At 47.9% G+C, this 285,349-nt stretch overlaps 3 protein-coding genes and 2 long non-coding RNA genes across 21 annotated transcripts in view; 3 read left to right on the forward strand and 2 right to left on the reverse strand.

Moving 5' to 3' along the window:
- Positions 1-10,608: 10,608 nt before the first annotated feature.
- Positions 10,609-44,973, reverse strand: LOC112670668 (uncharacterized). 3 transcript variants are annotated; one of them, XR_003143132.3, is made up of 6 exons: positions 44,781-44,973; positions 35,667-35,729; positions 28,154-28,308; positions 27,876-28,061; positions 18,289-18,478; positions 10,609-13,670 (listed from the first exon to the last, which is right to left on the reverse strand). It is a non-coding gene; the product is annotated as an uncharacterized LOC112670668 (long non-coding RNA). The 3 variants fall into 3 exon arrangements; XR_003143133.3 differs by having other exon boundaries at positions 10,609-14,217; XR_004804557.2 differs by lacking the exon at positions 35,667-35,729.
- On the forward strand, positions 44,440-88,151 carry GARS1 (glycyl-tRNA synthetase 1). 2 transcript variants are annotated; one of them, XM_049093767.1, is made up of 17 exons: positions 44,440-44,723; positions 54,270-54,371; positions 55,143-55,245; positions 56,239-56,380; positions 58,109-58,197; positions 59,052-59,128; positions 62,583-62,728; positions 64,889-65,038; positions 68,991-69,153; positions 70,665-70,829; positions 75,212-75,324; positions 76,142-76,282; positions 80,698-80,783; positions 83,032-83,141; positions 85,534-85,627; positions 86,331-86,521; positions 87,879-88,151. In XM_049093767.1, the coding sequence occupies exons 1-17, from the start codon at positions 44,496-44,498 to the stop codon at positions 88,026-88,028; spliced, it is 2,250 nt and encodes a 749-aa protein (XP_048949724.1). In that variant the 5' UTR covers positions 44,440-44,495; the 3' UTR covers positions 88,029-88,151. The 2 variants fall into 2 exon arrangements, with proteins under 2 accessions (XP_048949724.1, XP_048949725.1); XM_049093768.1 differs by lacking the exon at positions 44,440-44,723 and adding an exon at positions 50,364-50,468.
- Positions 88,152-102,977: 14,826 nt separating this feature from the next.
- Positions 102,978-150,263, reverse strand: CRHR2 (corticotropin releasing hormone receptor 2). Of its 6 annotated transcripts, none has more exons than XM_025464524.3 (13): positions 150,154-150,263; positions 141,322-141,415; positions 134,183-134,308; positions 120,125-120,210; positions 118,154-118,260; positions 117,670-117,787; positions 115,730-115,883; positions 115,161-115,221; positions 113,627-113,699; positions 106,894-106,979; positions 106,577-106,712; positions 105,906-105,947; positions 102,978-104,603 (listed from the first exon to the last, which is right to left on the reverse strand). In XM_025464524.3, the coding sequence occupies exons 1-13, from the start codon at positions 150,238-150,240 to the stop codon at positions 104,463-104,465; spliced, it is 1,311 nt and encodes a 436-aa protein (XP_025320309.1). In that variant the 5' UTR covers positions 150,241-150,263; the 3' UTR covers positions 102,978-104,462. The 6 variants fall into 6 exon arrangements, with proteins under 6 accessions (XP_025320309.1, XP_025320308.1, XP_025320310.1 ...); XM_025464523.3 differs by having other exon boundaries at positions 118,154-118,263; XM_025464525.3 differs by lacking the exon at positions 150,154-150,263 and adding an exon at positions 137,352-137,536 and having other exon boundaries at positions 118,154-118,263.
- Positions 126,371-132,541, forward strand: LOC112670670 (uncharacterized). Its single transcript, XR_003143134.3, has 3 exons — positions 126,371-127,095; positions 128,145-128,237; positions 130,695-132,541. It is a non-coding gene; the product is annotated as an uncharacterized LOC112670670 (long non-coding RNA).
- Positions 150,264-205,640: 55,377 nt separating the features above from the next.
- Positions 205,641-285,349, forward strand: part of MINDY4 (MINDY lysine 48 deubiquitinase 4) — a 104,650-nt gene continuing 24,941 nt past the window's right edge. For 8 of the 9 annotated variants that reach the window (XR_003143136.3, XR_003143135.3, XR_004804569.2 and 5 more), the window contains exons 1-13: positions 205,641-205,822; positions 212,475-212,594; positions 216,368-216,603; positions 219,702-219,948; positions 223,632-224,050; positions 250,721-250,779; positions 256,185-256,291; positions 258,795-258,911; positions 260,120-260,208; positions 269,490-269,591; positions 271,198-271,261; positions 272,364-272,429; positions 277,856-277,923. Coding sequence is in view for 6 of the 9 variants with exons in the window: in XM_025464530.3 (XP_025320315.3) it covers positions 205,760-205,822; positions 212,475-212,594; positions 216,368-216,603; positions 219,702-219,948; positions 223,632-224,050; positions 250,721-250,779; positions 256,185-256,291; positions 258,795-258,911; positions 260,120-260,208; positions 269,490-269,591; positions 271,198-271,261; positions 272,364-272,429; positions 277,856-277,923 (1,757 nt within the window). In the remaining 3 variants the exon portion in view is untranslated. The remainder of the gene's footprint in view (positions 205,823-212,474; positions 212,595-216,367; positions 216,604-219,701; positions 219,949-223,631; positions 224,051-250,720; positions 250,780-256,184; positions 256,292-258,794; positions 258,912-260,119; positions 260,209-269,489; positions 269,592-271,197; positions 271,262-272,363; positions 272,430-277,855; positions 277,924-285,349) is intronic. The other variant, XM_035698375.2, reaches the window with a different exon arrangement.

Genomic DNA, 285,349 nt, shown 5'->3' on the forward strand with positions numbered 1-285,349 from the left:
AAATCAATTATTACTAATATGCTGCTCCTTCCCTGGGGTCTCCTTACAGTGTCTGATGCTCCATTAACAATAGGGGGGGTGTTTAAGAATACCAATTATATTTGAACAGCAATATTTCCCAAAATATGATGCTCGGGACATGCTTGGGACATTGGCCCCACTAGATGGTCCTCCATCCAAAAACAGTTCTGTAGTCGAATGAGCTGGAAAATAGTATATTCTGTATTCCCTCTTAGAGATTCATGATGTCTGTTACCACACAAAAGAGTTTGAGAATGCCTGTAGTGAAGAAACCTGGTGAGGTGTTTGTCCTGATTTTCCTACACCTCTTTGGTCACAGAACCCCTTGGGTGTGGAAAGCATATTACTCAGAGTATGGAAAATGATGCTCTGTGTTGATAGGCTGACCTGATTTGTTTAGGATGACTATTCAGTTCTTGAAGAATCATATTAAATAAATCTCTAAATTATTCAGAAAATTGAAGACAAGTAACGGTGTGTTAGCTAGAAAGGGAAGATTCTAAATCCTTGTACTGTTCTGGTCTGCTGCTGCCTGGTTTGGTGGGTGATAGATAACCTTTTATCACAGATTGACTCATGGAAATGTTGCATGCCTTTGCTGGCTAAATACCTGATAACCAGAAACTGAAGATACCTGATAATCTGAACTGTAGAGTCATGTATAAAACTAAATACCCATCAACCATCAACTTCTGTTAAATGCAATAATGGTTGCAAGCTGGTGAAAATAAGAATTTGATTACAAGGCTGAAAGCAAAAGTGATAGAGTCCCCAATTCTCAAATTGGAAAAAGATTTGGCTCCTTGGTTCTTTTTTTTATTTAAAGCCTTCTACTTTTTTAAAAATTTACTCATGAGAGACACAGAGAGGGAGAGGCAGAGACACAGAGGGAGAAGCAGGCTCCCTGTGGGGAGCCCAATGTGGGACTCCATCCCAGGACCCCGGGATCATGACCTGAGCCAAAGGCAGAGACGCTCAACCACTGAGCCATCCAGGCATCCCTGGCTCCTTGGTTTTTTCTTCTATTTGCCAACTTATTTTGTTCCTTCTTAATTCCTTTAAGATTGTCAAAGAAATTTATAGGCTTAATAAAACAGGTTAGACAACTTCATGGAAATGTACCTAATTACCATTGATAACAATGGCAGGTCTTGTTAGGCCAGTAGCTTCTTGAAACAAAATGCTTGAGCTTACTCATTAAAACATTTTAGTAAGTGTCAGTACTGATTCATGTTTCCTGCTGCAAATAAGAGTTCTTTCTAAATTCCCATTTGGAGAAAATCGTTGGCTTAGCAAATTCTACTCCCTGATGTAATATGATTTTCCAAGCTGTCATGCAATTAAGAATTTTTTCAATATATAAAATCACTAATGAATTGATAATGACAAATTAGATTTACTGCATTTGGCTGCTGCAGGTCCTTCTGCCAATCTGGTTTAGTGTGTACAATATCTGATGTTCTCCAAAGTCAGCAAATGACATAAAAACACCAGTGAGGCACAGAACAGAGGTGCTTTCTGGGTTCTCAGCCAGGTATCAGAGAGGAAGGTTTGGAAGTGACAGGGAGACTATTTTTAATAAGAATATCTTCCATCTGGCTTAGCAATGTGAATATTTCTCAGGAAGAAACTTAGAATACATCCTTTTTTTCTTGAATCAATTTCATTCACTCTGTCAAATTTAATCTTTTTTGTAGAATTGTTTTGAATCTTACTTTGCCAAGCTATCACTGCCTAGGGAACAAAAGTAAAAATAAATTCAAAAGGCTGAAACCCAGCAAAATGTTGGTTAATATTTACATTAGCAAAGTAGGATTGGACTGGAGTGAAAGAATCCTGCATGCAGTTTCAGTCTGCCTGCAAAGACTTTTCCTACTTTTCTGGAAAACTCTTATTGTTCTTTAAGATCAAACTAATGTTGCCTCCTGCATCAAGCCATCCCTAACTTCTATCTAAGATTCAGTCTTCAATGTTTATAACACTTCTTTCCTTCACTCTTGCACTAAAACCATTTTATTTTAATTGACACGCTTCCTTACTCTACTAGACTAGATGCCCACAGAGGGCAAGAATCATTACTCATTCAGCACATATTTATAGAGTACTTAGTATGGACCAGCAGGCCATTTTGCTACTCCTTAAAACCACAACATTCATCTTTTCATTCCCAACACTTAGTACATGCCTGTCCCATTATTGAGTAGACACCCAGCAATGAGTTGCCAAATAATTGAATAACTGAGTGAAAGGATGAACGAATGAATGAATGAATGAATGAACGAACTCAATTGTATAAGGCAGAAAAGACGCCAGTTTTACAGGGAAGTTTTAGCTTCGCAATTTGCAAACAGAGTCAGTGCAGAGAAGTTAAGCTCCCAAGGAGAGAGGACTTATTATCCTACAAGGAGAGCAGTGACTCAATTCCTGGTGGACCTTAGAGGTTCAAAAATACCAGGGCTATAAAGTGGTATAACTTTTAGAAGGCAGAAGGCCTAGCCTGATGCCTTCTATGAGCTGGATCTATTTTGAGATAAGATTGAAGGCTGGCTACATCAGGAGAATTCCCAGAGTTCCCCTGCTAATAACCAGAGTTGAGAGAGAGAGGTGTGGGCTCTTGACTAAGGAGGAAAGAATAATGCAAATTAGACATTTAAAAGACTGTGGGTGTTCTCCCTTATTGCAATATGCTTGTTGCAGAATATATAATGCTTGTTGACCTTTCTCGTATAATACTTTCCTCTGATATTCTCTCTCTTCATAAAGAATGTGGTAGGCCCTTTTTTAGTTGCTGCAAATCATTTTTGACAGCAGGGAGCATTTTTCCATCATGAGCCTGAGCCGTTCTGACCCTTGAACTTGCTCATCAGCAGTTTGCCAACATGGCCATCTCTGTGGCTGGCCCAGACAGGCTACAATGCCTCTGAATTTCACACTTGAGATGACAGTTCATTATGTGGAGTCTGATCTAGCTCTAGTAGCAAGTGTGATCTCTGGTTGGGTTTGGCATAAAGGAAGACAAGCACAAAAGAAAACAATCAATCTTATGAATGTTCCTAGTTGATTTCTTTTCCTGTTTTCTGCATGGCATTTCAACCTCCTGCCAGTCTTGTCAAGCCACCATATGCTCAGCAAATAGCATCCCTCATATTTTAATTTACAGAGAAAAGATAGACAGTCAGGCATCTGCTTTCTATCCTTTTCCATATCATGCATGTCTTCACCTGTCATTCTTCAATTTCCTTCTGACTCAGAGAAAGAGGTAGCAACAAATTGCTGTGTAACAACCCTAAAATTTAGAGCTTAAAAGAACAAACATTCATTATCTTACAGTTTCCATGGGTCAGGAATTTAGAAGCAGCTTAGCTGGGATGGTCTGGCTTAGATCTTTCATGAAGTTGCAGTCAAAATAACAGCTGGGGCTGCATTCATCTGAAAGCTTGACTGGGGCTGGGGCTGAAGGACCAACCTCCTAGATGTATCATTCACATGGCTGTTAGCAAGAGACCTCAGTCTTTGGTCCATGGGCCTTTCCACAGGGTTGCTTGCTTGCATGTTTTCATGAAATATCAGCTGGCTTCCCCTAGATTGAATGATCTAAAAGAATGAGCACAGGAAACATGGCAATGCCTTTTATAACTTCCTTTTAAAAGTTCCACATTGTCACTTCCACCTCATTCTATTAGAGTCACTAAGTACCACCTACACTCAAGAGGATGGGGATTAGCCCCCATATTTTGAAGGAAGGGGTATCAAATAATTTGTGGTCATCTTTTAGAACCATCACAGAGGGATCCTCTTCCTTTTCATGGCTAATTCATCCACCTATAAGCTTGATTCTATCATTTCCCACCTGGACTTGACTAATCAGTTATGCTCTCTCTTAATCTCTTAATAGTAATCCAATTTATGGAACATTTGATATAACCTGGCTACTGTGCCAAGCACTTTATGTGGATAATCTCACTTAATACATACAACCACATGAGGTAGGGGAATGATAACTCCATTTCTATAAATGAAAAGATCCAAGCTCAGGAGGATCCAAGCTAAGTGAGACACCCAATGCCAGATAGCTAGTAATAAGTAGAGAAGTTACTATTTACATCCAGCCCAGATTGACTCCATAGCTGTGCTTCCCTCCACTAATCTATTTTACATTGCCTTGCATGGACCTTTAATCTCTGCCTCTCCATCAGCTTCTTCTCCTTAGCTTTCAAAGAGGCTCCATTCTTCCTCATACAAACATTACCTTCCCGTAAACCTTCCCTCAATTCCAGTTTCATCATATCTTTCCATCACTACAAATTTCTCAAAATGGTGGTCAGCATGTGGTTCCTACTTCCACACCTCCCATTTGCTCCAGCTTACAGCCATCAGTTCTGCACTTACTGATTTCTCTAAGGCAAGCAATGCCTTCCGAATTTCGAAATCCAGTGCTTTCTTTTCAGCTCACATTCTGCTGTATTTCATCAATTCTAACACAATTTTCACATTTCTGAGGTCAGGATGTCTTAAAATCAGTGGTACCTTGTATTTGGTAAATTCAATTTCTTCACTCTTTACATTTCATACCATGCCCATTCCCTTCTCCTGGAAACTCTCTGCTCCTGTGTCATTGACATCCCTGTGAACATCCTTCCCCTCTGATAGCTCTATGCAGTCTTCTTCATTGACTCCGCTTCCTCGGCAAACCCTAAGATGATGGTATAGATAATCTGGTGGTGATTCACTCTTTTTCCTCCTGCATTGTGGGTAATCTATTTTAAAATCATACCAATTTCATGTTAATACTCCTAATTTTGTCTCCAGCCTCCATCTTCTCTTTTAATTAATTACTTACTTCCTGTATGTCTTACAATTACCATAAACTCTGCATGTTTCCAGCCTATCTGCCCTGCTTTTATTGCGTATCTTTGATGTTGACATAATCACTGTCAAAGAATGTCTCACAGACATTTAGTTTAAAGCACAGCTGACATTTACTCATACAAAAGGGAGATCTAGTCACATATAGATTGTCACCAAAGAGGCAAAACAGGAACCCTTAGTCGGTGGAAGAGTAAGAACGTTTTTTGTTTTGTTTTGAACTTAAGCATGCTTAGTTGGCTGAAACTATCCAGGGGGCAATTTGTACCCAAGCAGACTGTATTATTACCAGGATAGACAATTTTAGTTTTTGTGATTTTTCTCCAGAAATCCTGTGATTTCAGCTGTGGAATAGGTAGGAAGTACCTATTTTCATTTTGGTATTGGTGGCTAACGTCCTTCCCTTGGTTGGTATCTATACCATAGTTAAGCTAGGACTATTTCATTTCTTCCTTCTTATGGCCAGACTCAGACCCAGGACTATGGCTGACCATGAAGACTTTAGTGTCTTCCTGATGCAGTATCACCCACTGGATGCTGACTTGAGATAATAGCTCATAGTAATATTTAAGTGGCTGGATATCAGACATGGAGGAGCTCATAAAATATGAGAACAATTACAAATATAATAAAAAAAATTTGAAACCAGTTTGTATCCTAGTTGGCTTAGCCCAAACTGGGCAAATAAGTCTCTTGTCTTTTTTTTTTTTTTTTAATCCCTCATATTCTTTGAATTCCTTTGAGGCTTATGTAGATTTCAGTAACAGCAGCTAGTTGTTAGAGGCCAATGGTTCAGTTAAGACATAGATATATTAGGGGGTCTTCTTAGAGGAGTCTAAAGCCATTGGTAAATCCATCATCATTTTTTAAAAGATTTTATTATTTATTTGACAGAGAGAGAGAGAGAGAGAGAGAGCAAGAACACAAGCAGGAGGAACTGTAGGCAGGGGCAGAGAACAAGGCTCCCCACTGAGCAGGGAGCCTGATGCAGGGCTCCATTCCAGGACTCCAGAATCATGACCTGAGCTGAAAGGCAGATGCTTAACTGACTGAGCCACCCAGGCAGCCAAATCCATCCATTATTAAAATTGGCAGCCATTGCAATTGTTTGAGATAGGTGAATTAGAGAGTTCAAAGAGTTTATGGCAAAGAAGATAGCTGAGAGAAAAGCAAACAGGACTATGGCAGTCATTTTACAATCTCATCCTTTGACCCACACAAAGGGAGGCATATAAGTAATAAAGGAGGAGACAAATAACAAAATATAAATCCTAACGACAATCTTAATCTGGAAGTCTTGGGTAGAAAATGTCTACACCTCATATCATCATTTTGATTCATAGATCTTTAAGTAGTGATCTATTTCCAGAGATGTGTGCTTCTAAAAGTTTTTTACTAAGCCTCAGGGTTATATATCTCCAGTGGGATTGGATGTCCAAATTGTAGAATCCTTAGCACGTTTACAGCAGGAATCATGAATCCATGAGTACGCACCCTAGAGTTTAAGAGCAATTGGCTGATCAAAGTCCATGATATGACTTGTCCAAGGCTGATGTCTTGGCATCCTTCTTAGTATACCCAGTTTCCTGGTTTTATATCATGTAGGAATGCGTTTGATGTTGTCATTTTCAAAGTGCAGCTTGCACCTGATGGGCATGTGATTGAGTACATGGTATTAGTTTTGACTTTTTGACAACAGATTATAAGATTGGAGTGTAACAAGGTAAAATCTGTTGGAGAGGGAGTCAATCTGAGCTTCACTGGTCTTCTTCTTTTTCAAGTACTATGCTTGACATGGGCTTGCACTTACAACCCCGTGATCAAGAGTCACACTCTCTACTGACTGAGCCAGGTGCCCCCTTCATGGGTCTTCTTAGATGAATTTTTATGGTGAGAGTTTGAGGTTTTTGTAGTGTACATCACATTACCATTAGGTCATTTCTTGATCTTTAAGTCAAGAAAGGTTAAGTTCTGGAAATTTTGAGTTTTGATTTTAAAATATCATTAATTAGAGCACCTGGGTGGCTCAGTCAAGTAAGTGTCTGCCTTCAGCTCAGGACATGACCCAGGGTCTTGGGATCAAGCCCTGAATCAGGCTCCCTGCTCAGCAGAGCAGTCTGCTTCGCCCTCTGCCCCTCCTCCTATTTGTGCTCTCTCTCTCCCAGATAAATAAATAAAATATTTTTTTAAAAAATCATTAGTTTGCTTTACCTTTCTAGAACTTTGGGGGATAAAATGGGCAATAAAGTTTCTGCTTTATTTGAAGATTTTGCACAGATTCTTAAGTACAGAAACCGTAAGCTCCTCCTTCTAGGTAGAAAAAAATAAAATCCCAAGTTTGTTTTTTAAAATCAATTAAAGTATTACCCTTTTAGCAGAATAAAGCATTTGTCCCGATTAAAAAAAAAAACTATAAGAAATAAAAAAAATAAAATCCCAAGTTTGTTTTTTAAAATCAATTAAAGTATTACCCTTTTAGCAGAATAAAGCATTTGTCCCGATAAAAAAAAAAAAAACTATAAGAAAAGTCTACTACTGAAACATATTTAAAATTTTATCACTTGTGTTTAAGTGAATCTTTAGGTGGGATTCTGAACTTTGCCCTTTCTTTACAGTTTTTCCTGGATTTTGATACTTACAAAGAAGTTTCAGTCAGTTTCTGTTGGGCCTCAGATAGAACTTTTCTCAACCATATTTTTGTATTTTAGATGAATTCATCCTTGGCATAGTAGATGCTTCCTTGTAACCAATGTAATAAAGGCTTGTAGGTGTACTTGAGAGCCACCAGGTGGCCATCATGGGAAGTCCAAAACCCAAAACTCTGCATGAGAGTTTTGATACAGAATCTTTTCTCCTTCTGTAGGGGCAGATCATTGTATTCAAATAAATTCTTCTGGATTGATGAAATCATATTAAGTAGCTCTCCCTATAATAACAATAATGGGAAAATCAGTAAGGGCTGTTTGTTTTACATAGTAAATGGCTGGGGCACTTCCTTTAGCTTCAAAAGTATTATTAGTATGTATTTATAGTAGTATTTAGGTAGTATTTTTAAAATAATATTTCTTTCAGGTGTTACCTTGTCTCTAGTTAGTTATTTTTTTTTCTAGTTAGTTATTAATTCATTTCCATCTTTGATTCAGGTACCCAAGGAATTATAAAACGTATTTGCTTTCAAAACATGCCAAGATCTTAAATGATCCAAAGGCATATCTACCATCAGGGTGTTTTGAACTCTTAAATCTTTAAAAGGATGGCATGCTCTTGTTAAGAGGCAGAGTTCTGAAGTTATAATTTATGCAGCACAGAATGTACTTGCTTATTTTTAAAATCAGAACCATGAAAAAATAATACACCAGCATTGACCAAGGGAATATCAGTCAGGATGGGGAATACTAAGAGTCTGAAGAGCTGTTCAGTAGTCATGAGATTCACTTTTATTAAGAGGGGGTGTTATTAAATGGATTTCCTTAGATTGAGTTATTGAGGTTGGGGTGGTGCTTGACAATTACATGGGAAGTGGACAATGAAAAACCATCACAGGTAAAACACAAATAACTGTTTCGCATTGTTTTGAAGCAATTAGGTTTGAACAACAAATTTGAAGAGGGTAGTGAGTAACAAGTGGAACTAACATAATTCCTACTGAGGTTTAACTGTCTTAGCCACAGGAAGAAACAAGGTACAGAAAACTATCCAATGTAGGCCATAGGCTTGTGATATGTTTTTAGCTTTTGCATAGCACTTGCCTTTTCTGTACAAACAATGCAAAAGATGTAGCATGGTCAGGGTGTCTGAAGGCAGGAGCTGCTATATAAAGTCTGCTCAGGAAAAGAAAAGGCCTATTTAACATCTGGTTCCCAAGGGAGGGGCTCTGGAACATGTGTTTTAGATAGCTCTTACAGTGATTCAGCTAAGAGAAATATGGAAAAGCCAAACATGTCTAATTATCTCCAGTAACTCTCCTTGAAAAGGTAAAGAGACAAAAGGTGGTGCTATTCAGTAGCCACCTGAAGAATGTCAAGATTGCATAAGGTATCTTAACAGCTTTACCATCTTGAGTTAGAACCTGAATATGGGAATAAAAGAGTTGTCAAATGAGATATGAATATACATAAAGATAAGAGCACAAATAATAGGTGCCTAAAAATAGGAAAGTTATGACAATCTCTGTCAAATGGACAATTTATAATAAAAACAGTAAAAGGCAATAATAATTCCTAAGAATCCTAACTTTCTCAGAATTGAAGAAATAAAAAAAAAAAAATGATTCCAAGGTGCCTGGGTGGCTCAGTTGGTTAAGCATTAAGATCATGATCCTGAGGTCCTAGAATCAAGTCCTGCATCAATCTCCCTGCTCAGTGGGGAGTCTGCTTCTCCCTCTCCCTCTGCTTCTCCCCATTGCTTGTGCTCTCTCTCTCCCAAATGAATAAATAAAATCTTTTAAAAATTAAAAAAAATGATTCCAAAGTATGGCAAAACCAAAATAAAAGATATTCAAAGATCATCTTTTTCTGAACTATTTTTACCATTTATAAACTTTGTTTAATTCACATGACTTTAGGTGTATATATTTAGACATACACACACAGTTAAGTGATAAATTTATAGCCTTAGAAGGTAAAACATACACCACATTGAATTTACCATCTTAATAAAACGATAGCAATTTTCTTTAAAACCCAATAAAACATACCCATCATGTCATATATTTGCATCTCTTTGCAAATACTATTTTGGTACTCATTTTATGATAGTTTTTAACCAAAGAAACTAACTTCTGTTCCCTATCAGGTGCAGAGAAAACTGGGAGGGAAGTAACCGAGCACTGTCTGCCATAGTCAACTGCCTTAGCAGTGCTCTACAAGGACAACCTGGTTGTGTACTGTAAACACATATTCCACATTTATTCATTCTGCAAGTCCTTAGTGGGGCAAATGGTATCATGCATGCTAATATGACCTGAAGGCATCCGTATATCACTTATTAATCTACTAACTGATGGTCATTCTCTAGAGAATAAAAGTAGGAGGCAATGGCAGATATATTAAAACTATGCTTGTTTGTTTTTATATTCTCTAATTTTTTGAATTTTGATCAGTCAAAGGTTATTTATTAATTAACTCAATTAGTACAGGGTCTCAAAGTCAATTTAAGATCTTGATGTTACGGTTTAAGCTGAGGCTATAGAATAATATGATCACTGTTGCCATCAAATATTATCAGAGGGGTGATATAGTGAATTTTATGTGGAAGTGGAGTAACTAATTCTAAATAGGTTTTAACATTGCTTGAAATTCTTTATTTTTTTATTTTTATTATTTTTATTATTTTAAAATATTTTATTTATTTATTCATGAGAGACACACACAGAGAGAGGCAGAGACACAGGCAGAGGGAGAAGCAGGCTCCATGCAGGGAACCCGACATGGGACTCAATCCCGGGTCTCTAGGATCAGGCCCTGGGCTGAAGGTGGCGCTAAACTGCTGAACCACCCGGGCTGCCTAACATTGCTTGAAATTCTTAAAACCAAATCTTTAAAAGAGATATAATTATAACTCAGTGTAGTTGGGCATATACATTTCTTAATATTTCTATATTGTCAGATAATTATTAACATAAGGTTATTTGAAGAGCAAGGCTAGTAAATGATTCAGGAAGTTCATATTAGTAAGACTTTATAGGAATAAATAAATCCAGATCTTGCAAAAGCTAGAATATTAGCTTCCAATATTTTATTTTTTTCTTTGTTTAAAACAGAGAAAACGTACTATTGTTTTTAAATCAAAATAGTCAAATCAGTATATCTAAAGCATATGGAATTAAATATTTTTTTCTTTTCTTGAATTCTCCTAGATTTATATGAAAGATTATTAGTTTCTGGTTCTATGTTTATGGATTGGAAGAACTGATCTTGTAAAAATGTCTGTACTACTCAGAGCAATCTACAGATTTAATGCGATATCTGTCAAAATACCAACAACATTTTTCAGAGAACTAGAATAAATAATCCTAAAACTTGTTTGGAACCACAAAAGACCCAAATTGCCAAAACAATCTTAAGGAAGAAGAATAAAACTAAGGTATCACAATCGCAGATTTCAAGTTATACTATAAAATCAAAACAGGCATAAAAATAGACACAGATCAATGGAACAGAATAGAGAGCCCAGATATAAACCCATTCTTATATGGTCATTTAAGCTATGACACAGGAGGCAAGAATATACAAAGGGCAAAAGACAGTCTCTCTAACAAATGATGCTGGGAAAACTGAACAGCTACATGTGAAAGAATGAAAGCAGACCACTTCCTTATACCATACACAAAAATAAAAATGGATGAAAGACCTAAATCTCAGACCTAAACCGTAAAACTCCTACAAGAAAATATAGGTAGTAATTTCTGACATTGGCTGTAGAAACATTTTTCTAGAGGTCTCCTCAGGCAAGGGAAACAAAAGCAAAATTAAACAGTTGGGACTACACCACAATAACAATATTTTGCACAGTGAAGGAAACCATCGTCAAAATGAAAAGGCAACCTACCGAATGGGAGAAGATATTTGCAAATGATATATCTATCCAATAAAGGGTTAATATCCAAACTACATAAAGAACTTATAAACTCAACACCAAAAAAATAAGTAATCTGATTAAAAGGTAGGGAGAGGATCTAAATAGACATACAAAGAAGACATACAAATGGTCATCAGACACATGAAAAGATGCTCCTCATCATTTGTCCTTAGGTACATATAAATCAAAATCACAATGAGTGGGGTAGCTCAGTGGGCTAAGCAACCGACTCTTGGTTTCAGCTCAGGTCATGATCTTGTGGTTGTAGGATCAATCCTGGAGTCAGACTCCACACTGAGTATGGAGCCTGCTTCAGATTCTCTCTCCCTCTCTTTGCCCTTTCCCCTGCTTGTGCACTCTCTCTGTCTCTCAAAATAAAACAAATAAATCTTAAAAAAAAAAAAAACCATGATGAGATGTCATCTCACACCTATCAGAATGGCTAGAATCACAAAGACATAAGATAACAAGCATTGGTAAGGATGTGGGAAAAAAGGAACCCTCCTGCACTATTTGTGAGAAGGCAAATTGGTGTAGCCAGTTTGTAGCCAATTCCCAAATACTCTATGAAAAACAGGATGGAGTTTCCTTAAAAAATTAAAAATAGAGGGATGCCTGGGTGGCTCAATGGTTGGGCACCTGCCTTTGGCTCAGGTCATGATCCTGGGATCCAGGATCGAGTCCTACACCGGGCTCCCTGTGAGGAACCTGCTTCTCCCTCTGCCTGTGTCTCTGCCTCACTCTCGTCTGTATCTCTCATGAATAAATAAACAAATCTTTAAAAAAAATTAAAAATAGAATTACCATATGATCCAGTACTTCCACTACTAGATATTTACCCAGAGAAAAGGAAAATACTTATTCAAAAAGATATATAGGGCACCTGAGTGACTTAGTTGGTTAAACGTCTGCCTTTGGCTCAGGTCATGATCCCAGGGTCCTGGGATGGAACCCCGTATCAGACTCCCTGCTCAGCTGGTAGCCTGCTTCTCCTTCTGCCTGCTGCTTTCCCTGCTTGTGCTCTCTCTCTGTCAAATAAAATAAATCATAAAAAAAGGATATATACACCCCTACATTTACTGCAGCATTTACAACAGGCAAATATGGAAGCAACCCAAGTGTCCATTAATAGATGAATAAAGATATATATACACAGTAGAATATTATTATGTCATAAAAAGAATGAAATCTTGCTATTTGCAACAATATGGATGAACCTAAAGGGTATTTTTATTTATTTATTTATTTATTTATTTATTTATTTATTTATTCATTCATTCATTCATTCATTCATTCATTCATAGAAACACAGAGAGAGAATGAGAGGCAGAGACACAGGCAGAGGGAGAAGCAGGCTCCATGCAGGGAGCCTGACATGGGACTCGATCCAGGGTCTCCAGGATCACGCCCTGGACTGCAGGCGGCGCTAAACCGCTGCGCCACCGGGGCTGCCCCCTAAAGGGTATTATGCTAAGTGAAATAGGTCAGACAGAGAAAGACAAATATATATGATTTCACTCACATGTGGAATTTATGAAACAAAACAAAGAAAAAAGAGAAAAAAAAAACAGACAAATACAGAGAACAAACTGATGGTTGCCAGAGGGAAGGTAGATGGGGGATGGGTGAAATAGATAAAGGGGATTAAGAGAACACTTAATGTAATGAACACTGAATAAATTACAGAATTGCTGGATCACTGTATTGTACACCTGAAACTAATATAACATGTTATGTCAATTATACTTCAATTAAAAAAGACAATTAGTTTCTATAAGTCAATCAAAATAGAGGCACCTTTAATTTTAAGGTGTTTTATAATGCAATTTATAAATTCTCTCTGGAGGTAGGCAAAGATATACCAATCCATTTGTTTAGAAATTATTTATACCTTGTATTCATTAAGGTTCTCCAGAGAAACAAATCAATGGGATGTGTCCATATAGAGAGAGACTTATTCCAAGAAATTGGCTTGCACTACTACGGAGACTGGTAAGTCCAAATCTTCAATGTGGCCCAGAGGCTTGTGACCCAGGAGAGTGGATGGTGCACGTGAAGTCCAAAGACAGTCTGCTGGTGAATTCCTTCTTGCTCAGGGAGGCTGGTCTCTCTGTTCTCTTCAGGACTTCGAGTGAGTGGGTGAGGCCCATCCACATTTTGGAGGATAGTCCAGATTTAAATGTTCATTTCATTCCCAAACACCCCTTAAATGGACACAAAATTAACCATCACATATCTGTACATTGAAAATATCGAACTGTCAGGAAAGCTAGGTAACTATTGGAGGAATTGATGAGATAGGAGTTCCTTCATACCTTAACAGGGCTCATTTGCATGTATTTCTATTGAACTTCCCTATTACTTCGGGTAGAGAATGGAAGAAGAAAGAGCCTTGTACTCAGAACTTTTACAATTTCATGGGGTGGAAAAAAAAATGTCATGGTGTGTCATGAAGCTCTAAGAAGCCAGAAGCAATTACTCCTACTCCATCTGCATTCCCAAAGCACACATTCAGTATATTTAAACAATTGATATCAGCTAGAGTTCTTTATTTTCCAGGTCATGAAAAACCAATTTCAATTGTTTCTTTTTTATTTGTATACATTTCCCTCCTCTTTGATAGAAGATAATGCATGTTTGAATTAGATATAACCTATGGTGTTCACAAATGACATAAAAAGTCTTGTGGCTGATTAATCTCCAATAATTAACAACCAAAAAAAGGTGTCTGATAGGACTCCTGGGATGCGGCTGTGAGTGGCCAGAATAATTTAGAAAAAAAGAAAAACAATATAATCAGAGGATTCACAGGTCTCAATTTCAGAACTTACTACAAAGCAAAGACGATGTGGTTATGGTGTAAAGAAAAACTTACAGATCAATAAAGTCAGAGTCCAGAAACAAACCCTTGTATTTGTAGTTAATTGATTTTCAACAAGGTTAGCAAGATAATTCAATGGGAGAAAGTATAGGTTTTTCAGTAAATGGTGTTGGAACAATTAGATATCCACATGCAAAAGAATGAAGCTGGACTCTTTTCTCATATCATATACAAAAATCACCTCAAAATGGTGATAGACCCTAAACAGGAGGGCTGAAACTGTAAAATTCTTAGATAGAAATAGTAAATCTTTATTACGTTGAGTTAGGCAACTCTTCTTAAATGTGACATCAAAAGCACAAGTGAAAAAGAAAAACATAAATTAGCCTTCACCAAAATTAAAAGCTTTTGTGTTTCAAAAGACACCATTAAGGGACACCTGGGTGGCTCAGTGGTTAATGGTCTGCCTTTGGCTCGGGGCATGATCCTGGAGTCCTGGGATCGAGTCCCACATTGGGGTCCCTGCATGGAGCCTGTTTTTCCCTTTGCCTATGTCTCTGTCTCTCTCATGAATAAATAAATAAAATCTTAAAAAAAAAGACACCATCAAAAAAGTGGGGAAAAAAAATCCATAGAATGGGAGAAACTACTTGCTAATCATATATCTGATCAAGATAAGTAGCCATCAGAGAAATGCCAAATACAATGAGATACAACTTCATACCACTAAGATCGTCAAAAAAGACAGTAATAAGTGTTGGGGAGGATATGATTGGAACCCTCATACACTACAGATGGAAATGTAAATGGTGCAGCCGCTTTGGAAAACAGTTTGGCAGTTCCTCAAAAAAGTTAAACATAGAGTTACCATATGACCCAGCAATTCCACTCCTTGGAATATTCCCAAGAGAAATGAAAACACGTGTCTACACAAAAATTTATATACAAATGTTCATAGAATCATTATTCATAATAGCCCCAAAGTGGAAACAACTCAAATGCTTATCAACTGATGAATGAATAAACAAAATGTGTTATATCCATACAATGGAATATCATTTGGTTTTAAAAAGAAATAAAGTACTGGTATGGGTTACAATATGGATGAACTCTGAACACATTATGCTAAGTGAAAGAAGCCAGTCACAAAATACCACATATTGTATGATTCCATTTATATGAAATATAATACCCAGAATAGGCAAATCTATATATAGAGAAAATAGATTAGTAGTTGCCTAGAGCTTGGGGTAGGGGTAGGGGCACAGCTGTTAGGGAGAAAAGGGAGTGACTGCTAATAAGTATGGGTTTCTCTTTGGGGTGAGAATACATGTTCTAAAAGTGTGGTGATGGCTGCATAACTCTGTGGCTATACTAAAACCTACTATATTTATGCTTTAAATTAATGAATTTCATGGTATGTGAATTACCTCTCAATAAAGCTGCTTAAAAAGATTTCCACAAATATATGGGGTACCTAGGTGGCTCAGTCAGTTAAGTGTCTCAGGATTGTGAGTTCAAGCCCTGTGTTGGGCTCCACTCTGGACAGAAAGTCTACTTAAAAAATTTTTGGGGGGGATCCCTGGGTGGCTCAGTGGTTTAGCGCCTGCCTTCGGCCCAGGGCCTGGTCCTGGAGACCCGGGATAGAGTCCCTCGTTGGGCTCCCTGCATGGAGCCTGCTTCTCCCTCTGCCTGTGTCTCTGCCTCTCTCTCTGTATCTCTCATGAATAAATAAATAAAAATCTTAAAAAATTTTTTTTAAATTTCTACAAATACAAAAGAAATATAATTATTAACAAACTGCTAAAAAATATTTCCTTCCTTTGCAAGGAAGGATAAGGCTTTGTTCATTTATAGATACTCAGAGAACTGGCAAAAGTAAATATAGGGCATAAGACAAAGAACACAAAGGGTTCTATTAATAGTCAAAAAATATAATAAATCAACAGTGTTGGATATGACATAACTGAATTTTCAGCTTTATAGTTGAGGGTGGCAAGTGCTTGATAAAACCCATTGTCTTGTGATCTCAAGGCATACATACAGGTTTCCCAAATATTAGAATCTTCAGGAAAAACAGGAACAACAACAACAAAAAAATCCAAAGAGATACGGGGCTCCCAGTTGTTTGCCACTTGACAGAGATCAGAGATAATCAAGGCTTAACCACTGGCTTTTCTTCCACCAATGGGGGAAAGGAAAAAGGGGGCAGCTACTGTGGATCTAGCACTACTCAGAGACCAGTTTTAGCATCCAGGAGTCATAAATCTTAATGGTCACCCAAAGAGATCCTCCAGAGGGGCTGAAGGACAATTCAGAATTCAAGGTGTCCAGAAGAGATGCCACATATAGGCTCCAACATGGGAACTAAGGTGGACTGATCTCAATGTAGATTCCAGAAATAACTATCAAAGAATAATTCAGAGACACTCATCACAGCTGATATTTACTCATATATGCGGGAGACCAATCGAGCACAGACCATTAGAGAATAAAGGCAGGGCAGAGTTATCAAAGCAAACTCCACACAGGAGGTAGTACAGCGAGACTTCCCTTTGTGCCTGTTGGCAAGCTGCCTGCCTGAAACTACCAAGGAGAGCAGTTTGCACCGCAGGAGCAGAAGAGAATTTCAGTGATTTACAGACTTTCAGAGAAACCTTGTGATTTCGGCTATGGAATGTATGTGGTGTGCTCTCCTCTCTGTAATGGCCACTGGTGCCCCTTCCCCGGGCATGCCCGTCATAAACCAGCACTGAACCTCTCAATTATAATTCCTTATCACGAATCCAGTAGTCTAAAATAAGAGCCTAGCACCCTCAATTCTTCTGTTTCACTCCCTCTGACATAGGAAACAAAGGCAGAAGGAAAGGTAGATAAAGTTAAATGTCCTTATAACCTGCAGCCCATTGACAAACACTTGAGGCAAGCAGAGGGTAACATTCCTCCAGGATGCTCCCGACTATCTTTTTTTTTTTTTTTAAGATTGTATTTATTCATTCATGAGAGACAAAGAGAGAAGCAGAGGGGATCCCTGGGTGGCTCAGCGGTTTAGCACCTGCCATTGGCTCAGGGCATGATCCTGGAGTCCCGGGATTGTGTCCGCATCGGGGTCCCCGCATGGAGCCTGTTTCTTCCTCTGCCTGTGTCTCTGCCTCTCTCTCTCTCAAGAATAAATATATAAATAAAATAAGAAAGAGAGAGAGAGAGGCAGAGACACAGGCAGAAAGAGAAGCAGGCTCCCAGCAGGGAGCCTGATGTGGGACTCGATCCTGGGACTCTGAGATCACGCCCTGAGCTGAAGGCAAATGCTTCAGCTCCCCCAACTCCTAAGTATATCATTAGCCAACCATGCCTCACAACTCCAGTGTAGCAGCTCTTTCTGCCCATGAGTCCTGCCCCTGTGCTTTAATAAAATCACCTTTTTTGCACAAAAGACATCACAAGAATTCTTTCTTGGCCATCAGCTCTGGACCTCACCAACATTCCAAAACTACATCCCCTTCCCAAGTCCCACTAATTCTGCTTCCTTAATACATCTTAAGCCCACTCTTCCTTTCTATCCTCATCATTTGTCCTACTTCGGGTCCCTACAATCTGCAGTCTCTTAACTGGGCATCCCCATCCATCTGCCACATGGATGCCAAAATTATAAGAAAACACAGATGTTTGACATTCCTCTGCTTAGCAGCCTGCATAGACTCTACGTTGCCACTAGAATGAAATCCAAATGCCTATAGAAATGGCAAACAAGGTCCTTCACAACCTTGTCCCTGTGGAGATGGGCAGCTCCATCTCCACCAGCCCTCCACCTGTCTGCCATCCACATTCCCAAACCTCTCCCTCTACCTGGATGTCTCACCCCTTCTCTGCAAGGAGAATCTCCTGTCATCCTTCCAACATTAGCTCTTCTGTGAAGCCTGATTTGCCTATCAAAGCAAGTCATCTCCTTTTTTGCGTTCCCAAGGTACTTGGGACTTCCCAGTCCTTTACTTAGCACTTACCACATTGTATTTAACTATTTGGTTGCTCTTCTCACTGCCTGAGGTGGTGCCTGTCTGGTCTTTGTGTCCTCCAGCACCTGTCTTCTGCTTTGGAAGGAAAAAGCTTCTCTGTACAGACTGGGAGAATGAAGGTGTTCATCTGTCACAGAGACACAGATCAGCTAGTGTCTTTGTAATGCCTATAACAGCCCTGCAGGTGATAAAACAGAGAGAGCTTGCAGTCTGGTGAAGGTTAAGGGAAGTTAATATGAATACAACAAACCATACAGCAATCATAAGCCCTATGAGAATCATAACCAAATCTTACGGGGTCAGGTGGGAGAGGATGATTCTCAGAGACGCTTAAAAAAAAAGATTTTATTTATTTGACAGAGAAAGGGAGAGAGCAAGCATAAGCAGGGGGGAGTGGCAGACAGAGAGAGAAGCAGGCTCCCCACTGAGCACAGAGCCTGATGTGTGGCTCAGTCCCAGGACCCTGGGATTGTGACCTGAGCCAAAGGCAGACAATTAACCAACCTAGCCAGCCAAGGGTCCCCTCAGAGACCTTCAGAAATTTGAAGATTTCTAGCTAGAGCTTGGGGCCAACTGAATGTGGGAGAAGGGAAGCAAAGAAGCTGTTTACAAGTCTGATGCTAGGACGTATTGACTGGTTTACGTCACTTTCAATGGCAAACTCTGAAATAAAAACTCAGGGATATTAGGGATTTTATCAAAGGATTGCACTCTCTAGGAATACCCTTATTTTAGACAACAGAACTGGAGTGCTTCCTTCTACTGTCAAGGTGACCTTCTTCTTCTACATTTGGGAAAGGGCTGTCACTGTGACTTCTGAGCTGGCTCACACTGTGGACGTGGCTTCCCTGTTGTTACCTGCCACTCCTTGCTTTCCATCCTGGTAGTAGCCACACCTGGAACTTCTGGACCACTATCCCCTTTGATCTGATACTGCCATTGCCACTTTGGCCTGAGCAGAGGGGGAGCAAAGAAAGCTGCACTGCCCTCGGTTGCCCAGCTTTTGTATTTCTGCAATCCACCATCACTGGACTATCGGGCTGAAGCACCTCAAGGTTTGGTAGGGAGAGACTAAATATACGAATGGACAATGGCCAGGTCACATATGCAAGAGAACTCTAACCTACACCCTGCAGCAACCATCCCAGGCAGCCACTCTACTCTCTGTAAGTCAGACTTGTAGGAAGTCAGACCTCTGTCTCTACCACCCAGTCCAGGAAGTCAAGCAAGAACTGCTGTAACCATTAGACCCAAATGGTCAGCACTTTATTTATAACTGTCAGCCTCCTTAATTCTTGCCCCTAATGTAAAGCAAATATACGTTCCTGACCAGTCACGTAAAAAACCCCACTTCTAGTTAGGCAGCCTATAGCTTGCACCTGCCAACAGCCTCCAACAGGAGCATGGACATGGCCTTCCCTTCTTTCCATGATAAAGCTTTCCCATTCCTCTGTCTGCTTCTGAGTCTGCCAAAATGTGTGATGGTGGCTGACTCCTTTGCTATAGCTAGCCCTGAATAAATAATCTCTTTTGGTTGGTCCTTGTTGATTTTCACAGAAGAAAAAGTAGATGCTAACTATTGTTCCTAGGATTGAAAGGGGGAAAATGTTAAATACAATATAAGAGTCCTCTGGAGGGCATAAGGAGCTCCAGCCTCACTTTCGGTTTCTCAAACTTAACCCTCTTCGGTTCTGTAGGCTGCCCAGGGAAGCTTACACAGGCTGTTGTTGCTCTAGTATCTGTACCTTTACCCTGAGTGACACAGTGGAAGATGGTAAATAAAGCTGATGGTGAGTTTCGTTTAGAATCCTGTGGCCAAAGAGCTCCAGCAAAGGAGCCCAGGATGGGCATTGCTCCGAGTCCCTCAGACCCTGTGAGCTCTCTTCCTCAGGGCCAGGTGACATCACAGGGCCCCCTTTCCCCTGGGATTCCCCAGCCCCTCTGAGGGTGACTCTTGGCCAGAAGCCCACATATGCAGCTCGCATGATAAACACTGCTCAGAGACAGTAGAGTAGGGATCCATGTCAATGAAAAACACTTTCCTACAGCAGTACCAATGGCAATAACATCCTCTTCCTTCTGCCTTATTATGCAGAGAAGTTTTACTTCCACTTTTCTCCTCCTCCACCCTGCCCCAGGTTGTCCCTCCCACGACAGAGTCCTTGTTGGCTTCCTTCTGGACAGCTGAGCCTCTCACTCTGGACACCCTCGCTGACCACATGAAGAATTAGCAGGAGCCTGCGAAGTTGTTTTCCTTTTCCAGTTAGTTCATGTTCTTAGGCCCAGCCGGATCTTCCCACCAGGCCAGGTTAAGAAGAAAGGAAGATAGTAAGATTTGTTCCCCAGTATCCAGAGCAAGCCTAGGGGTGGGGCAGGAGGAAGACTGAGTTTCTCTTGTCTAATGTGTGTACAAAGGTATAACGTGAACTAGTTAAACATTCCTGCTTTAAAAATGTGCTTAAATTGTAATGTACAGATAAAATTTACCATCCTAATCATTTTTAGGTATGGCGTTAAGACATTGCTGTGCAACCCATCTTTAGAATTCTGTTCATCTTACAAAACAAAACTGATGCCCTAGACCTGTTGAACAATTCTCCTGTTCTCCCCTCCCCCAGCCCCTGGCCACCACCCTTCTATTTTGTCCCTATGAATTTGGCTATGTAAGTCCGTCATGTAAGTGGAGTCATAGAGTATTTATCTTTTTTGTGGCTGGCTTGTGTCACTCAGCATGAGGTCCTCATGGTTCATCATGTTGTAGTGTGTGTCAGACTCTCCCTCTTTTTCAAGGTTGAGTAGTATTCCATTCACGCACACATCACACTCTGTTTATCCACCCACTTGTCAGTGGAAACTACCTTTTGGCTATAGTGAAAAATGCTGCTCTGAAATATTGATGTTGCTTTTCTCTATTCCCTTGTTCTTGACTCTGCTCTGGCCAGAGATACTGACAATACCCCAAGTGGTGTTATTAGGATGAAATAAATCGATGCTCAATTTTTAAATTGAACTATTTTGCTTCTGAAATCCACTTTGAAAGGAAGGTCTAAGGATAACGGAGCCCCAAGTTTATGCTAAAACAACAGATTTTGATAGAAAACAGAGCAGAGCTTCTCGGCTCTGGCTGTATTGGGGAGATTCGAAAAAATACCCAGGCCTACATCCCTGAGAGTCTGAAATAATTGATCTGGGCCTGCTGGAATCTCCTGAGAGCTTTTAAACAGTACCAATGCCCGGGCTGCACCAGAGACCCATTAAGTTAGAACTTCTGGCGGCGGGGCCCAGACACTGATGTATTTTAAAGGTTCCCCAGGTAAGTTGATTGCTCACTGGGACTGTCAACCACTGACAGAGCCCACACCTCCACCCTCAGAGGGACTAAGTATGGGCTACCTGAACTAAGATGGAACACAGAGAGGGCTGGAGCACAAGCTTACATAAAGGGTGGAGACCTCGGTGGAGTCCAGGTGGAGGGGAGCCATCCCTTGAACCTGTTCGCATCTCTGTTGAACAGTCCTTTTATTAAATTCTCTTCAGTTACCTTGTTTGAGTCACCTTTTCCTGCCAGATCCTGACTTATGTAGTGTCCTCACCTAGATAAGGTTGTTAGGTTAAGTTCCTAGTTGCAAAAATCAGAGATGGTCAGTTTGCCATGAGCAGATGCTCTAAGGTTACGCCTTTACAAGACCTTTGTGAGACTGGCTAATGTCACTTAGCATGATGTTCCTAAGGCTCATCCTCATAATAGCAAGTGACAGGATTTTCTTTCTTTCTAAGGCTGAATAATATTCCATTGTATGTATTCACATATTTTATTTTTTTAAAGATTTTATTTATTTATTTATGAGAGACACACAGAGAGAGAGGCAGAGACATAGGTAGAGGGAGAAGCAGGCTCCCCATGGGGAGCCGGGTGTGGGACTTGATCCTGGACCCCGGGATCCTGGACCCCGGGATCGTGCCCTGAGTCGAAGGCAGACACTCAATTGCCGAGCCACCCAGGTGTCCCTGTATTCACATATTTTAAATGTGAAATTTAAATTCAATGAAATGAGAAAAATCTTAAGTGCATATCCATTAACGTTTTGACAAACGTACATTCCCGCATCATCCCCAAATGTTCCAGTATTCCTTCTCAGCAAATCTTTACCCTCACCCTTCCTCCTAGAGGGAGCCACCATTCTTCTGCTTTTCTGCCATAGATTAAATTTGCTTTTTCCAGAACTTCATTTAAACCCAATAATCTTTAAATGTTTTCTTTCATTAGATGTGTGGCAGTGTGGAAAGCAAAAAAGATGCAAAATGCTAAACAAGAAGCCCCTGCTAACTGACTATCAATGAGAAATTCAATTGAAAAGGAAAGACACAGGGGCTCCTCATTCTAGATTTAATTTAAATCGATAGGAGATCTGACTAGGTCATCCAAGTTCAATTTAAACACAACTTTCTTTTTTTTTTTTTCAAAATCTTCCTTAAGAATGTTAGTTATCTTTTTCAGTGTCAATTCAATGACTCACATGATCATCCAGAGACAGTAATTTTCATACTGTGCTCCTTTGGAGCCCCTAGGACTTTCAATTTTATTTCATTTTATTTTAAAGATTTTACTTATTTATTCATGAGAGACACACAGAGAGGCAGAGACATAGGCAGAGGGAGAAGCAGGCTCCTTGTGGGGAGCCCAATACTTTTTTATTTACTTTAAATTAAAAAAAATTTCTATACCCAACATGGGGCTCACACTCACAACCCCCAAGATCACGAGTTGCATGCTGGGCAGCCGGGGTGGCTCAGCGGTTTAGCGCTGCCTTCAGCCCAAGGCATGATCCTGGAGACCTGGGGTCGAGTCCTGCGTCAGGCTTCCTGCATGGAGCCTGCTTCTCCCTCTGCCTGTGTCTCTGCCTCTCTTTCTCCCTGTGTGGCTTGTGAATAAATAAATAAAATCTTAGAAAAAAAAAAAAAAAGTTGCATGCTCTACCAGCTGTGCCAGCCTGGAGTCCCCAGATGGCACTTTTTGATCACTTACTCTGTGCCCTATTCTTGATGTTAGATGCTGGCCAACCAACTCCTGAAAATGACCTAGTAGATCTACTTAGTATTTAAGGTGTGTGAACATCAGAGGTAATTTCATTAGAATAAAGTATAGAAGAAAATATTTTTTATGATTATATATAGGAAAATATATAGAATCTGAGTTTCTTCATCCCTTTATCTGGAAATGGAGAGAATTAGGGGGTGACATTAGCAGTTATAACTTGTCCCTAACTGCTAATGCAAGACTTTCAACTTCTTGTAAAGTTCTCTCCATGTATTTCTTCTCCTCCCAGGGAGTGTTTCAGGGTTGGTCTTGCTGGACACAGTGTCCTATGTCATCAATTCCACCAGGTGGCAGCACTATACTAGCAGGCATAGCCTTTTTGATATGTTGCCTTGCTCCCACAGGGTGACAAATCTTCTTTGCCCCTTGCATTACTTGTAGAGTTCCCAAAGAGACCAAGATTTTCTGTTTTGTTTTGTTTTGATTTTTAGACAGTACAGCTAGTTCAGCCCTTCTCTCTCCATAGGAATTGGGCATTTGTCCTCTGAAAGTCAGATCTGAGTTGCAGCCAGGGGGCTGTATTCAGAACTGCCTTGCCCCTCTGATGACAAAGCCTTGGCTGTGGGGTTCTTCTGGTCCCTGGGCTGCTTGAGAGCTTGAGAATAAACAAGATAAGCCTTGGATTAATTCTGCCTCTGCCATGTAATTTTGAGCTGATTAATCTCAAAACTTGTTTCCTCATATGTAAAATGAGGATGACGATGGTACCCACTTCATAGGGCTAATGATGAAATGGGAGTCTGGAACATGGAATGCATTTAATCAATGTCAGTGTTTATTATAACCACATATACCTACAGAAAACATTAACAGTGATTATTTCTGCTGGTGGCATTAGAGACAATTTTAAATCTCTGTTTCCCAAATTCTCTTCAATAAGCATATAATATATGAAGTAAATAGATTGCCGATCCCAGTTCCTGATGACTCCTCAGAAACAAAGACTTTTTCCACTGCTCAATGAGTTCTGGGCCTACGTCTTATCTATTTTGGTACCATTAGTATGAAGTACATCATTTGGCACCCAGTAGGTAGTCGATATTCATTTCCTGAACAAAAAATCTCAATGGTAATTGCTTCGGGTTTTAATTTGACTGTGTAATGCAACATCTTTTTCTTCTCCATGAATTCCTTTTTCTTATTTAGGTCCAATTTCTAATCCTTTTATTGATTTAATTGAATTTTCCCCAAATTTAGTCCTCTCCTAATCCTTCCCATCAGAATTCCTCTTAGACTGCTGAGTTGAGTTTAGGCAGGTTTTCAGCAAGCATTTCATCTGAGCTCCGCAGTGTAACTCATACCAGTAGGTGATATGGATGGGGCTGAGTTGAGATCAAATCTTTTTAGTAACTAAATGAAGACCCCAAAGCCACGGTAACCTATTACATAAAGATTACAAAAGGAAACGGACATTTCCAAAGGAATACCACATTTTAATTTGAAACCCATAGCGAAATGAGTGGTTGGTTGGTTTTTACCCAGGGTAAAGAGTATAGGGTTCTTGACAATTAAGTATGGCCATTGCTATCATTTGGTTCCTTTGATCTTAACTGAATAAATGAAATGGTCAGGTAATCTCTAAGGAGCACAGGCTCAAGCATGATACTGCACTGGTGTTTCTTCTATAAAAGCAAAAATGAAAAAGATGACATAAGTCCTTGGCAGCTGGTGTATTTTAGTTATTTTCTCACATTATTGATAAGATTCTCTCTCCAGGACTTTGAATGTGAAGGGTAGTCCAAAGAGGATTTCTAGCTGAGCCACCTGAGGCAGGGCCCCATCTATAGAGTTGGATACTCAATTCCTCCTTTGATCTTGTGATCTATAATAGATTCTTCTTTGATTAAGATGTTCAAAGACTGGGATGCCTGGGTGGCTTAGTCTGTTAAGCATCTGCCTTTGGCTTAAGTCATGATCCCAGGGTCCTGGAATCCAGCACTGCCTCAGGCTCCCCACTTGGAGCATGCCTCTCCCTCTCCTTCCTGCTTTTGTGCTCTCTCTCTCTCAAATAAATAAAATCTTAAAAAAAAAAAAAAAAAAAAAAAAAAGATGTTCAAATATTTAGACTCCTAACTAGGTCTTCAAAAGTTCTAGGCCAAGCTTGGGTCCAGGGCCAGAAGGTGTCCAGGGGTGGCAAGACGTGGGAAGGGCGGTCTTATTGTTGACAGCTATACTGGAAACGTGGAGAAGGTGGAAGGAGAAAGAAAAGCTTGGGTGCTTGCACATGTTGGTCAGCTGGCTTCTGTCCTCTAGAACTTAAGATTTCAGTTAACATGATTCCAAAGCAGGACTGTGTTCCTCTCAGCCCATGTTCCTGAGCTCCTGATCCTGGCAGGAGAGGGGGGAAGCTCTTGCCCTCTCTGATGCTGTGGCCTCTCTCACATGAGCATCTGGCCCCAAAGCTGAAGACCTCTGTTTTCTGTTGCCTGCAGTAACTCTGTCCAGACTGCTACAAACCTGGTCCTTGGGAGGCTGACTGCAGACACTCTATCTTCCCAACCTCTCTCTGCCCCCAGGCACTGGGACTTAAACTTCTCTCATCATCCAGGTAACAAACGAATAAATAAATGAAAACCAAATCATGCAAATCTCCTTGGCAGAGGCCAGCATCTCTGGGTTGCCAAACTTGCCCAGACATGCCTAAGCTGAGAAGTGAAGGTTGATCGAGCTCATATGTAAACCCTGGGTCATCAGGAAAATTCTGGCTAATGAGGAGCATTGCTCTGACCCCATCTCACATGACTCTCCCTCAGCATACTGGTTCAGGAAAAACTCTACTTGTCCAAAGATGAATCATCAGAAGGAAAATGCAAAGGATCTTTCCAAGCACAGGAAAGGGATGGGAAACACAAGTGACAGGTGTGGAACCCTTACCAGGAAAATGCTGCCACGGAGCAGACAAAAGTTTCAACCAAATGCTTGCCGGACGTTTAAAAAACATGAAGGGATTTGCCGTTAAGAAGAAAGAGTACAGGGGCAGCCCGGGTGGCGCAGCGGTTTAGCGCCGCCTACAGCCCAGGGCGTGATCCTGGAGTCCTGGGATCAAGTCCCATGTCGGGCTCCCTGCATGGAGCCTGCTTCTCCCTCTGCCTGTGTCTCTGCCTCTCATTCTCTCTCTGTGTTTCTATGAATAAATAAATAAAATCTTTAAAAAAAAGAAGAAGAAGAAAGAGTACAGGGAAAAGATGGTAAGATATCAGGAGGTGAAACATGAACTCAGGAAAAGAGTGGAAAAAGAAAATAAAGAAAAATGGAAAATAGCCCAAGGGAGAAAAAAAACATTGTTGAAAATATTAAGGACATAGAAGGCAAGAATGACAAACATTCCACAAAATAAAATGGAAATAAGAGAGTTTAGGGCAGCCCAGGTGGCTCAGCAGTTTAGCACCACCTACAGCTCAGGGTGTGATCCTGGAGACCCGGGATCAAGTCCCACGTCAGGCTCCCTGCATGGAGCCTGCTTCTCCCTCTGCCTGTGTCTCTGCCCCGTCTCTGTCTCTCTCTTGATTAAATAAATAAAACCTTAAAAAAAAAAAAGAGAGAGAGAGAGTTTAAAAGAATGAAATAGGCAAAGAAGCCCAGTGACTATTAATTTACTGAGCACATGTGAGAGGCCAGGCACCGTTCTAGGCACTAAGAACACAGCTCCATAAGCCACATGTGCCCTTATAGCCCTTGAAACAAAACTGCATTTTGTTTTCAGCTTTCCATACTGCCTATGGTTAATAATGCAAAGGCCACCCAAGAGATGGTCCATTGTTACCATATGCCATGGTCCTGCCATGCTTTCTCATCTGCAGGCATGTGGTATTATCCAGCATTGGAATAGTCTCCTCCAAACTTAACTTACAGACATCTAACTTTACCCCTATCTCCTTCTCTCATCGAGGTTACTGTTATGGGCTGAACTGTGTTCCCCCTAAATTTACAGGTGGAAGCCCTAGCTCCCAATGTGATTGTATTAAGAGAGAGGGCCTTTAGAAGTATAATTAAGGTCATAAGGGTGGGGTCCTGATCCAGTAGAACTGGTGTCCTTACAAAAAGAGGAAAAGACACCGGATCATGGATAATACCAAAGGCCATGTGAGCACATGATGAGAGGGTAGTCCCCTGCAAGCCAGGGAGAGGGCTCTTACCAGAACATGAATTTGCCAGCACCTCAATCATGGGCTTCCAGCCTCGGGAAGGATGAGAAAGTACATGTCTATTGTTTAAGGCACCCAGGCTGTGGTATTTTGTTATGGCAGCTCAAGCTAACAGTCACTCAATGTGCCAGGTCTAGCATGGGATCATCTCTCCTTGGTGCTTCCCAAGTAATGACAAGAGGGGGTGGTGAGTCATATAAGCCTATTTTGAAAATTTGGGATTCTACTCTGACCATTCCTGGTCATGATGCTTTTTTTTTTCCCCCTCTACAAGCTAAAAAGGGACCCCAAAATGGACTGAGAGGACACAAACTTAATTCTATTTCAGCTACCTGGATTTTCCCTTTGGCTTGAGATGGTCCTGGATCACAAAGATGAATGACTCTTGGTTAAGAGCCCTGCTCCTGCAGTGACCCATACATCTCTTTAGTAGGTTTCTGTACATGATGCAAAAATGTCCTTGTCATCCTTGCACTTGTCCCTTCTGGACAGAAGGTCTGGATGCGCGGTAGGGATGACTGAAAGATGAAGGTACAGGTACTAGAATGGGTTGTACTGATTCTGTGGGGTAGAGGGACGGCAGTAACCCCAGCACCCGGGGAGGACATACCTTGGATCCTGCAGGTGCTGAGCTGTGAGGACAGAGGTGCAACTGCTGTGTTCCTTGTCCGCTAAGCTGGGAGCAGTCACAAGGTCTGCCTGGGCCAGGGGGCCCCTACTGCTACCACCTGCCCTTCTGTGGGCTTTGTCATCCCTGTCTGCACACTATGGAAATAGGAAAATTCACAAGGTCATGGCCGTTTCTCGAGTATTCCTCTGTGCCAGGTACTCTGATAGCATCCCCAAACATACCTCTGAACACTACTCAAACACCCAACTGGGACAACCTCGTGTCTACCCAACTGATACAAATTCACCTGCTTCTCCTGATGCCCAGGTGGCCTTGGGTGAAGCTGTGTATTGCAATCAGAGACCTGTTCACATTCCTTAACCAAACCGATGCAACCATGATCCAAATCAAATTCAACAGCAACCTGGAGTGACCTGTGCTCTCTGAAACTGCACCTGTGTGGGGGAGGGAGAAGGGCCACAGAATGTCTCCCCAGGGGTGTCTGAGTCTCAGCAGGGGGGAAGCCCTTCCCAAGTTGGTTTCTTCCTTGGGCCTTGACCAACTGTGACTGACTCAAATTCAAGTCAAGCTCAGCTCTTCGGAGAAGCCCAGCAGGTCAGTTCCTGGGTCCCAGGGAGGAGGAGCTGCTTGGGCAACACTGGGTCCATCCCTTCTCTGGATTCCTTAGTATACAGTTGGCTGTGCATCTCCATCTCCTCTGCCAGCCTCTGTACTCCCTTCAAGTGGGGGCTTCAGTTTATGCATCTTCGCATTCCAACCACTCAACCCATGGCCTGGCCTTGAAAGGAGCATAGCTGCACACTAATGGATCAGCACCTGCAGGGGTGCACTTGCCAATTCTCCTGTTACAGGAGAATGAGATCTGGTTGCCATGGTGCTGAGAGAGAGATTTCTCCACCTGCTGTTTTCAGGAGGAACAAATCACAGTGAGCTGAATGCATTTTGGCATCTGGCCAGCAGGACAGATGCTGGGCCCACCCTGAGATGGCAGAGACACCTTTCCAGCTAAACAGACCTTTTCACCCTTTTTTTCCATGCAGGTAAACTGTGGAGCAACAACAAAGACTCTCCTTTCATCTGTCCCTGGATGATGTAAAGGGCTCCTTTTTGCCCAGATCCCCCTCTGCTCTCACACTAGTTTCCTCCCCTCCCCTTTGGCCCCTTACACTGTACTTTCTATCTCCTTGTCTGCTAACCTCAGACCGAGGTTTCCGAAGTACAGCCCATAGACCAAATCCTCAGAGGGCCTCTTTCTCCGAAGGCCTTTGATGGATGGGGTAAGGTGTACCTACGTTATGGAGGTTCACTTGACCAATCTGATTTAAATGTTGCTCTTATATAAAAACTCCTTTACAGCAACATCCAGATCTGTTTGACCCAATATCTGAATACCATGGCCTAGCCAAGTTGACACATGAAATTAACCATCACATCGAATGACCCAGTTCTTGTCAATGAGATGTCAGAAGTTGTTGCACATGGCTGCCGGGAAGGCTACCAATATGCTGGGCTGTTCCATGTTCTTTGAGCTTCTTTTTAGGTGGTAGAAAAATAGAGCACTTATTGTTCTGTATCTGTTTTTCACGTCTCTAGGACTTATGGTCAAAGGCAAGTCCTAACTAACATACCTGATGCCTTCTTAGCGCAGCAGGCAGCGCATCAGTCTCATAACCTAACTCGTACACTGGCCTTTGCTTCTTGGCCATTCAGAGCAATTTCATTCTTGAGCTTCATCTCTAGGCTCCTGCTGACTCTGTGAGTCCTCCTGCTGTTGCCCTAATACATGTCCTGCCACTGGGGCAAGCCTGACCTGAACGGGATCCTATTTGTATCCAAGGACTCTTCCTGGTAGAAGGTATGTGCTAGGTGGGAGGGACTGAGGAAATTAGAGGTGTGGTGGGGAAAGTGAGATGAAAGAAAATGTTCCAGGTAGGAGTATATGCAGAGGCCAAAGGTGAACGACCACTCCTCTTGTAAGTTAGTAAGACTGGATCATATGATGCGTGTGGAGTGAGGCTGGGACACAGGCCCTAGTGACACTGAGCTTTATCCTGAAAACATGGGGGTGGGTGGGTAGGTGTTGTGTGTATGTGTGAAGACAGGGAAACTTATTGCAGGGATTCTAAAAGAGATGACGGGGTGGTGGGAAAGAAGAAACAGATTTCAGAGAGACTTAGAGATATAAAATAGAACTATATTCGATAGCAAAAGTAGAGAAAAGGGTCAAGTTCAGAAGCAAGAATTCTGGCTTGAGCACCTGGACGGATATCACTCCTTCCTCGGCAGGCAGTTTATCATCCTCACAACACACCTCTGTATCCGTGGAAGTGTTCCTGGTGGCCAAGGAACTTATCATTTCTCATCCCTCTCCTGAAATCGTAATAGTCATAGTCTTTCAAGTGGCCTTAGGCTGCATCATCAAAGGTATTGAATTCATAACCAGGAAGGTGATGCTCTTGGCCCCTTGATTCTGGTTAGAACACACACCAGGTGTATCATGTCTAGTCTTGGTCCCTAACTACAGGGGAGAGTTTAACAACTGGAATTGTCTAGGTAAGGTGGCCATCAGGAAACCATATTAATGAGGACGTTCTGAGGGATCTGGGATTAGACAATTTTTAAGGCTAAAAGGCTCCTGTGTGGAAATGTTAAAGGCAGAGAATACAGAGGGATCTTTGTGGCCCTAGAGTACACAGCAAGGACTGGCAGGCCGAAAGTTGTAGGGAGGCATATTTTTGCCCAACATAAAGAACCTTCTCTGCATCAAAGCTGCCCTGTGTGGACAGGAAGCCCAGTGGGGGAACAAATAGCCCATCTGAAAGGCCTTTGGGAGGAGGCAGAGGGGCTCTTTCTCCCAATCTCCTCAAGGAAGTATGAAGTAGGGACTGCAGCTCAAATGCCCACAAGAGCAGTCCAGTAGCGGTGCACAAACTGAAACCAGTAGCAGCAACAAACGCTGTGCAATCCGACAAATCCTGCTGCAGAGGTGGGACGGAGCCAATGCACCGCCTCTGCCGTGGAAGATGAGAGGCCAAGTATGCTGGTTTGCTAGGGCTGCTATAGCAGAGTACCCCAAATTTGGGTGACTTAAACAACAGAAATGTATCATCTCACAGTTCTGGAGGCTCGTAGCATTGGCAGGGCCCATGCTCCTTCTGAAGCTTCTATGGGAGGTATTCCCAGCCTCTGGCAGCTCCAGGGGTTACCTGGCCTCTGGTGGCATGATTCCAACCTCTGCCTCCATCTTCACATGGCCATCTTCCCTCTGTGTCCAAATTCCCCTCATTTTATCAGGACACCAGTCATATTGGATTAAGGGTCCACCCTACTCCTGTATGAACTCAACTAATTCTATCTGCACTGACCCCTCCTTCCAAATAAGGTCACATTCTGAGGTGGCCTGATGTTCTGAAGAGGCACAATTCAAACTACAACCCAAAGTCTGAAGACCCGTTCTGCTGCAGACTTGTCAATCTGGGAGTAAAAGCTTTGGTGAGGCTTTTGTTGTTTTTTTTGTTTTTGTTTTTGTTTTTTTTTTGATCCTGGGACTCCAGGATCAGGCTCTAGGCTGAAGGCAGGTGCCAAACCACTGAGCCACCCAGGGATCCTCCTGTTGGTCTGTTTTTGCCTGTCTTGTCTTTCTAGCTTACATAAGCTTCCTCCTTCCCATCAAACTGGCAAAGTCAGAGCCCCACGAATATTTGGTGACTGCCCCACCCCTTCTCTGCAGGAGAGGCTTGACGGGCCTGAATGACTTCTCATAGAGCGGAGAAGGGCTTGGCGGGCTTCCATGAGCTCACCATGTTGGTGCAGGGGCTCTCTCATGCTCAGACCTCTGGCTCCTTTCTGCTCTGAAAGCCTCTGAAGGACGGGCCTGCAAGCACCTGACAGCTCGATCGCTTCCTAGGTGCTAGTTTGTGAGGAACTGGTCCCCTCTGCTGGACAGAGGGGAACCTGCTCTCCTTCCATTTCTTACAGACGTGTTTCCCTAAGTCACAAGTTCATAAACCCATAGTGAGAGTGGGAAAGGGCCAGAAGTCAGCAGGTCCAGCCCCCTTTATTGTTTACTTTTTTTTTTTTAAGATTTTATTTATTTATTCATGACAGACACACACACACACAGAGAGAGAGAGAGAGAGAGAGAGAGAGAGGCAGAGACACAGGCAGAGGGAGAAGCAGGCTCCATGCAGGGAGCCTGACGTGGGACTCGATCTGGGATCCCCAGGATCACCCTGGGCTGAAGGCAGGCGCTAAACCGCTGAGCCACCCAGGCTGCCCCCCCTTTATTGTTTAGAGAGGGAGACTGAGGCCAGAGAGATGAAAGGCCTTGTTGAAAACAAAAGACAGAGTTAGGGGAAGAGCTGGGCTTAGACAGGAGACTCCTCCCTCTTACCAAGGTCTGGGAAGCATCCCTCAGGATCCTAGAGGCATGGGCTGGAGCTCTGGGAGCAGGGGAAGACAAACAGCAGGAGAAGAAGGCAAAAGAGAAGGGGTGGGTATCTCACTGCAAGTAGGGGCATGAGAAAGCTAGGGAGATACTGGCCCAGAGAAGGTACCAGGACCACCTGTCAGTCCACTCACACAGGATAACTGCCCATCAGCCGTGAGTGATCCCAGTACAGGCCAACTCCATTCTCCTAAAAACTCATGTATCCACAGAACTTCTGTAAATCAAATGCTCTCTTTGATCTCTCCCCCTTCTTCTGTGTCTTGGGTCTCTTTACCATCTTTTTCATAGCTGGCCCACAGCAGTGTAGTAACTCTGGTGAGCTTGTGGCTCTAACGAATGGACCAGAATGTATCACAGCTCAAATGCAATAGAGATTTACTTTTCGCTCCTGTCAACAGTTTAAAGAGCTTATCAGGAAAAGGTGGAGCAATGGGCTCTGTTCACACAGTTACTCAGGGACCAGGCTCTGCTGTCTTTATTTAACATGTGGATAACAATCTCCAGCCAACAGAGAGGGAAGGGCACAAGGACGGCACACGGGAGTTCCGCTAGGTGAGGCTGGGAAGTAGCATGCGGCAAATTCAATTGTGTTCCATTGGCTGGAACTCAAAGGATCCAGAGGGACAAGACAAAACTAAATCTAAACCTGGGTTTGGGACACCTGGGTGGCTCAGCGGTTGAGCATCTTCCTTTGGCTCAGGACGTGATCCCGAGATCTGGGATCGAGTCCTACATTGGGCTCCTTGCCAGGAGCCTGCTTCTCCCTCTGCCAGGATTCCTCTGTGTGTGTGTGTATGATGAATAAATAAATAAAATCTTTAAAAAAAAAAAAAACCTGAGTTAAATGTTGATCTGATGGGAGGTGAGGCCCCATCAAAATGTGCCTTACAGAGCTCCTACTACAGGGAGTGTCGCTGACCAAGGACCCCTCCTGCTGCCCTTGGAAATCTATGACAGAGCTGGTGCTGAGGCATGCCTCCTGCAGGCTCTCCCTGCCAAGGACCGAGTGCAGCCCACACACTATGGCAAATGGCTCCACGAGTACAGGGGACTCTTGTCAGCATGGTTCCAGAACTCCCCAAAGGAAAGTCTCACTCCAGCCCAATCTTCACACACAGCCAAAATGATCATCTTAAAACAGATGTCAGACCATTTACTCCCCTGCTTAAAATGCTTTAGCAACTCCCCCTTGCAGGTGAAATAAATAGCATTCTTTAAAAATCATGGCCTATAATATCTATATGATCTGGACTTTGTTGACTTCTCTGATCTTATTTCATATCTTTCTCCTTTTCATTCACAACATTACAGACACATGGGTTTTCTTAACTATTCTTTATGCAAGCTAAGTAGGTCCCTGCCTCAGGGCCTTTGCACATGCCACTATTTTAGAGCTTCTCATGGCTGATTCCTTGTTATCTCTATTATCTCAGATCAAATGTCACCTGCTTGGAGACACCTGACCATCTATGTAAAGACTAGCTTCATCCCATATCATGATTTTCCAAATTTCCCTGCTTTATTATTATTAATATTTTTTAAAGATTTTATTTATTTATTTGACAGAGAGAGAGAGAACACAAGCAGGAGAAGCAGCAGACAGAGAAGGAAAGCAGGATCTCTGCCAGGCAGGGAGACTGATGTGGGGCTCTATCCCAGGACCCTGGGATCATGACTTGAGCTGAAGACAGAGGTTTAACTGACTGAGCCACCCAGGCACCCCTATTATTATTACTTTTTAGAGAGGTGGAGAGAGAGAGAGAGTGGGGTAGATGGAGAGACAGAATTTCAAGTAGACTCCATGCTTAGCGTGGAGCCTGATGTGGGGCTTGATCTCACAACCCTGAGATCATGACCTGAGCTGAAATTAAAAGTTGGACACCTAACTGACTGAGACACCCAGGTGCCCCTCCCAGCTTTATTATTTTTAGAGTCCTTATCACTATCTGAAATTATTTATTAGCCAGCTTATTTTTTAAAAGATTTTATTTATTTTATTTTAGAGAGAGAGAGAGAGAATGAATGGGGGGCAGGAGCAGATGGAGAGGGAGAAAGAAAAAATCTCAAGAAGACTCTAGGCCCAGCATGGAACCTGAGATTATGACCTGAGCCAAAAACAAGAGTCAGATGCTTAACTGACTGAGCCCCTCGGGCATCCCTAACCAGCTTACTTTCATATTGTGCACTTGGTTTCAAAGCATCTAAGTTCCTATGAAGAGGAAATTTGTTGGTTGTGTTCGATCTGTTCCTCCAGTATCTAGAACAATGTTTGGCACAGAGTAGGTGCTTGGTAAATGTTTACTGAGTAACTATGTGACAGGCATCAGGGCTCTTAAGCATCACAGAAGTTTTAGTGGAGACACTGCCTCACCACTGGACATTCCCTGTCCAAATCCTTAGGGGGTGACTTGAAGGCCAACAGTTTGGTCACTTTTGTGCCAAGCTGGAGCAAAGAATCCTTTCAAAGCCAAGTCCTAGCACTTGGATCCAGTCCCCCTATCGGTGTCACATTAACCACCTCTCACTGAGACCCTAGCACTGTGACCAGATGGTTTTTGGGAACAGTTGCTGGTCTCCATTTCTTATGGGTCCATAGATGTCTATTCCTCATTTCAGAGAAAATCTTACTACTCTAGCCACTTCTGCTTCTCACTGTACAAGCCTTAAGTGCAGATCATCCCCTGGCTCCTAATTTCAGAGTTTTAGAAGATTAAATCTTCCTTTACCTATGCCCTGGGAATCAAGGAGGAAGGGGACAGAAGCTGTTCTCTTTTTTTCCTGATGCTTCTACGCCAGTGAAATCAAACAGAAATTAATCTTACAATAAATTACCCTGCCTTAGCCATGGACATTATCACTAAGGTTTCAAGGAAACATCCTTACATCCTTGTTGTTGGATAACAGAGCCTGAAACAAATCTTTGCTAAGGGAGGCTGGAAGTTGACGCAAAACTTTGTCAATGGTTTAGGGGCCAGAAAGGAGAGTCAGTGCAAGAGAATTATGGAAGCCAGACCACCTGGATCACAGGCCAGGTTCACTCACCCTATATTTATAATCATCTTCAGGGCATCTCTCTGCTTTAGCCTCCACTGTAGCTCCCTGCACCTAAGTAAAAAAGGCCCAGAAAATCAAGCTGTGGAGTTTTCTGTTTCTTAGGTAAAGGGATAAATGTTTACTGAATGTGATAGGTACCTGGATTTTCTGTAGTAAAAAGATTCAGGGAGTATATTATTCTCACTGCAGTGACAATCACTGTCAAAGCCTCAGAAGGTTCCTTGAAAGCCAGCAGTTTGGTCACTCATTTCTCAAAAAAAGGGACTGTACAACCAGTTCAGGGAAGAACCCTGTATTAGTTATCCGTTGTTGTGTAACAAGTTATCCCCAAACTCAGCAGTTTAAAGAGCTACAAACATCTATTATCTCACATTTTCCATATATCAGAAATTTGGAAGCAGCTCAGCTAGGTGGTTCTGGGCAGGACCTTCTCCTATATGGTTAGATCCAAGATGTTGACTGGGGCTGCAGTCATCTGAAGGCTGGATGGGGGCTGGAAGGCATGACTCCTGGGTGGTCCACACATAAGGCTTATGGCAAGAGGACTCAGCTCCTCATTAGCCCTTGGCACTGATTATAAAAAAGCTTCAGTGGCTATCTTAATATGAGACTAAGTAGACTTAAAGATAGAGATATATTTAGAGATGAACATTTTATAATAACAAAAGTATCAGCAAAAAGATGTAACAATTATAAATGTGTATATGACTAATAAAGTTAATACATGAAGCAAACACAAGAGAACAAAAGGTAAAAATAGACAAATTTACTATCAGAGGCTTTAACATCCTCTCTCAGTTATTTATAGAACTAGACAAAAAAATAGTAAGACATAGATCTGAACAGCTACCTTATCTAAACATTATCAACTACCTTATCTAACTGACCCTTATAAAATGTTATGCATAACAACTATGTAATGCATATTCTTTTTAAGTACATATGGAACATTCACCAAGGTACTGCCATATGCTGGGTCACAAAATTTACTGAAGTTGATAAATTTCAAATGTTTTTCTCTAATCACATGGGAATAAAGCTAGAAAGCAAAAATAAAAATATAATAGTGTATGTTTAAAGTTTTCAATATATGGAAATTAAATAAGTCTTTTTTTAATATTTTATTTATTTGGTTGAGAGAGAGTGAGTGAGAGAGAGTATGAGCAGAGAGGGACGGGGGAGGGGAAGAGGAAGAGAGAGTAGCAGACTCCCCACTGAGCAGGGAGTTTAATGTGGGGCTCGATCCTAGGACCTTGGATCATGAACTGAGCCAAAGGCAGACACTTAACCGACTGAGCTGATAGGTACCCCATCCTCACCACTTCTATTCATTATTGTACAAGATGACGTGGACTATACAGCCAGGCAAGTTAAAAAAAAAAGTGTAAAGATTGGAGAGGAAGAAGTAAAACTGATTCTATATACAAATGACATGATTATTAATGTAGAAAATCCCAAGGAATCTACCAAAAAAAACCCAACTACTAAAATTAGTAAATGAAAGATCACTATACAAAATCAATTATATTTCTAAACATTAGTAACAAACCATTGAAAAACAAAATTAACACTCAGAGCTAACAAATAAAACACTTAAAAATAAATTTAACAAAAGACACCCAAAGCCTGTATTAAGCTGTCATTTCTCCCGAAATATTTTTTTAATTGACAAATCAATTCTAAAATTTATACAAAAATGGAAAGGACCTGGAATAGTCAAAAACAATTTTGAAAAAGAAAGAAAGATGGAAAATGTATATTATCTGACTTCAAGACTTACTCTAAAGCAACAGCAGTCAAGAAAGTGTGATATTGGCATAAAGGTTGACAGACAGATGGATCACTAGAATAGAACAAGGATCACAGAAATGGCCTTACACTAATATAGTCAATTTATTTGCAACACAAGCACTGTATCTGATCAATGGTGAAATAAATATTGTGAGCTTTCTTCCATTTAACAATTAGTGTTGGGGAAGATGGTAGAGCAGGAGGACCATAAGGTTACCCTGTTCCAAGCATACAACTAGGTAACACTCACAGCAGCATAAATAACCCTGAAAACAATCTGAAGACTGGCAGACAAACTCCACAACCAAAGGTTGAGAAGAGGCCTCATCAAAGAAGGCAGGAAGGGTAAAGACGCAGTCTGGAAGCAAAACGGACCATAGCCATCTGAGACGGGGAAGAAGTCAGTGACATGGAAAAGGACGGAAAACAGACTATCACAGCAGAGAGCCCATAAACAGGAAGAATAAATCCCCACAACATTTGCTTTTGAAAGACAGAGGTGACAGTTTCATGGGTTCTTACAACCAGCAGGATTTAAAGCCTAGAAATTAAAAATCTGCAGGCTCAGCTCTGGGGGAGCCTGGAGAGGGTTAGGAAGTGGACTCCTTATCCTTAAAGAGATAGTATGACAACAGCCTATGCAGATGCAGCATAGACCTATCAGTTTAAAAAATGCCAGGGGTAGATGAGAGGGAAGGTGATTGCAGATGAGAGGGAGAGTGATTTGCTTATCTCAAAGTGTGGCCTAGAGAGAGAAGGGTCACAGGGAGACCCCTCTAGGAACAAAGGAGCTGGCAGGCATTACTTTCCTCTTGTGCCCCTCAGCATAAACAATGGCTACCTGCAGGCAGCAAAACCTCAACAAAACTCTCTACTTAACCTGCTTGCACCAGCACCCCCCAACACCATCTAACAGATCTGCCTTTTCCAGTCACGCTCACCTTAATCTATGCTCACCAGACCTGTGCAAATCCGGCTAACAACACATCTCTAGACTTGTTCATTTTGCAAGATCTCAGTTCCAGCTGCAGTGGGTGTATATCTTGTTTCACAAGCAGACCACCCCACACCTTGATAAAATGCAACCCATTCCTGCTGGGGACCAAACACTCCCCACAATAGGCAAAGAGAGCCTCTGCAAATAACTGGATGAAGGAAAAAGAGGAGAAAACTCAACAGCAGAGCACAGGCAACACACTTAGGAGATACTCCCTGAAGTGCCACGCCCTGGGGAACTGGAACACCACACTGCAGGGCACTACAGGACCTCTTCTTCATAAGGCTGTTATTGTTAAAAACCAGAAAAGTAGCTGACTTTCCTAACACACACACACACACACACACACACACACACACACACACACAAAACCAACCAAAAAGAAAAAGACAAAATGAGGAGACAGAGAAATATCTCCCAAGCAAAAGAACAGGATCAAACGACAGCAAGAGACCAAAGTGAAATGGATGTAAATAATATGTCTGATAGAGATTTAAAAATAATGATCATAAAGATACTCTCTGGACTTGAGAAAAGAGTAGGGAAACATCAGTGAGACCCTTAACACAGAGATAAAAAAGAACCAATCAGAGATCAAGAACACAGCAAATCAAATAAAAAATATACTTGATGGAATAAGTAGGAGGCTAAATGAAGTAGAGGAATGAATTTATGAACTGGAAGGCAGAGTATTGGAAAGTAACCAAGCTGAGCAAAGGAGAGGAAAGAAAATCATGTAAACTGAGAATAGTCTTCAGGAACGACAACAAACAAAACCCAAACCCAGCAAGAGGAAGTTTAGAACAAAAATAAATGACATAGAAACTAAAAAAATACAACAGATCAAAGAAACCAGGAACTGGTTCTTTGAAACGATTAACAAAATTGAGAAACCTCTACCAAGACTCATTAAAAAAAAAAAAAAAAAAAAAAAGAGCGAGAGAGCGAGAGAAGGAGAGAGAGGACCCAAATAGACAAAATCACTAATGAAAGAGGAGAAATAACAACCAACACCAAAGAAATATGAACAATTGTAACAGAATACTATGAAAACCTATAGGCCAACAAACTGACAATCTAGAAGAAATGGATAAATTCCTAGAAACATATAACCTACCAAAATGAAAGCAGGAAGAAATAGCAAATTGGAATGGACCAGTTATCAGCAATGAAATTGAATCAGTAATCAAAAAAACTCCCAGAATACAAAAGTCCAGGACCAGAAGACCTCATAGGAGAAATCTATCAAACATTTAAAGAGTTAATACCTATTCTTCTCAAACTATTCCAAAAAAATACAAGAAGAAGGAAAACTTCCAAATTCATTCTATGAGGCCAGTATCACCCTGGTACCAAAACCAGATAAAGATACTACAAAAAAGAGAACTACTGGCCAATATCTCCCATGAATATAGATCCAAAAATCCTCAACAAAATATTAACAAAGGGAATCCAACATTATATTTAAAAAAAAAACATATACCACAATCAAGTGGGATTTATTCCTGGGATAAAGGTAGTTTAATACTTGCAAAACAATCAGTGTGACATGTCACATCAATAAGAAAAAGAATAAAAACTATATGATCATTTCAATAGATGCAGAAAAAGCATTTCACAAAGTAAAATATCCATTTGTGACAAAAAAAAATCTTGTGCAAAGTAGGTCTAGTGGGAACATATCTCAAGATAATAAAGTCTGGGGCACCTGGGTAGCTCAGTGGTTGAGTGTCTGCCTTCGGATCAGGTCATCATCCCAGGATCCTGGGATCAAGTCTGACATCAGGCTCCCACAGGGGTCTGCTTCTCCTTCTGCCTATGTCTTTGCTTCTCTCTGTGTCTCTCATGAATAAAAAAGTAAAATCTTAAAAAAAAAGATAATAAAGTCTTTACATGAAAAACCCATAGCAAACATCACACTCAGTAGTGAAATCTGAGAAATCCACCTATAGGAAAACTAAAGAGTCCATCAAAAGACTACCAATAAGTGAATTCAATAAAGTTGTAGGATATAAAAACCAATGTACAGAAATCTGTTGCATTCCTTTTTTTAAGGTTTTATTTATTTCAGAGAGGGAGAGAGCAAGTGCAAGCATGAGTGGGGGGGAGGGACAGAAGGAGAAGCAGACTCCCTGCTGAGCAGGAGCCTGATGCAGGGCTCCATCTTAGGACCCAGGATCATGACCTGAACCGAAGGCAGACACTTAACCGACTGAGCCACCCAGGCGCCCCATGTTGCATTCCTATATACCAACAATGAAGCAGCAGAAAGTGAAATCAAGAAAACAATCTCGGGGTGAGACCCATGGAACAGAAATAGAAAACCCAGAAATAAACCCACTATTATATGGTCAAAGCAGAAAAGAATATACAATGGGAAAAAGACAGTCTCTTCAACAAACGGTGTTGGGAAAACTGAATAGCTATATGCAAAAGAATGAAACTGGATGACTTACAAGTAAATTTAAAATGGATTAAAGAGGGCAGCCCGGGTGGCTCAGCAGTTTAGCGCCGTCTTCAGCCCAGGGCCTGATCCTGGAGACCTGGGATCAAGTCCGTCTGCCTCTTTCTCTCTCGCTAATAAATAAATAAAATCTTAAAAAAAATAAAATGGATTAAAGACCTAAATGTGAGACCGGAAACCATAAAAATCCTAGAAGACAGCACAGGCAGTAATCTCTGAAATTGGCTGTAGCAACATTTTTCTAGGTATGCCTCCTGAGGCAAGGGAAATAAATGAAAAAATAAACTATTGGGACTACATCAAAATAAAAAGCTTCTGCACAGCTAAGGAAACAATCAACAAACCTAAAAGGCAACCTACAGAATGGGAGAAGATATTCGCAAATGAAGGGTTAGTATCCAAAATATATAAAGAACTGATACTATCTATCATTTGCCTCCAGAGGTGGATAGAACTGGAGGGTATTATGCTGAGTGAAATAAGTCAATCAGAGAAGGACAAACATTATATGGTCTCGTTTATTTGGGGAATATAAAAAACAGTGAAATGGAATAAAGGGGAAAGGAGAGAAAATGAGTGGGAAATATCAGAGAGGGAGACATAACATGAGAGACTCCTAACTCTGGGAAACGAACAAGGGGTGGTGGAAAGGGAGGTGGGCGGGGGTGACGGGCACTGAAGGGGGCACTTGATGGGATGAGCACTGGGTGTTATGCTATATGCTGGCAAACTGAGCTACAATAAAAAAAAAAAAGTCTTTCTCCCTAAAGCATAAAATACAAAAAAAAAAAAAAAAAAGAACTGATACAACTCAATACCCCAAAACCAAATAATGCAATTAAAAAAAGGGCAGAAGACATGAATAGACACTTCTCCAAAGAAGACATACAGATGGCCAACAGACGAATGATTAAAATAAAAAACACCAGAAACAAGTGTTGGTGAGGATGTGGAAAAAAAGGAACCTTCTTGCACTGCTGTTGGGAATGCAAACTGGTGTAGCCACTGTGAAAAATAGTATGGAGGTTCTTCAAAAAATTAAAAATAGAACTACTCTATGATCCAATAATCACACTATTGGGTATTTACCCCCAAAATATAAAAATACTAATACGAAGGGATATGTGCACTCCTATGTTTATCACAGCATTATTAATAATAACCAAATTAGGGAAACAGCCTAAGTGTCCCTTAATTGTCCCTTAATAAGTGAATGGATAAAGAAGATGTGGTGGATATATATACAATGAAATATTATTCAGCTATAAAAAGAAAAGAATGAAATCTTGTCATTTGCAACAAGGACAGAGCTAGAAAGTATAACGGTAAGTAAAATAAGTCAGAGAAAGAAAATACCACATGGTCTCACTCATATTTGGAATTTAAGAAACAAAATAAATGAGCAAAGGAAAAGAAAAGAGACAAACCGAACTTCATTAAGTTACATGTTAAAACGGCCTCTGCTCCCAGCTCACATTCTGGTCCTCCACTCAGTAGTTATATGACCATGGCCAAGTTACTTATATCTTAGTGCTCTGAATCTTGAACCTATGAAATGGGAATTACTACAGAGTCTATTTCATCAGATTGTGAATAAATTTACAAGAGGTGAGTTAGAATGTTAATTTGTACATAGTACACCTTCAGTGAATATAACCTATTTTTATTGTCTTGTAGATGTAGCTTCCTATGGGAAACCACTTAGGGAATTCTGCTAAGGGCCATGTGGACCTACTGAAGTGTCCTGAGCAGATGAGCAAGATGCACAGCTTTGCCTTTTAGAAATAATCACTGAGGCAGCAGTAGGGAGATGCACTGGAGGGGGGAAAACAGATTTGGAGACTAGAGCTGGGACTGTCCTCACGAGAAAACCCATGAGACATTATTGATCTAAAGTACAACAAATACATATGGAATTATATTTAAAATACACAGAATTTGAATACGTTTTAATAAAAATGTAAATAAAAGTATATGTACAAGTTAAAGTTGTTTTCCAACTTTAAAAACATTAAATTCAAAATTATCTATTAAAATGAAGCCAGATATGGGGCGCCTGGCCTGGGTGGCTCAGTGGTTGAGCATCTGCCTTTGGCTCAGGTCCTGATCCCATAGTCCTGGTATCAAGTCCTGCATCAGGCTCTGCACAGGGAGCCTACTTATGTCTCTGCCTCTCTTGTGAATAATTAATTACGAAGTCTTAAAGTAAAATAGAATAAAATAAAATAAACCCAAATAATTGTGATAAATACCAAATCTTGACATAAAAGTTTTAAAAGTACAAATTGCTTAATATTACAGAAGGTTCTCCTGCACCTGCCCTGCTTATGCTCAACTGTCAGTACTTTTCCAGAACCACGAATGGGAACAGGAAGAGAATATGGACTTCGATAGTACTGGGAAAGGCAACAGGCAACCCCATTCTGGTGAGCCTGTCTACTCTCTCCCAAACTCCTGGGAATTTGGAAACTGTTGGTCACAGGCAATGTGTGTATGGTTGGCTTTAGTAGACGCCATCAAACAGTTCCTTAGAGCGGCTGTATCAGTCCACAGTCCTCTCAGCAGTGTGGGACAGTCCCAGAGCCTCACTTGGCATTTTTCTATCACTTTCATTTTAGACATCCTAGTGGTTGTGCACAATGCTATTTCCATAAACCAACCCTTTCTTTAATTTCCTATTCCCTCTCTGGAAAGGGACTCCAGCTTTGCCTGCTGACCCGCGTTTGGGGTCAGAAGCCAGGGAAGAAAGCCATGTCTGGCAAGTCATCCATGACTTGGGGTGGGGGAGCCCCGAGCACAGGACTGGCAGGTGCGGCAGGGGCAGGTGCGGCAGGTGTGCGGAGGCAAGGCCTGGTGGAGGGGGGCGGAGGGAATCGCAGGCACCTGGATGCTCAGCTCCACTCCCCTCCCTGCATTATCTTGTTTCTTGGTCTTTCCTCCTCTCTTTGCCTCTTGCCTTTCCTCATCTCTGCTGGTTCAAATCCTGCTCACCCTGCAAAGGTTGCTCAGGGCTCACCTCCAAAAAGCCCTTCCCATGAGGTCGAGGCAGGGGTGGGGTGTATATTAAAGTGGGCAAATCATTAACGTCTTTTGTGCCTTCACACGAGGAGCATGAGGGCTTGAGCAACATGGACTCTCCGTCCCTGATGTGTTAGGAGGCTTCACGCGGGCAGACGTGTGTATTCCCGCGGGCGAGCCCCAGCATCCGCGCCCCAAGCCTATGTGCTGCGAAGGTCCTCGCGCGTCTCGGTCCGCTCTACCGGAGTGGCTGGCGAGGGGCCCGGCCCATCTTCGTGCAGATCTGTCGCCCGGGTGTCCCCTGAGGTCCCGCCGCCCTCCAGCGCGCCCAAGGTAGAGAGGGTGGCGCATCCCGTGTCGAATCTGCGGGCGGCCGAGCCGGCGCCGCGTCGTGGGGTGCGGAATGTGCGGCTGCGCGCGCGCCGCGGCGTTTACGCGGCGATTTCATCATGCTCGTGGGAGGGGGCGGGCCCTGCGCGCGTGCGCTCCTGCGCGCCTGCGCACCGCTTCCGCCCGCCCGCCCCGGACCGCCCAGGCTCGCCGGCTCATGCCCTCTCCGCGTTCGGCGCTGCTCCGAGCCGCCCGCGCCGCGCTGCTGCTGTCCCTGCCGTCCCGGCTGCCGGCCCGGCCCGCTCCTCTCCCGCCCTGCCGGCCGCTCAGCGCGCCCGCCCGCGCCGCGGCCTCCTTCCCCGCCGCCGCCGCCCGGAGCAGCAGCATGGACGGCGCCGGGGCTGAGGAGGTGCTGGCCCCTCTCAGGCTCGCGGTGCGCCAGCAGGTACAGGCATTCCGCGGCTCCCCGGGGCCCGGGCTCTGCCCCCCCGCCCCGAGGTACCTCTCTCCTTCATCCGCTGGTGGCCCTTGGTCCCCTGGGGTCTTCGTCGCCTCCGCCGCCCTGGACTCGGGTCCCCGTGTGCGTCGGGCTCCTTCCTCGCGGGCCCCCTCGGGGTGCCCTCCGACCCCCCGCGGCCCTCCGCTCGCCCTCGGCTCTCCTTCCGGCCCGCGGCCGCGTGTGCGCCCCTCCGGCCTCGGGCGGGGCCGCAGCCCGCGCGCTCCCCCCACCCCCGGCCTAGCCCAGTATCCCCCGCTCCAGGGTTCCGGCCTCTGCGGTACCCTTTGTGCCACCCGGGGGGCGAGGTCCTGATTCATCCCGGGTCACAGCGGAGCTGTCGGTTCTGTCTTCTTATTGCTGGACACCCCCCCCCCTTTTTTTTTTTTAAATCGTCAGGATGCTTTGGATCAAGCGTTTCCTCCTTGACATCTCCCTTCACTCGGTGCTTAGGTCTCAGCCACATAGGAGGCTGGGAAAATAAGTTGAAACGTGGAGAGGAGGTGTCCCAACTTCTCTCTCTGATCGTGATGGGAGTTGGTCGCCCTTCGCTCGCTCCTGTCATCTTCTCCGGGTTCCCAAGGGACAGACGATTTGGGATTGAGTGAGCTTTACGCATCGCAAACCTGGGAGGACTGTAAAATGTTGCTGAGTTACCTGGGCGAAGTCAGCCATCCATCCTCCTTATACAACATTTTGAAATGTTTTGATTTTTTTTTTGGGGGGGGGGGTTGGGTGGGAGGAAGTTTCGTGAGCTGGAGGGCTTGATGATTGAATACAGGCCTCCTTTTCCTAGGGCGCGGCGTGAATATTGGAATGTAGGGAGGACGAGGGAAAAGATCAGCTCGAGTGGATGCTCACATCCAGTGAGGCAAAAAAAGCCAAAAACTTGGCACAGGACTCGGGTGTCGGTGACCTAGTAGTAAAATACCAAACGGGGTTTCTTCCGCGCGAGTGCCTGATGCAATAACTTGCCTTAGCTCTGGAGGGTGGAACCCTGCCTCGGAAATGATTTTTTTTTTTGAGCAGAGTTGCCAAAAATTAAGCAGATTTCTGCCACTTTGTGATGTCGACTTCTCTCCACTTAGAGCCTGTGATCCAATAAGTATTTCTCTTGAAATTTCACTATAAGCTTAATTTTTCCTTGTTGTTGGTATCAGACTACCGTGTATGCTTGTTTTCTGTTTCCCTCCACGGCACCCTACCCAAATAAAATGAGGTGTGGTTCCTTTGTCCTTTCTGTAACTCTCAGTCCTCCCCCCCCCATATCCTTTACTTGAGGAGGGAGACTACATCTAATTTGGAAAAACACACACCCAAACCCCTCCCTCTGCCACGTTAGCCTGAAACTGCAGCGCAAAAGTGTCCTTACCATGTTGTAGTAAGACTGTGGAGCTAGTTAACTGAAGTAAACTTTGATCCTGCAACGACCTTCTGATGTGATTACTATTTAGTGTGTTGTTTATGTTGGCTCCGGTTTTTTGTTTTGTTTTGAGAACTTTTCAGATTTTTTTCCCTGAAGATGTAAGTTAGTTCTTGTAAGTTAGAGTTCTTTTTCTCTTTCTCCAGGACCACACGTGTATCGGTTAGCTACCTGGAACATTGAATTGCAGATTCCAGTGTCAGCTGGAAGAGAATTTAACTTTTTCTTTCTTTCTTTCTTTTTTTTTCTTTTTAAAGATTTCATTTATTCATTCATGAGAGACACACAGAGAGAGAGAGGCAGAGAGACACAGGCAGAGGGAGAAGCAGGCTCCATGCAGGGAGCCCAACGAGGGACTCTATCCCGGGTCTCCAGGACCAGGCCCTGGGCTGAAGGCGGCGCTAAACCGCTGAGCCACCGGGCTGCCCTGGAAGAGAATTTAAAGATTATCTAATTAAAGCTAGCTTTCTTTCTTTCTTTTCTTTCTTTTTGTGTTGCTTATGAGGAAATGAGACATTGTCACATCTATCCATTTGACATCTATTCTTTGTGAAGTTTGCACCATTGAAGATGTTCTTGGAGTGGGATTTTTAAGGCACTTAACAACCGGTCTTCTTAGTGGCATCTGTTTTATGTAAATTTGCTTGACTACATGGATGCTGTTGCTTTTTAAAGGTTTGGCTTGTTAATTGATCGAAATGTATTTTCCCATGGCATTTTCTTAGTTATTTCATGGAGAATTCGTTGTGGAACTTGTAGGAGGGCTTCAGAGCATCTAGAAAACACATTCGTTGTTTGATCAAGGGCGCCCTGGGGCACTTAAGGTATATATAATTTATATATATTTATATATAATCTCCATCCCCAACTTAGGGCTGGAACTCAGGACCCTGAGATCAGGAGTCGCATTGTCCACCAACTGAGCCAGCCAGGCACCCAGGGCAACTGAATTTATAAAAAAAAGTCGGGAATTAGGGCACCTGGGTGGCTCAGTTGGTTAAGCATCTGACTGTTGGTTTCTGCTCAGGTCTTGGAATCAAGCCCTCTGTCAGGCTCCTTGATGCTCAGTCTGCTTAAGGTCCTCTTCCTTTCCTTCTGCCCCTCTCTTGGCTTGTGCTCTCACTCTCGCTCTAAAATAAATACATCTTTAAATAATAAAATAAAATGTTATTTTTAAAAAAGTTGAGAATTAGCAGTGTGGCCAGCCTTCATTTTGCCAAATAAGATTTTTTTTTAACCAAATAAAATTAAAAAAAAAAAAAACTAGTATAATCCTCAGACTACCATCTACTTTCCCCTTTTTTTATAAAGAAATTGTATTTTAATACAAAAAAGATTATAACTCAAAAAAGGAGCAGTCTTTTTTTAAGGTTTTATTTATTTATTTATTTTAAGATTTTATTTATTTATTCATGAGAGACAGAGAGAGGGGCAGGGACACAGGCAGAGGGAGAAGCAGGCTCCATGCAGGAGCCTGATGTGGGACTCGATCCTGGGACTCCAGGATCACACCATGAACCAAAGGCAGGCACTAAACCGCTGAACCACCCAGGGATCCCTTAGTATTTGTTTTTTGTTTTGCTTTAGAGTGTCTTTGATGGAGCAGCAAAAATTATTAATTTTATTAAATCCAGACCTTTGTTAATACACCTTTTTGGTGTTCTGTGTGACAAAATGGAAATATGCATAAAGCATACAGAAATATGATTGAGGAAAAACACTTGTATGATTGAGTTGCAAGCTCAACTGTCTTATTTTCATGGGACACTATTTGTCTAATTCACTTTGGATACTAAGCATTCATTTTCTGAAAAATGAGTGAAGTGTGCCTGTGATTTCAAGAAAACAACTGATAGTATTTGTAGGCAATACTTGAATCAGGTTTTTGGTTAATTTTAGAATTTTGGAAACCTTACCTGCTGCTGCATGAGCTTAGCAGCTTCACAGTACTTAACAGACTTTTCTGATGGGATGAGTAGTGTTATTAACAAATGTACTTTTTTTGATATAGTGTAATAAATGGGTCAGTATCTAGAAGATCTACATAACTCAGTTATCTAATATTTTCCAAATGATCAATGCATGATGTTATAGAATCAAGTATTGGTAAAAGATTTATTCAGAGTCTAAGATACATTAATGGATTTAATATAACAGAGTATAAAAAGTTCATTGGTATAGCTTCCAATTTCACATTGCTAGTAACCTTTTAGAAATAACCTTTAAGAAACTACCACTTGTCAGAATTTTGGTATAGTCTAAAAGAAGAATATCCACAGTTATTTCAAAAAGCTTTTAAAACTCTCCCTTTTCTAACTTAAGATATTCTTTGTATACTTCACCATTAAAATGGTATATTGCAAGAGAGGCAGATATGCAAATCTAGCTATCTTCTGTTAAGCTAGAAATAAAGAGATTTGCAAAATTATAAAACCCACTCTCACTTTTTATTTCATTTTGGAAAATACAATTATTTTCACAGAAATGTTACTGTTAGCACATTGGCACATATTGGGCTTTTATTATTTAAATGAATTAATATTTTAAATTTGCATTTTAATTTCTAATATAGTAAAAATTGGTAGAAATAGCCCACAACAACAAAACTTTTTGGGATCCTCAGTAATTTTAAACTGTATAAAGAGGTTCTAAGACCAAGAAATTGTGGAACTGATGTTTTAGAGGAATGGAAGTATCTGATTTATATGAAGACAGATTTGGGCCCTTGTCTGGAATGCAGCCCCCCACAAGCTCCCATTCCCCTCAGCCTGTTTTTCCCTTTACAGCTCAGTGTTTTCTCCTATCCTCTCATTGTCTCCGCTTTCTCATTTCTCATTTATTCATTTTTTCCACTGCTCTCTGCCTTTGGCTCTACTACTGCCCTTGTCTGGAACCCTAACAGGTACTTTTCAATGATCATCATTTTACCTATCTTCAGCATTTAATTGTGTTGATCACACTTTCCTGTCAAGAATGCTTCCCCACCCCCAGCTTTGTCTAAACAGGAAGTGAGATTCTGTAGCTGAAGAAATATGTATCTCAAGTCTCAATACAAACAGGATCTATTGAGATGACTTTCACTTGATCTGGAGATTTAGGGAGGAACTGGTGTAGAGATTTGGTGATATAGTTTCAGTTTCATTGCTTGGAATTAAGAGGTCACTCAAATGATTTTGGTGGATATTGCTTGATGCTCTACCATAGTAATTAATGTGGAGAAAAGCAGCCAAGAAGGACCTTTGTTTTTTTTTTTTAACTTGTTGTAAACCTTTTTTTTTTTTTTTTTTTAAACTGTCAAGATAAACGTTTTTGCAGAATTGCTGGTTGGGTCTCTTTATACCATTGTATATTTTTGTGTTGCTGTGTCTAGTTATAAAAATCTAGCCTACAGGGCACCTATAAGCCCTAAAAGTGTAGGCTATAGGGTGGCTCAGTTGGTTAAGTGTCTGACTCTTGATTTCAGCTCATGATCTCAGGGTCCTGGGATCAAGCCCTGTGTCAGGCTCCGGGCTCAGTGGGGAGTCTGCTTAAGATTATCTCCTTCCCTCTTCTGTCTCTGCCCCACTTCCCCAGCTCTCTCTTTCTCTCTCTCAAATAAGTAAATAAATCTTTAAAAAAAAATGTAGTTGTATTTCTAGAGTTTGGATCTATTAGCTGATGTTCAGCTGTTCAGGAAAACATTAAAATGAGATAGTTCATGTGAAGTGCTGAGAATGCTGCCAACAGTACATATAGTGAGTAAGTTCTTGCTAACTTAGGTATTGCTCTGGGATGATTGTAGTTTATTGGGATGCTAGTTTTACCAAAACATTGCTGGCATGGAGCTCACATTTTCTTGTGATTGCCAGTTTGATAACATTCTGCACCTTTCGGGGAGGATTGATGTCTGAATTTGGTGAGATAGGATGCTAGAAAAGCCTTTTTAGTGCTTTCTTGGGAGGTCTTTTGTAGTGATTTACTGTCTTCCACGCTAATGGTAGGAATAGATGTGTGAATAATATTACTTGTGTTTTAGTATTTCAAATTTTCTTTTGCTCTGATTGGGAAGACAGATGAAACTCACGTCGTTGTTGTAGTAGTAATAAGACTTAGGGTGAAGAACCCTGGATTTTTCTCTGCTTTGATTTTCTAGACTAAGAGTGCCCACTAAACCTCTTGCTTAATCCACAAAGGGAAAATGAAAAGTTTATGAAGTTTCTGCCAATGATTATAAAACATTTGGGAATCTGAGATGAACTCAATCTTAACAAGAGTTTTCTACCTACATATGTGTAAGTAAAGCTAATTAATGAGGAAATGTTTTCTTGTTGATTTTTTTTGGCTGGCTGAATATGTACCATGATATATATGAAGGATCTGTGAAGAAGATCCCTTGGAATGATTTATGTAATAGCTATTCTGTTTAATGATTGCAGGCTGTTAGTTCTAATATATGTCTTTATGGTAGGAATTTATCCAGGAACTAAACTTTATCTTAAGGGTGGTTTAGAGATAGTCATGATATTTCATGTCACCTTCATTCAGCACACCCAATGCATGCATGCAAGCACAACCCAAAATATAATTGAGTGGTGAACAGAGAAGGGAGAAAAAGAATTAGAAAATAGGACTCTATCTGTATTCCATCTTTAGATCACCTCCAATTCTTCTGTTTTCAGGATTGGATCATTATAAATCATGGTTTAATTATTCTGTTATTTAGGATAAGCATGATTATTTCCTTTCTTTTTTTCTTTTCTGTTTTTTTATTATTTCCTTTCTTTACTGCGTTTTACAGAGGATTAACTCAGTGTAGGAATCCTCACTTGTACTTTTTTTTTGTTTGTTTTTTGTTTTTTAATAGCTACACTTTCTTTGTTGTATGTATTCTGTGCTGGAACCTTAAAAGACCCCCAAAAAATTGTTTTAGGGAAATTTATTTAAAAATTTTCCTTCCTTGTGGCTTTGCTTGCTAGTGTTCTCTTAGAAGTTTCAAAAGAGAAGGTAGATTAAGTGTGTGGGAGTGCTAACCTTTGACACATGGAGGATAGATATTCAGAACTACTTGCTTCTTTCAGACATTCAAAAAGAACTACCATTTGCTGCTTTTCAAAACAAAGGCTCTCACAGAGTTCTTATCCTCATCAAAAGCTCTGTTAGTGAACATTTGTAAGATAGGTGTTCTGATAGGTAGAGGAAAGGAAAAGAACCACTGAGTGAGTAAAGAAATAAGTCAGTAGATATTTACTGCATCATAAGTGCTTTGTACTTTGCTAGGTTTAGGTTGTGATATCAGTCAACAAATATTTGACACACGCAGTGTCCCCTTTTACATCAGATATTTTGGAATTCCCCATTATTCTCCAACAATGAAATTCATACAAAATATCTACCCTGAAAGTAAACATTATTGAAGGCTTGGGAGTAGGAACAGTCACGAAATTAGAAATGCTTTGTGCTTGTGAAAAGATTTACAAAGGTGGGAGAGAAATGACATGAATTAGGGTAGGTTGCGGTGTATCTTAGCATAGACACTTTTGGATGAGAACCTTATAATGTTTTAGCAATCTCATTTTGGGGTATAAAAGGGAGAGAGTAGATTGAAATTTGAAAATGACCAGATATTGGAGATAAAGAAGGATAACTTGATGTTTCTTGTTTGGGAAATGGTAGATTTGGTTGTTGTTAACAAATGGAAGGCAATACTTAAAAGAAGGAAAAGAAGGAACAAGTGTAGGGCAGAGAAAAATAATTTAGTTATAAACCAGTTGGATTTGAAGTATTTGAAAAGTAACTCAGCCACTTCAAAGTTGGGGTGTTTTATAGCATGATAACTATAATTTTTTGTGTCTACTGTTTGTTAGGTACTATTAAAAATATCGTACTTAAATTGTTTTATTCACTCTATAACAGTTCAGTGAGTATTGTCATCAGTTCAGTGAGTATTGAACAGTTGAGGAAAGAAGCTCAAAAAGGTATCAGCTTGCTCAGGATTTCACAATTAGCTAGAGGGCATAAAACCTCTAAAAAGCCTTTAATTCCTCATAAATACAATGTTTTACAGACTTGTCTAGATATAGGTTTTTGTTTTGTATATTGTTTGGATTTTATGGTGCTTCCTAAATCTGAGAATTCAAGTGTTTGAGCAATTATAGAAAAATTCATAGTCATTATCTTTTTTTTTTTTAAGATTTTATTTGTTCACGAGAGACAACAGAGGGAGGGGCAGAGACCTAGGCAGGGGGAGGAGAAGCAGGCTCCATGCAGGGGGCCTGATGTGGGACTTGATCCCGGGACTCCAGGATCACTCCAGGATCACGCCCTGAGCTGAAGGCAGATGCTCAACCACTGAGCCACCCAGGCATCCCTCATTATCTTTTCAAATAGAACCTCTTATGGATTTTCTTTATTTTCTTTGAGAATTCTGGTTGGATGAGTGTCAGACTGTCTTTTTTCTGTCTCATTGCCCTGTTTGTATTTTTAAATCTTTGTCTCTCTGCTCCATTAAATGGATTACGCATGGATAATTTCTTTAGATCTGTACTGTAAATCACTAATTCTCTCTTAAACCTTGATCTGCTATTTAACCTGTCCAGTGAGTTTTTAATTTCAGTGATTTATTTCTAGATGATCTACGTGATTCGTTTTCTCTTTGCTTATTTATTTATTTACCTATTTTGACGTGTAGGTGACACACGTTATATAGGTGTACAAAGTAGTAATTTGACAAGTTTATACGTTATGCTATGCAAGTGTAGTTACCATCTGTCACCATATAATGCTATTGTAATACAATTGATTGTATTCTGTATGCTCTTTTTTTCTTGTGACATATTCATTCCATAACTAGAAGCCTCTATCTCCCACTCCCTTTCCCCCATTTTGCCCCTTCCTCACCCTTTTGTTGTCTCTTTTAGACCTGAACCTGTGCAGTTCTTTTGCAAGTTTCCTGATTGTTTCTTATAGTCTGTTCTTTGCTCCTGTTTTTGACTTTTTTTTTTTTAATGTCCTGAGCATTTAACAATTGTATTTGATCATTTTAATACTTTCGAGGGTCTAATTCTGTTGTCATTTCCAGTGAGTCTCCCCTATAGTGGCTTTTTTCTGCAATGGGTTTTTAAATTTTGAATTGAGTGCTTATTATTTTGGTTACCTTGATCTGTGGCAATCCTAAAAGGCCTGTGTGGAAGGTCTGCTTCTCTAGAGGGCAGTTACTTCCTTTGGGAACTCAAAGGCTCTATCAATTTGACAACTTTAATTTCTCGACTTGAAGTTTCCTAGGTCATGTAGGTAATGTTCTGTTTGTTTGCTTTTTCAGATTACTTATTTCACCACATTACCATGAGTATGGGAATCAGTATACAGGTGGTAGGTTGTTGGAAGTGAATGTGGTATTCTAGAGTAATTAGCAAGGAAAAATTCTACCAAGAAAAGAGCAGAGGAATGAGTCAGTTGTGACTAAGAAGAAATGGTCAAAGTAGGTGGGAAACCAAAAGGGTTGTTTTTGTAGGTAGGAGAGAGATTCAGGAGAGGGGAGAGTCGTTTGTTTGTTTGTTTGTTTATTGATTTATTTATTTAAAGATTTTATTTATTTATTCCTGAGAGACAGAGAGAGAGAGGCAGAGACACAGGCAGAGGGAGAAGCAGGCTCCATGCAGGGAGCCCGACGTGGGACTCTATCCCGGGGTTTCCAGGATCATGCCTTGGACTGAAGGTGGCGCTAAACCACTGAGCCACCCGGGCCACCTGGGAGAGTCGTTTATTTATTGGTTGTGTTCTCAGTACTAACCTTGTTTCATAGTTTTTATCAATGCTTTCCTCTCCTCCTTTTCCACCTGTCTTCTCTCTCAAAAGGAAAAAAGAAAAAAGCACACTAGTACTAATCACCCTTAGAACATAGTTATTTGTATACTTTGTGTATTTTGCTGGATTATAAATGCTAAGGGCAAAGACCTTCAGTTATTTATAATGACATCTCACATAATAAACATTCTTACACAGATACTTTTTAAAAAGACATGCTTAAAAACACATTCATTACTTTTTTGACTTTTGAAACCAATCCTGAATATAAACTGTCTTTGTTGACTTAGGGAGATCTTGTACGAAAACTGAAAGAAGATAAAGCACCCCAAGTAGATGTAGACAGAGCTGTAGCTGAGCTCAAAGCCCGGAAGAGGGTTCTGGAAGCAAAGGTGAGTCTTGGGATCCTAAAAGGGGAATGTAAATAGGTACAGGATTGTTCATCTTTATTTAATCTCTTTAGGTGGGAAAGACCTAAAAAAGTTTCTGAGCAAGTATCAGTATCATTTGCTTTATCTCTATTTAGCCAGCATGGCTTCTCCTCCTCTACCTGGCAGATTTCTCATGCTTTCACACCGTCTCTTACAACATCACGTCTCTTACAACATCACGTTGTCTGTGAAGCCTCTATGACTTCTGACCTACCCCTCCCCAGAATCCTGGATTTGATACACTTCGTGAATTTCCCTGGAAGGCATTGTGTTTGCTCTTCGTTTTGTTTCATTCTGTTTTGTTCTTGCCCTTCCTTATGAATTCTATGCTTGGAAATAATGGTTATGTATTAAATATTTTTTCTTTTAAGGAAAGGGTGTATCTATCTGATACCTCTTCTCAAATCTTTCAAACAATAAATCTCCCATCACCAAACTGAAATAGTTTGGAGTTCCAAGTCTTACTACAGTGATCCATTAAAAATTCAGATACTGCTTATCAGTATCTGCATCTAAGTAAGCTTAGTCTTCCTATTCCTAAATAATTAAAGGTATCTTTTCTGTAATTAAAAGGGGAAAAAACCCTAAGGATTCTATTTTTTAAAGTTATCAAAATTTTGTCTGTTAAATTTTATATTGAATTTGGCTATGGAATCAATGGAATTCACATATATAAATTCATATTTCTTCTCATCCCTAATCACACGTTTTCTATTTAAAAATCCCTTACAGGAGCTAGCATTACAACCCAAAGATGACATTGTAGACAGAGCAAAAATGGAAGATACCCTGAAAAGGAGGTTTTTCTACGATCAAGCTTTTGCTATTTATGGAGGTAGGGGATTAATGATAGAGCAGTTATGTTGTTGGTTGGTTTAATATTCTTAAATAAAAAAAAACTTGGCTTTTCAGTTGATACCTAATTGTATCAGGTCACATAAAACAGAGTATTTTGCCCTTGTTTGTTTAAAATTGGCCACTTGGTGTAAAATCTGTTTATTTCTTTCTACTCTACTTATTCTCAAAGACTGCTTTTTTCCATTAGGATGTAGGGAATTGTTAGGAGGCCAAGTAGTAAGCATTTAATATGTTCCTGTGCCTATCAGATAGACTCTTCTTAGGAGCAGTCAGGGGCCGTTGTAACACTGAACTACTATACTGTGCCTCTCCACACAAGGGGAGTGATAAGCCAGGGTCCCTAGATTATTCTTCATGGCAACTGTCAGGAGAAAACATTCTTCATGGATATATAGGTAAATCTGCATCCTTCTGAACACTGTATGAAGGTATAGGCAAAGATAATTCATTGATTAAATGTGCAGTAGTATCTTTCATAGTCAGTGGAGATCATTATACCGGTGTTAGACTTTCAGTACTTTACCATTGAAACTTGATTCGAGTTTGGTTAAGCAGATCTCTAAATGTTTAACTTTTTGAGGTTTAAATATAGTGGCTCATATATCCAAGAATAAATTAGAGAATTGGGTGCTAAAATTCATCATTGTTATCAGCTGATGCAACAAGTTACTTCTATGGCAGAAAACTGTAGTCTGTTTTTCATTGTTTCTCATATATGGAGGAACATCTTTTCCCTTTAGTTTTTTACTAATCCTACTTGAAATTCTTAATATGGAGATAGTAAATGAAGCAAGAGTTTTTAATTTTACTTCTGTAGCTAGCTGGAAGTAAGGCTTTTCTATATTGAGGGGCTTGAATTATTGACCTTAATACCTTTTTAGGGAATATGTGAAGTTTTACAGTTTCTCATGTCTCCTCGCTTTCATTTGCTGACAGTGACAAGGTAAAGTTCCTTATTCATATTTTATAGGTGTTAGTGGTCTGTATGATTTTGGGCCAGTTGGATGTGCTTTGAAGAACAATATTATTCAGACCTGGAGGCAGCACTTTATCCAAGAGGAACAGATCCTGGAGATTGATTGTACCATGCTCACTCCTGAGCCAGTTTTAAAGTAAGATTTCTACTTTGGCGGCTGAAATTCATTAATATGTGTATTTAAGTAACTTCTGATTACTAAACATATTCATTGTAAAAATGTAGAGTATAAAGAAAAACAAAATATACACCTAATGTTTATAGACAGCCATGTCAAAATTATTGTGTTTATCCTTATTGTCTTCTTTCTTTGTAAGTCCTTGTATATACATCAGTGTTAGCACACTGCTTTTTTAATGTAATATAGGTGAACATTTACTTATATCATTAAATATTAATATTCTTCTAAAGCATTTTTAATGACAGCATAATATTTTCTCATAGATATACCACAGTTTCTTTAGCTAGTACCATATTGTAGGCATTTAAATTGTTCCTTGGGTACCTGGGTGGCTCAGTTGGTTAAGCGGCCAACTCTTTAGTTTCAGCTCAGGTCATGATCTCAAGATCCTGGGATTGAGCCCCACGTCAGGCTCTGTGCTCAGCAGGGAGCCTGTGTGAGGTGTGTCTCTCTCCCCCCACCCCCGCCCCTGCCCTCATTTTCATGTATGTGCGTGCTCACTCTCAAATCTTAAAAATAATTTGTTTCTGATGTTCGAGTCCATTGAACATCCTGATGGATTTTGTGTATATGTGATTATTTCCTTACTCTAAGTTTTTAGAAGTTCTGGGCAAAGGTGTGTATACACTTATAATTACTATTTGTGCTGAAGTGTTAGTGCAGAAATTTAGGTCATTCCTACTAACATTGAAATCAGGGCAGGATTTGTAGAATATAAAACGAAAGAAGAAGAATTCTGACATTTTGTATCTCTCATCACTTCATTGTATTTTTTAAAATATTTTATTTATTTATTTGACAGGCAGAGCCCACAAGTGTGCTCATGAGTGGGGAGGAAGGGTAGAGGGAGAGGGACAAGCAGACTCCCTGCTGAGCAGGGACCTTGATTCTTGGCTCGATCCCAGGACCCTGAGATTATGGCCTGAGCTGAAGGCTGACGCTTAACTGATTGAGCCACCCAGGTGCTCCTCATCATTTCATTTAATGCTGCCTGGTAAAGAGCCCATTTTCACTGTTTAGATCCTTTGGGCTCTCTCAGTAATTTCAGCCAATAAAAACAAGATGAATTCCTGATGATGGATCTAAAAGATCAAGACAACCTTTTCCTTAGCTACTTGCTCCACTAATAGGAACTGTGTAAGAGATAATACCAGTGTCCATATAGTGTTCAGTGGCAGAAGACGCTTTCCTTAAGATTTATCATGAATTTATCATGAATTCTTTCCTAGTCAAGTTCCCCATGATTTTGACCTTTGCTTAGATCACTAGTAATGGGATCTAAGCATTAGTAATTAATTCATTACATAATGAATTAATTGATTTAACTCTTGAATTAATTGATTCTGTAAGATAGCACGTACTTTATGACAGCTTATAAAAGAGTGTAATCCAGTTGAAGTCTTTTTCCTGTGGAAAGGAAGAGCTTGGGGAAAGGGTGGGGATAGATTTGAGGAAGAATTTTCTCTGGCCTAAATTATTATCTACCATGGATGTATCACTATATATATATGTGTATATATATATATATATATATATATATATATATATATATAGGAGCTTCCATCTTTGATATACACAGATGCATGATATACTATTTAAACATGGTATACTATTGTCTTAGGAGGTAAAGTATGTATTAATTTGTATGAAAATAACAAATTGGCTTGGCATTTGTTAACTTAGGACCTCTGGCCATGTAGACAAATTTGCAGACTTCATGGTGAAAGACGTAAAAAATGGAGAGTGTTTTCGTGCTGACCATCTTTTAAAAGGTATGGTTTTTTCACTTCAGATAAATGTTCTTCCAAGTAAAAATGATCAAAACAAAGGGTTTAGATTAAACTTTTCTCATTTTTTTCTATGAGCTTGCTTTGGCAGAGTGTATACTCATTTTTTTCTATTAAAATTTTTTTTGGGCATAACACAGAGTAAAGTGCATAGATTGTAATTAAACATACAAGCAGACCTCATATTGCACTCCACTTACTGTGCTTTATAATACTATGTGTTTTACAAATGAAAGGTCAATTTGTCAAGCAAGTCTATCAGTGCTATTTTTCCAACAGCTTTTGCTCACTTTGTCTCTCTCATGTTTCGGTAATTCTTGCAATATTTCAAACTTTATTATTATATTTGTTATGGTGTTCAGTGATTAGGACTCATTGAAAGCTCAGGTGATGGTTAGCATTTTTTTTAGTAATATATATTTTAATAAAAGTATACATTTTTTAAAGATATAATGCTATTGCATATTTAACAGAGTACAGTATGGTGCAAACAACTTTTATATGCACTGGGAAACCAAAATGTTCGTTTGATTTGCTTTATTGAAATATTTGCTGTATTGTGGTGGTTTAGAACTGAACCCACACTATCTCCAAGGTATGCCTATACAACCCAAGTCCCTTATTTAACAAAAAGTAGTATATGATAATTAGAAATTCTAAGTTAGCAAAAGAATCAAGGTAGCATCACGATTCTCCCTGTAAAATCAGCCATGGAATTTATATAAAGTAAGAACATTATCCTTGTATTCATTTTCTTACCTTTCCAGCACTGAAACTCAAAGTACATTGTCCTTTTATCCATTGATTGAAATTGACATGTACCAACACTGTTCTTATAGCTCATTTACAGAAATTGATGTCTGATAAGAAGTGTTCTGCTGAGAAGAAATCAGAGATGGAAAGTGTCTTGGCTCAGGTGAGTACTTTAGAGATGTTATCATAGCAACTCAGGTAGGTGTTGTCTTTCAGTGTTTAGTGACTGTTGAATTCCACGTTGTGCTGACCCAGGCCACGATTGTAAGGAAGGGGAATTTACCTTCTGTCTCTCTCTGAATTTTTGTTTTCTTCTCTCTCTACTTTTTGTGACTAACACTTTATTTTACCCCAAACTAGCAATTCAGTGTAAATAGGCATGAAATTTGTTCTGTCTCCTTGGAAACCAATTTTCTGGATTTAATAGCAAAAACCAGAGGCATGACTAGTGATGAATAGTGTTTAGTCTTGATGTGGAGATTTTGGGGCAGATCTCTTTTGAGCACTGTCTCATCAGCCACTTTGTCTGCTTCTGGTTGCACTGACCCTGGCTACATGGTATTATTCTTAGAACATGATGAGCAGGCCCCCTGCTTTTCCTATAGACTAAAAATTTTTTAACTTCTGTTTAAGTTGGCAAAATTTAGGGAAGACTTAAAAGAGACCATAGAAATAATGTTCTGATTTTTACCAAGAGCAGGAATACCCTCTATATCAGAAGTAGTTCTTATCCTTTTTTAGGTCACATGTCATTTTAAGAATATCATGAGGAATGCCTGGGTGGCTCAGCAGTTGAGTGCCTGCCTTCAGCTCAGGGCGTGATCCTGGGATCCGGGATCGAGTCCACATCAGGCTCCTAGCAGGAAGCCTGCTTCTCCCACTGCCTGTGTCTCTGCCCGCCCCCCCCCCTTTCTCTTTCTCTTTCTCTTTCTCTCTCTCTTTCTCTTTCTCTTTCTCTTCTCTCTTTCTCTCTGTGTCTCTCATGAATTAAAAAAAAAAAAAAGAATATTATGAAAACTGCACCTCTTTTCCCCAGGAAGATGCACAGGTCCATGTATATATATTGTCACCTCATGTATCCGTTTAAGCAAAGTACATTTCTTCAACACCATGTTTGATCATGAGGTCCACCAAGTCTCACCTCTTAAATATTATTTACTTGGGCAAAAATGTACATGCATACACACAGAAACCCGTGCTGTATTTATAAATATTTTCTTTATATTGGTATATAAATAGGTGAGGCTATATATAGGAATCCCTATCTCTGCTTTTTTTTTTTTTTTTTTCATGACAGTTTATTGGGTATTTTTCAGCTGCTGCCTTATTTTCTAAAAATATGCTGATTTTTTTCTCCCTGTGATATCTGGCTTTCAAACAGTAGCTAAGAAATTTTCTCCTTCCTCATTTAAATTGAAAGAAACTCTTAATTTGGCTGTTGACTCATCTACCAATTTATTTTCGTCTTGTGAGGTATATTTTTCCTTTGCTTGAAGCTCATTGCTTTAGTATTGTTGCTCATAGTTTAGTTAATTAATTCTTGGATTTTGACACCATTATAGCTGAACATTCATTTCTCATTTCCTTTCTTTCCCAAAGGCATGACCTTTATTAGAAAGAAGAAATGAAAAGCCCTGCTAATTACCTCTAAATTACTGTTTCCCATTTATAATGTTAGACTTACTAAGATTTTGTGAATATGTGTTTTTGATCTTAACAGTTTCATTTATTTTTGAGTCAGTTGTCAGAGCAGGAAGTAATTAGCTGGTTTATTAAGCCATTTATAGTTTGAACACTGACTGTCTCATCACACATCCATGGTCTTAGGAGAACAATCTGTTTTTTTGGTTTTGATTTTTTTAGAGAAAATGCACATGTGCTGGTGTGGAAAGGTGCAAAAGGAAAGGGAGAGAGACTCTTAAGTAGGTTCCACACCCAGTGTGTAGCCCAATGCAGGAGCCCAAAATAGGGCTCAATCTCATGACCCTGAGATCATGACCTGATCTGAAATCAAGAGTCAGATGCTTAACCAACTGAGACACCCAGGTGCCCCAGAGAGCAATCTGTTTTTTGATTTGCCATATCAGATGTACGTACAAGCTGTCAATGTAACTAACTTTTATTGAAAATTTGGAGACTGTGGTCTAGTACTCAGTAATGGCCCTGGTGGATTTATGGCCAAAGGCTCATCTGTTTGCTTGATCAAATGATAGTGTTTTCTCCACCTGTTAGTGCCTATGATTCCTTTTCAGCTTTATGCAGCATGATGGTTTTCTTAAAAGGCACTGATTCACCCTCTGGTAGGAAGAGCTTTATTTATTCCTTTATGTGGATTCAGCAGCTCAGAACTGTTTTTCTTCTCTGTCCATTTGTGCTGACCCATCTCTGCATGTACCAGTTATTAAGTCATTTTTTAAGCTTTTTGTTATGACAACTTCAAAACATATACAAATAGAAAATAGTTTATTAAATACTTACATACTCATGAACCTGCTACAGTTTTATCAGATTTTGTTGAATCCTTCCCTGCTTTCCTGTCGTTTTCTCCAGGATTATTTTGAAGTACATCTATAACATCATTGTATTACATTTTCTCAAATGTTAACCAGTTTTTTTCTGTTTGAATTGGGATCCACATTAAGTCCATACTTTATGAGTGGTTGGTATAATTCTTAAATCTCTTGCAATCTGTAGGTTCTTCATCTCTAATTTTCCTTCATTTTCATTTAAAAAATTATTTTTTGAAGTTGAGACATTTGTTCTTTTTTTTTTTTTTGAGACATTTGTTCTTTAGTGTTTTCTACTATCTGGATTTAGCTGACTGCATTATTTTAGTGATGTTTCTACATCAGTAAATTTTGCTTTATGTCTACATTACTTATAATTTGGTAGTCAGGCGTATAGGCCCAATCAGATATTTTGGCAAAACACTTAGTAAGTGGTATAGCATGTGCTGTGTGCCAGGCCCTATGCTAAGTACTTTATGTAGTTAATCTTCATAGTAAAGTAGATTCTATTTCCCTATTTCACAGATACGCAAATTGAGGCTCAGAGTAGTTAGGTAAGAATTTACTCTTGAGTCACGCAATCTGTAAATGGTAGAGTTGGGCAGTTTATCCACATTTTTCTGACTCCAGAGCCTCCATTCTTATGGTCTTGAGTTGATTTATCGATTTTGTTTCTATTAGGAGATTGTTTTTTAACTTTTAAATATTGTTCAGTATTAAATGGTTTGTCATAATCATTTGAAATTTTTGACTTGGAGGTCATGCACCATTTTAGAGGGTTTCACGATGATTACCATTGTATAAAAATTGAAATACACTGGAATAAGTAGACACGAATAGGAAATAATTTTTACCTCTAAGAGCTTTATATTTAGTAGCTTTATATTCAGTCCCAGAAAGATACTCCATTTCTCTAGAGTGGTAAATGGTAAAACTGATAAGTGAAAAGTGTGTGTGAGCTGGTTATGGTTTTAATTTGAGTTTTTTGAAGGTTAGATTAACTTGGATGTTCTTACTTTGGGTGACTTGATGGATGGGTTTTATATATACAATACTTTTATGCTCTGTTTTTTCCTGTCTTTTACGTTATTTTCTCTGCCTATCCTTTAGCTTGATAACTATGGACAGCAAGAACTTGGGGATCTTTTTGTGAACTATAATGTAAAATCCCCCAATACTGGAAATGATCTCTCCCCTCCAGTATCTTTTAACTTAATGTTCAAGACCTTCATTGGGCCTGGAGGAAACATGCCTGGGTATGTATCACTTATTCTTTATGTAATGAAATTACTAAAATTGCTTGTAATAAAAAGTAAACATCAAATCAGTCATGAAGGAAATTTTTTGAAAAATTATATATATATATATATAGAAAGTATAGATAAGTATAGTAAGGAGAAATAATGACATATATTCTTAAATGCATTCCTTCTGATTATTTCTGAATGAAATTTTTGTGTGTGTGTGTGTGCGATTTTTTTTTTTTTTTTTTGCCACAAAATAAACAGGTCTGTGATAATTATGTCTTGTGATAGCTGTATAGGGCAGGAGAGATAGTTGAAGAATGATTTGAAAGTCATTGAACTTGTTGCTGAAGGAGACTTAGAAACCATTTAGTATAGATCAACACTGTCCAATAGAATTTTCTGCAGTGGTGTAAATGTTCTGTAATCTGTACTATCCAGTATGGTAGCCACTAGACATATATGGCTGTTGAGCCATTGAAATGGAGTTAGTGCTTCTGAGGACCTCAACTTTGAAGTGTATTAAATTTAAACAGGCATTTCACTAGTGGTCTACCATATTGAACAACTTAGATTTAGCTTATTATTTAAAAGATGTGGTTTTAACAGTAAAGAAAGCTGTTAAACTGTTTACGGTATGATCCAGAACTAGAATGTGTATTTACAGATTCCTTCTCCATGTTAACAAACTTAGCCAAAGTATTTCACTTTATAACTTGAGATCTTTTTCTTACAGTCTCATTGTAGGGTAGTAGAGGGTAGGGGTAGGCTTTTGTTAGATGAATCTAGATAGATTATGTTTTCTGGAGTAGAAATGGAAGAATGGTAAAAATTTTGACAGAATGTATTACTGGAATTATTTTAGTCACACACTGTGTTGACTTGGGATATTTTATAGAAAGAGTCCAAAGATAAGCCTTTCATTTTGGCAGTACATACAGAAGGTCATTAAGTGGGCCAGACCCTCTGACCTATCATCCCACTCCTGGAAATTTATCTAAGGAAATAATTCAAAAGGAAAGGAAGCTATGTTTATCAAGACTATATAGATTCAAAGTAGAAATAACCTATCTGTCCAAAAACTTGAGATGAGTAAATAAGTTATAGTAAAGTGGATCATTTTAGTAGAATACTCTGCAACTGTTAAATATGAGAAATTTTTGTGATTATTTCAAAAATGGAAAAATAAAGAATACATAATTTTATACATTCTTCTTATAAATCATGCACATAGGGGTACCTGGCTAATTGATAGCACATACGACTCTTGATCTCAGGGTCATGAGTTCAAATCCCATGTTGGGTGTAGAGTCTACTTATAAATAAATAAAAATTGAAAATCTCACAGCTTTTTTTAAAAAAAAATTGTATATAAACTGTAGTTATACTTCTTTTGGATGAAATCTGGAAAGGGCCACCAGAATGAGGAGTTGGTGTGTTAGAGTGAGAAGAGGGTACAACTATATTTTATTTTTTCTTTAAAATTCTTTTCATAAAATATTTATTTTGAAGTAGGCTATTGGGAAAGCTTTCCTAATTGATATTTTTGCACAGAATATTTCCTGTAAAATTGAGAAGAGGGCAATGGTTATCATGTTTTATTTGCTTGGTTGTATCTTTAAAACATGGAGAAAAAGAGAAGAAGCCTCTGGCTGGAAATGTAGAATTACCAAAGGAGAAAATGATAAGGAAAATGTTGAAATTTGCCTGTTGTGATGATTGTGATGAGTGAGCTCTAATGTTAAGTGTGAGCCTATACTGGCTTCTTTGTAGCCACCCACCTATTCTCTAATATGTGGGTTATAAAAGGCATATATTTAGTCTTATTTTCAGAAGAATCTGAATTATTGTCTGCCTCCATGTAAATGATAAATTAGGTTTTAGCGACATTAAGAGAGAGGTATTTGACTTTTGACTCAACTGGACTGATGAAATAAAAGACATTTCTAATAGTAGTATTGTCATACCAGTTGATTGATTCATGCTCTGACACTTGCTTGAGAATGTTTGCTCCCAAGGAAAATACTCTTAAAACTTTTCTTTAGAAAGTATAGGTACTGTTTTGTGTGAAATTAGTATATTTAGGACTTTTAGGATTTGTATCTAGAGTTTCTGATTTTTGGAAAACATAATTTCTTTCCTTCTAACAGTCTGATTTATTTAAATTTATAGGTACTTGAGACCAGAAACTGCACAGGGGATTTTCCTGAATTTCAAGAGACTTTTGGAATTCAACCAAGGAAAGTTGCCTTTTGCTGCTGCTCAGATTGGAAATTCTTTTAGAAATGAGATTTCCCCTCGATCTGGACTGATCAGAGTCAGGTACTGCCCATATGATTCTCCAGTAAAATTCGTGAATGAGCTTGGCATTGAGTGGAAAAGGGAAGCTTTCTATGTTGAAACAATTCTGCTTCATTTTTGCATGACCATGTATTTATTTGGTCCAAAAGATTATGTTTTGTTTGTAATCTCTGGGACATCAGGTAGTTGTGAGTAACTAATGAGAACTTGGAGGGAAAGGAAGGAAGGTAAAGAATAGATCACGTTTCTCACCTGCTTCAAAATGATCTTTCACCCTTGTTCATCACATGTTTGGAGGATGGCAAGATCTTGATTGTCTAAACCAAGGCATTTTCTGGCAGTGGTGATGTATGTAACTCTAGGGTGAGGTGAGGACAGGGTGATGGTCATGAGGGGAGAGTCAAGCTGGGTGTCCAGGGCAAACAGTACTGTTGGAGTTGGGCCAAGGGTGTTTCCATAACCAGTTGACATTCCTCCAGATACTTGAGGTGCCTGTGTGGCAGGCCAGCTAGCAGGCTTGCTTCTCGAGAAACCTGTCTCTATTTCTAATAACCTCTCTTTGCCAGATGTATCCAGGAATGTGTAGGAGGGCATATTAGTAATAAGTTATAGTTTTCTTTAGAAATTTACTATGATTTAGCTGCTTATGACTTAAGCTTTTTGTGATTTCTTTGTATTTTCTTACAGATAGCATCTCTTGATGTAATAAATTCCATATAAAAAATAAGATACATAGGTAAATTTAACTATCTTAGACTCCAGAAGGATTTTCTACAGCTCCATCACCCCACCCATCTCCTCTCTTTTCTTACTCAGTATAATCACAGACTTCTGTCATAGTACATCCCAGCCACTGACTCTACATCAAAGCACCCAAAGCATCTGCTTCATCTTTTAATCCCCATGACACCTGCTGAGGAAACACCCCTATGTGTTGACCAAACTGTTTCTTCAGGCCTGTGATTGGTCAGCTTTCTGGTCAAGAAAGGGGAGACTGCACAGAGAAGGAAGGACCTTACACGACTTAGAGAAATGGGGTGGGAGTGATTCTGCCTTCATGCGGATGGAAGAGGTATTCAAAAACTTGAATCAGCTATAATAACAATGAAAAACTTGTCAGGATTGAGTCTTATTCTACTTCCTGGCATCTGGGTTTTTCTGTCACTCTTTTTCCTTTTGTTTTTTGCTTTCCATCTGTTCCAGTAGTGTCTGCAAGCATGCTTTCAAAATACCAAGGAAGCCCGGTAAGGCTGACTTTGTCTAAAGCCAGTGTTTTGGAGAGGATTTATATAATATAGAGCAGCTCTTGGAAGTTACAGAAGGACCATGAAGTAAGGCAAAACCTGGGGCCTGAGGATTAGAAAGTGGTAAATTGACAAAGCAGCTCAGAATTGAGGAGTGATTCTAGGAGGTAACTGGTAAAAGGTCTGTGGAGCTTCTTGATATTTTATTCCTTGGCCATTTTCACTTTAAAGCATCCTGTCTGGATTCTGGCTGGTTTTTTGTTACATACATCTGTAAGATCCTGACTAGAAGTCCACTCATTTCCATGAGCTAGTATGCCCATGGTTTTTGTTCCACAGATAAGGCTAGGATTTGTTTAGTGTTGTGATTTCTTTCTTGATTTCTAGAGTTGTCCAGTGATTAGTCTTTGCATGGCTATGATTTCTTTTATTTAGGTTGGGAGTATTAGACTGTTCATGTGAAATTTTTAAAAATCTATTTTTATTTTGATTGGCTGTTTCTGTCTTATAGACTATATGTATTGTAGTTCTCCACAGCTCAGGTATAGTCTCTGAACTCAAAGACAAGAGACCGCTGGTAAAATCACCATTGGTGTTGATTTCCATCTCCTGTCTGTGAGCTGGGATTATTTGACAGAACAGATGGAAAGGCTTTGGCAGCAGATTATCTGGGGATTCTGGGCAGGGCCCTTATTTTGATTTGATATCTTGCATTTTAGATGTTCTTTTGCTATCAGCCAGGCTATAAGTTATGTGAGGACAGACATTGTGCTTCTTTGTCTCTATCATATTTCTCTGCACACATATGATGTTTGGTAGTGGTTGAAAGACAAGACGTAGGTGCTATAGGACCAAAGAAGAAATACTATTAAAAATTTTAAAAATCAGAGTTCTTTTGCAATGCATTTCATGTATTTTTAGAATCCATTTAAGCAATTTTTCATTACTTCTAAAACATCTGAGATAATCATGAAAGTGCACTAGTAAATGTGTGTGGAGGAGTGCGTTAAAAGAAGAGAGATTTGATTTTGACTCATAAAATTAACTTAAAATACTTTTCCCCCAATAGCTACTTAATTGCCATTCAGAGAAATCTCTTTGGGAAACCATTACTATATGCATATTTATTTCATCATTATGCAGTTAGCTTGATGCAAGCCTGTTCAATTCATGTCTTATGTCCTCTGCCTTGAATAACATTTTATTCAAAAAGCTGTTACTCTAAAGAAGCCAGCTGTATGGTGCCATTATCAGTCATTTACTTGTTCAGAGCAATAAAAAGTAAGAAACCAAACTACTATAAAAGCTCTAAAGAACAATTTCACTTCACTTTTAATTTCCCATTCTTTGAAAAGGAAATATCAGGAACTTCACTTAGTATGTATTTATAAAGACTTGCTAGTGCTATAAAAGAAAATCATTTTATTTGGAAGTCACTATCCAGTATGTCTTTTCTTTTTTGTGTCTAACATTTAAGTTTCCCTAATATTTAAAAACTGTATCAGGCTTTTCTTTAAAAATTATTTTCTTTATTTTAAAAAAATTTTATTTGAGATAGAGCAACCGAGAGAAAGAACACAGAAGGGATGAGGAAGGGACAGAGGGAGAGGGAGAAGCAGGCTCTCCACTGAGCAGAGAGCCTGATGTTGGGGCTCGATCCCAGGACCCTGGGATCATGACCTGAACTGAAGGCAGATTCTTAACCAACTAAGCCACCCAGGTGCCCATAAAAATTATTTTCCATTGAAAGTAATAATCTTTTGTTGTTGTGACTAGTATGGAAGGAAAAACAGATGGACAATAGTTAAGGTGGTAGAAACAGATTTTATTTAATGCTATTGCAGTAGGGGAAAAGAGATTGGTATAGAACAGGGCTCAATTTTGAATATAGTATAGACAAGAGAGGATTCATAGCCAAGGCTCAGGGTGAGTGGAGTCAGTGGTTAGAAAATTACTAAAAGGGAATATCAGGGCCAAGGTAAGGGGGCTTTTGGCTAAACCAACCTAATAGGATCTTGCTGGACACAGGCCAGAGTGATCAGATACCACCTAGGGGATGGTGGAGGATGACGGACCCAAAAAAGATATCAGAGGTGATCACATAGCTGGGGTGGGGGGGTTGGGGGGGTGAGAGGGGATTTCTAGTTTAACTTATCGGGATCTCTGGGTGGCTCAGCGATTTAGTCCCTGCCTTTGGTCCAGGGCGTGATCCTGGAGTCCTGGGATCGAGTCCTGTGTCGGGCTCCCAGTGTGGAGCCTGCTTCTTCCTCTGCCTGTGTCTCTGCCTCTCTCTCTCTGTCTATCATGAATAAATAAAAAATAAAATCTAAAAATAAAATAACTTATTAGGGTTCTTGCTAAAACTGAATTTTACAAGGAAGTATATAGATGGGCCTAGAAGGAAAGGTTCAGGAGACTGACATTTGGGCAAGTAAAGAATCTTTGTCATTAGACAAGAGTTAATATTTGAGGGACGCTTGATTGTATTACATTTATTTAAAATACTGTTCAAGTGAGTTGTAAAGTTTTCATTAATATGTTTAAAATTATAGCCACCCAGACAAACTTAATCCAACCTTTTTTTTTTTTTTTTTTTGCCATTCCCTTAGGAAACAATTTTCTTGTTTGGTGATAAGAGATTCCTGTAGTATGAGGGCCTATATCATTGTAGAGTAAAGTTGAAAATAAGGGTCTTGTTTATTTTTTATTCCTTATGTTTTTGCTTCCAGGGAGTTCACAATGGCAGAAATTGAGCACTTTGTAGATCCCAGTGAGAAGGAACATCCTAAGTTTCAGAATGTGGCAGACCTCCACCTTTATTTGTATTCAGCAAAAGCCCAAGTCAGTGGACAATCTGCTCGAAAAATGCGCTTAGGAGACGCTGTTGATCAGGTAAGATTCCACCAGTGACTTCATTTAGATTATTCTTAATTAGGGCCTACAGCACTTAGCAAGTTCTGTGTACTGGATGACAAAATATTTATTTTAGTGATCATTTTATTTTTTATATAGTATTTGTTTTTATATTTATTTATTTTAAGATTTTATTCTTTTTATTCAGGAGAGACAGAGAGAGAGAAACAGAGACAGAGACACAGGCAGAGGGAGAAGCAGGCTCCATGCCAGGAGCCCAATGTGGGACTCGATCCCAGGTCTCCAGGATCAGGCCCTGAGCCGAAGACGGGCGCTAAACCGCTGAGCCACCCAGGGATCCCCTAGTATTTGTTTTTAGACCATATTTATCCTACACTATTATTATAGGGGGAGGAGATTTTTTTTTAAATATTTTATTTATTTATTCATGAGAGACAGAGAGATAGGCAGAGGGAAAAGCAGGGTCCTTGCAGGGAGCCCGATGCAGGACTCGATCCCAGGACTCCAGGATCATAACCCTGAGCCAAAGGTAGACACTCAACCGCTGGGCCACCCACGCGCCCCTCTCCCCCCCCCTTTTTTTAATATAGTGGGAAGAAATTACCCGAACATGCCAATTTGCAGTCCAGGGAGCTAACATGAAAAAAATATTTAGCAGATCACTTGGAAAAAAGATCTTGGTCTGAACTGTGCCCTGTCAATCCAACTTTTATCAACATGTATTACTTTTGGGGAGACATTTTGACTCCTAGAAAGCAAGGCCTCTGGGTTTTAATCTTTCCTGTATTCCGCATAGCAGTTGGGATTAAGTCTTGCATAGAATAGAATTTCTCTAATCATTTGTCTAGATAAATGAGTGAGTGAAACTTTCTAATAGTAGCTGCTGTCTGAGAATGGAATGAATTGCCCCAGGGAACAGTGAACTTCCTGCTCCTGAAAATATTCCACTGGAGGCTGGATGATGACTTGCCAGCCATTTTGCAGAAATGCAAAAATGAAATGCAACCCTGTAGCAGGTTGGAGATGAGGCTCGATGATTTCTAAGATCCTTCTCGTCCTGGAATCATAAAATGACATACAGTATGAGGTGCATAAACTTCAGTGGATGAGGATACATTGAACTCCTCTCAACATGTATTACTACTTTTGTTAATTCAGAAGAAATAAATCCGCCTCTCTCTCTTTGTAGGGTCATTATTATGAATGTCAGTTTTAGTACTATAGATTCAGAAGATAAGAAGTATTGGGCTGAAATTTTGCTGACCCAGTGAGTGTGGCAGAAAGATGTTGAATAACTCTGTTCTTATCAGTTAGTTTACTTGAGAGTAACCTCTTTAAAAATAGCCACAATCACATTCTGGGTATTTGAGATTGTTCTGAAAGCTGGATAAATTAGCTTACCTTGTGTTTTTCAATAGATTATGAGTAAATTGAAAATGGTACATTGATCTTTGAGAGAATGTGTTTTTTCCTTTTTATGTCCTTGCATGTTTGCTTGCTTATTTACTTGTCTATTCGTTGATTTTTAGGGTGTGATTAACAACTCAGTATTAGGCTACTTCATTGGCCGCATCTACCTCTACCTCACGAAGGTTGGAGTATCTCCAGATAAGCTACGCTTCCGCCAGCACATGGAGAATGAGATGGCCCACTATGCCTGTGACTGTTGGGATGCCGAATCTAAAACATCCTATGTAAGGAGAATGGAAGGGTTGTGAGCATATGATCTTCACACTGTTAACTTAGGAGCATGGATATCAAAATTGCTTTTTGTGTGCTTTATGTCAGAGTGGAACAAAGAGAAAAGAGGTCTTTTCCCAAACAAAATGGAAAAAGCAGTTGCTGCCTGCCTTCTAAGAAGGAAGGGGTTACTTTTGCATCCCAAGAGTCCTTTATAGACTTACAAACAGAGAACGAAGGTGGGGGGGATGGTCAGTGATGGGGCAGTGCTGGTGTGTACATTTCTGGGATAGGCAGTGTTTTGGGTAGTATCCCCAGGTGCAGCTAAGATGGTGTAGCCTCCTTCCTGACAAGGACACTAGCAAATGTTGGAAATGGTGGTAGGGATGAGTAAAGACAGACATGGTGCTCTTCGTTTGGAGAGCTTCTTTATTAGGTTTTATCGATAGACTAGTAGATTATGATCTCTTGTTTAGGAGTTACCTTTTCTCAAATTCTGTGTATTTAATAATAATTCAGAGAATACCTCCAGGCTACCACTTCGCTATACCTTACCACCCCCCACCTCCCAAACATGAACATTCATACCGGACCTTAAGATTGACAGATATTTGGGCATAGGAGGGGCACCTGGCTGGCTCAGTCAGAAAAGTGTGTGACTCTTGATCTCAGAGTCCTGAATTTGAGCCCCATATTGGGTATAGAGATTACTAAAAATAAACTTTTTTTTTTTTAAAAAGTAAAAAGAAGAAAAAAACAAAGACATTTGGATGTAGAAAATGCTTTCTGCCCTGGTGGCAGTGGGAATAAGGTAGCATCGGAACAAAGGGCCTGAGAGCCTTCTGGCATTTCCCTTATTTGATGCTAGAGAGGCTTCTCAATGACTTAAAATAATCATTCATTCCTATATGCCCTTGGTTTCACTCTTTACTTTTCAAAATGACTTTCTTTTAACAGATTCACTTTTAAAAATTAAAAATCAGCCATTTAGAAAGGGACTCATTTTTGTAAATAAAAAGCAAAAAGTTATTCTGAAGATTATGTAGAAAGTGAAACTTCAGTTATATATTCAGTTATATACATCTTCCCGAAAGTGGTTCATGTCTCTTTTAGATCAGCAACTGTTTTCTATAGTAAATATAGTAAAAATATTTTAGGCTTTGCAGATTTTTGTCAGTTCTTTTTTACAACTCTTTAAAATGTAGCCCCATGGGCTTTTCAGCCCCTGTTCTAGATGGCTTTACATGCATTATAAACATGCACTCATGTATACATGCATAATGGTATGCAAATATCTGTAGTGGCTCTTATTGATGTTGCTTTAAATGTATTCTTTTTCTTTTGTGGATTTAGGAAGGAATTTCTATAGTCTGTTAAGTTTTTCTTGTTACTTTCTTTTCCTCACAGGCTGGCTTGACGTATATATATATGCCAAAATGATAGTAGTAGTAGTTTTTTAATTACAGATGACTATTAATTTCTTCACTTGTTTTAGATTTTCTGGGATTTCTTCATACTTGCAAGTCAAACCAATAAAATACTCTGTGCTGTATGAGAAAAGATTATTTTCTCTTTGTTTCATACCAGTTCCCTTTCTTAGTTTGCTTTGACGCTAATTTGGTTAAAGCAGGTGTAGATTCTTGCTATCTCATTTGAGATTCTGAATGTGGCCTGGATTACATTTTATTTATTTCATTTGTTTGTTCATTCATCCTGTATAATTGGTAGGGGCTCTGCTTACCATTTTAATTGCTTCATATGTAGTATCTTATGTAATCCTCAACCTAGATCCTATTTCTGAGGAGACAAGTGCTGAGAAGGTAAGACATTTGCTTGAGTCTCACAGTGAGTGGTAGAGCTGGGATATGAACCAGGACTGTCTCCATCCAGGCCCTTGCTCCTAACTATTGTGCTACGTTGCTTTAATAGAACCTGCTACATTCCTGCTCATCCTTTCTGAGTGTCATGGTTTGCTGTGGCTAAATCGTCCTGTAATGGGAGTCAGAAATGACTCCAGTCCATGCCTCAGTCCTGGAGATGAGAAGAACAGCCCGATGACTATAGTTAATAATGCTGTATTATATATTTGAAAGCTACTAAGAGAGTAAATCCCATAAGTTCTGTAACCACATATGGTGCTGGATGTTAAGTGGACTTATGGCGCTCATTTTGCAATATATACAAATACTGAATCATTATATTGCATACTTGAAACTAACGATGTTTCATGTCAGTTGTAAATTTTTTTTTTTTAATTAAAGAAAAAATTGAAAAAAAAAAGAAAATGTGGGCCCAGCATTGAGATTATGCTACAGCATTTTATGTAAGGTCACTAGAAAACTACACAAAACCAGAAGCTCAAAAATAGCAGGAATTTTTGAGGAGAGGGGAGAAGTCTCTTTAAAGACTTTTTATTATTTAAGTCCTCACAATACTGAGTTTAACTAGTTGCTTTATAAAATGTTGTAATTGTTAACAGTTTACCAAACTGTGAACAACTGGTGCAGTTTGCTGAGCATGTTTTATGAAGTAAATGAAATGCCAAAACCCTGTTAAAGTTGTTCCATCGCAGCCTAAGGGAGCAAAGGAGAATTGTTTCTTACTCATTTAAATCAGGGAAATGAAACAGGTAAAGAGCTTCCTTCCCCCATCTGAAGCACTCCATCAAGAGAACAGTGTCTGGTGAATAAAACTAGACAGTCTGTGCATTCAACAAAAGGACTTGAACACTTCTCTGTGCTTCATATGTTATTCTTTTTGTTTGTTTGTTTTTTAAAGACTTTATTTATTCATGAGAGACGCAGAGACACAGGCAGAGGGAGAAGCAGGCTCCATGCAGGAAGCCTGACATGGGACTCAGGCCTGGGTCTCCAGGATCCTGCCCTGGACTGAAGGTGGCACTAAACTGCTGAGCCACCTGGGCTGCCCCATATGTTATTCTTTTAATGGAAAAAAAGTTAGGTAATGTTTCACCCTTCTCTTCTTCCTTAGGGGTAACCACTCTTCCAGAGCTGTTTGCCATTCTTGGATGTGTTTTTATAATTTTTCCTTTTAATTTATAAGTATGTTAACATCTTCAGTGAATGTTAGATGATCAAGGTACATGTTTTTAGCCTTGAATTTTATTTTTTTTTATTTTTTTTTATTTTTATTTTTTTTTTAATTTTTATTATTCATGATAGTCACACAGAGAGAGAGAGAGAGAGAGAGAGGCAGAGACATAGGCAGAGGGAGAAGCAGGCTCCATGCACCTGGAGCCTGACGTGGGATTCGATCCCGGGTTTCCAGGATCGCGCCCTGGGCCAGAGGCAGGCGCTAAACCGCTGCGCCACCCAGGAATCCCTAGCCTTGAATTTTAATTCTTGTTTTGTTGTTATGTGTTGGGGTTTCTGAGCTTGTGAGGTTTTTATTTGCCCTCTTTCATCGATGCACCCTATGTGGTACCATGCTTGGAAAGCTTAGTAGTTGTGACAGTTGTAATTTTTCATACATGCCTTTGGGTCAAAGGCAAAATACAAATAATCATGGGAAGGACTAACTAGATATCTACTAAAATAAGCCTTTTATTTCTTTCATTCTTACTCAAATAACAGGTTCTTACAGGTCTTTGAAAACAATTTAGGGGCACTTGGGTGGCTCAGTGGTTGAGCATCTGCCTTTGGCTCAGGGCGTGATCCCGGCGTCTGGAAATCAAGTGCCACGTCGGGCTCCCTGCGAGGAGTGTGCTTCTCCCTCTGCCTGTATCTCAACCTCTCTGTGTGTCTCTCCTGAATAAATAAGTAAAATCTTTAAAAAAAGAGAGAAAAAAGTTTAGATTGTGCTTTTGAAAAGTATCATATGAGAAATGGAACCTGACATCTATGTGGTGGTAATGCTGTTAAGTTTTATTCTGACTTAAATGTTACCTGCTCTTTATTGAGATTTCTTTTGTTGGGAAGGAAATGGAATTGAACACAAAAGCCCACATTATTCATGGCCAACTGAGGTGTGTATTTAGTGCAACCAGGTGATGCCAAGTTGTGAATGCAATAGATGCTTCATCCAAAGGGAGTGGTGGTTTTTGCCAGGTTAATTTTGAATCATGGTCACAGATTTGAAACGCATCTACTAGTGTTTGTCTAGGTTCACATTTTATTTCCTTAATTGAATCTTAGAATATATTAGCTTACCCCCATATTCACAATATGACAAAATAAGTCTAGAAAATAAGACAACTTTGTGTACATGTGTGAATTATATTTTATAGGGTTATTAGCTGCCTAATGTATAGAACTATTCCCATTTAAAACATTTACAAAAGTTGAGTGGAGATATTATAATTGAATTATAATCTGCATGCATCTATGAATGAGCCCATCATAAGTAATAAGTGCTTTTATGTATTATGTCTTCCTAGGGCTGGATTGAAATTGTTGGATGTGCTGATCGTTCCTGTTATGACCTTTCTTGTCATGCTCGAGCCACCAAAGTCCCACTTGTAGCTGAGAAACCTCTGAAAGAGCCCATATCCTTTCTGGTCACTTCAGCAACTTAGGACTAAAGTACAAACATCCTGAAAGTGGTTAAGTCCAAGTCTATTGAGATGTTTGGGATATTGTAGTAATACTTATTTAAACCTATTATTCTACCCATCTTATTGCTCCTTTCTGAGTCTCTTTTTTTGTAATCTGGCACACTCACTCAATATTTGGTTTTTAAAAGAAGCATGTTCAGAAGAGTGCCCTGAACATCTTTCTGAGTGTTGGCCAGTTATTCTTAACTATTTCCACAATGCATTTCTCCACACCTGTACCTACCTACATGTTCTTTAAATAAAGGGCACCTGGTGAATCCTTTCTTTACTAAAAGATAAGTGCCATTCTATGGTAGATGACATAATAATTTAGCTCACTTGATCTGTAAATCAGCAAAGTCGAAGTTTCCATTCTTTACCAGGCAGTGATGTTGTAGGCTCATCTTAGGGTTAGGCCAGTGACAGAAAGTAGATCCTGTTGTGTTTGGGACATTTCAAAAATCAGCAATAGTTAGCAGAGGTAATTATGCTGTGTCTCGGGTTATGTTGCTGATTAGATATAATATCCCTTTTATCTCACTGTAACTTTGAAGAAGTCTTTGTTGACAGCATTTACTTATTTTGAGTGAGGTTTGTCTGAATGCTTTTGTCAGTAGTTATTTAATCTTACATTTGAAGTCATTATAAACAGTATCTAGGATGCCAGTAGAGAACTAGTCATTTTAACTCGATGATGGATTGTTCTCAAGATCGTTTCCTAAAATACCATGACAATTCTCTATTTTTGGGTTCCTTGACTACTTCATACAAAACTGTCAATGTTGTTCAGTTTGAACCCAGTAAGGGAGCAATTGGTAAAGCGTATAAGAAGGATGCAAAGCTGGTGCTGGAGTACCTGGCTGTTTGTGATGAGTGTTACATTACAGAAATGGAGAAACTACTGAATGAAAAAGGGTAAGATTTAAAATGTGTGCTTTTATGTGGGCTCCATTTAGATACGTCCTCTCTGCAGGTTTGGAAAGGGTGAGATCAGTTTCTTTAGAAATTTTTTCCAGGTAAGTATTATCTCTTGGCTATATTTAAATCTCAGCAGTTTGCTGAAATTTTGGCATTACAGCCTGGAAATAGATTTGAAATGAACCATAATGATATTTTTTTTTCTGTGATAACTTTCTTAGAGGAGAGGACTTGTCTAAGGAAGTGACTGAAGAATAATTAAAAATGACACGTCTCTCAGTCATTGTTCTTCTTTTGAGCTTTGGAGTAGTCTCTAATTATTTTAAGCGTGAATATAAAAACAATAGAGATATATTGTATTCTTAGAATATGACAAAATCCAGCACTAAACAATGTAAAATTTACTGTCTGACAAACAGTAAAATTCTCAACAGGGGTGCCTGGGTGGCTCAGTTAAGTGTCTGACTCTTGATCTCAGGGTCATGAGTTCAAGCCCCATGTTGGATTCCATGCTGGGCATGGAGCCTACTTAAAAAAATCTAAACATATGAAAAAGCACAAAAATTTGACCCGTATTGAGGACATCAGTTAAAAGAAACATGAAGTGACGAACGTGATGGAATAAACACACAGGATGTTAAAACAGTAATAAATATACTTCATATGATCAAGGATGTAAGGGAAAACATGAACATATGAAGTGACAAATTAAAACATATATATAAAAAAAAGAACCAGCAGAAATTTAGCGGCAGTATTGCAAATAAAAATGCACCAACTGGGATAACAGCAGATTAAACATTGCAGAAGGAAGATCATTGAATTTGAAGACATAGCAATAGAAACTATCCAAAGGGAAGCATAGAAAAAAAGGGAGTGGGAAAAAAATGTCCTTTGGATCAATATAAGGCAATCTAACATGTGTAATTGGGAGTCACAGAGGACATATGGAGAAAATATCCAAAGATACATAGAATAGGTCAAAATTTTCCAAATGTAATAACATCTGTAAGCCAATTCAAGAAGTTCAACCTCAAACAGAATAAACACAAAACCACCTGAAAGGTACATTAGAATCAGATTGCTGAAAACCAGGATCCCTGGGTAGCTCAGTGGTTTAGCACTTGCCTTCGATCCTGGGCCTCATCCTGGAGTCCCGGAATCAACTCCCACGTTGGGCCTGGAGCCTGCTTCTCCCTCTGCCTGTGTCTCTGCCTCTCTCTCTCTCTCTCTCTCTCTCTGTCTCTAATGAATAAATAAATAAAATCTTTAAAAAGAATTGCTGAAAACCAATAATGAAAAGTTTTTAAAGTAGCCAGGGGAACAAAGACTCATTACATAAAAAGAGCAAAGATAAGAATAATGATTAGAGTTCTTGTCAAAAAACGTGCAAGCCATGGTACAAGAGATTGAGATCTTTTAAAGTGCATAGCACTCTACCATGCAAAATACTTTCATAAAATAAAAGCTGAGAGAATACATTGCCAGCAGACCTATACTAGGTGAACTGTTAGAAGTTCTTCAGGCAGAAATGTGGAAATCTAGCTACTCAAAGAAATGATAAATATGTGGGTGAATATAAATAACATTCTTTAATTTATTTAAAATGACATCTCTTAATTTCTTTAAGAGATGGTAGACTGTTGAAAGCAAAAACAACTAACAATGTATTGTGAAACTTCTAGAAGTAAAACATACACCATCAGCAGCTCAGAGAATGAGAGCAAAGAATTGAGAGAGCATACTGTTGTAAGGTGCATACGTTATATGTGAAGTGGCATGATACTCTTTGGGGGGGGGGTAAACTATGATAAGTTTGAAAAAGTATATACAGTAAACTCCAGAGCAATTACCTGGAAAAAACAAGGAAACCAAAGGGCTATAACTAGTAAACCAATAAGGAAGATAAAATAGAATAATAAAAAAATACTGCAGACGAAGGCAGGAGAAAGGAAAACACAAAGAAAAGATGAGACAAATAGTAACTCCTGAGATGGAGATTTAAACTCAGCAGTGTCAATAATTATATTAAATGCAATTATTTATTTATTTTAAAGATTTTATTTATATATTCATAGAGAGAGAGAGGCAAAGACACAGGCAGAGGGAGAAGCAGGCATCATACAGAGAGCCTGATGTGGGACTGGATCCAGGGTCTCCAGGATCACACCCTGGGCTGCAGGCGGTGCCACCGGGGCTGCCCTAAATGCAATTATTTAAACACTTGAATTAATAGCCATCAATTGTCAGACTAGTTAAAAAAATCAAGACCCAATTAAGTGCTGTTTACAGGAAATTGACTGTAATTGTAATACACAAAGAGGTTTAAGTGTAAAAAAATAAAAAAATATTTCCCATACAAATGAGTGATGAGTGTTACATTAATTAATAGGAGTGGCTGTATTAATACCAAAGTCAACTTCAGAACAAGGGAAATTGCTAGGGACAAGGGTTGCATTTCGTAATGTTAAAGGGATCAGCTCAGGAGCACCCGGATGGCTCAGTTAAGCATCTGCCTTCTGCTTGGGTCATGATCCCGGAGTCCTGGGATTGAGCCCCACATTGGCTCAGCTTCCTTGCTCAGTGGGAAGTCTGCTTCTACCTCTCCCTCTGCCCCTCTTGTGTGCTTGCTCGTTTGCTCTCTCTCTCTCTCTCTCTCTCTCTCTCAAATAAAAGTCTTTTAAAAAAATCAGTTCATCAAGAAGGCATATTCTAACTATGCAACTAAAAACAGCCTCAGTCTATAAAGCAAACTTGACAGAACTGGAAGAAAATATAAACAAATCCACAATTGTAGTCAGAGATTTCTACACCCTTCTCAGTAATTGGTAGAGTAAGCCGACAAAACAAAATGATAGGAGTTTGAAGGTATAAATTTATAACCAACTTAATTGCCATTTAAAAAATATCTAATAGCCGAAGAGTATAGTTTTTTAAGTGCGTGTGTAAAGTCTTTTATATTGTATTTTTGAATAGCCCTCTAACTGAGGTTTGCGTTTTCAAAGTGTTATTTAAAAAGACAACATGGGAAAGACTGCATATGGCCTGCTAACCATGAAGTACTTCATATCTGGCCAAAATGAAAGAAGTCTGACAGAAAAGATTATATGTAAAACTAGGAAAGATGAGTCTAGGTTATAGTGGAAGGAAGCACGTCTGTTTGGGAATGAAGAAGATTGAAATGGAGCGTGATGGTTGCATGTGCACATACATTTGTCAAAAGAACTTCTGTGATATGAAAGTTTGTAACAAGTTGAAGATACAATCAGCCATTTAAGTAGGAAAATTTTAAAGCATTCTGGTCTCCCAGAATTAACATCTATTTATGCTAAAACAACATCAAATCTCATTAAAATGGGCAAGTTAGAGCACTAGTTAGATATCATTATCTGTCAAAAACCTTTATTCTCAAATAACGTCTCTTCACTGATTTTAGCTTTTTTATGACTATTACCTACTCTAAAACTGTACTCACAGAATATATATGAAAATGTTTATGTAAATTTTAATGCCTTTACAACCTCAGACAAAATAGTAAAAATAGACAAAATCAGTGAGAACCATTCATGATGCACAAGCTTATCAGTGCTAGAAACTAGCAAAATGCAGTGCAGTGTACCAGCTACACAGCTTAAAGACAACCACACGAGGGCTCTCTTTTCCTGGTACTGAGCTGCTTGTGAGCCAAGACAAATCCAAACAGATCAAAACATAAGGAAATACTTCCTAAACTGAAATACAGGTATTACATGAAGCACTTGATAAAAGTGAATTCTTACAAATGAAATGGGCATATCTCAGGATATGAGCATAATATAGTCCGTGATTTTCAGAGGGATAATGTTTTATATTGACATATCAACCCAAATCATTAAACTTCTGCAAGCTGCTCTTTATCAATGTAGGTGTCAAATTACATTGAATTAGTCTGGGGATTTTAAGATTACTTTCTATAAGATGACAAGCTGGTCATTTTTACATTTGTTAGAACAATAATGAAAATGGTGATCCTTTTGCCAGCAGACCGGTTTCTGACAAATTTATGTTAATTATTCTAAAACTTAATTTTTTAAAAAAGTGGTTTCGACTTTACTTTGATCTCAAAACCAAAGGAATTAATCATTGAGACACTTGTGGAACTTTATAAAACTAGTCACATTTTTGGGTGCTTCCCAGAATACTGTTTGATGTCATTGTTAAAATAATATTTAATTTAGTGTTCCTTATAATACTTAAGTTGGTGTTCCAAATAATTTAAATTTGAGTTCAGTTATTTTTATCCGGATAAAAATATTGACCAAGCTGTATTACACTTAAAATGAAAACAGTTTAGCATTTGGTAAAAAAAACTCCTTTAAATTAAGGCATAGGGATGCATGTTTCACTGATATATTATGTGTTTTTCTTTGTAGGGAATTCACTGTTGAAACTGAGGGGAAAACATTTCAGTTAACAAAAGACATGGTCAGTGTGAAGAGATTCCAGAAAACACTACATGGTAAGTTTGTAAAAATAATTAAGAAACAAACACAAAAGGTCATTACTCCTTAAAGTTGTTGTTTTTTTTTCTTTTTTAATGACATAACCATTTTACAGAAAATTTGAAGAAGAAAAATAAATCTTCAGTGCCACAACTCTAAATTTTATGAATATGTTTAAGGCATTATCTTCTGCCTTTTTAAAAACTTAATTGTATTAATACTGAAAGATAGTTCATAATGCCAGCTTTATATTTCCTGTGGCCCTAAGTACATATGAAGAATATCTCTTTGATTAAAACCATTTTTTTTTCCATTTTAAGGAAATGTCCTTTTGTTTTTTAAGCAAAGGAGAGAACTCACCCCTTCTGTCTTTTGTGGCAAATTAATCTGTTAAAAAGTCATTTAGATTAGTGATCTTTCATGCTTTTTTAAAAGATAAGGAGGTGATTATTTTTTGAAGAACAAATTACATGAATTGGAACATGAGTGTTTCAGAGAATATACAGAGGATGCTTATGGTTAACTGTGGCTGGCTGGAAGCTTCTGGAAACTGGGGGTAGTAGGTGGGTATTTGAGAAGCTACTGCTCATGGAGAGAGCATGCCTACTTTTCTGTTTGTTTTTGGTCTGCCCTATAGCCAGGCTTCAGGGAGCTGTAAAAAACAATCTGAGCAGTGATCAGAGTAAGCAAGGGGATCCTTCTTGCTCTGGGGCTTTTTTTTTTTTTTTTTTTAAGATTTTATTTATTTATTCATGAGAGACACAGAAAGAGATGCAGAGACATATGCAGAGGGAGAAGCAGGCTCCCTGCAGTGAGCCTGATGCAGGACTCAATCCCAGGACCCTGGGATCATGACCTGAGCCAAAGGTAGATGCTCAACCACTGAGCCACTCCAGTGCCCCTCTCTGGGGCTTTTAACCACCATCCTGACAGCTGGTTCAGAACTGTACTTAACCGTTGCTTGGGTGACCCAAAAGGATGGGCAGAGGATGCCTTGGTTGTATTTTTAAGATGTTTTTTTTTTTCTTTTTTTAAAGATTTTATTTATTTATTCATGATAGAGAAAGAGGCAGAGACACAGGCAGAGGGAGAAGCAGGCTCCATGCAGAGAGCCTGACATGGGACTCAACCCTGGGTCTCCAGGATTGCGCCCTGGGCCAAAGGCAGGCTCTAAACCACTGAGCCACCCAGGGATCCGTATTTTTAAGATGTTATTCTTACTCTATATCACAGACAAAGGAAACAGCCGCTCTTTTCTTCCACATATGTGAATTTTTTATTCTACTTATCTTATTTCCCTTGAAACAAACTGTCCAAAGTTAAATCATTTTAGTTATCTTAGACCTAGTGCTTAGCACTCCTTCCTTTCCAAATAATAAGTAATAATTAATACATTTCCTGTGTGTACCAGAGGTGGAGCCTCTCCTCTGTGAGGCCTCTGGTAAATGTCTTTGATTGAGTGCAGATCCCCGAGCAAACTCTTCTCTGAGGGCCTCTTGACCCCAGAACCTTGGAAGTACAATGGCAGTAATTTGGCTCTCTTAAAGAGTTCTCATCAGGATAGCAAGATAAAAAGTTAAACACAAAGCATGTGATATTTATTGTGTATAGGAATTGTTTTTGTTAATTTGGCCAGCTGTGGTGGTAGATTTTTGGTTCTAGCAAAGTGTTATAAAAGCTTGAGAGGTTTAATGCTTTCTGCAAGGCAAGGCAGATGATGGACTGGCTGTTGCTGCTCATAGCTTACCAACTGTGGTATACTTGGTATACATAACATTATGTGGTCTACTATGGAAGGAATGCTCTGCTACCTTGTTTCATTTTTATGTTGTATAAACAAACATTTGATGAAAAATCTTTTCACTCCAACTTTCTCTTTAAAGGCATCATTTTTCCTATCAGACGGTTTTAAGGAATGTTCTCACTTCTTTGTCCTGATGTACAGGATCAATCAAGTCCATGCAGAGCAGAGATCTTTGGGGCAGCCCGGGTGGCTCAGCAGTTTAGCGCCACCTTCAGCCCAGAGCCTGATCCTGGAGACCCGGGATTGAGTCCCACGTTGGGCTCCCTGCATGGAGCCTGCTTCTCCCTCTGGCTGTGTCTCTGCCTTTCTCTCTCGCATGAATAAATAAATAAAATCTTTAAAAAAAAAAAAAAAAAAGTGTAGAGATCTTTTTAGTGTTAATAAGTTGTTGAGAGAGGACCCACAATGCATTATGTAGAGTTTGAGAGAACGTGTTAATTGGATTTCTATCTTTTTTTCAGTGGAAGAGGTTGTTCCGAATGTAATTGAACCCTCCTTTGGACTGGGCAGGATCATGTATACGGTATTTGAACATACATTCCATGTGCGTGAGGGAGATGAGCAGAGAACAGTAAGTTGTCTTGGATATTGCACTATTCTCTCATAGTGTCAGGGAATGAAATTTACTGAAGTACATTATTAGTAAGGCTCTGAAATGATTGGTTAGTTAGTGATTGGTTAGTTACTGCATGCGCTACTGGTATGAACACTCCTCTCTCCTTTGCTGTTTACATTCTTATGTTAGCTCATTTGAGCTTTGGGATATGTAGATTTTTCTAGATACAGTTGCCTGGTGCTCTTTATCTGAGACAGAACATACTACTTTGGGGGAACTATCTGTATTGCCTCAATGAAAGATACTGGCACTTTCTGGATATACTCATGTTTTCAGAAAATTGGGAGGAAGAGGATGAAGCATTTAAGGGAACTTTCTCAAACTACATAAAATTCAAGGACTTTAGGGGTAAACGTTTTAGTCCAAAGATCCTGATTCACAGGACTGAACCCAAGGATCTATATTTTTTTCTTATAAGAATACCAAGTGAGAGATCGACAGATAGTAAATTGGGCAGTAGTACTTGGAGTATAGCCTTTCCTAGCATTCAAGCACTGCTAAAGATAAATGTTTCTAAGAAGTCTTCATTAACTCCCACAAACTGTTTTTTTTGGCTCTGATGCGTCTGACTCACTGCTCCTTGCCTTCCACTTTATCTCTTCACTGTGTCTTATTCCACCTTTCACACTTTGCCACTGCCTGCAGAAATTATACTCCTTTAATTTATAGGCACAGATTTCCAGGAAAATCAGAAGACTGGCTAGAGTGGAGAGGTTGTATACGCCAAATTAAGTGAATGAAACATTCTTATCTGCACAACCATTCTACAGATGAGTGTATATGATGTGAGACATCAACTCTGTAGATCTTTCTAGGACATTTAACCTTGAAGAATAGACTGATACGTTCTTGGTGCCAGTATTTTAAAAAATCTGATATACTCTTGGTAATAATGTAGCTAATAAACTTACTGTTTTATTCTCTACCCTAATTGCATCTTTATTTCCTGACATTTAAGGAATAAGCTCCTCATTCATTCAACAGACAGTAAGAACCTGGTCTAGACACCAAACATGTAAATAAATATAGGCATGGTTATTCCTGAGGAATGGCAGCATACGAAAGTATTCTTTTTAGATACCAAGTTTGCTTCGAACCTTTTCTATTTATTTTTCTAATAAAAAGGTCTTTTAAAAATCTTTTAGCTGTTTCTTTGAATCTAACAATATTGATATAACTGTAATGTTAATAGAGATTTTATAAGGCCTAATCAAGAATAAATTAGTGACAGTGTTTTATGAATTGTATAGAGATTACCCTCATGAAGAGAAATTTGATTAGGCTCTTGGAAGCCAAAAAATGCTTCTAAATTTTTATTACCTAGTCCCTTAATCCATTTTCCTATAAATTTGGTATAAAAACATTGTCAGTGAGATTTAAAAAGTCATTTAAAAAATTTATTTTTCTATAAAGGTAGGTCCTCGCTTCTCTCTCACCAGATAGAAGAGAGGAGTGGAATTCTGAATGTTGTATGATTCAGGAAGCCATGGACTCTAGGGTTTACTCACAGTGGGTAGTCACCATTGCTTGGCATTTAAGGCTAATGAGGCTTTTGAGGGACTCAGCTAGAACCCATGTCAGTGATTTTTATGGGACTTTGTCATTCTGAGTTCCATATTCTTGCCTTCCTGTGGACCTTTTATACAAATATTATTTAAAAACTGGCTTCAACTTTTTATTTCTGACTCAAAGTGGAAGACTAGTTTGCCTTCCACAGAGTACCTTTGCTTTCTTTATTTCTGAGTAACTCTGAAACCTATTTCAGGAGCAGTTTAGATGGGTTGTACTTTTCAATGCAGGTATATAAAGCATCTCTTTTTGTTTCATACTATTTGGATATGCATTTGCAAATTATTTAAGTTTTTTATTTTACCTGGTCACTAAGACTCACAGATCCTTCAGCTATGCTGAATTTCTTAAAGGACAGAATGGGATTTTGTTTTTTGGCATTGCCACCTATTATTTGGTGATTTGGAGAGAGGGTCTTTAGCAGTCTCCATAGAAAGACGTAAGGCTTTAAGTGGTACCAGAAAATGACCATCTTATATGGTAGCTTTCTGAATGCTTTCACATCATTCAGCTTTTTACAGCAGACGTGTGAAGTAAGTAGAGCAGATGGTAGGTACCTGCTTTTAGACGGAGAGACTAAGATCCAGAGTTCACTAAGGCAGTTTGAATTTAGAGCTGAAAACCAGATCCTTCTGGTCCTGATTATCTTGTTTCTTCTCTTTTGTTACTCTGCTTTTCATATCATGTGTTTTGGTATTTTGATAATACAGTTTGGACATAATGTTTAAATGTTTATAAACTAACACCTTTGGATTTCTTTCTTTTTAAAAACATGCAGTTCTTCAGTTTCCCTGCTGTAGTAGCTCCATTCAAGTGTTCGGTCCTGCCACTGAGTCAAAACCAGGAGTTCATGCCATTTGTCAAGGAATTATGTAAGCAAATCCAATTGGGTAATAATCTCCAGGGGAACACTGTCAAGTAGACTGAATCTGAATTTTAGGAAATGTATCTTTTTTTTTTTCAATAGAAATACATATTAAATAAAGAATAAATCTAAGTGATTTTAGCCTCTGCTCTTATTTCTAAAAGAGAGAGTATGCTTGTTCAGAATGTTTTCTCCTAGCATTTGAATTAGTCAAAGATAGGAACCAAGGGTCAGATTTAAAGTATCCTCACTTCTCCTCTTGACCTTGGCACTGCTCCCCTCATTGGGGGAATCCTAGTACAGTGTTAACAACCCTAGTAGATCTACATCCACTGTTCCCACAGCACTGAACAGGCTCCTAGTGGTCGTGTGGTGGGGCCCACTTATTTCAGAATCGGGAAATGGGAGATGTTCATTGAGTTGCTTGGAGTCATGCAAGTAGAGGTGAGGGAGTCTGGACAGGGCCTTCCGGCCTTGACCCTTGGTGTGATACTCATTCTCCTATGTGAGATGGTGGTAGGAGTGAGGGGTTGGACTCCAGCAAGGCACTTAGTAAACTTTGGGGGTTTTTCTTTCTTTTGCAGTTGTTACTTATTGCTCTCTTGTCTCGGTCCCTTTTACAAATTTCCTGAGCTTGTGTGACAATATTTAAATGACATTGGGACTTTCTCCATTTTTTATTTTAAATTTACTTAATTTGTTTTGGATAGCTGAAGCCCTGACCAGGAACGGCGTCTCTCATAAAGTAGACGACTCCTCTGGGTCTATTGGAAGACGCTATGCCAGGACTGATGAGATTGGCGTGGCTTTTGGCATCACCATTGACTTCGATACAGTGAACAAGACCCCTCACACGGCAACCCTGCGGGACCGAGACTCTATGCGGCAAATTAGAGCAGAGGTGGTTGGCGTTTTCTTTAGCATTTTTAGTCTTAGAAATGTCTACTGGTTCCTTCTGACTTGACCCGGATTTTGTTGTTTGTATGCACCCTCCCTTTTTTTCCCCTTTTGAATTTTAATCATAGGCTGATATCAGAGCACAGATTCCCAAATCCCCTTGGTTTAATTACGAAAATACCCGTTAACAGTTATCTAATGTTTTATAACCATTTGGCTCACTCTGGGCTCATTCTCCAGCAGTTTGCTTTTATATAGCTGTTTGTTTACTTGGGTAAGAGAAATACAATCCTGAGTGGTTGCTGCCATAGTTTTATTGGCAGGCTTTAGTGGGCTTAGACATATTTATCTTTATATTTCTATACAAATGTATACATATGTATGTATAAGCTTTTCCTATTAATCCATTCAAAATAGCCAATAATGTTTCAGTAATTTTACTTAATGGGGAGGGTTAATGGAGATGGGAAAGGAAAGAACACCCACTTTAATTGACAACTGCCTGACTAATTTATTAATTTTGAGCAGAGGTTTTATTTAGAGTGCCTCTTATGTGCTCAGCTTTCTACAGAGAGTTAATAATAGGAAAACAGAAGTGAAAGAATGCTTTTTTTCCAAAGGAGTCTATATTCTAATTCGGAAGTCAAAGATTTCTGGTTTTTCTTTTTACAAACCCAGATCTGGCTACTCTGAACCTACATACCCACTTGATAGTGATTCTCAGAGTGTGGTGCCTGAACCAGCAGCATTCATATCACCTGGGATTTTGTCAAACAAGCAAAATCTTCACCTACTGAATGAGAAACAGAGGTGGGTGGGAGGTTAGAGACCCATGAGGGTGGGCATGACATGACTGTTTCAGCAAGACCTCTGGATGATTATGTACAAGTTTAAGAATTGCTGCTGTGTAGTAACCAATATTTGGTTATGGCTAAGGAACAGCTGGTCCCCTTGCTCAGGGCTCTCCAGTTTGCCAGCCTTCCCTCACTCGTGTTACTTGACCAGCTCCTCTTCTAAGAGTTAAAGTTTAACACACATGAAGTAGCTTCAGGTGACAGAGATTTAGAATAACTAGGAGGGGCTTTGTGGGAGAATTAAGTTATCCAGGGCTGCTGGTAGATATTTTGGGCTGGAAGTAAAGCATGACCGCAGGACTGGGAAAGAGGTGAGTATAAGTAAGTAAGGAGGCTTCAGTAGGAGTGATGGGAAACATTCTGTGGGGACCAGTTTACAGAGGGATCTTGTCATTATTTACACACTGATTTGGCTCTCTAGAAGGTCTCCTGAGTTCAGAGTGACTCTTCTTTTTGGCAGTCTAATTAAGTTTGTTGATTCTTGCAATTCTCTTTCCTTTCCCGCAGGTCTCTGAACTGCCCAGTGTGGTCTGCGATCTGGCCAATGGCAGCATCACGTGGGCCGATGTGGAGGCCAGGTATCCTGTCTTTGAAGGGCAAGAGACTGGCAATCGAGGAATAACGAATTTGGCAACATCTGACGACCACTTGCCCTAATGAAAAAGTAGCTCTTATGTCCACTTTACAAACAGCATTGCAATTACTCCTGAGGACTGCATTTTATCCTCAGTGGCTGCCTAATTTGACCCCCATAATTAAAGTTGAAGGAATTCTGAAAAACTTGTAATTCATTTGCTCATGTTTCTGCATTTTCAGCAAAGCTGTATTTTTCCACCTTTGGGTAGTCATACTCATGGCTTAATGTTAAATGCAGTTAATACGTTTTTTTCATCAATAGATGTATTGGGGTAAAATTTACATACCATAAAACTCACTAGTTTTAAGTGTGATTCAGTGATGGTTACTGTATTTACAGAATTGTGTAGCCATCACTGCAATCCAATTTTAGAACATTTCCATTACTCCAGAAAGAAGTCACATGTGCACTTAGCATCACTGTCCGTTCCAACCCCAGCCCCAAACAACCACTTACCTACTTTCTGTCTCTCTAGATTTGCCTTTTCTATTCTTTCTCTTTTTCTGAGAAAGTGATGCATTGAAGAAAAAAAAAAAAGTGATGCATTGTGTTAAAGAGACAGCATTCTCTCAGCAGCTGGAACCACTTCTAGGAAAAGCTGAGGTAGGGATGGGTGGCGCAGGAGCAGTGGAGGGAGGAGGAAGAGGAGGAAGCATGCTGCAGTGGGGGCTTAGGGCTGGCAGCCATGATGTTATGTGAACAGAGGACTTTGCTCTTCTGAGTCTCCAAGAGGGGGTGCGCGTTGGCAGAAGCCTGCTATCCTAGGGCATGCTTGTCTTGGCTTTGCAAGTAGCTCTGGCAGTTGTTGAACTTGCCACCCATCTTGTCTGACTTAGTAATTCTCAACCATCACAGTGTCATGATTCTAGCCTAGAAGTTTTGGGCTCAGATTTGAGGGACTTTACTTCTATTATGTTTTTGTATAGAACACTCAAACACATATATTTACTTGTTAGGAAAACATTCAAGGATGTGCAAATTTGAACAACTCTCTAGAGTTAAGACTTTATCTAGTGTCTCAGCCTCCTCTCAGACAGCGTAAGGTAGGGGCAGGGTAGTCTCCAGAATGTTTCTTTTGTCTTGGGAATGAAGAACAATTGAAATAGTGGATCTCCCAGGAATTCCCTTCATTTTTATCTCTTCTCTGATGGTGTCTGCCACAGTAGTAGGTATTCAATACATAGACTTTGGATGAGTCGAATTTTTTAATGAATCTCTGGGGGAAGAAAGCTTTTTACTGAAGCTTATTTCTCTTCTGTCTGGTCCTTTTTAAAGCATTCATTATTAACTGATAAGGAACTAGATTTTGAGTACACTGAGTGTTCATTTTCTAGGGATTCCTTTCACCTTGTTCTTTTTTTTTTTTTTTTTAAGATTTTATTTATTTGAGAGAGAGAGAGAGCAAGAGCAGCAGGGAAGAGAGACAAGCAGACTCCCTGCTGATCTAGGATGCCCGATCATGACCTGAGTTGAAGGCAGATGCTTAACTGACTGAGCCACCCAGGTGCCCTCACCTCAGATTTCTTAAAGCTCCTTACTTGCATAGTCTAGCATTCTCACATTGGGGCTGGGCTTTGCTTATTCTCATTTACTTCGTTTTACAGCCAGTACCTCCATAGCCAATCAGTCACCACCACCTCACATTGTTATGAGCTCATTAATAGTAAAGATACATTTTTTAAAACTTAATTTATTTGAGATAGCATGAGAGAGAGAGAGTACAAACAGGGGGAATGACAAGCAGGAGAGGGAGAAGCAGGCTTCCTGCTGAACAGGAAGTCTGATGCAGGACTTGATCCTAGGATCCTGGGATCATGACCTGGGCCAAAGGCTTAATCATCTGAGCCACCCAGGCACCGGTAAAGATACACATTTAATACATAGTGTGACTGCCTACTTTGGATCATAAAGGGATTATAACTAAAGCTGTCTTCACTTTAAATTGGCAAATACATCTGTCATGAGTTCAGTGCTGGATATTAATTCTGGGAGCCCTCCCTTCCTCTTCTCTATTCTTCCCCTAGGGCCAGTGCATGATTTCTCCTGAGAGAACACCTGCTGTCCCTAGAGTGATTGATTACCTGAGTGGGGAATGGGAGCCAGAAGCAGAGCTCACTGGTTCTGTTTGTGCCACATGTGCTTGATGCTGAGCATAAGCAGGTGAAGAACTATCTTATGAATGAAGAGTTTTGTGCATGTGTGTGCATGCTCACACATACACCTCTCTTCTGTTCAAGCTCAATATGTATTTGAAGCCAAGGTCTTTCTGGCTTGATGCTCTATGAGGCCTTTATAGCATTTATGTATTTGTATGTATCAGACCGTGGGCTAGTTCTATAAGAGCTAGATAAATAGCACTGTCTCCGAGAAGTTACCCCTTTTTATTCACTCTCCAAAAATAGTGATGGTGAAGGGTCAGATTCAAACTGGTTTCTGTGGAATGTGCATAGGAACACAGTAGTTTCTTTAAAACCTAGGTTGGAATTCGGGGCATTCAAATACAGTGAGGAGGTGTGTCCAGAGAAGTGGTCTGTGCCTGACTTTTGCAGGAGTCCAGAATCTTAATACTGCCTAACAGCTCATAACAGTAAAATCCTGAACATAGGTGAATGTTCCAGAAATGGAATTCATTGCTAAGTCATATAAATATAGAAATGATCTTACTAATTGCATGAGATGGTACTAGAGATGTCAGATGATCTCTGTGACAACAGCTTGCAAAATTATTTTGTTCAATAAATCACTTGAAATGCACTCATTTTAGACCTTCCTTTGCTTTTTCCTTAATCAATATAAACATAGGGTAACGGTAGCAACTGTTTCAGCTAATGGAATCTTTCATAAGAGAACTAGGTGCCCTGGAAATAAATACAAATTATCTCTGGATAGAGTTGCACTTAACCCTTTGTCACCAAAGAGAACTATTAATCTGTATATTTGGGCTGAGGCTAGGATGGAGAGGTTTTTGATAGCATTGCTCATGTTCAAGAAATTTGCACCAGCATCTTTGCTGATAGTCTGTTTAAGGCAGGTTTTATTTTGGCATTTGGCCAACACCACAAAGAAATTTAGTTGATTCAATAAGTGAATGGATGAACAATTTTACTGTGCTTCAGAATTCAACTCTTGTTGCCTCTTCAGTAATTCTTGGTTATCAGGCTGCCTCTAAGCAGTAATTGTGTTAAAATCTTGCAGATGGAATTAAAGTCTCTTTTGGAAATTGGGATAGAATTTGGGAGCTTTGACAGGAGTTGTTGGAAGGAAGCAGCCCATGACCCTGTCCTCTTGTCCAGGAGCTCTCCTGTGTTTGTGACATGCTATTCTCCCAGCGAGATGGTGTATCTTCTTAGCATGTTAAAGGACATATCTTTTCTTTTAAGATTTTATTTATTTATTCATGAGAGACACAGAGAGAAAGGCAGAGACATAGGCAGAGGGAGAAGCAGGCTCCCCGCGGGGAGTCCAATGTGGGACTCGACTCCAGGATCACAACCTGAGCCAAAGGCAGATGCTCAACCACTGAGCCACCTAGGTGCCCCAAGGACACATCTTTGGAAACCTGTTGCCACAGTAAATGATACTAACCCTGGCTGCACATTAGAATCACTTGAGCTTTAAAAAAAAAAAAATACCCATGTCTATGTACCCTTCAAACCAGTTTAATGAGTTTCTCCAAGATGGGCCCTGGGCATCGGTATTATTTTGAAAGCACGCTGAGAACCACCACTGTAACGGATGCTTTAGCCCAAGCCATAAAGAGACTGAGGACTGCTCCCCACTTCCACCCAAATTGGGGAAGGGCCTCCTGAATAAAGGGTTTCTTCTGACAATAGGGGTAAAGCCAACATCAAAGTTTCCAGAAAAAGGTGAATTTAGCAGGCATTGATTTTGTGGTACTCCACTGAGAGGTCTCTAAATGTGCTCTCACAAACCCTGAGCATCTCTACAGCTTATTTCTGTTTCTCTTACCTTGTGTCGGGGGATGAATTCCTCTCAACTGACCCATTTGCCCGGCCAGCTCTGGTTCTGTCCAGAGACTTCAGTGAAATTGTAACAGTGTTTACAGAGGGAAGGGCACGTTTGTAGGGTGCCTACCATGTGACAAGCCATGTCCAAAGAGGGTTCCTATGGGTTATGTCTTTTAACCCCTCCAATAACTTAAGTATTATTATTGTCCTTTTCCATAAAAGTAAAAGAAAGCTAAACGTTTTCAGTTTCACTCAGGTAGTAGAGGGCAGGACCAGTTTTGAACCACGTTCAAAGTCAAACACATTATGCTGCCATCTGTGTTTTGCTAGTTTCTCCTTTTGTGACTAGAGATGAAGAGAACTTGAGAAAGAGTGTCTTGAAGTGTCTGAGAAAATCTTACCTTTAGAAAAGTGTCTCAGGATATTCAGCCTCACTGGATGGGGATATCTGCATGCTCTCTGACAGCAGTGGGAACTTCCCTTCTCGAGGGTCGGAAAAGCTTGAGCTCTTGGAATCAACATGGCTGAGCTCGACCTAGAGCCAGCTTGATCACTGTCTTGGAATCTAGAAGTTGGTTTTGTGGCTAACTGGATCGGTTCGTAGGTCTGTAAGGGATGGAGCTCCTGGAGAAGCCTACTAACTTACTTCCCATGCTGGTCATTATCCTAACTAAACCAGAGTTGGACTCAGCCCCATATTACAAGGTGTAAATAGTTTCTTGCTATTGGAAACGCTTATTTGTATATAACTTTGCCCTACAACTGAAGACCTTTCCTCCTTGTCCAATCTTTTGGCGTTTGTAAGAGCTGATTCTCAGCCCGGTTAAGAAGTCTAGTTTTATCAGTCATGACTTAAGAAAAACTGTAGATATCTCCCTAAGGAAGATACTGCTGACAGAGGAGAGAAGGGGTAAGAAGACTATTAGTATACTCCCCGTGTGCTACGGAACTACGTTCTGTCTCCATGCACCTCAGTTTCTGTCCTCAACCACTGACTTTGCTTAGTCCCCTAGCTAGCTAATCTTCCTCTTCTGTCCTCCCCCATTCCTCTCCGCTCCCGTTACCACTCCCTGCTTTGTTCTCTCTGCTCTGGCACTTCGGCACTTGCTCATCTTCCTGCTTTTATCTCTTCTGCTGTTTGACATTAGCCCATTTGGGGGTATGTACCATGAAGGACACACAGTTTCTACTCAGCATGGGGAGGTTCTTTCAGAGCATGTTTGCCTTGATACCTAGATTTACCAAAACCATTTAGGTATCATTTGTGAAACCATTTCAGATTCTTTTGCCCAGGTTAGGGCTTGTGTCCAAGAACCAAGTCAGCGGCCCAGGCAGTTAGGGCACAAACCTGTACACAGCTCTGTGGTGTACAGTGCTATGATGGGTGCTAAGGGAAGTATGATAAGGGGAACGATGAGGGAGGGCCTTTGCTTGGAGAGGGGAGAGCTGAGTTGTCAGTTGGTCCTTTCGCTACCATCCTTGAGGCTTATTTCCTTTTCTGAAAGCTGGTTGAACAGAATGGGTTCCATTTTTAGCAAATGTGCCCATGAAATAGCTGAGTATATGTCTATTTCCCTCACTCCTTGAAGTTTGCCATGCGAGCTGATTGAGAGGAAAGTTTCTGTCCTTGGCCTGAATTCTTGTGTCCACATGTGAATTGAGCTCTGATACTACATACAGGTAGTGTCACCTCCAGCAATTTGTATAACCTAAAGCCAATAAGCCTTGACCATTAGAGAAACTCAACATCCTCATTCAAAAAGAAAGAAGCTCTCTGTCAGCAGAGCTCTAGGCAGAGCCCAGTGGGGTGGCTGGCACTTGTGTTAAGTGAGGAAAAGCCAACGAGTGAGCCATTTCTGCCTTGATTTTTAAATCTAAGGCCAATCCAAACTAGGCAGAGAGGAGATTGCAGACCTATAGCCCTGGACACTGACTTGAGAGGCATCAGTCCTCATCATGTGCAATTGGATTTCAAAGAGAAAGGAGTCTGTTTGAATTAGCAAATGTCCATCTACTCTGTGGGAGCCCAGACTCTGTAATGTATGTATTGGGGCAGGGCAATGTAGTCAAGATGAGCTGCGGGGGGGGGGATCCCTCAGCAGAGATTGTGGTTCCTTTTGGTGTTTTCACTACTATCCTACTGTTGTGAACTTTCTTACTATGTGAAATGCTGGATCCATTACTCCCCCAAAAACACTTTCCCTTGAAAATACGAATTTATTAAGAACCCATACCGGGGCGGCCCCGGTGGCGCAGCAGCTTAGCACTGCCTGCAGCCTGAGGTATGATCCTGGAGACCAGGGATCGAGTGCCATGTCGAGCTCCCTGCATGGAGCCTGCTTCTCCCTCTGCCTGTGTCTCTGCCTTTCTTTCTCTCTGTGTCTCTCATGAGTAAATAAATAAAATCTTAAAAAAAAAAAAAAAAAAAGAACCCATACTGGTGAGACAATTAGATAAGTGGGGCGGGGAAGAGGGGCAAGTAAGTATGCAGTGGGATTTCAGTGTCCATGGGTGATCTCATGGAGCCATGAGCTTTCAGGATATGGGTGGGTAGGGCCGTACTAGATATAATGTGCATTCCAGTCCCAACTGAATCTTCCAGAATCTAGCTGTGATGGCCCTGCTGTAACCCTCCATGCCTCTGTCCCAAGCCAGAGCCTGAGCCTGAACCTAATGGAAGTTTCATGAACATGAGGCTGAAAAGAGAGAGCCCTTCTCTCTTTGGGAGCCAAAGCTCTCTGCCCCCTCATGTAATGTTCTGGACTTGGTACAGAAGTGAGCCTGTGTAGAATTTTTCCAGACAATGTCTGCATTTTTTAAGTCTTAAAACTCAATCATCAACAATCAACGCAAAAGCGATTATGCTAACTAAAACAACTTAGGCTAATTAAAACCTTTTTTAGTTCATCAAAACCCACTGTTCTGCATCTGAGTGCAAGTTAATTGATAGTGAGATTAAGCACAGTGAAATTGTGGGAAAGGAAAAAGAAACCCACAAGCTTTAAAAAAAAAATTATTAACATTCTTTTAAAAATTGAGACTAGACCTTTCATTTTTCTGAAAGAAATTCTGAAACAAGCTTGCAAACCTGACCTGTCAGTTAGTAACAGCTCCTCGATGCCCATCATGACTGCTCTTTCTCTTATATGCCACATCCAGGCCATCAAATCCATCCTCACTGGGTATTCAGATCGGGCCATCACCCTGGTCTGGCCATCATCTCCCTGCTGGTTTATTGCAAGACTCTTATCTGAACTCTGTCTCATAGTCTATTTTTGACATAGGGGCTGAAGTGATCACATTCCTCCTTCAAATCCAGATTCAGTGGTCCCCCCCCCCAACCTCCTACACACACATACACACTCATGCATGCACACACAGAAGCAGGACCTTGGCACTGGCTTTTCCATCTGTAACACTTCCTGCCAGGCCCCAGATGCTCACAGGTACTCCCTCCGCTCTCACTGGGGTGATCCAACAGTCACCCTAATGGGGCCTCCCCAGCCAAGCCCTCCTCCCCTCGCATTCAGACACATACGCACTTTATATCCCATTCCTCGTTTATTTTGTCCTCTTTAAAGGTTAACACTTTTTTAAAAAGATTTTATTTATTTATTTGACAGACATAGCAAGAGAGCACAAGCAGGGAGGGAGGGGCAGGGGAGAAGGAGAAACAGATTTCCCACTGAGCAGGGATCCCCAAACGGGGCTCGATCCTAGGACCCTGGGCCTGAGATGAAGGCAGACACTTAACCAACTAAACCACCCAGGCACCCATGGTTAACGTTTTATAGTATGTTTTCCTTCTTTATCTTGTCTAATTTTCACCCTCCCCGTCAGAATGTAGGTTCCATGAGGTCTGGGATTTGGATCTGTTTTATTCACGGCTATATGCCCATTATGCCCGGAGGAGTGCCTAGCACTCAGTAGGTGTTCAATAAATATTTGACTAAAGAATGAATATTCTCACACAACTGATGGATCATTGACCTGTACATCTGTAACTAATGATGCACTATATGTTGACTAATTGAATTTAAGTTAAAAAAAAAAAAAGAATGTTCTCTAGGGTAGTTCCCACATTTAGTATTTTGGTGTAAAAGCTGGCTTATTTTGGAATAAGCACCCTAAGGCACATCCATAACTCAACTCTTGGCTCAACATGCAGGTCCCCAAGTCTAAAAGCCCGACAGTCATCGAGTAGATAGTACGAAGGCAGGTTAACAAATGTAGTATTAACCGGTAGTGGACACAAAATCTCAAAACTCCAATCTCAAAACCCCGTGGGATATGTTAGAGGAACTTCAGCTAATGCTTTGTATTATCAAACTATCTTTCCATTGACGTGATGAAAAGGGTGTTTTAAGGTGAAATATTTTTAAGACAATTACTAAATTTTTAAGAGTATCACTAGCATTTTATAACTAAAATGAAAGCAGTAAATTTTAAATTTCTTATAAAATGCGTAGACTCTGAGAAGAGGTTCGAGGCAGAGAAACTCTGAGACTTCAAGGCCCTTTAGAGACAAGAGTTCCTGGGTCTGGGTTAGACGTCCTGAAAAGAACTGGTAGCTTAGAGTAGCTAGTATTTTTTTTCTTTATAAGATGAGTTTTTCTATATTGCAATATTTTTGTTTTTAAGATTTTATTTATTTATTCATGAGAGACACAGAGAGAGAGGCAGAGACACAGGCAGAGGGAGAAGCAGGCTCCTCGCAGGGAGCCCCATGCAGGACTTGATTCCAGGACTCCAGGATCATGCCCTGGGCCGAAGGCAGATGCTCAACCACTGAGCCACCCAGGCGTCCCTACACTGCAGGATTTTTAAGAGGATTAAATGAGAAAGTACATGAAAAAACATTTAGTCCTGTCTGCCATGCAGAGGCACATGGTAGTGTTCACTTCTTTCCTTTCTCCTTTAGTATTTTGGTGTAAAAGCTGGCTTATTCTGGAATGTCTACCCCCTAATTCCAAATCCAGTGCCCTGGCACATCTGGCCCTACTGTTTGCACTCATTTGTGTACTGTCTTTGTTTCATTCCATCGTGCTTGGGTAGAAGCTGCCTCTAGCAATCTCACTTAGAAAGCTCCTTCCTATCCTGGGTACTGCCAAGAGGAGAGAGCCCAAGAGACTAAGATTGTGTAAATTCAGTGATTTTCAGATTCATGTTTTTGGAACCCTTTGTTCACATGAAACCTCTCTGGGCACCCTGACATTTCCTGGGTACTGGCAATTCAGGGCTGGGGCTGACAAGGCTCTGGCTGGAGACCCAGCCTATGGACAATAGGTGGTGCGGGGAATGGTAGAGAGCTGTGCCCTGCGGGGGAGGGATGCACACTGCAGGAGACACGGGGAGCCAAGGGCCTTGTGTGCCAGGGAAGGAAGGAGGGTGCTGGTGGCTCCTGGGGCCCTCCTATGTGAGAAGCACTCCTGGAGTGCTTGTTAAAAGTGCGAACTCACACCCCCTGGGATTGTGTTTCAGGAGGTCTGGAGAGGGCTCACAAACCCGTGTGACGCACAATGCCCCAGCGCCTCTAACACACAAGCAGGCCTGAGCACCACCAATGGAGGAAACTCATCAGCTACCTCAGAGCACTTTTATTTTATCTTGAGGTCATGGGCTTTTAAATTTGGGTCTGTGGTTCTTTTGAGCATTTCCAAAGAAATCTTCTGCACTATTTAATGCATAGTATGTTTTATATATTTGTATTTTTCTAGGTAGGGGAAAGAATGCATCACATTTCCAAGGAAGGACCCTTTTTTTCCCCTCATTCCTTCAATGGTAAACGTTGAGGGAAACAAAGGGAGGAGAAGTACAACTAAGAATAAATCATATACAGCATGCGGCCCACGGATGCACAACTGAGACATGTAGAACATGACATTCTTATAATTCTTTTTTTTTTAATTTTTATTTATTTATGATAGTTACAGAAAGAGAGAGAGGCAGAGACACAGGCAGAGAGAGAAGCAGGCTCCATGCACCGGGAGCCCGATGTGGGATTCGATCCCGGGTCTCCAGGATCGCGCCCCGGGCCAAAGGCAGGCGCCAAACCGCTGCGCCACCCAGGGATCCCAGAACATGACATTCTTAAAGGCTCTTGTGACAGGTGTTTTACTAGAAGAGACAGGGTAACCTTCTCTTGACAAGAGCAGGATCTCCAAGATGCCCTAAACCTCACTTTTAATGTGCACAAATTCCTTAGAGACTTATCCCTAACCCCCACTAACTACAGAGAACAGAATCCATCACTCCTCATACTCACAAATGTAGCTCTTCCTGCCCACCACCCTGTCCCCATGCTTTAATAAAAGCACCTTTTGGAAACATCTCAAGAATTCTTTCTTGACCTTCACGCGCAATGATCCCATGTCATAAAGACCTTAACATTTAGGTGTGGCGCATTGAGGGTGTGGGGTGTAGGTTAGCCTGAAATCTGGTTCAAACCGAGAACTGACATGGATTTGGAGACACAGGGCTGAGGGGGTTCATCAGCACAAGGACTAGAGGCACCGACTCCATCATGCACACTTTGGAAAGCCCCAGAAGGACAAGGTATTTGGGCCAAGCTGGAAGAATAAAGAGAGGGGGCAGCTGCGGGGTTGCTCATGGGTCCACCACCAGCCTTTTCCAGAGGACCTGGAGACCAGAACTGGGGGAGGAAAGAAGAAAGGACAAGAGTCTTTGAATTTCTCTATCTTCTTGGGCAGAGGTGCCTCCATGGGGATCTGTGATGCTGGATTGTTTAGTGAGTGCGGTTGGGCTTCGGGAGCCAGAGAAGGCTTCGCTTGGTGCCCCGCAGAACTAATTAGGAAGCACAATTAATTACTTTCTTGTTTTCACAGCAGAAGCAGAGGGATGGATGCCCCTTCCTGCTCACTCATTTGTCCAAGCAGCAGTTATCAAGACTGGATGAGAGACTTTGCCTCGGAAGGTCCCCCTGCTTGGGCTCTCTTTGCAAAGTGCAGTAGTTAACATTCTGGAGTTCCTGTGGCCCTGGCTTTCATCAGTCATTTATCCAAGCAACATTTTTGGCTCCTGCTTCGTCCTTAGGCAAATGTGAGGTTTAAGTAGGGTGATCCTAAAGTCAATTGTCTAAGCCAGGACATGCGGTTGGGAGAGTGCTTCCACTCCCCTGGGGACAGGACCGTGGGCACAACCCTGGACAGCCAGGCCACGGGTCTGGTTCCTTAGCTCCACCCGGTAGGAAGTCAGGGCCCATCAAGGCATGGGCCCCATGGCGGTGTGATATTAACAGGTGGACACCTGCAGGGGAGCCTTAGAAGGATGTAAAGGCCCTCACCTTCCAATTTTCTGCTTACATGTGGAGAGATGCCCTCAGGCTGGGCCTCTGCCCTTCCCCTGCTTGCGTACTCCATCTCTCTTGCTCTCTCTCTCTCTCAAATAAATATATAAAATCGAAGAAGAAAGGAAGAAGGAAGGAAGAAGGAAGGAAGGAAGAGGAGGAGGAGGAGGAGAAGAGGAGGAGGAGGAGGAGGAAGAAGAAGAAGAAGGAGGAGGAGGAGGAGGAGGAGGAGGAGGAGGAGGAGGAGGAGGAAGAGGAAAGAAGAAGAAGAAGAAGAAGAAGAAGAAGAAGAAGAAGAAGAAGAAGAAGAAGAAGAAGAAGAAGAAGAAGAAGAAGAAGAAGAAGAAGAAGAAGAAAGAAGAAGAAGAAGAAGAAGAAGAAGAAAGAAGAAGAGGAGGAGGAGGAGGAGGAGGAGGAGGAGGAAGAAGAGATCCCTACTAACAAATCTGGGGGAAACTCAAACCCGAGGCCACCGCCTTGAGGCCTTCCATTACAGGTTTCCAGAAAAGCAGGTCAGGTCACTCCCCTTCCCTTCCTAGAGTAGTACGTGTGTGTTGGAAAGAAGAGACGAGATGTCCCCTTGTTCAGTGGCTCCCACACCAGACAGCAACGGAAGCAACTGAGGGGCTTGTTAACGTGCAGATCCCTAGATCCCACCCAGTCTGGAGATGAAGGTCCCCAAATCCGCTCTCGCAGAGCAGCCCCGCAGGCGTGTTCTCAGAGCAGCAGGCCCCTGGCCAGGCTCCCTGGCTGCAGACACCATCCTTTCCACAGACGTCTCCCTGACCCTGGCGGAAGTGTCCCTCTAGGAAAGGCCCCCCCACCGTGTGCCTCACAGCCCCCCCGCTCCGGGACGCCCCGCGTCAGCCCTAGGCCTGTGAAGGGGCCAACCTGGTGTGGGACAGCCCCCCTTCCCATCCAGTTGCCTCCCTGCCTGTGCGCCCCCTCCACCCACAGGGCCCTGGAGATGCTCAGGAAGGAAGAGCAGCAGGCCCTGGGCCCCCTTTCCAGTCTGCCTGTCTCATAGGGCGGTGTAGATGCCCTGGACTATGGCAAACGGGCAAGGGGTGCTTGGGTGCCCCGAAACTTGTGTGGCTGGAGGCCCCCACGGGCGTGGTCTCGGCCATGTGGAAGACGCAGGAGCTGAGGAAGGGGCCCAGCGCAGACGCTGAGGGTTTTTTTTTTTTTTTAATTTTTATTTATTTATGATAGTCACACACAGAGAGAGAGAGGCAGAGACACAGGCAGAGGGAGAAGCAGGCTCCATGCACCAGGAGCCCGATGTGGGACTCGATCCAGGGTCTCCAGGATCGCGCCCTGGGCCAAAGGCAGGCGCCAAACCGCTGCACCACCCAGGGATCCCCGCTGAGGGGTTTCTAGTCCTTTCTGGCCCTCTCCTCCTCCCCACAGCAGGTGGAAGCGGACGCTGGAAGACCCAGCCTTTCTCCTGCTTTTACCTGGTACCGTTTGGGAGCTATTTCTTCTCAAGTAGATCCTGCGTTTCTCGGGACAGGGCCGTCATGGTTATTTGTGCTGCGATTTCCATGCGTGGCCCATCGTGGGGCCCGGGTGCACCTCGGCAGGGCCCAGCAGGCTCTCGGTCCCCTGGGCCTCCGCTGCGGCCCCTGGAGCCCTTGCCTGCGTGTCTGTGAGCCTCCGAGCGGGTCTCTGCCACCTCCGTCCTCACGCGGTGCTCGGGGTCCGGGAGCCCCGGATTCCTCTCTCCGTCCACGTTCCTCTCCGCTGCTAGCCCGCCTCCTCCTCGGGAAACCGGGGGTCCCGTGGCGTCGGGCCTCGGGTGGCGCCTGCACCACAGACCCTCCAGCAGGGCCGCGTCCTTCTCACCTTCCACTTCCCACCCCACAGATGCTCGGCACCTGCCGCGGCTCATCCCCCGCGCACTGGGCTGACAGGCCAGGGGGTCGGGGCCCCGCTGGGAGTGGGGCCAGAAGGCTGGGGCGAGGGGATCCCCGGGTGGCTCAGGGGTTTAGCGCCTGCCTTCGGCCCAGTGCCGAAGGTCCCGCATCGGGCTCCCTGCAAGGAACCTGCTTCTTCCTCTGCCTGTGTCTCTGCTTCTCTGTCTCTCATGAGTAAATAAATAAGATCTTTAAAAAAAGAAAAAAGGCTGGGGCGAGGAATCCTCTTGTGGTGTCAGGCCTTCCTCAGCTTTGTAAATCTGGGCCGTGAAAGGGTTAAACAGGAGGGTCCAGGGCTCCCCTCACCCCCCCAAGGGGTCTGGGTGCCAGAGCTTGCCTACTAAGGAGGAGAGTCTGCCAATGAGGCCACCTTCCAGGACAGACAGCTCAGCGAGGGACTGCCACGCTGAAGCAGATGCTCGCCAGGGCTGGCACGGCCGGGAGGAGCAGGTGCCTAATGAGGTTAACCAGTGCGGCCCCCCGAGAGGGCCTAATGGCTCTGGTGGCATTTCAGAGCCCGAGCCCATGACCGAGGGCCCCAGGATTGGGGGGTGGGTGTGCATGGTCAGTCTGCACAGGACCAAGGGGGCCTTCTCTGCACTAGAGAGGGACGGGGCCAAAGTGCCTGCTGAGCAAAGGTTAGGGACTCTGATGCTCTGCAGGCCGGGAAACAGGGCCGTGGGGTGAGGAGCCGCATGCGAGGAGCAGTGACGGGGGGGGGGGAGGGGGGGGACTGGTGCCGAAGCCCCAGACCTGCTCTGGTGAGCCCTGAGCTCCTTGCTCTGCAAGATCCCCCATGATGCCAATGGAAGCAGCCAGAATGCCGCCTCTGAGTGCACAGGGAGGCTTTACAAGACACACGAGAGTCAGTTCCGTGTCTCAAGAAAGCACAAAGTCAGGGAGCCCCACTGCCTTCCTGCCCACAGAAGAAAAGTGGGGGGCCGGGCAGTGTGACCCTCAGGTGCACCGCTCAGCCCTGCCAGTGGCACCCAGCTGCCCGCAGTGAAAGACGGCACGAGCGCCTGCCTGGGGCAGCCAAGCCTCTGACGTTTTCAATTTCTTTTTACATTTTCAATTTTTTTTTTCAGGCAAATTTACAGAGGACTTAGTCAAGTGGTGGGCTAACCCACAAATTTTGATGACAGATCGCCACGCAGTTTTTGGCATATATCTCAGGAGGAGGTCAGAGACCTGAGTGACATCTACTTACTTACATGAAAACGTTTGTCACCAAGTGGAGCTATCAAAATGGAAACAAAAGAGAAAAAAACAAAACCACCAGATGCCGAGTCCTGACTCATTCCAGCAATATTCACCCACAGATTCGTGAACAAATACCTATCCAACCCATTAAGATGTGTTTTCAATAAATTTCCCTTTTTAGGTTTAACGTTTGCCTTACAAAAACTTTTCATGTCTGTGTTGTATTAATTAATTGTACCCTATGTTTTATATCAAAAATAATCGTGATGATTCAATCCAGAAGATTTAAAAAAAACTTATAAATTTTGGTCACAGAAAATTAAATATTTCCATTTCAATTTCTAAACATATTTTGTGGCAGAGATGTATGATCAGGTGAGCAGGGACAGACTTCCAGCCATAGAAAAACTGTACTAGGATAAAAATTCGATGGGGGAAATGGAATGAAGATACAGGTTCAAAGAGAAAAGGAACAATGTAAGATTTCCAGCCGTTGAGGAAGAGCTGGTTAGCTCGTTTTTTCAAACCAAAGAAGGTGGCTATTAAATCACTGATGTGTTTGGTTTCTGAATGATGTATTTTAAAGTGTTGTGGCAGTTTTATTTTAAAACGTAAATATTTACCAAGAGCCGGGAATCACCTCTCTCGCCAATTTTAAAATGTAAAGAAAAAAAAATTAGGTGTCAACTGAAAAATATGCAACATGGGATACATGATTATAAAAAGGAGTATTTTGAGGGTATTCCTTGCAGCAAAAGCCCTTTGAACCCTGACTTGATGCAGTCTGCCTCTCCTCTACTCCCACCCTCTCCTGGAAATGTCTTGCTTGTCGGTCCTAGACACCTTGGGGCCTTGTCTACACCGGCCTCTGGATTTCGGAGCATTGGCCTTTGGGGTGGGCTGTGGCGTGCTGGGTGAGCTGCACTTCTCCTCTCCTCTATGCTGAATTAGAGCCCTCTAGGCTGGGGTGGAGGGGCAGATACTGTCTTGGGGGAATCAGGGACGGGCCTGCAGACACACGGGTCAGAGAGGAGAACCAGACCTAGGCCAGGGCCATGGGCTCTGCAAAGGAGAACGGATCCAGCCCACCCTTGGCCACCGCAGCCCCTCGAATGCCTGGTCGCCTTGACCTGAGGGGAGGCCGTTTCCACAGAGGCATGGTTTATTTCACAGAGAGCAGAGATGTTTCTGAAGGGGAGGCCGAAATGAAGCCCAGTCTGGGGTGGGAGTTGGGAGTCCCCAAAGACCTAACTGGTTTCCTCCTCCTTGCCCCCAACCACCATGCTTCTCCTCCTCACCTCACCTTGCACTTATGTAGCTGCTTGGTTTGAGAGCGTACGGTTGGCCTAGCCGTGTCTTCCTCCACACGTGCCCCTCCCCGAGGCCCCGAGTCTGTGGAGGAGGCCGAGGTCTCCCGGGATGGGAAGCAGCATCCTTCCCAGGACCCCAGGGACAGGTGGATGGCTGGGGAGGGGCAGAGAGATGGCCTGGTCCAGGGTGGGGTGTAGATGAGAGCCCCTGGGATGAAGCCAAACTCCTCCTTTACTTCCAGCTGCTGTGACCCGCGCCCCAACAACTGCAGAAGGCAGCCCTGAGCAGGGAGCAGGGCCAATCGTCACCCCTGTTGGTGGGAAGGTCCCCACAAATTGTCGGGCAGGGGAGCCCCAGCTCTGCCTCGAATCAGCTATGTGACTTGGGCAGGTGCTTCCTGGCTCTGGGCCTCAGTTTCCTCATCGGCGGATGGGCCTACAGTGGGGCAAATGACTGAAGACCTGTGACCTGCTCTTCTGTTGGGGGCGGTCCCTGTGACATCCCTCTGCTCCCTCTGCACTGACACTCTGGGCCCAGCCGTCCCTGGCTCCTGAGGGACCCTTGCACTGCCGGCCACGCACGTCTTTCCAGCCGCAGGACTGGCCAGCTGATCGCTCCCCTCCCTTCCGCCCCCACCAGGGCCTGAGCCGCTAGGTGGCAAGGTGAACCCAGGGAAAGGTGCCCCCACCCCATGACGATCGGGAAGCTGTCCTGATGGTGGAGCGATGAGCGAGCAGGGTGACGGAGGGGTCACATGACGGCCGTCTGCTTGATGCTGTGGAAGCTGATCCGTGTGGGCGACGTGGGGATGGACATGGCCCGGGCCACGGGCACTCGGAGGGAGTGATGGTCCTGCCAGCGGTGCCACCTCTTCCTCACGGCCGAGCGGACCTGCAGGGGAGGCAGAGGCTCTGCTGGGCCTGCTGGGCCGGTCCTGGGAACTGGGAGCCTTCTCCCCTGCTCCCTCAAAGGGAGGCTGGGGTGCCCTCCCGCCCTCCACCTCCCGCCCAGAGAGGGACTGGCTGGTTCCCAAGGCAGGTCCTTCCCCAGAAGCTCATGCCCTCCGTCCTCATCCCTCCAGCACCTCCTCTTTATGGTGGGACGGAAGCACCAGCTTCGCAGATCTGCCTCTCGCTCTCCCGGGCACGTGCTGAACTGTGTGCTCCTCCTGCACACTTGGCATCTCTCTCCCTCCCGAAAGCCCTTCCTCCAGCCCCCCGCCCCGGCTGCCAGGCCCTGCCTCCCTGGCCGCAGTCCGCGCTGCTAGACGGAGAGCGCACAGTTCCGTTCCCGTCAGAGCCTGACCGCTGCTGGTCGCTGGTGCCATACTATTCTCTCTGTATCGCAACTGAAGACATCTGCAAACGGATCGCCCTCCCCACATGCTAGCCTGGCACGTGGCTGAGCAGAATAAATGCCCCAGGGCACTGTCTGCTTTAGCAGCTCTTCCTTTCCCTGCCCTCCAGCCCATGCCAGTCTCCGCTGCTGGACTTTCCCACTGGGGTCTGCTTTCACTGACAGAGACCTAGGTGTGCAGACATCCATCCCACTGCCACCCTCTGCACAGGCGGAGGAAGCGCCTCAGGATGATGGTCCTCTCGAGGGTTTGGAAGCTTTCAGGACCTGGGGCTGTGTCTACTCTCTGCCCCATAACCCACTGTGTGTCCTCACCCACCATCGGCCTGTGTGAGCGTCTCTCCCAAGCTGGTTACACTAAGATTCTGGGCTCGGTGAGCTAACCAGGCAGTGCCTCGTGCCCTGGACCTGCCCCAAGGTGTGCGGTCTTCTCTGTGGTGGGGGAATGTGCTGGTGTCCTTCCTGCTCCCTAGGTCCACGAGGACCTGGACGCACGGCTCATCCCTGACTTGCTCCTGGAATGCTCTCCCCTGTGACCACCTGTGCTCTGGCTTCTCTCTCCTGTGAGCCCCTGCAGCCCGGGCTCCCCTGCTCACTCAGCTCTCCAAGTGCATTTGTGAAGTGCTGGCACATTGTTCCCGGCCTGCACAGGTGACCTAAACTGGAGTGAGACCCACAGGCAGGATTCCTGTTTCCCGAGGGTGGGTGGTTTCTCAGGCCCGCCCCTCCCCTGTCCAGGGCAGAGCTGAGCAGGGCCAGGGACCCAGGTACTCCCAAAAGGCTGGGCGGCTCCCCTGGAGTGGAAACCGAGGGTCGCCCTGGGGCCTGGTCTCATACCTCTCCATTGAAGAAGCAGTAGAAGACAGACACAAAGAAACCCTGGAAAGGAAGGAGGGAGGAGTCAGTGACCTGCTTGGGGAGTCACTCTGCAGGGACTGCTGCGAAAGTGGGACCAGGACCCCAGAGGCTCAGAGCTGGGGAGGGAGAGGCCACCCCTCATGGTGCGGGGGTACCAGGGCCCACTTCGAGGGACAGGCTGTCAGAAATCCTCAGGATAGGGGCGCCTGGGTGGCTCAGTCAGTGAAGCGTCTGCCTTCGGCTCAGGTCATGATGCCGGGATCCTGGGATAGAGCCCCTTGTCAAGCTCCCTACTCAGTGGGGAGTCTGCTTCTCCCTCTCCTCCTACCCCTGCTTATGCTCACTCTCTCTCTCCCTCTCTCTCAAATAAAATCCTCAAAAAAAAAAAAAAAAAAAAAGAGGAATTCTCAGAACAGATGCTGGCCACCAGCAGGCGTGGGCTAGGGTGACGGAGACTCAGTCAGGGGGCGATCCCACCTGAACCTTGGGGTGCGGGTACCAGGGCCCAGGGCTCAGGTTCAGTGTGAGCACGCGCTTGTATCTCAGGGTGAACCATGTGTACATGGTCCCGTGTGAGGTCTCTGTGCCTGAGACACTGGCGCCTGAGCATTCCAGGTCAGGAAGGAGCCCCCTCTGGTCGCACGCCCCACCTGGAAGGACTGTAGGAAGGAGTTGAAATAGATGAACACGATCTGCGACAGGTCATCCTCCCCAGGGTTGACGAAGAAGAGCATGTAGGTGATGCCCAGGAGCGGCAGGAGGACCAGGGTGGCCTTTACCGCCTTCCTGGGGGGTGAGAGGGTGACAAGACTGGTCTGAGTCCACCTGCAGGCAGGGCCTCACTCGGGGGGACGTTTCTTCTGGGACCCCGAGCGAGCTCCCTGGATGAGGACTGGGAGGATGTAGAGGGCCCGCCCCATACCCTCTCTCATTTCTGTCCTCTGGGGGTTAAGGCCCCATCACTCACCTGTACTGGATGGTCTCTGAGGTGGTGGATGCTCGCAATTTTGTCATTAGGATCCTGACGATGTTGAAGAGAAATACAAAATTGATCTGGAGGGAGGGAGGCAGCGGAAAAGGAAGGACCATGAGGTGGGCAATGGGCTGAAAATCGGCCACTTCCCCCTGTAACCCCATGTCCCATGAGACATCTGTCCTACCTGTCCCCTCCACCCCTGCCTGGGGTCCCAAGGCCTCTGCTTCTGCCTCACCAGGAGGGCAGACACTGCTGGCTTCCCGGTCACCTGAGGGCTCCAGGGCCTGCTTCTCCACCTCCAGACCCAAGTGGGGAATAGCAGCCTCCGAGGAGGCAGTGAACGAGGGCACCAAGGCCACTTCGCCCCCTGCCCCCCTCAGGCTTGCGTCAGGAGCTGGCTGGGGCTCCACACCACCCCTCGCCCTGTCTGCTGCACCGTCCCCACTGTCGCCTGAGGCCCTTCCACCCTGGTGGAGTGAGCCTGGCCAGAGGGAGTGACTAATCTCCCACCATCCCTCCCTTGCACCCAGGAAAATGCTTTGTAGACATGTCTGAGCCAATGAAGATGGATGAGCCACTGGGCTGCTTCCAAGGCTCCTGGAAGGGCCTCATTTATCTTCATTTTGAGCCTTTCCTCAGTATCAGAGCCGATGCACCCAGTGTCTTCCCGGGACCCGCCCATGGGGCCCCCCGAGTCGCTCCCTGCTGTACGGTCACGGAGGGCCTGCCAGTGTCCTGCCCGCCGGCGTCGGCTTGTCTGTGTGACTGTGTGCTGCCCTCCAAATGCTTCGGGGCGGGGGGGGGGGGTGCTCCCTGTGCTTGTGTGTGTGTGAGCGTGAATCTGGGGAGGCGGGCACGTCAGCGTTTCTCTACATCCATCACCAAATGTGAGTGGACAGGAAAGTGAGATTTCCTTTCTTGGGAATCTCTGCCGAGGAAGTGCCCGTGGGTCAGAGGGCGTCTGCTGGCTCATGCATATGAACACATGCGAGTACATGTGCACACACACACACACACACACACACACACACACACAGAAATTCCTCCTGAGGCTCTGTCCCAAGAATCCATCACTTCTTAAGCCCTCCTAGGTTCTGGACCCCACGCTAAGGGGGGTCAGGCACTGGCAGACATTAATCATGGGGCAGACGGCCCTGTGGCCTCTGCGGGAGGATGCTCTGGGGGCCTGGAGGGCTCAGACTTCTCCTCAACCACAGCCTGGGCAACCCGGGGTAAGGGGTGGGCGGGAAGCCTTCGGGCGGCGGGCGGCCTGCTGCACCCTGCTTCTTCTTAAGGCTCATCCAATTTCTAGTTCCTGGGTTTCTGGTACATTCCTGTGGATCACAAGGTCACCATAACACATAGGTCAATCCTAATTTTCTTGTGCCAGTGGTACAAAATACTTGACCTTTTCTGATTCTTTCTGACTTCTGTGAGAGTAGAATCAGTTGGAATCAAAATGTATTCTCATTTCTGCCACGTTCCCTGCACTAAATCTATTTATTCATCATCCATCAAGCCACTAACCAATTCATTCAATCATCCATCCATCCATCCATCCATCCAACCAACCATCCATCCATCTAAACATCTATTCAACAATCCAGGGACGCCTGGGTGGCTCAACGGTTGAGCATCTGTCTTCAGCCCAGGGCGTGATCCTGGAGTCCTGGGATCGAGTCCCACATCGGGCTCCCTGCGTGGAGCCTGCTTCTCCCTCTGCCTGTGCCTCTGCCTCTCTCTCTCTCTGTGTCTCTCATCAATAAATAAGTAAAACCTTTTTTTAAAAATATTTTAAAAAAACAACCCAATCCATTCATCGATTTATTTACTCACCCATCCACCCACCACCCAGGCATCCACTCTGTCAATAAGTTGCAGAGCACCTCCTGGCTGCTGGGTCCTGTTCCATGTGCTGAGGCAAGAGCAGGGACAGGGGCTGGTGCGGAGGACCTGGGAGACAAGGCCTTATCCCCTCTACCCGTGTGAGGCAGGCAGTCACTGTTGCTGCCCGCCCTCCGACTCTGCCTGGGTCTGTGCCGCCTGGAAGTCACTCTTTCCTCATGAGCATGGTCCTCAGCCGCCCCCTCACAGCATCTTCTCCACCTCACCCTACCATAGGTGCCTTCCCCTCTCCTTCTGGGAGGGCACCCTCGGGCCACACAGCCCACACTGAGCTCCCCGCTCTTGGACCTCTCTCTATCCTCCACCCCAAATCCCAGCTCTGCAGGAAGCACTGGCTATTGTACCCTAGCCTTGTCCAGCCTAGTTCTTTCAGCCAGCCAGCCATCCGTTCATCCATTCAGTGAACTGACCTGCCATGTGTCAGGTCCCTGCTCCCAGATATTTTGTAGTCTGGGGGGAAGAGCCAGAAAGGCCTAGAGAAATGGCCCTTGAGCTGAGATGAGCCCAAGCAGTGATATCTATCTACCTCCTTCTAGAATAGCAGTTCCAGGCCCTCCCAGCCCGCAATGTTCCCAGGGCAGCCCGAGTAGCATGAGCTCTGGCAATGCCAAGGAGAGAGGGTGCAGGGTGAAAGGGTAAGGCCAGACCCCCTGGACAAACTTCTCCCGAGAAGTCCAGCCATGCTCCTGCCCCATGTTTCCTGGAGCTCTGATGCTGGCAGCTCGGGTTCCCACTAGCTCGTTTTTTCCTAATAAGGCTGTGGAGGAGGAGCACCCCAGCTTGGTCAGAGCCCTGGCCTGGCAGGTGGCAGTGTGTGTCAAGCTCAGACTGGGGATCTGGACATTATGGTTGCTACCAGGACAGACATGAGAGGCTTAGTGGTGCCTAACTCAGCCCTGGACTCACATCACTCCAGGTTTTGTTCCAACCACCTCATGGCTACTCCTCAAGCAGCAGCCTTATGCGGTTGGAATGACCATTATTCCCATTTTACAGATTCCCACACTAGGGTTCAGGGCTGTGTCACTTGCCCATGCGACAGAGGTAGGAGGCACTGGTGTCAGGATTTGAACTGAGGTAGCTGGCCTCAGTGTCCTTCTCCTAACCCCGGCATTGTGCTGCTCCTGCAGGACTTCATGAAATCCGGGCCAGATGGAAGAAGCAGAGGGAAGGCATTGGCCATACTGCCAGGGATGGGTGACCAGAGCTCAGGAGAGCATTGCAAGGCCATCAGCACAGGATCCAAACCTGTGGCTCTAGGTGCCAGGAGGAACTGCCGGAGGCAGAGCTCCAGGGCTATCAGCACACGTCCTGGGCCCACCGGTCCTCCAGGTGACCCCATGAGGCAGGGACTGGCATCCTCGGGTTATAGGTGAGAAACCAAGGCTCCAAGCAGGGAGGTCCCCCAGGGTCACAGGATAAATCCCAGGTGGCTGCAACCAGTGCTTATTCTAGGATGCCACATGGCACATCGCCTCCCACGAAGGCAGAGAAAATAAACAGACCAAGCTCACAAGCGCCCGAGCACCCTGGGTCCTCCTCACCCTTGCGAGGGTGAGGGAACCTGCTAAGTCATGGTGCTCATGGGAGACCCTCGTCAAACTTCACTGTGGCTTGTGCAGAGGCAGGCAGGCAGGGAGAAGGAAAGGGGACTGCTATTTCTGCCTCCTGGGCTTCAGACATGGTTCCCAGCCTCAGAAACACCCTCTGCTGCCTCCAGTTCAGGGTACTGGACAGGTTTATTGGGGTGCTGCCAACCCAGCCCAGGTCCCTCCTTTCAGTGCTCCCCACCTCCTGCACCTTCCCGTCCTGCACATTCACTAGTTCAGGGAAACATGGCCAGCCTGTCTGTCCCACGGGCTTCTGTGGAGTCCAGTGGCTTGACCAGATGGACTTGGGGGTGACTCCAGAAGCCTGGGAGCCAGACCAGTTCATGGTCCCCGGGGGCTGGTCCTCACTGGGTGCCTGGGCCTCCTCCTCCTGTTGGCATGCTCTAGATAGGTGAAGCCTCACACACCCAGGTCCCGAATCCTATTGTGCGCAGGGCCCTGGGGCGGGGGTGGGGGGCCACAGAGAAAGCCCAGACAACACACATCCCTGTCTGGCAGGGCCCTGACATCACGGTTCTTCCAATGGAGTGTGCACAACCCAGGCACTTGGGGCCCTTGGTCCAAATGCAGATTGTGGGCGCACCCTAGACATTCCCAGTTGCAGGTGGGGACCCTGGAATCTGCATGTGGAGCAGGAGCTGCTGGAACATTGCTGGGAGAAAGCTCGGAGCAGAGCAGACTTCAGTCAAGCAGACCTGCAGGAGCCCAGCCAGGGCCGAGGGGCCCCTGATGGTCCTCCGCAGCCGCCAGGGACACTTTTCAGCCTCAGGCTTCCTCTGGTGCCAGAGAGCTAGCTCAGCCTCACAACACGGGGACCTGGAACTCTGCGGGTTTCGTGTCCCCAGGGCCACCTCCACTGATGAGGCATCAAGTGTGTGGATGAGTCACCCAGCTCCCAGGCCTCCAGCAGGGAGCCATCCTGAGACTCTTCTCCCGGGTTGTCCCCACAGAAGTCAGCTCATCACCTCACCTTGGTTTCCTCCCCGGGGGCCCTGGCTTCCACTCCCATCCCTCACCCTGCTTCTGGGGACCACCTTGCCAATGAACGCCTGGCACCAAGTTCTTGTCACACGGCTCTAATTCCGGCTGGGCCACTGGCACTCGTGTGGCCTTGGGCAAGCCGCTTCATTAACCTCCCTGAGCTGCTCCCTCGCTGGTCCACGAGGGACACCAAAGGGCCCGACTCAGAAGGTGAGCACAGGTTAAATACTCGTGGAGAGCACAGAGCCCCACGCCTGGTCCAGAGCGGGACCCAGTAAGTGCCACATGCCTTTCCCATGACAACACAGTGACAACAGCCTCCTGCAAACTGAGCCAGCCAATTCACTTCCTGGAACCCAGAAATAAGCTCGTTCGTGTCTTCCAGCAGCAGAAATGCAGCTGTGAACCATCGGGGAGGGGCCGGGTGGCGGGTACTGAGTAGGTGCCCGACCGAGAGGACAGGCCGGTGGTGGGTGACCTGCCCCTGCGTCTCAGCTCCGCTAGCGAGCTATTAGCGGTGACCGTGGGCAGGTAGTTTCATCTCTCTCAGTTTCTTCAGCCGTAAAATGGGGATCATAATTCCTATTTTGAGGCATTGATGCTGTGAGATTTGGAAGTTTTGAAGATGGAGCTTCTGGGCAGGCTCAGGTGGGGACCTGGAAGCCTGGTAGGTAGGAGAGCCGGGTGTGGGCCCAAAGGGGACTGCAAAGGGCGCTTGGGCCGAGAGGTACGGGTGGCAGCAGAGAAAGGGGCAGGGAGGAGCAGGCAGGGAGTGGGGGCTCCCATGGAGCCCTCCCTCCATGCCTGCCTTTCTTTTTTTTTAAATTTATTTTTAAATTTATTTATTTTTATTTATTTTTTATTGGAGTTCAATTTGCCAACATATAGCATAACACCCAGTGCTCCTGCCTCCCTTGTTCACTTCCTCACTTTGCCCAACTTCCTTGCAGCCAGCGGCTCCCTCCCTTCTACTGTGGGGTGGTGGGCGCCCCGCCCCGCCCCGCCCAGGCCGGCCTTCTTGGCCGGGTCCCAGATTCATGAAAAGCCCTATCCCTGCAGGATGGGCTCTCAGCAGCTGGCTGGGAGGGGATGGGTCTTAAGGGGTTTCCGTTCACACTGGGGGTGGGGATGAGTGACTCACTGCAGCTGGGATTCCAAGGACGATCACTACCTCCCCCTACCCCAGAACCCCCCAGCCCTTCACCGACTGCTGACAAGGACAGGCTTCTGCCTCTGAAATGAGGGGGAGTTTCTGATGTGGAATTTCAGGCAGTGGGTAGAAAGCCCGCCCTGGTCATCTCCAGTCCATATACACCAAGTGAATCCCAGAAAAAGGCACTAAAAGGGGGAGTCAGGAAATGAAAGAGATAAACAGTAATTGTGTCCAAGGTAGACCACAGAACCCCCATTAGGCACCTGCTGTGTGCAAGAGGAGAATGGCGTGCTCGCTCACTCTCGCTCTCTCTCTCTCTCTCCCTCTCTCTCCTGTGTATACCACAAGGAGCGGGTGGCCCTTTAAGGAAGCGGGTGCATACAGGAGCCTGAAATTACCAAGCCTGAAATAAGTCTTACGTAAATGCCAATTTCTTACAGGGCTTTTTTGCATGTCTCTTTTTTAAAATGTATGATATATAATGGGTTCATTTTTGCAGAATGCAGCCTCTACTTAAACTCTACCTTAATTAAAGCTCGTTGTGGATTAAAGACGCCATGGCAATTATACCTTAAACGCAAATACATTTGGCAAAGGGCGGGGAGCTGGACAAGGAACAATTGCTCATTACGCTTCATTCTGGTACCACCTGCTCTAGGCTGGGGGCAGTGGGCCAGGCCCCAGAGGGGGTCACTGGGGGCAAAGCGGGATGTAGGTCTGGGCCGGACAGAAGTCCACACACCCTTCTCTTGCCATCAGCTGCGCCCTCGCCTGGCTGTCTCAGCACCTGGCAAGGGGACATCAGATGTGGGAGGCACTAGAAATTTGCTTGTCGGACCCATTCTCTGCTCAGAGAAAGGTCCAAAGGCCAGAGGTGAGGGGGCTGCTCCAGGGCATGGGGTGCAGAGTAGGGACAGTGGGACGGGTGGCAGTAGTGCCAGGAAGTGGGGAAGGTGTGTCCAGAATGTTGCAAGGGGACCACTCTGGGCCACATTCTTCCCAGCATCTCTGCCGGGTGGGTCCTGTTCTGTCCTCCTGCTGCCTAGTCCTATCCCAGTCCCCACTGAGGACCTACCAGGAGCACGAGGATGATGGGGCCTTGGTAAATGTAGTCCACCAGGTCGCCAGGCTCCTTGCCAAACCAGCACCTGCAAAGATGGGGTGGCTGTAAGTGGCCTGCTGAGCCACAGTCTGGGCACCCCAGGAGACTTGGGTCCAGGGTTCTCCGGCTTGACCCTCCCTCAGACCTGATCTCTAGGGCTGTGCCTTCCCCAAATGCCTGGGTGGACAGCCCAGGCCCCTCTGACCATCCTGACTCCCCCGTGGGCTGCCTTTTGCCCTACATGGAGGTCTGGTCTCCCCAGATGGACTCACGGCAGGCCCTGGGTCTCCTCCCCCTTCCTCCTCACTCCCCTACCCCATTCCAGACTATTGCACCCAGGTACTGGGCATGCAGGAGGCTCATGAATCAAGGGAGAGCCGGGCTCCCCCCTTGCTGGCCCAGGGCCCAACCACCCTGTACCACCTGTTCCTGCATTGTCAGGCACTCAGCTGCACAAAGCAGCAGGTGTAGAAGCAGGAGCCTTCTCCAGCCCTGAACCCTTTCTCTGAGCTGAGCCTCATTCACCTAGTGAAGGGAGCCTGAGGCTGCCAGAGGCTGGTTATTCTCTTGGGGATGCTGGTGGGTATAGAAGCTTCAGAGACCAGGGGAAGGGTGGGGGCCAGGACAGTCTGGCTCTGTCAACAACTCAGGAAGGGCCACGTAGACTTTGCGAAATTCTGACCGTGTCCTCCAGAACTTTAGAGGTCATCCAGTGCACACTGCCTTAGACAGAAATCTCTCCTGGCACCTCCCAGCGCTAGGGTTTCTGGTCTTTGCTTGAACACCCCCTTTGACAGGAAGCTCACTATCTTTCACAGTAGCCTTCTTATTCTTGGGTAGTCTTTATCATTAGGAGGTCTTCCCAATGCCAAACTCTTAGAGTCCACCCCAGTTCTGTCCCTGCTCCCAAATCTCATCCACTCTCTCTCCAGCCTTGGAGATCCCTTGGAGATTTGTATCCAGAGACTGATATTCTCGTCCCCTCTTTCTTCAGCTAGTGGCACCCAACTGCCCAGCTACTCTTTGGTTCGCCCCCATGGCCAGAATTGCTATCATCTGGGTGTGCCTTAATGTCAACATCTCTGGTGCAGGGAGGGTCCCAGGATGGGACAGAGACTGGGATGCCAGAATAAAACACGGGCCCGCTGCCCTGGCCCAGGGGTCTATGAAAGGCTCGTTGACACAGCCCTGGAGGTGCTCTAGGCTGAAAGCCTCCAGCCATTTTGGGCTGCCTGACCTGCCACTCCAACCTAGGAGAAGGCCTTACAGAAGGCCAAAGGCACTTAAAGGGACTTAAAAGAACCATGATTCCTAACTCAGGTCAACAAAGTTGACACCTACCACATGAGGATCTCTGAGTTCCAGGGATATTTTTCCAGTATAGGGACAATGGGAAAGTAAATCTGTCCAGGTAGGGCTTCAATTCCTGGCCCATGGCTTGGCTGGAGCCCTTGGCTGACCTTTCCCAACATCCCTCTGACCCCCATAGCCGGCCGGTCCTACTTACTGTTCATTTTCATAGTAGAGTTTGCCAATGGCCCAGGCAATGATGATGGGGCAGGGGATGCCTGAAAGGAGGACAGACACAGGCTTTCGTGGACAGACAGACGGATGAGAGCCCTCTTATAGAACATAGGTGAGGGGACCACAAGGAGCCTGGGACCAATCACCCAACTGCAGGCTCTCCATGGCCCCAACCTGATCCTATCCGCCCCCCTCCACCCCGCGACCTAGGAAATACCCTCTGAGTAGGTCAGACAGTTGAGGGGACAGCATGATTTCCTGAGATTGTTTGATAGAGAAGCGGAGCTGGCCAGCTTCTCTTTCAAAGTAGAGACAAAGGTCTTTGGATTGGTCTTTCCAGGCAAGGACAGGAGGGCTACTTGTAAAAGTTCTTTTGCAGGGGCTACTTGCTTCTTCCTCACCAGCAATGGAAAGGAGCGGCTGCATCCTCAGACTGTCCTGGGGATGGTAAGCAGGGCTGTGCACCTATCCTTGGATCCAAGATGGGAGGGAGGTGACCTTGTCAGCAGTGCCCCCTCCCCACTAGGCCCCGCGGCCCCCAGGGACCCTCACACCATCCGATGAAGAGGAAGAGCCACTTGCGCAGGCGCTCAGTGGAGTACGTCATGACAATGGCCGTGTGCAGGTAGCAGCCCTCTACGAACATCCAGAAGAAGTTGGTCACCACGAAGTAGTTGAAGATGGCCGTGACGCAGCGGCACCAGACCTGCATGGGGCAGTGGGGGTCAGGGGCTGCCTGGCACGGGCAACGGCCAGGAGTCGCTTCATGGACACGCGTTACATACCCTCCCACTTCCCTCCGGGAAGCCTCGTCCACCACCAATTCTCTCACTGTCTGGGGTGAACGTAAGGCGCCAGCCTGCACTGGTCCCTCCTTTGGCTTCGTCCCAGCCCTTTCTAATCTCCTTTTTTAATAAAGAGGGAATCTGGCTCTGAGCTTTCTGCAGGCAGAGGCTAGAACCGAAAAACACTGTTGTGTTTTCGTTGTCCACTTTTTGAGTCACCTTCAACCCATAGCCAGGTTTCCATTTAGGGATGAAATATGACATTTCATGTAGAAAAAGAGTAGCAGGTCATTAAAAAAAAAAGTGTTATATAAATAATAGCACAGGGTTTACGAAGGTGAGCTGCAGCCAGAGAGGTGATTCTCCAAATTCTCTAGTTTTGGAAGATTCTGGGCTTAGGATGATCACTGCTGGCTCTGGATGGAGCCTCACCAACCCTGGGCCAAGTCACTATACCCTTCTGAGCTTCAATGGGACACGGAGAAACTAGTAATGCCGTCTTATGGGCGGTTATGGGAGATGAAGGCTGGCTGAGGCAGGCACCAAGAGAATCAGCGTTGTTGCCAGTTGTCTTTGTCCCTGTCCCTTGGAGCAGGGCTGCCGTCCCAAGTACCCTGCAGAGGGGAGATGGGGGTGCGGGCAGTGCAAAGCCTGGCCAGGGCTGCATTAAAGCCAGAACTCTGTGCAACAGATCCGACCTGCCCATCTCTCCCCAGGCTTCGTCCCCAGGGTACCCTCAGAGCTGAAGTTGGGATATGGGAACATGGTCAAGGGAGCCCTATGATGGGAGTTCTCTGCCCCGTGGGCAGCGCAGCTCCCCTCCATCCAGCCCTGGCTGTCAGATGCTCCTGCGCTGTGCTGGTCTCTGCCTCTGGGGCTTCCCCTGTGGTCCCATCCCTGGTCTTGGGCCCCACCTGATTGTCTGTCTCCTCTTCTCAGAAAGTCCTACTGAGGTGGAAAGCTAAAGATCCCCTCCTCCCAACCCTGCCTTTTCTCCAAGTTAAGCGACAATTTTATCAGTTCAAGCTAATACTGGGCTGCAGGGCACCCACCCCAAATGGGATTGAACTCAGTTAATGTTGTAGCGGGGCTCAATGTGGGGCCAGGTTAAGGGTCAAACCAGGCTGGGTCTCTGCTCGGGTCCATCAAAGAAAAATGTATTGAGAGGTCTCTAGTGGTGTGCCACAGGACTCTGTGCTTGGCCTCATTAGTCTCGGGGTTTATAGTGACTGGACACACTACAACAGCAGCTGACACAAATCCAGGGTGGGTAGCTAACACGCGGGATGGTCTGCTCAAGGTCTTGCTGGCTTAGATGTGGAGGGATCATTATAGTGTCACATAACCTCCCCGAGCCTCAGTTTCCACGTCTATATAATGGGGAAAATAATCCTTATAAGTCTCTCCTTGGAATCGAGATAAAGCTCACCAGAGCTTAATTCCAGCCTCTTCTTCTCTAAGGGGTCTTTGGGAAGTCCTGGATTCAGAAGATCCAGGAGAGAGGGACAGGCTAAACCAATCTGGTTTGAGGTTTGTGCAGCTCCCAAGACCCAGGCCCAGCAGTACCCTGCCCCCCAGCCCTTCCCAGACGGACAATGATTGGGGTAAAGGTGAGCTCAGGCACGGGTCCACACCTGAGGACTGGGCAAGAGAGGTGGGTGCCCCCAGAGCCCGGAGCCCCCCAGCCCCAAGCCTCGGCCCAGTGACCTCATTGCTCTCATGCACTTCATGGTCGATGAGCTGCAGCAGGAACCACATGACATTTCGCAGGATAAAGGTGGTGATCAGATTCCAGTGAATCACGTTCCGCAGACAGCGGATACTCCTGTGGGAGGCCCAGGTCAGGGGTCAGCCAGGATCGGGAGTTAGCTGAGACGGGCCCTGCCTGGGGTCAGGAAACAGCTGGGACCCAGTCCCCTGAGGCCAGGTACAGACTCAGCCTCCGGTGAAGGCAGGGCTGCAGCAGGAGCCACATTCCCCCTAGGGTGGCCATTGGGGCGCTCTCTCAGAGCCAGCTCCCCCTTTGCATCCTGCATGCTTGCCAGTGGTCAGTGCCCTGGCACCTCCTCAGACCCCTCTGTCCGTTGGCTTCAGGGCCCCCCCAAGTGGAGGCAAGAACGTGTGGGAGGGGTGAAGGGGGTGCTGTGGGGAGAGGGCCAGGGAAGAGCAGCAGGGGGTGGGGTGGACTCACCGCAGGGTCAGGAAAAGCAGGAAGGCGGCCACAAGGGCAGCCACTGAAACGCAGTGACCCAGGTAGTTGACAACGAGGGCGATGCGGTAGTGCAGGTCATACTTCCTCTGCTGGACAGACAGACAAGCAGGCAGACAAGTAGATGGAGGCATGAGGCACATGGAGGGTGGGGCTGTGGCCACCCTAAGCGGCCTGACCCTGGAGGCAGAAGTGGCTTCAAGTGTCATTACCAGTTCTGGCTCCTAGAGCTCACTCCTGTTGGCCATGGGTAGCTCTTAATAGATTTTTTTTTAAGATTTTATTTATTTATTCATGAGAGACAGAGAGAGAGAGAGAGAGAGAGAGAGAGGCGCAGAGACACAGGCAGAGGGAGAAGCAGGCTCCATGCAGGGAGCCCGTTGTGGGACTCGATCCCGGGACCCTGGGATCACACCCTGAGCCAAAATCAGACGCTCAACCCCTGAGCCAGCCAGAGATCCCTCTTGATATATTGCTTTTTTTTAATTGTTAAATATTTTATTATTGTTTTTTACATTTTTTAAATTGGAGTTCAATTTGCCAACATATAGCATAATACCCAGTGCTCACCCCATCTCTCTTGATAGATTTAAATGGCTGCACTCAGGCCTCCTGACATGCCATTTGGGGGCAGGTTTGGACACACCGCATTCTGGGATATGCCAGAGGTGTGGCTATCTAGATTCTACTGTCATTTTAATTCTGGACGGGGAGTTGTCACACCTGTGTTTAATCTCCGCTCAGACCCTCGCTGGCTGAGTGACTGAGGGTAAGTGGATTTAGATCTCTGGGCCTCAGTTTTGACATCTGTATTACGGAGCCAACCTGCCCTCCTGCTGCAGACGCAGCAAGCTCTGGGAGGTCCCTGGGTGCCCGGGGAGCAACGAGGGGGCACAATGTCTGTAGAGAAGTTAAGAACAAGATTAACGCCACACAAAAGCTGGTCTCCTTTTCGTGATATCCGCGACGCTGCCCCCGACCCCATGCCCACTGCGGATTGCCACTGCTCAGAGAGGCTGTCGGTGGAGACGGGAGGGCAGCGGTCTGGCGGGAGCCTCCTTCTTTATGGCCCATCCCACTGGCCACTGCTGTGGCCCCACTGCAGACCCCCTCTGGCTCACATTTTGTAGCATCGCCTTCTCAGGGTAGCTACACGTTTTTCCTCTGAACTTGGACTTTCTGGGGGAAAGTCGCAGCCTCACTGGGGGCTGTAATGGGTGAATGGGGAGGAGGGTAGAGGTGGGCTATGGCAGTTTGGGTCAGGAATGAAGTGTAGCTTCAAGGGGCAGGAGGCTGGGGATGCCTGGGTGGCTCAGTGGTTGAGCGCCTGCCTTCAGCTCAGGGAGTGATCCTGGAGTCCCGGGATCGAGTCCCACATCGGGAGACCTGTGAGGAGCCTGCTTCTCCCTCTGCTTGGGTCTCTGCCTCTCTCTCTGCATCTCTCATGAATAAATAAAATCTTTAATAAATTTTTAAAAGCGGGGAGGAGGCTGGCACTGCAGGCAGCGTGGGGCCCAGTTCCAGAGCAAGGGTGCTGCTGAGGTCCGAGCAGGACCCAGATGCCCACGGGTCCCACCCTTCTGGAGGCTGTGCTTGTTTCCATGTGGACTCATAGAATCAGAAAGCTCAATGGAGCAGCTGAGGCCCAGGGGAGGAAGGAAGTCACACTGCCCGTTCGATGTTGGGACACCGGTCATACCGTCTTCCCCTTCTTGTGTCACATGCCATCTTGGCTGTGTCCTCTGTTAGCCAGAGCTCTCCCAAAGGTGAGTCCCCCTTCTCTACTGTGGTGTCACTGAGCAGAGGACAGGACACGGAGGCAGGGGAAGCAGTGCAAAAAGGTGTGGTTGGGTTGCACGAGGCCTGGTTCTGTCACTCTTGGGATCCTCTGTGCTCGACCTGAGGCCTGATACCTGTACAAGGACCACAGCTGGGGCAGGTGGGGCCACTCACCTTATCGTCCAAAATGGGCTCACACTGTGAGTAGTTGATCCGTGAAGCCCACGTCCCATTCTCCAAGCACTCCCGGTAGGCATTCCCTACAAAAGAGGCCAAGCACCATGAGGCAGGTCACTCCCCTCCTCCAGATCACTCTCTGGCTCCCTGGTGCCCACAGGACAAGGTTCATACTTCTCAGCCTCTCTGGGCCAGGAAACACAACACACATTTAAAAGTTCATGTGAAAAAAAAAAAAAAAGAAAGAAAAAAAACAAAAATAAAAAAAATAAAAGTTCATGTGAAAGACATTTACTTGAAAATTATGGGGCAGCCTGGGGGTGGCTCAGCGGTTTACGCCACCTTCAGCCCAAGGTGTGATCCTGGAGACCAGGGATCAAGTCCCACATCAGGTTCCCTGCATGGAGCCTGCTTCTCCCTCTGCCTCTCTCTCTCTCTCTCTGTCTCTCATGAATAAATAAATAAAATATTTAAAGAAAAAAAATAGTGCAAAAGGCTTACCGCACATGGTAGCTCAAAGGCATGATAAAACCCATTTTGGATACAATCTTTGATGAGCAATTTGTGTACTTTCTTTAATTTTGTTCGAAACTGAACCTGCCTTGGAGCCCTGGGTTGTGGCTGAAGATCTGCTGCCTTCGGCGCTCTGAATAATTTCCATTCTTCTCTCATTTTATACCGATGCGATCCATACTTTTCCCCACCAGCATTAACACTTCTGTTTTAACAACAGCTATACCATTCAGAGTGGGTGTTTACCAGACCAGACTTTCAAACCCTTTAGGTACGCTCGTCCATTCCATCCCTCCAGCAACCCCATGATTAACAGTAACCCATTTTCCAGAAGGGGAAACTGAGGCACAAAGAGATTAACCTACTGGTCAAAAGATACACAGGTGAGAAGAAGTAGAGGCAGGATGCAAATCCCGAAGGTCTGGCTTCTGGCTGCGCGTTGTAAGCCCTGGCCCCTGAGCAGTGGCACACAGGAAGGAGGGACACTCGGGGAAACGGGGTGTGTGCCAACCTCGAGCTGTGGCGGCCCGGGAGGGCCTGTGTGGTGTCTCTCGGTGTCTGATGGGAGCAGGGTATGCGCCGAGACGCTTCAGAGCACCCACGTGGGACATGCAGGAGCGCAGGTCCCCTGGGCAGGGCAGGCAGGAGGGTCACAGAAGGCTCATGCTTACCTTTCCTGAAATCCCAGCTTGTCTGTCAGTCCAGGGTCCTAGGCCACCACCTCCAGGTGGCCCACCCTCAAGGCTCTCGCCAGGAGGAACCCTTCTCACCTGAGAATTCCAGAGCCTTTGCCAGCCTCTGATTTGTGCCATTAGCGCATTAGGTGACCTGCCCCAGTTCACTACAAATTCTGAAAGATCCGTGATTTGGGGGTGATTGGTACTGGGCTTTTGGGCTAATGGGCGGTTGTTGGTGGGTTTTCCTTCTGGTTGATGTTAGATGTATAATAATACAAAGCTAATAAAAATAAAGAGCTCCCGGAGCACAAAGTCACAGAGCTGGAGGGGGAGCCTTAGATTGCTTTTGGAAACAGTTGTGTTCTGAAATAATTAAGTTACTTAAAAAAAAAAAAAAAAAAAAAAACAACAACCCACTTCTGTTGCGCTGACAGTGAGTTCAAAGCAATGGGATTAAGGGAGCACTTGCTGAGGAGCAGAAACAAGGGGGGGAGATTCTATTAGCTTAATTGTTTTTTAATTTGGTGCTCCGAGCTCCTCGATTTTTCAAATCCCGGGTTGTCAACCGGCGTGTTGCTGCCGCCCTGGCCCTGGTTGGTGGGAGCCCTAGCGATTCAGACCCCGACGTGAGCACACCGGCTCCCTGCCCTTCACCACGGCACCCACATCCGCTCAGGTGTTCTCCTTCCTCAGAAGGAGAAGGTCACCTAAGTGCATTTCAGTGTCACTACAGAAAGATTATGTGCTAGGAGAATTTGATGCTTAGGGTTAGTGATTTACTGAGATAAACGACAGAGTGCAGGGTGAGTCGAAAGGACCCACGTAAAGGGACTTTGGGAGGGCTGGACCTTTTATAAAATGAACAATGGATCACTGATAGGGGTTTAGGGTCCAGTTGGACCCCTGATCCCGACTGGTTCAAAGGGCAGGACATTTACCTTCTAGGGACGTGTTCATAGATGTTATCCAGCTTTCCTGAAGTTCATTGCTAAGCCCCTTCCTTCAGGAAGGCCTCTTTGATTGCTCCCATCTCACAGATTTCTCTCTCATGACTCCCTCAGCCCACCCCGGAGCCCTGCTAGCCTAAGCCTCACACTTCATCCCTTGCTCATAACCTGACCTAAGTTGTTCAGGTGTATGAGTCTGGTCTCACTGATCAGTGCGGGGCTACCCAAGGACACGAATACTTTCCCAAGCATGATCTCCCGTGATGCTACCAACCATGGAGTGGGCTTGGGGATGGGAGGGAGTCAGGACAGAGAAGCTGCAAATCTGAGACCTTTCTAGTCCCTCAGGTCAATGCCCTCGGGGGTGCCAAATTATATGAATTCTGTCTCCTGGCTTTCTTTTTCTGGAATCCAGCCGCCTCCTGCCATCACTCCACACGGCACTTGATATTGACCCTAGCAGGCCTGGCTCAGAGCTGGCTCTGTGCTGAACCACCCCTTGAAGCACCCTCCTCGCTCTCACCCATGGCTCCTGACAAACTCTTACCTATCTTCTAAACCACAGCTCATAACTCAAGTGCCATCTCCGGAAGGCTTCCCCAGCACCCTAGGCATTTAAGCAATCTCTTCTTTTTTTCCTCTAAATGCCTCCTCTAGGTCTTGCCATCTCTTGAAACATGGGCCTTCACATTCTACTGTCCTTGAACCACACCAACACATCCATTTGGTGTCACAATCCAGTACACCCCCCCCCACACCCCCCCTACCTCCACCCCACACAAGCCCTACATTAATGAGGCCAGTGTCACAAAGCAAATCTTATCTTGACCACAGCTATGTTATTTTTCTTCCTATTCTATTCTAATGAATTCTATTTATTTTATATATAAATGCTGGTCATGACTCACTAAACCGACCTCGCAATCCACTATTGTGCTATGACCCATAGTCTGAAAACCAAAAATCAATTTTAGAGCATTTGCCTTAACTCACTATGGGTTCCATCTTTTGGGGCCTGATCTTTTTTTTTTTTTTCTTTTTTTTCCCTTTGCTACTGAATTTAAGCTTCCTGGGGACAGACAGATAGGCAGAGACCATATGGGAGTCTCTGAATCCTCCCTAGGAATTAGCCATCAGGTACTCATGGGCTGCATCAAACCAACTCAGATGTGCCAAAACCTTGGAAAGCAGGGTCTGAGATGTGGGATGGGTGGTGGAAGGGGCTTCCCTCTGGGGGCCCAGTCGTGCCTGGAGATGAGTTTCTGGCTATAGAACTGTAGGTACCAGAGGACTGGAAGACAGATGTGCCCAGCTCTTCGGGGGAGCTGGCTAATGAGGACACTGTGCCCTCAAGCACAGCTTTGGACAGGAGAGAGTAAGACAGAGGAGTCCCCCCCATCTGGGAAAGTCTGAGGGCAGGTGGCTAGACCAGAATCGCAGGGCTGGATGCAGTGAAGGGAGTGCCTGTTACCACAGCAACACAAGTGCCCCTGCCGAAGATCGATGCCTACGGTGTGCGGTGTGGCCTGCTGGGGGCATTAGGGTCTGGATGACGATGGCAGGATGATGCAAGCAGGATCCTTTCTTCCAGGGCTCTGTGGCCTAGGAATCCTGGTCCCTCTTCCCAGCAGCATGCCAGGTCTCTTCCCCCAAAGTGGCCCTGTCCTGTCCAAAGTCCGCATTACAATGGTCTTTCCCTCTTTCGGATGCCCCTTCTTGATAGGAGTTCCTGGTTCAGGCAGTCACCTAAGTGGTTCAGAAGCCTGGTTGGGAGAAGATGGGGACTGATATTCTGGCTGTAATCTTGTCTCTGGCTGGCTGGCTGGCTAAGTGACCTTAGCGAAGTCTCTTCTCTCTTGGCCTCAGTTTCTCCTCTCAGTAAGAGTAATGTACATCCTTTTGCAAAGATGTGATCGGCATCTCACGTAGGTCAAGTAGCTGCTGTGTAGGACTTTTCAATCTTCCATGTGACAACTCCAAACATCCCTATATCACTTCCAAGTGCTCCCTGGGTTGGCACTTCTTTCTCTGATAGTCGAACTGACAAGGCTTGGGAGACAGGGACCAGGAGGGACCATTTTTGGATGGACGTTACGGGGGAGAGTGTAAGACCCAGGTCGGGCATGGGGAGTGAGTGGGACTGGTGGAGGGGCAGCAGAATGGTCACTGGATATCTGGGGCGGGGTGGGGGGAATGACATGAAGTTAGGGCAAGAGGTGCTGGCTGGCAGGGAGGTGGGAAGGTACCAGAAGCAATATTTACTGAAGGAATGAGGTCACTGCGGGGGACAGGACCTTTCAGCACTGCGGACAGAAGGATAGGGCTCCCTGCTCCCCACGGGGCGTGCACCTGCCGGCACCTTGGAGAGCTCCTGAAACACCGCCTTCCCACCCTGCATTCAGCCCAGGGCCCTGCACCCAGTCCAAGAAGATCACACTATTTGTGACCCTCTTTCAAGGCCCAGCTCCTCTGGATGCTTCCAAGGCTGCTCCAGTTCCCTGAGGGTTCCACTGCTCGCTGCTCCTAGTCCACCCTTGGGAGGGTGGGAGGCTTAGGTCGCCTTATCCTCTGGCCCTTCCCTGAGAGCTACACAGAGGGGAGCAGACAAGGGGCTCAGGACGGACTGAGGTGGTGCTGTTGGCTGCGCGACTAGGGAACTCTGAGTGAGGAGAGAGGCACAGAGTGGGCCAAGAAGGCAGTCTGCCACCCGGGGCACCCAGGCTCTGCCAAGCTGCACAGCAAATGCACAACAGTCACACAGGCAGGAGGCACCCAGGGTCTTCTACAAAGGCCACGGGGAGGCTGCCACTGTAAGTACAACCCCACATGAAGTAGGGGTGTCAGTATGAAACAGTAAACCTGCGGGCAAGCATCCTACAGATTCCAGGCAAGAAAGCCTTGACTGTTCCCAGGAAAGCAAGCTGGAAACTGAATCAGCAGGCATCCTCTTGGGAATTTAAGAGGGCGAGGCAGCTTCTCCCTCATTTGGTCCACAGGGGCCCAAAAAGGACTGTGACATGTCGGGGGTCACCCGGCCACAGTCTGTTCCAGAAGACCCAACACCTTGTGCCACTTCCGCAGTGTCTTGGCCACTTCACGTCCAGATCCCCAGGACAGAAAATGCCTGAGGGGCCAGGTCTCCCACTCTCCGTCCCCTCACCAACCTGTCCTGGGAGCTGGGCTACTCCAGATACAGCCATGTCCTTCCTGTCTGGCTTGAGGCCTTGCTGGGAAACCTTTGCCCTTCGTCTTGGGTCATCTTTCTTATCTTTTATGGAAAAAAAATCTCGCCTGCCTGGACAAGGCCATGAATGCTGTAGGGCCTGATGAATTGCTTTTTGCCTCCAGTGAAGATACCACTTGGGGAAGCGTGGCACAGTCATGGTGCCAATAGCATCATTCCCCTGAGCTTCCCAAACAAGGTGCTTGTCCCTGAGCTAAAACTCCTGCATTGCTCAGATGCTGCTGCAGCTAACTAGGGCTGGCCTGCTCCGGGGCCCAGCTGGAACATTTCCTGTCTTCGTCCCATCCCAGCCCATTGGTGGTGGGGGTGGCAGCTGGTGATGCTCCTCCAAGCTTCGAACCACCTTGACCTAGAAGGAATGCTGGGCTGAGAGATGGGAAATCTGCCAGCATCAACACAAACATCAGGTTGGGAAGGGCCTCCCAGAGCCAGCTGCTTATGACATCTGGGATGAGAGACAGGGAACTCCTAACCATTTCTTCAGTGCTGTGTGGACACTGCTCTTGGGGCCCCAACTGTCCACTGGGGCCTCCAAAAACCCTCAGTTCTTGATTTCCAAAGGACTTTTCACTCATGATGCCTTCCCATCATCCTCAAGGAGGCATGGCAGGGGTAAATGTCTATACTTACAGTAGACACTGGGGAAACTGAGTCAAGGAGGTACAGAGCAGTTTAATTTAGCCCATACTGGGCCCAGGAAACAAGGAAGAGGTGTGACTGGAATCCACTCACAGTGTGAGATCACGGCCCTCCCCAGGGTTGGCGCAAGTGGGAGGAGGTGCCTACCACCCCCCACCTCCAGCCTCTATTGTGCGGGGCTTCCTCCTTCCAGTCATCCCTAGCAACGCTCAATGGGCTTGTCGCCATGACGCCGGTCTGTGGCCTGCACAGGGAAACAGGAGAAGGCGAACAAATGGGGGACCCCTGAGCCATAGACTGCTGTGGAGTGGAGGAACGTCAGGGTTGGGAGACCACGAGACTCATCAAGCTCACCCCCCACCTGCCCCAAAGAAGAGAAAGGCCTGCCCAACAGTGACATAAGCAGTCAGTGGCCTGGCCAGAATTAGAACAGGCTTTCAACCATAGTTGCTGTGAAGTAATGTGGGGTGAAGACATCTTTGGCTGGCAGATCTTCTCTTTACCTCGCTCCAGAGGCCTTTGGGGATCAGACCCTCCGGGTGTAGACAGACTGCTCCCTCCCACACTACCATCCAAGGGCCACAGACTTGCAGTGGCTCAGAGATGACAGAGGGCACACCGCCCAGAAAGAGGCCAACCATCCTTGGCATGACCAGGACCCTCAAAGACATCATCATCATCATCTCATCATCATCATCATCCTTATTCTGGGCCTTATTCTTTACTCCCCCTGCTGACAACACTCCAGCTGTCCACAGGAACCTCACGAGGCCTCACAGCACCTCATGGGGACACCATATTTTCTGTCCCCCTCACACAGATGAGAGCACTGGGACTTGGATGAGGGGGACCTCTCCCATCACTCAGTGACTCAGGGCACAGCCAGGACTTAGATCCAGGGACCAGGGCTCCTCTTGCTCTCCCTCACCCCAACCTGCACCCCTGCAGGTGTGTGACAGGAGCTCCCCACCAGACTCTGGAGCACCTGGTTTCGATGGGCCTTTGGGGATGGTCCCTGAGAGTCACTGGGGGTGGGGCTTTGCTGTGGGGTTCCAGACTCCGCAGGTGGTTGCTTGGGGGTGGGGAGGGCAGGAAAGAGTGCTGCAGCTCTAACTATACTGAGCTAGGAGGGAGAAGAGGGGGAGGGGAAGGTTAGAGTTCTCAGCCAGCCTGGATTTAGATTTCAAAGGCCCATCCTGAAAATCAAGCAGCGTTGCACCAGAATATCTGTTCCTGCACCACGGGGCTATGGATAAGCGGCTGGGAGCGCTAACACCAGCAGAATTGCGGCCCATGCCCTGGACTGGCATTCAAAGCCTTCATGCCTCCACTCCCTCTACCCTCCAGTGGGCACATCACTGGTCCAATTTTTTAAAAAATTTATTTATGATAGGCACACAGTGAGAGAGCGAGAGAGAGAGAGAGGCAGAGACACAGGCAGAGGGAGAAGCAGGCTCCACGCTCCGAGAGCCCGACGTGGGATTCGATCCCGGATCTCCAGGATCGCGCCCTGGGCCAAAGGCAGGCACTAAACCGCTGCGCCACCCAGCGATCGCTCACTGGTCCAATTTTATAAGGCCCTATACAACAACACTTCCTCTGGGAAGTCTTCCCAGCTTACTTTCCCTCCTCTTGGAATCAACCTACTCCCATGTGTCTTATAATCTTGACTGTGCTATTTCACTTAAGAGCAATTATCAGAGAGCTCTTTTCAAGAGTCTCTTTGTCTCTCTGTCTCTGTCTCTGTCTCTGTCTCTGTCTCTCTCTCTCTCTCTCTCTCTCTCGGCACCTGGGTGGCTCAGGTGGTTAAGCATTCGACTCTTGATTTCAGCTCAGGTCATGATTGATCTCAGGGTTGTGAGATCGAGCCCTGCGTTGGGCTCTACTCTGGGCGTGAGCTTGCTTGGGATTCTCTCTCTCCCTCTGCCTTCTGCCCATTAGTGCACTAAGTAAATAAAATCTTAAAAAAAAAAGTGTCTTTCTCTCTTTCCCTCTAGAACAGAAGCCCTGGGACGGCTCAGGTGTTCCGCATGTTTGAAGAGCTTGTTTCCAGTAAGAAGAGGGCAATCCTCTCACCAACCCAATAAGAGGTAAGCCTGGGCAGGAAACAGACCAGTAAGCAGCTGGAGGTTTCCTGTAAGAGAGGGAGGGGGATCAGGAGTGGTTGCACCTCTGGTCCTCTCTGAGATGAAGGGTCCTCCTCAGGCAGGTGGACCATCATGCCTCTCGGCCGCCTAGGCCTATCCCTGCAGAGGCGGAGAAATCCTAGAGCAAGGGCCAAGAGCTCTCAGCCAGCAGAGGCCATTCTGTGCTCTGGCTTTCTGAGGGACCCTGGGCAAGTATTTTTTCCTTTCTGGGCCAGTCATCCTCCACCCCTAAGCAGCAGGGGAGCAGAGGGGAGGGGAGGGCTGGACTCCAACAGAAAGCCCTGCAGCTGGGGAGCTCTGGAGCATGCAGATGGCCAGAGGAGTATCCACTCTACTCTCTCTTCCCTCCTCCTCCTCGTAGCCAAACCCTGAGTGACGGCCAGGCACGGCCCACTTTCTCTCTCTCCCAGCACCAAAACCACCCTGACACAGGGTTATTAACTCCTTGCCCCTGGGCCTCAGGGCAAGGTCTCAGAATACCAACGGGTCTCACTGGGGACTGAGAATGTAGACCTGAGTTTCTACATTCCCAGCTTCTACTTCCTCAGCCCAGAGGGGAGGCTCTATTTGGAACCCTCCCTGAGGCTCATGCCCTCATACCACACAAATATGACTCTACCGCTTCAAGACCTTCAAGAATCACTCCCACCTCCCCCCAGGAAGCTTTCCAGGAATGTCCCAGTGCCCACCAAGCCCCTCTTTCCAATCCCTGACTGTTGGTTTGGGTGAGTCTGGTCTTGAAGTAGCCTGGGGTTCTCTGAAGGGAGGGCTCAGCCCTTCCTATTACCAGGTCCCCTCAGTGCTGAAGAGGGGATTTCTGCACAGACAGACCCCATGGGAAGATACCTCTGGCTGGGGACCCCTCAGTTTGTGTTTCCAACACAGACAGTGCTTCAGCATGTTTCTAAAGTGGGGTTCTGAGAAGTAGGCACCCCCAGACCTCTCCAAGGGGTTAGGTCAGGTGGGGTGTCTTTTTTTCCCCTGGTCCCGGCAGATGCCTCAGTACACATGAGCCCAGTAGTTGCCAACAGGATATGGGGAGGGGGGAGCCTGAGAGCCAGAGACTGAGGCTGAACTGCGCTGGGCTTAGTAATTCCGCAGGAGGAAAATGAGCCATGTCCAGGAGGGAGCAGGACTTCCCCTTGCAGCCAGGAGGGCTGCAGGAGTGGGTGGGAGGAGGTGCCTGGCAGGAGGAGGTGCTGGGGCAGGCGGGATCAAATGAGGGATGGGAGGAGGGAGAGACGGAAGGATTGAGGGAGGAGGGAGGGGAGGGGAGGGAGAGGGGGAAGGGAGAAATGGAGGGAGGAAGACAGCTGGAGAAGAGGAATGAGGGAGGGCAGGAGGGAGAGAGCCGCAGATAGAAAACAAGAGAGAAGCTGGACAGAGACAGACACGTAGAAGGAAACAGAAAATACATCCAAAGACAAGGAGGGAGCCATACAGAGAGACAGACAGAGACAGACACGGGGACGCACAGACAGGCACACGCAGACATGGGCTCAGAGCCTGCACAGGGGAGTGGGAGGCGGGAGGAAATGGAGTATATTGCCTACTCTGGATTCATCCATTTCCCTTCTCCTTGCAGACGGGGAGACTGAGGCTCAGGAAGGGGATCAGACTTGCTCCAGACATTATGATAGTTTTTTTTTTTTTTTTCATTATGATAGTTTTGGAGTGGCCCAGAATTTGCACCTGCATCCTCTATGGGCTCAGAGAAACCTGGGGGGAGGCAGATGCCCCCTCCTGTCCCGGAACTGCCAAGTCCTCAGCTTCCAGGTCCCCACCCAGAGTGTGTGACCTAGAGCCCCCCACATTTTCCCACCCTGTCAGATGCACTTGCCTCCACTAGGGGCCTGAGTGAGCTGGGAGGGGGGGGGCGGTCCCTAAAGTGGAGACAGGCAGAAAGCCTCCTGGCAGCCACTGCAAGAAAGCTCCGGCACCCTGGGCAGTGTGGGCAGCAGGACTGTGGCCCATCCATTAGCCAGGTCTGACTCAGGGGGACTGAGGTCCCCTCACTGGGCCAGCTCTGCCCTGAGCCCTTGGCTGGGGGCCCCAGACCCGGTTCTCCAGCCCTCTTAGTGATTCCACAACTCCTTGATATCCTTGCAGCTAACCCCTTCTCTGTTGAAGCCAGCACACTTGCTTTCTGAGAGTCAGAATCCCTACTCTGTCACAAGCTGTGTGACTTTCAGAAAGTCAATTTTTCTCTGTGCCTCCATTTCCCCACGTGCAATAGGAGGACAAATACCACGTCTCCATTAAACGGTCAGCGCGCTGATCAATGCGTTAATGCAGGTCAAAGGACAGCACAGACACATGGAGCCTGGGCCAGAGAAGCGTGGGTGGTGGGGAGAGCCTGGAGGGAACTTGGACACACTGACATTGATCGTGGTTTTGCAGGGACGAGCGTGTGTGGTCATGGACAAGTCCCAACCCTTCCCTTGCCTGTCCTGCATCTGGAAATAGTCTCTATTGGTGGATGGAACTTATCAAGGCTCTGAAGGCCCCCAAACCTGCCCCCTGCGGCAGCTAGCTGACCACGCACGGCACCGAAGAATGCCTTGCCCCTAGCAGGAGGCGCTCCCGGGCTTTCCCCTTGCAGCCAACTGCGTGCTGGATGGACATCTGCCCTCAGACGTCCCTTTCATTTCCCTAGGGACGACATATCCCCACCTATGCTCAGCATTTTCCAGGTGTCATCCCGGACTCCTCCCGTGTCCCCATCCCATCCCAGTCCTGTGCATTCCATGTACCCAAGGTCTCCTGCATCTGTCCCCTCCTTGGCCCACCCCCTCTCCCCCGCCCCCCATCTCCATTTGCCTTGGGTCAGGAGCAGTAGCCTCCTAACCCCTCCTCCTGTCTGTAGAGGCCCTGCGCCCCAAAGCTGAACCCCTCTGCCCCAGGCTCCCTCCCGCACGGAGGCGAGGTCCTCGGCAATGCCCTGCTCCATCTGACCAACATCCACCCGTGTGCTCTCATCTGTTTCTTTCTCCTCCTACGTGCCCTGCAACATTCACCAGTCCCGAGCCACAAAGCACGATTCCATCTTCTCCCATATGCCTGTTAACACTTTCACCTGTCCCCACCTAAAATCCCACCTGTCCCCAGAAGTCCAGCTCAGGGGGCTCAGCCCCGCCCTCCATCCTGCAGGGTGGAGGCACCAGTCCTTCTTCTGTCCCTTTAAACTATCCCCAAGGGCAGCCCGGTGGCTCAGCGGTTTAGCGCCACCTTCAGCCCAGGGTGTGATCCTGGGGACCAGGGATGGAGTCCTATGTCGGGCTCTCTGCGTGGAGCCTGCTTCTCCCTCTGCCTGTGTCTCTGCCTCAGTGTGTGTGTGTCTCTCATGAATATATAAAATATCTTTTAAAAAAAAACTATCCCTAAGCAGAGTCTCTTCTGGAGGCAGTATTGCCCTGTGATTAAGAGTGAGGGCTGTGGATTCCCGAGCCTCAGTTTTCCTGTCCGTGATATGGGCATAAAAGCAGTATATATCTCAGGAGGTGGGGATGAGTGGGACCACGTGTGCAAGGCTCTCTCCGTGGCAGCTGGCACCCGGACTATGATCCACGCTTGGTAGCTTTGTGGCAGATTCTCTGTGCTCAGCTGAGTGGAAGAAAGTTCACGGGCCTAATGACTTGGGCTATCTAGCCCCGGGAATGCGGCCCTCTAAAGAATGAGGCTTCAGTGGGGGTTTGGCTGTAGCAGAGCAAAACTGGAAGAGGAGCCAGACCCTTGCTCCTTTTCCCCAAGGCTTCTCAGAGGAGCTGTCTTCCTCTCTGCGTGCTCCCACCAAAAAGACAAACAGGGCGAGAGGAAGCAGTGGCCAGGAGGAGGCAGGGCAGGGGGAACAATCACCACATTTCCGCTGCCATTAGCTTCTCTGCTCTTCCCACCTGAGTTGGCCGCACTGGCTAATGGCAGTGCTCCCAGCACCCCATGCTCCTGTTCCCCAGCAGCTATAGTGTGGGCAGCACTTTGGTCTAAATGAAGAAAATTGCTCATTAGATACCAGGAGTTAATTGGCACTATATTTGCCAACCTCAGTGGCGCCCTGACCTCAGCCTCTCGCTTGATATGACATGATTTGGTATGTGCTCCAGCACCGCCTTTGGGAAGTCTTCCCTGTCTCGCCTGACCCCTTCCCCCAGCCTACAACCCCCTTGCTCTCCTGCATCGGGGCATTCATCACTCTGTACTTCTCTTGTCTCTTGCAATCATGAGCCAGAGGGCCTCAATGACAGTGGGGTGGCTGGCACATAGTAGCTGATTAATAAACTGATTAAAGAAACACTGTGCTCTGCTCTGAAGAAGAGACCCAGGCCCTGCCTTCGGGGAGCTCCAGGTTGGTGGGGAGAACAGGAGGCTGAGGTAGGAACCAGAGCAGAGTTCCCTTAGGTCCACGGCTATGGGGTTGAGATGCCTCATCACCTCACTTGGCCCTTTGTCCCCAGGCCCAGTCTGAACCAGAGATCCTATAATCTTGTGATCCAGCTCACGGGACCCTAAAAGTGAAGTTTTATAATCTCAGGCCTGGAAAGGAGCATGGAAACCATTCCTTCTGCTTTTCCACGTCCTGGATCAGGGACCTCACTTCCTCCCAGAGAGATCTGTTTTAATCTAAGCACATCCTCAGATAATGCAGAAATCTTCCTCAGCCGTTCTCCTACCTCTACCACCCACTTCAATAGGAGCACCTCTGCTGCTGGACTCCTCAGAGCAGGGCTCTTCCCCGGGCTCACCGGAGTCCTCCACTGATGCAGACAAGGGAGTGCTGCTTAGCATCAGATGCAGGCACAGCTATTTTGCTCTCTAACCATCACTTTTAATGAAAGCCTCAGCTCTGAGAGTTTGGACAGGGGTGTGTGTGTGTGTGCGCGCGCGCGCGCGTGATGGGAGAGCTGTGCTGCTCTTCAGACACAGACCTGCCGAGAGAGGTTGCTATGATGATTCCAGGAAGAGGGGCCTCAGATAAGCAGCCCCCACCGGCCTGAGGGTCTCGGGAGGACCTCTCTCTGCTGGTGGGGTGGGGCTAGAGATGTGAGTGGCCGGTCAAGGTGGGCCAGTGCATACTGCCTCCTGTAGACTTATAAGCACCCATCAGACCTTCCACGGGGCATAGACTCTCCCCCACCCCCACCCCCACTGAATTACCCCACCTGGATGCTCTGTGACTCCGGCAGCTCCTGCTACCGCCTTCCCCAGAATGGCAAGGCAGCCAGTGATGTGCCAGGAGGAAGGAGGGCGCAGCTCTCTGGGAGATGGGGGGTGGTCCTGATTCAGACACGACGCATTACCTGGACAGTGGGAGTAACGCTGCCCAGGAGCCCTGACTCACAGCCCCGAGGGCCAGTCTGGGACATCCAGGTAGGGATGCGGTGACACCCACACGCTCTGGCCCAGAACCCTCCACGCTCTGCATGCGCCCACCCAACACAAGGGCTCACCCCATCTTTCCTGGCTCCTGCCCTCCTTCCTCTCTGGTAGAGTCTGATGGCGGCACTCACGGTGGGGGGTGGGGGGGTGGGGGGGTGGGAACGGAGCATATGCGCCCCCAACCGTGGCGTGAGTAGCACTGGTTAAACAAAGGGGTGTGGAACTTCAGGCACCCCGAGTAGAGCAGAGCGCTTTGCCCTCAAGGGAAGGCAACCCTCCCTTCTGCCCTTCGGGGCGGTCCCCGTCCGGCTGAGGTCTGGAGCGGCGGTGGGGTCGGGGACACGGGGGGCGCCCCGCGCGGAGAAGCGGCCCTTGACGCCTGCGCCCCGGGGTCGCCCTGGGGTCTCCGACGCCGGCCCGAGCCGTCCCGCTCGCTGAGCCGCTCTTCCGGGGGCGTCGGGCCGCGAGGATCGGGGGTGCGGGTGGGGGTGCGGGTGGGGGTGGGGGGCACTCACGGGTCGTGTTGTACTTGACGCCGTTGAAGTACTCGGGACACGGCCTCTCCACCAGCGCGCCCGCCGCGCTCCGGGGCCAGCACGTCCCGATCTGGTCCAGGGTCGTGTTGCAGTAGGAGTAGGGACCTGGAGCGGGGCGCAGAGGAGAGGCGCTCAGCGGGGCCGGCCGGGGCCGGGGCCGGGGCCGGGGCCGGGCGGGGCCGGGCGGGGCCGGGGCGCCTACCCTGGGGCTCTGCGGGCGGCCCCCAGCCGTCCAGGAGCAGCTCCTCGGCCAGCGCCAGGCTGCAGTTGGCCTCCAGCAGGCTGTGCAGCAGCGCCGCGTCCATCGCGCCCCGGAGCCGCGCGCCGACCCGGAGCCAGCGTGGGTGCGCGCCCGGCCCGCCCGCCCCGCAGCCTCGACCGCCGGGCGCCCCAGCGGACCCCGCCGAGAGCAGCTGCGGAGCGCGGGTCCGCTCTCGGCCGCGGCCAATGGCGGCGCCAGGGGGCGGGGCCCGGCCTCCCGCGCCCCCGCGCCCCCCCGCGCCGCGCCCCCGGGGCCCCCCGGCCCCACCCCGGCCCCGCCCGCAGTCCGCTGCGCCCGCTCGTCCGAGGATCGAGGGAGGATCGAGGATCGAGGCTCGCAGGTCCCCGGGGCCGCCAGGGGCCGCGACTGCGCTCCCGCCCCGCGCGCGCCGACGAGCCCCTGCAGCGCCCCCCACCCCGGAGCCCCAGCCCGCGGCTCGGGGCCGAGCTTCCACTCTGAGCCCGGGCGCTGGGGGCCGAGGGGCCGCGTGCCGATCCTGCTCCAGAAAGGCCCCTGTGGCCCTGTGGGACGGAAATGCATCGGAGCCGAGGGGCTTGGAGGCGGCGGGAGGCCGTGGAGCGTCTAGTGAGAGCCCGTGGCCTGGACGGGGAGCGCGGACCAGGCCGCGGGGCTGGGGGAGAGAGGCCCGAGCACAACCTGCCCCGCTGAGGGGCTGGAGAGGCCGAGTGGAAGCCCGAGGCAGGCAGAGCACCAGGTCTCCCTCTCGGGTGACTGGGGAGCGGACAGGGCTGTCATTTAATAAGGGGGGGGGGATCTAGGGGAGAAATTGGCTGGAATTATCTGGAGGACTTCAAATACCCTGGTCTTACTGCCCTGAGCTCGAGCGGAAGTAAAGTGAAAACCTGTTTCTGTTCCTTTTGATTTGGCCTGGGCGCCTGAACTGCTTTCCATGCCTGTGTGTGTGTGTGTGTGTGTGTGTGTGTGTAGGACCTACACATCTTTTTTTTTTCTTTAAGATTTTTATTTATTCATGAGAGAGACACACACAGAGAGAGAGAGAGAGAGAGGCAGAGACACAGGCAGAGGGAGAAGCAGGCTCCATGCAGGGAGCCCGATGTGGGACTCGATTCGGAGACCCCAGGATCATGCCCTGGGCCAAAGGCAGGCACTAAACCACTGAGCCACCCAGGGATCCCGGACCTACACATCATCAGAAGGAATCTGCCCAGGCCCACTCAGGACTGCTGGCTCCATAATTTGTACTGGCTCCAGTGGGATTGCCCAAGGTGGGCCAGCTGCTCACGCCAGCTGAGTTGGGGGAGGGTCAGGGAGGGTGGGGGAGAGGTCCCGGCTCAGGAGACAGGGCCTGGGTATGTGTGGTACACCTCAAACTCAGGCTGGGTTCTGCTCTTGCCTCTATGGCTACTCTCCCTGCATGTTACCCCAATTCTTGCCCTCTTTGGGGGGCCAAGGGTGAAATGTTCTCTGAGGCTCCTGCCAACCTTGAGAGTCTCTGGCTCTGAGTTATGAGATGCAGAGACTGAGGAAGATGTACGAGTGTGTGTGAGTGTGTGCTGCCTGTCCCTATCTTCAGAGGGCAGGGGGAGCTGGGGCCCGGACCCAGCTGGGCTGGAGGTCCCAGGGGAACTAGTCTTGTCCTCCCCTGTGCTGGCCTCCACCGGAAACAAAGCTGCCAGAGAAGGCCGATAGCACCCTGTACTAGCACTATGCCCTAACAGACAGCGGGGAAGAGGTGGGCTGGGCTGCCTTTGTGTGCTCCCGTGTCCCCAGCCTCCATAGGAATGCTTTTGTCATTGCCAAGGCAGAGCCAGAGAGCCAGAGAGCACTGAGCCTAGGGTTGAGCCCTGGATTCTCTCCAGGGCTAGCTGACTGGCAGGTACCAGGTGCAGATCACCCAGCCAGGTCTGTCCTCTGCCTCTTGAATGGACAGTTAGAGCCCTTGGCTCAGCTCTGGGCAGCAGCAGAGGCAAAGATCCCTTGGTGTTCATAATAGCCTGTGCCAGGAGCAGGGGAGGACAAGTCGAGCCCCAGCCTCAGCTTCCGACCTCTGCATAGTCCTGTCCCCCGGTCCAGGCTGAGCCCTACCCCGCAGGGTCCCATATAGGCTAGAGTGTGACTGGCAGGGTCAGCCTATGTCTTCACTGGGAAATAGTCTCATTCATGCTCAAAGGAGGGCCCTCCACACACCGATCACAGTACAGGGGAAAAGAGAGAAACCAAGCTAAGTTATTAATGTGCTTATCATCAGAGCCACTGCACAGGGGTGGCGAGGGCCCAATGACCGGAGGCCGATGACTTCTCGCCTCACATGCAGCTTTCTGCAGAGTAGGATGGCCTGGGAGACTTGGATTGCTCCTAACGGGGAGAGCGCATGTCCAAAAGATTCCTCTGGGAAGTGACTATTCCAGTGGCAGAACCAAAGGCTGGGCCTGCACACAGACCCACAGACCCAAGGTGCCCGGGTTTCTGGGACGCAGGGCCATTTCTACATGGATCCTATTATGATGAGCGTAACTGTCTGTTGTTCTAGATGTGACACAGAGGGGACTGAAGGAGCAGCTTTGGAACAAGTTGACTTTATAGCTCACTTGAGTGTTCGTAGATAGGTAACCGAGGATGAGATTGTAGAGAGCTAAAAATGTCCTCAATTAGATTAAATCCCACTACAAATAAACAAAGTCTGGGCCAGCAAGAACGCTAACTGAGGAAGCAGTGGAGAATGGCAGGTGTCTGGGACGGAGATAGGCTTGCAGGCCAGGCACTGGGGGGAAGGTATTGGGATAGTTGTGTACCCCCAGGCCAGTGAGACAGGCTGCAAGTAGGTCTGGGGAAGCGTGACAGGTGCTGGGGAAGATAGCCATGGGTCAGGAGCAGCATGGGGTGAGGCAGGTGCCCCTGGCCCACCTCTCACGTCAGCTGCCGTGGCAGTGGACGGTTTCAGGCGAGCTTGGACACACACGGTGGTCCTTCGGCGCAGAGCTGAATAGGCACGCCGAGCGTGCTGGAAACACACACTGAGTCTTGCTGTCACGTGTCTTTGCAGCATCACACACATTCTCTCAGTCATCCCACCGTCCATCACATGTCAGCTGGAAAATAGGGTTTAAGGGGACAGAGTCTGTCTCTGCCTCTCTACAGGGCTGTGCTCGGTCAGATTGAAGACACGAGGAACAGGCAGTTATGGGTCAAGGTTGTGGGGTTTACTGGGAATTATAATGGGGTTGCGGAGGGTGTGGAGTCTTGGGAGAGGCCAGAGGGTGCCCCACGTTTGCCTGGTGGCGCTGGAGACAGTGCCCCCGAGCCCGACAGTCCTCCCCTACGCATCCCCCTCTACCTTGGCACAGTGGAGGATGACCAAGGGAAGATGATACTTTCAAGTTCAACCGTGGAACCAGGCAGGGTCCTCAGCAACCTTCCAAGCCCACATTCTCATTTACAGATGGACAAAGGGAACTTCCGCCTCCCACCCCCCTGGGCCACCTTCCCCTCTGCACCAGTCACACTCGGCTCCCTGTCTGTTCCACTAGGCAGATGAAGTGATTTTTCTGCAATTAAGATTACTGTATTCTTCCTCTACGAGTGACTCCCCATTGCCCTCAGGATGGAGCTCAGCTCTTATGCACTGCGAAGAACACTCTCCCAGATTCTCCGTCCTTCATGCTCTCCCTCTTGCCAACTTCAGATGCTCTTTGGACCAACTCATCATTCCCCGGAACCATTCTATACCTCTGCAGCTCTGCATGTGCTGTTCCCTCTGCTAGGAAAGCCCTTAGCCACTCTTCACTCCAGTTAGCCTAGCTGACTCCCTCTTGCCCTTCAAACGTTCAGCGTGGCCTTCCCCTCCTTTGTCTGGTCTGAGTTGGGTGGCCCTCCTAGGGGTCTCCATCTTTTGGGGCTGGTCTATGTCACACCAAGGTTGTTGGGTTTTCTACTGTCTCCTCTACCAGCCCATGGCTCCCTGAGGGCGGGGCTGGTCATGTTCACTAGCTAGTTCCCGGCACCCATCAGAAGGCTCCAGGCCTTGGCAGCAGCTCTGTCTTCCTGGCCAAGGCTCTCTTCCCATTTGACCAGCCCTGGTGTGTGTGTGTGTGTGTGTGTGTGTGTGTGTGTATAGATGTGTGCATGCATGCATGCATGCACATGTTGGATTGGGGAATTATTTTGTTTCAAGGGATCCTGGAATCCATTTGGGTCCTTATATTGCCTATGGACTGAATAAATAATGTGCATTACCATCTCTGCCCCATTAGGTGCCTCTGTGATGAAAAAAAACAGAAATAATCCATTTAAAGCCTGCCTGAAGTCCCCTGTGATTATGTGTGATTCTCCTTTATCTGGACCTCAGAGGCATACAGTTTAACTGGTCATAGCCTTTGATTTATGACCACCTGTCATCATTAGCCCAAACATGGCCTAACTTCATTTTATTTTAGTTTTTTATTTATGGAAGTTCGGATGTAGTACTAAATATAAGGAATCTATCACCACATCGAAACCCAGATCCTTGCCAATCACTTACATATTTATCTAAATACTCCTTCCCCAGGGGGAACATTCTCTTAAATATTTATCATTCCGTGCTCTGAGTTTTTCAGTTTTATCATATGTATGTATGTCTAAACAACAGATTGTTTGGTTTTACTTGTTTCTGAACTTTTACATTAATCATTATGCATTTTCTTAATCAGTGGACACCTAAAATGAGATCAGTTTCGTGTGGGGATCTGAGAAACTATTCCTCAGGTCCAAGGGCATCCTAATTGCCTATGCACCCCAATTTAAGGGCATGGTGAATGAGGGATGATGTGTCCCCATGACCACTGCTAGGCAGCATCATCTGTGATATGGCAGATGCATATTTAATGACATGGAGAAGTGTTCACCCTGAGTTATAAGAGGTAAAAGCAGGTTAAAAAATTGTGGACACAGGATCATCCCAGTTTTGTGAAAAAACAACAACAACAACAAAAACATGAGGCTCTATAGATCGGTAAACTCCTGGGGGATATAAACATTATAAAAATTCCCAGGTTGTGGAATAGCGAACACTTACTGTCTTCTTCGATTTAAAAAAAATTTTTTTTCCAAAGTATATCAATGTAATGTGTCCCATTTGCAAACAGATGAATGATATTATAAGTTAAGCAGGGGAGGCCTTATATTTGGGGAAGTTGAGGAGGGGAGGGTGGGGTGCCATCCTGCCAGGGGTCACGGGGAAGGCGAGGGTCTGTGCCATGCGCTGGAGGGCAAGGCAGGAAGAAGGTGGTGGGTCTGCTGATAAACCAGTGTTGCCTCTGAGAGCAGAGGACTCTGGTGAAGGAAAGGCTGGGACCCTCTTGAAATGGGAGGGCTCCCATTTCCTGGCTCATGGGTGACATGGCCCATGCTGGGTGTTTCCATGATCTCTCATTTGAACTCCACAGTAAGCCTCTGAGACCAGTTTCTGACAGAGGAGGAAACTGAGGCTTGGGTGGTCTCCTGGGCCTGAATTGTGTCCCCCTAAATCCATCTGTCCTAACCCTCAATACCTCAGGCTGTGACCTTATACCTAATTACCTGAGATAGGTAATGAAATTAAAATGAGGACATGAGTGCCAGCCCTCATCCAGTGTGACCACAGCCCATGTAAGAAAGGAGCCTAGGGGGCAGCCCGGGGGGCTCAGCAGTTTAGTGCCGTCTTCAGCCCAGGGCCTGATCCTGGAGACCCAGGATCGAGTCCCGCGTCGGGCTCCCTGCAGGGAGCCTGCTTCTCCCTCTGCCTGTGTCTCTGCCTCTCTCTCTCTCTCTATCTCATGAATAAATAAATAAAAATCTTAAAAAAAGAAAAGAGAAAGGAGCCTAGGACACAGAGGGAAGACACGGGGAGAAGGCAGGCGGCCATCCACAAGCCAAGGAGAGAGGCCTCAGAAGAAACCAACTCTGCTGACTCCTTGATCTTGTATTTGTAGCCTCCAGGACTGTGAGAAAATACATTTCTGTGGTGTAAGCCACCCAGTCTGTGGTGCATTGCAGCAGCCCCCCAGCTAACTCAGGAGGCCTAGGTGACCCATCAGGGCCATGCTGCTTCGAGGTGGAGGAGGTAAGACCCGGGCTTGAGTCTGTCTGACCCCAGCACCTGAACTCTAGACCACTCCACTGTCAGGAAGGCAGGCAACTTGCCGGGGTCAGGCTGCATTTGGTGCTGGTTCCCACCGCTGGAAGCACCCTTACCTCCTTGTGGCCTTGGCAGCAGCTCAGATCCCCGGGCTCCCCTCCCCACCCGTCCCTCCTCCTTCCCTGCTGCTCCTGTGGGTGCGACCGAGAATGCCAGGACCCTGGGTGGGGCCTGGGGGCCTCTTGGGATCCCAGGACCGCCTACAGCTGTTCTGAGCTCTGCGGGGCTGACCCTGACTCTGAGCCAGCTGCTGGAAGACTCGAGGGTCAGGATTCAGCACCCCCCCCGCCCCCCCCCCCCCCCCCCCCCCCCCCCCGCCCTGCCTTGCAGGTCCTTACCAGGAGGCGACACCTGTAGTCACGGCAACCAGAGAGTGCTGTCTACACCTTCTGGCTTGCTCAAGTTTCTAAGCAGGCCGGGCACCCCCTCCTTGGGCTCTAAAACACCAGCCCAGCCAGCTGCCTTTAGATGCAGGGAGCTGGGAGCTGAGGGCTGGAGGAGGACTTCCAGGCAAGTCCTTCATCGTTGGTGAAGGGCCTGTGCCCCAAATGGAGAAGGGGCCAGCCCAATGACAGAGGAGAGCCAGGATGGGAGGCCAGTCACTATCCACAACCCCAGAGCTTGAGCTGGTCCAGGAGAGCTGTCTCCTTCCTCCTGGCCCTGAGGTCCACCCTCATCTCCTAGGGCCAGCCACCAGGTGGTGGCGGTGGACTTGCATACCTGAGAGGTTGGTGACGGTGGTGACCACACGGCAGTACTGCTCCAGCAGTGCCCACTGGGGCTGATGTATCTGCGCCTGGCTCGGCCCAGCAGCCTAGAAGATAGGAAGGATGAGGGTCAGAGGTCAGGCCCTGGCCAGCCACTGACAGCACCTGTCTGCTCCCCCAACCCTGTTCCATCACTCATCCCTTACCTCCCTTACCTCCCTTACCTCTATTGTATAGAAAGGAGAAACTGAGGAGGGAAATGCCTGGCCACGCAGCAGGATGGCAGCCTGGCCAAGCCTGGAACCCTGACCAGGCCTTAGGAGTGGTCCAGTGCAGTCTGACCTCCAAGACAGGAATCTGTGCTGCCCATCCCCTGGTCCCCAAAGCTCTCCTCCTCAGGATGAGATGTGCTCGGTTGTCCTTCTGTCGGCAAAGTCAGGTGGGTGTCCACTAGCTGTTTGTTTCCCTAACAGATATTTGTAGAATGCCTACTATGTGTCTGGCCCTGGTTGGGAGACCCATTGGGTGTCCTTGGGGTGGTCCCAGCAAGAGAGGGATCTCCTAAACTCAGAAGGCAAGGAAGGGAGGGGAGGAGCACAGACAATGTAACTCTGTTTCCCCGTTACACAGGTAAATGGGCAGTTGCAACAGAGGATGTCTCCACATGGGAGAGATACCTCACCTGGACTTGGAAAGACAGGGTAGGCTTCCTGGAAGAGGTGGCACTTTGGGGCCAAGCAGAGGAATCAGTAGGGAAAAAGGAAGGGATCATTGTGCCAATGTGGGCACTCACGGGGGAACAGACATGGTTGTGGCAGCCATGGCAATTCCATCTAAAAAATTAAAGACCATCCAGGATGCCATAACCTGGAAAAACCATGAAAACAGGTGCTGGATATAGAGGAATAAAACAAATGTGGTTTTGTTCCTGAGGGATCATCTTCTAGTGGGAAAGATGGATGGGTGACCACGTTGTTACAGCATCAACAATTTGCTGCTGCGGAAAGGAGTAGCATCTTGAAGGAGGACATGCTGATGTGGGCTTTGAAGATTGAGTAGGAGTTTGCCTAGCTGATGAGGCTGGTGCCAGGAAGAACATCCTAAGTAGAGAGCATAGCGTATGCAAAGGCAGAGAGGCTGGGGAATGCATGGTGTGAGATGGAATGAGGGCACGGCACTCCAGAATTCTAACTCTTGTCCCCCATTCCTCCCAAGGCCACCATGTTTCCTGCTCTGTGGCCAGTACGCATGTCTGAGTGCACTTGTGTGCTTGTGCATGTATAAGTGCGTATGCAAATGACTCTTGTGCCTCTCCCAACCCTGACATTCCTGATTCCAGGATTCTAGAAGGTACCACCCACTAGTGGGCAGCCCCTCCCCTCTCCCTTGTCCATCACAGGTTCCCTCCAGGGTAGCTGGGTCAATGTTTGCCCCAGAAGATCCCCAGGGCTAGAGCCCCACAGGCCTCCAACATCACCTTCCCCGCATCTGGCTCGGTCCATTTCCTGTGCTGGGGCTGGAGGCTGCTCATTCAGCCTCCACATGCTGGCCGGGAGCTCCTAGTAACTGACCCCACCTGGCCAGATGGGCAGACGCTGCCTGTGGCTCCTGGGAGGGCTTAGGGCAGCAGGGGCACCGTTCCTAGGACCAGCTGGCTCTCCCTCCCACGAGGCTGGGTACAGAGAGAGGTGCTGGGGAGAGAGGCGTGTGTCGTGTGTGTGCTTGGTGTGTGTGTAAGTTGTATGTGAGGTGTGTGCTTGTGTAGCACGTGTGGTTGTGTGAGTAGTATAGGTATAGTGTGCCCTGTGTGTGTGTGTAAGGTGTAGGGGGATATGTATTATGCAGGTGTGGCATGTGTGACTGTGTGAATAGTGTGTGTGTGTGTGTGTGTGTGTGTGTGTGTGTGTGTGTGAATAAAGGGCTCCCATGAGCTCTGGGCTCTTGGCCAGCATGACAGACAGACACTATGGGCCGTGGTCTTGCTGTTCACCTATCTGGGGGCTCCTGGGAGCTCCTCAGCTTCAGCTTCTTGGGCATTAGGAAGAGGAGAGGACACTCTTTAGGGACTTCCAAGAAGAATTCCGAGGCCCACCCTCAGCTGGGTGTGAGGAGTGTGGGCCCTAGGCCTGACCCATCGCACACTTCCCTTCCCTCTTCTTGCCCCTTCTTGTTTGAGAGGCAGCTAACACTGCCCTCCCCAGGGGGACAAAAGTTCCAGCAAGTCAGCATCATCAGGGGGGCACAGCAGAGGCAATGCTCAACCCAGAGGCACATGGTGTGGCCGGCGGGCCCCTTCCGTTCAGGTGGCCCTCGGCCTGGTAGATGCAAGCTCCCTCTCTCAAAGCCTCCAGCCGCCACATGGCAGCCCCATGGCTCATGTTCATCCTTGGGCAGGCAGTCCAAGGATGAGAACCCACAGAGGGAGGGGGGTCATTCTCCGCCAGGACTCAGGCATCCCGGGGCTGTCCCTGCATCAGACGCCCCGGGCTGAGGCTGTGGCCGAGGCTCCTTGCTGAGCAGAGCACTGGGGCGCGGATCGCTGTGCTCAGCCTTGATGTGTCCTGGCCAGCCCTGGGCGGCTCGGGCGCGCCCATCAGAGGAGGTTTGCCCAGATCTGGGCTCCATCTTCTGTAACTTCTCCACTGGCCCAAGAAGCTGGCACAGTAAAGATGTTCGTTCTCTTCAAGGGGCTGGTTGGGTGGACTTGACTGTTCAAACCCACAACACAGCCTGGAGGTGCCTATCTGGGGCAGAGCTGCCGCTGCTGCTGCTGGTGCTGGGTGGGCAGGGAGGAGGAAGAAGAGGCTGGGCTCTCTGAAAGCACACAGTGGGCCAAAGGAAAGCAGAGACAGGGCCCTGAACAGTCACACCCCGAGGCCTAGACCACGAGCTCCCAGAGCCAGTAGACTGTAAACGTCCCCATGTTTGGGGCCATAGCATGCTGCTTACTAGCTCTGTGGCCTTGGCCAAGTGACTTAACTTCTCTGAGCCTCGCTCCCCTCATGTTTAAGATGCAGATAGTACAAACCCCATAAGGTCTTGGAGCACCTGAAACAAGTTACTGTAGGTCAGGAGCCTGGCAAGTAGAAGGCATGTGTCAAATGGTGACCTCCGTCAAGGACTTTTGGAGGGGTCCCATAGGGAACTCAGAGATGGAGGTGGGGTTCAAGCCTCATTGTGGGGAGCCCCAAGGTCCAACTCAAATCCTTCTCCTCCAGAAAAGCTTCCTAGAACCCCATGTTCCCCCTTCCCCAACTCTCTAGCCAGCACGGATCCCCCTTAGCCCTCGGCACCCCTCCCAGCACTGGGCACCTTAGGATGCAGCCTGAAGCCCCCTTATGGGGCACACGGGTCAGCAGTGCCCGATGCATGCTGGGTGAGGAGACTGAGTGCTCCATGGAGGGCTGGGTGCTGGAGCTCAGTCTAAAAGGACGGAAGCTGTGTTCAAGGTAGGGGGAAGGATAAGAAGAGCAGAAAGAGGTTCCTGGGGCAGGAGCTGAGCAAACAAAGGCTGGAGGCAGGAAAACTCAGGGCCTGTTCAGGGGGCAGCCAGCCTCTGGTCTGAGGCATTAACAGGGCAGAGGGCGGGGGGCCGGGAGAGGCTCCTTTAATGCACAGTCAGCGCTTACAATGTGCTAGACACAGCTCTAAGTGCTCCATTCAAGCCTCACAACAGCCTCTGGGGGGGCTGCAAATAACCTCATTTTATAGAAGAGGTAACCGAGGCCCAGAGAGGCAAAGTCACCTGCCAAGGCTGCATAGCAGCTAAGGGGCGGAGGCAGGACTGCACAGACAGTCTGGTAGGTTGTGGCTTGGTCAGAGACTCAGATGACTTGGTCCTGGGGGAGGAAGTGAAGGCTGTGGTCCACAGATGCTGCGCGTCTCAGTCAGTCCCAAACAGGGCGTTTGTGGGGCTCGGGAGGCCACTGTAGTAAGAGGCTGCTCTCCCCAGGACAGTGGGGCCCGCAGGCAGAGAGCTGGGCCACAGGAGGGGAGGCAGACCCAGCCAGCTGGGCAGGGCTCTACAACTGATTCTGAGGCTCCTCTCCCCATTAATCTCTCTTCTGCAGGGGACCCCTTATGCTTCCGCACCCAACTCTTGGATGTCCTAGGGGCAGAGAGCCACCCGTCACCCCTCACCTCTACCCAGGGAGACTCTAGGCCATCCACATCTGTCTGGTTCACATCTGGGTCCCCCGTTCCTGGTCCAGAGCCTGGCACACAGCAGGTGCTCAATAAGTGCTTGTTGGCTGACTGGATGGATGGATGAGGCCACAGTCCTGCACCCCTATCCCCAGGTTCTGGGCTCTTCCTGCTTGTCAGATTCCTTCTTTCTCAATTTTCACCGTGAGGCCAGCCCGGTTCCTGGTTCCAGCTTCCGCGTGCCGGGAATTGGAAGCCTTCACGTTAGAAAGGGCAGGGGAGAGGCCCTGGTGGGAGGAGGAGGCTGCAGGCCAGGGGCAGGATGCCAGCTGCCCTTCCACCTTGGGCCCTGTCCAGGCAGAAACTGTGCCCCAAGGACCAGGCAGGCCTCAAAGGTGCCACCTCCCTGGAGCCAGGGTGTCGGCCCAGCCCTAGTGCTCCCTCTTGGTCTGGCTGCAAAGCTCCGTCTAAATTTAGCCCCTGGTCTAAGCCTAGGGGATTTACGGGACCACGGGTCCTGTGGCCAGGCCGCTGGTCACCAGAGGGGGATGGGGTGAGCTCCCTTCCTGCCTCCTCCCTCTCTACCCAAGGTCAGAGAGGACTCCTCTGGGAGGGGGAGGATTCCTCCCCACTGGTTTCTAGACTAGATACTCAATTCTAACTTTTCAGGTGCTGGACTTCAAGTGAGGACCCCAAGGGCCCTAGCAGCTTCCCCTGGGTCCTCCCATCCTTGAGGGCTCCAGCAGGTGCCTCTTCCGAAGATACCCACTCTCCCAACCACTTCTAACAGCCAACAACTCACCTGGAGAAACTTCTAGGCCCCTCCTTATCGTGTGCTCTTTCTCATCTTTGGCAGCCTGTGGCTCTCTCTTCTCCGTGCCTCCCCCTTGCCTGTGCCAAGCCCTGGGCCCTCTCACAGATGTCTGAGGATGGGGGAAGCACTGGAGGGGAGAGGCCCAGGAAAGCGGGGAGGGACTTGCCAGCAAGAGGCCCTAGAACAGGTCACTAGGTCTAAAATTACCTCCTTAATTATCGATTCATCTAATGTCCAGTTGACCTAAAAGTCACTGCATTCTGATTTGTCGTGGTATTTGTCTGCGTATCCCAAGCAAATTTTTATAAAGGGAAGAAAATCTGGAGTCAGGCTGCTTGGTTTAAATCCTGACCCTGCCACTACCAGATGAGTGACCTTGGGCAAATGACCTCGCCTCAGCTTCCCAATCCATAAAATGGGTGTAATGATGGTCTTATCCTCTGGAGGTATTCTGAAGCTTAAAATACACAATGCGTATCAGTGCGTACAACAGTGCTGAGCATGCGGTAAACCCCACGTAGATGCTAAATAGAATAAAGAAAATAAGCTTATTGAATAATTATCCTTCCCTCTGGTGGATCTGAAATGACATCCTAAAAAAATTAGAATTTTGAATAAAGTGATTTTTGACAAACTGGCTGAGGACTCCTAATAATGGCTAAAATCAAATAAAGTAGAAAGTAACAGCTAAGAGGGTAGAGAATAGTTTTATAATTCGTAAAGTGCTGTAAATTTAAGACTTATCATGAATACAAAAGCAAGTTAGCAATGTTCTCAGACAAAATGGTTTTCTAAAAAGTACATAAACATCAACAAAGTGGCAAAAAACAGACTAAATTAGATGATTGGCTTAGCCAACTACTCAGAAAGTAGTTGAATTTTTAGGAAAAGTCATTAGATGTATTAGCTTCTGGCACATGGCCCTGGAGCCCCCTGCCCACGAGCTGCAGACCCTGGGTGTGTGGGGAAGGGGTGCAGGACCTTGGCCTTGGTCTGGGGAGGGCTGTGCAGCAGGGAGGGACCTGCTGCAGGGAGGCTTCTGGAACCGGGGACTTCTCTGCTGCTGGGCCTTCTCCCACAGATGGCCCCACCGGAGGGCGGGACCTGGAGCAAGAGGCCACAGAGGGGCTGTGCTGAGACCCTGGAGGCGGGGTGACAGTATTTTGTTGCCTAAAGGTCCCAGAGGCTGGACTCCACCAAGAGGGGCTGATAGAGTTGTGGGGTCCTCACAGAGGGGAAGGTAAGTAGCTCACAGGGTTAGACTGGGGAGGTGTAGAATCCAGGGGCCATGTTACTTAGCCTCACCCAACGTGTTTCCTCTTGCGAAGAGCTGCTCATCTCCCACCCTGAGCCCAGCGCCTAGTGCACGAGACAGGCTTCATGATTCCATGCTGCCTCCTGAAAACCACTTCCCAAAGGCCTCGGAGGACAATGGGGAGCACCAAGGTCAAAGCTCAGCTCCCCTGGGCTCTTGCAGTGCAGGCCGGGTCAGGGTGTCCTCCCCATAAATCACTAGCTGGAATCCCATAATGGCAAATCAGGGCAGGCCTCTCCCCTATCCAGGAAGCTCCCAGAGCTCCCCGTGCTTTCGGGACAGAAATCTGATCCCCCTGGGGTCCACCAGACCCCCCAAAGCTTGGCACCATCTCTTCTCAGGGTTGGGGCTTGTCCTGGGCCTTCCCCCACTGTTTGCTCTCCCCGCGGCTCTCCTCCAGGGCCACCCTGTCCCTACCCCTGTCCTATCCACCTCCCAGCAGAATTTTTCAGAACCTGCACATACTTTTCTCAGTTCCAGAGACCAGAGTTTGTAAATGCATGTTCAATGCTTCACCATTATTTTCTTCCTGCAGGGCCTCCTCCTAGGCCATCAACTCTATAGGGCAGGAGCCATGGGCCAGTGTTTTCCCCCTTAGGTCCCTACTGCTTAACGGTCCTCCTTAAATGCCAGTTCAATCAGCAAGAGGGCTGGAAGCCAGGCCCTTCCTGCGGTGCCTGCCCTCCCCACCGCCCGCTCCGGTCCCATGTTCTCTTTTCACGGGGAGCAGAAATCTCGAGTAGTTGGATGAGGACCCAGAAATAAATGCCATTACCACAAGGAAGCCTGCACTTCAGGGCCAGAGAGATCACAGTTCAGATCCTCTCCGGGTGGTTACTTACAATCAGTCTTCAGTCTCAGGCTGGGCTCTCCTGGGGTAGGGTCTGGTGGGCTCTAAGGGGATGCAGACTGCTGCCTCTGAGGTTCCCGGTTCTGACACCCCCGGAAGCCAAGGGACCCTCTCTCAGGCCAACCCCACCCCTAACTCGGCCTGGCTCTGGGGCAGCCGCCAGAAGCCCTCGCTGGCTCACCAGCTTATACAGTTGGCATCATGGCCCCCGAAGGGACGGTTGGGGGCAACCCGGCCTAACATCTGGCTCCCTTGGATGGCATGTGTCTTGAGAATGAGTGACAGGAAGCAAAGAAAGCTCAAAGCTCAGGGCTTTTGGGGCCGCAGGTGGTAGTGAACCCACTCCACAACCTCTACTCATCCCAAGTACAGCCTTCAATGTCATTAAAGGGTCGTGGCAGGTGTCAGGGCCTATAGGGGGCAGTGACTGCCCCCTCTTCGACCTGACTGGACCCTGGGGAGGGCAGCGCCCCCACTGCCGTCATGCTCTGTCTATAGTGCCTGGCACGAAAGCATAGCTGAAGGTACGACTGTTGACTGCGCCAGGCACAGTGCTGAGAGCTTTCCTTACATCATCTCAGCCATTGCTCATGACAGCTCTATCCGGTAACAAGCACTGATGTCACCTGCCTTTTACTGACAAGAAAACTGAGGATCAGAAAATGTGAGTAAAATATATCCGAGGTCACATGACAAGCCGCAAAGCAGGGATTTGAGTCAGGTGTGCCGGCAAAGCCACTTTGCCACACTCAGTGGATGCTCACTGTCTATCTGTTGAATGAGTGTTAAATGAGCCGTCTGCGTTGACACGAGCACGTCGAGGCCCAGGAAAGGGTCCCAGAGGCTGGTGTGTGGTAGCGTCGGGACAAGACCAAGTTGCCTGGCTTCTAGCCTGGTTCTTCTCCCCTGAATTGTGCAGCCTCTGGCCCCTCTTGCCTCTCTGAACCCTTTTAACATTGTCACACTTCATGAGAAGTGTGACCTGGAACAGATGTCCCTCCTCTGAGCTTCTGGAAGACGGGGAGAGGGTTAGAGGTGGGTTCCTCCTGCACCTGTTTCTGGGAACCATTCCCTCCCACCCTCACCCTCACTCTTTCTATATAGTTTCCATCCATCCTCCACCCAGGTATCCACCTGCACATCTTGACTCTAGCCATAGGGCGGGGGTGGGGGCCTGCCCACAGTCTCTGGAACCCCTGAGCTAGGCTGGTCCTCCCTGGGCCTCCTCCGTCCCATTGCTCGATTGGAACTGGGATTACCTGGTTTAAGGCACTGAGAGGAAGGTAGCGGCAGGGTGGTAGATGATGGGGATGGGCACGTCTGTCTCTGGTGTTCCCTTTTGGGGGTGGGACGAGGGAGGGCGTGATGGGGAGATGGAGAGGGGTCCACGGGGGAGGGGACCAAGCGGACATGGGATAGGGAATTTCTGGAGCTGAGGAGGGGCAGGTCCTAGACGCTCGCTGGGGATTCGGTCACAAGGCTGCGCTCAGCCCTAAGGGGCTCCGGGTCCCATCCTAGCTGGTGTCAGGTTCCTGTCCCCTCTCCTGCCTCCCTCATCCCGACAGGAGCTCCATCCCACACGCGGATCCCCGACCTCAACGCGGCCACCAAGTCCCGAGACGTCGCTCACCCAGCTCCTAACCCAGCCCTGGGACCCGCCTCCCCGAGCTCCCGGCTGGGGGGGGGGGGGCGCCCCACACCGACCCCCACCGCCCGCACTTACCCTGAGCAGCGGCGGAAGGAGGCAGAGCAAGCCGAGGACCGGGTGCGCGGCGTGGAGGAGGCGCGCGGGACCCCCGGGACCCCCCATGCCCGGCGGCCGGGAAGGCGCCCCCCCCGCGCCCCCGGCGCCCCCCTCCCCCCCACGGCGCGCAGGGGCCCTCGGTGCGCACCCCGCAGCCCAGGTGAGGCGCGCCGGCCCTTGTCCCCGCGCCCCGGCCCGCGGCTGACCCCGCCCCGAGCCCGCCCCTCCAGGTTATTTATAGCAGGTGCTGGGCCGCGGGCGGCGGGGCGGCGGGGCGGCCTCTGGGTCCACCTGCCCACCTGGGGTCAATGCCTTTTATCAGCCCCCCCCCCCCTTCTTCTTCCTTCTTTCTTCTTTCTTCTTTCTTTTCTTCTCCTCCTCCTTCTCCTCCTCCTTCTTCTCCTCCTCCTTCTCCTCCTTCTCCTCCTCCTTCTTCTCCTTCTTTTCCATCTTCTTCTCCTTCTCCTTCTCCTTCTCCTCCTTCTCCTTCTCCTCCTTCTCCTTCTCCTCCTTCTCCTTCTCCTTCTCCTTCTCCTCCTCCTCTTTCTTCTCCTCCTTCTCCTTCTCCTTCTACTCCTTCTCCTTCTCCTCCTTCTCCTTCTCCTCCTTCTCCTTCTCCTTCTCCTTCTCCTTCTCCTTCTCCTCCTCCTCTTTCTTCTCCTCCTTCTCCTTCTCCTTCTACTCCTTCTTATTCTCCTTCCCCTTCTCCTTCCCCTTCCCCTTCCCCTTCCCCTTCTCCTTCTCCTTCTCCTTCTTCTCGGTCTGTAGCTCCCCAACTTGGAAAGTGAGGGACGGAGAAAGGGAGGAGGGGGCCCCCGGGGCTGGCGCGCGGGCCCACAGTGCAGGGTGGCTTAGGTGGGTCTGTCGGGGCCTGAAGGCATCTTCTGATTATCTGTGGAGTTGTGCCAGGCTCCAGGGACTAGTGGGATGATTGAAATTCGAGCCTGGAGTCTGGATTAAATCATAGGGCTGTATCAGTGTTGAACTTCCTGATTTTGGTAACCCCACGGTGGGTAAAAGAATATCCTTGCTTTCTGCAAGTAAGCATCTAGGGATAAATGGCAAATTGTTTCTGACTTATGTTCAAATAGTTCAGAAATACACACAGAGCAATAAAGCAATGTGTAAATTATTGGTAAATGTAGGCAATGGGTCTGTGGTATACTTCTGATCGGTCTTTTTTTTTAAGATTTTATTTATTTATTCATGAGACACACACACACACACACACACACACACACACACACACAGAGGCAGAGACGCAGGCAGAGGGAGAAGAAGCAGGTTCCATGCAGGGAACCTGAGTGGGACTCGATCCCGGGTCTCCAGGATCACACCCTGGGCTGAAGGCGGCGCTAAACCACTGAACCACCCAGGGGCCCCTATATGTGATCATTCTTTTGCCTTTTCTGTAAATGTGAAATAAAATGCTAAATTAAAAAAAAAAAACAAAAACAAAAAACAAAAAAAACAACGATGACAACAAATGCATGGTGGCCAGTCCCCTCACCCCCAGGGATTTTGATTATAGGTTGAGGGGTGGGAGTGGACACCTCAGACATTGGTATGATTCAGTAAATTGCTCAAGGATCCTGATGTCAGGCAGGGCTGAGGGGCATTGGCCTTGGGTGAGAACAGGTCCTGCCTGGAGCTGGGTCAGGGCTTAAGAGGTGAGGCCTGGAAGCTTCCGCAGCAGTCCTTGGAACTGTTCTAAATGTGGGCCTGCTGTAGGGAATTTAAAAGCTTTAAGCAGCCATTCCAGCATCTTAGAATGTGAGGGGAAAGCATTTGAGGAATGTAATTAGTGGGGCATTTAGCTTTTCCTGGAGGTTGCAGACAAGGTAGTAACAGGCCCTGGAGAACGCAGCCTGAGTTCATGAAACTTAGGTACTTTGTGTTCACTCTGGTCTCTTTGCCTAGGACCCTTTTCAGTACTTCTGACCCTCCTCCCCTCTACCCACTTCCTGGGGCAACCTGACCTGACTCTGCCAGCCCTGGAGTCTGACCTTCCCCTGAAATCTCACAGGCCAGAGTCAGCCCTGGGCTCTTCTTCAATGTGGACTGGTCTCTAAGTGCTCCTGGGGCAGTTGAGGCTGGCTTCCACCAGCTTGGGGAGGAGGCAGGGATCCTTTCCTGTGGATCCCCCATCTCCCCTCCTCTGTTTATTTCTTCCCTCCTCCCTCCTCTGTTGAACAGAGCCTAGCCCCAGGGGTGGTGGGGCATCTTTTTGGGAGAAACTGAGGAAGAGTTGACCAGATCTCCCCATTCACTTGAAGGTGAGACAGGGTGGAAATCCCATTCCAAGTCTTGCGATAGGATGTAGCTTTGCTGGATATAGTCGGATGGGTTTGGTCAGAGAGGGCTCTTGGCAGATGATTGCTTGGCGGGACTTGGAAAGGTGGGCAGACTCAGAAAGATTGCTGATGGATTGGCATGGGGCCCACCAGTGCTCTTCAGCACCCGTCACTGGGCATCTCCATGGCCAGCCTCACAACGGTCCCGTCAATGCAGAGCAGAGGCTCTGACCTCAAGGCCAACTTCGCAGCCTGGGGAGTGTGGGGAGTGTGCCAGGAGAGGGAAAGGTTGTGGAGTCTGTGAGGTCTGGGCAGAAGTAACTGTGATGGGAGCTGAAGGATGGTACAAGGTGTGGGGCAGCTCAGGGAGTGACAAAGGGAACTTTAGGGGAAAGTGCTGTGGAAGCTCTTTGAGTGATTTAAACCAAAAGAGAAGGGCAGACCTTTACTCCAGATGCAGGAGTCGAGGTGAGCAAAAGCAAGGAGCTGGCCCAGTGCAGGCGGGCTGGGCTGGGGGCCTGGTGGGGTGGGCACAGTGCAGGGCCAGGGCATGGGGGACAGGCTGCGAGGAAGCCAGATCCACAGATCCACTCTGGTTCCGGGAGGGTCTGCAGAGCAGACACATAGGCGCTCAGCTGCATTCCTCCCTGGCAGGACATTCCTTGTGCTTCCAGACCAATCCCCTGCTCCGACTTGGAGTGCTCTTGGGAAAACTAGAACCGTGTTTTATATGGAGTGGGGATCCCCAGGTACCCAGGAGTTTATACCCACCAACCCTCAAAGGCATGCTTAGTCATTGACTGGCTGGTGCTCCTTTGGCTGGAGGCAGATGAACTCTAGGTGTAAATAACCCTAGAAGCTTCTGTGGGGGCTGGGGAGCCTGGGACGCGACCTGGCATCTCACTGCTGTGGGACTGACTTGTCTTCTCTGTCCTGCTTTGTCCCATCTCTTCCCAGTCTCTCCTGGGAGTTCTTCCCATGAGTCCTCCCTGCGTAGGAATCGTCATCACACCCCTGGGTACTGAAGGGAGCCTGGAAGGTCATGGACGTCTGAACTTGACCTCTCTAAATGTAATGGGTTAAAAACAAACAAAACCCTTGAGCCTCTGGGCTGTCCAGAAGCTTCCGGAGGCTGTGCTGGTGGAAGAAAGCCTGCCCACAACGGAGATCTGGGCAAGCTAATACAAGACGGTCTTTTGGGAGCTTTGTATTCTTCGGGGCAGGCTCCAGGGTAGAGGAGCCTTTTTATTTTTGAAATGCCTTCAAGGCTCTTTTTGATTATGAAAGACGAATGCAGGTAGTCTGGAAGGAAGGTGGGTGGTTTGCTCTGTAAAGTCAAACAGTGGAAATTCCTCGATTTAGCTTGGCATCCAAGACGGAGAAGGATCTGGGCTAGGGATTATCCTAGGGACTCAGAGAGAAAAGAGGGGACAAAGACTGTGGGGCTGACCACGTCTGTCCAAGGGCAATGGGCAGGAAGGGCCTCCCCGAGGTGTGAATGGTCAGCAAACATTAGTAACCGGGGCTGTGATGAGCCCCCCGATTCCCCATCTTCAGAAGAAGGGCACTGTGCACACCAGTGTGTGTCATGTGGCTTGGGCAGGAGGAGGGGATGCTGCGCTGTGTGAGGGTAAAGGGTTGGAGAGAGGTCAGCAGCCGCAGGAAGTTGGATGCGCGACTGGACATTTCTTTGTTTTGCCCAGAATGGTCTCATCCTTCTCAGATGTGTGTCATCCTCTACTACAGTCTTGCTCAATTTTTTTTCATCATCAGCCCCCCTCCCCTCCTGAAAGGAGCCTTTTTAGGCTTTTTCCTTAATTTCCTTCCCCACTATGAAATTTTAATATTCTGGCCATGCTAGATGTCTGGTTATGTACTGTGGTTCTTTAGAGGGCCACCAAGCATTATAACATCCAGGGTTGTTCTGTCCTCCAAAAATTGCCTTTGCAATTTGGGGGGGCACTCTTGTCTGCCCTGAGAGTGCATGCTCTACTCCAAAAGCGTGATTTGACCAGCAGTGGGCCCCTGTGGATTGGCCCAGTGCCGTTGACCAGGCTAGTTAAATGAGCGGCCTCCCAGTTGACCCCAGTTGGTTAGTACAGGAATGGACAGATGATCTGAACAGACTCAATCACTGTCCTTCCCTGGGACTTTAAAAGTTTGCATCAAAGAGAGGCTGCTCCTCTTGGAAACTGCGAGAGACGCCAAGAGATGCCAAGTGAGAGGATGAGCTTCCAGACACAGGGAGCAGGGAAGAGAGAGGGAGAAGAGGTCCTGGTGCCTTCCAGGCTCTGGTGCTAGTGCAGCCTGAAGCCTGCTTCGCTGCTGCCCCCAGTGAGGGAACTCTGTGACAGCTCTCCCCTGATGCTTGAGCTAGCTCCAGGGGTCTCTCTGTCACTTACTACCCTAGGAATTCCAACCAACACAGAAGGGGTCAGACATTGAACAGGAGTAGAATTCAGAGTAAAATGTAACCAGGGAAATATGTGGGAACCACAGCTGTTGAAGGGAGTCCAGACTTTCTGTAAGCCTGATGGGCTGGGGGCAGTCAAGTCATTGTGTGCAGCTATGAAAAGAAAGGGTGACTTTGGAGGATTGGTGTTTTATTTTATTATTTTATTTTATTTTATTTTATTTTATTTTATTTTATTTTATTTTTAAAGGTCTTATTTATTTATTCATGAGAGACACAGAGAATGGCAGAGACATAGGCAGAAGCAGGCTCCATGCAGGGAGCCTGACGCGGGATTCGATCCTGGGACTCCAGGATCATGCTCTGGGTCAAAGGCAGGCACCAAAGTGCTGAGTCACCCAGGACTGGCATTTTTAGAGGGACTTGGGTTGAGCAGGGGAGGGACAGGGTTGGGTCTGTGTTCTAGAAGGCTTGCTTGAGAAGCTAGGTGGTCTTGGTTTGGGGACAGCAAGCCTGGAGCTAAGGAGAGAGCAGAGCAAGGGGTTCAGGAGTCCAGGCAAGAGGCAAGATGGGACCTCAGGCCAGAGTGGGGCCTGTGGGGAAGGCAGGGCCTGTGCCTCGGAGCGGGCATTAGCTGGACTTCTGTCCTGCCTACACTGAACCCTCTCTTGCCTGGGACTGAGTCTGCTCAGACCAGGCGCCATAGCAGATGACAGGGTGCTCCCCTCACCCCTACCTTAGGGCCAGATGACATCTTATCCCTCAGGCTTATCATGCTCTTTATTTGAGCTGTGGTCACCCCAATTTAACCTCAGACTGCAGAGTATGCTTTTGCAATGCAATTTCAGAATATAATTTTATAGCATCAGTGAAAGAACAGGCATCGATTTTGCTCATTTTTTATTTTTATTCTTTTCTGTGGGTTCTGTGGGATATCAGTTTGGTTTCTCTCTCTCTCTCTCTCTCTCTTGTTTTCCTCCTGAATCCTGAATCCTGCTTCGGGAAGGCCAGGTCCAAGCATGAGCTACAATCAGCTATGTTGTCACTCGACTCTAAAGAAAAACAAGTCATCATGTTGATTAGTAGGGATTAAGTCGGCTCTGGCAGTTTCTACCTACCCATGAAGGAGCCTTGAACTCTGCGCCTGGAGAACAGCTGTAGGGCTAGCGTTTTCCGGAATAGTTCGGGTTCCCGTATCGAGTGGCACCAGGGGCCTGGCTCCTGCTTGTCATGTCTGTGGTTTCACAGTCCCCTGTCCCCTGGGCAGGCTCCTCCCAGGAGCGGGCACCATGGCTGGGCTGGGCAGAAACGCTTGGACAGTGAGGATCCTGAGGGCAGTGCAGGATGGGCTGCTGCTGTCCCCTGGGTCCCACCTCCGCGCCAGTGTTTGCTGGGGGTCCTGTGATGCATCTCTTGCTCCCTTCACCATTGCCCCTCAATTCGTCCACTGCAAACTGAAATCATAACACCTGCCATGGAAAGCTGTACCATTGTGAGGACTGGGTGGGAACTACCACTCCCTAGAAATGGGAGAGCTCATTATTGTCATTGTTTCTCCTGGTTCAAAGTCAGCAGACAGTGTGGGCCCACTGTGGGCAAGGCTCTGTGCAAGGCATTACGACAGGTGCCCAAAATGCAGTCGATCCTGAACAAATGTTTGTAAAGTGGACAGGTAAATGGGGATGACCGTGGGGGTCTCAGGGCAGGAGCCTTAGAGTGTCAGGGACAGAGGGACTTGAGAAGCCCCTGACACAGCGGGGAGAATCTGGATGTTTCTACCCAGGTCTGCATTTCCTGGACTCCTATGAGACTGCTGTTAGGCTGGAAGACAGAAGATTGTCCTCGGTATGAGGTCAACAGACATTTAGTGAGCACCTATCAAGTGTGGGGTGCATGGAGAGAAGACACAGTGGGTGTCACAGCATGGGGGAACCACAGACCAGTGAACAGGCAAGGATCATCAGGGCCAGTTCAGCCACCAGGGGCGTGGAGATGAGCAGAGCTCAGCTCGGGGGGAGGGTGAAGCTTTGGAGGCCAGTGGAAGGGGTGGTCAAGGTGGAGGGAGGGCCTCCCAGAGAATGAGAGGGGCTCAGGGGCGTGCAGAAGCTTGTGGGGGTGGAGTCCATCACAGGTGGCAGCGAGGACTACCCCCACATGACACTGAGCCGTGGACAGAGCCCCCGCGGGAGGCATGCAGGCCGGGTAAGGCAGCCGCTGGAGGAGTCCATCGTGGAGGGGACATGGTCACATTGACATCGTGGAAAGAACTGGGTGGGGAATGGCTTGGCTGAGACAGGAGAGGGGCAGGAGGCCAGCCAGGAGGCTCTGCAGATATGAAGTGTTGGTGGCCTGAGTTCTGGTTCTGATTCTGCTCCCCAGACAGCGTGGGAGCTGGCAGGGACCTTCACAGTCCCTCACATGGTTCATATTCCTACTTTACAGACGAGAGACCAAGGCCCAGTGAGGCCTGGTGCCCTGCGCTTTCAGGAGGGCCACCTCTTGGAAGGCTTCTCCTCAGCCGCTGCTACGCTGGCCCACTCCCCTGTGCCACTCTGCCTGTAGAGGGACATGAGGCAATGACACATGTCCCTTTCTCTTCTGGATCAGGCTGCCTGTGTTTTGAGGCGAACTGTGGGTTTCCCAGAGGGCAGGAGCCCAAGAGATAAGATAGCAAAGGTGAGTGGTTGGTGAGGCAGGCAGGGCCTGGAGTCAGCTTTTTGCTGGTCAAAGATCAGGGCCAGTGGCTGGGTGGCTCGGGAGCATCCGACTGAACCTGGGAATATGACCGGATGTGGGGACAAGGCCAAGGCTGGTGGTGCCAGACTGGCAAGGCAAGGAGGTGGCCTTAGCTAATGGAGTTCCCTGGGGCCACAGGAGGGCCAAGGAGCAAACCAGAGGAAACCAGAGAACGAGACTCTTCTCCTGGTAGCCAGTGGGACGGGTTATGGGAGTGTGGTAGCAAGACGTGGTCTGGAAAACTCGCCCTCTGCCTTGTGCATTTGGCCCCACGCCTGGACTGGGGGTGAAGGTTCCAGTCCTGCTGCACGACTTGCCAGCTGTCACCCTTGGAGAAAAGCTTCCTCTTCTGGGTCTCAGGCTTCTCATCTGTCGAGTGGGGATAAGGATCTTCTGTGTGGCTGGGCTGCCTTACATTACCCCCAGGTCATGGAGGAAGCCAGAGGAGTTCAGATTCCCAAGGGTGTGGCCTCCTTGTCGGGGTCCCTGGTCTCTGCTTGGCCCCTCTCCATGCTGGCCTCTCGGGCAGACGCTGTGATAACTTCCCCGGCCTGGTGGCGGGTGGCAGCCCTGCTTGGCTCCCTCAGCCCAGCCAGCCCGTCAGTAACACGGGAGAGAATCCACTTCCTTCCACCCCGATCCCTTGTCCACGGTCCTCAGCTGTTCCCGAAACAAGACAAGGCCCTGCAAGGTACAGATCGGGGGGTTGTGACAGCCCAAACTAGAGCCTCCTGAGTCACCCTCTCTCCCACCTTCCCAAGATAGACAGAAATCATCAACAGTGTTGAAGACCAGAAATGAGCCTGAAACAGGGAGACCATTTAATTCATCGAAACTCCAAAAAAGGCGTGACTGGGGACACCGGGCCCCCTCTGTGCCCTGCCGCCTTCCGGCCAACATGCCTTGGCCCGTGGAGAGGAGGGAAGCCGGGTCCGCACTGCGTGAGGGCTGCTTTCTCCTCTGCTGTCCTCATGCCGATCTCTTTCTGTGTGATGACAGCTGTCCTTTGAGATTTAACTTAAGTTGGTGCAAGCACGCTATCCTGCATCCCAGGGGAGGTGCTGTGACCTCCCGGGCGGTTGTGTATCCTGGGGAGCTCATGTTCTCATGGTCACCTCTGGTCAGAGTCCCGGTTTCTGCTGCCTTCTTGATCTGGCTCTTGTGTCTTCTCTCTGGTTTGTACAGACTCATGCAGGGATTTGCCCCGAGCCCCCCACCACGGGGCAGGGTGCAGCCACTCCTGCTGCACGGAAACGCTCCCTCGAGACTCTTCCACCGAGCCCCTGATCTGTGCTGGCGGCACTGGGATCTGCACCTCTAACTTGGGGGCTGCCCTGCCTTGGCCCCACTCGCCCTTGCCTGGGGACCGAGGCCCTGCTGGGGACAGCACACTGCTGACTGTGCCGGCCACGAAAGTCTCTGCAATCGGCTGGCCAGTAGGGAGGGAGAACAGTCTCCTCTCCCTGGTTTTCTTCTGTTTGGGATCCCCCAGCAGGGTGCTCCTGGGACAGCTGGTGTAATGGATAAATGTGCCCACAGGCCACCAGAGAGGCGGGGTGGAGGTGCTCCCTGTGACAGTCACTGGGGCACATTGAGGCCACTCTTCTCTGGCCTCTGGCCTGCCATGACTTCCTCAAGGGTCTCAGAGCTGCTCTGCCATTTCCCTTTTGCGTGTGTTAGTCAGGGTTCTCCAGAAGAACAAAACCAGGAGGATACGTATGCATATAGGGAGATTTGTTTTAAGGAATTGGCTCACACAATTGTGGAGGCTGGCAAGTCTGAAATGCAGAGGTAAGCTGGTGGGATGGGCATTCACGTAAGCGTTGACGCTGTAATCTGGAGTCTGTAACCTGCAGGGCAGGCCGGGGAGGCTGGAAACTCGGGCAGGGTTTCCATATGGCAGTTATTATTATTATTATTTTTTTAAGTTGGCAACATGCTGAGCATGGAGCCCTGACACAGAACTCATGACCCTGATATCAAGACCTGAGCTGAGATCATGAGTTGGGTGGTTAACCAACTGAGCCATCCAGGCACCTCCGGCAGTTTCTTTCTTTCTTTCTTTCTTTCTTTCTTTCTTTCTTTCTTTCTTTCTTTCTTTCTTTCTTTCTTTCTTTCTTTCTTTCTTTCTTTTCTTTCTTTCTTTCTTTTTATTATTTTTTATTTATTTTATTTTTTTTTTAAGATTTCATTCATTTATTCATGATAGACAGAGAGAGAGAGGCAGAGACACGGGCAGAGGGAGAAGCAGGCTCCATGCAGGGAGCCTGACATGGGACTCGATCCCAGGTCTCCAGGATCAGGCCCTGGGCTGAAGGCGGCACTAAACCACTAAGCCACCCGGGCTGCCCTAAGATCTACTGATTTAAATGTTAGTCACAATTGGGGCGCCTGGGTGGCTTAGTGGTTGAGCATTTGCCTTTGGCTCAGGTCATGATCCTTGGGTCCTGGGATCGAGTCCTGCATCGGGCTCCCTACAGGGAGCCTGCTTCTCCTTCTGCCTATGTCCCTGCCTCTCTTTGTGTGTCTCACATGAATAAATACATAAAATCTTAAAATAAATAAATAAATGTTAGTCACATCTGAAACATACCTTCACAGCAACATCTCGATGGTATTTGACCAAGCAACTGGGCACCAGAGCCTAGCCAGGCTGACACCTAACATTAACCGTGATGCAACCCAGTACCTGTTTATGTCACAGGCCTGGGTGTCTGAACCCAGAATTTGGTAGGCTTGGCTTTGAGTTTTCCTAAGAGTCCCCTAGACCACTTGCAAACACTCAGTGCTACCAGTTGGGTGAAGAGATGGGGTGTCTGCCTCTGTTTCTTGGGTATTCCTGAAACTCATGCATCTGATATGTCTATTACGAGAGGATAGAACTATGTTGACAGACATAGATAACTCAGGATAATGGAAATATCAATGATTTCTTACCTTTTTCTTTGTACTATAGTATTTTCCAAAATTTTGCAAGGATATATACTACTATTAATAGTAAGAAAAAAAATTGAAAATGTAGGAATTGGCCTTTAGCAGGGGGAGGTAGGTTATGGATTACTCCGGGGGATGGGAAGGGGTTTCCTTCAGCCCTCTATCTGGGTGGGTTAGTGTGGGCCTTGGAGCAAGGGTACCATGGAGGAGACCACAGACATCCTGACCCCCGGGCCTGAGCTGCCCCCACCTCACTTCACAGCCTCACAGTCCGCAGTTTCAGTTGGAGACTTGGAGGCTGAAGACTGCAGAGAGAGTGAGGCCTCTGGATTAATTCAAGGCCTGGAGCCTGGGGACCTGGGGATCCCCCACATACAAGCCAGCAGGGTGTGTTGGGAGATCTGCTTCTGGATCAGATTGGGACAAAGCACAGAAATCAAACTCCAGCCAGGCTTTTGCAGAATCTTGGCAGGCATCAGAGAGGAGGCCAGCCCTTTTAGGCTGGTGGAGGCCATACTCTGCAGATGGCTTTGCAGATGAGCTGTAGCCAGAGTCACCTGAGGATGTCTTCATAGCAACCTTGCTGCCTGTGGTCAGCTGGCATGAGGTAGCCCTTCCCCTGATTCTTTCTGTGGGCCTCGCCCTGGGTCAGCTCTTTTCAGGGAGGATGAGAAGAGGTGACCCAGGCTGATCCAGGAGGATAAGAAGTGGCAGTGGAGAAGCAGAGGGAAAATCCAGGCCCCCTGTCTTAGCCTGACTCCCCCACTGCTGAAGAACAGCCCAGGTTGGGGTGTACAGGGCAGCCAAGGGGAGGCGGTGGGAACCCAAGGATGGGTATGGTTGGATGGTGGAGGGAAAATGGGAAAGATGGGTGTTCCTGTCACTTTGTGTTCAGGGAAGGCCACCACACTGTTCTTAGAAGGAAGCATATTCAATGAGTAAATGGAATCCCACCCTGAGCCCTGACTTCTGCATTTCCCAATAGCAGGCTTTGTGAGTTACCCAGCATTGAAATAATGACAGCTGATGGGCTTATATGTCCTCAGAAACCTTACTGCTGTCTGTTTTGGGGATGAAGAAACTGGAGAACAGAGAGATTAGGAAATGGGCCCAAGGTCACGCAGATCCACTAAGTGGCAGGCCCAGGAGTCGAACCCAGGCAGCTTGGGTTAAGAGGCCATGCTCTTAACCACCATACTAGGGTATCTGTCTGCAGGAAGGACCCCCTAAGGTCTGCAGGTGCTTAGAAGTACCACTCTTGTTTTCTCAGGGTTTGCTATGAAATCTCCCACCCAGTTCTCCTGACAAAGTTGAGAGCCCACCTGCCCACCTGGGCATTAACCAACTGCCCCTCTGGGCAGTCTTACCAGGAGGCTGTTTGTGAAAGAAGAATTGAAATTTCACTCGAAAGCTTTTTCTTCCCTTAAGAAAAATCGTGCTCTCGGGATCCCTGGGTGGCTCAGCGGTTTGGTGCCTGCCTTTGGCCCAGGGAATGATCCTGGAGTCCGGGATCGAGTCCCGCGTCGGGCTCCTGGCATGGAGCCTGCTTCTCCCTCCTCCTGTGTCTCTGCCTCGTTCTCTCTCTCTGTCTATCATGAATAAATAAATAAAATCTTAAAAAAAAAATCTTAAATCTTAAAAAAAAAAGATCGTGCTCTCAAAATTAGCACTGGAGCCATCGATTTGACGATAATAGGATGTATTTGTATGGAGAACTGCATCTCCCCGTAAGATCTGCTAATGTTCTCATTGGCATGTCTATAGAATATTGACAGAAGAAACTCAAATTGTCCTGCATTTCCCCCTGGCTGCTCGGGAAGAAGGAGCAATTAGTTTTTATCGTAGCATCAATACCACCACGCGTGTGGATATATATATATATATATTGGGTTTTGTATCATTTGCACATAGTAGGGGCTCAACAGAAATTGATTGAAGCCAGACTGCCTGGTTAGAATTGTGTCTGCAGCATTCTGGTGGCATGACCTCGGGTGAGTTACTTCAATTCTCTGGGTCACAACCCCCATGTAAAGTGGGGCTCAGAATGGTACCTGTTATAGTCTATACCTCTTCTGAGGATAACGGGGGTTAAACACAGTAGCATGATTAGTTCAATGATGGGCCCGTCACATGCTCTCAGCCTGTCTAGCTGCTACTGTGACAGGCTTTATATGGGAAAGTGAGTGGAAAATGTGGCCAAGATGAAGATCAACCAGCCACCCTGTTCCTGGTCTAGACCAGAGGTGACATTGATCTTTTACAGATGTTGGTGTTGTGATCAAAATCTAGTAATAATTGGCAAATTAATATAGAGCTTTCCAAGTGACTTTAGAGAGCACCTAGTTTAATTCCCCTCATTGTAGATGTGGAAATTGAGGCCCAGAGAGGGGAAGTCCCAGAGCCGGAACTTATGTCCCTCTAGATGGGATGGTGCATTGCTTTCCAGATTCCTTTCTCTATCCATGACCATGACTGGATCATGGGTTTGAACATCAAAGAATCAACGACTCGCCTTTGGGAAAAGGCAAACAAAACTCAAACTAGCATGTTTGGCACTGAGGTGATGCCAAGATTCACCTACGGAGGGAGAGTTTAATAATCAGACCTCTTAGCTGTGTGACCAGTTAGTCAGGGAATTCTTTTACTATGATTTCTGTCCTAGCCATCGATGACTGATGGGGCACTACGCATTTTCCAGATCGTTGGAAGAATAGAAATGACATCGCAAGTTCCAGAGATGAGTTCTCACCCAGTTCACAGGAAGGGAAAATGATACCCCGGAGAAATATTATTATTTGCCTCTTAGCTAGTTAGTGATAGATTTAAAACCAGAGCCCGGAAGTGCTGACCATACAACCAGGATCCTAACTGGTTTAGAATTTTAGAATTGTGTCTGTGGCGTTCTGGTGGCATGACCTCGGGTGAGTTAATTTGATCCTCTCTCTACCAGCCTCTGCTTAGCAGTTTTCCCAGTAGTGAAGTTTTGGAGAAGTATTTCAGAAAATCCCCCCACTCTGGCCCTTATAAGGATGGACCCTACAGATATGGGAAAGAGGATCTGATGCTCATCCAGATTGGAGAATTGCAGACATGATCTCAGGAGCAGGTTCAGCAGTTGGTCGTCTTTGTCTGGCTTTGACCCTGAGAGTTAGAGATCTAGCCTAGGGTGGCTCAAAGCAGATGTCCATAGATGCTCTCCTTTGGTAAACTTTTGGCTACCAGTCTGTAAATAAGAAAAGAAATCAGGAGAAAGCACAGGGAAACTCCTATGGCCATTGACAGACTAGTGTTATGCTTGCAGCATCTAATAGTAAAAATATGACCATACACTTGTGCAACTTTATGGTTTATTTCATTTTTTTCTCGAAATCTATTTTTTTTGTGTGCATCTTTCTCAAAAGAGCTGCTCTACAACTGATTGACAATAATGAGGAAAAAATAACCGTCCTTCACCTTAGATGAAGTATGAGAAGGTCTGCTGCCTGAGTCTCTTCTCCAGAGATTTTATGTAATTGGTAAAGGAAGCAGTCTGGCACTGGGTGGTTTCACAGCCTCCCAGGTGGTTCTGACAAGCAGCCAGGGCTGAGAACCACCACTGTTCTGGATCTGGATCCGGATCGGCAGCATCAGCAGTACCCGGGCACTTGTTGGAAATGCAGACCCTCTGCTTTGCACTGCCCCCTACCTACTGACTCAGAGTCTCCAGATGGGGGTGCAACAATCTTCCAGGTTATGCTCAAGTTTAGCAGCTATTGCCTTTGACTGAGTTCCTGAAGGTCAAGGTCTGTTTATCTCCCAGCATTGCTCAGGGCACGGCCCAGTGGGGCCCAGACGTACCCACAGATGTACCCGTACTGGTCTGGTGAGCATCTCGACTTGAAGCCCAAACATACCCTCCACGGCCTAGAGCCTTTCCCCTCCCCAGCCGCACTCATACAGGCCCACCAGAAGGGCAGAAATCTCTTCATGACGGTGGAGAAGACAGTGCCCTCCACCCCCCTCTCCTTTTTCTCTGATGAGAAATCCAGCATTTCCTATTTTTAACTTAGTCATCACTCATTTATTCATTTATTCCATCATTTGTTGAGCCAAGTGTTTTGATCTCTCTCTGCACGTAGGTGCGGTGTGGGGGCTGGGAGAGTTGCAGGGAAGAGGCAGGGGGAAGGGGTGGAGGGGGAGGGCAGGGGTGGGGGAGGTAGGGCCCCTTCCTCATCCTGGTTCTGGCCTGCCACTCTGCATCTCTGGGCAAGTCATGCTCCTGCTGGTATCTATAAAAATGGGTGAAGTTTGAACTAGATGAACTCTGAGGCCCTTCCTACTCTAGTGACTTTGGCGGCTAAAGGAGGGCAGGTGGCTGACGCAGAGTGCTGGGCCTGTAGGCACGTAGGTGGGAAACAGAGGCATGATCTAATAAAGAATATGCAAATCAACAGATGAACCAACAAGGAGCCATGAGAATGAATGTGAAGTCTTCTTGTGGGGAAGCACAGGTGGTGTGTGTGTGTGTGTGTGTGTTCCTGGGGCTTGAGCAGTGGGGACACACCGAGCCTTGCATCTCTGCTGTCCTGCACCCTGGTCCCCAGCATCGCAGAAAGAGCAACCAGGACTTCTCAGCAGCTCAAGAAATCGGAGCACAGGAGAGGTTGGGGCAGGACCAGTCCTCTGAGGTTACCCAGCCCTATTTTCTGTCTGGGCCAGAAGCTCCCTATGCTGTTTCCCAGGGGTGGGGCACCCAGCTTCTGCTGGGACAGCTCCCCCGCTTCAGCCACTCAGGTCTCGCCAACCTTTGAAGGATCCCTCCTCCAGGCTACCTTCTTTGACCATTCCAGCCCACAGGGATCTTCCCACACCTGTGCTCCTCCAAGCCCAGATCTGAGATTTATACTCCAGCTTTCTCTTCAGCCCGGACCCCAGCAACTGCCCCCAACAGCTTAGAAACACTCATGAGTATTCATAAATGCTTCCTTTAAAATTATGTTTAGGGGTACTGGGTGGCTCAGTCGGTTAAGCGTCTGCTCTGGGCTCAGGTCCTGGGATCAAGCCCCCCCCCCACCATTGCTCCCTGCTCAGTGGGGGGTCTGCTTCTTCCTCTCCCTCTGCCTCTCCCCATTCCCCAATTCATGTTCTCTCTCTCTCTCTCTCTCAAATAAATAAATAAAATCCTAAAAAACGAAAAATAAAATTCTGTTTAAAAACATAAGACATGTACACAACTACATTATCATTATTAAAAAAACAAAAATAAGACACACATTCCGAATACCATCAAAGCCCCCATATACTACTTTTTGTATTTCCTGAGGTCCTTTCCATACCTTAAATTTTGCATTTATAGTGAATTTTTGTATTTCTTTTTTCATGAGGTTGTCTACACATATGCCATACTGGAAAGCTGCTCTTTCCAAGTCTCTTGCCTTGGAGACTTTCCGTGCCAGCACTTTTGTGCTGTATGTCACTTATGTACGACATCTCTGTGTATTTTCTATGCTATGGCATGACTGTGGCATAAAATACTGTGTGTGGAAGTGTCTGCCTGGTGCACCAGAGCGAGGATCACTGCTCTTGTGAAAGGGGGTACCTTGCATTTCTAGAGTTCCGCAGTTACAGAAAATGCTGCAGAGAACATTTTTCCACACGCTTCTTTGTCTAACCTGCACAGGTATTTCTCTGGGGTACAAACTCAGAAGTGGGCTTGCTAAATTGGAGGATACAGACATTTTGTATTTCAATATATGCTGCTAAAGTGCCTTGCAGATTGCTTGCTTCCCAGCACCCGAGACCCCTGACATGCCCTACCCCTGCCAGAGGAGTTATGATCAATCTTCATTTTGCCAACCTGATAAACAGGAAGGTGAATCTCATTCTTGCTTTAATTTGCATTTCCTTGATTACTCATGAGGCTGAGCATATTTTCGTATGGTTATTGGCCATTTGTAGAGGAAATGTTCATTGAGTGAATTAGGTGCTTAGGAAAGATCTGCTGAAGGAGAAGAAGAGTTGTGTGTATAGTCCAGGGAAGATTGTTCTGTAAGATTCTAGATCACTGGGCTGGTCCAGGAGCAATGCTCGTGGGAATTGGCGGGGGGTGGGGGTGGTTGCAGGGTGAGGAAGGCTTTTCTGACACTTAGTACAATAGAATCACACAGCCAATCAGAGTCGAGGCTGGGACAGGAACCCAAGGCCTCCTCAGCTCATGGGATCTTACCCTGACGGGGGGGTCTCTCACTATCAGAGCTGTCACTATCCAAACTCAGGAACCCAATAGATAAGAGTAGCAAGGATTATAGTTTTTGGTTACAATCTGTTTCAAGGATCTATTATTGTATAATAAAATACCCCAAGGTGTAATGGTTAAAACAACAACAATCATTTGTTTGCTCAGGCTTTTATAACTTGGGGAGGGTTCCACAGGGACAGTTCAGTCATCAGTGGTTAGCTCCATGAGTAGCCTGTTGGGACTAGAACACTCAAGAAGGCTTCTTCATTCACATGTCTGGAGCCTGGGGTGGGCTGGGCATCAACCAGGGGACTCTCCAAGTGGCTTAGATCAGGCTTCCTTGAAACATGGTGGCTTCTGGGAAGTGACCATTTTTACCTGGCAGTTGTCAGATCTTCTTAATGCCAGTACCCGGAACACCCCAGTATCACTGACACCTCATGCCATTGACTAAATCAATCAATCAATCAATCAATCATTGATCAATCATCAATCAATCACCCAGGACGGCAGACATCACACCTCAGATGGGGGAGTGACCAGGGCCCGTTGCAAAAGCCTGTGCGGGCTGGGAGAGAGTGTTGTGGTCTCTGGAAACACAGTCTACCACACAACGAAATCATCTCAAACCAGATTGAGGCAAGGAGAACTGATTCTAAGGAGAGGTCTTATGGGGGTGTCTTAGAGAACCCAAGGCCAGGATGTGCAGCAGAGGGAAGGTCTGGATTGGGAAAACCATCCAAAATTTAGGCAGGATCCTCCTGGCTTCCCTGGGGGCGCCATGGTTTCCCCAGCATACCCACTTTCTCTGTTTTTCCATGGTCTTGGACCCCGTGAGGCTGTTCCAGGATAGTACCACTTCAACCACCCCCAGTTTTTGGGAATCCCAGTTGCAAACCCCAGAGTGTCAGAGTGGCCCAGCCTGGGGCAGGTTTCCCCCAGATGCGGAAAATGGGACCCAGAGACTTTGAAGGTGCTGCCCACCACTGGGAAGTGTCAGCTCCGGGTTCTGACCCTGGAACCTCCATCTGACTCCAAAGCCCAGGCTCATTCTTGCTGCCCTTGAGCGCTCACCACTACACCCCCCTTGCCCATCCCATCAGTCCTTGTCAAGCTCAGACCTGTGGGAGCTAAGTGGGGCTGCATCCAGCAGCCAAGCTGCCTCCTAATCAGCAGCCTCCTCTGGTTCCTGCTCGGGAGGGGCGGGGGACAGCATCGTGCCATGCAGGGCGGGTGGGGGGCCACTTAGAGGTATAATTCATCTAGAGCAAAAGGCTTCAATCACCCCAGCGGGTTTCCTGCCTTCCCACTCCAGTCCAGCGTGGGCTGAGAATGTGTAGTTTCTGAAATGAGGTGCAGAAGGGGGCTGGCAGTAATGTTCACTTCTGAGCCTCCTCGGTGAAGGCAATGCACCCTTCCAGAAGCCCTGATGAGAAAGCTCATTATATCTCCCTGGGGTCTGGCTGCCTGGTGGGGATGGGACTCGCCAGGGCTGCCTCTGACCTACACCCTCTCCTACAGTCTATGCAGACCCCTACAGTCACCTGCACCACTTTCCTGGCCCTTCTTCCCAAGGGCTGGCCTGCTCTAGGGGACCTCTGTACGCCACGCCCCAGCATGTTTCTCTTCTCTGCAGGGCTGATGTCAACCCACCACCTGAAGTGCCCTCCTCCCGTGCTGTACCTAAGCGTATCCTCCCCACCCTCCAGGGTTTGGTGCAGAGGCCTCATCTTCTTCACGATACCCTCTTTCTGTTTCCGAGAAAGGTTTCTACCTCCTTTTGGATATCTGTCTCCTTTCAGCTTGCATCGCTGAACTTTGGGACACAGGCTTTAAGGCTTAGCACACCCTCATAACACATTCTTTGTTTATTCAGCTACTGTTTATTGAGTGCCTACTATGTGCCAGGCACTGTTGTAGCACTGGGAGCAGAACGGGTGACTCTCACTGCCCTTGTGGATTTGCGATTCTGTTGCAAGGGGCAGGTGACAAACAAGTTGATTCATTCAAGTGCATAGTAAAGTCACAAGGAGGTAGGTGCTATGGGGTGAAATGAAGCAGGGGAGGGAGATTGGAGGTGCCCCAGGTGGGGGAGGATGGTACAGTTTTTAAAGGGTTGAGGGAAGGTCTCACTGAGAAGGGGACATTTGAAGAGGCTTAAAGGAGTGAGGGAGTGAGCCATGGAGCTCTTTGGGGGAAGAGCCTAGCAGAGAACAGGTGCCAAGGGTCTGGGGCGGGAGTACATGAGGCATCTCTGGGGCACAGCACACAACGTGCATTTCGATCAAGAGGGAGACACATGGAGCCAGAGAAGGAAACAAGCAAGGCCATGTGAGGTCCTGCGGGTTGTTCTAAGGCCACTGACTTTTACATCGAGAAGGGTTTCACAGTTAACTTGGTGTCAGTAATAAAGAAAAGGGTGTAAGTGATCATGAAATTAATAATATATGATAACTAGCAATATTATTTATAGTTCTTCCTATATGCCACACACGTAAGTACCTTACGTACCCTAAGTACCCTATGTAAATAACCTCATTCAATCCTTGTGACCACCCTGAGTTGGACTCTCATTATCCTCATTTTATAAATGAGGAAATTAAGACTTGAGAAGATGTAGTAACTTTCCCAACATCACACAGCGAGCAAGTCATAGCGTAGAAATGTCCATCCAGGCTGACTTCTGAGGCCATTCTTGGGACTACTGACATGGCCTTAAATGAATGAACAGGTATTCATGGAATCCTTCCCAGCTTTCATGCGATTCTGTTCAGTTTCAAGATGAAAGGATTTAGTCATGTACTGATCGTCCTCTTTTAGATGAGAGCCCAGTCATCCATCCATCCATCCATCCATCCATCCATCCATCCATCCATCCACTCTTCCTTGCTTCCCTTCTCCCTCCTGTCTACCCATCCACTCATCCAGCCATTCAGCATTCACTGAGGCTTCCAATGTGTCCAGGCCATGCTGGACCAGTGGTCCTCAACTATATCCTGTTGACATATTCTTATTCCATGGAGAAAGGCAGTGGGACCTGGAGAGGAGCTTCAGATTTCACCCAGCTCTACCTTAACCTGCCCTGTGACCTCTCTGGGCTGGTTTCTCTGCCTGTTTCCAGAGGGGCTTAGCCCTGTAGTTGCCAGCCCACTCTGCCGTTCCCTGGCTGTGGTACACGCTCTTCTGTGGCAGGTGAGCTGTCCCCGCGCTGCAGGTGAGCTATGGGGATCCCACATGCTGTGTATTTGGAGGCCCAGGTCGGGGGTGGCACTATGTGGAGCTCAACAAAGGGCTTTTGTCTTTTTGTTTTGCCCTTTACGTGGGGGGAAACACGAGCCTGTTCCCTGCCACCTTCTCTTTGTATGAGCCCTGCGTGGGGACACCCTTCCCAGTGCCATAGAAACCAGGCGCATTTCCACCCCCCACCCCCATCCCTGATGCACAAGGCTGCCCACTGAGGCAGAAACGGGCCCTGGGAGCAGCGAGGGGCTTCCTCTAGCCTAGATGTGGGCAGGATGATGGATTTCCAGAGAAGGACCTGACCTCACAGCCCAGCTCACGGCACTGCCCTGCCCTTCAAAGCTCTGGTCACATTTAGTCACTGTGGGAACTCCTATATGAGACAGCCGGAGGGGAAGGACGATTGTGCACACACTGCTGGCAACGGAGCACGCCCCAGCCTCCACGTGATGGTATTAGCAGGGGGGCCTTTGGTTGGTGATCTCGTGTAGATTAGAAGGTCACGAGTGTGGGACCCCCATCATGGGGTTAGTGTCCTGTGGCTTGGCCCTTTGTCTGCTGATATTTCTAGGTTGCATAATATAATTCTACCTTGAATTTGCACAGTCCCATCACAACCTCTTCCATGCCAGCACCTCTTCCCGCAGCGTGAGTCAGTGATCGCCTTCTCCCCATTCCCCTAAAACAAACAGGCTTCCTGAGGTCCCTCAGCCAGTCAGAGGAGCCCCTGTAGACGACGCCCACTCTGATGAGACGTGACTACTCTGATGAGACGTGACTCGGTGGTGAATGTGGGCCTCTGTACCCCGATCCTCAACTGCATGGACAGCGCCGGGGCCCCAGTGTGAGAGCCCATGGCAGACAGACAGAGCCTCTATCCCCGGAAGAGAAGACACCCCACCAGGGCTACACCTGGAGCAGCGAACAAGAATCACCACCCTCTGGTCCACGGCATCTTCAAGGGACTTGCTTACAAGCAGCCCCGGAGCTGGAGTCATGCAAATCGCTGGATTTGATTTTAATTTATTTGCAGATGAATATCCCTCCCCGGAGGCAGGAGGAGGGGGAGTGCACAGTCTCTTTTTAATTATTCCGGGCATTATTTATAAAGCCCTCTGAGCTGAGGCGCTGCCTGAGGGTGAGTCTGGTCTCCAGTGATTCTCTACTCAAATGTTCTTCCACAGTAACACACCCAAGAAATTGTCCAGAGACGCAGGAGGAGCCCAGCCACTTCTTTCTCTGCAGCTGCCCCCGCCCCACCTCTCTGCAAACCCAGACTGGGTGCCTCTGCTCACAGAGCTTGGGTGAGCACCGCTGAGCTCGGTCCTAGGCACCAGGGTCAGGGGGGCTGGGGCTGGAGAGAAGCCCAAGCAGAGGCTCGAGCTCCCCGGGGAGCTGCTTTCACACTCTCCTCTCATGGGCCTTGAGGCCTATGTCTGATGGTGTTTCTCCTCCGCTCAAGTGCCTCGAATGACTTGAGGAAGTCTCAGAGGAAGAGCCTGGGCCTGACCGCGGCCCACAAGGCTCGCCACACATACAGACCCACACGAACCGCACACCTGCCGCTCACACACATGCACCTGCAGGCACACTCATCCCCCGTGTGCATGCACACAGATCCTTGCACAAACAGCACACAAACACCTACATGGTCACGCACACACTGTTCCTGGAACTTGCCAGGCATTCTCCTGTCTCAGGGCTGTTCCCTCTTCCTACGAGGCACTTATGCAGTACCTGCTTGGCTCACTCTCTCGTCTCGTGCCTCGGCTGTCTCCCCACTGAGGCCCTCTCTGGCGACGCTGCAGTTGATGCTGAGGCACGTCACCCAAGGTACACATTTCTATGCATTTCGTCCTCACACAACCCAAGGGGAAGTGATTTTATGATCACCCATATGTTACAGACGCAGAACCCAATGGCTCAGTCATGATGCTTGCACAGCAGGGCTGGGATTCAAACCCACGTGTGCGTGCCTGTCTGTCTCTGGAGTAATACAGACTCTGGAAGCTGCCTTCCTGGCTGCTCCGCCTTGGTGTAGAGAGCATCCTCTGGGCACTGAGCACCTGAGTCACCTGCACTCACCATCACCTCATCCCACTTTGTAGGTGTGATGGCGCAGCTAAGGTAGAGGAGCGCAGCCTGCCACTAGGGTAAAGGAGCCCAGCCACTTCCTTACTGTGTGGCCCTAGGCAGGTTCCTTAACTTCTCTGAGCCTCAGTTCCTACATCTATGAAATGGAGATACTTTGAATCACTTGGCAGTTATGAACGTGGCCTAGAGTGTGCCACGTGTTGGGGATAGACACAGTCTTGTGGAGCATGTGGTCTGGTGGGAAAGGCTGATGTGGAGCAGACAATTCCAGATAGCTAAATAATCACTGAGCTTACTAGAGCTCCTCACGTGGCCTTGTTGGTGAATCCCGTGGCTTAGGGGGAGCCCACCTCTGCATGCAGACCTGAGTGTGAATTAGGCAGATCCCTCATCGATCTGCTCCTTGAAACAGCGGGACTAAGAAAGAGGTGAGTGAAAGAAGGAACAGAGAGCCAGCTGCAGACCCAGGGCCCCAAACAGAAAATAGGAGAGTGGCAAGGAACTCCAGGGGAACAGCTGCTCCTGGCCAACCTGCACAGCCTGCTTCCAACTCAGCAACCCATCTCTGACCAAGTCCAGCCTCCTTTGTTCTCCAGTTTTGGGTCCATCCTTGCTGCTTCGGTGTGAATGGGGAAACCGAGGCAAGGAAAGAGCCTGGGACCTAAGGAGCACATCGCTGGAGCCTTGGGTAACTGGTCCTCTTGTCTTCCTTTGCACTTGCCACCCCCTCTCCGGCTCTGAGCCCTGGAAGAGGGTGAAGCCTTCCTGCGTGTGGGAGAAGCTCTGAGATGGGGTCCTCGCAGGAGAGCTGTAGTAATGCTGGCCTTGTACCACCTGCACCCACACACCCCCATCCCCAGGCCCCCCGCCCACGGCCGTGGGCTCATGCCCAGGGTGCAGCTGGCCTGCACCTGGGCTCCTGGGCTCTGGACTGCTGGCTCACCCCGCGGCGCACAGTGTTACCACCAGGCTCCAGGCCAGTTTTCCCATCCATCAATCTGGGGGTGGACTCCATGGTCTTCAGGGGTCCCGCATGCAGCGCGGGGGCTCCTCTTCCCTGCCGGCTCTGGGGGAGCGAGGGCAGCGCGCTCCATCCTTGGTGCCCCCATCTCCCAGCCACTTTGGGGTTCCTCGCATGCCCCCCCCCAGGGCCACGCGGGAGCCAGGGGCTCTAACTGGCCCGGTGCTTTCAGCCGGCGGGGCTCTCTTAATGCACTTGCAGAGCCGGCTGCCTTTGCCGCCGCAGTTGGACGATTTCCCTCCTCTGGGGTATTGAAGGAAGAGCAAGCGGTTGTGCCCTTGGAGGTCTAAAACGGGCACTGAAACTCCGGGGGGCGGGGCGGTGGCACAGCGGCATTTTGCAGGCCGGCAGAAGCGACAGCTGACACCTTCCTCAGATTCAGAAGTTATCATTACAAAGAAAAAGGCTTTGCAGGCTTTCCAGCGCCTCTAGTCGAACAACAGCGGGAAGCGGCTTGCTCCCTTAATTGCAGATGTGCGCCCTCTCGGCGGAGCCCCCGGCCTGGCAGGGGGGAGGCTGCGCGAGGGGGTGGGGGGAGCAGCAGGGGCGCACCTGCAGGTTCCCCTGGGAATGCACCCCCGCCGCCCCCGCCCCCGGGCCTGGCAGGGGCTCGGCCGCGGCGGGGGCGGGGGGGGGGGGGTGGCAGCAGGGGGCGCACCTGCAGGTTCCTCTGGGAATGCGCCGCCCCGCCCCCCCCCCCCCCCCGGCCTTGCAGGGGCTCGGCCGCGGGGCGGGGGGGCAGCAGGGGCGCACCTGCAGGTTCCCCTGGGAATGCACCCCCGCCGCCCCCCGCCCCCGGGCCTGGCAGGAGCTCGGCCATGGGGGGCGGGCAGCAGGGGCGCACCTATAGGTTTCTCTGGGAATGCGCCCCGCCCCGGCCCTGCTTCCTGCGGAGCGCAGGTCTCGCCCACCCACCCAAGCTCAGGCCAGTGGTGGCACCTCCACCAGGAAGTCCTCCGAGTTCCCAAGAACATGCCCCTCCCTTCTCCGCAGCCACGGAGAAGCCTGTCACCCCCCTTGCTTCCTGGCCCGCCCCTTCCGATGGAGGAGGCCACAAGGGTCAGAGCCCCGTCCCCCAGCCGCACAGCCTTCCCTATGGGGCCCTTGATTCACGCCGCCCTCTGTGGCTCACCACCGCTCCCTCAGCCTCTGCTCCCAGCCCTCACCCCCTTGCCTGGCACCTCTGCCTGGGAAAGCCAAGCAGCCACTGTAGGAGCTGTCCCTGACTGTCCCAGGGGCCGTGCTCCCTCCCCTCTCCTGAGTCTTGCCCTGGCCCTGTCCCCTCGGGAGGCAGCGGCCCCACCAGGTCACACCCCCAGCCCCATCTCTGGAAGCCCAGAAGCTATTTCCACTAGACCGACTTCCCCTGTGTGTGCTGGGCTGCAGCAGCCCCTCTTCACCGTCTGCTTGCACACCCCGCGGTGATGGGGAGCTCACTCTCTCCCTTCCACAGGAGCGCCCGCTCACCCACCAGTCCCACCCGTGGACACCAGCCATCCTTCCTGTGTTAAGTCTTCACCATCATGCTCCCCCAGGGAAGTCTCATGCCCCCTGAGTCCCTCCTGCCCCCTCCACCATTCTGACACCTCTGGGAGAGCAAGAGGGGGCAGGAGGTCATTGCCTTCACAGCCATGGGGGGTGGGGGGTTCTGCGTGGGTCTTCTCACCACCCTGTCCTCTGTGCTGGCCCTGTGCTGCGCCCTCTGAGGTGGAGCTCAGCACCCACCACATTGGAGAGACTCAGCGTGTCTTGAAGAGCCCACCTGCCATCATCTGGTTGTGTGTGTGTGTGTTTGTGGGGGTGCTCCAGAGCCCATCCTCACCCAGGTTCTCACGTTTCCTCAGCAGAATCTGAAAACCAGACCAGGTTCTTACCAGGCAGGCCACCCCTGGGAGGGAGCTGGGTCAGCCTTGAGCACCACTATCTTCTAGAAGTTCTGGATCTGCAAGTTGGAGTCTAAGACTCTTCTTAGGTATCCTGTAAGTACATCTTCCACGAATACATTCCCAAGTTCAGTAATTCCCAGAGTAAACTCTGTTGTTCTTTGGTGTTTGGACAGGTGGAGTGGGAGCAGGGTGCTGGGCTCCACCTCCCAAATACTATGTGTGTCCTGAGAGATGGCGATGGCCACTGCGAAGCTGTCTGTGACCAGGGATGCCACTGAAGTGGAGCTGGGAGCTGCCTGCATGGTGCTGGGCACCACAGGGACATCCCTACCCTGCTGGGACCATCCTGTCTGCCCAAACCCAGCTAGGCTTCATCCCCACTCATGCCTCAGCTTCCTATCCCACAGTCTCCCAGGACACACACCCCCACCCCACCATGCTACCCCAATACTTTCCTCCTTTTTTGTGATTGTGCCATTCTGGAAACTTGATCCTCTCCTTATCTTCCTCCACCAGGGTCAAGCTCTGGGCTCTCCCCTGGCCTTCAGAGGGACTCCCCCATCTGCCACTGTCCTCTTCAGGGGCCTCACAGCTCTGAGAGTTGGAACCCACACTCCAGCTTCACTCTGACTGAGCCACTGTGTGATCCCTGGATGCCCAGCAGGGCGGGGGCCTCCTCCTCTGTGCTCCCTGGACGCGTGCTGAATTAAACGGGAAAGCGTTCTAGTTCTAACAGTGGCCAATACTTCATGGCTCTCACCTTGGGCCAGGTGCAGTGCTGAGCGCTTAGCATATACGAACCCCCCCCTAAAAAACAAAAAAACCATATACGAACCCATTTCATCTCCACCGTCATCCTCATTTTATGTATGGCAAAACTGAGGCAGAGAGAGCTTGAATAACTCACCTAGGTTCACATACCTGAGTGTCAGGGTCAAAGTCAGATCTCTCTACTGCCCCTGTGTATAGGGATTGGACGGATGGACTGTTGAGGTCTGGGGCCTCCAGGGACGTTTCCTGGAGCAGGGGACTCTGTGACCAGGAACAATTTGCTGATGGGACGACGGCTAGTTGAGGATCATGCTCACTTGTACAGATTCCTATGTTGACACTGCCATATGCAGAAGGACTTAAGACCTGTCCCGACCCGATGAGGCTCACAGACTGTGGGCAATCAGGACATGTCAATAGAGCCTCGCAAAGCCATGTAGCACCGTGTGGGTGGTGAAGGGGGAAGGGAAGGTGGCTGCAGGTGGAGCTGATAAACTACCCAGACTTAGAAGGAAGGGGAGGATCTATCAAATGTGGCCACAGCTAAGGTCAAGGACATGAACAGCAGTGCAACCAGCACATGCAAAGACCCTGTGGCAGGGAGGGCTGAGGTTCGGGGAGTAGTAAAGTCATTGTGGCTAGAATGTTCGGGGTATGCACATGGGGCGACCCCTGAGGAAGTTTGGAGGAATTCTTGTTATCTGTCCATTTGTGGTGCAGCACAGGAGTAGAGATCCCTCTCTTTCCCGAATTCCAACCTCCTTAGCTAAAGCTTGCATTTTCCTTTTCTGCCATTTTAATCCCTGTTTGGCTCCTGCAGGACAGAATGTGTTGCTTGTGGATGTCAAGGCCAAACAGAAGGAAGCCCCATTCAGAGGAGGTCTTGGGATGGGGCACCAGCTTAGGGTGGGTCAAGCCTCCAGAGCCAGGAGCCTGAGGGACAGAGCAGCACTCAGGCAGCTGAGCCTGGTCTGGGAGAGGCATATGCAGGGAGGGCTGTCGTTGAAGTTTTGGATCCAGCTCAGGGTGAGATTAGTCCCTGGATTGGAGGGGACAGGGCCTGAGAACAGAGGGGATGAGTCGCTGGGTGAGAGAGAGAGGGAGTGGGGAAGAAAGAGACCTACAGAGATGAAGAGACAGAGCAAGGGCCGAAGGGGAAAGGTGACGATGGAGAGGTGGAGACAGCCATGGGACGGAGAGACAGAGACAGAGAGAAACACAAGAGAGACACACGGCAACAGAACGAGGGAGCAACACAACTCCAGTGATCCTAGCTAACAGGCAGTGAGCACTCAGCGTGTGCTAGGCATTCAGTGCTCTACGTGTGTGAATTCATTTAACGGTGGGCAGAAGAAGGTGAGGCGGACAGGTGTAGAGGAACTACTACAAGGACCCGGAGGGATCCGGAGGGGACAGACGAGAGAGGAGACGTGTGTGTGTGTGTGTGTGTGTGTGTGTGTGATGTTTGTGATATATGTTTATGTGGGGGCATGTGTAGTGTGAGTGGGTGTGGGTGTGCGTAGGCAGCGTGAGATCATGTGTATGCATGTGGGCGTGTGGTGTGTGTGCATGTATGTGTTCAACGGACAGTGTGTATGTGATACATGTTTGTGTGTGTGTTTGCGAAGTGTGTGCATATAGTAGGCATATTTTTAAAAAATTTTTTATGATTATTTATTTATTTATTCATAGGGACACAGAGAGAGAGAGAGAGGCAGAGACACAGGCAGAGGGAGAAGCGGGCTCCATGCAGGGAGCCCGATGTGGGACTCGATCCAGGGTCTCCAGGATCACGCCCTGGGCTGCAGGCGGCGCTAAACCGCTGCGCCACCGAGGCTGCCCAGTAGGCATATATTTTTTTTTAAAGTTTTTATTCATTTATTCATGGGACAGAGAGAGAGAGACAGGCAGAGGGAGAAGCAGGCTCCACGCAAGAGCGTGACGTGGAACTCAATCCCGTGACTCCAGGATCACGCCCTGGGCCAAAGGCAGGTGCCAAACCGCAGAGCCACCCAGGGATCCCCTAGTGGGCATATTTAATTGTGTGTGCATGGCATAGTGTGTGATATGTGTGTACCTTCACGTGTGGGGTGTTGGGGTGGGAGCGAGTGTCCCAGGAAATCAGAAAGAGAGAAGACTGCCCAGGGTTTGCACTATCTGTTTCTTTCATGTTGCTTTTTTTCTTTTTTCCCTGTTTCTTTCATTTTCACCAACGAAGCTTTCCTCATATATACAGCAATCCTTAGCTGTCTCCTCATGGAGTCAGGCACTACTGTACTTACGGGGGGTCATTTTGGCTGACCTATTTGTTGGGGGGACACTCGATGTCGTTTTCTTGGGCTGGTCAGATTGCCTAGCAAAAACTTCCCTAGCTTCCCACGGGAGGGTAAACCCCTAGTGGCAGGCATTCCGGGAGCTGGGTGAGAAGGAAGGCCAAGAGCCTTGATATCCAGTATGTAAATCTTTATGATCCTTTTATTGTCGGGACAGTGTTTCAGACACCCTCTGTTTTGGCCTCTCTAAGGAATGCACCTGTGGGTCCGGCTGGCTGGGGTAAGGAGACCAGCTGTCCTGGGGCTGTGGGCAGGGCGTGAGAACCTGGTCGTGTCCCACACAGCGTGCAGCAGTCCTCCTGTGGTGAACCCACAATCAGCCACCCTCACCCTTTCCAGAAGCGGCCAGTCCAGTCTTTCCAGAGGCAGCAAGTCCCGTCTTGGGGTTTTCCTAAAGCACATCAAGTTGCCAGTCAAGTTCCACCACTGTGGGTTTATGATGCAGCTCTGTAGGATCTGCTGAGTCAGTAACCACTCGTCAGTCTGCTCCCAGCTTTAAAAACTGGGCTGCTCTCTCCTCCCATTTGCCCTTGTGGCTCATGGCTTTAAATAATCTGTATGGTGCCGTGTGAGTGGGGTTTCAGGACAGAGCTCCAACATGTGTTCAATCTGCCATTTTTAACTGAAGAGTCTATCTGTGTTTCACCTGATCCCATAATTAGAGGCTCAAAACAACAAGCATTAATTGTTTCTGATCCTGTGAGTTGGCTGGGCAGCACTGCTGGTCAGGGCCGGTTAGGCTGCTCGGCGCACTCAGCTGGCATCTTGGCTGGCTGATGGTCTGGGATGCCCTCACTCACATGTCTGGCAGTTGGCTTGATGTCAGCCGGGGTAATAGGCACGACATGGCCATCAGCATCCAACAGACCCCCTGGGCTTTTCCATATGCGAGGGCTCCCAGGGGTCCCAGTAGCAGCAGGAAAGGAACGAACTCCAGGGTTCAAACACTTAAAAAGAAACAGACTTTTTTAAAGAGCAGTTTTAGGTTCATAGCAAAATTGAATGGAAAGCACAGAGTTCCCATTTACCCCTGGCTCCCTGACGATCAAAATCCCCCTGACTATCAGCAGTGCCCCCGCCCCCCCAGGGGAGGACTTTTGTTGCCATCAATGAACCTGCACTAACCTATCATTACCACTCCAAGTGCACAGTTTACACTACGGTTCACTCTTGGTGTTGTACATTCTATGGATTTTGACAAATGTATATAATGACACGGATCCACCATTATAGTATCACACCCAGTAATTTCACTGGGAAGGGGTGAATAAGGTGAGCAGAGACTCCCCCCACCCCTGGCCCTGCAAACATTGATCCTTTCACTGTCTCCGTAGTTACCCTTTTCTAGAATCTCATATGGTTGGAATCCTATAGTATGTAGCCTTTTCAGATGGGCTTCTTTCACTTGGTAGTATGCGTTCAAGGTTCCTCCGTGTCTTTCATGGCTTGACAGATCATTATTTTTTAGTGCTGAATAATATTTCATTGTTGGAATGTACCACAGTTTGTTTATCCACTCTACTGAAGGACATCTTGATTGCTTCTAAATTTTGGCGATCGTGAATAAAGCTGGTATAGATGCCTGTGTGCAAGATTTTGTGCAGAAATAAGTTTTCTTTTTCTTTTTTAAAAATATTTTATTTATGTATTCATGGGAGACAGAGAGAGAGAGGCAGAGACACAGACAGAGGGAGAAGCAGGCTCCCTGCAGGGAGCTGGATGCGGACTGGATCCCAGGACCTGGGATCCCGCCCTGAGCCAAAGGCAGATGCTCAACCACTGAGCCCCCCAGGTGCCCCCAGAAATAAGTTTTCAACTCATCTGGGTAAATGCCAAGGGGCAAGAGAGGGAACAAGCCCCAGTGTGCCAGCACTTTCCAAGTTCTTGCCGGCCTCGCTTTGGGGTAATATTGCATTGGAACAAAGAAGCCCAGTGTCCACGCCCGCCCGTGGGAGGGGAGAGGAGGTGGAGACCACAGACTCCAGGGCTCAGTGGGAGGAGCAGGAGTCGCCTTGCAGAGACACGTGCCTCCCGGAGAGGGAAGGATTTCTTTTTTTTTTAATAATAAATTTATTTTTTATTGGTGTTCAATTTGCCAACATACAGAATAACACCCAGTGCTCATCCCGTCAAGTGTCCCCCGACAGTGCCCGCCACCCAGTCACCCCCACCCCCCCTCCCCTTCCACCACCCCTAGTTCGTTTCCCAGAGTTAGGAGTCTTCCATGTTCTGGGATTTCTGATCGTTTTTGCAGTCCACTCCCCTTAGGTACCACTTTTGCAATTCTTGGTGCTCTGCGTGAAGCACCAACTTGCCTGACCGTGGCCCATTTCAGAGGGCTCCAGAGACTGTGGAGGTCAAAGGGCACAGAGTGGTACCTAGGAGGCTTCACCCCACGAATGCTTGTTGGGCGGCTACTGCTCTGTGCTCTGCGCTGGGAATGTGTCCCTGAAATGGAGAGAATGACGGAGGGAAGGAGGAGAGAGAACACGGGGTAGCACGAGAGGTGAAGGAAATAAAGGGGTGCTCCGGTGGTTCTGGAGGAGTAAGGGGGGAGAATCGACTGTGTGTCCGAGGGCAGGGACAGGGGACAGCGGAGCTGTGGAGTACAGGGACTCCCAGAGGAGGCTGCTGAGAAGGAGCCCTGTGCCCTTTCTCCAGCCCCCCTCCTTCCCCCCTTTGTTTCGGGTCCTCCTCTGTCAACTTCTAGATCAGGGCTTTTAGACTTCTATGTGCACGAACAAGCATACCCTGGGGAGCTGGTTAAGATGCAGATCTGCAGCAGAAGTCGGGGCTGGGACCCGGGACCCTGCATTTCTAACAAGCTCCCTGGGGATGCCATGCGGCTGCCAAGAGTCTGGAGGTGGGGTAAGTGCTGACCCTTCTCAGACCCAGGAAGTCCAGGTTCAGAGGAGGGCATGTGCTGGAGGTGAGGAAAGAAGGGAGAAAGGGTCAGATCTCAATTGACCTGTCACCCCCCTACTCCCCACCTCCCCCACCCCAGTGCTCAGGACAGGTTCATGGCAGTTCTCTCCAGGGGAGGCACCTGTATCCCACCTGCCCCCTGGGGAAGGGGCAAAGCAAGAGTACCATACACCTCATGGGATCTCTGAGCTGATGTGTGGGAGTCTCTGGATACCGTGCCAGATGAGGAGAGTGAGGTCAGGGAAGAGGAGGGGCTCAGCTGGGATCAGTGAGTGAGTGACCGGAACCAGCACTGGATACCATGGCCCTTGGCTCATTTGTCCCTACAGATGGCATTTATCAAAAACCTACTATGTGTGGGGCTCACTGTGCACCAAGGAGGTCATTGGCTGGTGGAGAAGATGGAGAGAGACAGGAAATGATGGACATGGATGCTGGGGGCCAGGTCAGGAAACCATTGCAGAACTGAGGTGAAGAGATTATCGCCGAATTAGGCAGTGAGAACAGTTGGTAGATTTGAGACTGTTGAGGAGGCAACATGAAGAGGCCTGGGTGAGCCAGGGTAGGGGCAGAGGGTGAGAGAGGAAGGAGGTTGGGATGGGTGAAGTCAAGGATGAAGGTGTCCTCACTGGGATGGGTCCATGGGAGGAGGAGCAGGAATGGGGAATGGGGAGTTTGCCTTTGGACCTGCTGAGTTTGGGCTGCCATGGGCCAGACAAGTGGAGGTGTCCAGACACTGTGGTCAGGAGGGCAGGATAATACAGACAGAGCTCTACGGATTAACTTCTAGAAGGAATGAGTGATTCTTGGATGTTCTGATAGACATATCAGTAGAGACGGTGCAAAGAGATCTGGCTTCGATGGTTCAGAAGGGCCCAGGTCCTGAAGGATGTGGTCATCAGGGGTGATTAGTCTACACATGGACTACTTTATTGTGTTCTTCAGTCCCCCTCCCCCAGCCAGTATGGTGCCCAGGCTAGGGGGAGTTGGAGAGGAGGCACCCCTTCTCCATATGCTTGTTATCCAGACTTGTTCTAGAAGCTAGCAGCAGCAGCAGCACCTGGAAACATATTAGAAATGCAAATTCTCAGCTCACCTCAGAACTACGAATCAGAATCTCCATTTTAATAGTCTGCAAGTGGTTCCTCAGCAAAATAACATTTCAGAAGCAGTGGCCCAGGCCAGTAGTCCTCAATCTTGGCGACCTGGAGATTTTATGAGACACTGCGGCCCGGGGCCCCCCCAACCCCACCCCAGAGCTTTCAGTCTCACGGGTCTGCAGCAAGGCCCGTCTGCCTGGGCGATCCTGCTGCATATCCAGTGAGAACTCCGGCCCCAGCCCCCACCAGCCCCACCAGCCTCCTCAGGCGGACTAGAGCCAGGACGTTGAAGGCGAGTGACTTTGTACGAGCGACTTTACATCTTTGGGCCTCAGGATGAAGTCTGCAACAACGGTCGCCCTGTCCGCTCTGCTGGGTGGCGCCTGGGCAGGTGCTGAGGGAGGGCTCCGTGGCCACAAAGAGCTGGCTGGCAGGCATCTGTTTGAAATACATACTCTTCAGAGTTCATAGTTGAATCGCTCCCCAGGGTGACTCACAGGCATGTTAGCTTGGAAAGCCCTGGTCTCCTGGCCCCTAGAGCTAAAATGCGGTGTCCAGGGCCCACCCAGAGACAGGAGGCTTCTGGCTTCACGAAGGCCTTGTTGTCCGGGGGTTTTCCGGCTCCTCTGGGTGGCTTGGCTCGTGAGTTCTCTGCTGGGTGAGGCCTAGCAGAACCTCACTGGGCCAAGAGGTGGCCCGAGGAATACTGTGACATCTGTCCGCCCTGCTCCTCTGCTGGCAGCTTTCTGCCCTGTACTGCCCTCTGGTGCCCTTGGGGTGCCACTGCCATCTCTCACTGCCTCACGTCTGCCTTCAGGATCCCGAGACCCAGCGGCAGGTGGAAGGAGGACTGGCTATCCCTGATCTCTGGCGTAAGACTCAGACACCCCCCAAGAACACAACAGGAGCAGTTTGGAGAAAAGCTGGATGTTAGCGACAGGAGAGCAAATGGACGCTGCTCCTTTCCCTGGGTGAAGGCTCCTGGCCCAGGAGGGCAGGAACCAGCCCTCCTCCCCATCACTCCTCACACCTTGTTGGAGCTGCGTAGGGCCAGGACACAGGCTGGAGGAGACAGAGAGGCCTGTGTCACGAGGAAGCCCCTGGACAGGTTCAGGGAGCCTCGTGGGGCGGCTGCAGGACGCAAGGCAGCGGCCAGGTTGCGGAGGGCCTCGTGGGTCCTTAGGGACGAGGTGTCAACAGGGTGGAGGCGTGGCTGCGTCTGCTCTGGGGGGCACCGTAGTGGAGGATGGGCTGGATGGGGACACCGGGAGCTGAGAGCCCGGTGAGGGGCCGTGCTGCAATTCAGAGAACGTGAGAGGCTTCATGTGAGCCAGCCTCGGGTGGAGAAAGGCTGACGCCCGTCCACACTGTCAGCCCAGTGTTGGCAGCCCACTGGAAGGTGAGGGCTGTGTGGGCAAGGGAGTCCTCAGAGTCATAGGGCCTTGTGAAGTTCTTCTGGGCTCATGACCCTAGGCCTTCCTAGAAGTTCTTGGTCCTCTGGATGGCGCAGCCTGCCTGCCTGTGCTGCCCGGCCTGGTTCAGCTGACCTCTCCTGAAGGCTCTATATTGTCACCAGGTCCATAGTAACCTGGACTCACAGGTCCTCTGGGCGGGGGGGAAGGGGGGGGCTCTGTAGAAACCTCTGGTTCCCCTCCTAAGCACAGTCTGGCTGGGTCCTTGGGATGACCTCAGCGAGGAAGAATGAGGGGCATGGAGTCCGCAGGCTGGGCGCAGGCCCCTGCCTCCCCCTGGAACCTTCCAGGCCTCACCTTGCACCCTGCCCCCGGCAGCTCCAGATCCCCCAGGTCTATCATAGCCTGGACCCAGGCTCCAGTTCTGGCTCTGCAGCTGACTCGCTGAGCCATCAGTAGCCAGTCACCGACTGCTCCAGACCTCAGTTTCCTCATCAGCAGGGAACAGCAGTTTGGCCGAGAAATCATTGAGTTCTTGCAGATGCCTTTGGGCTTTGAGAACCCAGAAGAGCCCACACTCCAGCCAACAGGGCACTTGTGTCTGCTGCAGACCCCCTTGGAACCTTCTCCTGATCCCCTCGGCCCTCTGGCCCATCCTCTGGCGGCCAGCACCTGCAAGCCTTTGCCTGATGTTCTTTCCCCGCTGCCCCCTCACAGGCAGGCCGGAAAGCTGGCCACTTACTGCGCCCGGGGCGGCCCTCGGCCGTGACCGTGGGAGCTGGACACGTGCACCAGCTCCCCGAGTGGGGCAGCTGTGAGGCGTGTGCCTGTCCCCCGAGGCCCGAGCACAGTGGAGAGCCCCTGTTGCCCCCAGCGGCACTGGACTTGACAACACACCCTTTTATCTCCTGCCTGCCTCATATTCCTTCCCACACTCCTAGGGGTGTCTCCTGGGATCCCCTCTCAAATAAACTATTTGCTCTCCAATCCTTGTCTCCGAGTCTGTTTCTGGGGGATCCCAAATCAAGACAGTACCCAGCTGAGCCACTTTATTTTCCTGATCTTTGCTGCAGGATGAACAAGAGACAGAGTGTGAGAGTTAAATTCCTGGGCTGGGTGTGGGGATGAGAGGCTTGCTTTTCCCCTGGGACCTTGGGGTGAAGTAATAGGGGTGAAGGGGTAGGGCTCTAGGCTGGATGTGTTTTAGGGGGCCATGGAGCGAGATTCTAGAAGTGCTAGTCCTGACTTCGCCTCTGGGGCAGGCTCTCCTCTGCCAGGCAGGCCTCAGGCCCCGGGGTCCTCACGGACAACCACAAAGCAGATGCCCTCACTGGTGCAGTAGGCCTCTGAGCACCACCTTAGCACCTGGCAGTCGGTCTCCTGCACGGTCTTCTCTACTGTCTCCTTCTCCAGGCACAGCCCAAGAAAGTTCTCGGAGCCTGCCATGTAGTGCTAGGTGCACAGAGCCACCACGGTGACCGGGTGCCCACCTGGCTTCAGCAGGCTGGCCAGGCCCCGCAATGTCACCCAGCAGGCATCCGCATCCGCAGAGCAGGTGCTCCCCAGGGCCAGCGGGGCCATCACCTAGTCCACCAGTGGCACCTGAGCCCGCCCCAGTGGCTGGGGCTTGGTCACATTGCACTGTGGCAACTGTCTTTTGGAACCCGACTTCCTTCTCCTGCCATCTGCTCCTTTGGGGAGGGACACAGAGGGAGGATGAGCATCATGACAACGGCCCTCCACACTCAGTGAGGCCTGTGCTTTAACCCGTTCAGGGACTCTTTGAGGGAGATATTATTTTCCCATGGTATAGATGAAGAAACTGAGGCCCGGAGAGCTTGCATGACATGTCCAAGGCTACAGGGCTGATAGGTGACAGTGGATTTGATGTTTGATTCCTCTTTCCTCCTCTTCTCCCTCTTCCTCCTCCTCCTTTTTAACAATCCAAAATAATACAATTTTCGGTATATTATTATTTTTTATATTGTTAAATGTATATAACAAAGAATTTGCCATTCAATCATTTTTAAGTGTACAATTCAGTGGCATTGACAGCATTCACAATGTTGTGCAACCATCACCACTGTCTACGTCCAAATTTTTTTATCATCCCACATAGCAACCTGTAGCTGTTAAGCACCAACTCCATGTCCCTGCTTCCGGCAGCCCTGGCTCTTTAAAGCTGCAGGTCCTGTCCTCCTCTGGTGGCCCTGGGACTCATCACAAAGTTCTTACCATTTACCATGGTCCCGCACGGAGAGGGGCCTTGGCTGCCACCCCTGACACCTCACTGTCCTGTTCTCTGTGCTCCATGCACACCGACCTTCTTCCCCGTCCTCAGCCAGCTCTTGCCCCTGCGAGGCCTTTGTCCTTGATGTCTCCTCTGTCCAACACTGCCCTTCCTTAGAGCTTCGTGTTGTCTCTCCCTCGCTTCACCCTGGAAGCTTCTCTGAGGGCTCCTCTTTGGACAGAGCCCTTCTCTTACTATCTGCAATGGATGGGATATGTTTCCCATGTTGAAGCCCTAACCCTCAGGGGAATGGTATTGGGAGAGGGGTCAGGGGAGGTGATCAGGGTTAGATGAGGTCTTGGGGTTGGGACCCTCTTGATGCAATCCATGCCTTTTAAAAGAAGAGACACCAGGGTGCTTGGGGAGTGTGGTCGGTTAAGCCAACAACCCTTGGTTTTGGCTCAGGTTGTGACCTCAGGGTGGTGGGATCGAGCCCCAAGTCAGGCTCCAAGCTCAGTGCCGTGTCTGCCTAAGACTCTTTCTCCCTCTTTTCACTCTCCCTCTCTTTCTCTCTAAAACAAATAAATAAATTCTTTAAAAATAATAGTAATAAGAGACAAAAAACTTGCTCTCTTTCCCTCTGTCCTCCACGTGAGGACCCAGACAGAAGGTGGCCCTCTGCAAGCCAGGAAGAGGGTCCTCCCCAGACCCTGACCCTGCTGACACCCTGATCCCAGAGTTCCAGCCTCCAGAACTGAGAAGTAAATGTCGCTTAAGCCAGCCAGCCTGTGGCATTTTGTTATGGCAGCCGAAGCCGACCGAGACACAGCATACCTGCATGGCACCCCGTCTCTCTCTAGGCCCCTTCTGGGTGAAGCTTTTTCTCTGCACCACTTACTGTTATCTGAATGTCCATCTAGTTTGGGTGTTGATGTGTTCCCTACTAGAATATGAGCTCTGTGGGGACAAGATTTTGCATGTCCCCAGTACCTAGGAGAAGGCCTGATGCTCAGTACATGCTGCAGGAAGGATGGCAGGAATGAAGGACGCCTAGGTTGGTTGCTGGGGCGGCCCCTGTGTTCAGAGACCCTCCAGCCCTGTCCCCCTGCAGGCTGCCCCACCTGTAGCTGGGTCAGGGTAGGGCAGGAATCTGAGACTCTGGTCTTTGTCCTGGCTCTGAGGGGGGCTCGAGGTCACTCTCCAGTTTGCTTAGCTGTGGATTTGGGCCAGACTCCTGCCTGAGGCTCCCATGGATGCATTCACTCTGTGCACTGGGTGGGGAGGGTGCCTGGAAGAGTCAGTGCTATTGGTCTGTGGGGTGGGGTAGGGTGGCGGCAACAGTACCTTGTCCTACCAGGTCTCTGGTTAGCAAGCCTTGAGGAAACAAGGGGGACTTGACACATACCAGGCTGTGCCCCATTCTCCAGCCATCAACCACCTGAGTCTCAGGTGCGTGTCTGGTAGCTTCACCCAGCCTGGGGGCCACCCAAAGGCAGGGTGTAGAGGTGAGACTCACTCAAAGGGAAGGGAATGTGCACCCCACGTGGGTCAGGACAAAAGTGCGAGGAGATGGCTCATGATGCAGGTGGGCAGGCTCACACTCTGTCTGGGGAGAGACGGGGAGGACCCCACCTGAGGAGAATGGTGGCCTGTGGGTACCTGTACGACTGAGGACCAGCTCCATCCTCAGCTGAGCTCCAGGACATTCTGCTCAGCACAATCTGTGGCGATGGTCTCCTGAAGTCTCCCGGGCCCAGAGTGTCCCTGGCAGATGGTGGGGCCTGTGCCAGTGTCGATCAGGATGTCGCCTCTCACTCCTTCTGCAGGAGACAGCGTCCGCCAGGTCTGCGACGGGGGGACACCCCAACTCCATGCCCAGCTAAGGCAGCTGGAAAAGAACCACAGGCTCTGCCCTTCCCCGGGACTTGTCATCTGGAGAGGGTGACAATAGGAGACCCGAGCCTGCCTTTGGGTGGTCCCCAGGCGGGCTGTGTGGGGATACCAGCATCCACCTTGCTGCCCCACGTGTTGCCACCAGGGACCTGGTAGGACAAGTTCTGCACTTCCAGGCGGGTTTCAGAACGACTTCTCAGTAGGAACTGGTTTATTTCCAACAGGGTCTTCCTCTGCAGGGACAGTGACAGACTCCCTGCTGCAGAGGATAAGGGCTCTGATAAGGGCTGAGACCTGAGCCCATGGGTTCCTATCTGGCTCAGCCAGTCTGGGAAGGTGAGAGGATTTGGTGATGAGTTAGTGGGGAAGGATCTGTGCCTCAGAGTAACACTACGTGCACTGCCCTTTCTCCCCACTTTCTCCCTCTTCTATAAAAACCCACTTGTCGGGGCAGCCCGGGTGGCTCAGCGGTTTAGCGCCGCCTTCAGCCCAGGGCCTGATCCTGGAGACCCGGGATCAAGTCCCACGTCGGGTTCCCTGCATGGAGCCTGCTTCTCAGATTACTATCTGAGCGTTAAGATTTCTTTCCTCTGTATTCTTGTAGACGTTACTAGATATACCTTTGTGGCCCTGATTACATAATTAGGTAAGGTTTGTTGAGCGATTGAGTAACCCCTAGAGTGGTGCACTACACTCCCTGCCCAACAGTGCATGACAGCCCTGAATTAACCGATCTTAATTGAGTCTTGCTGCCGACTGCCTGCCTGACCATAGGCCGGCCACCCCTCTCTCTTCCACCTCAGTTTCCCCTCGTGTGCATTGAGGAACGTGGACAAAAATCTCGGCCAGCTTACTCAGTTCTGATGCCCCAGGGTAGGGATTTATAAACTGAGCCTGTGGTTTGGCTTTGGATATCCATGAGTGAGCTCTCTCTCTCTCTCTCTCTTTTTTCCATGAGCTCTCTCAATTTTGGGTAAAAACTTTATGAGTAGGTGTGTATGTGTGCAAAAGCTTTCATCAGATTTTCAGAGGGATTTCTTTTTTTAATTTTTAAAAAAGATTTTATTTATCTATTCATGAGAGACACAGAGAGAGAGAGAGAGAGAGAGAGGCAGAGACACAGGCAGAGGGAGAAACAGGTTCCTCGTGGGGAGCCCCGTGAGGGACTTGATCCCAGGGCCTCGGGATCACTATCTGAGCTGAAGGCAGACGCTCAACCACTGAGCCACCCGGGCGTCCCTCAGAGGGATTTCCAAGCCTACAGAGGCTCTGCAGCCCAGAATTACAGCCACTGTAGGGGACTCAGGAGGAGATGGTCAGGGATAGGTAGTGTGCTCGTATGTGTTCTCTCGTTTCCTTCTTCCATGTGAACCTGTGAGCCCCACCTTTGAGAAAGCCTTCCCACGTTACAGGTGGAGAAACTGAGGCTGCCTGTCATAGACTCGGAGCCTGTATCTCTGGCCTCCACGGTCTGGCTCCAGCCCCACCACACTGCCCTCACAGATTCACCTGCTGGGGTGCCTTTGCAGCATCCTGGGTGAGCAGTGGCCCAGAGGATGGGGCGGCCCGCAGCAAGCGCAGCCCTGCACTCCTCCCCATGTGGAGGCCAGCTGCTCACCCAGAGAGGAGGCCTGGAGGAGCCCTCCGCATTGCATTTCAAGATTTCTTTTGGGCAAGGGTCCCTGACTCTAAGGTATAGCAGGTGTTTCCCTAGTCCTGGGGGCCGAGCTCTTTCTCAGTCCTCGTTCCTGTGCACGGCTTGCCCTCTGTTCTGGCGGGGGCTCCCTCCCTGTCCCCCTGCTTCCGCCGTTCTGTTCCTTCTACCCTTGGTCTCCCAGCCCCTTTCCAGAAGGAGGTTCCTGATCTCACAGAGCAAGCCCTCCGTCTTCAGGAGGAGCAGAGTCCACACACAGGGGGCCAGGCCACACCATTAGCTCCCCTGGCTGGAGTCTATCTGGGGGGTAACTATCACGAGCAGGCGAGTGTTCTGGGGTGTTCCTGGTCTTGGTTCCTGACAGGTGATGTTTTGGATGGAGGTGCTACGTGTGAAGGGGGGAGAGGGAGAGAATATAACAGAGGGGCAGGTACAGAGAGAGATGGAGACAGGTGGCAAAGGAAGAGATAGAGACAGACGTAGAGGGAGACGAGGTGTCTCCAACAGGTCAGGGATGCTTCCCTCTTTGGGTTTGGAGGGAAAACAAGAACCAGAGTGCAAAGATCCCTAAGGGGGAGGGAACAGGGATCAGAGATGTCAGGTTTCACTGGCCAAGGACAGTGAACTTGCTCTTGAAAACGGTTTGTCCTGGGGGCGCCTGGGTGGCTTAGTCATTTAAGCATCTGACCCTTGATTTCATCTCAGGTCATGATCTCAGGGTCGTGAGACGGAGGACTGTATGGGGCTCAGTGTTGCGAGACGGAGCACTGCATCCGGCTCCGTGCTGGCTATGGGACTTGCTTAAGATTCTCTCTCTTGGGGATCCCCGGGTGGCTCAGTGGTTCAGCACCTGCCTTCGGCCCAGGGTGTGACCCTGGGGACCCGGGATCGAGTCACACATCAGGCTCCCTGCATGGAGCCTGCTTGTGTCTCTGCCTCTCTTTCTCTCTCATGAATAAATAAATTAAATCTTAAAAAAAAAAATTCTCTCTCTTCTCCCCCCCCCACTCTCATTCCCTTGAAAGAGAGAGAGAGAGAGAGAGAGAGAGAAAGAAAGAAAACAGTTTGTCCTAAATGTGATTACATATTCCTTCCTGTCTTCAATCCTGTTTACTTTACTTGCTTAGTCAATACCTTTTTTTTCCTTTTGCTTGGGTCAGAAGTAAACAGCTAGGGCTTCTGAAAAGCCTGGGAAGCCTATGTTTAGATAAACCATTTAAAAAAGTGTTGCCGTGTCGGGGCGCCTGGGTGGCTCATTCGGTTAAGTGTCCAACTCTTAATTTCGGCTCAGGTCATGATCTCAGGGTCGTGAGATGGAGCTCCGTGTGGGGCTCGTGCACAACAAGGAGTCAGCTTGTCCCTCTGCTCTTCCTTCCCCTCAAATAAGTAAATAAATAAAATCTTTAAAAACTGTGTTGCCATGTATAAACAGAACATGTGATAAAATTGCATGGAACTTAACACACCCCCCCACACACACCAGTAAGAGTAGGGAAATGTGAATAAGATCAGTGGGTTCTATCAACAACAATGTCCCAGTTGTGATATTGTACTATTATTATTATTTTTTAAAGATTTTATTTATTAATTCATAGAGACACACACAGAGAGAGGCAGAGACACAGGCAGAGGGAAAAGTAGGCTCCATGCAGGGAGCCCGACGTGGGACTCGATCCCGGGACCCCAGCATCACGCCCTGGGCTGCAGGCGGCGCTAAACTGCTGAGCCACCGGGGCTGCCCTGTACTATTATTTTGAAAGATGTTCCTATTGGGGCAAATTAGATAAAGGGTACATGGATCTCTCTGTTTCCTACAACTGCATGGGGATCTAATTTCAAAATAAAAAGTTTTATATAAAAAAAAGTGTTGCCAAATGTCTTTCAAAAATCCACTGAAGAGCAGAGATTTCAAGCAGTAAACCTTCATGTGTTTTGCAAATGGCCAAGTCTGGGGCCTTGGCCTGGAATGAGCCGCCCCTCCCACAGATGTCGAAAGAGAAGGACCAAGGAGAACACTTGGTGGGAGGATGATCCCATGGGGTACCTACTGTGTGCCAGGTGTCCCTTGGCTTCTGCCGTCTATGAAGTGGATATTGGCACCCCCACCCCGCCACAGTTGAGGGAGCTGAAGGTGACGCGTGTTTTCCCGAAGTGGCCTTGGCAGCAAGTGATGGGGTCTGGGTTCAAATTCAAGGCCTGGGTCCAAAGACAAAATAAAGACCGACTCTAAAGCTACCCCTGTACCCATCACACTATGCTGCCCCCCAACGCAGTCTGTCTGTGTCTCTTAGCACTGTTGCTCAAACTCCTGTGCCTGGGAATCATCCCCCTGCCCAGGGACCTTGTGAAGACGCAGAATCTGGTTCAGAGGCTGCCACACTCTGAGTAGTAAAGCCCCTTCGTCCTACTGGTCAGAACCAAAGAACGTCAGCTTTTATTTTTCAGGATTTTGAAATTCAGCAGAATATCAACTTCAGGTGTGTTGTGTTCAATGCAAATTTCCCCCTCCCCTGAGATGAATAGAACCTGTACTGTGTGGTATTTCCAGTCGCTGAGAGAAAAGGTTGATTAAATGACAAATGGTGGTAAGACACCTGCCCATCTGGTTGGAAGAAAATAACGTTAGACTTCTATGCAATTTGTTAAAAATGTATCTCATATTAAAATGCAATTAGCATAAATTCTAAGTAGATTAAAATGATGGGTGATACTGAGCATGTCCTCTTGGTCTCAGGGTTTCTTATCCCCGGGACACTTGCATCTGGAATGTCTTTGCAGAACTATAGTCTTGCTGAGTGTGCTCTTCTGTGCCTGCTTGTTCTCTAGTGCTGGGTCAGCATCACCTCTCCGTGTCACTGTAAAGGCTCTGGAAATGTTGGCTTTTAGGGCTGCCTAATCAGTAGACTACGAGGAGGCTCCTGTAGGTTGGCTTAACTGCTCCCCTGGTGGCTGACAGCTAAGAGACTTGCCGTGATGGTAAATCACATTGAAATCCATTTCCTTACACATTAGACTTTCCTTGAATTTTGGATTCTGGCTTTAAGCTGGATTCTTAGATGTGGGATTACAAAGTCAAGGTTCTAAAACTTTTAGTATGGATATGTTAGTCTAGTAATGTGGCAAAAAATAATTTAGGTAAATTATTGCCAGATTATCTTTCCAAAAGGAAAACTTTTTCTTTTTTTTTTTTTTCCTCTTAATTCCTTTAGGACAAATATTTGTTTCATTTTTGTCTAACGAAATGAGTTGTTTTTTCTTTCTGATTTTCTTGTACTTAAGCTTCGTTTGTTTGGTTATTTAAATTTATTCATGAGAGACACACAGAGAGAGGCTGAGACATAGGCAGAGGGAGAAGCAAGCTCCCTATGGGGGAGCCCAATGTGGGACTTGATCCCAGGACCCTGGGATCAAGACCTGTGCTCAACTGCTAAGTCACCCAGGCATCCCTTGTACCTAAGCTCTGAAAACCCTTCCTGATCCAGAGATTTGGTAGCTGTGCAATTGCTGCTATAGCTTCTGTGATTGAGGTTTGTTTGTTGGTTTGTTTGTTTGTTTGTTTATTTATGATGTTTAAAAAGACATTTAGCCTTTATTTTTTGGTGTTTGGTGTGACATGAGAGGCTCTATGTGGCTGCTTACAAACTCACCAGAGTAAAGTCTTGTTTATACTTGTAAATTCCTCTCTGGACCTTCTTCTTCCCTCCACGAGGTCAGGCGGGGAAAAAACAATTATGGGGGTGTCAGACAGCGTGGAACGCTGATGGCAGTTTTCCTAATCTTAAGAAGGAGATTGATCCTTTCCTCATCTGATTGACTTTCAAGAGGTTTCATTTTCTTGATAGGCAGCTTGAAAGTTGATCATTTTCTTGAAATTAAGGCAGACGTCCCCTCGAATGGAACTTCCCTTGAGTTATCCAAAAGTCATGATGCAGAAAGATGCTCAAGGTGATGCAGATGTTTTTAAAGGGGATTGAAACCGCCCTGGCATGAATGAAATGTTGTCAAAAAAAAAAAAAAAAAAGGCAACGTCTAGGGCAGTGGTTCTCAACTCAGGTAACTTTGCCTCCCAGGGGACATCTGGTTTGTCTGGAGACATTTTTGGTTGTCACAACTGGGGATTGGGTGCTACTGGCATCTTGTGGGTAGAGGCCAGATTTGCTACTACATATCCTCCAATGCACAGTTCAGCCCCCACTCCGGTAAAGAATGTTTGGTCTGAAATGTCAGTGGTGCTGACATTGAAAAACCCTTCCTCAAAATATATTTATAAAATACTTGACTTGATGGGGATCCCTGGGTGGCTCAGCGGTTCAGCGCCTGCCTTTGGTCCGGGGCGTGGTCCTGGAGCCCTGGTATCGAGTCCCACGTCGGGCTCCCTGCATGGAGCCTGCTTCTCCCTCTGCCTGTGTCTCTGCCTCTCTCTCTCTCTATGTGTATCATGAATAAATAAATAAAATCTTAAAAAAAAAAAAACCTTGACTTTGAGCTGATTACCGTAGTGCCCTGGAGACCCCCAGCCAGGTCAGGATGTGTGCTGGGATGGAGAGGGCAAAACTGGTAGGGATGTTGTTGGGGCCTGAGGGCCGAGGCTCTGGGAGGCCAGGGGTGTTCAGATTCATTTCTCTGGGCAGCAGGATGGACTGGAAGCCCTAAGTTGGGGTGGGCCTTCTCTGTGCATCCAGCTGTAGAAGAGTAAGTCGTTCTGGGAAGGGGTGATCTCCTTCTACCCCCGGATGTCCACATCCCACCATGTGGGCTCTGGGTATCGCCTGGATAGTACATTGATGTCCACGGTTCAATTCCATAATTGCTAATGTGATGCCATGTTGGGCATCTTCCATGTGCCCCTCAATACTGCTCACCATCCTTCTGTATCCTCTTGTGAGCCCTAGGAGGCTGACCTGCGTGGACTCTGTTAGCAGCTTCCCTGCCCTCCGGATTTCAGCTGAGGTTGGTAGGATATAGGAGGCAAGGAGGAGAGCAAGATTGGGGTATTTTTTTCTTCAGCTCCTTTGCTGTTGGCTGCTGCAGGAGGCCCTCTCCATATGGCTGTCTCGGGTCTAGGGCAGATGATGCCACCAATCAGCTCTTCATCCTGGAGTCTGCTGAAGGATAATTCTGTGTGTCCATTTAACTGGGCCATGGTGCCCAGATATGTGATGAGACATTATCCTGGATGATTCTGTGAGTGTGTTTTTGGATAAGATTGGCATTTAAATTGGTGGACTTTCAGTAAACACATTGCCGTCCATAATGTGGGTGGGCCTCATCCAATCAGTTGAAATATTGAATAAAATAAATGACTGCCCTCCCCTAAGCAAGAGGGATTTCTGCCAGCAGATGGTCTTTGGAGTTGAACTGCTGTTGAATTGGCTCTTTCTGGTTTTCCAGCCCGATAGCCTTCAGATGTGAACTGCAGCATTTGCTCTTCCTGGTCTCAGTCTATTGGTCTACCTTGCAGATTGTGGGCTTGCTTGCATATATATATATATATATATATATATATATATATATATATAATTATAATATAGTATAATAATAATTATATATCATTTATATATAATATATAAAATATATATTTATATGTAACTTTTTTTATTTTTATTTTTTAAAGATTTTATTTATTTATCCCTGAGAGACACAGAGAGAGCGAGAGAGGCAGAGACACAGGCAGAAGGAGAAGCGGGCTCCATGCAGGAAGCCCGATGTGGGACTTGATCCCTGGGCCCCAGGGTCACGCCCTGGGCCAAAGGCGGCGCTAAACCGCTGAGCCACCTGGACTGCCCTATATGTAACATTTAATATATACATATATATGTGTATATACATATACACATCATGTTGCTTCTGTTTTTTCTGGAATACCCTAACATAGGTACCTTGTGGCTTCCCTCAACCCTACCCACATCTTTGCTAATTCCATTCGTTTATTAAATGCTCCTCAAATTATATAACATGAGAGCTCCAGCCTCCCGCCTGCTCTGAATATCTTCTGTGGGCTTGCACCATGATTCCAGGCCTCCCTGGAAACTGCCCGGGTACCCAACCCTTGGAAACCAGGCCCCAAATGACTGTTGGGTTTTCTTGCTTCTGTGGAGGATTCAGTCTGTTGGGCCCTATGGGGTTAGAATTGTTTGTTTATTTAAAGTGAGAACAAGACATTCTTTTTTTGAGAGAGAGCGTGTGAGCAAGGCGGAGGGGTGGGGTGTGGGGAGGAGGGGCAGAGGGAGAGGGAGTGAGAGAATTTTAGGCAGTTTGGAGTCCAACACAGGGCTCGATCTCACGACCCTGAGATCATGACCTGAGCCGAAATCGAGAGTCGGACACTTAACCGACTGAGCCACCCAGACGCCCCAGAACAAGATATTCTTGTCCTGCCAACTTCCAGGGCAAAAGAGGCCTACATTTCCAGTGCAGCAGATTCATTTCTATCTGGTTTGTAGCCAAGTCAGAGTCACTCCCTGGTACCAGGAAAGGAGGCCACGCTTCTCTCTGTCTGTGGAGGTTTCATGACCCATGCCCACTTTAAGGGGGAAGAACACGGAGGCCTGAGGATTGGCTTACCTGGGGTCTCATGGCAAGTCAGCCACCAAGAAGCCAGGACTCCTCTGACAGCTTCTGTTTTCTGACAGGGCTCCCTTGTTCCATTCATGGAGGATGGTGGCTGTTTTCTGATATCGCAGTGGTCTGCCCAGTAAGGCAGAGTCAGCCATCCTGTTCTGTACCCCAGGGTCTGTACAATGACCTCCAGAAGGGCTGGGGTGATTGCAGAGACTATCTGGCTGCCCGGGAAGAGCCACTGGGCCCCACTGTCCATGAGGGGACCGATCGGGGCCTCACTGTGCCATCAGGATCATGCCATCTGTGGCCCAGGGAAATAACTTTGGTTCTTACAGCCAGTGAAGCAGGCATGCAGATGGGGATACTGAAGCCTAGTAGCTGCCCAGAGTCGCATGGCAGCATGTGGCTGGCAGAGAGGAGGAGGCAGGACTGAGCACCACTCATCATCACTGATGGACCTAGGTCCATCTATAGAGGAAGCAGGGCCCCACAGCCACAGGTCTCATGGCTTTAAGTTTACATGAGCTTCTGTTAAGGTATGTCAGGGTCCTGGGGTGGGGTGAAGGTCCCCAGATCCCCCTCTGCATCGCCCCAGAAGGGGCAGATCACAAAGAGGCTGGCATGGGAGGATCTGAGGGACAGGTACGGAATTCTAGGGGTGGAGTCTGGAGTATCTTGAGTCCTCATAAGACTCAGGCAGGCTGGAGGGGGCACACCTGCGGGAAGAGGGTGGGGGGAATGATGGGTACCAGAGACACTTCCTTCTACAGCTTCAACGGCAGCCCAAGCCCAGGCTCTGGGCACAATGTTGGAAGTCACACTTCATTTCAGCTTCCAGTTGACCCTCAACTAACCCCAGGGCCATGGTTCCTGGTCATCTCCTTCTCTGCTCTGGCTTCTTGTTCTTACCAGAACAAGCCATCCAGGTGGAGCTGGACATCCAGGGGAGGCTCCCAGTCAGCCTTGAACCTAAGGGCCCTGCCCCTAGAATGGCTTCTTTGGACCCTCTAACCAGAATCTGCTTCAGAGCAGGGCCTGGGGCTCCTGTTCTCTGCCTAGAAAGGTAGTGGTTACACTCTTGGCTGAAATATATCAGGCTAATTGTTTGTCCCCTTTTAGACTCAGTTTTCTAGTCTTTGGAATAGAAATAGAAGAGTAGTCACCGCACAGGGTTGTCCTAAACACACACAGTATTTAGCATGGTGCTTGGCATTCAGGAAGCGTCAATCCATGGCAGTGGTCGTGGTTAGTGCTGCTTCCCCCATTGCAGGACCAGGGTGTCTGTCTGTCTTAGGTCGTATTTCTTTCATCTGCCCTTTACCCTTCTCAGTCACCTCTCTCCTCTCACAGGGGATGTGCTCATCGACCTCAGTCCGGGCCATCCATCGGCCAAGTGCCTGAGTATACCTTCAGGAACATCATTCCTTCCTGGTTCACTGTCTGGTAGATGGACCCAAGAGCTGGAAGGGAGCACGCAGGACACAGGACTTGGGGAGGGGGGTTCTCTGGGGGGCTGAGCTTCAATTTCCCTTCTCAGAGGCCTCTCTGCCCTCTCTGTTGTCCCTGACATTTATTTATTTATTTATTTATTTATTTATTTATTTGAGACACACAGAGAGAGGCAGAGGCATAGGCAGATGGAGAAGCAGGCTCCATGTAGGGAGTCTCATGTGGGACTTGATCCCAGGACTCCAGGATCATGACCTGAGCCACAGGCAGATGCTCAACCACTTAGCCACTCAGGTGCCCTGTCCCTGACATTTTCAAGACAGTAGGCTCCTTTGGGTGGGACAGCAGATGGGCCCCCTAATTGCAGGATGATAGCACTTTAAGGGGGCAAGTTTCTTATCGTAGGACTGCACTAAGATGTGATGTAGCCAGGCACCACGATCACTGAAGACTAGATGGAAAGATCTTTCCTCCCTCCCTCCCTTCCTTCCTTCCTTCCTTCCTTCCTTCCTTCCTTCCTTCCTTCCTTCCTTCCCTTCCTGCCTTCCTGCCTTCCTTCCTCTCTCATCTATTTTTCCTTTTCCCCTTCATTTGTCTTTTCCCGTTGTGACAATATTACATATCCATCCATCCATCCATCCATCCATCCATCCATCCATCCGCCTGTCTGTCCAGCCTATCTGTCCACCCATCTTTTCTTCTTCCCTTTATTAACTACATTTGTTGTGATGATATTACATGTAGGGCTATGAACTCCCCACCCAACCTGACTACTCCGATATGATACTTACATGTGCTTTCCCCCTATTCCTTGCCCTCTCCCACCCCCACCTGAGATCGCTAATGTGAATTTTATATTTATCATTCTCTTGCTTTTCAAAAATAATTGTTATCACCCATTCATCTAAACTGTCAAAGTATGTCCCCAACTTGCGTGGGGCATACTTACCCTACAAAATGATTTATTGTTTGTCTGAGATTCTGATTTAACTGGGTGGGTGTTCTGTATTTCATCTGGCAATTCTGTTTCAGATCTGGTTGTTTGGCCCTCAAGGGGAAGAGCACAGGCTGGGAGTCAGGGCTGTTGAGAGCACAGAAGGGGCCTTTGCATGAATTAGTGAATTAGGAAAAGATGCTCCTAGAGATGGACAGATTTTAGAAAGGTGCCCTCTGGGCTGATCAGTTGGGGAATGTATTCCCTTCTCCCTCTGGAAGGACTATGAGAACAAGGTACCCCTTTTGAGCAGACCAATGAGAGAAAAGTGCCCTATCCTTACAGCTCATTTGGTCCCCTAAGTACTTTTCATTCTCCTTTCTCCTAGGCCGTGCACCTTTGTGTGGGGTATGCTCTGCACAGCTGGACCCAGCATCCCCGGTAAGAGTCAGGAGACCTGGATTCTAGTCTCAGCCCTGCTACTAATTGGCTGGATGACCTTGGGTGAGTCTTTTTCTTTCTTCAGGCCTCATATTTCCTTTCTGTGAAGTAGGGGTAATGGGATCCCCTCTAATAATCTACAAGAAAATTCTAGGAGCAGGAAATCATTGATGTGAAAGTGCTATGACAAGTAAAAGATTTTGCTCAAATGACTGTTGACATCGTTTCATAGGGATCTGGAACAGCCCCTTGAAATGACGGCGTCCAATCTCTTTGTTCTAGAGTTCAAGAAACTGAGGTCCAGAGAGGGTATGTGACTTGCCCAGAGACACACAGCAAGCTGGTGAGAGATGGGAGTGACAATGCTGGTGTCCCTACCCTCTCTTCCACTAGGTGTCCCCACAAGCTTGGAAAGGAGCAGAAGCCCCTCCCTCCGTTTGGGTCTCTCCAGCATTGGTTTGGTCAGCAACAGCAGCTCCAGCCCCTCCCACAATGTGTATCTATCTGAGTAGACCCCTCTCTAGACTTCTCTGGAGAGGCATCACGTATGGGGAGGTTTTAGAAATGCTTGTGGCGGAGCGATCAACAGGCAGAAGGTGGTGGGGTGCCCTCAGTATGAGACCCTTGGGTGGGAGCGGTACCCTCAGACACAGCACATGCATGGCCTGCTGGGACTTAGCTGGACACGAGAGAAGTCACCCTGCACCCACCCTCATGTCTCAAACCTCTTTCACACGCTCCTACGTGGGATCTGAGGGGAGCTGTGTGACAGCCTGTCCTTAGAGGTCAGTGCCTCAGTTTCCATTTCCAGCATGCACTGGCCTCCATGCGACAGCTGCTTCTGACACCCTTGTGGGAAGACTGGGAGAGCACGTGTACAGCATGATGGTTGCAGGCACCCCATCCGAGGCCCGAGGAGGAAGGGCTCTCAGCTCTCGGGCCCTCCCAGTGCCGTGAACTCTGTCTCATGTCGGGCTCACCAGGCTCACCTCAGGCCAGTTTTCTTCCCTGCCACCGCTCTTTGGCAGCAGTCTGTTTGGGACTTTCCCTGCCTTGTTCTATACCCTTCTTCCCTCCCAACAATTCTTTGTATTCCTATGAGATATTTTGTATGAGTTTTGCAGATGCAGCCCTCCTCCTGCCATTTCGTCTTTTTTTTTTTTTTAAGATTTTATTTATTTATTCATGAAAGACACAGAGAAAGAGGCAGAGACATAGGCAGAGGAAGAAGCAGGCTCCCTGTGGGGAACCTGATGCGGGACTCGATCCCAGGACCCCAGAATCATGATCTGAGCCAAAGGCAGATGCTCAACCACCGAGCCACCCAGACGTCCCTCTCCTGCCATTTCTAGAGCATTTATTATAACAGTATTGAACTTGAGTGCCCACCCTAGAGGACAGGGATAGACAACAAACACCTAGATCATGGGCTAATATTAACAGCTGGCACCCTCATAGCACTTATTAAGTGCCAGCCCCTTTTAAAAATTATTTATTTTAAAAATTGTGGTCAAATACATATAAAATTTACCATCTTAATCATTCTAAGTGTATAGTTCAGTAGGTATTAAGTAAGTACATTCATGTTGTTGTGCAAACTGCTCCACCACCCATCTCCAGAACACATACATCTTTCTAAGCTGAAACTCTGTCCCCATTCAAAAACAACTCTCTGGACACCTGGGTGGCTCAGCAGTTGAGCATCTGCCTTCGGCTCAGGACGTGATCCTGGAATTCTGGGATCGAGTCCCACATCGGACTCCCTGCATGGAGCCTGCTTCTCCCTCTGCCCATGTTTCTGCCTCTTTCTGTGTCTCTCATGAATAAATAAACAAAATCTTTTTAAAAACCACCCCGAACCAAAAAACAACTCTCTGCCTTCCTGCTGGCAACTACCATTCTCCCTTCTACCTGTATAAATGTGACTACTCTAGGTACCATACATAAGTAGAATCATGCGGTATTTTCTTTTTGTGGCTGGTTTATTTCACCAAGCATGGTTCTTTCTTTCTTTCTTTCTTTCTTTCTTTCTTTCTTTCTTTCTTTCTTTCTTTCTTTCTTTCTTTCTTTCTTTCTTTCTTTCTTCTTTCTTTCTTTCTTTCTTCTTTCTTTCTTCTTTCTTTCTTTCTTTCTTTCTTTCTTCTTCTTTCTTTCTTTCTTTCTTTCTTTCTTTCTTTCTTTCTTTCTTTCTTTCTTTCTTTCTTTCCTTCTTTCTCTTTCTTTTTTAAAGATTTATTTATCCATGAGAGACACAGAGACACAGGCAGAGGGAGAAGCAGGCTCCATGCAGGGAGCCTGATGTGGGACTTGATCCCAGGACTCCAGGATCACACCCTAGGCCGAAGGCAGGCATTCAACCACTGAGCTACTCAGGCATCTCCAAGCATGATGTTTTCAAGTTTCATCCAAGCTATAGCATATCTAAGAATTTCCTTCCTTTTTAAGGCTGGATAATATTCCATTGTATGGAATACCCACCACACTATGTTTATCCATGCATTCACCGGTGGGCACTTACATCATTTCCACCTTTTGGCTATTGTGAATAACATTGCTATGAGGCCAACCACTTAAAAAAAATGTAAAACTCATTTAATTCTCACAATAGCCCCATGTGGAAGGTATTGCTTTTAATCTTCATTTTACAGGTGGGGAAACTGAGAGAAGTTAAAAGATTTGCTCAAATCACACAGCTACAAAAGAAGCTGAGCCAGGCTTCTGCATCCAGGCAGTGTAGCTCAAAAGCCTGAGAGTCTCCCCTGCAGCTCACACCATCACCTCGTAGAGTGCCAGGAGAGCGTGGAGCTGGGCCTGGGGGAATTCCTGGAAGGCTTCCTGGAAGTGACCATTGAGCTGGGTTTTAAGAGTGAGTTGTTCACTAACAACGTTTAATGGAGAGGAGAAGGCCTAGCCATTTCTGGCAGAGGGAAAAACTTGTGTGATGTGACTAATAATACAAGGACCGAGGCCCACCTCGCAGGCACGGCCCCTGTGGTCCTGCAGTGGATCAGATAAGACAAGACACAGGCTGCTGGCTATAGATACTCAGGAGATTTCCCACTCTCCACGCCTCCACCCGATCATATTATGGGAATCAAGTACCATCCTAGGCCAAGCCAGACTTGGAGAGAAGCTTCCACAAAGACTCTATAGCTTCCTAAAGCATATCAACTTCCCCAATATCCTCCCTCCCCAAGATTGTAACACCCCACATCCTAGTGGAGGTGGAGGTGGTGGGTGGAGTGGGAGACAAGGAAGAAAAGACACAGTGATGGGATCTGTAGCTGTTGTCATTTGTGCCCTTAAATGCAGACCCATCTTGCCCTAGTGCCTTCAGGGCAAATGGAGATCCCCAGGCTCTATCGGAGAACTGACAAGTCCAGCCATCTTGCTACTCCATGCTAATTTCAAAACCTCCAAATCTCTTTTCCCTCCAGAGCTCTGAAAAAGCCCAAGGTCAAGAGAAACAGTTATTTACCACAGGCATTTAAATTTGCTTATCTAGGAAGGAAGGAACAAAGTTTGGACATTCTGGTTATCTCAGCTTAAATCAGCTTAAATGTCAGCATAGAGGCCACGGGAGAGGTTCCGTAGGCTATTGTCATCCCTAATAGGAAATGGCATTGAGATTTTAAGTTGTGCACAGGCATGGAAGCGAGATTGGCCCAGGTATGTTTGGGGATCGAGGTCTGCAGGGTATGGGCCTCTGAGCAACGTGCATGTCCAGGCACACCACTGGGTGTGTTGTGTGTACAGTAAATGCTTGAGGTGGAGAGGGTGCCATGATTTGAGATCCCAATAGAAAGGACCGAGGGTGTAGAAATATGCCATTTTGAAAGGAAACATCAGTGTGCCAAAGATTGTTCGTTGTCCTCCCGGGTCCATTGTAGCCATCCTTCCTTTCATAGTAATAGAATTTTTTAGCTGGGCACATGGCTGCCAAATCAAAACTACATTTCCCAGCCTCCTTTGCAGCTGAGTGTGACCAAGCAAGGGAGTTCTGATCATAGGGATGTAAGTGGAGTGTTCTGTGCCAGCTTCTGGAAAACTTCTTCAAGATGTGGTACATATGGACTCTTTGCTTTTTATTCTTCATCCTTTATCTTGCTACCTGGAACATGGGTGCTTCCATCGTGGTCAAGGCCATACAATGATGGAGAAACAAGAGAGAAAGAAATGGGGGAACCCAATATTGTGTGGCACTGTGTGAGTCCTGGATTTCTATAAAAGACAAACGAAATTGGATTTTCTTAAAGTCACTGATGTTGTTGTTCTTCTTATTATTTTGGCAGGATACCATTTCTGCGGTATTGTCTCTTTCAGTGCATAAGGAGGGACATGATGTTGATCTGTCCCATTGTTGGTGATGGTGACTCTGATCACTTGGGTGAATGTCATAGGGGCCAACTTTCTGTATTCTAAAGTGACATTTTTTTCCCATTTATAGAAGTGCTTTGAGATTATATAAATGTCCTGTTCTCATCAAACTTTGACCCATTAGTTTAAGCATCCATTGATGATTCCTGCGTGAATGAATGATTATTATGCTAGTTGTCAAATGGTTATTTGCCAATTCCATCTTTCTATTTGCCAATTCCAACATTCTTTCTATGTTTATTAGTTGACATTCAAATATGAGGAAGAACTTCCTTCCTTCCTTCCTTCCTTCCTTCCTTCCTTCCTTCCTTCCTTCCTTCCTTCCTTCCTCCCTCTGCCTGGATGGCCCTGTTGCACAGACCTGCACAGATGGCAAGACCCATCACCCTGGGACTCAGGAGGTCTCATGTGCTTTGGGCTGAATGAAAGGCCAAATCTCACCATGGTTGTGGCTGTCGCACTTCATCTTGCTGGGGCCTGGCTGAGGGTGGGTCTTCCATCTCCAATCTCACATTAGTGGCCATATGAAGTAGAGATTGGGAGGTGGCCAATGAGGTGGGGCTGTGTGGAGAGTTTGGAGAGGAACTGCTCCTTCATGTTGCCAAGGACAATAACCTGGAATGGACTCCCCGTCCTGACCTCTGGGAGTGGTGGCCAGATGGCTGGGAAGGACTGAGGGTCATGTCATTAAAAGGACTCTCACAATGTCCTTCCAACCCAGCTGGTCTAGACATGTTACACCTGGTCAGATCCATGCTCCCACCTCTGTTCTCTGGAGCCCGCTGACCCAGGTAAATGCCCAGTCCTGTCCTGCTCTCAAGGAGCCGAGGTTGGAAGGGGATCCATTCAGTCAGTCCCAATCTGGAGCATCTTGGAGGAGGCAGCACATGAACCACAACTCTCACAACATAATGCAGCAGGCCTGTTCTAAGGCCCATACCACGCCAGCTGGACCCTGCTCCAGAGCCCCCTGGGGCACCAGGAAGAAGCCAAGGACCCCATAAACTGTGGTCAGACTCATACAAATGACACAAACTCAGATGCCTAGAGCCACTGCTGAACAGAGATGCCTATGATTTTACACATGCACGTGTGTGTATGCACACACGGCACAGAACCCTGTGTTATGAGACAAAGTCATCTAAATTGTCCCTCTGTTCCCCTTTCCTCCCCCCCCTTCCTTTGGACCTCAGGGGCATAGGATTAATAATATGCCGTGGTTCATGACATCCTCCTCAAATCAGTCCCTGCAAGGCCATCTTTTATTAAACTAATGCATTGATAGAAACGCTGTAACAAATGCCCTTGTGACATCTAGAACATTAAAATTACTTATATCTACCCATGTGGTTCTCCCCTACCCTGTGCTCCATCCTCCCCCTTCTGAATCATGCGGTCTTTGCTCCCTTGCTCTTTTTTTTTTTTTTTAAGATTTTATTTATTTATTCATGGGAGACAGAGAGAGAGAGAGAGAGAGAGAGAGAGAGAGAGAGGCAGAGACACAGGCAGAGGGAGCAGCAGGCTCCATGCAGGGAGCCCGACGTGGGACTCCATCCCTGGTCTCCAGGATCACGCCCCAGGCTGAAGGCAGCGCTAAACCACTGAGCCACCCGGGCTGCCCCCTTGCACTCTTTTTTTTTTTTTTTAAACTTTACCGGAAAGCATTATATTTTATATCCCTACAAGTTCTGATTTTCTGGTTGAAGTTGTTTTACGTTTACGCTGCATGTAGTCTTTTGGGAATTAACTTTTCCCACTCACAGTTCCATTGCTGAAAGCTCAGCGAGTTAACTTAGGGGAAGAGATTACAGCTGATCTGTAAGCATCGTGAGGCCGATGCTCTTGGTGGCTAATGCCAGTTTCGTGCTAGTCTGTGGCATGGAGAAATTCTATTTGCTGGGTACTGGGGTCATACTCTATAGCTTTGATTTACTCAGCAGCTCCATTTTACGGCACTCGGAAAAGCCTATTTTTCTTTCTTTCTTTTTTTTTTTTTTAAAGATTTTATTTATTCATTCATAGAGGCACAGAGAGAGAGGCAGAGACACAGGCAGAGGGAGAAGCAGGCTCCACGCAGGGAGGCCGACGTGGGACTCGATCCAGGGTCTCCAGGATCACGCCCCGGGCTGCAGGCGGCGCTAAACCGCTGCGCCACCGGGGCTGCCCCCAAAGCCTATTTTTCTTTGGGAATGCTTATCGATATTTATAATGATTGGGTCCTTATTTCCAGGACACCTGTACAACGCTTGGCGCTCAATTACTGGCAGTGTCATTATGGGACGGCAGGCACTAAGCGGGTGAGGCCCTTGTCCTTTAATTTCTGCACGGAGCTCACAGGGACCCGCCCAGCGCAGGCCGCCCAGGTCCCCGGGCCTCAGTGGGCCCAGGAGCCAGCTGCGGGGGGTCCCCCGGGGCCGAGGCAGGCCTCCCCCCGCTCCCCGCCGCGGGCCATCAGGGGCGCGCGCCGAGCCGAGGCTGGTGCGGAGCCGGGAGCTGAGCCGCGCAGGACGCTCCTCCCCTGGCGCCCGCCCTCCCAGCCCGCGGGCTCCGGGGAAGGGGAGGAGCGCTCCCGGCTCCGGGGACACGGTCGCCACGGCAACGCGGCCCTACCCGCCCCAACGGACCGGGGCCCGGGCTGCGGCGTCCGGCCTCGTCGGCAGAGCCGGCGGCATGGACAGCCTCTTCGTGGAGGAGGTGGCCGCCTCCCTGGTCCGGGAGTTCCTCAGCAGGAAGGTAGGTCGCGCCGCCGGCGCCGCTCGGGGCCGCTGCCCCAGGGAGGGGGCGCCGGACCCGCACCTCCGCGCGGGGGGAGCCGCCGCCGCCGCCGCCGCCGCCGCCGCAGCCGCCCGGCCCGGGATGCCCGACGGGAGCGCCTCTAGCCCGGGGCCGGCCGAAACTACATTTCCCAGGAGGCATCGCGGGCCCCGCGCAGCGCCCGCCGCCCCGCCGCCCGCCCCGCCGCCCCGCGCTGGCAGCCGGTCTCGCCTCTGCACGGGGGCGGCGGCGCGGGCCTCCCCGCCCCCCCCCCGGGCCTCCCTCCCCGGCCTCCCCCGGGGGCACAGCCGCCGCCTCGTCGCGGCCGGGACCGGCCTCCCCGCTCCCGGGTGGTCGAGCCCTTGAGTCGTGCGTGGTCCCCGGCGGCGGCGGGAGCCCAGAGGCTGCAGGCCGCGGCGGCGCGCAGCTTGCCCCGGGTCGCAGCGGGAGAGTTTTCCGGGAGGCCCTTAAGCATCATCATGTGCAGCGGAGGTGGGGACTCCGTGGGAGACAGAGGTCGCTGCAGGTGACTGCGGAAGCCTCTGCCGCCTTCTGACCCCTTCCCTAGGGCTCGGCACTGGGTGGCTCAGTTGGTTAAGCATCTGCCTTCAGCTGGGGTCGTGACCCCAGGGAGCTGGGATGGAGCCTCCGCACTGGGCCCCCTGCTCACTTGAGCAGGGCGCCGGGGCCGGTGTCTGGATTAAACAAACACACGAGCAAAATCATTTTTTTGGGGGGGCGGGGGCGGAAAAGGGGAAGGGCCTTGGAATCAGGTGGAGGGGTTCAAATACCGGCAACCGGTTAGCAGAGTGTGAGCCTGGGTGCGTCACACTGCCTCAGTTTCCTTATTTGTAAAACAGGATTGATAAGACCCACCCTTTGCAGATTTATGATGAGGATTAATAATAACATATGGGCAGTCCCCAAGCATTGTATCTGGCACCTAGTAGGTACCTGTAGTCAGCGTTGTCTTTACCTCTCGCCCCTCTTGTGCAGGTTTTCAAAGTGTCTTTCTTTGCTTCTTAGTAATGTTTTTTTTAATTTAAAAATTATTATTATCATTTTAACAAAGATTTTATTCACTTATTCATGAGAGACAGAGAGAGAGAGAGAGGCAGAGACACAGGCAGAAGGAAAAGCAGGCTCCATGCAGGGAGCCTGACGTGGGACTCGATCCCGGGACTCCAGGATCATGCCCTGGGCTGAAGGCAGGCGCCAAACCACTGAGCCACCCAGGGATCCCCATTGCCTCTATTAAAAAAAAAAAAAATAAATGCAATGTGGCTTCATTGTATCTGCTCTGTGTTTCAGGCTAATTGACCTTCCATCACCAAGTCTTGGCTGCACATCTGATGTCAATGGCACGCCCTGGGAGGCTGCCCACTATCATTTCTTTGAAGCCTGGGTCACCAAGCAAAACTCTGTTTTCCTCTTGCCTTTCCTTTCTTAAGAGTACAAATGAAACCCAAAGTCCTCCCTGGATATCTAAGGCTCCTCTATAGCTCCACCCCAGTGTACCACCCCAGTGTGGGTTCCAGCTTCTCCCACATGCTTTCGCCTGTTCTATCCACGGCCCACCCCAGGTCTGTTTCCTTCAGGAAGTCTTCTTGGATAACTTCCATCGGAATAACTGACTTACCTTGTCTGTGGCTTGCTCACTGGTGCTCACATTATAATTTATATGTCTGCCTGTCTCACCCACAAGACCAGTCCGCAGAGCTGACACCTGATCTGGGTGGAGCCTTGGCCGTGTCTGGTTCACCCGGCCCTTCTCCCTCCCGTTTTTCATCTGGGCACACTAAAGCCCTGACCTGACCAAGGAGTTGCCCACAGTCACTCAGAAAGTTGTGGAGAGGTGGGACTGCCATGTAGTCCAGCTGTACTTTCCTCGTCAGCTTCTTTCTGCTCTGGTGCAGAGACCACGTACTCCCCTCAGGGCTTGGCACAAGGCCGGTATAACCTAGATTTCCCATCATGATGTGAGGTGCCTTCTGGTTGCCTGTTTGTTTTCTCAGATCCTCGTAACAGGCCCGAAAGACAGGAATACTTACTCCGTTTCATGTAAGATGATCATGAAACTAGGGGGCAAAGAAACTTGCCCACAGTGAGCAAGTTAGATCTTGTCATGCCTTGACTCAAAACTCTCTATGAGCTTCCTGCTACAAGCAGCATAAAATCCAAGGGAAGGCCTCACCGCCTCACCTGGGCTACGAGGCTCTCTCTGACCCTGTGCAGGCGGTGCCTCCGACCTCATCTGCCACGACTGCCTCCTCTGCCCTCTCCCCTACATCGTACCCAGCTACGCTGGCCCCCTTCTAAGTGTGGGCTGCCCTCGGAGAGTCATGAGCATCTCCTGCAATGTCAGGGTGCTCCAGGGTGGCTCTTCTTGTGCCCCAGCCTCCCTCTCCTGCAGTCACTTGTTCCCATCCTACTTATGCCACCTTTCCAAGCGGGCATGTCCTGGGCCTGTGGTCACCAGTACCCTTCCTGTAATCTGTGCAAGCAGTCTGTCATCATCACTTGCAGCTTGCCTCCTTAGCAGCCCGCCCATCATAAACTGTTCTTCAGTCTCACTCACATCTGCATTCCATAGTTCCTGCCAACTTTTCCCGGGGCCCTCCAGTCCTGTTGTGACCTCTCCCCACTTCTTACCCTCCCGTCGTTATAATCCCACCTTCAACAACATGCTCACCTCCCTTGCCCTTCACTTCTTTCATCATGTTCCCTCCGCCAACCCCCCAGCCCTCCGAGTTTTCAGATTCCCTTCGGCCTCCTCCATGCCTGCCCCTGCAGTGCCGAACGGGGCTGGAGAGAAACACGGCAGCATGCGGATGGTTTCAGGCCCCCCAGCCCCCTGAGGCCTCAGGCATGGCTGCCCTCCTGGTTAGAGCTCCCCAGCCTGCCCCCTCTCTCTGCTCTGGGATGGCTGTTTCACACCTGCCCTCTCATCTAAGCCCACACAACAACTTCCCTGTTCTCATCGCACCAAGCAAACAAGCAGTTTTGAGAACCTCCCCCAGCACACACACACAGGCTGTACCACTCCAGTTATGAACCTTCCTGGGCCTGGACCTTCCCTCTGCCTCCCTGCTGCTCTTACCAGGTTGTTCTCCATGCTCCTGGGAAAGGCCAGCCCCTCCCTGCGTGCCATCCCCTCTTGCCTGCGTGAGGGCACTGCAGCAGTTCTCTCTCTCCGTTGCATATATATTTTGTCTTCTCTACTGTCGTTCCTACAGAACCCCTTCTTGATTCCCAGGTCCCTCCAGCTACTGGGTCATTTTTCTTCTCCCTCTTACAGCCAAACCCCATGAAAGAACTATGTGTGCTCTGATCCTCATCCTTCCTGCTTGCTCAAGCCTGCTCTAATCAGGCTTCTGTCCCCACTGATCCATGGAAGCAACTCTTGTCAAGTTAGTTTATCAATGACCTTTAACTATAGTTCCCACACTTCTTGATCTAATACTGTGTTTGGCACAGCTGTTTTGTGCCCTTCTTTCTGGAAACTCATTCCGCTTGGCTTCTGGAGGCCACCTTCTGCATTCTGTCCTCTGACCTCTCGGGGTGTTTGCTGGTCCCCCTCATTTCCTGGAGCTGTGCTGGGGGACTCAAAGACTCAGTGTTCTCTTCTCTTCTTCACTCATTTTCCAGGTGCCTCCTCCAGCCTCCTGGATTCCAGGGCCATCAACATGATGACAATTCCCAAATGCCTGTCTGGCCAAGATCTCTCCCCGAACTCTTACATTCTTACCAACTGCCAATTTTACATTTTCCGTTGGGTATACAATGAATATCTTAACATGTCCAAAACCCAATTCTTGATCCCCTCTGTGTCTTGCAGCTTTTCCCATTTTGATAGGCAGTGTCACCATCTTTCTGGTCACTTGGGCCGAAAGCTTTGCAGTCGTTCCTGGCTTTTCTCCCTCTTGTATACCCCACATCCAGTCCATTAGTACATCTGTTGGCTTTACCCCCAGAGCATATACAGCATGCAGCCACCTCTTTCTACTTGTGCTGCAACTGCCCTAGTCCAAGCCACCTCTGTCTTTCATGTGAGTTGTCCCACAGCATCCTAACTAGTTTCTGCTTAAATCCTTGCCTCCAAAAATCTGTTCCCAACCTAGCAGCCAGTGATCCTTTACAAATACAAGCTCCTGTTTTCACCCTGCCCCTACCTGCCGCCCCCCCCCCCCCCCCCCCCCCCCCAAGATTTCATCGAAGTCAACAAGGCCTTTCCTTTTCAGGCTCTAGGCAACCTCTCTGACCTCATTTCCTGCCATTTCCCCCTGGCCACGTGGCTCTAGCTGCACTGGCCTCAGGGCCTTTGTACTTGCTTTTTCTTGCCATGAACATACTTCCCTGAACTGTCTGCATGGCCTGTTCCCCTACTTCCCTCACATCCCTGCTCTAATGTCACCTAATCACGAAATCTTTCCTGATTTTTGTAAAGTATCAAACCTCCTTGCACCCCCTCCTGGTCCTTTCTGTTTCCTGCTCTGCTACACTTCTTTTCCCCACAGCATATTAGAGTTGTTGGCTTTCCCCCATAGAATGTAAGCTCTGTGAGGGCTAGGACTTTGATCTGTTTACTCCTCTGCCTCCAGCAGCTGAACTAGTAGACTAGTGGTTCATTCCCTTCATTTGACAGATGGGAAAACCGGAAGACAGGAGTGAGCCTGCAGATGATGCTCAATAAGTAGCTGACTATCTAACAGTGTCCTTCTCTGTGTCTCTGCTCTCATTTTATTTGTCTGCATAGTAGTGCACGTCAGCAGCTGCCTGCTGTACATTTACCCCTGTTTGTGGTCCACTTCCCCAACAGAATGTCAGCTCTGTGAAGGGGTGAAGTTTGTCTTATTCCATTGGTATCTCCTGCATCTAGAACAGCCTGCTGCATCGTAGGTACATGGGAAATGTTTGTTGAGTGATAAAGATTAAGCGGACCTGGATGGGACTGAGGACTGGCTGATTCCTGAGGGATCCTTGTCCACTCCCGCAGTGGCTTCCAAATGTCAGTGTGTACCACCATCCTGGGGAGTTTGTTAAGTGTGCCAAGACTTGCTGATCTGAACTCCTGACAGACATAAAGAGTTATCCAGCAGAGGGGGACTCTCATGGTTTCTGCCTTGCTCTCATTGGCTGGAAAGCTGTGGGGAAACCCAGATGCAATGTAGGTGCTTGCTGTGACCTCCTCCCTCTAACTCCCAGTTCATTCTCCTTAGGGCACCCAGGTATGCCTCTGCCTTTCCCCCAACATGCACACCCATTTCTTTCTGTTCCTCCTCCCTAGGACTTCCTTTTTATTCTCTTTGTTTCAAGGTTGTGTTCATATCTCTTTTTTTCACAAATTCTGCTTCCCTCAGTTAATGACAGGAAGCAGGTTTTGTCTTGTTTTCCCATCAGTGGGAGTCTCTGTAAGATTGTGAACACAAAACCTGGGTGAGATGTTGAGGCCTGACTAGCACGAGGGGCTGGATCCACGAAGCGCAAAAGGCTCCCTTAGCACCACGCTGAGCTGTTTGTGAGGTATCTCTTCCTCCTCTGTGTTGGGTGATCACCATGGTCCAGTGGGGTGGGCAGGCCCCAGCTTCTGTGGTTAATTTTTGGATGAAGAAGCCAGGCTCATAGTAGGGAATAGCACTTGCCATCGCTGGAGTGTCTTCATTGGGCCTTTTGGGAGGTGAGGACTGGATGATGGCAAGTGGCTTCACTGGGACCTCAGCAAACGTTTACCACGTGCTTCCAGGGGCTTCAGTCCTGGCATTGCTGACTCACAGGCTGGGATGGTCAGAGCCCCCTGCTCTGTGATTCTCCTGTGTTACCTGGGCAGATCAGTCCTTGCTCTTACCCAAGAAAAGAAAGGAATTGTTATTGACCTTTTGCTTATTTTTTTCCTTTTATTTATTTTTAAAGCTTCATATTCTGTGGCTCCAAATCTAGTGCAAACCCAGGGCTCCAGCCTTAGGTGAATCAGTTAGTTACCTGAACCTCACTTTCCTTTTCTATAAAATGGGCCAACAGCTCCAACCTTAACTCGGGCCATAGAGTTATTTTAAGATTCAGAATAATAATAATAGTGAAGATGTCAAGTGTAAAGCTTATATAAAAATAAACTCCTTTATTTAAAAAAAATATTTTATGTATTTATTTTAGAGAGAGAGTGAGAGCCAGAGAGATCACAGAGGGAGAGGAAGAAGCAAGCTCCCCACTTAGCAGGGAGCCCGAGGCGGCGCTCGATCCCAGGACCCTGAGATCAACCCTCTGAGCCTCCCAGGCACCCTTCACTTCTTTTTTAAATGATTTTATTTATTTATTTGACAGAGCACAAGCAAGGGGAGGAAAGGGAGAAGCAGAATCCCCGCTGAGCAGGGAGCCTGATGTGAGACTCGATCCCAGGACCTGGGGATCATGACCCCAGCCAAAGGTGGCCCCTTAACCGACTGAGCCATCCAGGGGCCTAAAAATAAATTCTTAAGTCAGTTTTTGGTCCTTGTAATTTCCTTGCAAGGAAGGCAGGATAGGCAGGATAGGAATGATCATAATGAGCATCAACAGTCTTTTATTTATAACCTACATCAGAGAACGGAAGCTTTTGATTTAAAATGAAAATAATGATTCAGATTTCTTCCTGCAGGGCTTAAAGAAGACATGTGTGACCATGGACCAGGAACGCCCACGCTCTGACCTCAGCATAAACAGCAGAAATAATCTCCGCAAGGTTTTGCATCTTGAGTTTCTCTACAAGGAGAACAAGGTACGTGCTTTGTAAGGTGTGGTGTAATGTTCTGGAACTGAGCTTGGCAATGTCAGAGCACTGGCGGGGCCCTGCCAAGCTGTCGGAGACGGTGGTGGCAGGAGGCTTGCTGTGCCTGCGGCCAGGGGAGCAGCAGACCCGGCCAAGTGCTGACAAATCCCGAGTGTGAGTTGGGTTTCCAGCCTCATGGAGGCCCTAGGCTGCCCCCCCGGGGCCTGTTGCGCATGTGTGGCGGGAAGCTCACCTTGAACCCGGGCCCTTGACAGTTACTCCCTGTGCTCCCTCCTCCCCTAGGAGGCTGTTTTTAGCCAGACCGTACTTAGGAATATCATATTCGGTTATACTCAAATTTTCCATTCCCTGCCCATGTAAAATTTTCCTTCTTCAAATCTGAGTAATAGCTTATTTTTAAGTCTACTGTGACATTTAATTTAGGCAGAAACGGGGCTTGGGCTCAGCTAACCCTGGTGCCTTGGATTGGGGAGGGTGGGGGGCTTCCCTGATCCCTCAGCCCCACCACCTCCCCCCAACCCTGTAGTTGTCCTTTGTCGTGCTCAGCACACTTATAATAGAGTATGTATAATAGAGTATGTCGTGCTCAGCACACTTATAATAGGTTGTTTAATTACCATCTGCCTCCCCACCACTTTGGATGCAGCAGGAGACCCGAGACTGGCGTCCCTTTTGTTCACTGTTGTGTCCGTGTACTTAGCCTGTTGCCCAAGGACATAGCAAATAGTCTCTATATGTGTTTGTGGATTATATCATTGGCCGACTGACTGAATGAAGCTACCGTTCTGGCTTAATTGTTTTTTTCTGCCACAAAGACAGAATCTTCTAATCTGACCGAGGAATGGGCTCTCCAGCAGATGTGGCCTTGTGGTAAGGCATTGTGGTAGAGTGGGAAAGAACCTAATGGTCAGGTAGTTTAGCATTTATCGTCATTTTTTAAAAAGGCAATACAATGACATATCCTGCGGATGTCCACACGTATGAAAGAAGGAAGAAGGAAGGAAGAAGGAAGAAGGAAGAAGGAAGGAAGGAAGGAAGGAAGGAAGGAAGGAAGAAAGGAAGCAAGCCCCATGGTTGAATTGGGGATGAAGAGGACTTGCCTTCTTGGCCTTCTTGGGCAGCCCCTCAGGACTGGGCTAAGCAGCTTTTCAACTGCTGGGAGACTGGGGGCCTCACTTAGGGGAGCTGCAAGCCACAGAAAAGTGGCCTGTCCAGGTGTCACAGTGAGTTATGGGGCAGAAGTGAGGCTAGAACCGGATCTTCTGATTCTCAGTCCTGCCGTAGTAATAATGGTCATCAGGCCTCCTGTGATTGTAACCCTCTACTCAAACGAAACCTTAGCAGATGGGGCTGAAATGCCAGCCCTCCAAGGCTGTTTCTGAGATGCCCAGAGGAACCTCAGAAGAGCTTGTAAACTACCTTCCTGCCCATTATCACCCATTGGGAAGCTCAGGCTAAGTTTCCCTGAGTAAAGTGAAGGATGGCATCAACCTACGGGAACATTCGGGTTGCCAGAAGTTTCTGTGCCCCACTTTGATGAGAAAAGGGCAGTGGCAGCCAGGTGCAGTCCTGTTGTCGGCTCAGGGAAGACATTAGCTCGATGCCCTTCTTATCTTTGGTCTTGGGGGTGACAGCAGGGCCCCACCACCTCCTCCCTGTGTTCAGCTGGAAGCCCGTAGACCCAGGCAGCAGATATCTAGCCCACCTCCTTTTGCTACGTTTGTAAGGCAAGAGTGTGGACTGTACATGTTAGAAAGATTTTTTTTTCCACAGAAAGTGAGACAGGTAATAGGAAAATCAATTAACCATGCTGGTGCAGTGGGAATTTTATGTAAATGCAACTTTACCTAATTTCCTGGAATCATCTTTGCCATTCAAGTTACTTTTACTTCTCCACTGTAATAGTTTCCCTAGGGTAATAATTATCTGAAGATACTTAAGATATTTCCATTAGGTTTTGATAAGTGCCCTGATTATTTGATTTATATAATAGTTATTTATTATATAGTGAATTGAGCTTATATTTTACAGAACAACATATTTCTTAATCTATCTGTTGCATAGTAATTTTGACATTTGCACGCAGCTAGCCTGATTCTAGGAAAGCCCCGCAATTTAATGTTAATTCCAGTAACTTGTTTTTCCCTACTCATAGTACGATATACAAAAATGCCTATGCAAAATTGAGGTTTTGAAAAATGGTGTCCAGATTCACATAAAGGCTGTGTCTGTTCTGAGCAGAGTGTTATGAAAAGCCATAAAGTGTAATTCAGGTTATCTAGGGCTATAAATCTCTTATATTGAAAGAAAAAGCTAGGAGGTCAAAATAAATCATACAACATCTTTCCCCTGACTCTCTTCCTCATGAGTTTCATTTAGACTTAGACAAAATTGTTTTTTTTGGGTTCCACCCTAAGAAAATAAAGCTGTCCCCTGATTCTAACTGCCTGATAAATCTGTTGTTATTGGTCATAACCCATCTGGCTGTGGGTGCTGGTCCCAGAGTCCTGCTGCATAGACCCAGGCACTAGGAAGGAGGGAGGGCTGCATGTGCCTGAGGGGCTCTCTGTGCCAGGTGCTTTGTCAGGCGCTTTACTGCTCTCACTGCAGTCTCATCAAATGCCAGCCCTCCAAATGCCCCATGTCTGGCCACACTTGCCAACAGCTTGGGGTTCCTGGACAAATGGGGTGGGGACTGACACAGTTATGTGGCCTGAGGTCAGACTGTGGATTGCTGCTTGGATGACTGTGTTTGTCCAAATGACTTAGGAATTTTAAGAGAAATCAGGACTCTAATCTTTGCAATTTAAGACACAATAGGGCCTGGGAATATATATCTCTAAAAACCTCCAGAGATGACATTTGGCATGATTAGGGTCAGGAAATACTGATGTCATTTCATTTCTCTTTTTTCTCTCCTTTTCTTTTTCTCTCTCTTTTTTTTTCTTTCTCTCTTTTCTTTCCTTCCTTCCAGAGAGAGAGAGAAAGAGAGAGAGAGTAAGTGCAAGTGGAGGTGGGGAGGGGCAGAGGGAGAGGGAGAGAGAATCCTAAGCAGGCTTTGCACTCAGCACGGAGCCTGACTTGGGGCTTGACTTCACGACCCTGAGATCATGACCTGAGCTGAAATCAAGAGGTGGATGCTTAACTGACTGAGCCACTCCGGTGCCCCTGATGTCATTTATTTCTAAAACCAATTACTGAAGAATTTTAATGTTTTTAAGATTCAGGTATAGATTGAGACAGTCCTGACGGCCTCTCTGTGTTCTTTGCAATAACCTGCTGTGGTACCGTCCCTGCAAGCCCCAGCACCCAGTGTTAAATGCAGAGTATACAACCTATGAGAATACTCAGGTCCCAAATGTTTATAAGCTTGTAGAGTTAATGATCCCTAAAGATTTAAGTTTTTTTTTTTTTTTTTTTTTTAAATGAAAGGCTATTTTCTAAAGTTATTCCTATGAGGAAAACCAAGAGGAAATTTGCTTGGGTGTTTTTTCTGTTTATCTTGTATTTTATTACAGCTGTTGGTTGAATCGCCTGACTCATGCATTGGATGTCCATTCTTTTAGGGTAGAGATTTTTGTCTTCATCTCTGTGTTGTAATACAGTGCCTCACGTCTGATAGGCAGTCAGTGGACATTTGCTGAGAGGGTATGAATGTAGGAGAAGCTGATAAACTGTCAAGGAATTGGAAGAGCATCGTTTCTGCCCTTCCCCTGAAGCTGTACATATGACTAATGATTTTTGTTTTCTTCCAATGATAGGCAAAGGAAAATCCTCTAAAAACAAACCTTGAACTCATCACCAGATACTTTCTGGATCACTTTGGAAATCCTCCCAACAATTTCACTCAAGAAACACCAATCCCTGCACTCTCAATTCCAAAGAAAAATAACAAATTAACATCAAGGTGCTCAGAGACCATGCTGGTAAATATATATGACCTTGCAGATGAAGATTCAGGAAGGAGAACATCATTGTCAGAAACAAGCAAAGCCAGGTATCTCTTATTTACACCATGGATTAGTCTCTTATCGCTGCTGTGACACATGACTATGAACTCAGTGGCTATAACAGGGTTTTCCAGAAAAGCAGAACCAATAGGATATGTGTGTGTATGGGTATGTGAATACATGTAAATATATATACAAATAGTGTATATATACACACACACATATTATATTGGTTTTATATATCCCATATAAGGAGATTTGTTTTATAATTTTACTTTTTTTTTTTTTTCACTTCTTAACATTTTTTTTTTACCCTTTTTTCTTTTTTCCTAAGAAGGCTCTATGCCCAGTATGGACTCCAGTGTGGGACTTGAACTCACAACCCTGAGATCAGGACCTGAGCTAAAATCAAGAGTCGATGCTTAACCAACTGAGCCACCCAGGGGCCCCAATTATAAAGAAATTTATTTTAAGGAATTGGCTCACATGATTGTGGGAGCTGGAAAGTCTGAAATCTGTAGGGCAGACTGGCATGCCGGAAGCTCAGGAAGTATTCTGTGTTACAGCCTTGAAGCAGAGTTCTCTGGGAAACCTCAGTTTGCTCTTAAGACCTTTAACTGATTGGATGAGGGCCACCCGTGTTATCTAGGGTGATCCTCTTTGCTTAAAGTCAACTGACTGTAAATGTTAGTCATAAAAAAAATACCCTCAGGGAAGCATCTAGGCTAGTGTTTGACCAAACAACAAGACAAATAGCCTAGCAAAGTTGACATGTAAAATGTCACCATCACCGTGTCTTAAAGCAACACAAATTTATTATCTTCCAGTTCTGAGGTCAGAGGTTCAAAATTGGTCTCACCAGGTTAATGGCAAAGTGTCAGTAGGGCTTGTTCTTTCTAGAGACTTTTGCGGGGAGAATTGGTTTCCTTTCCTTTTTTGGCTTCTAGTGGCCACCTACATTCCTTGGCTTGTGGCTGTTTTCCTCTGTCTTCAGAGCACATCACTCCAGCCTCTGTTTCTGCCATGGCATCTCCTACGCCTGGCTCTGACCTCCTGCCTCTCGCTAAACAAGCAACCTTGTGACTCTAATGGGCCCTCCCAGACAATTGAGGATAATCTTCCCAACTCAAAACCTTAACACATGTGCAAAGTCCTTTTTCCACAGAAGGTAGCATTCACAGGTTCTGGGATCAGGCCATCTGCAGGGGCCATTATTCAGCCTCCGCATTGTGTGCCTTCAGATTCCCTGTTGTGGAGCACTGTTACTTTCCTTGGAGGCCTTGAGGATGGAGGGGGATGCTGAGGAGGATGCTTATGATTCAAATGTTTAATGTTTGTCAGCTTCAGGGGCTTGCTGGGTTTGCGTTTTCTTAAAGAAATAGGGGTATAGACTTCTAAAAGCAACTTAATGCTGTAGAGATGAAAACATCTATAAAAATAAGGCCTTTTAGAACTCTTAGGAAGGAAATTAATTGCCATTCTTGATTGAACCTCCAGTATTGGAAAGCACTGATATTAAATTACAACCTTAATATGCTGTCTGTAGTCACTAGCGAGTCTAACTCCCTGGGGCTGCATGCTTCCTTCTGGCTCTGCTGAGAAGCATTTTCTTTCCCAAGGGTAGCTGAGGGGTAGGGTCTGGCCAAAGGACGAGGACCACTGGAAATATTAACTCAAGGCTTAAGACGTGAAAGTGAGTCAGAGTAGTTTGGAAGAAGATGGTTCTTCCTTCAGAGGTGCTTACTGCCTGGCTGGGAAAATAAATATTTCTGAGGTGATAAAGAACTAGCAGAAGTGGGGGCTTCCGAGTTCCACCCAGTTATCCAAGCTACAAACTTGGGTATTATTCTACTCTATCATTTTTGTCTCTGTGAGCCCTTAATGATAGTAGACTCTTGCCTGCTTTCTCTGCCCTGGCAGCAGTGCCTCAGTTCACACCTCCCCTCTTGCCTGGGCTAACTCCTATAGACTTCCTTGGTTTTCAGGCCTCTGGTAATCTGCTCAAATCCCCCTTCCACCTAAGATAGTGTGAGCTTCCCACGAACAAGCCTGGCCATGCTGCTCCCCTGTGGAACGGCCTTCAGATGCTTCCCATGGCTTCCAAGATGAAATCCAAACTCCTAAGGGTAACTTGCAAAAACTCTTTCCGTGATCAGCCTGCATGGCTCACCTTGGCCTGGCCTGCTCTTACAGGCCTTTGTGCTAATGCCTGGGGCATTCTGGTTATCTCCTGCAGTGCTCATTCCTTCACACTCAGGGCTGGCTTCTCTATGAGTCTTCGGTTTACCCAAGCTGGTTCTGGAACCTTCCTTTGCTGGATATACCCCTGTCATAGCACACACATGACTGCTTCTCTCACATGTGACCCAATGCTTGGTAGTCAGCAGCTTGGGATAGAGCAGCAGTCAATGCCCCTTTAGGCCAGAGTCCAATGGTAGAAAACATGCCAGCCTGTGTCACAGGAGTGCTGAGCTGTGGCTGATCCATCACAGATCATAGGTAAGAGTACTCTTGAGCTGGGCCTCTTGCACTGTCTTTTTCTCTTTCTTATCATTCCTCCTTGTTTGCCTCAGCATCTCATCTTCTTTTGTTCTATCTCTCTCTTTCCCCTGTATACACACACACACACACACACACACACACACACACACAGTCTCTCTCTCACTCTGTTTCAGTGCCAAGCAGCCCAATAAGAGAAGCCATTGGCATGCCCAACTGAACCTGAACTGAATAGTTGGAGAACACAAAGTTTGCCACATGTCTCCATCTGTTGATCTCACTGATGTGCAGTAAGGCTGGGCTTCATGTAGCTCATGACTCTCTTGGAGGGCTGTGATTTTCTGTAATCACTCAGGTCTGGAACAAGGATGCCCTTTATATTTGAGGACACAAAACGTTCAAGGATATTTGAGGAATCCTATCATAGGTCATCAATTCTGATTTTGTTTGTTTCCTGGTCTCATTTTGTAGGTCAGACTTGCCCTGGTGTGAAAGTATTTTCTATTCTTTACCTTTAATGATAAAGTACTAGCAGGTTAGAATCATCACAGATGTATGAAGGGGCTTGCTCTGAGTTGAATGTGGGACTTATTATTGTTGTTAGCTATTGGGGAATCTGTTTAATGGAGAAATCCCTTTTTTGCAGGCACGACAATCTTGATGGGGATTTGCTTGGTAATTTTGTATCCTCGAAAAGGCCCCCACACAAAAGTAAGCCTATGCAAGTTATCCCAGGTGAAAGCCCTGCTGTGGCCCCTGCGTGGGAGAAGATGGACAAGCTTCTGTCGTCAGAGTCTTCCTTGGACACCAAGAGGGTGGGCGAGAAGATCAGGTCAAAGTCTGGCCTGATTGTCCGAGGCATGATGGCCGGTCCTATTGCCAGTTCCCCGCAGGTAGAGTTGCTGCTCTCAATGCTATGATGAGAGTGGAAAGTGAGAACCAGGCAGGGCTTAAGGGGTTGCCTGGGTTTATTTGAGGGCACCCCACAAGATAGATCTGTGTGTTGGGATGGGAGGGACACCTGCCTGTTTTTCCTCTGTGGTACTGTTAACTCCTTGTGGGATCATGGGCAGGCCTTATCACCTTCCCTGACCTCAGTTTACCCCTCAAGTCAACAAGATGGATGTCATGGCTTTATCTTCCTCTGCTGAGTGAGAACACATCTACCAGTTTTACCTCTGCCATTCAGAAGTCAGGGGCAAGCCATCCAAGTCTAGAGAACATCTTTTTTATTATTTTTTAAATATTTTTTTTTATTTTTTAGAACATAATATTAAAAGGGAAGAGGAAATCCCAATCCTTATGGTTTCATTTGCTTTGCTTTAAAAAGAAATTCTGATACTTTCATATCATTGTTTTATATCTTTCCTTAAGGAGGGACTCTGGTGGGAGTGTCCCATTAGGTGGGGAGACTCAACCAAATGAGAGAATGAATGTAATAGGAGTTTGTAAAACAACAAAGAAATAGGAAAACAAAGGAAAATCAAACACCAAACTCATAGGGCAGTATTAGTCCCACGAGGGAGTCTGAGCAAACCTGCACAGATCTCGTGTGTCTACTACGGCTGGTCACCTCCTCTCCCACCCTGTATGGCTAGATGTGGGCTGTGGCTCGAGAGGCTGGTGTTCTTCTCCCAATTCACCTGGAATCAGGACAGAAAGAAGCTGACTATCTCCCTGCCTCTGCCTGTATATCGTGGGGGTTTTGGTAGTTTGGAAAATACTGGTTAAGTTATCTGAATTACTGAGATCTTCTGAATGTTGACATTTCATTATGAAAAATTAACCCACATCAAAAAAAAAAATCCCATGTTTTGATGTCACCACCCAACTAATCAGAAAAGATTTTAAGTGCTGAGAAGCCATCCAATCACAGCTGGCTGATACAAGTTTCCCCAGATATTAATTTTTACCTGACAACTTGTATTTTATCATGGACAGAACACATCAGTCATTTCCCTTGAAGTGACAGGCTCCTCTTATTATCAAGGAAATGCCTGCTGAATACCCAAGTCTGAATAACCACAATTAATCTGTCAGTTGTTCCACGGAAGAAAGTAGCAAGTTCAATTCACAAATCAGATGGTTGTGCAAGTGCTTTTCCTTGAGACAACTGTCATCCTCTGCATCTGGCAGTGTTTATATATACCTCCTATTTTGTCATATGGAATATTAAAGAGATGGGTACCATAGGGTTGAGACTGAATATAATTAATACTTTATATGCTTCAGCATGGACATTTTTAAAAAAGATTTTACTTATTTATTTATTTGAGAGAGAGGGAGAGCCTTAGCAGGGGGAAGAGGCAGAGAGAAGGAGAGAATCTCCAACCTGTGTGGAGCTGACCTCACAACCCAGAGATTATGACCTGGGCTGAAATCAAGAGTCGGGCGCTTAGCCGACTGAGCCACCCAGGCTGCCCCAGCATGGACATTCTTAGATGAAATTAGCATTTTACTTATTTATTTTTGTTGCAAGTGGTGGCAGATACCTCCAGCACTTGATTTGTGCTATGGGCCAGCAGTTTTTCCCACCAGTTCATGTGCATCATTACTGCAAACTGTCAACACGATGAAAAAGGCAAATCGTGTCATATTATTATTATGAAAATAGATTTGAGCTCCCTAAAAGGATTTGGGGACCTCTAAGGCCGGGGGATCACACTTTGAGAACTGGTGGATCAGATGAATGCTAAGGTCCTGTCCTACAGTGACATCCAATCCGTGTAGTTGAGACCCTCTTCACAATTAAGGTGTGAAGATTTGGAGCAGTATTATCTAGGAGATTGTCCCAAACTTCTAAAAGGAGGAATAATTGCTTTGGGAGGTGTGTTTTTCCCTTGAGGATATCCGAATCCTGTGAAGGGCATTGAAAGATAGGATAGGTTGTTGTAGAATTTCCCCAGGTTTTCTGGAAAGTGTTTTGTGGGCTTTTGAGTACCTTGGCCATACTTGGTTGCTCAAGAGAATAAAAGCAAGCTTTGCTAGTTTTTTTTTTCCCCCCTACTAGATCAGCTCTGCCCTTACAAAGGATGAATAAGAGGCTGGGTTCCCTGCCTTGGGCCTTGTTCGGGTCTACTTGGGAATGGTGACTAATATTTTCTTCACTGTGTGGCAAGGGAGGCCCTGGTGGCTTTTGGAGGTTTGTAGTGCCTCGTAATTTCCACTAGGCAAGAATACTACAGAATTAGCTGTTTCTATTCCAGTTCAGGCTTTCCCATTTGGTTCTGGAATATTTCTGGAAATGCTAAGAGATCCCAAATTTTAAACCCTGGAAAAGCCTAGCAGGTCTATTCTTGTCTTCTTTACCTCCACTCCCTGACGCTAGGTTGGTAAACAGTTTGACTTCCCATTTTATCAGTTAATCATTGATAGCAAGAGAGGACATTTCAATTGACTTTTTTTGGAATTCCTTCATTTCAAACATTAAGCAAGCCTTGAGTGCTTACTAGGAAGAAGTTACTGAGCTGGGAGCTCGGTGGACACCAGAGATGAATGAAGAATGGCTTCTGCCATTCTTGGTCTGTTTCACAGGAGGATTGAGGCCCTGTGTGAGTGGGGACTGGAGAGAAGCTGTAGAGCAGTGGCTGATATTTGTTGACTGCCCTGATTGGTCTGGCTCTGTGCCAATGTCTTCCATGGGGATCCCCTTTAATACCTCGATCCTGTACAAGATAGGTGCTATAGGTCCCCAACCCTTCACCTGACCTTTGGGCCAAATGTGTTTTGGAATTCAGAATTTTATTTTCAGAAAAGAAACACCATGCACAAGCCATATACCACCTACCACCTGCAGTAGGGTTTGGGGTAGCATCCCATAAGCAAAAACGTTAACATTTCTACAGCTAAAGATAGGAATATTCACACTTATAAAAAGAGTATAAGCAACCTCATAGCAGTTAAAAAGAATTTGCCACAGAACTCCAAAAGAAACTTGTTTTAACATGAGAGACACCTAACTCTGGGAAACGAACAAGGGGTAGTGGAAAGGTAGGTGGGTGGGGGGTTGGGGTGACTGGGTGACGGGCACTGAGCGGGGCACTTGGCGGGATGAGCACTGGGTGTTATACTATATGTTGGAAAATTGAACTCCAATAAAAAATATATATATATGAAAAAAAAGGAACTTGTTTTAAGAGGTTTTAGAAATGGCAGATAGTAGATTGTGGGCTGCTTATATTACAGAGGAGGGCAATTGAAGCAGAGAAACTAATAACTTGGCCCAGGGGATATGGCTGGTAGGTGGTGATGTAGGAATTTGGATGGAGGCCTGGCCCTGGAGCTACAGGTCCACTGCTCCTGGAGCAGAGCACGCTGTCTGCAAGGGCTGCGGGAGAAGGGCTGAGGCCGGCGCCTGGGGCTTATGCAGGTGGAGCACAGTGAAAGCAGCTCAGATCTGGTGGCCCAGGAGGACCTTCTCAGACAATAGGTAGGATGTTCAGAAGAGCTGGGGGATGGATGGGGGAAGACGTTCCTGGGGGAGTGGACATCATGGGCACATGCCTGTGGGGGGATAGAGTTTTTTCCCACCTCCCTTGAAGGGGATCCTTACTGGGCTTTTGCTTGGCCCTTTCAGGATTCCGTCCGCAGACGCTCCCTGAAGCGGTCCCCGGCCGTGAGCAGCAGGACCCAGGCACCCGACTCCGAGAGCCGGAAAGTGCTCGAGCTCTCTGCCCATGCCCCAGCCTGTCCCACCACCCAGGACGGCCTGGCTTCCAGCCCTGGCTCCCCTTCCAGGAGCCCTCTCGGTGAGCTGACTGCAGAAAAGCAGAGAACCACACCCGGCAGCCCCCGCCACTTGTCCTGCAAAGGGCTGCTGCGGAGGGGAAGCGGCAGATGGCAAGAGCTCGAGGAAGATGGCCCAGCTGTGGACAGCGGCCCAGAGGCCAACAGGACGCCGTTGAAATTCTCCTTGCCAGGTGGGAGTGCCAGGATGACCCAGGAGAGGCTGGAAAGAACATTCACAAGGCAGGAGAGCCAGCCCCTGCCCCTCAGGTGAGCATGCTGTGCTGAGGCCATGGCTTTCTTAAAGATCCGCCCAGTCCTCCGTGGCTCCTTGGGCTCTCAGAGTCAGCCTCTGAAGTGGACAAGGTGGGTATGGCCTCTCCACCAGGGAGCAAGCAGCCCAGAGTACACCCATGCGGGAAGCTTCGGGGTAGGTTTCCTTGGTCCTTTTTTCTCCTCAAAGTCAAGAAAGCTTTAGCAGATGGTTCCCATGGTTTCCAGGCTGACCCATAGCAACGTGGCCAGGCCATGGCATGCAAGAAGTGTTTCTTGGGGAGGCCCCAGATTTGGCAATGGAGCAGCGCCCACAGGCCCCTTCTGGGGCATCTCTTTTTTTTTTACTGCATCCCTCTTTTTTTTTTTTTTTTTAATTTTTATTTATTTATGATAGTCACAGAGAGAGAGAGAGAGGCAGAGACACAGGCAGAGGGAGAAGCAGGCTCCATGCACCGGGAGCCTGACGTGGGATTCGATCCTGGGTCTCCAGGATCGCGCCCTGGGCCAAAGGCAGGCGCCAAACCGCTGCGCCACCCAGGGATCCCTGCATCCCTCTTTATTCCTTTTATTCCTTTACAGTTGACCTTGATCAGTCTTACATTGACTGATTTTTAAATGTTAAACCAACCTTACATTCCTGGAATCAATCTTACTTGGGTATGATATATTATCTTTTTACATATTGTTTGATTCAATTAATATTTTTACGTAAGGGTTTGTACGTAAATACAATTTGGAATTGTCTCTAAATTCGTGAAGGTGATCGGCTGGCAAATTTCTTGCAAGAGCCTCATGAGATTCTGGTATCTAGGATATGCTAGCAGGGGTAGTCCTTCTTTCTCTTCTCTTGACTAGTGAGGTACTTAGGTGCGGGTGGTACATGGCAAGCTAAGTAGATACAGTCTGTGAACTCCATTCGTGACCCTAGGGAAGCTGGGCCTACTCTGCTCAGCACATTTTGTGGCTAGGGTATCTGATGCATATACACATAGAATTTTTCTGTCCTCGGGATGGATAGATTTTTTTCTATCGTTGTGAAATCTGTCTTCATCTCTAGTAATGCTTACTGACTTCATGTCTGTTTAGGTAGAGTGACCTCAGCCTTCCTTTGATTCTAGTGTATCTGGGGGTTATCTGTTTTCATCTTTTTACTCTCATCCATTCCATAGCCTTCTACTTAGGGGTTGCAGCCAAAAGCCTGTGGGGTTTGCCAGGATCCTTCTTTCTTTTTAAAAATTTATAATTTATTTAAGCTGAAAAAAATCCATATATACATGTACACAAAATCCCATCTCATCCATTTCTCCCTCAGTCGTCTTGTATAATACCTTTTACAGCTAGCTACAGATTTCCCTCTGAGCAATGCTTTGTATCCTGTGAATCGTATGTTATGTATTCATATGATTTAGTTTAAATATTTTCTAATTCTCATTGTGATGTCTTCTTTTGCCCCATGGGTTATTTAGACATGTTATTGACCAGAGCAAACATCTGGGGTGCTTTTCTGGCTTTTGCTTTTGATTCCTGGCTTATTTTCCCTTCATCCATAAACATTCTGTATGATTTCAATCTTTTGATATTTGTTGATATTTCTTTACAGTCCGCTATATATTTCCTATCAGATAATTTTTATTTTAGTTGGAATAATTATTGCATTTACATTTTCTTTTTGTGTTTGTCAGGATGAAAAGATCCACCTCTGTTTTTCTCCATAGAGTGAGACAGTTTTCCCAGCACCATCCACAATCTGTTCTTCAACCCAGTGGTTTTTTGAAGCCACCTTTATTCTTTCCTAGGTTCCCATTTCGACATGGGTCTGTCTTTGAGCTCTCTATTGTGTTGTCTTTTGTCTTTTTAAAAAACTGAAACCACGTAATCACAGCTTTTGTTACTATGGTTTTGTAGTTATAGCTTAGTATCTTGGTAGGGCCAGTCCCCCTTCTTTTCCTTTGTGTTAGCACTGATGTAGTTACTTATGGATCTTCACTCTTTCTACAGGCCCTTTTTCCTATTACCCAACATTTGTAGCTTATTCCCACAAGAGGGAGAACTGGCTTGTTCCCCTGATGTAAAGGCCCGGCTTCCAAATCATCTTGTGACTGTCTCTTTCTTGTCTCTCAGATGTTCTGGACTCAGAGTGATTTTCTCTGACCAACTTCACCTCCGCCCCCACATCTCCAGCCTGTTTTGTTGTCCTCACAGGACCTATCATTACCTGAAATCATTTTACATATCCATTGTTTGTCTCCCTCACAATAGAAAATAAATTTCATGAGAACAGGGACTTTAGGGACGTCTGGGTGGCTCAGTGGTTTAGCGCCGCCTTTAGCTCAGGGCGTGATCCTGGGGTCCCGGGATCAAGTCCCACATCAGGCTCCCTGCATGGAGCCTGCCTCTCCTTCTGCCTGTGTCTCTGCTTCTCCCCCTCTCTCTGTGTCTCTCATGAAAAAATAAATAAAATCTTAAAAAAGAAAAGAGAGAGAGAACAGGGACCTTTATATTCCCTGCCCCTATACTAGTATTTGGTACACAGAAGGCACTCAATGAATATTTAATACTATTACTACTACCACCCACAGCAATAACAAGATCAATAAACTTCTGATATTGACCTACTTTGTGAAAGACACTGTTCTAAGTGTTTTAGGTTAATTCACTCTTTTACTTCTCATAAAATTCTATGAGGGATATACTATTATACTTCCCATTTTACAGATGAGGAAACTCACTCAGAGAAGGTCTTTTACTTGTCCACGTTTATATACCTAGTAAGAGGCAGAACAGGGATATGAACCCAGGCAGCGAGCTCCAGAGTCTGGTGAATACAAGAATGAATGGTTTCACCTCTCTTCCTGAATAGAAGTCCTTTCCATGGCCTTTAGGTGGTGACTGGTGTCCGTTTGCACACCCCCAGTGATGGGGAACTCCCTGCAGCGCTTCTGCATGATTCTGACTGCTAGAAAAGTCTTCCTCACATGGAGTTAAAATCTGCCTGCTGTCGTTTGACTCAGCAGACCTTGTTTTGCCCTCCAGTGCCATGCCTGTGTGCGCTGAGAACCGTGCCTCAAACCTAACGGAGTGGAAGCATTCTCAGGGGGAGAAATAGGAGTGGCTGGTGTATCAGGAGCCCTGGGTTCTAGCCCTCCCTTGGCCTGGCTGACCTGGCCAGTCATTTGTTTCTGACTTCATTGTCTCTGACTGTAAAATGTGGCCCCTGGGTAAATGGTTTCCGGGTTTTCCGCTGGCTTGTGCATTTTGCTGGCCTATGATTCTTCCGGAGTTATTCTGGGCCTTCTGCTTCAATTGTCAGATATTTATTGAGGACCTACTGGTTACAGCGCACTTAGGAGGTATGGCGCATGGGCTCTGGAATTGCATGGATTCCAGGCTGGATTCCAGGCTGGACTGGCAAACCAGTTCTGCCCCTGAGAACCCCTGGGGCCTTGGAGTGGTTATCAAACTCTTGAAAGATGGTATGAATTTTGTCTTACAGGAAGCAGGTAAAAGTGTATTCACAGCCCCTCCCCCCAATACTAAGCGAAGTATATAATTAGGGGTATTTAACCCATGTTTAGTAGTGTTGACCCTTACACTGATCTGTCAGAAAACATTTTGGGGGCTTTGTTGTTTGCCTACCACTTACCGTCCATTTGCTGGTCACTCTGCTAGGTACTTGTATATATTGGTCAGTTTGCTCTTTCTAATAATCCACTGAGATGAATATTATTATTTTTTTTCCTTTTGTGTTCTTGTTAAAAAGTATTCTTCTCCTGAGTTCTGAACAAATTGACAAATCAAACAAAGGGTATCCAGGTAGACCTGGATATTGTAGATAGACCTCATATGTTTCTGTGATTGACAAGGGGAAGATAGAAGACACAGCAAATCATAATCATGAGGTCTGATGGGCCCGGCACTAGACCGACTTCCTCACCTCGTGTCAGGCCCAGAGCAGGTCAGCTCACACGGCCATATGGTGGGAAGGGCCACCCCAGGAAAGCAGCTCCCTCTTAGGAGTGAAAGGGTACAACTGAGCTTCATGCCCTCTCTTCTTTCTTTCAGTCAGATAAGTCACGCTTCCTCCCTCAGGATGCAGTGCATAGAGGAGAGGAGAGTAAAGGTCTACAGGCGGGTAGACTAGTAGAGCTCCCTCCAAACTCCCAGAAGATGCTGGGAGCTGAGAATGAGGATCTTGCTAGCACTTATTATCCCTATGTTACAGATGAGAAAACTAAGGCCAGAGAATTTAAGGAACCTGTCAAGGTTCTGGGTGGAAGTAGATCCCAGGGCTCATAGTTTGGTGGATGGAATATGGGTTGGCTTTCAGCTGTCTCTTGTCCCCTCAGCTAGGCATCTTTGTGCAGTGCACATAACTGTATGCAGCACCTTTGATTTAAAACCAGGGCCAGAGTAATCTCCCTGCCCTTCCCAACCTCCCCACCATCAGTCCTGCCCACCCGCATCCCCCTCCCCATTTATGTCATTCAATTCTGTAAAGGTGGATGTGAGTCCTAGTATGTATCAGATCCTGTGAGCTCTTCAAGGTGGAGAGACGTGTGCATGTGCAATCATTTTAAAGCGTGACAAAGGACAGTGAGGCAATAGCAGAGCTGGCTTGTATGTGTAGAACTGTCCCAGCACTCAAACCTAACAGGGGTGAGGGAAGGTGGCTACTTGGAGCCTTCTCTGGGCCTTGCAACATCGGGCTCAGAGGTGGCCCTGGAAGTCACAGCCAGGGGCAGAGGCAGGGGGAGGTGGTGTGCTCCAGGCTGACGTTGCCCTAGAATTCAAGCCTAGGATGGAGGCTCAGTTGCATGTAATTACTGGGGGTGCTTTTAGGAGAAAGGCAGTGGGGGAAGCAGGACAGGGCAGGGGAAGGTCTCAGCCAGGATGTGGGGCCTCAGTCTGATCCCACAGGGAGATGAGAGTGTGACTTGACCCACAGCTGTCCCCACCATTAAGCTAGTAGAGAGTTTTTTACCCCTTGTCAGTTATTGACTCAGGGTTGCCCATCCTGGGATGGGGTGGGCAGTGTGCCACCTCCTAGGTGAATCTGACAGAGGGGATTCCGTGGAGAGGGACACAGCTGTGAGCCGTTAGTAGCCAACATGGACAGCAGCTGAGATGGGCATGCTGAGGCCAGGGGACCTGGGTGGGGCACCAGGGTCTTCCCTGTCATTCTTATGGCTCCTTGTATACTTGCCCAGACCCCAGAGTTTTGATAGACTAGTGGCAGAGCCTGTTCACGGCCATCACCTCTGGGATGCCCTGGTGAGGCAAGCCAGGCAGACAGACCCTAGAGGGGAGACTGGCACGAAGCCCGATTCAGGCCTGCAGGCAGCCCCTCCCATCCCGATGTCACAGCCCCCCCCCACCCCCCACCCAGGGAAGAGTGCCATTCACACCATCCTGGGCTTTGGGGCTGGTAATGTCCTGCTGTGTCGGCCAGACAGGAGGTGCCTCTTGAGTGCCCTTTGGGGTCCAACTCATCACTAGGGATGCAGAAGGGGGAGATGGCTCCCTGCCTCAGAAGCCCATGCTCGGGTCCAACTCTCCATACTCAGGTGCTAGATTGCAGCGCTGTCAGAGGAGTGGAAGACCTGAGTGGTTAGGGAGTGCTGTTGACAGGGCAAGGGGCCCTTGGGCTTGGAGAGGCCTTGTGTCCCTGCAAGGACTTCATGGTGACGTGGTAACATTGGGTGAGGAATGCGATATAACTGCCTTGTTCTGTGACCACCATGGCTCCAGGAGTATCAGTGTCCCTGTCTCCCGAGATTTAGTGCCTACCGTTAGGGCTGCCCTGGCTGATTTTTTGGGGTTTAGCAGAATGGACAGTAGGTGGCGGCAGATCTTCATCAATCCTCAGGGCTCCAGAGACCCTTGCTAGTGATTTCCTTCAGCAGCCACTCACCAGACCCCTTGCGAGGGCTGTGCACTGGGAGGAGAGATGAGTGAATCCTGGTCCCTCCTGGCTGCCCAGCCCCTCCTGGGCTCCTGGTCCTGAGTGGGCCAGCAGGCACACAGATGCCTGGCTGCGTCCTGATAGGGAATGAATAATGCCATCTGGGGCTTGGCAGAGGCTCCTCTGAGGATGTGGTGTTTGTGGTTTATTGACTATTCCCCATACTCGAGCATCCCGAGTCTGACAACATCTGCACCGCATGGGATGAGTAACGGGTGGAATTTCCATTTTAATTTACCTCTGCACATTATTTGGATTTATGTCAGACTCTAAAGGTTTGAAATTAGCTGACTCTTGAAACATGCACAACAGGTAGTTGCTTCCCTGTGTGCCAGCAGCCCCGGGTGAACAGGTGGGCGGCCTGGAGCTCCTGGGCTCATCCAGCTTCACCTTCATGACTGCCTCCAGGGACCTCTCCTCTGTGGTGGGTATGGCTGCCCTGTGCTCAGCTGGTTCTCCCTCTTACCTCTTACCCACGTTTACCCTACGTGTGCCCCCCATCCACGGTGGAATACCAGTTCTGTCTCCTGCATGCAGGCCTCTGCCTAGCGTGTGTGGAGCATAAATATGAGAAACTGCTTCACTGCATGTTACAGGCTACTTGGAGTAAGACGGGGGTATCTGCCCCTACCCTATGTGGTAATTCTAGCTGCTAGGTACCTTTAGCTCTGGAGCACCTGGGGCTCTTCTGTCCAGTGCATCTCCCAGGGCAGAGAGACTTCTCATGACCCAGATTCCCTCTGAGACCCTCAAAGCGTGGCTAAAGAGGTGAGAGTGCATCCACACCTCTCCGTGGAAGCGTGAGTGGTCTCATTTTGTCCATCTCTGGACATCAGAGTGGCAGCTCCGAGATCCTCCTCTGACCACATCTGGGCCTTGCTGCTGCTCTGCCCAAGGCCTGAATCCATAGCACACAGGCTGGAAAGCTGTTCCATGCAGGGGAAGCCACTGCTGCTGGGTGGAAGGAGGCTGTTAAGGCTCAGGGATAACTTTGGGGAGATGATTATCAGCAGGGGAAGTATATGGAGATACTTCTTTCCTGAGTGCCTCCCCCCCGCCCCCCTCACTCCACGGTGCTTATTTGCTGGTCTGCCAGTTAGCTCACTAGACCCTGGCTACCAGAACTGCAAAGAGTGGCCCATCTTGAAGTCAGCAATGGGGCCAGGATGAGAGTGAGCTAGCGAGGCATTTAGGGTATCGAATTTAAGGAGCATGCATTCTCAGGGTAGCTCATCTGTAGTGCAGATGCCTGCATGAACCTGGAATTGAGTGCTTCCTTAAATTTTGCATGCTAGGTTCCTCACATGTCTCACCCTAACCCTTGCCTGGTTCACAGGGTCTATATGCTTCTCTTCTGCTCCTCAGTATCACGGATAACCCTCGATATAGCATAGTGATTTGATAACTCACCTTTACTTCCATGAAGTCTTTGAGGACTTGAGTGGGCTTCCTTCTTCCCTTCCTTCCTCCCTCTCTTCTTTCCTTCTTTCCTTCATTCCTTTCTTTTTTTCCAGCTGTATCCCTGGACCTGGCAATGAATATTGAGCGAATGAAAGCCTGCATATAGCAAAGAGAAAGGAAGGGAAAATTATGCTGATCTGCTTGGGAAAGTGTCATAAAACTTAAACTGATAATTTTCAGTAGAATTGGAACAATTAAAACTTTATCCTCAAGTTCACTTGTGGGTATTCATTTTTTTTATGCATACATTCATTTAACCAACCATTCATCCAACCAACCGACCATCCGTTTAACCAACCAGCCCACCCACCAACCCACCAACCCACCAACCCATGCCACCACAACTATGATGTCCTATATTTAGGTTATTTTGCGTGTTGACTTTTTTTTTAAAGATTTTATTTATTTATTTATTTATTTATTTATTTATTTATTTATTTATTTATTTATTTAAGACACACAGAGAGAGAGAGACAGACAGACAGAGACAGCGACACAGGCACAGGGAGAAGCAGGCCCCATGCAGGGATCCTGATGTGGGACTCGATCCCGGGTCCCCAGGATCACGTCCTGGGCCAAAGGCAGGTGCTAAACCACTGAGCCACCCAGGGATCCCCGCATGTTGACTTCTTTAGGAAGCTTTTCCAGATCTCTTCCCTGTTCTAACACCTGGACATTACTCCCTTCTCATACTTCTCATAGCACATGGCACACTGAAAAGAGCTGACAGGCTTCCTTGTTTCTCCTGCTGGACTGTCAGCTGCCTGAGCATGGGGATTAGTTGTCTGTGACCCTTCATCCCCCAACTTTGCTCAGAATTGTTCCATATTAATGGATGGGCCTGAATTATTGGCTTTGCCTTGAGGAGGGGGAAGTGAAGTGTGAGGTCTTCCCTTCACTCAAGGAACACGCGGGAGAGTGGGATTAGTGATCTTGCAGACAGAAAAGGTCACCTAAAAGTAGCAGGCAGTGTCTGTCCCAGACCAGATGGATGGTGCCCATTCAGGTGCTGCGGGATCTTAGAGGAGGGGGTGCTCCTGGGCTGGGCTTAAAGGGTGAGCAGAGTTGGAATAGCCCAGCTGGAGAATAGCCAAGGGGCTCACTGCTGTGCCTGGACATACTCATTGCTCTTCTCCACTTTCCTCCAAGCTTGAGATTTCTTGAGGAACAGCTTGCTGTTGTCCCTGGGAGTCTCATTCCTAAAAAGCGAAAGTAGCTCTCTTATTTTTCCTCAGCCCTTCTTTTCTGGGGCCTGCATTGGGTTCTGTTGCATTCGCATACATTTTTGGATGATATGCATGTATGGGGGCTTATGGAGAAAAGACCCTAAGCTCATAGCTTTCCTTCAGGATGGGAAGGCACTTTGATTTAGAGAAGAGATGGGCCTCCTTGTTAGCACCCCAAGTATAACTATGACAGGCTGACTGCTGTTGGGACTGGGGCAGAGAGAGCTGATGCCTCTCCCCTGCCAAATCCCTTTCTGTTCTGACAGAGTGGACCTTCCCTCATGACTCCCCAGCCGCTTTTCCCAAGCGGCTGTGGGCAGGAGTACTGCTGTGACTCACTCAGGCTGGTGCCTCCACCGTAGAAAGATGGTCTTTGATCCTGAGTTCTGTCAGGGGCATTTTGGTCAGAGTTCTTCAAATCACAAAGATGACCTGCCAGGGCAGTTTCCTGTATAGCTGGATTCCATGTGTGTGCCTCATTCCAGAAAATTCTACTTTGTTTTCTCTGCTCATTCCATGAGAAGTTACTAAAGCCATGGGATTCCTTCCATTTCCTGTTGAGGCCACTTTTGTAACCATGGGCCCCTCAGAAGTGGAACCTTTTCCCAATAGTGTAAACAGTTTTTGATCTCAATCTAAACACATATTATTTAATTTTATTCAGTTCAACAAAGCATTTATGGAGTGTGTCTTGCTTGTTTGAATGGTGTTGGAGAGAGAGGTGATGGATAGGTTCCTTTCCCACAGAGGCTGAGACGTCCATGCAAATGACTGTCCTACAGGAATAAAAAAAGGCAAGTGACAAGGGGACAAGGGCAGAGAGCCATGGAGGTAGGATCTGGGTTGTCTCAGGGATAATGAAGCTCTTGCTATTTATTGAGTGCTCACATTTGGCAAGTCCCTTGGCAAGAGCTTTGGGTGTATTACCTTATTTAATCCTGACAGCCACACTGGGAGAGTTATTGGCTTCATTTTACAAGTGGGGAAAACAAGGCACAGAGTGACTGAGCAGTCTGAGTTCACACAGACAGTCTGGCTCTAGGGGCCTCAGTCTTAACCACTGTCCTTACGCCCCTATCTTGGGAAGGAGAGGTGCTAGGGAGCTGACACTGGTGAGGACTTAGAGAGTTGGTCTGGCAATTCAGGGAGCAGACCCATCCCAAGCTGAGGGGCAGTGTGAACAAAGGCAAGGAGGTGGGCAAGATGGGGTAGCAAGGACCAGGAGGAGAGGAGACTGGAGGACCGGACTGTGCCTTGAGAGCTGGCCCAAAGAGCAATAGAGGGATAGAAGTTATATGGGGTTGTTTTTAAGGATTTTATTTATTTATTTGACAGAGAAAGCATGAGCAGGGGGAAAAGTGGAAGGAGAGGGAGAAGCGGGCTCCCTACTGAGCAGGGAGCCAAACACAGGCTTGATCCCAGGACCCTAAGGTCATGACCTGAGTTGAAGGCAGATGCTTAACTGACTAAATCACCCAGGCATTCCATGGGTGTTGTACTTTTAAAAAATCAGTTAGAGCTGTACTTCAGGAAGATTAATCCAGAGGCACTATAGGACAGCAGGATGACTGGTTGCAGGAGCTGGACCTAGAAGGCATGGTGGGTTCTGACCTGACTGTACCAGAGGGTCAGGGTGCAGGGCACCTGGGACGAGAACCTATAGGACCTAGCTGTGGGATGAGGAGGGCCAGGAGGCTGGGCATGCAGGTGGCAGAGGTGGAGATCCAAAGGGGAGGCATTGCCTGGGTCACAAGGCGATGAGAGGTTGGATGCTGGACATTTCCAGCTGAGCTTTTGTTTCCACAGTCTGGTGTGGGGCAGAAATGCAGATCCTGGGAAATGTTGATTGAGAGGTATCTGGGAGGTCCTGGCAAAAATTGAAGTCCTTGGAGCGATGGACACCAAATCTTGCAGTGGGAGAGCCATGTGTTTGGTGTGGTAAGGAAAAGCAGTGGTCAGAGCAGAAGGAGGACCAGGGATGTGAGGGAAGAGGGGGTTTCTAGGGAGCAGGAAATTGATAGCTTTGGACCCTTGGGGAGGTTGGGCAGGTCACCAGGTATGATGACGGAAGTAGCTTTGGAGAGAGCTTTTAGCAGGGGACTGGGGGCAGAAGGTCAACTGCAGCGGGGTGAGGAATAATGGGGGTAAAGTCATATGCAGAGAACACAGAGCTTTTTAAAAGTTTAGAGGTGAAGGGAAGCATAGGGACTGGATGGCAGCTCAAGAAGGGGGAGGGTTAGGGAACAAAATTTTTTTCCAGGATGGGAGAGATGTGAGCATGTTTGTAAGCCCAGGGCTGGGCGGCAGCAGCAAAGGAGAAACTGGCCATTCATGGAGACTTCGAGAGGCAGGAAGTGTGTGCTTGGGTGGGGTCTTGGAAGGGCTGCACTGACAGTATCTAGATTCATTTTCGGCCGTGCTCCATAACGGTAATAGATGTTGTAATGATGGGCCTGGGGCATTACCAGTTCTCAAAGTAGCTTTGAAATCCCCAGTGAAAGAGCCAACAGTTCTCAGTAGAGTTTTTGAGTTATTTGAAATTTATTCCAATTAAGCAAAGCTTTCTTAAGTTATTGAGGACTGCTGTTTAGAAAACATGGCATTTTATTGAATTCTAAAACTTTGAAACATGGCTCTCCATCTTTAACAGATTTAACGATTCTCAGTGTGGTGAGATTGAAAGAACCTGAGATTTAGAATTGGACAGATTTGTCATTTACTAACAGGATGACCTTGGACACAATGTTTTTGTACATCTCTTTGTGGCTTAGTTTCTTCATCTAAGAATGGGATGATATGACCTGTCTTTACGAAGATTATTATGAAGATTAAAAGAAATGATGTATGTAAAATATTTGGCCCACAATAGTTAAAAAATACTAGCTTTCTTTCCTACTGTTTTGTTATCCAAAACCCCCTGTTTCTTAAGTGGATGGATATATTCCTGAATAAATGGAAATTTTGAAAGAAAGGTGTGGGAAGTAAGATTAGAACCAGATTATGGGTCTAGAAACATGGTAGGTCTTCAGGGAGCATTTGTGGATTAAATTTGCCTTCCATTAGGCATTGAGGCTGGGCCTCCATTAAAGCTCTAGAGGTTGACACAGATGTACACTCCTGCCTTTCTCTTTTCTAGAAGTTCTTTCTAGGCCACGTGTGGACAGTGGGCTGGCAGGATAAACTACCCTTGCCTGGGCCCCTATGGCTATGGTCGTCCAGCTCAAGGCTTCTGCACTTCGTGAGGGCTTCATGAGATTCCATGAAAGAATAAAGAGACATGGGAAGTCCATGAGAGAAGGATGGCGTTCCTGTCATTGACAGTGTTGCTTCCTTTGGTCCCAGTGTCACTTTGTTCAGCTTTTTTGCCTTCAGATAAGATTTCCTTTGAGAAAAAGAAATCAACCAACCAGAAAAGTCTCTGAATGACCAAACTCTCCGCCATCATCTGAGACTGGAGCCTCTTTTGCAGGGTTTATAATCACTTTCATAATTTAATGTTCATCTCCTCATGAGCAATGGCATACTGAGCATTCACATTCCAGAACTTACTCTCTAGAGGGCAGAAGAACTTATAAGGGCATTTTGACAAGTATCTAGGAAACAATGCTGCATAAGTCAAGGAAATCCATCTGGGTTCTACAACCCAGTGTCTCTCCCACACCCCTGGCCCCGTCCCAGCTTCCTGACAAATTTCAGGTCCCTTTCTAGCCTAGATGTGGATGGACAGGCATCCTTAAAACCTAATACACTCCCAGGAGTATTTTAAAAGCAAAAGAAAGAAGTTGAAAGTATCCATTTTAGATAAAAACCAAAAGTGGAGCTGGCCCATTTAATAAAGACGTTATGACTGATTTACCCATCTCTTTAAAGAAAGTAACTCTAAAAGGTACACTTACCAGATGTAAAGAAAGTAACTCTAAAAGGTACACTTACCAGATGCCAGGACGTGGGAGAGCTAAAACAAGGATTTTTGTTTTAAAAAGTATTGTCATGCAAATAAACCCCACATGGGTTTTGTAGGAGACTGTCCTTGTTCTTAGGAGATACAGGCTGGACTCTTTAGGGATGATGTTATAGTATCTCCAACTCACTTTCAGATGGTTCAGCAAAAACTAAAAACAAAAAACTTGTGTTTCTATGTGTATGTGTGTGTTTGGAGGGAGGAGAAAGTGGGAGGAGAGAGGAAAAGCAAATATGGTAAAATGTTCATCTGTTTCTCTAAGTGAATGGTGTACTGCTGTTCATTGTGTTATTCTTTCAATTTTCCTGTAGGTTCAATATTTTTCCAAAATAAAAATGGGAAAATAACATAGGAAAAATAAGAAAAACAAATAATCCGTAGAATCTATCTTTTCTCTCTCAGTGAAGATCCTAGAGAAGTGTAACAAAGTCACAGTGTGTCAGTGAGGGTTGGGGTCTAGGTGGGGTGACAATGTGAAACATAAGGCTAGCCCAGGAAGCACCTAGGGAACAGCCCAGTGTGCCCAGTGAGTCGTGTGGCAGGCCCGTCCCTATTACATAGGGGCATCCTCAAGCCCTTTGGAACCGTCCCTTGCCTATTAGAGAAGCAGTAGTTCTAACAGACAGTCCAGATGCACAGAGAGCAGACTCTTTCCCGGTGGTGATTCCTGCCCTGTCTCCCCCGAACCATCCTCCCCTCCCCACGCTGCTAGGACTGGAGTCCATACACCCACAGCCTGGCAGTGCAAGCTGGCAGTGTCTTCCCTCTGCCGATCCTCTGGATGTTTTCTCGAAATCTCCAGTCCTTTGATTACACCCACATCGTGAGGTTCAACGTGACATTTCCAACAGGAGACTGCCTGACGTGGGTCCAGCTGCTTCACATGGTTTTTATATTTGTTCTGGAAAAAGCTCCAGCTACCTTTGGTCAAAGCTCTTCCTGTTGGCCGCGTTGCCAGGGCCATTTCTCACCCACACAATCCAGAAGGGGCTGCCATCTGTAGGCCCCTGCACGCCTGCCCCACTGGGGACAGGTAATGGTGGCAGAGGGCTGCAGCCTGGAGCAGCAAGGGCTCTGGAGTGTTTTGGAGAGTCTGTGCTTTCCATCTCATTCTTGTGTTATTTAGATTCAGATCCTTAGAAACCAGGGAAGCCAGAGCCTTGCCAAAGGGCTCTTTTCCGCTTCTGCAGAAGTTTCTCTATTAAGTAGAAGAGAGTGCTTTTAAACTCACATTAATTGGTTACCTCTTAAGGACTTGGGAAGGAATATTTGCCTTGTGCTAAAATTCTAAGTCCCCAGTTTCCTGACATCTGAGTGGGCCCTCAGCACCTCTGCCTCCGGGCTCGTAGAATGTTCCTGCGTGGATTTCCTCCCCACCTTTGAGCAGTGTCCTTGCTCCCCACTAAATACCCCCACCTGCTGGGCTTCCTGCCCAGGGGCCACCTGCGCTCAAAGCAGATAAGCAGAGGGGTAACTCCGGGGAGGGGGGGGCAGTGAGGGACCTACACGCTAGTGGGTACTCAGGGACCCTCACACCCCATTTCAAGTGAAAACAGCTGTCAGAAGAGGCTCCCTGCATAGGGAGGCTGCCTAACTGGCTCAGGGACACATCTAATTTTAGCTCAGGGTGTGCTTGTCCTGAGTTGGGGCTGGCCCACCCATGGAAATTCCATAGCTCTCTGGTTTTATGTGTGTGAGTGGTGTAATGCTCAAAGTTAGCAAAGCTAACTTGATTTTAAAGCAACATGTTTCTTTCTCTTTTTTTCTAAGAACTTTCCAGAAACCAACTTGTCCTCTGTGCTTTTGGAGTAGGTCAAAATTTCCTGAAGATTCCTTTTTCGTGATGGGGCAATGTGGGGTGGAAGAAAGATGTTCCGAGAACTGAGCCAGCCCTGGCTGGGCCTTTGTCTATGTGAACTAGGGTAAGACAATGGCAGGGTCTTTGGGTCAAGAGAGACTCTGTGTCAGACAGCTGGTACAGTGAATACCGAGAGTTCATAGGTCAGCAACATATAAACAAATGCAATAACAAACAACAAAATCCTGGGGGACCTACTTGGTTCAGATCCAGAGGTGGATGGCCTGAGACAAACACAGTTTTAGTGGCCTCTTTCAGATAAGGAGTATAAAAGTATCTCATTTTTGCAAATTTTGCAAAAATAGAAGACCATGCCAACACATTGCTTGAGCCTCTTGGAAGGGGCCTGTACAAGTGAGGGCCCCTGAAGCTTCAGCCCTGTTGACTTCAACATTGATCGGATGCTATTAGCTGTTGTTACTGATTTTCTGGCTAATAAGAACATTAAAAACCAATTTCATAAAATTTATTATTTTTATTTTTTTAACCATTTATTTATTTATTCATGAGAGACACAGACAGAGAGAGAGGCAGAGATACAGGCAGAGGGAGAAGCAGGCTCCATGCAGGGAGCCCGATGTGGGACTCGATCTCAGATCCCAGGATCACGACCTGAGCCAAAGGCAGGCGCCCACCTGCTGAGCCACCCAGATGTCCCAATTTCATAAAATTTGAGTATAATCTTGAAACAAAATTCCAGTGTTTAAGATGAACACATGAGTGAGTCCATGTGAAAGATGCACTGTGTTGGTGCTTATTTTCCTCACTTCACTGTGGACCTGTGTGTCATGGGCTGGTTTGTGTTGGACAACTTCCAAGCCTCTGAGCCTCACTGTCCTCATTTGTGAAAATGCTGCTTTCCACATAGGCCTTTAGTGAGAATTAAGTTAAAATTGATGGCTTGCAAGTGCTTGGTGAGGTAGATATAGATACCCAGGTAAATAATTATTACTGTAAGGACAAAACCATAGAATATTTAGAACACTTAGACTGTTACAGGAAGGGAAATGAAGTCCAGAGAAGGTGAATATCCACCTAGGACCACTTGGGGGAAAGACATGAGCTTCAAAAATAATTGTTATTTAAGTGTAACTGCCTTGACTTTCCTAAAAACAAATGAACCCAGATTTCTTTGTTTTAAAATGATAAGTTAATGTACCCAGACAGTGTTGTTTCAGCCTGGTGGCTCGTGGCTCTTTTACTACTGCTTATGCGGGGAGAGTAGAGTTTTATGTGTGCAAAATGGAAATATTTCATCTCGGAAGTTGTTTTAAGCCACTCGTTGGCATATTTAACCAAACAGAACTGAAGTGGACTCACTGTTTAATGGGACTCAGAGAAAGTTGACCTCTCTTATTGGGACAGCTCCCTCCCTGGATGTGTTGGCTTTTAGTAGGACAGTAACAGGGCAGGGACAGTGCCCCAAAGCAGCTTCCCCTAGCAGCTAAGTAAACATCTCCACACAGCTTTCCAATCCACCGTAGAAACCAGTGGCAACTCTTATGTAATGTCTTTCAGGCAGCACGTCAGTGCCTTCCCTTTTATAACTCCCAAGTGTGACTTTTGACTCCCTGGCACAGTGCCAGGTCGTAGAGGCAATCCTTTCCATCCTGACTCTCCTACCAGCCTCAAGGAGGGCAGGGCCAGGGCTAATCTTTGTCTCTGGTAGAGCCATGCCTTTGTGTCCTCACCTTGATGCCAGGAGCCCTAATCAGAGGCGGGCTTGGGATCCCACTTGCTGGATGTGCAGTCTGAGGCCCAAACTGGGGGACCTCTGTGGCACAGGCCAGGTGCCACATCACATCTCCAGCTCTGGCCCTTGTCATTGGGCTCATCCAGGGTCTCATGGTGGTTGGGTTTGGCTGAGTGGTGCAGCCACATGCTGGAGGGCAGAGGCGAGGGGGCAAGACCATGGGAGATCATGGGCTAGTAACATTCTGCTTGGTGAACGGCACAGCTCAGGTGAATGAATGGTTCAGTGGATTTGGCCGTGCTCCAGAGATCCACTCCATAGAGACCACTTTTCTTCACCAGGTTTTTTTTTTTTCTTTCCCTGGTGAAACATCAGCTCTACTCACCATTTCACTGCCTGTTGAGCAATGTCTGCCTCTCTGCACCAGTCTCCTCATGGAGCTGAGCTCAGCCACACCCAGGAAACTGTAGCTTGTGAAAAGGGCAGGGAGATAGGAATTGGGAGAGCCACAAAGCCCTGTTAGCGGCTGTAAGGGAAGAGCAGCCAACCTGTCCTAATGCTTCTGGGTCATAAGGAAGTGCAATCAGTGCTTCAGCATTCAAAATGAACTGAGCCGAGAGTCTGGAGCCTAACATTTCTATTTCTGGCTTTGCCCACTACTCAGGGGGCCTCGGCAAAAGCTCCACACCCACCTCACCCCTACCCCCGACAGGGCTGCAGGATTAGACTAGATGGTCTGGATGGGCATTTCTAGTCCTTCCAGATGGATGAGCTGGATCTAGGTGAACTCTGAGAACTTCTCAGCTTTCAGAGTGGGCATCCATCGAATACCAGTTGTATACTAAGACATTGTGCCAATTGGGGGAATGGGAGAATAATATGAGGGAAGGTCACACCTAGTACAGTTTTGTTTTATGAATTGTGTGCCCTTGAAGGAACCCTCCCAGTCTGATGTCTTGGTAACTGGGTAAATTTCTTCTCTGTTCCTGGAATGTGTCAGAATCCGGCCTGACTCAAGGAAAGAGAAATGTTGGACCTGGTTTCAGATCTTGCTCTGGCTCTGCACACTTCTTATCAAGGGTGTGTGCCAAAGCCTGTGGGGAAGGGCGCATACGGAAAGATAGTTAAGCTGAGAAATCATCATCCCGAAAGAACAATGGTCTGGGAGGCCAGAGTACGTGTTCTCTCCAGCTAGATGGGCTGAGCCGATGACTTTTCCAGGAGGATGCAGGGCCATCCATGCTCCTCCCCTTCCCCCAAATCTGTCCTCACCGGGTGATCCCTATCTTTCTCTAACCTTCGTCATCATGGACCCGGATGAGAGAGACGTGGGTATGTAGCCCAATTTCCAATTACGTTTTTTTTTCACTAGTTTCAGGAAGATAATTTATTTGGATTGAATTGTTAAGGCAGATTGCTTTCACAGTATTCCAAGCAGAATGCTTTCTTACAGGAAATGTCAGACCAGGCAATTCTAGTCAAGTTTTCCACATCCTTAAGAAAAAAGAAAAGAGAGAGAGGGGGAAAAAATATTCCTATTATATGTTGAAGGTCAACAGTTTGAGCACTGGCAGCTGCTGGGTGTGAAACTGAGATGGGTTAAACACTGTGTTAGTGCACAAGACGACTTCCCAATAGCCTTGTGCTCTTTAGGGCTTCATTTGAAAATTGCCTGTCGATTGGGCTGTCCAGGGAGATAGAGTGCTTCCTGAGGTTGGGACATGGATCCCACAGGGCCGAGCATCTGGGTGGCGAGGATGCTGGAGGAGCTCCCTTCGTCTCCCCAGAGCTCAGTTTCCTCATCTCTCAAACCAGGGTTATGCCAGGGGACTCCCAAGCTTCTTCCCAGCCTAAGTCACCACAATTCTATACCTTCATCTCGGGGAGCTTGCTGAGCCTCTGTAGGAAGCCGAAGAGAACCAGCAGGAAAGTGAAAGGAATCTTTCTTCTGTGGAGCACTTTGACTTTTTAAAAAAGTTCTTTTTAGGTCAGCTTGCCTGTCAGGGATCTACCTCATTAAGGCTTACTCCTCCTGAAGTTTGAGTTTCTCCTTAATGAGAGCCTTTAGGCACAGGGCTATGGAACGTCACTGTGAGGAAAAGAACGTGACACAACTGCTCCTCCGAGGGTGCCCCCTGAGGACTTGCTAACCCCCCACCCCAACCTGCACGTGTCCAGGAAGTGCCTGCAGGTGGGGAAGGGCTGGGTCCCAGTTCTGAAGCCTAGAATCACTGCATGTTATGGCCCTTAGAGCTTCCCCAAAGACGATTCTGGAGAAAGGGAAGCTGAGACTCAAGGCAGTCACAGCTCGAAGTGATGCCAGTCTTCTCTGGTGCGAGCTAGCCCTGTGGCTCGTCTGTCCAGTTCCTGTGTGTCCCCTGACAATGGAACAGCTCTCTGCTCCATTATCATCTAGCCCTGTTGTGCATTGTGAAAGGAGGTTCTATTGGAAGCCGGGTGGTGGCAAGAGTGCTGGACCTGCACCAGGAAACCTGGCCCCGGTCGTCAGGTTCACTTGTCTGGTTGCACTGCCTGCCGTTGGTGTGTTTCCAGGAGAGCTTGAATCTTGTGGGATAGGACAGCCTCATGAGGCCACTGCCTCCCGTAGGGATGCAAGCAGGGCTTCAGTGTAGGGATGTCCTGTCGGGTTGAGATCCGTCTGTACCAAGTAAAGCAAAGCCCTTCTTATTCCTTGAGCTTGCTAAAGTTTTTAGTTTGAAAGTACATATGAGTATTTATTTAATTTTTTTACCAAATGTTTCTTCTTGGTCTACTGAGATTTTTGTCTCCTCTGTTGGTATGAATTCCATGACTAGATTTTCTTTTTTTTTTTTTTTTTTTTAATTTTTATTTATTTATGATAGTCACAGAGAGAGAGAGGCAGAGACACAGGCAGAGGGAGAAGCAGGCTCCATGCACCGGGAGCCCGACGTGGGATTCGATCCCGGGTCTCCAGGATCGCGCCCTGGGCCAAAGGCAGGCGCTAAACCACTGCGCCACCCAGGGATCCCGATGACTAGATATTCTAATGTTAAAATATTCTTGCTTCCCTACTTGGCCGAGATTGTCTTCAAAGTCATGGCCAGTGCGGTTGTTTGTTATCTTACTTCATATTTTTGCACTCGTATTCGTAAGCTTAGGTGCTTGGAGTCAAGGTGCTACTAGTCTCATAACCACCATCATCCTCATGTCAGGGAACATGGAGCAATTCTGCGTCAGATGCTATTCTCAGCGCTCGATGGATTGATGTGTGTAATGCTCACCACAGGTCTTTGAGGTGGGACTGTGGTGAACCTCATTTTTTTTTGAACCTCATTTTATAGAGGTTCAACACGGCTGAATTCTCCTGTTGCATCGTTCCTTTTGTTGTTCTGTAACAAGTAAGTTTATCACTAATAATGCTTTTTATTCCAACGTCTACTTTTAATCCAATGATACAGGATTAACTACATTAGCTTTTATTTATTTAAAAAGATTTTATTTATTCATTTGAGAGAGAGAGAGAGAATATGAGCGGGCTGGAGGGAGAAGGAGACCCCCCACTGAGCAGGGAGCTCGATGCGGGGCTCGATCCCAGGATCCTGAGATCATGACCTGAGCCGAAGGTAGACGCTGAACCATCTGAGCCACCTAGGTGCCCTGTGTTAGCTTTTAAACGGTTTTCTCTTTTCTCCCATGTTGTATGGTTTACCTTTTGTGTCACGTACCTCGTGAAGCAGCATATTAATGATTAAAAAAAGGTCAATCCTGAGTGTCTCTGTCTTTTGGCTGGCAAGGAGTTGGTTTGCTGTTATTGTAATTACTGATACACTTGAATTTTTGTTTGTATTCTGTACTTCCGTTTCGCCATATGCTTTTTCTTTATTTCTTGTTTCCTCCTCTTCTTTTCCTTTTTTTTTTAAAAAATTTATTCATGAGAGACTCAGAGAGAGAGAGAGAGAGAGAGGCAGAGACACAGGCAGAGGGAGGAGCAGGCTCCCCGCAGGGAGCCCCACGTGGGACTCCAGGATCACACCCTGGGCTGAAGGCAGATGCTCAGCCACTAAGCCACCAAAGGCGTCCCTTTTTTTTTCTTAACCATTTTCAAGTGAGCGATTCAGTGGCATTTAGCATATTCATAGTGTTATATAACTGTCACCTCTGTCTACTTCCAAAGCATTTTCTTCTTTTCAGAGCAAAATCTGTTCCTGTCAAGCAGTTTCTCCCCATTCCTCCCACCCCCTGATCCCCAGCAACTCCCAATCTATGGTATTTCACATAAACGGAATCATATAATATGTGACATTTCGTCTCTGGCTTCTTTCATTCAGCATCATGTTTTTGCAGTTCATCCATGTCATAGCATGTCACTCCTTTTGATAGTAGAATAATATTCCGTTGCATGAATATGCCACATTTTATTTATCCACTCACCCATTGGTGGACATGTGAGTTGTTTTCACCTTTTGGCTATAGAGAATAGTGCTGCTGTGAACACATGTCCCTGTGTTTACTTCTTTGAGGTATATACCCAGGAGTTGGAATTGCAGGGGGTCATATGGTGATTCCTTTTTTTTTTTTTTAAGATTTTATTTATTTATTCATGAAAGACACAGAGAGAGGCCAAGACATAGGCAGAGGGAGAAGAAGGTTCCCTACGGGGAGTCAGATGTGGGACTTGTTCCCAGGACCGTCCCAGGACAGTCCCAGGACGATCACGACCTGAGCCAAAGGCAGATGCTCAACCACTGAGCCACCCAGGCGCCCCTCATATGGTGATTCTATATTCATCTTTTTTGAGGAACTGCCAAATAATTATCCACAGCGACACTTGTGAATCAAGTGGTGTTTATTTTTTCTTCTTGGGCTTTCTGATTTGGACGTTATAGATTATGTCTTTACTATTTTAGCAGTTGCTCTTAAAATTCTTTTTTTTTTTTTTTAAATCATAACTGACTTAAAGTTTGGGTTTGATCAGTCTCTCTACCCTGTCAAAGAATACAAGGATTTTAGAAAGCTTCAGCTGCTCATTTCCTGTCCCATTTCCTATGTATCATCATCTAGTATTATCCCTGTGTTTTTAACTACCCCGTAATTAGTTGTTACTGTTGTTATTTTTTGTATCATCAGCTCTCATTTTGGTTTATCTACATGTCTGCAGATTTCTTTTCTTGCTCCTGCCTTCATCCTGCTCTTTTCTCCTGGGTTCACTTTCCTTCTAGCTAGAGTAAGTCCGTGAGTGGTTTGTGCAGTGAAGGTTTGTGATGGTAAACTTTTTCAGCCTTTGTCTGAAAATGTCTTCGTTTTGACCTTACCTTTAATATTTTGAGTATCAAAGATATCTTTTGTTAAAGTAATTTTTGTTTATAAATAATCTGCCTTTCCGCTGAGATTTTTCCCATTGTCATTAAAATTCTGGTCGTTTCAGTATGATGTATCTAGGTGTGCTTTGCTTTCCACATGTGCCGTTTGAGGCTTCTTAGGTTTCTGTGAGGATTCGTGTCTGCTAGGTTGTTAGCCATTATCTTTCCAATAATCTCCTTTCTCACACACTCTTTATTTTTCTGGAATAGAGAAAATTAAAAAGAATATTTTTCTGGAACTCCTTTTAGATGGGTATTGGAATTGATGTTTTCACCTCCACATGTCTTCTTTGCTCTTGCACATATTTTCTCTCTTCATATTGGGCTGCATTCTGATCATGTCATCTGATAGCTCCTAGTAATTTATTTTCTCTTCATTGTATCCCATCTCCTGTTGAAGCTCACCCCAAGTTCCCCTAATGTTAAAGAAGATCTAATTTATAGAAAAGTTGGAAGAATAGAAGAGTGAACACCTATACCATCCTCACCTACACTCAGTGAGCCTAGGACTTTGTCATACTTGTTTTTTTTCTCTCTCTTTTCTCCTCTTCTCCCCTCCCCACATATAGTATATATATTTGTAACACATACGTTTTTTAAAAGATTTTATTTATTTATGTGAGAGAGACAGAGACAGAGAACATAAGCAGGGGGAGGCGCAGAAGGAGAGGGAGAAGCAGACTCCCTGCTGAGTAGGACCCTGGGATCAGGACCTGAGCCAATGGCAGACGCAGAACCCACTGAACCACGCAGGTACCCCATTACAGTGTATTTTAGATTGTTCTATTATCTCAAGTCCATGGGAGTCCTTTTTTCTGTGTCACCTGGTTTTCACTGATGGTGCATGATTTTCTCATATATTTACTAGTTTTTTTGTTTTGAGCATATTTTCAGTGGTACTTAAAAAAAATCTCTCTCCTGGGGACTCTTGTGTGACCTGCTTTGGAGAAGTGCCCCTCCAGATAATTTTACATTGCTTTAGTTAGGTATGCTAGGATATCACCATCTTGGGAAAATTTTATGTTATAGTCTGGATTCTTGTGCCACATGAGTGGGGTCAGTTTGGACTCCATTCACACTGGGTTCTGAGTTGCCATCAAATGGAATATATAGTGAGTGCTCAATGTCTTCTCATGGGACACCTTTCTTTTGTACTCTATAACTAATGCAGCCAAGTATCTAGTGCCAAACATTGAGGAAGGAGCATCTTCCCATCTCTTTTTATGTTAAGAGTCAGTGAAATAGTCTGAGTGTGAGGCTGCATAAACAGGAGAGCATCCTCAAAGCTAGCATGGCCCAGACACTTCAGGCCTCTCAGAGACCCTGCACCTGGTCCTGTCCTGTGGTGATGAGCATGCTTGGGCTTCCCCCAAGGTAGAGATGAGGCACCTGAGGCCCACAGAGGGGAGATGACTTGCCCAAGGGCACGTGGGGATTGATGGAACAGGGTCAAGAACTCAGGTTTCTAAGTAGCTCTTCCCACTGACCAGGGTTCAGTTATCCAGGATCGAGTCCTGGCTTCTCCTTTGAGGACACAAAAGGGAGGCTAGGGGAAAAGTGGTGACCTCAGACATGGAAGACAAGCAGGGTGTCTACAGCCTGGCTCCTGTGGGTTTACTGGATGCACACTTTGACATGTCTCTGGCTTATCTGCACCATCACATTTTGAAAAAGTGTTTTGAACCCTTGATTTATCTTTTTGTCATTGTTTTCCATAATAGTTTTCACTCAAAGGCAAGAATATGCTTTTAAACTGACCTTTTAAACTTTGTAATGCTTACACCACAAAGGGACACATGAAAGGAACAATGAGCATATCCCCTCAGTGGGAGCAGAACTGAAGTCTCCTCTGGTGATGAGGTCTATGGGAAACGGACACAAAGCATCTGACCTGGGTTTCTGCAGCTGATGGATGGCGCTCCGGGTGGAAGTCCCATGACCGGGGAGAGGCCCAGCTGTACCCCATGCAATGGGAACATCATCTCCACCCTCTCGCCGTGGCTCTTGGCCACCCACGTGCTCTGAAGCTTTGCCTGGAGCCAGTGGCCTAGGTTTGAGTTCTGGCTCTGGCACTTCTAAGCTGTGTGACCTTGTGTGAGTCAGCTGGCTTCAGTGAAGGTCACTCTGGGACTCGGCACCTATTTGTGGAACATTGCCTTGGTGCTGGGCATGCAGGGTACAGGGGTGACCAAGAGACTCCGTGGTCCTTCGTCCCTCCTTGTGATTACTCTTACTATATGTATTAGTATCCCATGGCTGCCGTCGCAGATTACCACAGGCTTAGTGACTTAAAACAACATAAATACATTATCTCACTGTTCTAAGGATCAGAGTCTGAAATCTGTTCTGTTGGGTTAAAGTCAAGATGTTGGCAAGGCTCGTTCTTTCTGGAGGCACCAGGGGAGAATCTGTTTCATTGCTTCTTTGGAGCTTCTCATGGCCACCCACATCCTGGACTTGTGGCCCTTCCGCATCATCGGAGTGTACTCCTCCAACCTCTGCTTTGGGCATCACACCACCTCTCCTCTTCTGTGTCACCTCTCCTTCTGCTTCCCTATTATAAGCATGCTTGTAATTTCATGGATCCTACTTGGATAATCCAGGATACCCTCTTTTATCCTAAGGTCCTTAACCTAGTCCCATCTGCAAAGTCCTTTCTGCCATCTAAGGTACCATTCACAAATATCTTTGGGGACCACTATTCAACCTACTATGCCCAAGTCAAATTGCAGTTTGTGTCTGTTCAGTTTCCATGCCTGGGTCTCCCTTGGGCAGGGACAGGCCTGCCAGATAACTGCCATGTGATTGCTGAATGAGAGAGTGAGGAAATGAATGAATGTGTGTTTGGAGTTGAAAAGGAAGTGGCATACCCTTGGGCTGTAGAGGATCACCATGGGTTTGCCAAAGGATGTTCTAGCCCGAATGAAGTGCTTATGAAAAGGTACAGAGGCAGAGGCTGAGAAGCTCAGCATGCAGGGAATGCACATGGAGTGCGAGGGTGCAGAGGGAGAGGGGGCTGGGGTGGTAAGTGGCCAAGTAATAGATAGCCCATAGGGCACCCTAAGGGGCCTGGATTTATTTTATTTTATTTTTTAATGTTTTATTGTAACTTGACCTCTACACCCAACATGGGCCTCGAACTCACAACCCTGAGATCAACAGTCATGGTGCCACTGATTGAGCCAGCCAGGCGCCCCATCCTGGATTTTATTTTTCAAGGAAGCAGTATATGTGGTGGTTGCTGCCTTTGTCTTTGGCATCATTGCCTGGGTTCAAATTCCTGTGCCGCCACTTACTTGTACTGGGAACATTACTGGATGTCTGTGAGGTTCAGCACAACAGCTTCTTCATAAGGCTGTCCCGAGAAGCAGATGGCTTTTGTTGCTTTCAGAGCATCAGCACAGTGCCTGGAACAGCCAAAGGAGTCAGTATTTGCTGTTATTATTGCTGTCATTTTTATAAATATTATTGTTGGTGGTGGTGATGATGATGGGGAACCTTTGAAGAATTTCAACCACGCTGTGGCGTATTCAGATTTGGTTTTTAGAAAGATTCCCTTGACACCCGTGTGAGAGAGATGTGGAGAGTCGGTGTGAGGTGGGGCATCACACTGGGGGTTCAGGGAACCAGTGATCTGGGTGAGAGACAGACAGAGAGAGCAGAGCCAGGTACAAGAGAGATGTCATTTTCTTTGGCTCCTGCTGTTCCCTGCTTGGATGCTTTGGGGCAGACTTTAGAGGTCATCTAGCACCGTGCCTCGATCCTCACTTTTCAGGAAGGGCTACTGAGATGCGAAGGAGAGGCATCTTGCCTTAGTCTCAGGTTGGAATAGTGACAGAAGGGACAGAAAGAGGTGGAACTCGGGTCCTCAGCCTCTAGTGGCAGAGCCAGTGGCGGTGGGAGAGAGATGCTTACAGAAGCCTCTGGTGAAGTGCAGTTTCTCATTGCTGGAGGCTGGGGAAGGGAGGCTGTGACACAGCATCTGTGTTGCTTCCCCCTCCACCTCCTCCTCCTGCCCCTCCAAGCCTCAGATTCTCTTTCCAGCTTGTTCTTTTACCAGTCCCCAAGAGAACGCTTGCTGAATCCTGGTAGCGTAGAGACATAGGAATTTTGTGGTTTTGAATTAGGGAAAAATGGGCTTGACCCAGTGGGGGAGGATCAGGGCTGCCTGGGAGGGTGGGGGAAAGGAGCTCTGTGTTCCAGAGCCCCAGGCCAGAGAAAGAAACTCAGAGTTCAGAGCAGTGTGTGCTCACGGATTTGGTGCCATGCATCCTCTGTGGTCTTCTACTCACACCCCTTCATACATCTTCAGGAGGAAGCCAATTCAATAGAACGTACCGTGGCAAGGTTACGATTGTTACTTCAATCATATCTTACCCTGCAAGGATGTTGGAGGAAAATATATTTCAATGCCATGTTCAAAAGGGCTGTCATTTTTTAACATAGTAAATGGATTTTCAGAGAGTGATGTAATATTGTTATTCTTAATACATTCTTTAAAAAAAAAAGATTTGCTTTAATCCAGAATGATGCATGCTAGAGGGAAAAAAAAATCTAAAGAGAGCTAAAATACAGGTGGGCCATTTTAAGAAAGCTCCACATGTACATACATGAACTTACAGATCAGAATCCCAGGACAGGTTTTTGGTGCATTTTAGAGGTTTCTCATAAATGGCTGCTGATGGCTTTACAAGAAAGCTAGGAGGAAAAAAAAAATAAAAAGAAAATAGAGATGTGATGAAAAAATATCTGTGCAATGATTAATTACAAGCACTTGATTTGTGTGTGTGTGCATGTGTGTGTGTGTGCGTGTGTTTTCTAGCAGTATCACAGTGACATCAGCAAGATACACTTGCATTTGGTTCTTAGCAAGTGTCAGACTACAAGGTATGTTGTCCTGTATTGGCTGCTGTGTGTATGTGTGTGTGTCCGTGAGAATACATATTTGAGAGGCACCTGGGAGGGTGTTTAGTCCCATCCAGTGAGGGAACCTGCGACCCAGAGAGGGGGAGTGGCTGGTGCGAGGCACACATGAATGGCAGGGCCAGGGCCAGAGAGAACCAGCCCCTGAACCCCCATCCAGTGCTCCTCATGTTCTTCTCTGCTTTTTGTGTTTCAGTATCATTTTCCTCTGGTACATTGACATTTTCTTTTTTTCTAGGAAAAACAAGTTGCCAGTGCCCAACAAAGCTGATGGTGAGCTGGGTGTCCTGCAACTTGGTAGGTGCAGCTGTGCCTCTATGCTGTGCCCGTGGGGCTCAGGGGGCTTTATTTGCTCCATCTGGGAGTTAGTGGGTGGGTGCTCCTTACCTCCCACCTGACCTTAGGAAGGAGATGCTGGCCCAGTGAGTAGAGCAGGCTTCTCTCTTTTTGGTTGCTGTCTTCTTTTGTCTTCTGTCTTTCGGTCCTGGAGAAATCCTTATAAGAAATCTGGGCATTTTTGGACCCGCCTTGGGGTGGGGGGCAGTGGGCGGGGTACAGAGGGGCCTCTTTTGCCTTTGGAGGCTCTTTTAGGGCTATTGAGAACCTACCAAGGTCTCCAGAAGACAGCTCTGCCTGGCGGGGACCATCCTTTAAAAACTTTATCAACTTATTATTTAGGCATAAGCATGAAGTACTTAAGTGCACACCTGTTTTTTTTTTCTTTTTTAAATATTTTATTTATTTATTCATGATAGACATAGAGGGGCGGGGGGAAGAGACACAGAGGGAGAAGCAGGCTCCATGCTGGGAGCCTGATGTGGGACTCGATCCCGGGACTCCAGGATCACGCCCTGGGCCAAAGGCAGGCACTAAACCGCTGAGCCACCCAGGGATCCCCAAGTGCACACGTTAAGTGTTTAGCTCCACGCATTTTCACATATATGTACATCCCTATAACTACTCTTCAGGATCCAGATAGAGAACATGTCCATCCGTTCTGGTTTTGAAGCGATCTTTTGTTTCCTCTTTCTACAATTCTCTACTCCTCAAGGACTGATGTGTTTGCGGGGCTTGGTAAAGCAGCAGTGAAATGCATAATGCCAAACCAGCGACCAGACTTGAAAGGATGAGCCTTGAGTGCCGTTGATATTTGGTCTTCTTCTGGAAGCCAGCAATTTACCTGTTGGGCCATTTTGGGAGACAGGAGCTCTTCACATACTTTCCCTCTCCTTTTAAGTGCTCCCTTTAAACCAAAGGAAAAAAGCAATGCACTCTTTAGAAGTTTCTTGTGTGAGACATGCAGTCTGACAATTTGCTTTGATGAAGTTGAAAGGCAGGGGGCCTCTCTCTGAATGACGAGGCAGGGGTTTGTTTATTCTGCTCAGCTCACTTCAGAGGTAACAGTTCCCTTAGAGTTTTAATCATCAGAAGTGCCTGGTGGGTGTCATTTGGCCAGCCCGGGAAGGGGCAGAGTCCTGCACGTGGCAATGCGGAATGAGGTACGGAGCCAGCAAGTGCTGGCATCCGAAGTGTTTCTGTAAAGCACTGCACTTTAAGATTTTCCAGTGAAAGCCACTCCTGTTTGGACATAAAATGAAGCACTTCCTGGCCTTCAGAACCCAGAGGGCTTCTATTGGAAGGAAGGCTTTTAGCAATTCTCTCAGAACCTAGTTGTTTGAAGTGTGTGTGTTTTCCAGAGGGAGGCAGACCCCACTTTGCTAGTGGCTCAGCTAATGATTTAGAAAAGGGAAGGACGTAACAGGTAAGAGATCATGGAACCCAGCCCTCAAGAGGAAGGGCAAGAGAAGTTTTGGGGTGAGGCAGAGACAAGGAATAAAATTTGGTTAGAGGAATAGAATCTTCTTCCCTACCCTGATTCCCAATTCATTTTCCTTTGGTCCAGTTCAGCAAACTTCTGTTGGTGATTATGTGCCAGGGCATAGATGAGGCCGTTGAAAGTACATCAAGGGGAATAAAAAGTGACCTACTTTCTTGGAGGGGTGAGTTGGGTGGGGCAAAGGAAGAGAGGTGTCCTCTGATAGCAACACATAAAGCAGATGATTAGCAGTTCATCAGTGCTTCAAGAGATGTATAAGCAAGCTCTGTGGTGGGTTCCAGAAGTCTCCATAGTGAAGTAGTATTTAGATGGGGCTCTGAAGGCTGAGCAAGGTCTTGCCAAGTAGGGATGTGCAACAAGCCTGTAGACAAGGCACGGAGTATGAGAAAGAGTGATTGGCTTGAGGCCGCTGGCCCATAGGGGAAGTCATGGGGTCAGGAGGAGATGGGGCTGGAACGAAGGTGTGCCAGGGCCAGGATGACCTTGAGTGCTGTGCTAACGAGCTTGACTGTAAATCATTAGCCAGTAATGAGCACTTGAAGATTCTGTGCAGGTGAGTAATGTGTGCAGTGCTGTGGGTTCTGGGCTATCTCTGGATACCTGTGGAGGATGGATTTTAGAGATAAGGGCCTGGAGGTTGGAAGAACAGTGGGGGGGGGGGCTCTTGGAATAGTCTCAGAAAGATGTGATTGGTACCCTCTTCTGTCTGGTGAAATCCTCTGGGTACTTCAAGACCCTGCTCGAATAATTAGCTCTAATGGAAAGCTTCTGTTGCTCTCTAAGGCAGAACTATTTGCCCCTTCTCCTCTGCTCTTAAAACCCTTGCACTGTCTCATGTTACATTATTTGTTTGGGGCTCTGTGTCTCCCTCTAGACAGAGAGCTTCTTGAAGGCAGGGGTGGTGCTTTACTCCTCTCTGGACCTCCACTGTCCCACATAATCAATCCCTGGTACACCACAGATGCTTAATGAAGTGCTTGATGGATGGATAAAAAAAAGAATGACATATTCCTGTAACAGTGGAGGGAGACGGGGTAGGGGTGAGGTATGAGACATCCTGGAGGCAGAATGATCTGGAGGCTGGATCCTCGTGGTGTGTGAGAGAGAGCTGAGGTCTCAGGCTGGGGAGATGGGATCTGTTATCCGAATGCAGTCTTGGAGGGGTGCTGTGCTGAGATTCCGGGTCTGGGTGTTGTGGCACTTCCAGGGCAAGATATCTGCAGTCAGTGGGAAATACCCATCAGACGCCTGGAAATAGACATATATGGACCTCTATTATATATTACTGTGTGTGCGTGTGTGTATATATGTTTTCCTCTAAAGGGTAAATACAATGGTATGGGAAACAAACTCCCTTGCTTCTTTTCAACCAGACCCTTATTCCAGGGCCTTAAAAATAGCATCCTGAAACCACCGGCATTTGCAGATGGTTTTGTCTGCTTGGCCAACATGTCATTCTGGAGTGCTTTGTTTTTCCTTCGCATGGCGGTCCCACCACATCTGGGCCCGAGGCCTGCTCTGTGGTCCTGAACCAAATCCCTGCGCAGGGGCCAACTTCCTCCTGGCATAGCTGAGGATGGCTGCTTGCTCTCGGGGGCCCCACCCGGTCTGTGTCCCCCGGGCCCCCAGCTTTCAGTCTCAGATTCACTTCATGGAGCCCCGAGCAGAGCTCCTTTTGGCCCCAACTCCCTCCCGGACAAACTCAGACTAAACAGAAGCCTCCAAATAGGCTTAAATACTGCCCCTTGTTCGCCTCCAGGAAACAGTCTGGGCTGAGGCGTTGCAAGGAGCCCTTTGGGGCCTGGTAGAGTCACTCAGGTTATCTTCCCATCTGTTCTGGGCCTCAGCTGCCCAGGGTTGAATTAATCACACATCTGTTCCCCCAGGGAACATTCTCGGTATTGATCTTTGCAAGCCTGCCCATTGGCCTTCCCTCCCTGTACCTCTCTTCCTCCCCCCTCTCTCTCTCCCTCTCCTTCTCTGTCTCTCCTCCTCCCTGCCTCTTGCTTTCCTTCATTTCCCTTTAGCCCCACCCCCACGCTCCCATGACCCTCCTCTCCTCGAGCCACCATTCTCCAGTACTTAGTCAATATCTGTTTACTTGTGTATGTTCTTGCAAAATGTGTAGTGTTTTTTGTGTGCATGTGTTTGTGACGGTTGTAAATCGCATCCGCCTTACACATCCCATCCGCATTCTTGCTTTCTCTACTGAGCACCATGTTTTTAAGACCTATGTACGTTGCTGAGTGAACATTTGGTCATAATTCTGGGTACTTTTATAAGGCTGTGGTCACAGGGCAACTTTTTCAGAGGCCCTAACTAAGAAGAGTTCTCATTTAAATTCCAGACTTACTTTTAATTTTTTTCAGCTTAAAGGTGGAAGGGTTTCCTTCTCAGTGGAGTTGGCCTCGTCCTGTGCCTGGTCCTCCTCCAGGGGAGAAAAGGAGACTGTAGAATAGGATATAAGACGTGTGTCCTGGGGATGTTGGCCTTTGGATAGCATCTCCAGAAGATGTGGGGCAGGGATAATGACAATTCTGTAGTCCCAGATGTACAGAATTATGAGCAATAATGTTGATTTCTATGTAGTGGAGTGTACTTTTAAAATAATCATTTAATCTTGGGAAAATGAGGAAAAAACAGGTTCAGTAGGCTCTCTGGAGACTGGTCCACTCAGCTTTGCCAGCATAATTATCCTGGATTGTTTTCACTTGGGTCCTTCCTCTGAGTGTTCTGGTAAATGCTGCAGCCGTGGGTAAAGAGGCAGGACGGAGGCTCAGCCAGCTAGGAAGGCACAGGCTGGTGCTGCCAAGACCACGCTGGGACCCTCTCCGGGCCTCTGTTGCTCCAGCTGTAGGAAGACCATATGGGATATGTGACTTAGTGTCCCTTCTGGCTGGAGGTCCAGGGAGGTCTGGAAGTCTGGCTGGCAGGATGGCAGAACAATTAGGAGTTGGCCTGGGTTTTATCCTGTCTCTGCCACTTTTCCTTCTGCAGGCTATCAGGCCGGTCATTTCACTTCTGTAGGCTCAGTTTCTCACCTGTAAGTGGGCGTGGTGATAATTGCCCCATCTTGGGACTGTTACAGGACTTAGGTGCTAAAACACAAGTGGTTGGTAAGTGAAAGCCATGACAGTGATAATCTATTATTATTATTATTTCATCAGGAATGGTGGCATTTTCTTTCCTAATTCTGCCCTCTTCATGTTTGTCCTCGGCCATAGGTTTGCACGCCCTGCCCACCTTTTTTAAGAAACATGTCTGAGGGAGGCTTTTCTGGGCCTGACTCCATGCCATGGCTTCAGACCTAGGCTCTTGTTTCACTGCATGTCCGTAGGCAGAACTTTCTAGTGGACCAGTAGCCAAATCACAGCATACTTGTGCCATGGACCAGCATGGAGCTGTGACAAGGAGCAGCTTGCGAAAAGGAGCACCTTTTCTCCTTCTGGTGAAGGGCTGGGAACTCCAAAGAGGAGAGGCAGGTTGAAGCTGGGAAAGCCCTCCTTTCATTCAAACTTATCCATGTCTTTCGTGTTAAAAGATTTCTTTTTTTTTAAAGATTTTATTATTTATTTATTTATTTATTTATTTATTTATTTATTTATTTATTTATTTATTTATTTATTTGAAGAGGGTGAGCTGGGGGAGGGACAGAGGAAGAGGGGAAGGAGAGAATCTGAAGTAGACTCCCTGCTGAGTATGGAGCCTGGTAGGAGGCTCAATCCATGACCCTGAGATCATGACCTGAGCTGAAACTAGGAATTGGACACCTCACCGACTGAGCCACCCAGACACCCCAAGTGATTTCTTACTCTGTTCTCTATGCATCATAACGAGAAGCTCACATGTCCTGGTATTCTTTCAGAGGATGTGGAGGATGAACTGACAAGGGAAGAAGTGATCCTGTCTCCAGTCCCAACGATGCTCAAGCTGCAAATAGTGTCAAAGCCGATGGACCTTTCAGTGGCCAAGGTTGGTGTGGAGTTAAAAGTATGGATGGATACATTTTGATTTGAATTGGTATGAATCGGTGCAGTGTGAATTGAGGCTGTCTTGGTGTGAATTGGTGTGGGTGAGGTGACTTTGATCCCTCTGGCCCCATTCAGCTTATGTCTCAGTCATTGTTAAAATGGAAATTCCAGTCAGGAAAATGAGGGCCTTGTCCTCTCCAAGAGGAGGTGAGCGTACAACCTCCTCCCATTCAGACATTCCAGGGTCTCGTTCTCCTTTCGGCCTAGTGCTGCTACCCCACGTGTGCAACAGGCAACTCCAGAGTTGTGATGGCAGTAGGAGGACTGTCCTCATTAGACTGGCTCTTTGGCGCTCATCTCCCAAGCTGGGCTCAGGCTGCATCGAAGTGAGGGAAGGATATCCGGGTGTTAATCATTCCTTAGCATCGGGTTCACATCGGCATTGGCCTCCTGGGGGCACTTGAGGTCATAAGACTTAGGGAGCAGGTTCCTGGCCTTGTCAGCCTCCTCTGCAGGGATGCCCTGGATTCCTCACCATCTCAGCTGCCAGATGGCCTCACCTCTCCCCTTGGCCGGCAGTTTCTGGGGGATGGAATGCTGCTCCTGCTGTCTGCCACTGGCTCTTCAACCAGGATCCAGGAGGAAAAGCTAAAATGCCTGGGGATGCAGTTGACCTCCTTTGCTTCCTACCTATAAGTATTTACTCAGCTCACAGATAAAAAAGTCAAAGATTTTTCTAGGAGTGTTATCCCTTTCCATTCCTCCCCTCTCTTTTCTTTCCTTCTTTTCAGACCATAGGGCAGAGGAGGCCAGGGGGTCGGGTCAGACACTCTACATGGCCTCAAGCCCGGGAGTAAGTGCTCTGGCTATCTGTAGCCACAGGGCTGTGATTCATTGCAGTGCACACTCCTATTTTGAGAAGGGCCCTTTGAGACTCCTAAAATCAGACCATCCAGCAGTAGCATTTCCGAAAGCTGGAAAACCTGAGGCCCACCCAGGGAAAAGGAGGGCCCAGGGCACAGGCATCCATAGCACCCAGGCTTCCAGGCTTGCAACTCTGTGGCCTGGTGACCACGCTGTGCCTAGCGGGCTGTCGTTCTGTGATTAAGAGAACAGACATGGGCTTCAGCCAGCAAACTCCAGTCCCTGTAGTTTCTAAGCTCTCAAAAAACTCAGTACAAATTTGTTTTTGTTTGATTGTTGTTGTGTAAGACAGGAAACCAAGTCCTGGCGGTTGAATTCATCCAGCCTTCTCTCCTGTGTGCCGCCAGCCCACATTTGACGTCGTGTAGACAAATGCTTTGATCAATTAGACTTCCTCACGTGTAATGAAAAAAAAATTCTGAAAGGAAATAATCTGAATCTGCAGGAAAGATCTGACCTGGAGAGGTGGCCATACAACCCATGTGTTGATCCTTCAGAGACCTTATAAAATCATGGTGGACAGAGAGGAGGTAGCGGCATTAGGAGGGGGCATCCTAGGAGAGGCTCTGCCTTCCAGGGCTGCTCAGGGCACTTTCCAGGGCTCTGTAGAGTAGGTCTTGGGTTTATGGGAGATGCACAGTGATATCAATATCAGCTAGAAATTTAGAGGATACAGAGCTGTGAAAAAATGGAGGTACTGCCTTGGGGGGTGGTGGGAACCCCTTCACTGGGTTGTTGGGGTTCAAGTTGAGTTCACAGGGGACCACTTGTAGGTGATGGCATAGAGGAGATTCTTACATGTAGTAGGGGGTGGTACTAGCGCAGGGGCTGGCAAACTTTTTCTGTAAAGGGACAGATCGTGTATTTTGGGCTCTCTGTTGCAGCCGCTCGACTCTGCCATTGTAACGTAGAAGCCAGCATCAAAAATCTATAAGTAAATGGGTGATCCCATGTTTCAGTAAAACTTTATTTACAAAACATGTGTGGGGCCAAATTTGGCCTGTGAGTCATAGTTTGCTAAGCCTGTCTTACGGCACCAGTTCTCCAACATAGCTGCACTTTGGAATTGCCTGGAGAGCTTTTAAAATTACAGACACTGGAGTCTAACACCCCGGGGTTCTGATTTAGCTGGGCTGGTATGTGGCCTGAGCACCAGGATTGTTAAGCGCTCCACAGGTGATTATAGCGTGCAGTCGAGAACCTCCAAGGTCTCTTCTAGAACTAAAATTTTGTGTTTCAGTTTTCCTCTAAGGAACCTAAAAAGACTTGGGCCTGGGTCATCATAGGCTGGTTTGGCCTGCGGATGTTCCAGAGCCAAGACCCTCAGGGTCACACTTTCTCTTCTCTCAAATGTGAGAAGAATGAGTTTGTGAAAGAACGAAAGTCGATGACCTTGCTGGAAAACAGACTGCTCTGCTAGAATGCAAGACCAGCTCCTGAGGGACTTCAAACACTGAGCAGCATAATACTATGATTTAATACTAATAATACTAATAATAGTAATACTAATACTAATTTAATACTAATAATACTAAGTTTGCCCTTAAGACAACTAACGAAACCCTCTCTTCTTTTGACAGGACATAAAGACTCTTCTGTTCGGTTCCAGCTTTTGCTGTTTCAATGAAGAATGGAAACTTCAGAGTTTTTCCTTCAGTGACAAAGCGTCATTAAAATATGGCATCGTGCAGAACAAGGCAGGTTGCCTTTACGACTCCCAGGGATGTTTCTGTGGGCCTGGCATGCAGGGTGTCCTCCAGTTTGCTAAGTCCCATGCACATTTCCTGAGCTATCCAGTGCTGGCTAGCCCCAGGTTCATCACCCAGTGCTGGGACTTCATGGGGGGCTGGCAGAGCAAGAGCTGGGGAATGTGACCCTCACCCTACCAAGGCTTCTCCTCAATGTCCAGAAGCCTCTCTGAGAGGGGCGGAAGGGGGCCTTGTGTTTGGCTGGGCGCATCAAAGAGGGTCCTCAGGCAGAGTCTTGGGAAATGGTGTTGCAGGTAGGGCTGGAAAGAGGAGGACACTTGAAGCAGGAGGCAGCATGAATAAAGGGGAGGCTTTGAGAAGAAGTGCATGAAGGGGAGGTGCCTTGTAAGACAGGGAAATGTAGGTAGGCTGGGGCAGGTGTGTACACATTTCCCGAGATACACACTTTAAGGGCCAGAAGATACTCGAAATCCAGCAGCCCAATAGGGTTCTGTTTCTCAAGCCCCTAGAGTCTCCCCTGCCTCTCACTGCCTGTGGAAGAACCGCAGGACTATTAGCCTCTGTCCCTAGTGTGGCCAAGCTCAGCACCTCTTCCTGCACCCACAGTTCAAGGGTACTCACACCTGCTACTCTGATAATCCTTGTACTTGTGGATGCCTACAGGGATGAACTCTAAAGGAGCTTTCTTCCTCTAACATGGGTGAGGGGGCCAAGACACACCTAACGGGTGCTCAGGCAGGCCACAGCTGGGTAGAAGGTGCTCACATAAGCAGAGGCTGCTGAAGGGGCTGCTGAGATCGTCAGGGAGGGCTTCCTGGTAGAGGACGCCTTTAGGATGGGCCTTGAAGGCTGAGCAAACCATTGACATCCTCAGCCTGTGGAAGCATGGCCCTGGATGACTGGGTCATACCTGGTTGTATACCTGACTGGCTGTGAGGGCGGGCTTTCCTCGCAGGAGACATTGCAGACCCGTTGCTTCTCCGGTGCTGGGCCCCGGGGCCTCTGTCCCCGCCCTTCTCTGTGATCAGGCTCAGTGCCTCGTAGAAGTACTCAGCGTATCAAAGGCCCATGTGTGAGAGGTGGTGGCTTCGTGGCCCCCGTGTCTATAACCTGTGGGTAGAGGCTGGTTCTGGAGGAACAGACAGCTCTGCCTTGGGCCAGTCCTCACTGGCACTAATGTATGTCCTTCTTTGCAGGGGGGTCCCTGTGGGGTTCTGGCAGCTGTCCAAGGCTGTGTCCTACAAAAACTCCTATTTGAAGGAGATAGCAAAGCTGACGGCGTTCGGTAAGTCAGCGCTCATTCTAGCAATATCTTCTTTTCCCAAGTCTTTTCCTCAGTGTCCAGAAAAAACAAGCAAGGAAGCGTGTGTGTTCCCTGATATTTCCTGTCTTCTGGAAAGGGAAATGGCGACTGGCTCATGGGGCCAGCCCTGACCAGTTTAAATGACCTGCATGCGTTTGCCTCTAAAAGAAGGGAGGGTTGCTAAGTCCTGCTCCACGTGGCAAGCAGCGGCTGGAATGGCACCCAGACTCAGGCCGCCCCCTCCTCAGCAGTCGAGCGCAGCAGCTGCCCGAATCCCATCCACACCCACATCAACCTGCTGACCCTTCGACTGAGCCCAGGTCTCCCCTCCCTCCCCATGTTACCTCACCTCTGCCAACAGCCATTACCACGCATTCCAGCCGGCCCCACAGTGCATTGCTTCCACTCCCTTCAGCCATTTGTTTTCCACCTCACACATTAAGTGTTTACACATGGGCACCTCCTTCTCCTCACTCACTCCATCGACTTTTCTGGAACATCTCTGTGCAGGCAGAGTGCTCTGTGAGGTTGAGGGGTGGATAGAAAACCACAGTTGTTTACTGTGGTGGGTGCTAAGATAGGATTGGCAAGGTGCTGGCCAAGGCCGGGGCTGGATGGCCAGTTTGAGATCAGCTTCTTACTTTCATCACCGCATGTGCCCAGTTACTAGCTTGGGCTCGGTTACCCCCCAGAACTCTAGAACTGGCATGTGTTCTTTTGTCTCTCTCTCTTAATTGAAATAGAACATGCATACAGAAAAGTACACATCTCAAAAAAGTGCACAACTCCTATATGCTCTGCTCAGTGCATTATTGCAAAGTCCCACACCCGGGAACCTATCAGCCAGATCAAGAAAGAAAAATATCTCCGGCACCCCAGAAGAGTCCTCCTGCCTAGTAGATACTGCCATTCCCCTCCACAAAGTTGTGATTAAACAGATTCTAAAATCACAGCTGAGTTTTGCCAGTTTCTGAATATTTTTTTTAAAGATTTTATTTATTCATGAGAGACACAGAGAGAGAGGCAGAGGCACGGGCAGAGGGAGAAGCAGGCCCCATGCAGGGAGCCCGATGTGGGACTCGATCCCAGGTCTCCAGGATTACGCCCTGGGCCGAAGGCAGGTGCTAAACTACTAAGCCACCCAGGTGTCCCTAGTTTCTGAATTTTAATTAAAGGGACTTGCTCTTTGCTCTGGGCATTCCAGTGCCTTGAAAACCAAACCAAAAACCAAAACCAAACCAAACCAACCAAAAACCAAACCTGAGGTGTTATAAAGACAACAAAGGCCCATTCCTTGTTCATCCGTGTTTAGATTCCTGGGAGAGATGCTGGCTCCCCTGATATCCTGCCAAGCTCAGGACAAATGAAACATCTTTTACCGGCTTAGAGGAGTTTGCCTCAGACAGGGCCTAAGTGAAGGTAGCTCTTCCTGCTTGGCATTTTAGAATTTGTCTAATAATATAATTTGTCTAATTACCAAGTAATCATCAAGGTGTTGTGTCTCAAGCTAATAGGTGCTAATTACCAGTGTAGCATAACTATAGCCAGAGCAGAGGGACATCGCATTTCCACAGCAGGATCCCACCTTGTCCTTGCTGTTCTCCGTGCCCATCCCCACCAGGCCGAACATAGCCGCTCCTGTCTGTGCAAGGCCTCTGCAAGGCCAGCCAGCAGACTGCTGCCCACAGTGACCACGGCCGACAGTTACCCTGCTGTCGACTCTCCTGGAGAGGCAGCACAGTGCATGAGATTCTGGAATGCTCCCTGCTTGCTAAGGGAGGGACCTCTTGCTGCCCTCAAAGGGTGCAGGGACTGTCCCTGAGTGCACATGCCCCTGCCTGCCCACCTTCCTTCCTTGCACTGAAAAGAAGCATGCAGGGAGGGCTGGGCAGGTGCTTGGAGGGAACACAGGGCTCAGCAGGACAGCCACAGCCTTGCTTTCATGGCACCTATGATCAAGCACGAGAGCCAGACAAGCAGGAGGCTCATAGGGATGTGCCAGATGCTCAGGGTTCACCAGACCTAGGCAGGGTGGGGCAGGCCTGTTGGAGGAGTGACATTTAACTCTCACTGAGGTCTGGAGATAATCAGGACTCCCAGTTGGCCTCACACACATCCTTGCACATGCTTGTTCCTCCCTCAGTGTCCCCCTTCCCAGCCAATCCCTCAGACTTCTTCTGGGCTCCTCATAGCACAGAGTCCTTGATATCAGGGAGGCCTTCCCTAGTTGAGACAAACCTGGGCCCACTCCAAGGCCTCCCCACCACTTGGTGCCCTCATTCATTGACGTTGTTACCTGTCCACAGTCTTCTGTCCTTCCTCCTCTGCTGAGAACACCAGCCCCATGGGAACAGGGGCCTCCCTGGGCGGCCTGGTTCGCAGCCTGTCCCTGGCATCCAGCCCAGGGCCTACTCCACAGAAGAGGCCCTCAGAATTTTTGTTGAATGAACGCATGGACAAATGCATGAGTTATCCAGACTAACAGGGAGGGGAGGGAATGGTGTTCCAGTAAGGAGAACAATATGTCAGAGGCCCGAGGGCAGTGAGAGCAGGGCAGAGAGAGGAGCTGAGAGTTGCCTGAGGGTGCCTGGGGCAGAGTTTGGAGGGGCAGGATGAGATCTGAGGCTGGCGGATGGGTCAGGGCCAGGCTGCCACAAGGGCCTTGGGGTCTTACCAGCTGCTTGGGTCAGGCCGTGGCCTTGGCCCTCATGGGAGATGTCTCATAATTTATTTCGGCCCCCTTCTCCTTCAGAGCTGCTTTTGAACTTGGACTTTGTACTTGGGGGAAGTTGTGGATTGTTTCCCAAAGGTTGGGATGGGGTGTTTAAGTTGGTTCCAGGAAGGGCTGTTTCTGCCCAGGGCACACACAAGGCAGGCTTAGTTCCTTTTCGTCCCTCCCCACCACCACTGAGAGGATGTTCTAGCTTCTGTACCCATAGGCACATTCTCCAGGGAGCAGTCTGGTCCCCACACCAGAGAGGGGAGCCAGGGCCTGGAAGGCAAAAAGACGTCCTGGTTGTGGGTGCAAGTTGGGCTCTGGGTAGAAAGCAAACTGGGTCAGCTATGGGACGTGAGATTCTCTAACACCTCCCACCATCTGCAAGCCAGCCGCTGGCCATGCGTGGACTCAGGCCCCAGTTTACACTGACCGGTGTCTAAGCACTGACCAGAGGAGAGTTCCGTCAAGTCTTTGCTGGGAAGGAGGGAGGAGGGAGTGCATTCCTGGCTCCCACAGGCTCCCCATTGGCTGGGACTCAGAGGGGAGTTGGGGTCAGCCTAGATTGAAGGCCCACCGTGGCCAGGCTGGTGGGTCTGAGCTGGGTCCTAGGGGCAATGGTGGATAGGCAGAGGGAGAAGGGGGAAGAAGGAGCTGCTGGGGGATTTATGTAGGGGTGTGCCAGGTGGGAAGGAGCCCCAGTCTGGCTGCCTGGCTCAACCAGGAGAGGTCTGCGTGCAGTATCCAGGGAGATTGGCCTGCAGGCCAGGGCCCCCTCCTCCAGGAAGCATGGGAGCATCCATGCTGCGGAAGAGTGACCTCAGTTTTCTTGGGAGCCCCACAACTATTCCTTGTGGGGGAGAGCCCCACAACTAGTCTCACAACTGTTCCTTACCAGAAACACCTTCCCTTCTGCACCCCTAGCCCCTGCTGCCCCAGGTGCTGCAACCAGGGCTGACCTCCATGCAGGTTGAGTGCCGTGGGCTGGCTTTCTGCTTCCATCCACCGGGGTTCTATCGGGGGCTCAGGAAGAGGTACCTCAGAGGGGGACGAGCTGAGGGAGGTCCCGGTGGTGGTAGGCTATAGGCAAGGGGCGGTGCCAGATGCCTACACACACACACACACACACACACACACACACACACACACAAACACACACACGAGTCCTGTGTTTCCTTCTCCTACTTCCCTTGCTGTGGGGCTGTGGTGGGGCTCGAGGGGGATTAGGGGTAGGAGGGGAGAGTCTTCTGGGTTCAAGCTAGGACTTGCAGCAAACCAAGGTCAGGGGAGCAAGGGCCTGGTGCCCAGGGCTGGCAGCAGAGGAGGGAAGTGAGAGCAGAGTCTTTGTGGCAGTGAGGCCCTGCAGGTCAGAAGCCACAGAGGGTTGTCCCTGCCACGTGAGTTTCCACGCAGCCTGTAGGTGCCCATGCTGAGGCTAGAAGGAGTATCCTGCTCTCCTTAGCCCATTCCAGGGTGGGACATACTGGGCTGGATCCAGAGACCTGGGCTGCAGGGCTTCACTTTTTCCAGTGGTGAATCTCTGTCTTGCCTCTAAGTTTGACTCGACGAGGAAATGCAAATCATCAAGGGCTGTGCAAGCAGGCAGGACCATAGGAAGCTCAGAAAGGGAAGATGCTCGCCCGGGGTCCCTCCTGGCATCTGCAGCTGAGCCTGTCTGCCATCTGACTCTGCTGTGCCCCAGAAGAAACTCTGAGCAATGGGAGAGCCAGAGGGGTCAGGAGGGGCTAGTGCCAGGAGGCTGATGGCCTGAGTTTAGAACACTTGGGTGCTGGACCCTATAGGGACTCTCATGACCAAGGTGCAGCTCTGTGTTTCACAGAGGGCTTCTGGGAAGACCCTCCCCCTTACCGCTGATTGGAAGAACTCAGTACAGAAGGGTACAAAGAGTAATACAGCAAAATCCTGGGGACCCCCTGCCTCGTGTGAACCACGGGTGACCTCCCTGTAGGAGCCTCTCTCTGTGCCCAGCACCTCTGGTTTCCTTGATTTCTTCATACAATTTTAATATTGATGGGTTGGGTTATTGATGTTTCTGCCTGGCTGGTGTGTGCTGAGTGGAGTTGGAGGTTTTCAGTACTTCGTTCTGACGCTGAAATTCCAGGATTTCAGAAATGACCCAACTTAAAAAAAAATGCAGGTGACTCCTCTGTTCTCTTTAGGAACACCACGGTGGCCTGGCCCGCCCCGTCTAGGCAGCTGCCCAACTCTGGGCCCTGGGGGTGGAGGTGGGGGCTTGAAGGACCTGTGCGCCTTCCCACGCTGGGGCTGCAGGCCTGGCGGTGGGGCCCCTCCTCACGTCCTCCACCCACCACGGACGGGAACGATTCTGTGGAAGCTGCGTGGGGGATTGACTGCGCCCTCCAGGGAAGTCATGCTGAAATAAAGGCCTCTTGGCAGGGGTGGTGTTTTCTCGTCAGGGCTGTCTGGCTTCATTAGGGCCCACTCTGTCAGGCCGGCAGCTGGCCTCTCCTCAGTCGAGGACAGAGCCAGGCGGCAGGGCTCCGTGTTTTACCCCTTGAGGGAGGGGTCGTGCCAGTGGCTGGCTGTGGGAAGCGATGATGAGCCTCACTCCCCTGCAGGTCTAGAGAGAGCCACAGACAAGGATGTTGGCTCCTCACCTCCTCTGCCCTTTGAAATGGCCACATTCAAGGCTCAGAGAAGGAGGGACAGTTTTCTGAGGCCTGTCTGGACACCAGTAGCAGAGCTGGGGTTGGACCCCAGGTCCAGCGGTCCCCAGACCATGCTTCTTCCCACCCCTGGCAGCAGCTGGTGAGCCTGAGAGGGAACAGAAAGGCTGCGGTCATTCCCCAGCCTTCCTCTGGGTGGTTTGTAGATGCGGACTGCTGGGCACAGCAGAATGGATGGGTGAGGCTAGTTGGAGATCATCAGCATCAGAACATCTCTTTAATCTGAAGGACTTGAGTAGTTTGGGCAAGCATGCAGGCTGTATTGCTCCCCTACGCCCACCACCACCCACCACCACCCATAGACAAATGTCTTCATCCTGCACTTCTCCCATGAGGAAGTAGATGCTTAAAGAAACTTCTCTTGGTTGGAGAGCCAGGCTGGGTGCTAGATTTGTGGGAGGAGTTTGATGAGTGTGTATCTGACCGATGAAGGCAACCCAGGACCATCCTGGTCGTTGAGGTTTTGCAGGTTAAAGCAGGGAGTTACCTGGTGAAGCTGGAGTCTGGGTGACTCACCCCACTGTTCCCTTCCTCTCGTCATCATCTGCATGGATAGCCCTGTCCACCCTGTGGCCAGTCAAATGGCAGAATGATGCTTGGGGGCACGTGGCCCGGTGTCCACATCTGTGTGGGAAGGTGAAGGCCAGCGAGGACCAGGGGCTTCTCTAAGGCCTGGGAGCCAGGAGCCTAACCCAGGCCCGGCCACTGCACTTTCCCACCGTGTCTTCTGGAAATATGTGTCTCTAAAGAGCAAACTGGGGCCCAGGAGAGGATGGAGAGATGGGAAGAGTTTCTAAATAGGAGCCAGTGAGAAGAATGAGGATTTTGGTGTAGAAACACAGAGGTTCAGAGGGTCTATGACCAGTTTGTGAGATCAGGAAGACATGAGTTGGATCTCTTGGTGGTGTTGCACGGTGCGGAAGAGACGGGCTTGAAGACAGAGGGATGCTGGTTCTTAAAGCCAAGAGCTCCAGACAGTTGGTTCCACTTCCCTGAGTTCTCCTTCCTCCCTCAATGCTGTTTTAATTTTTCCAACTTTACTGTGTGACCTCGAGTGTCTCAGTCTCCGTGCCTCAGTTTCCCTATCTTAAAAGGGGCAAGAATACTGCCACCTTTATAAGGGAGCTTTGATGGGTGATGAAACAATACATGTGAAGTGTTTCTAACAGTGCTTGGCACATGGTAAGTGCTCAATATATGTCAGCTTTTTTTTTTTTATAAAGATTTTATTTATTCATGAGAGACACAGAGGGAGAAGCAGGCTCCCTGTGGGGAGCCAGATCCCAGGGAGACTCGATCCCAGGACCCCAGGATTGTGACTTGAGCCAAAGGCAGATGCTCAACCACTGAACCACCCAGGTGCCCCTGTGTGTCGGCTTTATAAATCTTATTTGTGGCTACACCGAGAAGCTTTCAATGAAGCACATGACTCGCGTCAGCAAGTTCGTGCAGAGCACGGTGACTGTGTGAAAGGGGACTTCTTAGGTCCAGTCTGCAGGTTTTCCAGCATAGCTGTCCTAGGCAGAGTTTACAGTCCAGACACAATTTTGCACAATTCTAGCCATGATAAGGGTTCTAACCAGGGGAGTACCCTGGTCACCCCTTTGTTGCAGGAAGAGCCCACAGGGACAAGACAGAGCAGAAACACTGGTCAGGCCCTGGCTGTAACAACTCATCTGGGGAGCAGGGCACCCCAGTCCTGGGTAGGGGCAGGATGGGGATTGGCAGGGGTTCTCAGGAGGGGTATTTGACGGGATGTGTGCCCCCACCTGAGTGGGGTCACACAGGAGGGCACACAGCAGGAAACAGGAGCTGTGGGGATGATGAAGCCTACTTTCGTAGGTTCTGAACCCAAAGAGATACATGGCCAATCCTTTCTCCTTTGTCTGACAAGCCCTGCTTTCCAGGCCCTCCTCTGTCCTTGGCATCACCTCTCCGGAAACCCAGAACAACATTTCCTTACCTTTGTTTTCATAGTTGATGGTGACCTGGGCCAGTGCTCCCCGCACAGCTCAGGCTCCCTGGTTTAGTGATGGCGTGGTAACCATTTCCTCGAGAAGCGTGGCGGGCTTCCAAAGGCTGCAGTAGTTGCAGGCAGTCTGCCATTTCATCTTTCAAGTGGTTGAGGACTTGTTGTTTGTCTCATTAGGTTTGAAGGATTGCCTGGTGTCAGGGGCTTGTTCTTTCACGCCAGATGTTAGGAGTTCACCTTCCTGTCACCACAGCCAAAGTGAGGACTTGATGTTTCCATAAAGACAATAGTGATAGGTGTCCATTATTGAACATTCATCCCATGCCAGGCACTGGTCTATGGACCTTACACATTATCACCTTGTTTTAAAGCCCCCAGTGCTACAGAGGAGGTACTGTTGTCATCTCTAGTTTATGGAAGGGGAACTGAGGGACGGCTGTGTCATTCACCTCCCATTTTAAAGTCATTGGACAGCCTGGATACAGACCATTTGCTCTGCGTCTCAGGCACTGGGGAGTGGCCACATGCTGCCCATCATATTGACCTGTGTCCTGGTCTCCTGGTTCACATTTCTCCAGTCTGCGCCCCCCCCCCCACCCCACAGCTCAGCATGGAGCTCAAATATTAGCTGGGCACTGAAAACATAGAATCCCCCCACCCCCCACCGTGTATTCCTTTGAGCCCCAGCAGGTCTTCATCAAGGCACCTTTGTCTGTTAGGAAGAGCCTAACACTCAGAATGCTTTTGTAAGAATTTAATTTTTCTAAGAATTTAGAAAAAATTCATAGATTCCAGCAGTGGGCAGGAAGTACAGCTCTAAGGAGCCCTGGAAAGATGAAACTGAAAGAAGTGTCTCTGTCAGGCTATTGCCTGTTCTTCCCTGTTGCTCATTTCATGCACCAGGGCTTCTTTGTTACCATTTTTATCATCAGGTGTCTCTCTGCCATTTTTGGCATTGTTGACTACCTGTTTGTTCCCAGGACTGGGTAACAGCACTGTCTCCCAGCCATGCCCCTACTGCTGTACCCTTTCCTGCTTTCGTCTGTGTCTCTGATAACCCAGAGTTCCGTGGATTCCATCGTTGGCTGCTGCCTCTGCCCTTCCCCATCCTCTCTCTGGGAAATCTTAGCCCCTCAAAGTGCCAAGGATTTCTCACATTCTGGTGGCTCATAAACCTACCCTCAGCCCCGATGCCCTCCTGGGCTTTCCATGTGTCAGATAGCTTCACCGAGGGGTCCCGCATGCGCATCCAGCTGCTCCCCCAATCCTCCTCTCTGCCCTGCATTCCCCATTCCATTTGGCAGCCTCACTGCACCCACTAAACCCCCAGAGATTACCCCTAATCCTTCCTCTCCCCCATTCCACACCCTATATATAAGTAACAGCAAGACAGGCTGCCTTCCCGTCTGCACCCATGATCTCATTTCCTGTGGCTGGTGGGCGTGAAGGGCACCTGCTCTCACAAGCTGCTGTCTCCAGGGGCCTGGATGCTGGGAGTGGCCAAGACTGGGTCAGGACAGTATCAGGCATTTGCCTGGAGTGGCCGCCTTTCCTTGGGGCGGCGTGAGTTCCCGAGCACATTTAGCTCAGCCTCCTGGGCTCCATCAGAACCCACAGCCCTGCCAAGCCTCCAGGGTCCCCTCTGCTCCCCTGGGCAGCTTCCTGGACCTGCTCCTCCTCCAGTCCCACCCAGGGCCTCTCCCTCAGGGGTCTTCCTTTGGCCTGGGTCCGAGGAGGCCCTGCTGGAGTCCGTGGGCTGCGGGGTTCTCTCTGTGTGGGAGAGGAAAGAATAGGCCATCTGCTATAGGGTGGCACAGGCCCTGGCTTGTGTCCCTACAGACATAAACACACTCTTTTTCCTTCTCAGGCAGCTGCAACCTTCCAACGCCCGCAGGACCCACTGCCTCGCCCTGGCCATCGCAGACATGGTGTGGCGGGCGGGAGGCCGAGAGAGAGCTGTGATCACACTGTAAGTGCTCCCCAGGGCCATGCTGCTACCACTCATGCGCTGGCACATCTGCGGACAAGCTGGCCATGTGCTTTCCTGTCCTTAGGGACGTTGCTTGTCTGTGTATCCTCCTGGATGTCGGCCCCATGCCCCACGCCGGTACAAGCCCAGCAAGGCAGCCCCACATGGGGAGAGGCCTGGAGGGGCCTCCACACAGCTCCAGTCTCATCTCTGCTTGGGGTCACATCTGCCTGGCCTTCCGCCCTGGGGAGCTTTGGGGGACACATCCCATCTGAGAAAACTTCTGGCCTAGGCAGCCTGCTCCCCTATTTCTCTGATCTGGACCTCTCAGGAACCAGTTATACCTCTGATTCATACCTCTCTCCTAGTCCCCAAGACATGCTTCCATTCGCTTTGTCACCTGGTCCCCTGCGCCACCGAGGAAGAGACCTCCCCTGCCGCCTCTATCCTACTGCAGGTGGAGGACACCATCCCTGTAATCCACATGGATGGTCAGCCTGCTTTTCAATCTGGCCCTTCATAGTGGAGGCATCACTTCATCCCAGGCCTGTGGCTAAGCTTGGGTAAAAGGGGTACCTTTGGGGGCCAAAGGTGACACTCAGGTGGGGTAGAATGATTACTAGAGCATACTGCTTAAGAGAAGGGGCTCCAGAGGCTAACTCCCAATGCTGTTGTTTGTTGGCTGTATGACCTTGGGCAGTTGTGCTCTTTGTGCTTCATCTGTGTACTCGTCTGGAAAGTGTGGATGATAGTAACGATTATCTGGTAGAGTGATTGTGAGAATTAAATGAGTCCATATAAATAAATCATATATAACAAATGATAATACTATCTATGAGTTTAAATCATTTATCCATATAAGTAAATGGTAAATAATAATAAATGTGAAGTGCTTAGGATAATGTCTGGCCCATACTAAATACCGTAACAGTTCGGTATCACTGTTATTGTTCCTATGGAGTGCTTGTCCTTGGTACTCGTGTTCCAGATAATACATTATTACACATTAACCCTGGCCCTTAGGATCTGTATGGCAGCCCTGAAAACAGATGGGGCAAAAATTCAATTTCTCCCCGTTTTACAGATGGAGGGGCAGCGGCTGTCCCAGCCTACGCAGCAGGCTAATGGCATCGTGGGCCGCACACCCAGACCCCACTTCTAGTGTGTATCTCCTGGGCTGCACATACAGGGTGTTGTATAGACAGATGGCGATGGGGTTGGCGTGGGGAGCCTCAGGCCAGAGGCTGGAATTCCTCACGGCCCTGAAAGCGAAGGGCAAGTCAGCATTCCTGGTCTGGAAATCTATTTGTCGGTCGTGGGTGAGAGGCAGACTCCCTACTGCCAGGACTTGGGTTTGGTTACCCTGAGCTCTCCTCCTGAGGTCTTTTTTCCATTCCTTTCCCTTCCCCCACTCATCAGGTTCCCTGGGCCCAGCCTATTGGGTGAGTTCAAATCGGGGGAGAAAGGAGAAACCCTCGGTCCCATTCTTTCCTCCAGAGCCACCTTTTTATTTGTCCTCAGTCAGTGGCACATGTGGTTTCACCCTGGCTCAAGGGCATGTCTTCTCTCCATGCGGAGGACTCATGCATCTCTCTTTCCTTTTTAGGGCTTCGGGAACACAGCACTTCAGTCCAACAGGGAAATACAAAGCAGATGGAGTCTTAGAAACAGTACGGCTTTCTGGAAAAATTATCACGCAACCTTTGGCTTTGTTTGGGGACGGTCTCCTTTCATATAAGTAAATCCTCCCTCAGCTGGGGATTGGCCAGCCCTCCCTGCAGCCCAGGCTAGCAGATCTTCCACCTGGGATGGGGTGCGGGCAGAGGTGGGGGTCTGGGGGGGGTTTGGCCAGAACTGCCCTTATGGCTAAAAGGCTGATGGATACCCTGTCACGTGGAGGCTGTACAGAGAAGAGCAGTCCATGCGTGATGCCTTCTGGCCAAGCCACAGCCCTCCCTGTCTCCTCAGCATCCCCTCCGGGGTTGTTGTGAGAGGGCAGTGGGGTGGCATGGAGACAGAGGGGTGGGGTAGAGAATGGGGAAGAGCTTTGCAGAGCACAGCCATGAAGCCAGACCTAGTGTGACCAAGTAAGGGAAAGAAATGGGAGACATGAGAATATGGACACAGCCACATTTCCCACAGACAAGCCTCCTCTTCACTGAGGCCTTTTGTTTGACATAGTTTGTTTCCTTGACCTAAGTTTGGGCACATGTGGCCCTAGGATCCTAATTAGGGGTCTCACCTAGTTGGGTGTTGTCTCTACAAGTGGTTTTCTCCTGAGCTGCATGAGAAAGCAAAGGAAACTCAGACCCACAGCTTTCCACTGACCTCATGACACTGCCTGCTGGGCTCAGAGCTGTACTGGTGGTGGCCCATTGGATGGGACTCCTACCTCTCTCCACACACCCCCACGCCCCTGCCAGGCCCCAGGTGCTTCTCAGATACCTGTGACTGGCCTGCAGGGGTGCAGCCCCGCTGGTTGGTGGGGCGAGGCATGCATGCCACTGGCTCCTTTGCTTTAGTTCCACGGGGTCTCCATTCCTGGGCTCTGTAGGCCCTGTCTGGCTGGCAGGGCCGGCTTGACCCCGGAGACCCCGGCTGGGTCCTGTCACAAACAGGCATGGGGGTGCCTTGCTGCCCTGGCTCTCAGGGTCGCCACTGTGACCTCAGGGACATTCCCAAGTGGGGGCTTGTAGCTACTGAAACCAGGGCAGGACATGGAACCGTCTGTGGAGCTCAGACAGCTCACGCTATGGGTTTGTGTCTCCTCAGCTCACACTGCACAGTTTGACCTGCTATGAGGAGCTGGTGACTTTTCTTCAACAAAGTATCCATCAGGTATGGACAATGGTTTATTTGGGGGGGGGATGTGTGTTTTTAAGCTGCTTTCTTTGGAGACCCTGCTGGATATAGGATCTTGCCTGGTGTCCTGGCTGGTTGGCTGGGTCCTCCAGCACCCTATCTGCTGGAGATCTGTGTACCCACTCCTTGCTGTGAGATGGGGTGTCCAAGGTCTGAACAGTGCACGGTGCCACGGGGATTCAGAGAAGGGCTGTAGCCTCTCTGGCTTTGTGAATGAGGGACTTGAAGTCTCCATGGCAAAGAACATGATCTCTGGAGCCTTCAGCCTGTGTTTGAATCTAGGTTTCACCCCTTAGTAGCTCTGTGACCTTGGGCAACTTCTTTAGCCCCTCTCTGCCTCAGTTTGCTCATCTGTAAAGTGCAGCTGATAATAACAGAACTAGCACGCCCGGCTTGATGTTGTCAGTGATTTTAGCTTTTGTTGTTGATGTTATGATCACTATCATCATGATTATTTAAGGGCCCCTTGAGATTGGTTAGCTGTGGACATGTGGAAATGAGGGGGACACATTACAGGGGCAGGGTGCAGATGACTTTGGCAGAGGTCATTTCCTGAGATCCCCAACTGCAAAGTCTCATTTTCTGATGTCTGTGTGTCAGGATGGAAGGAAAGAGCACTGAGCCCTTCCGTCTGGTGTGCAAGCAAATGCTCCGTGCCTCCTCTGCTCCTTTCCTTCAGCCTTCTGGCCTGTGGGACCAGCTCTTTTAGGTTCCAGAGAAGGTGACAGAGTATTTGCTGGTGAGCCTGGAAGGTGGGAGAACTTGCCAGATGTGGGGCCAGGCTGGACACTCCTGCTGTCCAAATACCTTCCTCCCGTTCCCTGAAAGTGCTGAGGGTCTGGGCATAGCCTAGGAAGAGTGCCAGCTCTGACATCACAGATGCTTCTTGGGTAGGAAAATGGGGCCTGCTCAGAGACTCTTGGGAGGCAGGGGTACACTCATTGAGGCGCTGATTCACCCCAAATTTTCTGCCCCAGAGCTGTTGCCTAGCGAGCAACAGCCCGAGGAGCCTGGCCCATGTCCCCAGCTTAGGACGCTGCCTTTCTGCACTGACTGTGTTGTCTGGCCTTTCTGGGAGGTTCGAGGGAGGGGCTCTGACGTGGGAGGGGGCCTGGCCAAGGCTGGCCGCTCCCTGTCCCCCGGCTCCCTCTGGCTCTTCATGGGCATAACCCAGTGGGTTGTCTGCTGATGTGGTGCGCTCCCCGGCTGGCCCAGAGCAGCTGTAGGGGGCCTGGAGCAGGGGCCTAGCGACCTCCTCTAGCTTATACCTCAGCCACCTGTGGCCCTAGGATCATCGCTGGGCCTCAGTTGCCTTGTCTAGAAAATGGAAGATGGAGCAGTTAGCAGATACTTGCAGCTCTTTACTGCTCAACAGCGGTTTTTTAAGAAGAAACTTAAATGCATGGAGAAGAATGTCTTCTAAATTAAGCACCAGGCACGATCTAAATAAGCAGGAAGGATCATACTCCTAACTGCACTCAGAGCATTCTGAGAATGCAGCTGTGCATCCGGGAGCCGAGCAAAGCCTGACTGTCTCAGTGCGTGTGATTTGACACAGGAGTGGGGGGCAGACCTCCCCTCCCCCTGCACCTGTGTTCACAGTCAGGTGAAGCAGAGCATGGAGCCCCGGGGCCAGGAGAGGGAGGTGCCCTGGAGGCTTCTAGGGTGCAAAGGACGGCTCTGGGGCAATTGCTTACAGGCTCCAAAGGCCTGTCACCACCCACTGATGGCCCCGGGGCTGACGCCTCCGCACCCCGCACCCCGGCTTTCTGCATCCTTATCTGTGAAAAGAGGCTTCCCTCCTCCCTCCATCAGTACCCCAGGGTTTCGGTGAAGCCCAAGCCAGACGTTGACGGTGGAAGTGGTTCAGAGAGCGGGGCCTGTGCCAGGGGAGGGGCTGCCGGCCTCCTGTCCTTCCTCCGGACCCACGGCGACTCCCCCTCGTCACTCGGCTTTGCTCGCTGGGTGCCGGCGGTCTGTCTTTGGCCCTCCTCACTCGGGAAGGTGATGTTTTCCCCCACAGCTTAATTATGTTTTTGCTGGAAGCCGTTGAGCTGCCTCAGCACTACCCTCACCAAATTCATTTTTCATGGCCTGGGCCTAAGAGGGGTTCCTCGTGCCAGGCCTGGAAACGAACACTGAACCATCTCTGCCCAAAATAAATAGGCTCCTTGCTGTGTTTTCATGACTGCTCACCCTCAGAGTGAGCTGTCTGGCTGCCCCCCTGTGAGCTGGGCGAGGTCCCCGGTGCCCCCCGCAGCCTCCCATTGGGGTTCCTCGGTGGGCTTCGTTCTCTTCGGGGCCAGGGCAGTGCTGGAGGATGGCCCCTTCTTGCCTACCAGTACCAGACATTTTTCTGGAGCATAATGGCAGTTTCCGGCCTGACTTTCGGGCTGGGGAGCTCTCCTTTCAATGCAGGCACCTTTCCCTGTGGCCTCCCATGTCTCGGCAGCTTGAATTTGATGAGATAATTTTAATAAATGTTTTAAAAAAAAAAAAAACAGAATGGCATTTTGGTGCCATTCAGTCATGTTTGGCAGGGGTCAGAAGCCCCAGGCAGCGTCCTCTCTCCACCCTCTGTAGTCGCACTAACAGTCCACACCCAGGGGCACGTCCCCAGCTCCCGGGAAGCTGTCCTGGAAGGAGCCCGAGGACTGTGGAAGACGCTGGCCCACGTAGTACCAGTAGTCCTCCACGTTTACACAGGCCTAGGGCCTCGGTGGGCTTCCATGTCCCCTGCCTTGTTGGAGCCCTGCAGCCGCGGGCACCCCAGAGGCAACAGCCCGAGAAAGTGTCATTGCTCCCCCAAGACAGCGTGCAAGTCCGTGGCAGCAGGCAGTTGGCATTTCGGAAGGGGAAACGGAGACAGCTCTGTCACTCCCCAAGGCGACAGGGAAGTCTGCAGGGGAGCTGCGACAGGCTATGGGTCCTCCCAGGCTCGTGTCCCCTGTGCGAGGATTTCAGTATGACTCAGTTGTCAGAACACTTGCACAGCCTTGGTCTCATGAACCCAAGGAAATACACAAGGGAGGGATTTGTTATCCTCATTCAGCAAATGGGGAAACTGAGGGCAACAGGAGCAAAGTGCCTGGCCTGAGGTCAGAGGATTAGGATGAGCTTGATTTAAGATTGTTGTTGATGCATTTATTCCATTTCTATACCCCCTCACAAAGGTTCTCTTATTTACACATTTATAAGAATAAGTTAATAATATAAGATTGCTGTCCTCAGGGCTCTTCTGGGCTTCAGCCTTAGCAAACCTGCCCTCTCTTGCCTCTGGGCCTTTGCACTTGCTTTTCGTCTTCCCTGGAACAGCAATTCCCTTCTCTCCCAATCCTTTCGGTTTAGATCCCACTTCCTCCAGAAAGCCTTCCTTTACATACCTTCCTTCCCTGCACTCCGAGTCTGCTTAGAGGCCCTTTCTGTGTGTTTTTAGAGCACCTGGTACTTCCTGTCAGAGCAGAGTCCCTGCTCCACTCTTTTCCAGGTGTTTCTTGTTCTTTTCCTAGCATTACTTCTCATGAAGGCAGATCCATATCCACCTTGTTCACAAGCATAGCCTTAGCAGAGAGCATCCTCTTGGCACGAAAGTTCACACAGTAATTTTTTTAAAGGATTAATCAAATTACTGTATGAAAACAAAGTCTATGTTTTGAAGGAAAGAAAAGATAAGTTTATCAGAAGCCTGAGCCGAAATAATTGCCACAGTTGAGGACCGTATTTCGCTCTGAGCTTCCTGGCAACCTAGGCAAAATGGAAATATGATCAATTATATTATATTTATTGTTTCAGGAAAACAAGCACTTTTGGATCTGGTTTCAAGTCCACTAAGAAACTGATCACACATAAGGAACACTGACCCTTGTAAGGCAGCATCTGCCATCACAGCTCACAGATGAGGATGAGTGTCATCCCCAAAGTGGGATGAATAAGGTCTTCAGACAAAATTGCAGCGGGGGGCTGGCGTTTCTCTAGTGAGCCCAAGTGACTTAGCTTATCCTGGGAGGCCACGGCCTCCTGAGCCCCCTGGACAGAAGGGCCGCACAGAGCTGGCATATGCTCAGGGCTCACACAGGTGTCACGCCCTGTTCTATGTGCTGTACAAGGATGATCTCACGGACTCTTCACAACAACCTGATGAGGGTGGGTCCAAAATATAATCCTCCTTGTTTTACAGATGAGAAGACTGGGGGGCAGGGAGATTAGGAAAGGTCACTGTACTCACCTAGCTAAGAGTGGCACAGCCAGGATTCAAACCCCAGCAGCTGGGCTCTAACCCAGGGTTGGGACTAGGGGGAGATGAAGGTGCTTACCTTGGGTGAAGAATGCAAGGAGGTACCAAAGTCCTCAGTCATCCCCAAAAGTATAAAAATTTAAAAGTAATAATATCAAAGTTAATCCAAAAACATTCACGGGACGCCTGGGTGGCTCAGTGGTTTAGCGCTGCCTTCAGCCCAGGACGTGATCCTGGAGTCCTGGGACCGAGTCCCACATCGGGCTCCCTGCATGGAGCCTGCTTCTCCCTCTGCCTGTGTCTCTGCCTCTCTCTCTCTCTCTCTCTCTCTCTCTGGGTTTCTCATGAATAAATAAATCTTCAAAAAAAAAAAATCCAGGGATCCCTGGGTGGCGCAGCGGTTTGGCGCCTGCCTTTGGCCCAGGGCGCGATCCTGGAGACCCGGGATCGAATCCCACATCAGGCTCCCGGTGCATGGAGCCTGCTTCTCCCTCTGCCTATGTCTCTGTGCCTCTCTCTCTCTCTCTCTGTGACTAGCATAAATAAATAAAAATTAAAAAAAAAAATCCACAATGAACAAAATACCAAAAATTTAAACGATGGGATCTGTCTTTGCACGGCTCACCTCACTCACCCCTCTTGACCCTGACTCTGTCCCCAAGCTGCTTGCTGCTGCTCTTAACACAGTGCAGGTCTTTGGTGGAAGGGATTTGGAATTAGACAGAGACTGCTGGAATCCCAACAGGCTGCTTCCCAGCTGTGTGACCTTGGGCCGGTTGCTCAGTGCCTGAGCCCATTTCCCTATGTGGCAGAGGGCAGTATTAACACTACTGTCACATAGGCCTGTGACAGTTTTAAGTGTGATGATGCATGTAAGACACCGTGGTAAGGGAGGCTGCCCCGGTGCTATCTGGCAAGCTTCCAGGACTCGGACATCACCGGGCTCCTCGGTGGGCAGTGCGTCTGCTCCTGTTGTCACTCAGGCTGCTGTGCTTCCCATCATTCAAGGGCCCTGTGCTGGAGCCACCTGGCAACCTCTGGGACCAGGCGGGTGGCAGCTGTCTCAGGGTCAGGCTGCTCCCTGGATGTGGCCCCGCAAGGAGGTGAGGGGAAGGAAGTGCAGACTGAGGGGAATGGTGGGTGCTCATTCCTTTCTTCTCTTTCCCAGTTCGAAGCAGGTCCCTATGGATGCATCCTGCTCACCCTGTCTGCCATCCTGTCCAGGTCCACGGAGCTGTGAGTGTCTTCCTCCCTCACCTCGCTCCCCGCCCCGGGGCCGGGCTTGTCTATCTGGTTGGTGCTCTGCTTGGTGCGTAGTGGGAGTGTAGCAGATGTGGTTGAGAGGATGAAGGAAGGACCATCAGCAGTGAGGACCATCAGCAGTGGGGTGAGAACAGTTGCATGTGTGTTCAGAGCACCCTTGTCAGTCTCCCCACATGTGCTGGGGCTGACCAGAGAGACACCCCTGCCCACAGAGCTTCCGGTCCCACTAGGGCCCCAATGGGACTGTGGTGTGCACATACTTAAGCATAGGTGTGGACGCCCCTGGGACATGTGCAGGGGTGGGCAATTGAGGCTAAGGCCCTGGAAATGACTGGGGGTCCCCACCATCTCAGGAAGGGGGGGTTCACTGTTGGCCATGGCAGTTTGGAAAGCTGCAAGGTTTGTGAATCTTGAGCCCTGAAGACATGGGTGCCCAGGGGCCCTGGAAGCAAGAGGACTTCAATTCCATGCATGTTTGTCAATTGTGGCCTCCCAGACTGCCTGAGAGCTGGACTTCCTCCATCACTGTCATCCTCCACGAGCTTTCTAGGCTTCTTATCCGTATTTGTCACCTGGGCATGTTGTCACCAGGGAGGGTGGCAGATTAACAGCACATTAGTAGTTTTGTAAAGTATAATTGATTGCTCCTTCCTTGTCCAAGTAGAGGGCAGACTCCAGAGGGTGTGGGGACCTGGGGAATGAATTTTCACCTTGAGAGGATGCTTGCTGTGAGAGATGATTTGGGAACAACCCCAAGCAGGTGGGCCCAGAGGAGTGGGGAGGCAGAAAGAGTAGCTATGTGATGCCCAGGCTGGGGAGGCCCCAGTAGGAGGAGACACTTGCTCACTGGGGCTGGGCCTGGCCAGGGCCTCTCCCATTCCCTGCAGGCTCTGGTTTGGGTGGGAGGAGGATGCAGGGGCTCTGTGGCCTCATGCCACCAGCCTGCCTGCTGCTTGCTGCTACTGACCTTATTAAACGTGGTGCACGCACAGATTTTTCTAATGGCATTTTTCTTCTAATCCTGCCATAATGATATGATTCATTCCTGGCCCGGGCTCACATGCATGGAGACCATAAGCCTCACCGCCTTCTCCCAGGCCTGGGTTTGCTAATCCCTGGCTGATCAGGATGGGTGGGGCTTTCTGGGTGTGTGGGTGAGACCCCTGAGCTCACTGAGGGGAAGTTAGGCTCTCAGAAGGACCAGGCATGGTGACATCTGGCTTTGTGATCTCCTGGGCCTCAGTTTCCCCATCTGTACAGGGGGAGGTCCCCTGGCTCTGGAGGTCTAGGCCTCTGATCCGAGTGTCTCTGTTCTGGTGGTCACTGGGCAGCAGCTGCAAGTCCTGCTCGCTAGCCTGGGAGCTGTTTCATATGCATGCCCCTGTAGGGAGCAGCTCTGGTGGGCCTCTCCCTCTGCAGGGGCCTTCAGAGCCCCCCAGGAGCCTCATATCCGGGCTACTGTTCATGTCTTCTGGAACTGGAGGGCTTGGGCTGCTTCTGCACCCTCCCTGCCCCGTCTAACCAAGCCCGGCGTGCTAGTAGGCCTGAGGTCTCAGCCCTGCCATGCTCCTCCCCTGTGCTACGCTACACACACACAGATACACACAGACACAGATAGATACACGGGTACACACACAGATATGCAGATATATACACAGACACACACATACACAGATGCAGAGTTTGCAGTACAGACCTACACAGACATACATGCACGACACACAAATACACACACACACACAGACACATACAGATATGCAGATACACACACAGATAAGCACACACAGACACATGCACACGAAGACAGACATACACACATATAAACGCACGCAGCCACATACACACACAGATATACATAAGGAGAGGCACAGACACAGCCACAGACACTCAGACCCACAAGATCTGGCTGCAGTCACCTCCTTCCCCTTGTCTCAGGACAGAGGAGTGGAAGTATGTACAGATAATCTGCCTCCCACTCAGGGCTCCTGAGGACCTTCCCTGGGTCCTGGAGGCTGATGGTATCAAAGCCCCCAGGGGCAGCGTTGGCCGTCTGTCCCCTGCCTTCCAGGAGGACTGGCGCAGAGACCTGCTTTAGCACCGGACCCGGCACCACACTGGTTGGGCTCGTCTTACTCCTGGGCCTCCCCTTCCCTTCTAAGAAGGCAACATAGAGGATACACTCATTAGCAATAGGAACGATAGTAACGGGCATCTCATAAGCTTCCTATGTGCCTGACCCGATGCTGCAGCATTTTACACAGGAAACTAGCTTCATCCCCACCCCCCAACCCTGTTAGTGGGCACTAGTGATTACTATCAGCCTCCCTGTCTTTCAGATGAAGAAACAAGGCTTGCCCTGGCTCCCACAGCTCAGCCCAGACAGTAGGGCCCTGGATGGGGCTCTTTGGGTTTGCTGCTTGGTTTCAGGCCTGAATCTCTCTACTCCTTTGAGCCTGAATTTCTTACTCTGAAAGGGGGATGATAGTTCCTGCTTTACAGGATTGGACAAAGATTTATATGTCCAGTGCTTGAGTCGGCTCCTGGTGGGTAGCAAGCCTTAGATGATGGCCACTGCTGGTCTGACCCTGTCACAGCTGTGCTCAGAGGTGTCCTATGTCCCATCCTGTTGTGTCTTGCCCTCAGACCTGGCTTGGTGCCTGGTGGTAGAGACATGGCCCCAGGGATGTCACCGTAAGTGGTGATGGGAGGCATGCCGGCAGGCTCCCGGGTGCTGTGTGCTGGTGCTCAGAGCAGGCAAGAGAAGGGGAGGTTGGAAAACCCATCCCTGCCATGGGAGGGCACCACCCAAAGATGTGTCTGGGAAGACACTCGGCACAAGTGTCTTGTTTGGTCAAAGTTCAAAATCACTTTTAGACAGACTGAGAGACTGAGGACTTTGCGGGGGGAATGGGGCAGCCTTTGGGCATAGGGCTGCTGGCGACATAGAGGAGAGCCAGACACTCCTCCCTGTGGTCTGGGGGGCTCTCTGAAGGGGGTGGCAGTGTGAGGTGGAAAGATGGGACCAATGGTGAGGAGAGCAGTCTGTCGAAACGGTGCCCAGATCCTGTGAGAGATTCACGCTGAAATGATTTAAAAGAACACGTTCGCATTCCTGGCATCGCAGGGCTCCTCTGAAGAAGCTGTTCTCTGGCCTTAGAAGGGGAGCTCCTGGAGTGGCCCATGCCTCTTCTATGCCAGTCACGCACTCCAGCGGTGCTTCCCTTGGCTCCCCAGAGCCTCTGATCTCTGATCTCAAGAGGGGTGCCAGGCCTGGCTGAAGGTTTGCTGTGATTCCCCTGGCAGTGACAACAGTCTGGGACTGTGAAAGCCCACCCCATCCTGGCCTGCCGCAGGGCCTGGCAGCTTGCAAAGTCTTTTCTTTATGGACATTGGGGCATATGGGGACAGATGTCATCCAGCACAGTCTCCATTTGTCCGGCTGAGCTGATTGGCTTGTCCGGGGCAGCCCAGTGGGTGACAGTTCACATGAAAGCATCCCCCTCATTGGCTAAGATGTAGCTTCAGAACACCCGAGTCCCCAATCTGCTTGGCTGCCTTCATGCTTGTGGCTGACCCAGCCTGTGCCTTAGGCCCTTTATCTCTAACAGGAGGGAGGCAAACTGGTGCTTCTGAAACTCTTTGAGTTGCGAACCTGAAATCTAACATTTTCCCAAATAAACTATATCCCAAAGCTCAATAAAAAGCAGATGCAGCAGGCCTAGAGTGGGGGGGGGGGGTGGTAATGGGGGAGAGGTGGAGACCCCTTCCTGCCCCTCCCTGTCTCCCAGACTGGCCCCAGGAGACCCCTGTTTGGAGAAGCTTAACAGGAGTAGGGCCAGACGATCCCTGAGGGCCTTCCTGCTCTGAGGTTCGGATTCAGTGTCGCCAAACCCTTTGATGCCGTCTCAGGGTGATCTGTTACTACTTTGGGCAGTTGAAAACATGACCTGGTAGCCCAAGGAGAGCGGTCGCCCAGATCATGTGCTGTGCAGCCCGGGAGAAACAGAGTGGGGGGCTGGGAACAAGCCTCCAGTGCTCTACAAGTACAGCGAGTATGTGTGCACTTGTGGTGGCGTGTGCGTGCATGAGGGCTCCCGTGAGGTTGTGGGGCTGGGTGTGAGATGATGTGGGAGTTGGTGGTTATGTTCGAGATGGTGTGAAGGTGACTTGATTGTGTGATTGTGTGTGTGACTGAGGGCATGGCCGTCCCTCCCTCTCTAGCAGGGGCCCCGAGGCCCAGGGGCAGGCCTTGCACCCAAGTCAGTGCCTTCTGTCCAGTGGTTGTTCCCAGCTCTGGGGGGAGCCAGGGTGAGGGCACCAAGGGCAGATGCAGATGCAGCCTGGCACAGCCTGGCCACTTTACCCTCAGAGGCTGAAATAACCGTACTGAAGCTGGCCTTTGAGTTTTGTTTACTGGGGCCGACTGCAAAGCCTTGTGAAGGTTTTATTTTTATCCACTTGATTTCCAGCCATCTATTTTCCTTCCTAAGATCTTGAGTTGCTTACAGTAAATCTCATACAGGCTTTGATGCTTACCTAGTGCCACTGCCTTTTGAACTGTGTGGCCTAGAACTTTCCCCAGCATGTTGTCACAAGTCCCAAAGATGCTCGGGGCCCTGGGGTCAGGCCAGCTCAGAGCCAGACCTGCACAATGCAGTGCAAGGGTGCTCCAGCCCAGGGAGTGAGCAGTGATCCAGGTCCTGGCACAAGGGAGGGCTCCGGAGACGCCCATGGGGTGGCTTAGGCCTAGGTGGTGGTAGAGGGGGGACAGTTTGGGAAGAGACCCTTTTCATGCCTCAGACCCGTGGCATTCATTGCAGGGGCAACTTGGGGCCATTCAGAGACAATCTTGATTTAAAGTCCAAAATGGGTAGTAGTTTGTCATCTGCTGGTCATTTTTGAACAGATCAAGCCAGGCACTGAGGGTGAAGGGCAGTACCCACACCATGGTGGCTTTGTGGCTCTCTGTAACTTTCTCCAGGAGAGGAAGAACAACAGCACAGTTTATTTCTTTGTGGAAATAGCCCTGAAATGCAAGCCAGCCATGAGTGTTGGTAACGCAAAGCCAAGTGGCAGAAACTTGATTCTTAGCCAATGTAAGCAGAAAACAGCACTATTAATTGATTCATATCAAAAGCCCACAGCTTTAGGAGTGGCTGGATCCAGGAACCAGACAGCGTCCTTGGGACATGGTGTCCCTCCTTCTGTCCCGTCACGCTTCTTTCCTCTGTCTCAGCTGTGTTCCCAGGGGGGCCCTGCTGCGTGGTAGGCTCCAGTGAGCCCCGTGGAGAGGAATCCCCCCACCTTTTTAAAGATTTTATTTATTTCAGAAAGAGAGAGAGCCTAAGCAGGGGGAGAGGCAGAGGGAGAAGGGGAAGGAGAAGCACACTCCCCGCTGAGCACGGAGCCTGACACGGGGCTCCATCCCAGGACCCTGAGATCAAGACCCAAGCTGAGGCAGACGATGCTTAACCAGATGAGCCACCCAGGTGCCCTGTGGAAACCCTTTCCCCAGCGCTCCTCGGCCTGCTGGCAGCCGCGACCCGTTCCTGACACCTCATGGTGGACAGGTCTGGGCTGCATCCATCACGGGGCGTGTGGACACGGAGGGCCCAGAAGGCAGGCAGGACCCACAGAGGGGCACACGCTGACTGGGAAAGGGACGGCTGTCTCGTCAGGAACTGGGAGTTTGGGAGGCGTCCAGGAACAGGAGAGTAGATGTGACTTTGGGGGTGGGTCAGATCTGGACCTTAATGTAGGCCCCCACAGGCTCCCGTTGGAAATGAAGAAAAGCAACGACAAAGCTTCCAGATCCTTCAGTCGTGGGCTGGGCCAGGGGCTTGTGGCATAAGGATTTGAGCAGGAGGCTGTTCTTGGTGGTCCCAGCTATGCTGTTGTGACAGGGGTGGGGGAGGTGGGATACCCCCCAGCTTCCTCCTCCATCCTCCTGCTCGCCTGCCTGGACTCCTCCAGCCCAGAATAACGTGGTGCACACAGAAGCACCCAACCTAGGCACCCCGGCCCCACACAGTAGCCGCTTTGTGCTCCTTGAACAAAGCCCTTGGCCTCTCTCACCTGGGCCTCCCACGTGCAACAGGAGAGACAGGACAGGGGGCCTACAGGCCTTTCCTGCCTAACCTGCCAACATCTTTTGAGTATAGCTGGGAAACAGGAGGAGAGGAGCTTCCTCAGTGACCTCCGAGTCCTCTGTAACCTTGATTCAGATTAGGGCAGCGGCCATGCCTGTGAGCACTTTCAGCAAATGTGTCTGAGGAGACCAAGGTGACGGGTACCAAAGGGCTTGCAGGTACCTCTGTCACTGGAAACAGGAGACCCTCTCTCTGGCCACCTGCTCCCGTGTCCCCTCCACAGTGGGCCAGAGCTGTGTCCTGGAGATCTCTCAGCGGCTCCCTCTGGGGACCCTGTGGGGGCCTCTTACCCCTTGGGAAGCAGGGGCTGGAGACCCAGGCTCACCACAGGTGGAGGAGACAGGGAGGGTCCTCAGTGCCACTCTGGGGTTTGAAGGCGTGTAGCAACCCAAGGAGCAGCCCAAAGACCTGGGGCCATTATTCCATTTTACAGATGAAGGGACCAAGGCTCTAAGAAATTAGGGCAGGTTGGTGGCAAGTTGACACCATCCCTGAGTGTCCTGGCCTCCAGTCTAAGACTCGATGCCTGCCTGCCCTTCCTGGGCTAGGGGAGGAATGACAGGCACTGCCCTGCTGTGTCTGCCAACTTAGAAGGAGAGGTGGGAAACAAGACCCCTAAGTAGGCCCATCCCAAACCAGACGCCTGTCCACCAGCTTCCTTCTCCATTTAATTTCTGCCGGCATGGCCTGGGCCAAAGCAGGCCCGGCCCCAGGCTGCTGAGGTGGCAAGTCCTGGCTGGTGAGTGGCAGCGGGGTGTGGCTGAGGGCAGTAGGTCTGCCTGGGAACATTGAGCCCCTGTGGCAGATGAGGGCAACTAAGCCCAGAGCACCCTGGGGTGAGCGGCAGAGCTAGGAGAGGCTCCTGACTCTCAGTGCATCTAGCATTCCTACCCACGAGCCAGTCCTCTGTGTTCCTCGAAGGGCTTGGGTGTCCAGATACAGAGGATGGGCCTTGGGAGGAGGGAGAGGCAATGGACTATTTTGGAAGGATCTTCTGTTCCAGACCAACCTCAGTTGCTTGGGTGGGATGCTTCCTTCCGCCTGCCTCCACACACCTCCTGGGATTCAGCTTCTGGAGGCTGCTCCATCAGGGCCTTCCTTATAGCTTCTCCTCGGATGGGTGTGGGCCAGGCTTACATGATTTAGGGCCCCTTTGCTGTGCATCTGCCGAGTTAGAGTCCAATTCTGGGTGCCAGGGGGCCAGATGAACCCAACATAACCCTAGCCCTCAAAGTCCTTGCTGCCTGGAG

Source organism: Canis lupus, chromosome 14, assembly GCF_003254725.2.
Source record: "Canis lupus dingo isolate Sandy chromosome 14, ASM325472v2, whole genome shotgun sequence".
Taxonomy (NCBI): Eukaryota; Metazoa; Chordata; class Mammalia; order Carnivora; family Canidae; genus Canis; species Canis lupus.

Bases quoted from the DNA above. Each gene is read 5' to 3' on its own strand.
- CRHR2 (XM_025464523.3), bottom strand. From the start codon at position 150,240: ATGGGGGGTCCCGGGGGTCCCGCGCGCCTCCTCCACGCCGCGCACCCG. The intron at 106,980-113,626 runs GTAGGTCCTCAG...CCCTCCCTCCAG, and splicing joins CCATCATCCTCGTGCTCCTG to ATCAATTTTGTATTTCTCTT. The intron at 104,604-105,905 runs GTATGAGACCAG...CCTCCCCTGCAG, and splicing joins ACTGCTTCTTCAATGGAGAG to GTCCGCTCGGCCGTGAGGAA.
- GARS1 (XM_049093767.1), top strand. From the start codon at position 44,496: ATGCCCTCTCCGCGTTCGGCGCTGCTCCGAGCCGCCCGCGCCGCGCTG. The intron at 75,325-76,141 runs CTTTCTGGTCAC...TTCATACAAAAC, and splicing joins CCTCTGAAAGAGCCCATATC to TGTCAATGTTGTTCAGTTTG. The intron at 76,283-80,697 runs GTAAGATTTAAA...TTTTCTTTGTAG, and splicing joins AAACTACTGAATGAAAAAGG to GGAATTCACTGTTGAAACTG.